Source organism: Scyliorhinus torazame, chromosome 9 (assembly GCF_047496885.1).
Source record: "Scyliorhinus torazame isolate Kashiwa2021f chromosome 9, sScyTor2.1, whole genome shotgun sequence".
Lineage (NCBI taxonomy): Eukaryota > Metazoa > Chordata > Chondrichthyes > Carcharhiniformes > Scyliorhinidae > Scyliorhinus > Scyliorhinus torazame.
In genome coordinates this window covers 204191747-204480104 of record NC_092715.1, presented here as the reverse complement: position 1 = coordinate 204480104, position 288358 = coordinate 204191747, and positions in this window count along the sequence as shown.

The following is a 288358-nucleotide window of genomic DNA, read 5'->3' as shown; positions in this document are numbered from 1 at the left end:
GGTAAGGGTTTATTGTTTAGAAAGTTGTATTGCAGTATAACCTTACAGTGGCCAGGAGACCACTGTACCAGTTATAGGGACTACAGAAAGGAGAGATTGTATTAATCAAAATGAGGACTGAACATCTCAAGCACCAACGCCAAGAAGCAAAGGCTAACAATGTCAGGACTGAAAAAAACATAGAGAGGGATAAAAAGGGAAAAGACACATTAAAGCGAGGGGCAAAATGAACAATCAATATGAGGAACTCACGTTGAAACTCACACTGAAACGTGGATAGAAACAAAGCTAGACGTGTAATGGCTATGATACAAATGGGTGTAAATTGATATGTTTTGCTCAATGTTAAGAACAGTATCGTAAACAGGTTAAGCAGAATAAGCAACATAGGGTGAAACAGAGAGCCTGAACCACGTGTTCAAACAGAAAGCAAATTAGCAGCCACACAATAGGTGGAGGCGCGCCAAGGAATGACCCAGTTGAGGGTTCAACCAACATAACTCATAAACCTATATCGACCCTTGAGAGTACACTCAGAGTACTGGGCGGGATTTGGCACGCAACCCGCCGGGTGTTTATCGGCAGCGGAGGCATCATGCCAGCGAGAATTTCTGATCCCGCCGTTGTCAACGGGACTTTCCTCATCGTAGGAAACCCGTGCACCATCGGTGGGACCAGAATATCCCTTCGGTTACTATATTATATAAAGGACATAGAGACATTGGAGTGGGTGCAGAGAAGATTTACAAGGATGATACCAGTAATGTTGCATGGGTATATATATCAGAAAAGCATTGACAGGCTTGTTTCTTTTCTCTTCAGGTAACCTAATAGAAGTCTTTAAAATTATGAAAGATTTTGGTCAAGTGGGAACAGAAGAGAATGTTTCCTCTTGTGGGGAAAGAGCATAACTAGTGGCCATTAATATATGATAGCTGCCAAGAAATCCAATAGAGAATTCAGAAACAACTGGGGTAATTCTGCAGCCATTCCCATCGATGTTAATGTCCCGGACAATGTCAACCCCCCACCACGGGTTCCACATTGGCAGCACGGGCGAGGGATGTAAATCACCATTAACTTGGTCCTGCCAGCAGCCAATGACAAGCTGCCTCCGCTGTGGGAAACCCACCTCGGGGGGGTGGGGGGCGGGGGGAGGCTGGAGAATTCCGCCCACCATCATCATTATCCAGAGAGTGATGAGAATGTGGATTTTGCTACCACCAGGAAACAGATGAAGCAAATAGTGTTGAATTAAAGGGAAACTCAACAAGAGTGTGAGGGATTAGCTTACGATGGAAGATTTAGATGAAAGAAATGGGAGGAGGCACAAATTGAACATAAACACCAGTATGGACTGATTAAGTTCAATGGCCTGCTTCTCAGCTGTATTTGCTGTGTAATGTAATCCTGCGGAAGCAATGATTAAAATACTGGGGAAACTGGGTGATATTAAAATAACCAATTGAGGGTTGTGGGATGTAACACGGGAAAATAGGGATGGAAGTGGTGATGAGTTGAAAGGAAGGACATAGGATCAGGAAAAGTGACCATGAGTTCAACAAAAACTGCCAATATCCAGTAGCAGCACCATCACTTGGGAGGTAGGATCAGAAACAAAGGAGAATGAGAGGGATGTCCCTAGGTGGGTCCTGGGGACACAGAAAAGAGGAGGCAGAATAGTGAGGAGGAGGAGAGTGCCCCATTCCAGCCAAGCACAACTAGCACCCCAGATAACATGCAGCAGATCTTGGGCTCAGGGTAGAGGTGATGCGGAGGGGAACTCAAATCTAGCAACAGTCATGACCAAACGGGTCTAGGCTAGAGGCAACATGGGAAGAGCAGGGTCAGCTGTTAACCAGTACGAGCCCAACATAGAGGTCTGACCTTCAGAGAGCCTTATGCTCTTAAGGAATACATACCCCAGAATGATGGATTAGGGATTCCCGTAACAGCCTCCCCGAACAGGCGCCGGAATGTGGCGACTAGGGGCTGTTCACAGTAACTTCATTTGAAGCCTACTTGTGACAATAAGCGATTTTCATTCATTTCATTTTTCATAGGGAACTCCAACATAGTGCTAAATAAGGTACAGTTGTAGCAACAGATTTGTGCCCTGATAGATAATCCACTTGTGGACTAACTGAAGCCGAATTAGTCCCCGGTATGGGACAGACAGATGTCTTTTCCACTAGTCCAGACTTCCTTGTACGTGATGCTTGGATCATGCTGGTATTTGAAGCATTTAGGTATTGGGTAGTGGCAGATATAGGAAAGGTGCTAGATCACAAACCCCAAAATGAACACTGAACTCAGCGCCTGAGGCCTTTTTGGAAGTGACCAATTAGAATCAAGGATGGAACCAAAGTGAAGAGTTCCATTGGAACAATCCCATGTTTTTGGGGTTGGTCATCAACAAGTAGAAAAATATTGTTACCCACGAAACTGAACGCAATACATCCCTGAATAAGGTTAGGGAAACAGGTCACTAAAGGCTATGGGCTCAGCATGATCATGATTGTGGGAGAGTGGCAAAGAGAGAAATGACAGTAAAAGATGATGACCACATATCGCAGAGACTGAAGTCATACTCCAAAGATTTTTTTTTTAAATGTGTTCATGAGATGTGGGTGTCGCAGGCTGTGCCAGCATTTATTGCCCATCTCTAATTGCCCTTGAGGGGGCAGTTAAGAGTCAACATTGCTGTGGGTCTGGAGTCACATACAGGCCAGACCAGGTAAAGGTGGCAGATTTCCTTCCCGAAAGGACATTAGTGAACCAGATGGGTTTTTACGACAATCAATAATGGTTTTGTGTGTAATGATATGTAAAATGTAAGGAGAGTAAAGGGTTAACAAGATGATATTCATGTATATCAACACTAAATGGCATCACGGAGTAATCTTATAAAAGACTGCGTCTCTAGGCATGCTGGGAGAAGCTGTTGGAGAAGTTGATGTAGAAGGATAGTGTGAAGTTGAGTTAGAGTGTAGTGTATATATTAGAGAGGCTGTTAATTACTGGATCACAGATTCAGTACTATTATTTGTTACCTGTTACTCAGTAGAGTGTGTGAACCAAATCAAGGTACATAGTAAAATAAATTAGTTTTGATTTAAACATATAGCTTTATATTCTTTGTCAACACTACAGTTTTGGCTATCTTGGACAACAAAACAAGGAACATAACATTGTGGTCATCATTAGACTTTTAATTCCAGGTATTTTACCGAGTTTAAATTCCATCAGCTGCCATGGTGGGATTCGAACCCCGGTCCCTAGATCATTATGCTGGGTCTCTGGATTACTAGTCCAGTGACAATACCACTATGCCACTACCTCCCCATGTTGCAGGTGCATGTTACTGTCTAGCATGCCAATCAGACTGTGAGGCCTGGAAACTGGAGGTGAAACAACTGCAGAAGCATCAGCCAACAATCGACCACCCAAGAACTGGGCTGCAGCACTGGGGATACCCCCTTGACCAGAGGTTGGTTGTGTGGATCGGCTGGGGGGTGGGGGGGGGGGGAATGGCAGTCTGGGGTCCAATGCCGAGGGGTCCCTGCTGTGGCCGGGGTGCATGTGCAGGGTGGGGTCCCCCAGCTCAAGCGGCTTGTTGGATGGCACTCTGAGGGATGGCAGGGAATATAAGGGTGGGGGAGGCTTGGGGGTTAGAGGGCACTGGGTTGGAAGCCATAACTGATTATCAGTCTCACGCCCTCTCCAATTCCTTACAGATATTACATGATGGATGATATTGTGGACCCCGCGGAAGCTGCCCTCGCCTTGGCGTAGGCAATCCAGGCGGGCAAACATCAGAGAAGACGGCAGCGGCAGCATCGACAAAGGCTCGAGGAGGCAACCTTTGTGCACAGGTCCATCCCACACCCTGAGGACCTGGCTGTCCATCAGGCCAGGGAGGGACCCGGGGGGTGGGGTGGGGGGGGGGGAGGCCAGTGATGGTCCAAGGTGTACAGGTATTGCTTGTTATTTGAAGAGGGCAGCACGGTAGCATCGTTATTAGCACAGTTGCTTCTGTCATGTGGGAGTACCTTTAAGAAATGGGTGTTTATAAATGGGTATATATATAAATATCTGTAGTGAGAGTACCTTTAAGAAATGGGTGTTTATAAATGGGTATGTATATAAATATCTGTAGTGAGAGTATCTTTAAGAAATGGTGTTTATAAATGGGTATGTATATAAATATCTGTAGTGAGAGTATCTTTAAGAAATGGGTGTTTACTACTGCAGTGATGTCAGAGAGTGGGTGGAGCTGGGCTGTCTGTCAGTTTTTTACTTTCGTTTTTGAGCAGGCTGCAGGGTGTGTTTTAGTTTCGCCTTCAGTGTTGGAGCTGAAGCCAGACCAAGCAGATGTACTGCTGTTCTCTCTGCCATGAAAAGGCTATCTCTTGGTGATTTGGTGAATTCAGAATTATAAATGTTTTCAGTAGTGACTTTAACGTGATGTGCCCCTGATAAAGGTTTTGTTTTTAAGTCGTATGGATGTTAAAAAGGAAAGCTTAAAGGCTTACTTCGTGTTGTAGTCTTTGGGGGTTGTATTTGAATTAATGGTTGCTGAGGTGTAATGTTATGTTTTAAATGTTATGTCACTGTATGTTTTAAAAAGGTTAACTTGAGTTCATAGAATAAACATTGTTTTGCTTTAAAACATACTTTTCCATTTCTGCTGTACCACACCTGTAGAGTGGGCCGTGTGCTCCCCATTCCATAATCTATTAAAAGTTGTGGATCAGGTGAACTCCATGCTACACTTTGGGGTTCTCTAAACCCTGGCCCATAACACTTCACAGCGCCAGGGTCCCAGGTTTGATTCCTGGCTTGGGTCATTGTCTGTGCAGAGTCTGCACATTCTCCCTGTGTCTGCGTGGGTTTCCTCCGGGTGCTCCGGTTTCCTCCCACAAGTCCCGACAGATGAACTGTTAAATGAATTGGACTTTCTGAATTCTCCCTCTGTGTACCCGAACAGGCACCTGAATGTGGCCACTAGGGGCTTTTCACAGTAACTTCATTGCAGTGTTAATGTAAGCCTACTTGTGTCAATAAAGATTATTACATTATTATTATTATTACAGGAGATGTCAGACAGCATGTGTCGCAGGAGGCTCTGCCTCATCAAGGGGACAGTGTGGCCCCTGTGCCATGTCTTGCGGACTTGGCACAGCGTGGCGGAGGAGGATACCCGCTCCCATGGGCTGTCAAGGTCACCGCAGCCCTGAACTTCACACCTGAGGATCATTCCAAGGCTCGAGTGGGGAATTGTGTGGCATCTCACAAGCTACAGTCCACCAGTGCATCTGTGAGGTCATAGATGCCCTGTTTGCCTGGGCAGTCGGATACATAAACTTTGACCTGGACCAAGCCTATCAAGATGCCTGGGCAGCCTTGTGCGCACAGGGCAGCCCGGGAGCACCCTTCATTAACAGGAAAGAGTACCACTCCTTGAACGTCCAACTTGTGTGCTACAATCGCCTGAAGATCAAACATCTGTTCCCAGGGAGTGTGCATGACAGCTATATCCTGGGGCAGTCGGACATCCCCGGAATCTTCAAGGGACACCCCAGGATGACTGGTTGGCTCTTGGGGGACCTGGCTATTGATGCCAGTATGGATGCCGGTGATCGATGCGGAGGCCCGATACAACAAGGCCCATGTGGCCATCGGACTGTCATTGAGCAGTGTATCGGACTGCTTAAAACACGATTCTGGCTCAGATACGTGGCACAGTGGTTAGCACTGGGACTACAACGCTGAGGATCCGGGTTCGAATCCCGGCAGTGGGTCAGTGTCCGTGTGGAGTTGACACCGACTCCCCATGTCTGCGTGGGTTTGACCCCCATAACCCAAAAGAGGGGCTGGTTTAGCACACTGGGCTAAATCGCTGGCTTTGAAAGCAGACCAAGGCAGGCCAGCAGCACGGTTCAATTCCCGTAACAGCCTCCCCGAACAGGCGCCGGAATGTGGCGACTAGGGGCTTTTCACGGTAACTTCATTTGAAGCCTACTTGTGACAATAGGCGATTTTCATTTTCATTTTCATGTGCAGGTTAGGTGGATTGGCCACGCTAAATTGCCCCTTAATTGGAAAAAAAATAATTGGATACTCTAAATTTAAAATAAATAAATAAAATACGATTCCGATGCCTCGACAGGTCTGGTGGTGCACTGCGGAACCCCCCCCCCCCCCTCATTAACAAATAGGCAGGAGGTCTTCACCAGGCACGCGCGGTCCAGCCGGTAGAAGTGCGGCTTGCACTCCGCACAGACCTGGCAGTCCCTGGTGATTGTCCTTACTTCCTCGACGGAGTGCCAGGCCCAGTCAGTAGCCGCTATCGCCCCCACCCCCCTCGGTCACAGAAATGGGCACCGCCTTCCCCCCCCCCTCAGACCACGTGCGGCCAGTGGGTGCCGCTATCGTCCCCTCCGCACAACACGTGCGTTCCATGGGCGCCGCCATCTTGTTCCACCCCTGCAACGTGCATTCCATGGGCGCCGCCATTTTGTAACCTCAAGATCTTCGGGCGCTGCCATCTTGTCTACCCTCAGCACATGGGCACCACCAGCGTTCCAGGACCCGGGCTCACCAGCCGCCCCATTATCCGACGACCAACCAAGACTCACATCCATGTCAATCGACCAGCCTCGTCCGCATAACCTGACCAATGCATCCAGCAGCGTGAAAGTCAACGGACATGTAACCTCCTGCCTGCTGGACTCCGGGAGCTTCATGCATCCGGGTACCGTAAGGCACTCCCTCACGATACACCCTGCCAACCAAAAATCTCCCTGTCCTCCGGATCCCATTGCGTAGCGATACAGGGGTACTGTACGGTCACGCTCACGGTCCAGGGCGTAGAATTCAGCAGCTTCCGCCTCTACGTCCTCCCTAACCTCTGCGCTGCACTAATCCTCGGCCTGGACTTCCAGTGCAACCTCCAAAGCCTAACTCTGAAATTCGGCGGGCCCTTACCGCCCCTTACTGTGTGCGGCCTCGCGACCCTAAAGGTCGATCACTTTCCCTCTTTGCCAATCTAACTCCAGATTGCAAACCCGTCGCCACCAGGAGCAGACGGTATAGCACCCAGGACAAGACCTTCATCAGTTCCGAAGTCCAATGGTTGGTTCGGGAAGGCATCATCAAGGCCAGCAACAGACCCTGGAGAGCTCAAGTGGTAGTAGTTAAAACTGGGGAGAAACACCGAATGGTCGACTACAGCCAGACCATCAACCGGTACACGCAGCTCGACGCGTACCCCCTCCCATGCATATCTGATATGGTCTACCAGATTGCGCAGTACAGGGTCTTCTCAACGGTAGACCTCAAATCCGCCTACCACCAGCTCCCCATTCATAAATCGGACCGTCCATACACTGCTTTCGAGGCGGACGGTCGTCTCTATCACTTCCTCTGTGTTCTTTCGGCGTCACTAACGGGGTCTCGGTCTTCCAAAGGAGATAGACTGAATGGTGGACCGGTACGGTTTGCGGGCCACCTTCCTGTACCTAGACAACGTCACCATCTGCGGCCATGACCAGCAGGACCTCGATGTCAATCTTGCCAAATTTATCCACACCGCCACTCTCCTTAACCTCACCTACAACAAGGAGAAGTGCGTGTTTAGCACGACCCACTCAGCCATACTTGGCTATGTGGTCTAGAACGGAGTTCTGGGGCCCTATCCCGGCCGCATGCGCCCCCTCATGGAACTCCCCCTTCCCCACTGACCCAAGGCCCTCAAACGCTGCCTGGGGTTCTTCTCATACTACGCCCAGTGGGTCCCAAACTATATGGACAAGACCCGCCCACTCATACAGTCCACACACTTTCCTCTGGCAGCCGAGGCACAACAGGCCTTCGCCCGTATCAGAGCCGATATCGCCAAGGCCGGGATGCATGCAGTAGATGAGACACTGCCCTTTCAAGTAGAGAGCAACGCATCGGACGTCGCCCTAGCCGACACCCTCAATCAGGCAGGCAGACGCGGGGCACTCTTCTCCCGCACACTTCATGCCTCAGAAATTCGGCACTCATCCGTCGAAAAAGAGGCCCTAGCTATTGTTGAGGCTGTGCGGCATTGGAGGCATTACCTGGCCGGCAGGAGATTCACCCTCCTCACCGACCAACGGTCGGTGGCCTCATGTTCAATGACACACAGCGGGGCAAGATCAAAAACGATAAAATCTTGAGGTGGAGGATCGAGCTCTCCACCTATAATTACGAGATTTAGTATCGCCCCAGCAAACTCAACGAGCCCCCAGACGCCCTATCCCAAGGTACATGTGCCAGCGCACAAGTAGACCGACTCCGGGCCCCACACGACAGCCTTTGTCACCTGGGAGTCACACGGTTGTACCATTTTGTCAAGGCTCGCAATCTGCCCTACTCCATCGAGGAAGTACAGACAATCACCAGGGACTGCCAGGTCTGTGCGGAGTGCAAGCCGCACTTCTACCGGCCGGACCGTGCGCGCCTGGTGAAGGCCTCCCGCCCCTTTGAACGCCTCAGCGTGGATTTCAAAGGGCCCCTCCCCTCCACCGACCGAAACACGTATATTCTCAGTGTGGTCGATGAGTACTCCAGATTCCCCTTCGCCATCCCATGCCCTGATATGACGTCTGCCACCGTCATCAAAGCCCTAAACACTATCTTCGCTCTGTTCGGTTTCCCTGCCTACATCCACAGTGACAGGGGATCCTCATTCATGAGCGATGAGCTGCGTCAGTTCCTGCTCAGCAGGGGTATCGCCTCCAGCAGGACGACCAGCTATAACCATCGGGGAAACGGGCAGGTGGAGAGGGAGAACGGGAGGGTATGGAGGGCCGTCCAACTGGCTCTACGGTCCGGAACCTCCCAGCCTCTCGCTGGCAGGAGGTCCTCCCTGATGCACTCCACTCCATTCGGTCACTGCTGTGCACCACCACTAACAACACACCCCATGAACTTTTTTTTGCCTTCCCCAGGAAGTCCACATCCCGGGTGTCGCTCCTGACTTGGCTCCCGGCTCCAGGACCAGTCCTGCTCCGTAGGCACATCCGACTCCACAAGGCGGACCCGTTGGTGGAGAGGGTGCAATTGAACCCCCAGTATGCCTACGTGGCGTACCCCAAAGGCCGCCAGGATACTGTCTCCCTCAGGGACCTGGCACCAGCAGGTTCCACACACGCACACCCTTCCGGCCGGGCGCCACCCTCCCTCCCCCAGCGCTCCCAGCATTAACCCCACCAGGACCATCCATCCTTCCCCTGCCCACGCCCGAGGAGGAAGAGGATTTCGGCACGCTCCCGGAGTCACCGAACATCAGGCCAGCATCGACATCGCCGCCACCGCTACGTCGCTCCCAGCGGAACATCAAGGCACCGGACCGGTTAAACCTCTAACTGGTCCGCCGGACTTCAAAAGACATTTTTTTGTCTGCTCAAATACTGTAAATATAGATTCATTGCTGTATATAGTCCCCGTCCCCTGTCCCCCCCACCCCCCCGTCCCCCCCGCTGGACTCAATTTTAACAGGGGGTGAATGTGTTAAACCACTGTTGCACCTATATTAGGTGATGTAAGGTAGGACCTGTACTACAGGTCCACCGGTAGTCCCTGCCTGCTGGCTCCGCCCAGTAGGCGGAGTATAAATATGCGTGTCCTCCATTCAGCAGCCATTTCGCCAGCTGCTGTGGGAGGCCACACATCTTAGAGCAATAAAGCCTCAGTTGTATCCAACTCTAGTCTTTGTTCAATTGATCGTGCCTCAGTGACCGTGGCCATTTTGGATGTTCTCCTAACAAAGGGAAACTCCAGAGTCCAGGGGCTCCTCCACAAGGTAAGTAGGTTGATCCCGCAGGACGGGAGGACATCCCCCCGAACCCTATTCACAACTGCACTACCACACCCTCCCCGACCAAATACTCGAGGAGCCGAGTGGTAGTAGCCACACTCCAGACATGCTACCAGATGAGGCAACACTTCAGCCTAACTGTAATGTCCACCACGATCAGGTCGGCAAAGGCTACAGCATTGACACCCCCCCCCCCCCCCTTTGAAGAGTTCTGGCTGGTCTGAGACTCTGAAGACGCCACTTTTGGGCTTGGCTCCACCCCTCTCTTACAACCCTGCAACAAAGAACAAAGAAATGTACAGCACAGGAACAGGCCCTTCGGCCCTCCAAGCCCGTGCCGACCAAGCTGCCGACTAAACTACAATCTTCTACACTTACTGGGTCCGTATCCCTCTATTCCCATCCTATTCATGTATTTGTCAAGATGCCCCTTAAATGTCACTATCGTCCCTGCTTCCACCACCTCCTCCGGTAGCGAGTTCCAGGCACCCACTACCCTCTGCGTAAAAAACTTGCCTTGTACATCTACTCTAAACCTTGCCCCTCTCACCTTAAACCTATGCCCCCTAGTAATTGACCCCTCTACCCTGGGGAAAAGCCTCTGACTATCCACTCTGTCAATGCCCCTCATAATTTTGTAGACCTCTATCAGGTCGCCCCTCAACCTCCTTCATTCCAGTGAGAACAAACCAAGTTTATTCAACCGCTCCTCATAGCTAATGCCCTTCATACCAGGCAACATTCTGGTAAATCTCTTCTGCACCCTCTCTAAAGCCTCCACATCCTTCTGGTAGTGTGGCGACCAGAATTGAACACTATACTCCAAGTGTGGCCTAACTAAGGTTCTATACAGCTGCAACATGACTTGCCAATTCTTATACTCAATGCCCCGGCCAATGAAGGCAAGCATGCCGTATGCCTTCTTGACTACCTTCTCCACCTGTGTTGCCCCTTTCAATGACCTGTGGACCTGTACTCCTAGATCTCTTTGACTTTCAATACTCTTGGTTCTACCATTCAATGGTTCTACCATTCACTGTATATTCCCTACCTGCATTAGACCTTCCAAAATGCATTACCTCACATTTGTCCGGATTAAACTCCATCTGCCATCTCTCCGCCCAAGTCTCCAAACAATCTAAATCCTGCTGTATCCTCTGACAGTCCTCATCGCTATCCGCAATTCCACCAACCTTTGTGTCGTCTGCAAACTTACTAATCAGACCAGTTACATTTTCCTCCAAATCATTTATATATACTACAAACAGCAAAGGTCCCAGCACTGATCCCTGTGGAACACCACTGGTCACAGCCCTCCAATTAGAAAAGCATCCTTCCATTGCTACTCTCTGCCTTCTATGACCGAGCCAGTTCTGTATCCACCTTGCCAGCTCACCCCTGATCCCGTGTGACTTCACCTTTTGTACTAGTCTACCATGAGGGGCCTTGTCAGAGGCCTTACTGAAGTCCATATAGACAACATCCACTGCCCTACCTGCATCAATCATCTTAATGACCTCCTCGAAAAACTCTATCAAGTTAGTGAGACACGACCTCCCCTTCACAAAACCATGCTGCCTCTCACTGATACGTCCATTTGCTTCCAAATGGGAGTAGATCCTGTCTCGAAGAATTCTCTCCAGTAATTTCCCTACCACTGAAGTAAGGCTCACCGGCCTGTCGTTCCCTGGATTATCCTTGCTACCCTTCTTAAACAGAGGAACAACATTGGCTATTCTCCAGTCCTCCGGGACATCCCCTGAAGACAGTGAGGATCCAAAGATTTCTGTCAAGGCCTCAGCAATTTCCTCTCCAGCCTCCTTCAGTATTCTGGGGTAGATCCCATGAGGCCCTGGGGACTTATCTACCTTAATATTTTTTAAGACACCCAACACCTCGTCTTTTTGGATCTCAATGTGACCCAGGCTATCTACACACCCTTCTCCAGACTCAACATCTACCAATTTCTTCTCTTTGGTGAATACTGATGCAAAGTATTCATTTAGTACCTCGCCCATTTCCGCTGGCTCCACACATAGATTCCCTTGCCTATCCTTCAGTGGGCCAACCCTTTCCCTGGCTACCCTCTTGCTTTTTATGTACGTGTAAAAAGCCTTGGGATTTTCCTTAACCCTATAACAACCACAGGTTTACTCCTGCAATAATGGATGCCACCTTCAAAAGGTGGAGACAGGGTGAGGGGGCATGTACACGGACAACAGAGTAGTGACCCTGGGGGACTCACAGAGAGGTTCCAATTGCCAAAATGAAACGAGCTAAGACGCATACAGGTCAAAAACTTCCTCCGTAAGGAAACAATGACGTACCCACAGATACCAGGACATTCGTTCATCGAAGAACTGCTGGACGCTGGCGACCTAGGGAAGGGAGACTGTGGGGATCTGTAAGGAAAACTACTGGAGGAGGTAAACTCCCCCTGGATTATCATAGAACTTACAGTGCAGAAGTAGGCCATTCGGCCCATCGAGTCTGCACCGGCTCTTGGAAAGAGCACCCTACCAAAAGTCAACACTTCCACCCTATCCCCATAACCCAGTAAACCCCACCCAACACTTAGGGCAATTTTGGACACCAAGGGCAATTTATCATGGCCAATCCACCTAACCTGCACATCTTTGGACTGTAGGAGGAAACCGGAGCACCCGGAGGAAACCCACGCACACACGGGGAGGATGTGCAGACTCCGCACAGACAGTGACCCAAGCCGGAATCGAACCTGGGACCCTGGAGCTGTGAAGCAATTGTGCTATCCACAATGCTACCGTGCTGCCCCAATGGCTTGGATGAGCCAAGTGAAAAATGGGAGGAGGAGCTAAGCATAGAAATAGGAGGAGGACTCTGTATTGAAGAACTGCACAGGGCGAACTCCACCCCCACATGCGCAGGGCATGACCTAACGCAGCTAAAGGTGGTGCACAGAGCGCACCTAACCAGAACCTGAATGAGTAGGTTTTTTCGGGAGGTGGAAGACAAATGTGAACGTAACAAGGGAGGCCCGACTAACCACACCCACATGTTCTGGGTCTACCCCAAACTTGCTGGGTACTGATGGCCTTTATTGAGGCCATGTCCAGGGTTGTAAGAGGGAGGGTGGCGCCAAGCCCAAAAGTGGCGTCTTTGGAGTCTCAGACCAGCCAGAACTCTTCATGGGGTGGGCTGGGGGGGGGTGGGGGGGGGGCAATGCTGTAGCCTTTGCCAACCTGATCGCCTGCCTGAGACTCCTGCTCGGCGGGCGATCGGCAGCATCAGCCAAGGCTGCAGACCAGCTGTCTGACCTGGCGGAATTTCTCCAATTGGAGAAATTCCGAGGGTCGGAAGAGAGCTTCCACAGGACGTGGACACCATTTATTAACTTGTTCCAGGATCTGCCCGTAGCCATCAACCAATAGACTAAGGGGTGGAGTGGGGAGACACAAATGAATCATGGGATAAAGATGGAAAGGAAAGTGATGGGATGGGGGGAGAGGGAAGAAAGTAGGTGAGAGGACACACGAGAAACTCGAGAGGGACTGGGAGAATCACGCATGAGTTGTGAAATACAAAATGTGAAAACCCAATAAAAACACTTGTTAAAAATTTAATGCCATGATTTCTTGTGCTACTGGAGTACATGTGATACATTCTTGCAAATGTAGGTGGCTAAGAGCATTCGCATTCACTATGTGTGTTCCAGGTCGTTCCTTGAAAGTATATTCATAGGTGGATAGGATTAATGCCCATCATTGAATTCCTGTTGAGGCGATTGATGGAATAGCTTAGCCCTCTTTGATGAGAACCAAGAAAAGTGGTCAGAAAGTATGGTAAAGTGTGTACCATGGGGTGGCACGGTGGTGCAGTGGTTAGCACTACTGCCTCACAGCTCCAGGGTCCCGGGTTCAATTCCGGCCTCGGGTGGCTGTCTGTGCGGAGTCTGCACATTCTCCCCGTGTGTGCGTGGGTTTCCTCCGGGTGCTCCGGTTTCCTCCCACAGTCCAAAGACGTGCAGGTTAGGTGGATTGGCCATGATAAATTGCCCCTTAGTGTCCAAAAGGTTAGGTGGGGTTACTGTGTTACGGGGATGGAGTGGAGGTGTGGGCTTAAGTGAGGTGCTCTTTCCAAGGGCTGGTGCAGACTCGATGGGCGTAATGGCTGCCTCCTGCACCATAAATTCTATGATTGCTTGATTCATGTAAGTACTGGTGGAATTTCTTGACACCAAAGACTATCGATAGTCCTTCCCTCTCGATTTGTGAGAAGCCTTTTTCAGTCTCTGACAGGGTTCTTGACACAGACCCTATCAACCTTTCATAGCCGTTGTCCATCTCCTGGGACAACACCGCACCAACACCCTATGGAGAGACGTCGCAGGTCGATGTCAGTTCTTTAGATGGGTCGAGTGTACAAACAGGTTTGAGGAATGCAGCAATTGCTTTACTTTGTTAAAAGCTTTGTCCTGGGGAGCCTTCCAAGGCCAACGATAGTGCTTCTTTTATACAATATGCAAGGGGCCAATACCATCGATAAGTTTGGTAAAAAATGTTCATAGTAGTTTACCATCCCCAGAAAGTATTTGAGTTCAGTTGTGGTTGTGGAGTAGGTGCCTCCTTTATCACGTCTCTTTCTTGAAGCGAACTCAAGCCTCCCGAAATCCCTTGAAATGAAATGAAATGAAAATCGCTTGTTGTCACAAGTAGGCTTCAATTAAGTTACTGTGAAAAGCCCCTTGTCACCACATTCCGGCGCCTGTTTGGGGAGGCTGGTACGGGAATTGAACCGTGCTGCTGGCCTGCCTTGGTCTGCTTTAAAAGCCAGTGATTTAGCCCTGTGCTAAACCAGCCCTCTCAGCCGTCTAAGATCTCTTCTACGTTTGCTAGCTGTTTGGCCTCTGTCGATTAAGTTATAAGGACATCATTAAGGTACACTACAACCCACTCTAGCCCCTGTAGCAAACTCTCCATTGTCCTTTGGAATACTGCACATGCCAAAGACACGCCAGCTACCTTTGTGTGTTTATCGTGACATACCCCTGTGAAAAATCATCTACTTCGAGTTGCTGGTATGGATTACTCATATCCAGCTTTGTGTAAGATAGACTTGCTGCCAGATTTGCATACAGGTCTTCAATTCTCAGTGTTGGATATTTATGCAGCTTGGCAGTGTGGTAGTCACCACTGTTGTATTATATTGTATATACTGCATTGCATACCAGGGTATTACGGTAAGGCCCCTGCACTACAGGTACGGGGGTAGATCCCTGCCTGCTGGCTCCGCCCAGTAGGCGGAGTATAAATGTGTGTGCTCACCGAACTGCAGCCATTTCGGCAGCAGCTGTAGGAGGCCACACATCTCTGTGTAATAAAGCCTCGATTACTCTCTACTCTCGTCTCATCGTAATTGATAGTGCATCAATTTATTACGCAGAGATTTGACAAAGATGGATCTCCGCATCAAGCCGGATCGCCTGCAGCTGTATCCTCAAGCAGACAACGCCAAAAAGGACTTTGCAAATTGGCTAGCTTGCTTTGAAGCATACATCGGATCTGCGACAGACCCAATCCCAGAAGCACAAAAGCTCCAGATTCTGTACACGCGGCTGAGCTCCGATGTCTTTCCCCTCATCCAGGACGCGCCTACCTACGCGGAGGCCATGGCACTACTGAAGGAGAACTACGCTCAGCAGACCAACAAGATCTATGCCAGGCACCTCCTGTCCACGTGGCACCAACTTCCCGGTGAGTCTGTGGAAGATTTCTGGCGTGCCCTTCTCGCCCTGGTGAGAGACTGTGATTGCCAGGCTGTTTCGCCCGCTGAACATTTTTTGTGAGGGCCACGAAGAATCCAGCATGAGTTTTAAGGATACAAAGAAATAAAATGTATTTACAATAACATATATATACAACAGCAGCAGCAACTTCCCTTGCTGCTCACTCCTTTCTGCTGGTTCCAAACTGGCCAGCTTTATTTATGCAGGGAGTCTGCTAATGATTTCTGCGCCCCTTTCATTTTGGAAGCTCATACTCCTAAAGGATTGTGGGATTGCTATTAGTCCCCAGCCAATGGTAAGCAGGCAGGTTATAACATCCCTCCCCCCCCAAAGTCCAAGGAATCCACCGAAGACCCTGGCGAAGGAGGGCATTGGACTCGTTTTGCCGCAGGCCGGACACCATTTGCACGCGGCGCTGAATCAGGCGGCGTGTAACGAGGAGGAGACCGGCACTTCCGTGATGAACGGCGTAATGGTTGTACATCCATGGCCCGTGGGCCCGACGATTCCCCCTCTGATGCGTCCTGTGTCTCCATCTCGGAGTCAGAGTCTGCTGCCCCTGTCAACTCGGCGTCTCTATCTCCGCGCGCTTCTGTAATGACCTGCGCAGGCTTTGAGTGAGGCACCAGAGGAAGATTGTGAGGACTACTTTCCATTGTCTCTGGTCTCTGCGGCTGTAGAAATTAGCTCCGGGGGCGGGGAATCTTTGTAAGGGATAGTCTTCTTGACCGAACGTGGTCTACATGTTTGTGCTGGAGACGACCCTGGGCTTGCACCTGGTAAGATATAGGGCCCGTTTGGCGAAAGATTACCCCAGGGACCCACTAGGCACCACCAGCAAAATTGCGAACGAACACTGGGTCACCGGGCGCAAACTGCTGAATCGGCCGATGCCGAGAAAAACCCTGTCCCTGCCGTTCTTGTGTGCGGCGTACTTTTGCGCCAATATCCGGGAAAACCATACTAAGGCGGGTGCGAAGTCTCCGGCCCATTAGGACTTCTGCGGGAGCTACCCCAGTCACCGCATGGGGGGTGGTCCTGTACGTAAACAAAAAGCGAGCCAGTCTCGTGTCTGCTTCTTTAGGCCTCATTTGAATGTCTGCACTGCGCGCTCCGCCAACCCATTTGAAGCCGGGTTGGAAGGGGCAGTGCGGATATGACGTATGCCGTTCATCTTCATGAACCTTGCAAACTCCTCACTGGTGAATGGAACACCGTTATCTGTGACCAGCACCTCGGGGAGGCCATTTGTACTAAAAGATAAACGCATCTTCTCAATCGTTGCACAGGACGTTGTGCCGAGCATCTTATGCACCTCTAGCCATTTAGACTGGGCGTCGATTAATAAAAGGAACATGGATCCTTGAAAAGGGCCGGCAAAATCCGCATGCAAGCGCGCCCAAGGCCTCCCTGGCCATTCCCAGTGATGTAGGGGCGCGGCCGGCGGAAGCTTCTGATGCTCCTGGCAAATGGAGCAGTTTTGGGCCACCTTCTCAATGTTGGCGTCGAGGCCTGGCCACCAGACATAACTCCGGGCCAACATTTTCATTTTGATCACACCTGGCTGCCCAGTGTGCAAGTAAGTCTCTTTGTATCAGCTCCTGTCCTTTTTCCGGGACAATCACACGCGTCCCCCACAAGAGGATGCTGTCTTCCACGATTAATTCTGACAGCTTGGAGGAAAATGCCCGCAACTTGCCTGGGAGCTGTCTATGCTGCCCACCATACAGGACTATGTGCCGAACCTTTGACAGGATTGGCTCCGTCTGGGTCCACTCACAGATCTGTGATGCCGTGACAGGCAAGGTGTCCATAAAATTTAGGGTTGCAACCACCTCACCGGTCATGGGGGTCGACATGGGGCTGGTCGATAAAGACAATTGGCTCAGTGCGTCGGCATTCGCTATCTGCGTTCCGAGTTTGTGCTCCAGAGAATACTCGTATGCAGCGAGCAACAAAGCCCAGCTCTGGATCCGTGCGGAAGCAATGGCGGTATTGGCTGATCCTCTCTGAAAAGTCCCACCAGAGGCTTATGATCAGTCACGATAGTGAAGTGGCGGTCATACACGTACTGGTGGAAACGTTTCACCGCAAAGACCACTGCCAGGCCCTCCTTCTCGATCTGCGCGTACTTTTTTCCCGCTGCAGTCAATGTGCGGGAGGCGAAAGCTATCGGCCGCTCGGCCCCGTTCTCCATCTTGTGGGACAGGACGGCCCCAATACCATACGGGGATGCATCACATGTGCCGAGCAAAGGCTTTCCAGGAACATAGTGGGTTAGTAACCCAGACGACGACAATTGTTGTTTTACCCGCCGGAAAGCGGTTTCTTGCGGCTGACCCCAAACCCAGGTGTGATTTTTCTTTAGCAGAAGATGCAACGGGGCCAGCATAGTTGACAGATTGGGGAGGAACTTCCCGTAATAGTTTACGAGGCCGAGAAAAGAACGAAGATGCGAAGTGTCAGTCGGGGCGGGGGCCTGTTGAATCGCACGCACCTTCTCTGCGACGGGGTGCAAACCTTCGTGGTCCACGCGATAACCCAGGTAGACTACTTCATTCGCCTGAAAGACGCACTTTGTGCGACGTAAACGGACTCCAGCCTCCGAAAAGCGTCAAAGGACAGCCTCCAGATTTTCCAAATGTTCCTGCTCCGACGTCCCTGTGATCAAAACATCATCTAAGTAGACAGCGACACGCGGTAAACCTCTCAAAATGCCCCCCATAACGCGTTGAAAAATAGCGCAGGCAGAGGATACTCCAAAGGACAAACGTGTATATTCATACAGGGCCCGGTGTGTATTAATTATTACATATGGTCGGGAGGCAGGGTCCAGCTCCAATTGTAGGTATGCGTGACTGATATCTAATTTTGTGAACGAGAGTCCACCTGCAAGCTTCGCGTAGAGATCCTCTATGCGAGGCATTGGATATCGGTCGAGTCGGGAAGCCGTATTCACTGTAAGTGAATTCACCGCCACACAAGCGAACTGTGGCATCTGGCTTCATTACAGGTACAATTGGTGCAGCCCAGTCAGCAAAACGGACGGGCCTGATAATACCCAAACTCTCCAAACGAGTGAGCTCCCCTTCTACCGTCTCGAGCAAGGCGTAAGGCACCGGGCCCGCCTGGAAATAGCGCGGCGTAGCTCCTGGTTCGACTTGGATACGGGCTACGGCCCCTTTTATTTTCCCCAAACCAGGCTGGAATAGATCTGGGTATCGTCCTAGCACCTCAGTCAACCCTTCAGAAACTGTTTGGAGGATGTGCTGCCATTGCAACCGCAAATGGCGCAACCAGTCCCGACCCAACAGGCTGGGCCCATGGCCGCGCACCACGATAAGTGGGAAACACCCCTCCTGGCGTCCATAAATAACAGGGGTCATCGTAGTTCCTGCAATGTCCAGTGGTTCCCCCGTGTAGGTGGCCAACCTGGCCTGTTTGACGTTTAATGTAAGGGTCTGTATACCCTGCCTGATGCGGTTGAATGTCCTCTGGGCGATCACGGAGACCGCTGCTCCAGTGTCCAACTCCATCTCAAGCGGGTGACCATTGACCTGTACTGTCACCTTAATGAGGGCCACACGGGAAGCTGCCACACAATGCAGCTGCAGGCAGTCGTCCTCTGTCTCCACGTCCTCAGGAGTAGTTGCCGCAGGTTCATTCACATGGAAGGTACAGCCCCTGGGCTGGTCCCAGTTTCGCTCGGAACGATGTCACCTCTGGCGCCCCCAGGACCGGCGTCCGCGAAGGGGTCGGCGCCTACAAGTCTGACACGGACATGGCTCCTCATCCATTGGTTCTGGAGAAAGCTCCCTTCGAGGAGGAATGTCCGAAGGCCACTGGCGTCGATCCGGCGTCGTCTCGCCCAAGGTACCAGAGGGGTGCGGGGGGACTTTTTCAGACGGAAGGGGTTGCGCCTCAAGGCATGCACTTCCATTCCCTGTATCTCCTGCGCTCCTCGTTCTGCGCTCTCTCGGGACAATACTCTTTGAATGGCCTGTTGAAAAGTCAATGTTAGCTGAGCGAGCAACTTTCTCTGGATGGCCGCATTGTTAATACCGCAAACCAAACGGTCGCGTAACATTTCTGACAAGGTCTCACCATAGTCACAGTACTCCGCAATCCTGCGTAGCCTGGATAGAAAGTCGGCAAGGGATTCTCCTGGGGTCCTCTCAGCGGTATCTTCCTCGCCTCAGACCACGTGCGGCCCATGGGCGCCACCATCTTGCTCCCCTCAAAACACGTGCGGCCCGAGGGTGACGCCATCTTGTCTGCCTCAGGACACGTGCGGCCCGTGGGTGCCGCCATCTTCCCCGCCTCAGGACCCCTGCCCGTCAGGCACCTCATTGGGCCGCACATCGCCTGCAACCGCCGACGACCAGCCGAGTCTCGCCTCCGTCACAATCGACCAGTCCCAACCGCACAACCTTGCAACAGCGTCGACAAAGGTGAAGGTCGATGGGCATGAGATATCCTGCCTTCTGGACTCCGGGAGCACTGAGAACTTCATCCACCCCGATACGGTAAGGCGCTGCTCCCTCACGGGACACCCCATTAACCAAAGAATCTCCCTGGTCTCTGGATCCCACTCCGTGGCGATGCGGGGGTACTGCATCGCCACCCTCACAGTCCAGGGCATAGAGTTCAGCAGCTTCCGGCTCTATGTCCTCCCCAACCTCTGCGCTGCCTTGCTCCTCGACCTGGACTTCCAGTGCAACCTCCAGAGCCTAACCCTGAAATTTGGCGGGCCCCTACCACCCCTTACTGTCTACGGTCTCACAACCCTTAAGGTCGAACCACCTTCTCTGTTTGCAAACCTCACCCCGGATTGCAAACCCGTCGCCACGAGGAGCAGACGGTACAGCGCTCAGGACAGGACCTTCATTAGGTCTGAGGTCCAGCGGCTGCTGCGGGAAGGTATCATCGAGTCCAGCAACAGCCCTGGAGAGCCCAAGTGGGAGTGGTGAAAATGGGGGACAAAAACAGGATGGTCGTTGACAAGGCGGACCGCCCGTACGCCGAGTTTGAAGTGGACGGCCGCCTTTACCATTTCCTTAGGGTTCCCTTCGGCGTCACTAACGGGGTCTCGGTCTTCCAACGGGTGACGGACCGACTGGTTGACCGGTCCGGACTGCGGGCCACTTCCCCGTACCTGGATAACGTCACCATCTGCAGCCACGACCATCAGGGCCACGACGCTAACCTTTCCACATTTCTCCACACCACCAAACTCCTCAACCTAACCTACAACAAGGAGAAGTGTGTGGTCAGCACGAACCAATTAGCTATCCTCGGCTATGTGGTTCAGAACGGAGTTCTAGGGCCCGACCCCGATCGCATGTGCCCCCTCATGGATCTCCCCCTTCCCCACTCACCCAAGGCCCTCAAACGATGCTTGGGGTTCTTTTCGTACTACGCTCAGTGGGTCCCTAACTATGCGGACAAGGCCCGCCCACTCAATCACTCCACCGGTTTCCCACTGATGGCCGAGGCTCACCAAGCCTTCAACCGTATCAAGCCGACATCGCCAAGGCTGTGATGTACGCGGTCGACGAGGCGTTCCCCTTCCAAGTCGAGAGCGATGCATCAGACGTCGCTCTGGCCGCCACCCTCAATCAGGTAGGCAGGCCCGTGGCATTCTTTTCCCGCACCCTCCATGCCTCCGAAATTTGGCACTCCTCCGTTGAAAAGGAGGCCCAAGTTATCGTTGAAGCTGTGCGGCACTGGAGACATTAGCTGGCTGGCAGGAGGTTCACTCTCCTCACAGACCAACGGTCGGTTGCCTTCATGTTTAACAACACACAGTGGGGTAAGATCAAAAATGATAAGCTCTTGCGGTGGAGGATCGAGCTCTCCACCTTAATAACGAGATTTTGTATCACCCCGGTAAGCTCAACGAGTCCCCCGATGCCCTGTCCCGAGGTACATGTGCCAGCGCACAAGTGGACCAACTCCGGACCCTGCATGACGATCTCTGTCACCAAGGGGTCACCCGCTTTTATCACTTCATTAAGGCCTGCAATCTGCCCTACTCCATCGAGGAAGTCAGGGCTATCACCAGAGACCGCACTTCTACCGGTCAGACCGTGCGCGCCTGGTGAAGGCCTCCCGTCTCTTTGAACGCCTCAGCGTGGCCTTCAAAGGACTCCTCCCCTCCACCGACCGCAACACATATTTTCTCAATGTGGTCGACGAATGTTCCAGATTCCCCTTCGCCATCCCATGCCCCGATATGACGTCTGCCACTGTCGTCAAAGCCCTCAACACCACCTTCGCTCTGTTTGGACTCCCTGCCTACGTCCACAGCGACCGGGGATCCTCATTTATGAGCGATGCGCTGCGCCAGTACCTGCTCAACAAGGGCATTGCCTCGAGCAGGACGACCAGCTACAACCCCCGGGGAAACGGGCAGGTGGATCGGAAGAATGGGACGGTCTGGAATGCCGTCCAGCTGGCCCTACGGTCCAAAAATCTCCTGGCCTCCCGCTGGCAGGAGGTCCTCCCCGACGCCCTTCATTCCATTCGGTCGCTCCTGTGCACGGCGACTAACGAAGCCCAACATGAACGTCTCTTTGCCTTCTTCAGGAAGTCCACCTCTGGGGTTTCGCTCCCAATGTGAATGGCAGCTCCAGGACCCATTCTCCTCCGCAAGCACGTGAGGCTCCACAAGGCGGACCCATTGGTTAAGAGGGTACAGCTACTCCTTACAAGCCCGCAGTACTTCTACGTAGCGTACCCCGACGGCTGCCAAGACACAGTCTCCCTCAGGGACCTGGCACCAGCTGGGTCCCCACACCCCCCCCCCCCCCCTGCCCTGGCGCCACCCTCCCTTCCCCCAGTGCACCCCACCACAGCCCCCACTCCAGGATGAAGAGGATGTCGACACGCTCCCGGAGTCACCGACGACGGAGCCGACGCCTGACTCGCCACCAGCACTGCGGCGCTCTCAACGGCGGATCAAGGCACCCGACTGTCTGAATTTGTAACCTTCTCTGAAATTTTAATGACAACCTGTATGTAAATAGTTTTACACCACCCCCGCTGGACTCATTTTTAACAGGGGGTGAATGTGGTAGTCACCACTGTTGTATTATATTGTATATACTGCACTGCATACAAGGATATTACGGTAAGGCCCCTGTGCTACAGATACGTGGATAGATACCTGCCTGCTGGCTCCGCCCAGTAGGCGGAGTATAAATGTGTGTGCTCTCCGAACTGCAGCCATTTCGGCAGCAGATGTAGGAGGCCACACATCTCTGTGTAATAAAACCTCAATTACTCTCTACTCTCGTCGTAATTGATAGTGCATCAGGCGGCCTGATGAATTGTTAGCTTATAATCGCTGCAACTCCGGGTGGTTTTGACCGGTTTCAATACAGGGGCTATAAGTAAAGCCCATTCCAAGAACTGAACTGGCAGGATAATGGCTAGTTCTTCCAACCTATTTAACTCAGTATCCACTTTCTCTCCTAAGATATATGGTACCGGCCTTGCCCAACAGAATCAGGGAGTCGCCTCTGGATCCACATAAATCTGAGCTTGTAGCCCTTTGATTTTGTCTAATTCATATCAGAGGCACTCCTGTATTTTCTTTGTGTTCCACAAACACTTCGGAGAACTATTTTGCATTTCACCTCTTCCCCTTTTCGCTTGGTTAGAAATAATATCCAAGGCACTCGACACATTGTGTACAGTCATCCATGGAGGAGTCTATTCGTCGAAAGAGAGGCATTTTGCTGAGTACTTCTTTATTCAGACTTCGATTAAAACAGGATACTCACAGGGCCAGTGTCAGGATAATTTATCCTCGTCACCACATTTAAGATGCACTTTCACAGACTTCATTAATGAACGCAAACAATATTTATTAATAAGAATTGTACAGCAGCCTCGTGACAGTAGCTAGTTCCCAAATGGTCTCTTTGTGTAAGAAGCCCGATCTCACCATAGGGTGATTTCTGAGTCCCGATTGGTCACACAGGTCATGTGACCCTTACTCTGCTGTGTTGCCCTTAAAGGGACAATTACCACAGCTTAGTAAGGAAAAAGTACGAAGTCTTACAACACCAGGTTAAAGTCCAACAGGTTTGTTTCGATGTCCCGGCAGGATAATGGCTATTTGCCAAACAAACCTGTAGGACTTTAACCTGGTGTTGTAAGACTTCGTACTGTGCTCACCCCAGTCCAACGCCGGCATCTCCACATTAAGGAAAAAGTGTTTGACATACAGAGTCAGGGAGGCAGTAGCCTAGTTTTTTAGACTGCAAGTGGTCGGCTGTATCGGGTAATGTCAGTGCTGGGGGGAGGGATTAGATGGGGAGAGGAATAAAGAGGTGGGCGGATGTGGAGGCCTAGAGGCAGCACTCATAGTAGGCCAGCTTACATCCTCCCTTTGCCTTATTCCAGGGCACAGAATCAGAAGAGACAGCAGGAAGCAAACACTTTGCCTTCAGGCATTGCAGCCAGAAGCAGGAGCAAACCAAACACACCCTGCAGCCACTTGAGAGCTGTGAAGTACTCCCACAACTAACAAGGCCAATTCCTAATTAGCAGTAGCCTTCAGTTATGAGGTAGAGGCTGCTCACAGTCAAAAGGAATAAAAATGACCATCAGCATATAGCCAAGAACAGGGCTGTGGCTGGAAGTGTTTGGTAGGACAAACATGCTGCAGCTGTAGCTGCCCTGTTCTGGATATCCCCAATATTTAAAGATGGCTTGAAGGAATCACAGACGAAAAGCCCCTCAATAACCCCCCCCCCCTCACCCCCCATCTCACCCCCCACCTTACCCCCCCCCCCCCCCAGGGCCAGTGGTGACCCCGACTTGGAACGCTTCAGACCCCCGACCAAGCCCCGCCCTGCCCCCCCCCCCCCCCCGAGGGGTTGTTCTCCCCCCCCCCCCCACCCGAGCACTGGGGCAGCAGCCCTAGTGCTCTTGAGGGGCAGGCTGGAAAATGGAAATAGCTACTCACCTCCTCAGATCCCCTTAGCACCCATTGCACCATCTTCACGTTTTTAAAGAGGAGTACTAAACGACGCCCGCATGATTTCTCGCTGGGGAGCCAGTTAATTCCCGGGAGGCCATTATATTCGACTTCAATCTCGCTAATGAGATGGAAATTGGTGCTAATTTGGGCCAATGGTGTGCTCACCATATTTAGGCGTGATCCATAACTCCCCATCGGGTGCGGGCTGGTTAGATAGCAAACTGATTTGCGCTCGGCATGGATCTCGATTTTGGCTTTTCCTGCTCTTTAACCGGTGTGCCCAGATCCACGCTGGGCACAACGCGGGGATTAAATCACGTCCCATTTTTGATGTTTCCACTTCAGCCTAACTCAGCGCCACTGAGAAGTAGATGCGTAAGTCCCAATCCAAAGTCACACCAACTACCATATTGAAAGGCACTGTGACAATCTCAAAATAGTGCAGCTTTTGCTGCAAATTGACTAGGTAAAGTCGCCATTGTCCGAGATGACCATGGCTGCTTTCTCCTTTGAGGGGGAGAGCTGACTGGTGATGATTTGACCTGAGGATCACCACACCTCAGCCGAGGCGCAAGGTTCAGAAGGTGGGGCCTTCATGGATAACCTCAGCCAGTACGGGAATTGGACCCACACAGCTGGCCTCGCTCTGCATCACCAACCAGCTGTCCAGACAACTGAGCCAAACCGGCTCCCGAATTGACTACAGGAATAGAATTGACACACGTACCTGATTTAAAAGAAACAGTGCTCCCATGAGTAGACCGATTGGTTGTCTGAAGTGCTGATCAGACCTCCAAATGTCCAAATTGTGTCAGGGATGCAAAGAGACAATATCAAGCCAAGCTAGAGTCACAGACTAACGTCATGGACTCCCATCGGTTGTGGCAAGGCTTTAACAACATAACGGGCTGCAAAGCGAAGCCAAGTAGGATCTTGGGCAGCAGCGCACCCCTCCCTGATGAATTCAATGCATTCTATGCTCGGTTCGAGCAGGAAACCATCAAACCGTTGTCAACTGCCCCAGCAGCCTCAGACACACCCACACCTACCGTCAGAGCTTCCAAAGTCAGATCGGCCTTCCTGAAAGTGAACCCTCGAAAGGCAACGGGTCCTCATGGGGTCCCTGGTGGTGCACTCAGGTACTGCGTGGACCAGCTGGCAGATGTGTTCGCAGACATCTTTAACCTCTCCCTATTCTGTTCCGAGGTCCCCACCTGCTTCAAGAAGACCACCATCATACTGGTGCCAAATAAGAACCAGGCAACGTGCCTCAATGACTATCATCTGGTAGCCTTTACATCAATCATTATGAAGTGGTCATGAAGCATATCACTCCATACTGCCAGAATGACTAGATCCGCTGCAATTCACATGCCGCCACAGCTGGTCCACAGCAAACGACATCGCCCTGGCCCTACAATCATCCCTGGAGCATCTTGACAACAAGGGCTCCTACTCCAGATTCCTATCCATTGACTACAGCTCCGCCTTCAACACCATAATCCCAGCCAAGCTCATATCAAAGCTCCAAAACCAAGGATTTTGCTCCTCCCTCTGTAACTGGATCCTCAACATTCTGACCCAGAGACCACAATCAGTAATGATAAACAACAACACCTCCTCCCCAAAGTCCTGAATACCGGGGCTCCATAAATCTGCGTACATAGCCCCCTACTATACTCCCTATACACACATGATTGTGTGGCAACATTTGGCTCCAACTCCATCACAGGTTTGCTGATGACACGATCGTGGTGCGTCGGATCTCGAACAATGATGAGTCAGAATACAGGAGGGAGATAGAGAACCTAGTGGTGTGGTGTAATGACAACAATCTGTCCCGGGCAGCACGGTAGCGTTGTGGATAGCACATTTTGCTTCACAGCTCCAGGGTCCCAGGTTCGATTCCGGCTTGGGTAACTGTCTGTGCCGAGTCTGCACATCCTCCCCGTGTGTGCGTGGGTTTCCTCCGGGTGCTCCGGTTTCCTCCCACAGTCCAAAGATGTGCAGGTTAGGTGGATTGGCCGTGACAAATTGCCCTTGGTGTCCAAAATTGCCCTTAGTGTTGGGTGGGGTTACTGGGTTATGGGGATAGGGTGGAGGTGTTGACCTTGGGTAGGGTGCTCGTCCCAAGAGCCGGTGCAGACTCGATGGGCTGAATGGCCTCCTTCTGCACTGTAAATTCTATGATAAAATCTATGATAAATCAATGTCAGCAAAACTAAAGAGCTGGTCATTGACTTCAGGAAGCAAAGTATCGTACACACCGCTGTCAGCATCAATGGTGCCGAGGTGGAGATGATTTACAGTTTCAAATTCCTAGGTGGCACATCACCAACAATCTGTCCTGGTCCACCCACGTTGGCGCTATGAACAAAAAAGCACAACAGCGCCTATACTTCCTCAGGATCTAAGGAAATTCGGCATGTCCACATTGACTCTTACCAATTTTTACAGATGCACCATAGAAAGCATCCTATCGGGCTGCATCACAGCCTGGTATGGCAACTGCTCGGCCCAGGACCGCAAGAAACTTCAGAGAGTCGTGAACACAGTCCAGTCCATCACACAAACCTGCCTCCCATCCATTGACTCCATCTACACCTCCCGCTGCCTGGGGAAAGCGGGCAGTATAATCAAAGATCCCTCCCACCCGGCTTACTCACTCTTCCAACTTCTTCCATTGGGCAGGAGATACAGAAGTCTGAAAATACAGACTAACAGATTCAAAAACAGCTTCATCCCCGCTGTTAGCAGATTCCTAAATGACTCTCTTATGGGCTGATCTGATCTCTTCACACATCTTCTCTGCTGAGTAGTACTCCGTATGCTTCACCTGATGCCTGTGTCTGTGAAGTTACATTGTGGGTTTGTTTCATGTATGGAACGATCTGTCTGGACTGTACGCAGAATAATACTTTTCACTGTACCTCGGTACACATGACAATAAACAAATCCAAATCCAAAGTAACCTTTCAACGAAAGATCTGTGGACAAACCTTTTCTCAATAGCAGATAATGCAGCATCAGTGAGTGCTGAATAGTCATTGACAAATTTCCCTGAAATTTGATCAGCTCCCTTCAATGGCCACTGTGAACTGACGAGTTTCAAGTAATCCCATGTTAAAGGTGTCAAAATCTGTGTTAAAATTGAGCGATGAACAAATGTTCAATGCCAACCAGCCTCTCTCAAGGGAATTGTATACATGCAGTCTATTGCGTTAGCATGAGCTGCAAAAGTTGGCAGGCTGGTTACTGGACGTGACTTCCCCATGCACTTTCCATCTCATCGGTTTTAGCTCCCACCCAAATGCACACCACTCCTACAGATTAAAAATCAGTTCCAGTTTCAAATGTAAAACAATTAAATTCTTTGAAAATGAAACAGCAGCAATGGCCTGTAAATGTTTCTGTGTAGTGAACCTGGAATGATAAAACAAGTTCGATACGTAGCCTCCTTTGGACTTTATTTTTCCAGAGCAGGTTTAACAAGCTGACGGCACAATGAAGCCACTATGTTTTATTTTGAAAGTTATTTTGTGAGCTGGTATTAGCCAAAAGAGAACAAGAAGAGCCGGAGGGGTGGTTCTTGGCTAAGCTAGCTCAATAATGTTGGCACTAATGAAACTATGTGCCAATCACTCACAACATTCGCAACTCTAGCACAAAGAAGGGCAGTAAATGTTCAACATATTGACACTGGTATCATTCTTCTGTAGACGGCAGCACAATAGAAGTATTTTAATGCTGTGCTGCAGTTATCCTGAAATAGCTTTTTAAAAAGCCTGTAAAGGTTTGTGTTTTGTTCAGTGTGTGGAGTAAGGAATGGATAGGAGGGATGTCATTGTGCAATAATTACCATCCTTTATCCTGCTGATCATGATGAGGCTCTCTCGCCTGAGATGGTCTTTTGCTTGCACTCGCATGGCTTCAGTGTTGCTTGGCACTTCTTAGCTAAAGCCGGGATGCTAATTAGGCCATGAAAAATGAGGGCATGGCCTCTTTCATTCCATGAGGAATCGCTGAAAAAGGATACGTGTTCTCAAGGCTTTTTGATGCAGTCATCAGGACAGAAGCAAGAATGACAATTTTCAAAGAGTTGCCACGTCCCTTTTGCTGTTTGCAATCGGCAGACTACTGACCGGCAACCAGCCTGTGTTTGCAAACTCAGAACATAATGCCTAACATTAGAACTGATTGCACAATTGGACAACACTTGATGAATAATCCCAAGTGTGCTAAGAATTACATGCACAGCCTGTTTACAATGATCATTCGGGCTCGCAATGTGTCTCACTTAATGCTTGCTAAAAGCTGCACATATTCATACATAGGGATCAGTGCTCTGCAGGCAAAAGGAACACGTCTAGTCATTGCTGGCTGGATTCTCCATTTGGGAGACTACGGGCGCGATTTTCCCAAAAGGGAACAAAGTTCCCGAGTGAGCGCATTTAGCCACGTGTTTCCCGGCACTCACATGGCTATTCAACGTGACTTGCTTTGAATAAGGGACGTAAATGTGGAGCGTGCGGTCAAGGCCGCACATAGTCCCGTTTTTTACAACGGTGAGCTCTGCTTGCCGGAACTCCCCATTGTAGCGAGAGATCAGGATGCCATTTTTAAATCTCCAAGGCCTACAAAATAAAATCCCTGGCCTCCCCAGCCTGAAAGTAACGTGGAAAGGTCCCCCCTCCTCCGCACATCACAACACCCATGCCAGGCACCCCCGGCCCGATTGCACGTGTTCAAAAAATGCCAGCTTGGCACCTTGGCAGTGCCAACCTGGCACCTTAGCAGTGCCCCTGCCAGCTGGAAGTGCCACCTGGGTTCCTGTGGGAGTCCCTTTAGTCAGGGGGTCCTTGTGGGGGATCCCTTTAGCCAAGAGGGCTCTGTGGAAGGTTCCTGCAATTAGGGGGTCCCTGGGGAGTCTCTTTATTTAGGGGCTCCCTGGGGTGGGGTTGGGGGACTCATAGAAGGTGGGGGGGGGAGCAGGCCGTGCATTGAGGGGGAGAGGCTTTCCCTCAAATGTACTCTCTCTCTCTCTTGAGCTGGCTGCATGCTATTTCTGTGAGTCTACTATGAAAACCGCTACAAGCTGAAAGAAAAGATGACATCCATCTGAAAGCTTAGACTGAGGAAGAAACTAGCTGGAAAACATCCACTTGAAACAAAGACTCTTTTTACTTCCATCATTGTCTTACACCCTTCTTTCCCCTCTGTGTTTGTTTGTCCGTGTGTGAGTAGAGAGGTGAGTTAAAAGGGGGAGGGTGTTGGAGATGAGATAGTTGTTAACCAGTCGTATTTGTTGTCGATTTAATTATAGTTACTGTTAATAATAAAAAGTTAATTGTGTTTAAAATTACAAACCTGGTGATGGTAGTTATTGGGCAGCCAAAGACCTCGGGTATTTTAAAATAAAAGTTAATTTCAACCGAGTTGCGGCTCCAAGTCAAGTGGGACTGGAATTGACTGTGCACTGGCCCAGGGTGTGGTAACAGTACCTACACCACATGGACTGCAGTGGCTCAAGAAGGCGAACTCTTCTCCACCACCCCTCCCCAATACATAACCCGCCATCATGAGAGTTCAGTGGGAATTTACAGATTTTAAACGTGACTAATTCTGTCGTCATTATAATAATTTCACAGAACCACCAAGCTAATTGTGTTAGCGCTTGGACAGAAAAATGATTTGGAATTAGGGGACAGGATTTTTGAGATGGTGGGAATACCTGTCCTGGCATCGGAAGAGTATCTGTAATGCACTAAGTAAGAGAAGGTTGCAAATTTGCTTTTACTATAATCCCAACACAAACATACAGTTCTGGGTCCTCTGCTGTTTGTGATTTTCATTAATGATTTGGATGAGGGAGTTGAATGGGGGGGGTCAGTAAATTTGCAGACGATACGAAGATTGGTGGGGAGTTGTGGATAGTGAGGAGGGCTGTAGTCGGCTGCAAAGAGACATAGATAGGATGCAGAGCTGGGCTGGGAAGTGGCAGATGGAGTTTAACCCTGAAAAGTGTGAGGTTGTCCATTTTGGAAGGACAAATATGAATGCGGAATACAGAGTTAACGGTAGAGTTCTTGGCAATGTGGAGGAGCAGAGAGACCTTGGGGTCTATGTTCATACATCTTTGAAAGTTGCCACTCAAGTGGAGAGAGCTGTGAAGAAGGCCTATGGTGTGCTAGTGTTCATTAACAGAGGGATTGAATTTAAGAGCCGTGAGGTGATGATGCAGCTGGACAAGGTTTTGCACTGAGTGCTGAATTTGGTGCATTTGAGTGCGATAGTGAGAGTTTGGTGACTGAGGGAGTTAGGTGAGGAGGGAGTAAGGTGCTCCTTTCATTTCATTTCCTACATTTCCGCAAAGAGCGAGAAGGGAGCCAGGAGTTTACAGAGAGCAGCTGACTGGGAGCAGAGTCGGAGGACGGAGATCCAGTTGGTCCACAGGGCAGTTATATTCTGTAACGTAAGAGGGGATGGAGGCTAGGCCAGTTGCATGCTCCTCCTGTAGGATGTGGGTGGTGAGGGATACCACCGGTGTCCCCGCTGACTATACCTGCAGGAAGTGCACCCAACTCCAGTTCCTCAGAGACCGTGTTAGGGAACTGGAGCTGGAGCTGGATGAACTTCGGATCACCCGGGAGGCAGAGGGGGTGATAGAGAGGAGTTACAGGGAGGTAACCACACCCAAGATACAGGACAAGAGTAGCTGGGTTACAGTCAGGGGAAAGAAAACAAACAGGCAGACAGTGCAAGGATCCCTCGTGGCCGTTCCCCTTCAAAACAAGTATTCCATTTTGGATGCTGTTGGGGGGGATGACTTACCGGGGGAAGGCCCTAGCGGCCAGGTCTCTGGCACTGAGTCTGGCTCTGGGGCTCAGAAGGGCAGGGGAGAGAATAGAAAAGCAATAGTAGTAGGAGATTCAATGGTTACGGGAATAGATAGGCGATTCTGTGGTCGCGAGCGAGACTCCAGGAAGATATGTTGCCTCCCGGGTGCCAGGGCCAGGGATGTCTCGGATTGTGTCTTCAGGATCCTTAAGGGGGAGGGGGAGCAGCCAGAAGTCGTGGTGCACATTGGTACCAACATCCTCCCCGTGTGTGCGTGGGTTTCCTCCGGGTGCTCCGGTTTCCTCCCACAGTCCAAAGATGTGCAGGTTAGGTGGATTGGCTATGATAAATTGCCCTTAGTGTCCAAAATTGCCCTTAGTGTTGGGTGGGGTTGCTGGGTTATGGGGATAGGGTGGCGGTGTTGACCTTGGGTAGGGTGCTCTTTCCAAGAGCCGGTGCAGACTCGATGGGCCAAATGGCCTCCTTCTGCACTGTAAATTCTATGATAACGACGTAGGTAGGAAAAGGGGTGTGGAGGTAATAAACGAGTTTAGAGAGTTAGGTTGGAAGTTAAAAGCCAGGACAGACAGAGTTGTCATCTCTGGTTTGTTGACGGTGCCACGTGATAGCGAGGTTAGTATTAGGGAGAGGGTGCAGCTGAACACGTGGCTGCAGGAATGGTGTAGGAGGGAGGGCTTCAGGTATTTGGATAATTGGAGCGCATTCTGTACAAGCAGGACGGGTTGCATCTGAACCAGAGGGGCACCAATATCCTGGGAGGGAGGTTTTCTAGTACTCTTCGGGAGGGTTTAAGCTAATTTGGCAGGGGAATGGGAACCGGATTTGTAGTCCAGCAACTAAGGTAGCCGATATTCAGGACGCCAAAGCATGTAGTGAGGCAGTGGGGAAGGGAACACTGACAAAGGAGACTACTTGCAGGCACGGAGGTGGGTTGAAATGTGTATACTTCACCGCAAGAAGCATCAGGAATACGGTGGGTGGAGATCCAGTTGGTCCGTCTGAAGGCGTGGATCGGTACTTGGGACTACAATGTGGTGACCATCACGGAAACTTGGATAGAAGAGGGGCAGAAATGGTTGTTGGCGGTCCCTGGTTATAAATGTTTCAATAAGATTAGGGAGGGTGGTAAAAGAGGTGGGGGGGGGTGGCATTGTTAATTAGAGATAGTATAACAGCTGCAGAAAGGCAGTTCAAGGAGTATCAGCCTACTGAGGTAGTATGGGTTGAAGTCAGAAATAGGAAAGGAGCAGTCACCTTGTTAGGAGTTTTCTATAGGCCCCCAAATAGCAGCAGAGATGTGGAGGAACAGATTGGGAAACAGATTTTGGAAAGGTGCAGAAGTCACAGGGTAGTAGTCATGGGTGACTTCAACTTCCCAAATATTGAATGGAAACTCTTTAGTTCAAATAGTTCGGATGGGGTGGTGTTTGTGCAGTGTGTCCAGGAAGCTTTTCTAACACAGTATGTAGATTGTCTGACCAGAGGGGAGGCCATATTGGATTTGGTACTTGGTAATGAACCAGGGTAAGTGATAGATTTGTTAGTGGGGGAGCATTTTGGAGATAGTGACCACAATTCTGTGACTTTCACTTTAGTAATGGAGAGGGATAGGTGCGTGCAACAGGGCAAGGTTTACAATTGGGGGAAGGGTAAATACGATGTTGTCAGACAAGAATTGAAGTGCATAAGTTGGGAACATAGGCTGTCAGGGAAGGACACAAGTGAAATGTGGAACTTGTTCAAGGAACAGGTACTACGTGTCCTTGATATGTATGGCCCTGTCAGGCAGGGAAGAGATGGTCGAGCGAGGGAACCATGGTTGACAAGAGAGGTTGAAGTTTGTTAAGAGGAAGAAGGAGACTTATGTAAGGCTGAGGACACAAGGTTCAGACAGGGCGCTGGAGGCATACAAGATAGCCAGGAGGGAACTGAAGAAAGGGATTAGGAGAGCTAAGAGAGGGCATGAACACTCTTTGGCGGGTAGGATCAAGGAAAACCCCAAGGCCTTTTACACATATGTGAGAAATATGAGAATGACTAGAGCGAGGGAAGGTCCGATCAAGGACAGTAGTGGGAGATTGTGTATTGAGTCTGAAGAGATAGGAGAGGTCTTGAACGATTACTGTTCTTCAGTATTTACAAATGAGAGGGGCCATATTGTTGGAGAGGACAGTGTGAAACAGACTGGTAAGCTCGAGGAAATACTTGTTAGGAAGGAAGATGTGTTGCGCATTTTGAAAAACTTGAGGATAGACAAGTCCCCCGGGCCTGACGGGATATATCCAAGGATTCTATGGGAAGCAAGAGATGAAATTGCAGAGCCGTTGGTAATGATCTTTTCATCCTCACTGTCAACAGGGGTGGTACCAGGGGATTGGAGAGTGGCCCCTGTTCAAAAAAGGGACTAGGGATAACCCTGGGAATTACAGGCCAGTTAGTCTTACTTCGGTGGTAGGCAAAGTAATGGAAAGAGTACTGAAGGATAGGATTTCTGAGCATCTGGAAAGACACTGCTTGATTAGGGATAGTCAGCACGGATTTGTGAGGGGTAGGTCTTGCCTTACAAGTCTTATTGAATTCTTTGAGGAGGTGACCAAGCATGTGGATGAAGGTAAAGCAGTGGATGTAGTGTACATGGATTTTAGTAAGGCATTTGATAAGGTTCCCCATGGTAGGCTTATGCAGAAAGTAAGGAGGCATAGGATAGTGGGAAATTTGGCCAGTTGGATAACGAACTGGCTAACCGATAGAAGCCAGTGAGTGGTGGTGATTGGCAAATATTCAGTCTGGAGCCCAGTTACCAGTGGCGTACCGCAGGGATCAGTTCTGGGTCCTCTGCTGTTTGTGATTTTCATTAATGATTTGGATGAGGGAGTTGAAGGGTGGGTCAGTAAATTTGCAAACGATACGAAGATTGGTGGAGTTGTGGATAGTGAGGAGGGCTGTTGTCGGCTGCAAAGAAACATAGATAGGATGCCGAGCTGGGCTGAGAAGTGGCAGATGGAGTTTAACCCTGAAAAGTGTGAGGTTGTCCATTTTGGAAGGACAAATATGAATGCTGAATACAGGGTTAACGGTAGAGTTCTTGGCAATGTGGAGGAGCAGAGAGATCTTGGGGTCTATGTTCATACATCTTTGAAAGTTGCCACTTAAGTGGATAGAGCTGTGAAGAAGGCCTATGGTGTGCTAGCGTTCATTAACAGAGGGATTGAATTTAAGAGCTGTGAGGTGATGATGCAGCTGTACAAAACTTTGGTAAGGCCACATTTGGAGTACTGTGTACAGTTCTGGTCACCTCCTTTTAGGAAGGATGAGGAAGCTTTGGAAAAGGTGCAAAGGAGATTTACCAGAATGTTGCCTGGAATGGAGAGTAGGTCTTACGAGGAAAGGTTAAGGGTGCTAGGCCTTTTCTCATTATAACGGAGAAGGATGAGGGGCGACTTGATAGAGGTTTATAAGATGATCAGGGGAATAGATAGAGTAGATAGTCAGAGACTTTTTCCCCGGGTGGAACAAACCATTACAAGGGAACATAAATTTAAGGTGAATGGTGGAAGATATAGGGGGGATGTCAGAGGTAGGTTCTTTACCCAGAGAGTAGTGGGGGCATGGAATGCACTGCCTGTGGAAGTAGTTGAGTCGGAAACATTAGGGACCTTCAAACAGCTATTAGACAGGAACATGGATTACCGTAGAATGATATAGTGTAAATTAATTTGTTCTTAAGGGCAGCACGGTAGCCTTGTGGATAGCACAATTGCTTCACAGCTCCAGGGTCCCAGGTTCGATTTTGGCTTGGGTCACTGTCTGTGCGGAGTCTGCACATCCTCCCCGTGTGTGCGTGGGTTTCCTCTGGGTGCTCTGGTTTCCTCCCACAGTCCAAAGATGTGCAGGTTAGGTGGATTGGCTGTGATAAATTTCCCTTAGTGTCCAAAATTGCCCTTAGTGTTGGGTGGGGTTGCTGGGTTGTGGGGATAGGGTGGAGGTGTTGACCTTGGGGAGGGTGCTCTTTCCAAGAGCCGGTGCAGACTCGATGGGCTGGGTGGCCTCCTTCTGCGCTGTAAATTCTATGATAGTCTATGATTAATCTCGGACAAACGTTCGGCACAACATCGTGGGCCAAAGGGCCTGTTCTGTGCTGTATTTTTCTATGGTACGAAGTCTTACAACACCAGGTTTGTTTCGATGTCACTAGCTTTCCGAGCGCTGCTCCTTCCTCAGGTGAATGAAGAGGTATGTTCCAGAAACATATATATAGACAGATTCAAAGATGCCAGACAATGCTCAGAATGCGAGCATTAGCAGGTGATTAAATCTTTACAGATCCAGAGATGGGGTAACATCAGGTTAAAGAGGTGTGAATTGTATCAAGCCAGGACAGTTGGTAGGATTTCGCAGGCCAGATGGTGGGGGATGAATGTAATGCGACATGAATCCCAGGTCCCGGTTGAGGCCGCACTCATGTGTGCGGAACTTGGCTATAAGTTTCTGCTTGGCGATTTTGCGTTGTCGCGGGTCCTGAAGGCCGCCTTGGAGAACGCTTACTCGGAGATCAGAGGCTGAATGCCCTTGACTGCTGAAGTGTTCCCCGACTGGAAGGGAACATTCCTGCCTGGCGATTGTTGCGCGATGTCCGTTCATTGTATTTTTCTATGTTCTATGTTCTATGTTCTATATCTGATTGATATTACCAGAGTAATTGACATGTAAAGAAATCTGTTTTTCCTGAACACATATATGTGCTTAACCAAAATATCATCATTTAATGAAAAGGACAAACGGTTGGATTCTCCAATACCTGACGGCGAAATCGCGTTCGGCGAGGGGGCGGAGAAATCCCGATGACGCCCAAATTGGCGGCGGCACCGCTTTCGTGATGCTCCAACCCCTGAAAAGCGTACGCCTTATCCACAGCCTCAGGCCATTGCCTCAGGCCTGCCCCGCGATGCTCCTTCCCCGACCGGCAGAGTTCCCGATGGCGTGGGACACGTGTGGTCTCACCCGTCGTGAACTCAACGTGGTGGCTGCAGACTCAGTCCAACGCCGCCACAGTCGGGGGAGGACCGATCCGTGGGTAGGGGGTGGATTTCATTCGGGGCTGGGGCACTGTGGGCGGGGGGGGGGGGGGGGGGGGGGGGGCGGTCCGGGGCCCGCGAATGGCCAAAGTGGGGTACTATTTTTGCGGTTTGTTTTCACGCCAGCGTGGGGACTTAGTCTCCCAAACAGAATCCAGCCCAAGATTTTTCTTTTCCTGCCTACTAACTATCAATTAACCTTTCTGCCTGCTTTCTCTTTATGTCTTGGTATTTTCTTCCAATTTGTATTAACATGTCTCTACTCTTTTAACATTTCTGACTGTGTCAAACCTGTTTGACTTTTACTACCAACTCTACTTAATGGTTGGGCCTGTCATGTTCATTGATTAGTCTTGATCAAGGAGACTGAGTCAATTTTCTCTACTGGTGCATTCTGTGGTACTGGTAAAATTTCAGTTTCTTTGTGACTTACACTTTGGACTGGAGGAGGAATTTGGACTATAGAAAGTTCATCATCCTCTCCTTTTGTCAGATTTCCTCTTTCAAGCAAATTGATCGAGTCTCCAATTTTCACTAGATATCTCAATGCACTGAAACTCCTTACAATTCCAATCACACACTCTGATAGTTTTTCATCACGCCCCCTGACCCGCATGGAACTCTCCAAGTTTGGTGTATGACGACACATATTCACTTAGTCTTACTTTTTCTTACTTTGTTATTGGCGTCAGGCTTAAGCAAACTCAACATTGTTCTAGGAACATCTTTAAACACTACCCTCATAAGGTGAGACACTTGCTGTAGACTTTAGAGTTATTCTGTAACAGAAAAGAAAATTGTCTAGCCTTTCAAAGAGAAACAAGGAAATTATTGCCTATGGCTTGCCACCTGGCAAATACTTCTGCAAAGAACTCTTTACAATCTGTACACTTCTTACTGGGCACGAATGCTGGGTGATATGGTGGTGTTGGAGTGTGTTTGACAGCATTCCTACTCAGAAATATTTCAAACTCTTCTGCCTTAAACTGTGGTCTTTCTGCCTTAGAATACCTGACACCAACACAACTGGCAACCCATAAATTGCAAAACAGCTTCTCAAAACCTTGATAGTTTTGGCACTTGTGGAATTTGGCACAGACTCAACATTTATCCACTTGCTATTGATGAAAACAAGGCACTCGTTCTCTTTACCGTCAAAGAGATCAACATGTGATCATTCCCACAGTTTTCTTGTGTTTGATCAGGGAAGAAAAATAATCTTTTTGGGGTTATTCCTTATTCTGTGACACACTTCCCAACTTTTCATCAATTCTCCAATATTCCCCAATATGGAGGTGGTACGGTGGTTAGCACTGCTGCCTCACAGCACCAGGGACCCAGGTTCGATTCCAGCCCTGGGTGACCGTGTGGAGTTTGCACGTTTTCCCTGTGTCTGTGTGAGTTTCCTCCGGGTGTTCTGGTTCCTCCCACAGTCAAAAGATGTACAGGTTAAGTAGATTGGTCGTGCTAAATTGTCCCTTTAGTGTCCAAAGATTAGGGGCGAAATTCTCCGTTATCGGCGGAAAGTCCGCCGATCGGCGCAAAAAAACGGCGCAAATCCGACTTGCGTCACGTCGGAAAAATGGGTCGAAAGTCTCCGCCCGAAATGGGCTAGCAGCGACGTAACGGGATCCCGCGCTTGCGCACGTGGTTCACGCCGTGCAGCGTCATACGCGCCGCACGGCGTGACGGCTCATAAGGCCGCGCTGCTCCCCCCCACCCGACCGGAACACCCGACCGGAACACCCGACTGGATGGCTGGCCGCCGCTCAGCCCCGAGGTTCGAGTCACGGGATGTGGAGGCGCTCCTGGACGCGGTGGAGCAGAGGAGGGAGGCCATGTATCCCGGGGCACGGCCGCAGAGTTGCCCCACGCCACAGCTGGCGTCTGTGGAGGGAAGTGGCAGAGGCCGTCACCGCTGCGGTCCTGACACCACGGACAGGCACCCAGTGCCACAAGAAGGTGAACGACCTCATCAGAGCAGGCAGGGTGAGCCTCCCCATATCCCCCCTCCCCCATATCCCCCCTCCCTCATACACCCCTCCCCCATATCCCCCCTCCCCCATATCCCCATATTCCCCCTCCCCATATCCCCCATATCCCCCCCTCCCCCATATCCCCCGCTCCCCCATATCACCCCTCCCCCATATCCCCCTCCCCCATATCCCCCATATCCCCCTCCCCCATATCCCCCCTCCCCCCATATCCCCCTCCCCATATCCCCCTCCCAAATCCCCCTCCCGCATATCCCCCATATCCCCCCTCCCCCATATCCCCCATATCACCCCTCCCTCATATCCCCCATATCCCCCTCCCCATATCCCCCACATATCCCCCCTCCCCCATATCCCCCCTCCCCATATCCCCCTCCCCATAGCCCCCCATATCCCCCTCCCCATATCCCCCCTCCCCATATCCCCCATATCCCCCCTCCCCCATATCCCCCATATCCCCTCACCCATATCCCCTCCACCATATCCCCCCTCCCTGTATCCCCCATATCCCCCTCCCCATACCCCCCTCCCCCATATCCCCCTCCCCCATATCCCCCTCCCCCATATCCCCCATATCCCCCTCCCCCATATCCCCCTCCCCATATCCCCCCTCCACCATATCCCCCTCCCCCATATCCCACTCCCGAATATCCCCCCTCCCCCATATCCCCCTCCCCATATCCCCCTCCCCCATATCCCCCTCCCCATATCCCCCCTCCCCATATCCCCCATCCCCCCTCCCCATATCCCCCTCCCCCATATCCCCCCTCCCCATATCCTCCTTCCCCATATCCCCACTCCCCCATATCCCCCTCCCCATATCCCCCATATCCCCCCTCCCCATAACCCCCATATCCCCCATATCCCCCCTCCCCCATATCCCCATATCCCCCCTCCCCATATCCCCCTCCCCCATATCCACCCACCCCATATCCCCCATATCCCCCCTCCCCCATATGCCCCCTCCCCCATATTCCCCCCTCCCCCATATTCCCGCCTCCCCCATATCCCCCTCCCCATATCCCCCCTCCCCCATATCCCCCCTCCCCCATATCCCCCCTCCTCCATATCCCCCCTCCCCATATCCCCCCTCCCGCATATCCCCCATATCCCCCCTCCCCCATATCCCCCATATCCCCCATATCACCCTCCCTCATATCCCCCATATCCCCCTCCCCATATCCCTCACATATCCCCCCTCCCCCATATCCCCCATATCCCCCCTCCCCATATCCCCCTCCCCATAGCCCCCCATATCCCCCCTCCCCATATCCCCCCTCCCCCATATCCCCATATCCCCCCTCCCCCATATCCCCCCTCCCCCATATCCCCCATATCCCCTCCCCCATATCCCCCTCCCCCATATCCCCCCTCCCCGCATATTCCCATATCCCCCCTGCCCCATAACCCCCTCCCCCATATTCCTCTCCCATATACCCCATATCCCCCTCCCCATATCCCCCTCCCCATATCCCCCCTCCACCATATCCCCACTCCCCATATCCCCACTCCCCCATACCCCACTCCCCCATATCCCCCTCCCCATATCCCCTTCCCCCATATCCCCCCCTCCCCATATCCCCCCTCCCCCATATCCCCCCTCCCCATATCCCCCATATCCCCCCTCCCCATATCCCCCTCTCCCATATCCCCCCTCCCCCATATCCCCCTCCCCATATCCCCCCTCCCCCATATCCCCCCTCCCCCATATCCCCCTCCCCATATCCCCATATCCCCCTCCCCCATATCCCCCCTCCCCCATATCCTCCATATCCCACCTCCCCATATCCCCTTCCCCAATATCCCCCTCCCCATATCCTCCCTCCCCCATATCCCCCCATCCCCTATATCCCCCCTCCCCATATCCCCCATATCCCCCCTCCCCCATATCCCCCCTCCCCCATATCCCCCCTCCCCCATATTCCCCCATATCCCCCTCCCCCATATCCCCCCTCCCCATATCCCCCATATCCCCCCTCCCCATATCCCCATATTCCCCCCTCCCCCATATCCCCCCCCATATCCCCCCCTCCACATATCCCCCTCCCCCATATCCCCCTCCCCCATATCCCCCACATCCCCCCTCCCCATATCCCCCATATCCCCCTCCCCCATATTCCCCCTCCCCATATCCCCCCTCCACCATATCCCCCAAATCCCCCTCCCCCATATCCCTCTCCCCCATATCCTCCCTCCCCCATATCCCCCTCCCCATATCCCCTCTCCCCCATATCCCCCCTCCCCCATATCCCCCTCCCCCATATCCCCCATAACCCCCCTCCCCATATCCCCCTCCCCCATATCCCCCTCCCCCATATCCCCCTCCCCATATCCCCCCTCCCCATATCCCCCCTCCCCCATATCCCCCCTCCCCCATATCCCCCTCCCCCATATCCCCCATATCCCCCCTCTCCATATCCCCCCTCCCCCATATCCCCCAAATCCCCCCTCCCCATACCCCCCCTCCACCATATCCCCCTCCCCCATATCCCCCTCCCCATATCCACCCTCCCCATATCCCCCAAATCCCCCCTCCCCCATATCCCCCTCCACCATATCCCCCTCCCCCATATCCCCCCTCCCCCATATCCCCCTCCACCATATCCCCATATCCCCCCCTCCCCATATCCCCATATCCCCCCTCCCCCATATCCCCCATATCCCCCCTCCCCCATATCCCTCCTCCCCCATATCCCCCCTCCCCCATATCCCCCATATCCCCCTCCCCATATCCCCCCTCCCCCATATCCCCATATCCCCCTCCCCCATATCTCCCATATCCCCCCTCCCCATATCCCCCATATCCCCCCTCCCCCATATCCCCCTCCCCATATCCCCCTCCCCCATAGCCCCCATATCCCCCCTCCCCATATCCCCCATATCCCCCTCCCCCCATATCCCCATATCCCCCCTCCCCCATATCCCCCTCTCCATATCCCCCTCTCCATATCCCCCATATCCCCCCTTCCCCATATCCCCCCTCCCCCATATCCCCCCTCCCCCATATCCCCCTCCCCCATATCCCCCATATCCCCAAGTGAATCCAGCCCTAACCTTAACCTCTGCAATGCACGCGCAACCGATGGCGTGGCATTCATATACCTGCCTAACAGTGTTGCCTTTTACCCCTGCCACCACCCCCCCCCCCCACAGGAGAAGCACGCACACAACAATAGGGAGCGTGTGAGGACTGGAGGAGGCCCCGCTGATGAGAGGCCACTGACCGAACACAAGGAAAGGGCCCTGGAACTGGCTGGCGGACCTGAGGACCGGGAGGTTGCTGATGCAGAGGCCGGGGGCGTACTAGGAAGTGAGCCACCGACAGCCCGTCCCCATATCCCTCCTTCCCTATATCCCCCTCCCCCATATCACCTGATCACTGCCTGATGTCTAACCATGCATGCTTCATTGTGTATCGCAGGACCAAACGTCCGGGCACCCATCCCCGCAGAGGCAGACCGCCCGCAGGATGCCCCTCGGAGGCCACGGGAGACAATGAGACCCGGACCCTCCAGCATGCGACGCCCGCAGGATGCCCCTCGGAGGCCACGGGAGACAGAGAGACCCGGACCCTCCAGCATGCGACGCCCGCAGGATGCCCCTCGGAGGCCACGGGAGACAGAGAGACCCGGACCCTCCAGCATGCGACGCCCGCAGGATGCCCCTCGGAGGCCACGGGAGCCAGAGAGACCCCGGGCCCTCCAGCATGCGACGCCTGCAGGATGCCCCCTCGCACACCACGGGAGACGGAGAGACCCGGACCCTCCAGCATGCGACGCCCGCAGGATGCCCCTCGCACACCACGGGAGACGGAGAGACCTGGAAGCAACAGGGAGACGCCACCCCCGTCACGTGCGGGAGCGACCACCCAGCGATGAGGGGGGCAGCCACAGGCCCCCGTCACATCCGAGCCAGGACACCACTACCCAGGACACCACTACCCAGGACACCACTACCCAGGACACCACTACCCATGACACCACTACCCCGGGACAGCACTGCCCAGGATACCCCTACCCGGGACAGCAATACCCAGGAAGACGAAATACCGGACAGTGACTCAGAGTGGATGGGTGGAGACGAACCCCCCACCCCAAAGAGCAATGGACTCAGAGTGGGACGAAGAGCACGACACAACGCCACTGCTGTCACCAACACCCTCCACCATCGCAGAAACACTCACCTCGGTTGGGCACTTTAGTGATGAGGCGTCTGCTACACTCACTGGTGCGCACAACACAGCCGTCCCGGTACAGCACGTGGAGGTAGGAGCAGCAGAGGGGCCGGGCGGTCGGAGGGCAGCCCAGCCCAAGCGAACATCTGCCGCCCAGATGGATCCCAGGTTCCTGAAGTTACCACACCCACACATATATCCGATGCAACCACCAACCCGGAGACGAGCGAAGAGGGTGACGGCCAGCTTGCGGCGGCTGCAGTCGCAGGTCGAGGAGTCCACCCGCGTCCAGGAGCTGGGAGTGGTGCCGGTCATGCGTGCCACCCAGGCTGACACCGCACGGGTGGCGTCCGCGGTGGAGGCAATGGGTGCGGCGGTGTCAGACATGGGGAACGGTTTGCGAGGCCTGGGGCTTTCCGTGTAGGCGGCGTCTGTGGCCCAGGACATGGCTGCCCTCTCACAGGAGGCCATGAGCCAGTGCCAGCGCCAGATGGCAGAGGCGCTCAATGCCATAGCCCAGTCTCAGCAGGCCATGGCCCAGTCTCTGCAGGCCATGGCCCAGTCTCTGCAGGCCATCGCTGAGGGCATCGGCGCCAGTGGCCATGTGCGAGCCGGCGTCGCACTGTCACAGACAGGGTTTGCCAACCCCCTGGGCTCCATGGCTGCAAACCTGCAGACCCCTGTCGATACCAGCACGGGCCTCCAGGACTGGCAGCGCCAGATGTCGGGGGGGCGTCGGATGGCCAGTCCGTTCGCATCCCCCACCCATGTAGAGGCCTGGGAGCTATCGGGCACCCCGAGGGAGGGGGAGGTGGTGTGGTCCGTCCCGGCTCCCCCTGTAGGGGAGGTCCCGGAACACCGCGACACCTCGGACTCCCCCCCTTCCGTCCCAGGTGCATCGGGTGGGCAACGGGCAGGACAGGCTGGCAGCTCGCCATCCCAGTCGCCCGGGCCGCAGCCTGGCCCATCTAGGCCAGGACGCCCCAGGAAACGGCCGCCAAAGCGATCCAGTGTCAGAGGGCAGGAATCACAGGAGTCCACCTCCAGTTCTGCTGTACCGTCTGGGGAACCACGTAGACGTAGTCAAAGGGCCCGTAAGGCCAAACAATTAGACACTGAGTAAGTTGGCACGGGTGCAGGGCACAGATGGGTTTTAGGGGCTAGGGCACGTGCATGAACTCATTTGGTTATTAAGTGTTACACCTACAGAAACTGCCTTTGTGCTCTGTCCAAAGCGTGCGGGGGTGTCATGTACGTTGAGCTCAAGTGTGTGTGTGAGGGGTGGTCTTACCTCAGCCCCAGGTGAGTCTGCCCCCTTCCCCCTTGGCCGCCATCAACATCCCCCCGGGCAGAGGACGGGACCGTGCGCTGCAGTGTCACAGCCGCATGCAGGGATGGTCTGGGTGGATGGTGGTACTGTGGCCATGGGTCAGACATAGTCCAACGATGTGGAGCCAGGAGCTCACCGCAGGGCGGGTTGTCGTCATCCTCCATGGCCTGCAATAGACATGCGTCCACCCGCAACTGTGTGAGCCCGGCCCGTTGTGCCGCAGGTGGATCGGCAATGGGGGGGGGTGGTGTGCATGCGGGTGGGGTGGGTGGGGTTGGGGAGGGGGGTGAGGGTGCTGGGTGGGTGGATGGGTGGGGGGGTGTGGGTGGTCGGCTGTTGCCATGGTGTGCGGTCTGTGGCCATACTACCCGATTCCCACGCCCATCTAGTCAGTGAAGCGGGCGGCTATCAGTCTGTCCCGTGCCCGCTGGGCCAGCCGGTAACGGTGGACAGCCACCCGCCTGTGTCTACCCCGTCTGCCCTGACCATTACCCCATCCCCCTCATCTGGGGAGGACTGCGCCTCTTCCTGCTGCTCCTCCACTCCGCCCTCCTCTGCCTGCGGCACATCGCCCCTCTGCTGGGCTATGTTGTGCAGGACGCAGCACACCACAATGATGCGGCCGACCCTATCTGACCGATACTGGAGGGCGCCCCCAGAGAGGTCCAGGCACCTGAAACGCATCTTCAGCACGTCAAAGCACCTCTCTATCACTCCCCTTGTCGCTACATGGGCATCATTGTAGCGGTTCTCCACCTCATTGCGTGGCCTCCGTGTAGGTGTCATCAGCCACGATCGCAATGGGTAGCCCCTGTCGCCCAGCAACCAGCCCCTCAGCCGGGGATGGCGTCCCTCGTACATGCCGGGGATGGATGACCGTGACAACACGTATGAGTCGTGTACACTGCCTGGGTAACGGGCGCAGACGTGCAGGATCATCATGCGGTGGTCGCAGACCACCTGTATGTTCATCGAATAGGTCTCCTTCCTATTGGTGAACACGGCCCTGTTATCTGCAGGTGGCCGCACGGCGACGTGCATCCCATCAATCGCGCACTGGACCATGGGGAACCCGGCCACGTCAGAGAAGCCCACGGCCCGGGCATCTTGGCTGGCCCAGTCCACAGGGAAGCGGATGTAGCGGTGCGCCATGGCATATAGGGCATCTGTCACTGCCCGGATGCACCGATGCACCGATGTCTGCGATATGCCGGACAGGTCCCCACTCGGTGCCTGGAATGACCCCGTTGCATAAAAGTTCAGGGCCACCGTAACCTTGACGGACACAGGGAGAGGGTGTCCCCCGCCAGTGCCACGCGGTGACAGGTGTGCCAGCAGGTGGCAGATGTGTGCCACGGTTTCCCGCCTCATCCGGAGTCTCCTCCTGCATTCCCGGTCCTTGAGGTCCTGGTATGACTGCCGGGGCCGGTACACACGGGGCCTCCGTTGCCGTGGGGCCGCGACGTCCTCCTCCCCCTCCTCGTCCTGTCGGTCAGGTGTCCCTCGAGCCTGGGCGGCTGCCGCCTGTCCCTCTGCGGCAGCCTGCGCCGCCTCTCTGGCACGCTCCTCCTCCTCCTCCTCATCCAGGGCAACATAGACATTAGCGGCTGCTGCCACGGCGGCCAACATCGCTGGATGATCGGAAAACATGACAGCCTGGTGGGGGGGTGGGGAACGACGACATGTCATCATTGCCCATATCCCCTCCTCCCCCCAGCCAGGTGGCATGGACCGCATGGGTCCAACTGTTGGAGGCTGGCACCTGGCCAGGTGGACCAACTCACTTGCCCTCGCATCCCCCTCCCCGGCACGGACCCCCCCCCCAACCTCCTCCCCGGCACGGACCCCCCATCGCCCTCCCCGGCACGGACCCCCCCCAACCTCCTCCCTGGCACGGAACCCCCATCCCCCTCCCCGGCGTGGACCCCCCCCCCCAACGTCTTCCCCGGCACGGACCCCCCCCAACCTCCTCCCCGGCACGGACCCCAACCTCCTCCCCGGCACGGACCCCCCACCCCCTCCCCGGCACGGACCCCCCTCCAACCTCCTCCCCGACACGGACCCCCCCAACCTCCTCCCCGGCACTGACCCCCCATATCCCTCCCCGGCACGGACCCCCCCCCCCAACCTCCTCCCCGGCACGGACCCCCCACCCCCTCCCCGGCACGGACCCCCCCCCCAACCTCCTCCCCGACACGGACCCCCCCAACCTCCTCCCCGGCACCGACCCCCCATCGCCCTCCCCGGCACGGACGCCCCCCCAACCTCCTCCCCGGCACGGACCCCAACCTCCCCCCCGGCACGGACCCCCCATCCCCCTCCCCGGCACGGACCCCCCCCAACCTCCTCCCTGGCACGGACCACCCCAACCTCCTCCCCGCACGGACCCCCCCCCCAACCTCCTCCCCCGGCACGGACCCCAACCTCCCCCCCAGCACGGACCCCCCATCCCCCTCCCCGGCACGGACCCCCCCCAACCTCCTCCCTGGCACGGACCACCCCAACCTCCTCCCCGGCACGGACCCCCCCCAACCTCCTCCCCGGCATGGACCCCAACCTCCTCCCCGGCACGGACCCCCCATCCCCCTCCCTGGCACGGACCCCCCCCCAACGTCTTCCCCGGCACGGACCCCCCCCAACCTCCCCCCGGCACGGACCCCAACCTCCTCCCCGGCACGGACCCCCCATCCCCCTCCCCGGCACGGACCCCCCCCAACGTCTTCCCCGGCACGGACCCCCCCCAACCTCCTCCCCGGCACGGACCCCAACCTCCTCCCCGGCACGGACCCCCCATCCCCCTCCCCGGCACGGACCCCCCCCCCAACCTCCTCCCCGGCACGGACCCCCTCTGCTTATATGCCTTATATGATCCTTCGCTTTTTTGTTTGTTTGTGCTATCCTCAGCAGCCTCAGCTACTTCCAATTTCGGCCCTCAGTAAATGGACTTGCAAGCTGGTAACTTAATCAAGTGTTGAAGTGTCTTCATTTGTCTTCATCTTGCCAACTATCCATTGTACTCATTTTCAACTTAAATCCTTCCTTCTCAACATTGTGCCAAGCTCCTTGAGTGCTGTCGCATCTGCAGCTATTCAGGCAAACAGAGACAACCAAGCTGACTGAAGATTCTCACTACATCCTGTTTGAATGTTGATTACTGTATCCTTCGCACTCAACAGGTTACAAACCTTCCATACTGCTACCTGATTACTGGGAAACGTGGTGATCAAAGGTTGAGGCCACCGTGTTAAAACAGAGTATATGATATGTAGTAAACAAGACATGAAATCTGATGTTATCAGCTGGGAAATGATACACTCCAGCTTGGCCGCTCCCACAGATGTGAGATAATGGGGTGAGGTATCAGCAAATGAACTAAAAGTGTGATTGGATCCAATGACATGCGAGGAGGGAGTGGTGGAGGGCCGGAGGGGGGGGGGGGGGGGGGGGAGATGTGGAGGTGGCAGAGCAAGGACTTTGGAATCAGTTTGCAGCATGTGGCAAGTTAAAGTCAAATCAAAATATTTACAAGGATGACAAATAAGTGTTGAAGCCATTCATCCATTTATTGCTTGTTTCTAACAATCAGAGGGAAAAGATCGTTACAATCTCCATGACAACTGATAAACACTGGGGCGCAAATTCATCTCAATCCTTGTTTCTTGGCTGTTCATTGTAGAGCTCTACAATACCATCAGCCTTTGTCTATTTAACCTCCTCACATTCAAAGCAGAGTGAAATAAAAATATAGGAACAGGGGGAGTATTTTCCTCTCGATCTTTAAGCTGTTCCATCATCCATTAGATCATAAAAGCAAATAACTGCGGATGTTGGATTCTGAAACAAAAACAGAAAGTGCTGGACAATCTCAGCAGGTCTGGCAGCATCTGTGGAGAGAGAAGCGAGCTAACGTTTCAAGTCTGGATTACTCTTTGATAAAGTCCTGACTCTTCCAGCTGCACCTGCAGGCGCTGGATGTTGCCGACACCCCCTCATGTAGTCCCCGGCTTTGAGACTGCATCTCCACTACAGATAGGACCGCCTTTTCCGGAAGCCTGAAACCCATCCAGACAGCAACTAGTCCCTAGGCCGGGCCGTCCTCCAGCCGTCCGCCCCCTCAGGGTTCCTGCTGCATGTGTGTGGTGCGCACCACATAATGTCCCAGGAGCGCCTCACTAAAGTTCCCAACCGAGGTGAGTGTCTGTGGGATGGTGGAGGGTGTTGGAGACAGCTGTGATGGAAAGTCTGTGTCGGCCCCGGACTGGCGCTCCAGGGTGTCTCGGGCTGCGGGTCAAGGGCTCATGTCCATGTCCTCCTCCTCCTTGCTGCTCTCCTCCTCGGGTTGGGGTTGTGGTTAGGGTCAGGGTGCACCAGAAGTGCCCGCCTCATCGCCAGGTGATCCTACAAGACTCAAGACAAGGCTCGTGATTGGACCGCGGGTTGGAGTTGTGTTGTGTGGTATATATGTAACTTCCCTTTGGAATTTGGGTTTTTGCGTATTTTCTTTCTTTTGTAAGGGTGGGTAAAGAATCTGTGATTTGTTCCTGCAAGGGTGCAGGCAGGGTTGGCATCCGAGGAGATGAGGCTGTGGTGAGTCACTGGTGGCTTTGCTACTGCTAGAGTTGAGGGAGATTTAAATTGGTGCACGCTGAAAATTTATCCTGAACTATTGCGGTAATTGGGAGCAGACGCTGCGTGGGAGGGTGTGCACCATTTACCATGTTTTCATGGCTGCATCCTGTTTCTTCCTTGGTCTCTGGTGGGCCTTATAGAGGCATCGAGCTTTGTCTAATGATGGTATTGAGCCAGTTATAGAGCTGTTCTCCTGTTTCTCTCTGTAGTCATGTATGTTGAGCCGTTTTTCTCCTTGCTCACTGAGATGTATTTATTTCGAAATTTTGTTGTGTTGTTTCCAAAAATGTAAAATCCAAATAAATTTACTTTTAAAAAAAAGAAAGTGTTTTTCCAAGTGTTGGTCAGCATTTGAATTACTTCTAGAGCTTGGCTCTTGCTCACACTGTAAGACCGTCGCTCCAGTCCAGCTTGAGCTGGCTTTTACACAATTTCGAAGCTAAATTTAAAAAGCGCAGTACTCAGCAGGCATTAGCTATCGAGCGTCCACTGTAATATTTGTTTTTCATCGCTTAGCAAGGCCATTTCCCTCCACGCAGCCCTCATCAACAAGGGTACTTCCGCATAGCTACTGAGTACCCTTCCATGACAGGTTAGACACACAGTTCACTCAGAGCAAGTGCAATTTCTGTACAACACAAAGGAGCTGTCAGCTAGTTAATCCAGACAAATATGATAGTTCAGTTATGCTGTACATACATTGTCTCAGATTCAGTTCAAATGGAAAATGCAGTAGTTGTTTAAAAGATCTCGAAATAACGGGCTGAATGTTATGGCCAATCCCAGGAGGAGATGGGAGGCCTGTAAAATTGGGCACTGTGCCAATGGTACCATTCCTGTACCCACCTGCCCTCACCCCCCTCCCCCCCCCCCCCCAACCTCCCAACCACTGTAATTTTACTAGCAGTGGGGGGAAGCCATTGGGAGACCCACCAGCCCATGAGCCAATTGAGCACCTGAAGTGGTCAATTAATGGCCACTAAGGGCCTACTCTCACCACCTCTGAGATTTTACAAGCAGCGTGGAGAGACCAGCACCAGGTGTCCAGCCTGCCAGTGAAACCTGGCAGTCTGGAGGCTGGACATGGGCCCTCTGTGCCGATCGAAGCACACCTCACCCAAGGTATTCTTTTTCTTTTCCTTTCCAGTGCCCTGCCAAACTCAGCCCCCCTACATTCCTTGTCCCTGACTGGATCCTGCCAGAATTCTCCACTGAGACCCTGACTCGCCTTCAGGTCCAGCTCCATCGCAACTCAATTCCCTCCGCGGCCCGCTGCAGTTCTAGCAGTGCAACTGTTCCCAGTGGCACTGTTGGAACCAGTGAACTACCGGCCAAGAGAGTTCCGGGGGGGAGAACTCACCTCAATCAATTAACGGCCAATCTAAAGGGCATATTCATCTCCAAGTTTAAGGCTAGGGGCCAGTGGGAATCCTGCATCCCTCACCCAGCCCTCGAATAAAATTCATAGACAGAAACACCAGGGAGTCTAATCAAAGTGGGAGGAAGTGAGTTGAAGATTGGGATCGAAGACTTTGAGAGAAATTGAACCTTGTTGCACCAGGAATAGTTCAAATGGCCTCCAAGGCTTGGGGGACTTAAAAAATGTCCTTTCTCGGCATTTTGCCCATCTCAAATATTTCCCACCCCTCCCTATCAGTAAATGTTACAATTCACAAGTCTCCCAGGAACTGGAAACGGCAACAAACAAAATAGAAAATAACAGTTCCTCAGGCAACCAACGAACATTCTAGCAAGGTGAACACCAATCTGCATCTAATGTGCTTCACAGCAGCGCAATCACGGGGTGAACAGGACTTTGCGGAGAGTAAAGTCACAGGCGGATGAGCTCAATTTTATGGGAGGTAGAAAGTGAGAGAGCAGCCTGGAGAATCCATAACGCATCGCAACAAATGGCAGCTTAACCCCTGTGTCGCAAAGCAGTGGCCAGGAAATAAGGTGGTACAGAGGTCTTCGATGGAAAGGAAAAGATTTTAGAAAAATATCAACAGGCTGTTTAAAAAAATAGCGTCAGAATGTAGAATAAATTCACGGGTTTGTAAGAAATTATCAAACGCATGGAGCCAACAAAGAACCTGCTGAGAGAACTGTGAATGATGCACCCTCCACCTGCCTCCTAGTCGTTCAAAGTGCAGTTCATTGTCGATGGGCTACAGTTCTGGGCAGAGAGTGGAGAAGGCGACTGGTGACCTGCTCACATCTCTGCTATAGGCAGGTCACAAATTTGGTGCCGCCTCCTCATTTGCCATATATAATGTCGACCCATGCAGGGCCCATACTGCTCAGCAGCATCTGCTCAGAGCATGTGATGCAGCCAACCTGCTTTTCTTAAAGCCATTCTGCCCTCTTAAAGGAGGAAAATCGCACTGAATCACAAGAAGCTGCTGCTGAATGCCATTGCTGAAGAAAGAAAATGGAGCAGGGCCCGAGCATCTGACAGCAATGCCACAAAAAGTCCAATCACCTTCCACGGGTGGTCAAGGTTAGCAAATGCATCTTCACATAACGTCACCACACCATCAACCTCACACACTACTCAATGCATCACACCCCGTCATTCACCCAGCAGCACCCCCAAGGACTAACACTGAACATCCACATACACCACGCCACCCTCACTCACCTTTCAATGATTGAATGCTGCATGATGCAATGTCACATGATCCATTGCCACATGGTCAATTGTTTCACGATGGAAGGTTGTGTGGCTGAATGTTGAGTGATTCAATGTTGCATAATCCAATGTCACTTGATCTGATATTGCACGACCGACTGTCAAATAATCAACTGTTGCATGATTGAATGGTGCCTGATCCACTACCTCGCAATTGAATGCTGCAGGTTTGACTGTTGCATTATCAACAAACACATGATTAACTGACATGAAAATGAATTCTGCATGATCCACTCATGATCAATTGACATCAGACAGGATGCCACCTGTTCGAATGTTACAAAATGGGATGCTGTGAGATCCAGGGCTGTGTGATCCAATGATTGTCATGTGAGTAAATGTCATGTGATTGAATGTTTCTAGATCCAATGTTGCATGATCTCGTGCCATTTGATCAATGGTTGCATGATCAAATATTGCATGATCAATGTTGAATGATCAAATGTTGCAAGATTGAATGTCACATGATCCAAAGATGTGATCCAATGTCATGTGATTCACCATAATATTATCAACTATTGTCTGATCAAATGCTGATTGGACTGGCATGCAGTCCAATGTTGTTTTGATCAACTGTCATGTAATCAAGTGTCACCTAATCTATGGTCCATTGATTGAATGATGCAGATCTAATGTCACATGTTTAGCTGTCCCAATACAGGGGCATGAGGGAGGAACTGACGAAAATCAACTGGGAGCAGAGCCTAGTGGGAAAGACAGTAGAACAGCAATGGCAGGAGTTTCTGGGAGTAATTGAGGACACAGTACAGAGGTTCATCCCAAAGAAAAGAAAGGTTATCAGAGGGGGGATTAGGCAGCCATGGCTGACAAAGGAAGTTAGGGAATGCATCAAAGCAAAAGAGAAAGCCTATAATGTGGCAAAGAGTAGTGGGAAGTCAGAAGATTGGGAAGGCTACAAAAACAAACAGAGGATAACAAAGAGAGAAATAAGGAAAGAGAGGATCAAATATGAAGGTAGGCTAGCCAGTAACATTAGAAATGATAGTAAAAGTTTCTTTAAATACATTAAAAACAAACGGGAGGCAAAAGTAGACATTGGGCTGCTCCAAAATGACGCTGGTAATCTGGTGATGGGAGACAAGGAAATAGCTGAGGAACTAAATAAGTACTTTGCGTCAGTCTTCACAGTAGAAGACATGAGTAATATCCCAACAATTCAGGAGAGTCAGGGGGCAGAGTTGAATATGGTAGCCATCACAAAGGAGAAAGTGCTAGAGAAACAAATTTATCAATCTCTGGGCCCAGATGGGCTACATCCTAGAGTTCTAAAGGAGATAGCTGAAGAAATAGTGGAGGCGTAGTTATGATCTTTCAAAAGTCACTGGAGTCAGCGAAAGTCCCAGAGGATTGTAAAATCGCTGTTGTAACCCCCCTGTTCAAGAAGGGAACAAGAAAAAAGATGGAAAATTATAGGCCAATTAGCCTAACCTCGGTTGTTGGCAAGATTCTGGAATCCATCGTTAAGAATGAGATTTCTAAATTCTTGGAAGTGCAGGGTCAGATTAGGACAAGTCAGCATGGATTTAGTAAGGGGAGGTCGTGCTTTACAAACCTGTTAGAGTTCTTTGAAGAGATAACAAATAGGTTAGACCAAGGAGAGCCATTGGATGTTATCTATCTTGACTTCCAAAAGGCCTTTGATAAGGTGCCTCACGGGAGACTGCTGAGTAAAATAAGGGCCCATGGTACTCGAGGCAAGGTACTAACATGGATTGACGATTGACTGTCAGACAGAAGGCAGAGAGTTGGGATAAAAGGTTCTTTTTCAAATGGCAACTGGTGTCGAGTGGTGTCCCGCAGGGTTCAGTGTTGGGGCCACAGCTGTTCTCTTTATATATTAACGATCTAGATGACGGGACTGGGGGTATTCTGGCTAAGTTTGCCGATGATACAAAGATAGGTGGAGGGGCAGGTAGCTTTGAGGAGGTGGGGAGGCTGCAGAAAGATTTAGATAGTTTAGGAGAGTGGTCCAAGAAATGGCTGATGAAATTCAACATGGGCAAGTGCGAGGTCTTGCACTTTGGAAAAAAGAATAGAGGCATGGACTATTTTCTAAATGGTGACAAAATTCATAATGCTGAAGTGCAAAGGGACTTGGGAGTCCTAGTCCAGGATTCTCTAAAGGTAAACTTGCAGGTTGAGTCCATAATTAAGAAAGCAAATGCAATGTTGTCATTTATCTCAAAAGGCTTGGACTATAAAAGCAGGGATGTACTTCTGAAGCTTTACAATGCACTAGTTAGGCCCCATTTAGAATACTGTGAGTAATTTTGGGCCCCACACCTCAGGAAGGACATACTGGCACTGGAGCGGGTCCAGCAGAGATTCACATGGATGATCCCAGGAATGGTAGGCCTAACATACGATGAACGTCTGACGATCCTGGGATTATATTCATTGGAGTTTAGGAGGTCGAGGGGGGATCTAATAGAAACTTACAAGATAATGAATGGCTTAGATAGGGTGGACGTGGGGAAGTTGTTTCCATTAGCAGGGGAGACTAGGACCCGGGGCACAGCCTTAGAATAAAAGAGAGTCACTTTAGAACAGAGATGAGGAGACATTTCTTCAGCCAGAGAGTGGTGGATCTGTGGAATTCATTGCCACAGAGGGCGGTGGAGACCGGGACGTTGAGTGTCTTTAAGCCAGAAGTTGATAAATTCTTGATTTCTCGAGGAATTAAGGGCTATGGAGAGAGAGCGGGTAAATGGACTTGAAATCAGCCATGATTGAATGGTGGAGTGGACTCGATGGGCCGAATGGCCTTACTTCAACTCCTATGTCTTATGGTCTTATGGTTTTAATGTTGAGAATTGCATGATCGACTGTCATGGGATATAATGTTGCATGATTGAACATCGTAAGATCCTAGTTCACATGATCCAATATCATGTAATCCAATGCTGCATAATACAATGTCATGTTTTGACTGTCATATGATCAAATGCCAAATGATCCCAATGAATGGCACAATGGCACAGTGGTAAGCACTGCTGCCTCACAGCCCCAGGGTCCATGGTTCAATTCCGGTCTTGGGTGACTGTCTGGAGTTTGCACTTTCTCCCTGGGTCTGCATGGATTTCCTCCGGGTGCTCTGGTTTCCTCCCACAGTTCAAAGATGTTCAGGTTAGGTGGATTGGCCATGCTAAGTTGTCCCGTAGTGTTCAAAGGCTAGGTGGGGTTACAGGGATAGGGTGGGGATTGGGACTAGATTGGATGCTCTTTCTGAGGATCGGTGCAGACTCGATGGGCTGAATGGCCTCCTTCTGCACTATAGGGATTCTATGATTCTATGTGCTGCAAGATCTATTGTTGCTTGATATTGTTGCTGCATGATAGAATATCACAGAATCAAATATTGCTTGGTCCAATGTGGCATCTTTTAAATTGCCAGATTGAATATCAAGTAATCCAATCTCATGTCATCCAATATTTTATCAATTGTTGCATGGCAGAATATTGTGTTTTTTTATCATGTGATCCAATGTTGTATGATGAAATGTCGCATGATCAAATAATGCATGATCCAATGTTGCATGATTGACTATCACTTGACTAAATATTATGTGATCCAATGTTGTGTAAGTGACTATAGAGAGATTGACTGCTGTACAACCCAGTGCTGTGTGTCCACTGTTTTGTGTTCCAGTGATGTGTAACTGAATGTCACATGATCAAATGTCACATGGCCTACGGTTTTTGATCAAATGTCAGTGATTTAAAGTTGTATTATTGACTATCACTCAACCATTGTCTTATCAAGTGGCACAATCAATTGTCATGTGATGTAATTTTGTATAACTGAAGGTCCAGGATCCAATCACACAGGGGCCCGCGTGGACACGGGGAGGGTGTGCGGGCACTATATGGACAATGACCCAGAGGAAAAACATTTTTACCCAGAGGGTGGTGACAGTCTGGAATTCACTGTCTGGGAGGGCGGTAGAGGCAGGTTGCCTCACATCCTTTAAAAAGTACCTGGATGAGCACTTTGCATGTCATAACATTCAACGCTATGGGCCAAATGCTAGCAAGTGGGATTAGGTGGGCAGATTATCAATTTCAGATTCAAGTTGTGTGCCAAGTAGTCTTTGCTCTTCATGCATCGGTGCCGACTCAATGGGCCAGTGTTCTGTGTGATTCTGTTGTGTGATGGATTGCTGCATGATTAACTTTCACATGATCGACTGTTACATGATTGAATATCAAATGATCCAATGTTGCATGATCAATTGTTGCAAGATAAAATGCTCTATGACACACTGTTCATGTGCTGCACTGATGTGTGATTGGCTGTCATGTGATTGAATGTCACATGATCAAATTTTGTGTGACGAGTGCCATATATCATGTAATCAAATCGTGGTATCCAACGGCGTGCCGTTGAACTTTGCATCATTGACTTTCATATCATTGATTGTTGCATGATCCAATATGGCATGATTGGCTGCCATGTGTTCGACTGTTATACAAGAGAATATTACGTGGTTGACGGTTTCATAATCCAATTTTGCATAGTCAGTTGACACATAGTTGACTATTAGGAGATTCAATGCAGTGCAATCCAATGTCAGATGATAAACCATTGTGTGATCATCTGTCACATGATTAAATATTGCATGATTAAATGTTATGCTAGCCATTGTCATGTGATCAACTGTTGCACGATTGAATGTCACATGATCAAATGGGATCCGATGTTGCATGATCAACTATTATGTGATTAACTTTCATGTAATTCAATGTCACATAATTGAATGTTGCATGTTCGACTGTTGCATGATCAAGCATTGTGCAATTGAATGTTGCATGTTTGACTGTTGCGTGATCGAGCATTGCATCAATGAATGTTGCATGATCCAATGCAGCAAAATCCAATTTCACATTGTCACTGCCACATGATAGAATCATGCATGATCCAGTGTCATGGGGCAGACTGGCACATAATTGACTGTTGCATGATCAAATGCTCTGAGATCAAATGTTGCATGACGCAATGTCAGATTAAGGACATTGCATGACCAACTGAGGCATGATTGAATATCACATGATCGGTAATCATATGAGCCACAGTCATGTAATAAAATGTGCAAAATTCACAGCCTCTGACCTGCTCTTTTAGTCACAGTATTTATATCACTGGCCCAACTCTGTTTCAGGTCAATGGTAGTCCTCAGGATGTTAATATTAGGGTATTCAGTGATGGTAGTGTCATTGAATGTCAAGGCGTGTTGCTTAGATTCTCACTTGTTGCAAATGGTCATTGCCGGGCACTTGTGTGGTGCAAATGTTACTTGCCACTTATCAACCCAAGCCTCAATGTTGGCCAGGTCTTGCTGCATTTGGACATTGACTGCTACAATATCTGAGGAGTCATGAATGGTGCTGAACATTGTGCAATCATCGGCGAACATCCCCACTTCTGACCTTATGATGGAGGAAAGGTCATCGATGAAGCAGCTGAAGATGGTTGGGCTGAGAACACTACACTACGGAGCTCCTGCAGTGTTGCCCTGGAACTGAAATTAAAACGTCTAACAACCACATCCATCTTCCCTGTGCTGAGTGTGACGCCAACCAGTGGAGAGCTTTCCCTGCAATTTTCATTAACTTCAATTTTCATTTGTTTTGTTCGAGCTCTTTAATGCCATACTTGTTCAAATGCTGCCTTGATGTCAAGGGAAGTAACTCACACCTCATCTCCGGAGTTCAGCTCTTTGATATGACACCCTGGGCTATGACACCTCCAGCCCCACTTGACCCGGAGTCACAACACAAGTGAATTAACCAATAATTCTTACAAAAATACCCTTGGCTGCCCAATAATTACAGTCACCAGATTTGCAATTACTGTTTATTTATAACAAGAACTATCATGAACTATGCAGCAAAAACTGGTTGACCATTAACTAATTTCTAACTCCCTACTTTAACTTGCGCCCACCCTCTACACACACACACCGGACAGACAGAGACAGAGACAGCAAGCTTGCAGGTTCTGGTATTTGTTTCACAGCCTGTAATGGTTTCTCTGCAAGTTCAGGAATGTCCCGCTCACAGCAGCTTTTCTGGAGAGGCACCTTACTTCTCTTCAAACTTTGTATTCAGTTTGTGGTTTGTATTCAGACCTCTGTAGTTTCTGGAATACAGCACTCACAGCAGGCTTTCGGGATAGAGGTAGCACTCACAGGCTTTCGGGAGAGATATAGCACTCACAACAGGCTCTATGGAGAGGGATTCAGAGGAGGCAGAAGGACTTTCCTTTGTGCTGCCAGGGTCAATATTGAAACCCCTTGGGACTCTGAAGAGCATTCCACTGGGATATAATCCAATCACCATCTGTTACCAGCCAGAGTACAGCCTTTTGGGCCAATTCATTGTCCACTAGCGAACCAATCAAACGGAGTCCCAATCCATATCGCTCACTGGTGCTGACAAGTATGTGGTCTCCTGTTCAAACCAGCACAGACTAGCAAAATGATCTCTCTGTAACTTCTGAATTCTTCTGCTTGAATTAAAGAGACAGACTTCTTGCCTTAAAGCGACATGTTTATTAATCATCCATGGGTCAAAGTAAGAATGGGAAGATAAAAGAAAGGGGAAATAAGAGGAATAAACAGAAAGGACTCTTACATCTATTCTCCATGTTTGGACCAAAGCTGTAATGAGGCCAGGAGCTGAGTAGCCCTGGCAGAATCCAAACTGAACTCCAGTGTGGTTATTGCTAAGTAAGTGCTCCTTTATAGCGCTGTTAATGATCCCTTCTATCACTTTACTGAAAAATGAGAGTAGATTGATGGGATGCTAATTGGCCAGATTGGTTCGGACCTGCTTTTTGTGGCCAGGACAGAATTTTCCACATTGACAGGAAGATGTCAGTGTTGTTGTTCTGCTTGGAGCCCAGTTAACTCTGAAGCACAAATCTTCAGTACTAATCCTGCGACGTTGTCAGGGCCCATAACCATTGCTTATCCAGTGCCTTCAGCCATTTCGTGAGGTGAATCGAATTGGCTGAAGACTGGCATCTGCGATGCTGGGACCTCAGGAGAAGGCCAAGATGGATCATCCACTCGGCACTTCTGGCTGAACATGGTTTCAAATGCTTCAGCCTTGCGTACTGATATGATGGATTCGTCCATCATAGAGGATGGGGATATTTGTGAACTCTCCTCCGCTTGTTAGTTATTTAATTGTCCACAACCATTCATGACAGGTTTTGGCAGGAATGCAGAGTATAGATGTGATCCATTGTTCCTGTTGGAACACTTAGCTGTGGCTATCACTCACTGCTTATGCTGTTTGGCAGTAGTCCTGTAGCTTCACCAGGTTGATATCTCATTTATAGGTATGCCTGGTGCTGCTCCTGGCATGCCCTCCTGCATGCTCCATTGAACTGGGGTTGATCCTGGTAATGGTAAGAGTGGGATACCTGCAGTATCCTGAGATTACAGATTGTGATTGAGTATAATTGAACATGAATTGGAAACTAGCAGCTCTTCACAGCAATTGTGCCTATCAGGGTCGGTGGCAACTGCTGGTACAGCAATTAGACCAAGGTGGTGGCATTCACTAGACATTCAAGTAATTTTGAGATATAGCTGCATTGCGTTGCCAGGGCGGTGGGGGCAGGGAAGGAGGTTGGACATGTGGAGGCAAAACTGTGACAGAGGGGCTTCTGATTCTCTGTTTGACAGGGGGTTGGTGGGAAGGAGGTACCCCCCGGCCCCCCCCCTTTCACTGACTAGCAATCCGCAGGATTAAATCTGACAGCTTGGTTTTATATATTGGAGTGGAGGGAGTTGGGGGGTGGGGGGGGTCAGGGGTGGATGGACAGGCAACGGTATGTCACCGATGGTTCGGTGTCCTATTTTACATGTCCACCGACCTGCTTTCCTGTAAAATTCAGACAATGGGATGGTGGACATTTTACTTCGAGGTCTAGAGTACAAAAGCAAGCAAGTTATGATGAAACTTTATAAAACATGAGTTCAGCTTCAAGCAGAACATTGAATTCAATTCTAGGCAGGATGTGAATGCTTTCAAAAGGATGCAGAAAAGATTTATAAGAATGGTTTTAGGGATGAGGACTTCATTACCGAGATAAATTGGATAACTGGGGTCGTTTTCCTTAAAGAAGGTTGAGAGGAGATTTGATAGACGTTCAAAATCAAGAGCGATCTGGGCAGAGCAGATAGGGAAAAACTCTTCCAGTTGGTGAATGGCAAAATGGCGACATGAGGAAAATTGTTTTACACTGCGAGTGATTAGAATTGGGAATCTACTGCCTGGGTGTATGCTGGAGGCAGGTTTAACTGTAGCTTTTGGAAGAGAATTGAATAATTATCTGAAGGGGGCAAAAAGTCATGGCTACGGGAAAATGCCATGGAAGCGGAATTAACTGAATTGCTAATTCAGCTAGTCAGCATAGATACAACCGGCCAAATGACCTCCTTCTCTGTTCTGAACATTTCAAGACTTGATGATCGAGTGATTTTTGCAAACCCTTGATTTTAATCGCTCCATCCTGGAAGGCTGTGCCTACAGTTCCAAGCTAAGCTCTGAAATTCTGTCCTTAAAGCTCGTCCCCTCTCTTTACTTAACTTTATTTCTTTAAGATACTCTTTAAAACCTGCCTCTTTGACCAAGCTTTTGGTTTTCTGCCTTTAAATAGGATATTTCACTACATTAAAGGCACTATCTCAATTTAAATTGCTGTTGGCCTTGTCGATGTAATGATAGTGTATACAGTGGGATATAAACATCTGCCAGAATATTCCCTCACCAGTGGTTTAGGCGGCACAGTGGTTAGCACTGTAGTTTCACAGCGCCAGGGTCCCGGATTCGATTCCCGGCTTGGGTCACTGTCTGTGCGGAGTCTACACGTTCTCCCCGTGTCTGCGTGGGCTCCCTCCGGGTGCTCCGGTTTCCTCCCACAAGTGCTGTTTGGCGAATTGGACATTCTGAATTCTCCCTCTGTGTACCCGAACAGGCGCCGGATTGTGGCGGATAGGGGATTTTCACAGTAACTTCATTGCAGTGTTAATGTAAGCCTACTTGTGACAATAATAAAGATTATTAATATGATTATTATTCCTAAACTCCAGCACAAACTCCAAGCAATCAGGCTGTAATCTGCAGCCTTTCTGTGGTGGATCGAGTTCAATTTGTTGCATTCCAATACCTCGTGTTGGTCATGTTGGCTTGCTAAACTCTTAATCTATCAGCAGGTCTGGCACTTATTTATTACACAACCACATGCTGCTCTTTACTCTACTTTCCTTCTCAAAGGAAACTTCAAAACAGCTCGCCTTTCAACTTCTAATGAAAGAACTTTAAATGGTGCGGCATTTTGTGAATCTTCAGGACATCCGACAGTCATTGTCAACGAGTGAACACAGCAAGAGTCCACAAACAGCCAAAAGAGGCAATGGCCCAGAATGTTTTGCATGTCCAGAACTGCTATATTCTCTTCACCGCTGTAGCTTCAGGTGATCTCCATCGTCACACATTCTCAAGTAGCTCCGAGGAAATGTGAGGTAATGCATTTTGGAAGGGCTAATGCAGGTAGGGAATATACAGTGAATGGTAGAACCCTCAAGAGTATTGAAAGTCAAAGAGATCTAGGAGTACAGGTCCACAGGTCATTGAAAGGGGCAACACAGGTGGAGAAGGTAGTCAAGAAGGCATACGGCATGCTTGCCTTCATTGGCCGGGGCATTGAGTATAAGAATTGGCAAGTCATGTTGCAGCTGTATAGAACCTTAGTTAGGCCACACTTGGAGTATAGTGTTCAATTCTGGTCGCCACACTACCAGAAGGATGTGGAGGCTTTAGAGAGGGTGCAGAAGAGATTTACCAGAATGTTGCCTGGTATGGAGGGCATAAGCTATGAGGAGCGATTGAATAAACTCGGTTTGTTCTCACTGGAACGAAGGAGGTTGAGGGGCGACCTGATAGAGGTCTACAAAATTATGAGTGGCATAGACAGAGTGGATAGTCAGAGGCTTTTCCCCAGGGTAGAGGGGTCAATTACTAGGGGGCATAGGTTTAAGGTGAGAGGGGCAAGGTTTAGAGTAGATGTACGAGGCAAGTTTTTTACGCAGAGGGTAGTGGGTGCCTGGAACTCACTACCGGAGGAGGTAGTGGAAGCAGGGACGATAGAGACATTTAAGGGGCATCTTGACAAATATATGAATAGGATGGGAATAGAAGGATACGGACCCAGGAAGTGTAGAAGATTGTAGTTTAGTCGGGCAGTATGGTCGGCACGGGCTTGGAGGGCCGAAGGGCCTGTTCCTGTGCTGTACATTTCTTTGTTCTTTTGTTTGAAATCTGGGGCCCTATCTATCTGTGACTTGGTTGACATAAATGCAGGCCAGGATACTGGAAAGTCCCCTGCTTTTCTTTAAATAGTGCCACGAGACTTTTGGTCCCCATCTGAGAGAGAAGTCATGGGGCCATAACTTCCTGGCTCCCCAGCGTCGCATTTGGGGGATACCCCAATGACATATTGGGGAATTCCTATAGGAAGTTCCCACAGAACCGGAAATTGTCCAGAAGGGCTAATTTCCCTTGGACAATTGCGCTGGGATGGAGACATCCTACAAAGTGACTTTAATCATTAACTTCAAATGCATCTGCCAGTTTTACACTCTTAGTTACTCTGAAAGAGTTAGGAGGATAAAAGCACTTCTAACTTCAAGCGTATGCCATTCATCTTCATGAACCTCGCAAACTCCTCACTGGTGAATGGAGTGCCGTTATCCGTGACCAGCACCTCGGGGAGGCCACGCGTACTGAAAGACAAACGCATCTTCTCAATTGTTGCGCAGGACATTGTGCCTAGCATCTTATGCACCTCTAGCCATTTAGACTGGGCGTGGATTAATAAAAGGAACATGGATCCTTGAAAAGGGCCGGCAAAATCCGCATGCAAGCGCGCCTAAGGCCGCCCTGGCCATTCCCAGTGATGTAGGGGCACAGCCGGCGGAAGCTTCTGATGCTCCTGGCAAATGGAGCAGTTTTGGGCCACCTTCTCAATGTTGGCATCGAGGCATGGCCACCAGACATAACTCTGGGCCAACATTTTCATTTTGGTCACACCTGGATGCCCATTGTGCAAGTCTCTTAGTATCAGCTCCTGTCTTTTTTCCGGGACAATCACACGCGTCCCCCACAAGAGGATGCCGTCTTCCACGCTGAATTCTGACAGCTTGGAGGGAAATGCCCGCAACTCGCCTGGGAGCTGTCTATGCTGCCCACCATACAGGACTATGTGCCGAACCTTTGACAGGATTGGCTCCGTCTGGGTCCACTCACAGATCTGTGATGCCGTGACAGGCAAGGTGTCCATAAAATTTAGGGGTGCAACCACCTCACCGGTCGTGGGGGTCGACATGGGGCCGGTCGATAAAGGCAATCTGCTCAGTGCGTCGGCATTCGCTATCTGCGTTCCTGGTTTGTGCTCCAGAGAATACTCGTATGCAGCGAGCAACAAAGCCCAGCGCTGGATCCGTGCGGAAGCAATGGGCGGTATTGGCTTATTCTCTCTGAAAAGTCCCAGCAGAGGCTTATGATCAGTCACGATAGTGAAATGGCAGCCATACACGTACTGGTGGAAACGTTTCACCGCAAAGACCACTGCCAGGCCCTCCTTCTCGATCTGCGCGTATTTCTTTTCCGCTGCAGTCAATGTGCGGGAGGCGAAAGCTATCGGCCGCTCGGCCCTATTCTCCATCTTGTGGGACAGGACGGCCCCAATACCATACGGGGATGCATCACATGTGACGAGCAAAGGCTTTCCAGGATCATAGTGGGTTAGTAACCCAGACAACGACAATTGTTGTTTTACCCGCCGGAAAGCGGTTTCTTGCGGCTGACCCCAAACCCAGGTGTGATTTTTCTTTAGCAGAAGGTGCAACGGGGCCAGTGTAGTTGCCAGATTGGGGAGGAACTTCCCATAATAGTTTACTAGGCCGAGAAAAGAACGAAGATGCGAAGTGTCAGTCGCGGCGGGGGCCTGTTGAATCGCGCGCACCTTCTCTGCGATGGGGTGCAAACCTGCGCGGTCCACCCGATAACCTAGGTAGACTACTTCCTTCGCCTGAAAGACACACTTTGTGCAACGTAAACGGACTCTACCATCCGAAAAGCGTCTAAGAACAGCCTCCAGATTTTCCAAATGTTCCTGCTCCGACGTCCCTGTGATCAAACGTCATCTAAGTAGACAGCGCCACGTGGTAAACCTCTCAAAATGGCATCCATAACGCGTTGAAAAATAGCGCAGGCAGAGGATACTCCAAAGGGCAACCGTGTATATTCATACAGGCCCCGGTGTGTATTAATCATTACATATGGTCGGGAGGCAGGGTCCAGCTCCAACTATTGGTAGGCGTGACTCATATCTAATTTTGTGAACGAGAGTCCGTCTGCAAGCTTCGCGTAGAGATCCTCTATGCGAGGCATTGGATATTGGTCGAGTCGGGAAGCCGTATTCACTGTAAGTTTATAGTCGACGCACAAGCGAACTGTGGCATCTGGCTTCATTACAGGTACAATTGGTGCTGCCCAGTCAGCGAAACAGACGGGCCTGATAATACCCAAAGTCTCCAAACGAGCGAGCTCCTCTTCTACTTTCTCGAGCAAGGCGTAAGGCACCGGGCGCGCCCGGAAATAGCGCGGCGTGGCTCCTGGTTCGACTTGGATATGGGCTATGGCCCCTTTTATTTTCCCCAAACCGGGCTGGAATACATCTGGGTATCGTCCTAGCACCTCAGTCAACCCTCCAGAACCTGTTTGGAGGATGTGCTGCCATTGCAACCGCAAATGGCACAACCAGTCCCGACCCAACAGGCTGGGCCCGTGGCCGCGCACCACGATAAGTGGGAAACCCCCTCCTGGCGTCCATAAACAACAGGGGTCATAATGTCCAATGGTTCCTCTGCGTAGGTGGCCAACCTGGCCTGTGTGTCGGTTAATGTAAGGGTCTGTATACCCTGCTTGATGCGGTCAAATGTCCTCTGGGCGATCACGGAGACCGCTGCGCCAGTGTCCAACTCCATCTCAAGCGGGTGACCATTGACCCGTAATGTCACCTTAATGGGGGCCACAAGGGGAGCTGCCACTCAATGCAGCTGCAGGCAGTCGTCCTCCGACTCCATGTCCTCAGGAGCTGTCGCCGCAGGTTCATCCACATGGAAGGTACGGTCCCTGGGCTGGTCCCAGTTTTGGTCGGAACGACGGCGCCTCTGGCGCCCCCAGGACCGGTGTCTGGCGAAGGCTCCCTTCGGGGAGGAATGTCCGAAGGCCACTGGCGTCGATCCGGACGTCACCTCACAGGAGTGCGGGGGAACGTTTTCGGACGGAAGGGGTTGCGCCTCAAGGCATGCACCTCCATTCCCTGTTGCTCCTGCACTCCTCGTTCTGCACTCTCTCGGGGCAATACTATTTGAATGGCCTGTTGAAAAGTCAATGTTGGCTCAGCTAACAACTTTCTCTGGGTGGCCGCATTGTTAATTACGCAAACCAAACGGTCGCGTAACATTTCTGACAAGGTCTCACCATAGTCACAGTACTCCGCAATCCTGCGTAGCCTGGATAGAAAGTCGGCAAGGGATTCTCCTGGGGTCCACTCAGTGGTATTAAACCGGTAACATTGGACTATCATGGACGGGGTTGGGTTAAAATGTTGCCCCACTAAATTCACAAATGTTCATCAAATGTTTTGCTATCCGGCGCAGCTGGGTACGTAAGGCTCCTAATCACCCCAAACGTATGCGGGCCGCAGGCGGTGAGCAATATGACCACCTGGCACTCGTTTTCGGTGATATTGTTTGCCCGAAAATAGTAACACATCCGTTGTGTGTACTGGTTCCAGCTTTCCAGCGCAGCATCAAAAACATCCAAACGCCCGTACAGAGGCATGGTGTAATAGAAAACAACTTCCAACCTGTATCCAACAAAAATCCAGGGAGGTGGCTTCAGCAGTGTAGACAGCTATTCACTTTAACCCTCGTCGCCAGTTTTGTGAGGGCCACGAAGAATCCAGCACGAGTTTTAAGGATACAAAGAAATAACATTTATTTACAATAACATATATATACAACAGCAGCAGCAGCAGCAACTTCGCTTGCTGCTCACTCCTTTCTGCTGGTTCCAAACTGGCCAGCTTTATTTATACAGGGAGTCTGCTAATGATTTCTCCGCCCCCCGCATTGGGGAAGCTCATACTCCCACAGGATTGTGGGATTGTTATTAGTCCCCAGCCAATGGTAAGCAGGCAGGTTATAACAGTTTGTGAGGTTAAGTTAACATGTGCTTTTGCTTGTTAGTCTTGCTCTTTTATAGTGTAGCTTTGGTTAATTGTTTTGTATAATTTTTTTTAATTCTGAAAATATTTTATTCAACGTATTTTGAAAAAAAGTAAATGACTCACAGCCTGTCTCCTTGTGGAGGGAAAAAAATAAGAGGTTTGCGGCAAACATTTTCCCCATCAATATGATATCCCTCTAAGTGATCACAGATGGTGGCTTTCGCAGCACTAGCTTTGCTGTTGTTAGGGAGTAAATTCCCAAAACACGGGCTTCCTGTTCCACTTTGAAATGCTTGCACAATGTATTTGCACAGCAATCTCACTTAAAAAATGGTTTCAAATGAAAAGAAACCCATGCTGATTATGTAACCAGAGGGTAAAGATCAAAGTGACTGGATTACCGTTGAGTCCAGCACAGGACTTAGTTATGAAACACGGCTACCAGATTAAATGACATTTCACTGCATCAGTGAGACTTGGTTAGGCCGAATGTTGAGACATGCAGCAGCTGTCCTGGACAACCCACGAGGGAGAAGTCTATAAACGGATCTGCTTTCAAACTGGCTCTCACTATAGCTCCTGGCTACAGCACGTCCAACCGTCATACTACAGACTGTATGAAGCGCAGACAACCATGCACAACCCATGTTAGATCAGCAGAATTTACATACAAACCGCAGCACTTGCACAGGCATTTGGACCAACTGTTCTGTACCACACCGACTTTTTCTGACCCAGCTGCATTGAAATCTGTTAGTTTATCCTTCCAGTCCTTTCTCCCTCATATGTTTATCCAGCTTCCCCTTAAATGTGTCCCTGTTCTTTGCCTCAACCACTCCATGCTCTCACCACTCTCTTGCGTAAAGAGGTTTCTCCTGAGTTCCTTATTGGATTGATTGGTGACTCTTTTACCTTTGTGATTTTGAGATTTGATCTTCCCCACGAGTGGAAACATCTTCTCTGCATCGAGCCTAGGGCACCACGGTAGCATAGTGGTTAGCACTGTGGCTTCACAGCGCCAAGGTCCCAGGTTCGATTCCCTGCTGGGTCACTGTCTGTGCGGAGTCTGCACGTTCTCCCCGTGTCTGCATGGGTTTCCTCCGGGTGCCCCGGTTTCCTCCCACAGTCCAAAGACGTGCAGGTTAGGTGGACTGGCCAAGCTAAATTGCCCTTAATGTCCAAAAAAAGTTAGGAGGGGTTATTGGGTTACGGGGATAGGGTGGAAGTGAGCAGTTAAGTGGGTCAGTGCAGACCCGATGGACCAAATGGACTCCTTCTGCACTGTATGTTCTGTAGAACAGAGAACATTACAGCGCAGTACAGGCCCTTCAGCCCTCGATGTTGCGCCGACCTGTGAAACCACTCTAAAGCCCATCTACACTATTTGTTATCATCCATATGTCTATCCAATGACCATTTGAATGCCCTTAGTGTTGGCGAGTCCACTACTGTTGCAGGCAGGGCATTCCACGCCCTTACTACTCTCTGAGTAAAGAACCTACCTCTGACATCTGTCCTATATCTATCTCCCCTCAATTTAAAGCTATGTCTTCTCGTACTAGACATCACCATCTGAGGAAAAAGGCTCTCACTGTCCGCCCTATCCAATCCTCTGATCATCTTGTATGCCTCAATTAAGTCACCTCTTAACCTTGTTCTCTCTAATGAAAACAGCCTTAAGTCCCTCAACCTTTCCTCATAATAGGCAACATTCTGGTAAATCTCCTCTGCACCCTTTCCAATGCTTCCACATCTTTCCTATAATGCGGCGATAAGAACTGCTTGCAATACTCCAAATGCGGGCGCACCAGAGTTTTGTACAGCTGCAACATGACCTCATGGCTCCGAAACTCAATCCCTCTACCAATAAAAGCTAACACACCGCACGCCTTCTTAACAACCCTCTCAACCTGGGTGGCAACTTTCAGTGATCTATGTACATGGACACCGAGATCGCTCTGCTCATCCACACTACCAAGAATCTTACCATTAGCCCAGTACTCTGTATCCCTGTTACTCCTTTCAAAATGAATCACCTCACACTTTTCTGCATTAAACTCCATTTGCCACCTCTCACCCAGCTCTGCAGCTTATCTATGCCCCTCTGTAACCTGCAACATCCTTCCACATTGTCCACAACTCCACCGACTTTAGTGTCAGCTGCAAATTTACTCACCCATCCCTCTACGCCCCCCTCCAGGTCATTTATAAAAATGACAAACAGCAGTGGCTCCAAAACAGATACTTGTGGTACACCATTAGTAACTGAACTCCAGGCTGAACATTTCCCATCAACCACCACCCTCTGTCTTCTTACAGCTAGCCAATTTCTGATCCAAACTGCTAAATCACCCCGAATCCCATGCCTCTGTATTTTCTGAAATAGCCTACCGTGGAGAACCTTATCAAACGCTTTACTGAAATCCATATACAGCACATCAACTGCTTTACCCTCATCCACCAGTTTGGTCACCTTCTCAAAGAACTCAATAAGGTTTGTGAGGCATGACCTACCTTTCACAAAACCGTGTTGACTATCCCTAATCAAATTATTCCTTTCTAGATGATTATAAATCCTATCTCTTATAAACCTTTCCAAGACTTTGCCCACAACAGGAGTAAGGCTCACTGGTCTATAGTTACCAGGGTTGTCTCTACTTCCCTTCTTGAACAAGGGGACAACATTTGCTAAACTCCAGTCTTCTGGCAATATTCCTGTCGACAATGATGACATAAAGATCAAAGCCAAAGGCTCAGCAGTCTCCTCCCTAGCTTCCCAGAGAATCCTAGGATAAATCCCAACCGGCCCAGGTGACTTATCTATTTTCACACTTTCCAGAATTGCTAACACCTCCTCCTTATGAACCTCAGCCCTTCTAGTCTAGTAGCCTGTATCTCAGTGTTCTCCTCGACAACATTGTCTTTGTCCTGTGTGAATACTGACGAAAAATATTCATTTAGCACCTCTCCTATCTCCTCGGACTCCACGCACAACTTCCCACTACTGTCCTTGACTGGCCCTACTCTTACCCTAGTCATTCTTTTATTCCTGACATATCTATAGAAAGCTTTAGGGTTAACCTTGATCCTACCTGCCAAAGACTTCTCATGCTCCCTCCTGGCTCTTCTTAGCTCTCTCTTTAGGTCCTTCCTAGCTAACTTGTAATTCTCGAGCGCCCTAACTGAACCTTCATGTCTCATTTTTACATAAGGCTCCTTCTTCCTCTTGACAAGTGATTCAACTACTTTAGTAAACCACGGTTCCCTCGCTCGACCATTTTCTCCCTGCCTGACAGGTACATACTTATCAAGGACACGCAGTAGCTGTTCCTTGAACAAGCTCCACATTTCCATTGTGCCCATCCCCTGCAGTTTCCTTCCCCATCCTATGCATCCAAAGTCTTGCCTCATCGCATCATAATTGCCTTTCCCCCAGCTATAACTCTTGCCCTGCGTTATATACCTATCCCTTTCCATCGCTACAGTAAACGTAACCGAATTGTGGTCACTATCACCAAAGTGCTCACCTACCTCCAAATCTAACACCTGTCCTGGTTCATTACCCAGTACCAAATCCAATGTGGCCTCGCCTCTTGTTGGCCGATCTACATACTGTGTCAGGAAACCCTCCTGCACACATTGGACAAAAACGGACCCATCAAAAGTACTCGAACTATAGCGTTTCAAGTCAATATTTGGAATGTTAAAGTCCCCCATAACAACTACCCTTTTACTTTCACTCCTATCCAGAATCATCTTTGCAATCCTTTCCTCTACATCTCTGGAACTTTTCAGAGGCCTATAGAAAACTCAACAAGGTGACCTCTCCTTTCCTGTTTCTAACCTCAGCCCATACTACCTCAGTCGACGAGTCCTCATCAAACGTCCTTTCTGCCACTGTAATACTGTCCTTGACTAACAATGTAACCCCTCCCCCTCTTTGACCACCTTCCCTGAGCTTACTGAAATATCTAAACCCTGGCACCTGCAACAACCATCCCTGTCCCTGCTCTATCCATGTCTCCGAAATGGCCACAACATCGAAGTCCCAGGTACCAACCCATGCCGCAAGTTCACCCATCTTATTCCGGATGCTCCTGGCGTTGAAGGAGACACACCTTAAACCACCTTCCTGCCTGCCGGTACACTCCTGCAACTTTGAAACCTTATTCATGACCTCACTACTCTCAACCTCCTGTATGCTGGAGCTACAATTCAGGTTCCCAAGCCCCTGCTGAACTAGTTTAAACCCTCCCGAAGAGCATTAGCAAATTTCTCCCCCCCCCCAGGATATTGGTACCCTTCTGGTCCAGGTGCAGACCATCCCATTTTTAGAGGTCTCACCTGTCCCAGAATGAGCCCCAATTATCCAGGTATCTGAAACCCTCCTTCCTGCACCATCCCTGTAGCCACGTGTTCAACTGCTCTCTCTTCCTATTCCTCGTCTCACTAGCACATGGCACAGGTAACAATCCAGAGATAATAACTCTGTTTGTTCTAGCTCTAAGATTCCACCCTAGCTCCCTGAATTCCTGCCTTACATCCCTATCCCTATTCCTACCTATGTCATTGGTGCCAATGTGGACCACGACTTGGGACTGCTTCCCCTCCCCCTTAAGGATCCCGAAAACACGATCCGAGACATAACGGACCCTGGCACCTGGGAGGCAACACACCAACCGCGAGTCTCTCTCGTTCCCACAAAATCTACTATCTATCCCCCTAACTAAGGAGTCCCCAATGACTAATGCTCTACTCCTCTCCCCCCTTCCCTTCTGAGCAACAGGGACAGACTGCGCCAGAGACCTGTACCTCATGGCTTACTCCCCCTCCCCACCAGTATCCAAAGCGGTATACTTGTTACTCAGGGAAACAACCACAGGGGATTGCTGTACTGACTGCTTCCTCCCAGCCCCTCTCACCGTCACCCATCTATCTTCATTCTTCTGAGTAACTACATCCATGAAGCTTCTATCTATGACCACCTCTGCCTCCCGAATGATCCGAAGTTCATCCAACTCCAGCTCCAGTTCCCTAACGCAGTTTCTGAGAAGCTAGAGATGGGTGCACTTCCCACAGGTGAAATCAGCAGGGACACTGACGGCGTCCCTCACCTCAAACATTCTGCAGGAGGAACATTGCACTACCTTCCCTGCCCTCCCCCCTAGATAACGTGCGGCAAAAACAAGAAAACGAAAGAAAGAGCTTACCTGATATTCACTCAACCCCTGAGGTTAGAGGAGGTGGAAGGGTGGGGGACACTACAAGTGTAGTGTCTCGGTTTTAGCAACCGCCCAACTTATATATAGGTACTATACACCTTCCCAGAAAACTTCCAGTTTCCTGCTGCTCTGAAACAAAAACAACTCCGAAAAAAAGTTAGTTAAAAACAAAAATTTGTTCTATCCAGAGAAAAGATCCCAGCCTGTTCAGTCTTTCCTGTTAGGTACAACCTCCAGCTGATAAGGGAGTCCAAGGACGCGATCTAATTGAAAAGTTTCTAAGTGTCATTTGTGGCAGGATTTGCTGGGTGTTTCCCGCCAGCTCTGCCGGCGAGTTTCCCACCGCTATCTAACCACACTTAGTCATTTTTTGGGGTCCTGGCTCTCACCGGTTTAGCCCACACTTAGAATAATTTTCATCACTGGGGAGCTGAACTTGCTGGCCAGACCAGCTCCTCAGAGATCAAGCCACCATTTTCAAAGGGTGGCCCGATCTCTCAGTGAGCTTGTGGGTCCCTCACACCCCCATCCATGGGCAATGTCACTCCCCCCCACTCATATGGGCAGTACCCCCCTCCCCACAAGTGTGGACACCCCACTATGGGGTCGCTCAGTGCCCCCTCTTTTCAGGTCTTCCCACGCACTCTTTTGGGCCCCATCCTTCCAGGACCCCCACCCTTTACCCCACCCAACCTTCCTGTGGCCCCTTCATACCCGCCCTCCATCCCCATCCTCCTTTCATGTGCATGGTCCCCCTCAGGCCCTGACCCTTGGAAGTGCCACCCTGGCACCTGGGAAACCTGGCACTGCCACCTGGGAGTGTTCCTGCTGGCCATGAGGTGCCACCCAGGAACCTTGTCAGTGCCAGGGTGGTAGTGCCAATGTGCCAGGATGGCAATGCTAAGGTGCCCACGTGTGCCTGAGTCAGGCTGGGGTTGCCCCGTGTGGGTGTTTGGGGGTGCGGGGGGGGACACACACACACCGGGGGACCCTCCGATGTTGCGTTAGGGCTGTGGTGGGGTGAGGGGTGGGGGGGAGGTCAGGGATTCTTTTTGGGGCTTCAGAGATCATGTCGCCATTTTACGTGCGGCCTCAGCTGTGCTTCCTGGTTTGGGCCCCTTATTTAAAGTGAGTCACATTGAGTAGCCATGTGTTTCTCAGCACTGAGAGTGCCTGGAAACACGCGGCTAAACACGCTCGCTCGGGGACTTTGTTCCCTTTTGGGAAGATCGCTAGGGATCATTGCAGGAGGGTTTGGCTGGGAGTTTCTCCCCACTGCTATCTAGCCACACTTACCCATTTTCCCGGGCCCTGGGAGGTTTCTCCCCGGGCTAGCCATTTTTAAATGGTGCCCCAATCTCTTGACCCCCTGATTAAATTCCTGAAAATCCCCCAAAGCCCCAACTCACATACAAGGGGGTCCCTGGGCCCCTCGCACCCCACCCCACATGCGCAGGAATGTCAGCACGTTTAAGTGGGTTTAGAATCCGTGACAGAGACTAGGAATTCTGCAACAAGTAACTCACATCCTGACTCCCCAAAGCCTGTCCACCATCTTCCATGCACAAGGCAGGGGCATGGTGGATAGGTGTTGTTCCAACAAAACTGAGGAAACTCAACACCCTCCAGGACAAAGAAGCCCACTTTATTGGCAGCCCATCCACTCCCTCTTGCACCAACACAACAGTGGCCGTGATTCTCCGGAAAGATTTCCAAGTGCTGTAGCGAGCGGGAATTGCCGCGAGCTTCCAGGACCTTGGCCCAGCGAGGCCATAACACTATTCAACGTTAATTGGTCCACTTAACGAGGCCCCCACGGGCACATTCGCCGGACCCGCGCACGCCAGCCCCCCGCTAACAAGGTTGAGCAGCACTTAAGCAGCACTTGCTCAGCCAACCCCAGCCAGCTCGCAACAATGGTGCCCAGAAAAGCGGCCCCAAGATTTGGGAATGCAGATCTAGCCAGGCCCCTCGACGCAGTGGAGGCCAGGAGGGATGTCCTGTTCTCTTGAGTGTCCTGGAGGGTCAGCCACAGGGCAGCCAGTGCTGCGTCGGCCAAGGTGGCACTGGCTGCAAATGGCGGATGTGTGACCAGGAGGACTGGCCTCCAGTGCCGTAAAATGGTCAACGGCCTACATCAGACAGCACGGGTAAGTAGACACAAACGGCCACCCCGCCACCTCTCCCGAAACGTCTCCGCCCCCCACGTGAACATCCAGCCTCTCTCCCTCACCATGCAACCCCCAACCCTCCCTACACATCCCTCTCCCTTCAAACCCCCCAAACCTTCTTTCACAACCACCCGTCCACCACTGTGAACAACGCGTGTGGCTAATGATGCCATCTCTGTGTCTCCTCAGGAAAAGCTCTCCCACAATCTCGGGGAGAGGGCCCAGACATCAGGGGCGAGATTCTCCGACCCCCCCGCCAGGTCGAAGAATCGCCGGGGGCTGGCGTGAATCCCGCCCCCGCCAGTTGCCGAATTCTCCGGCACCGGATATTCGGCAGGGGCGGGAATCGCGCTGCGCCGGTTGGCGGGACCCCCCGCGATTCTCCGGCCCGGATGGGCCGAAGTCCCGCTGCTAAAACGCCTGTCCCGCCGGCGTAGATTAAACCACCTACCTTACCGGCGGGACAAGGCGGTGCAGGCGGGCTCCGAGGTCCTGGGGGTGCCCCCACGGTGGCCTGGCCCACGATCGGGGCCCACCGATCCGCGGGCGGGCCTGTGCCGTGGGGGCACTCTTTTCCTTCCGCCTTTGCCACGGTCTCCACCATGGCGGAGGCGGAAGAAACTCCCTCCATTGCGCATGCGCGGGAATGCCGTGAGCGGCCGCTGACGCTCCCGTGCATGCGCCGCCCGGAGATGTCATTTTCGCGCCAGCTGGCGGGGCACCAAAGGGCTTTTCCGCCAGCTGGCGGGGCAGAAATTAGTCCAGCGCGGGCCTAGCCCCTTAAGGTTGGGGCTCGGCCCCCCAAGATGCGGAGCATTCCGCACCTTTGGGGCGGCGCGATGCCCGACTGATTTGCGCCGTTTTGGGGGCCAGTCAGCGGACATCGCGCCGATACCGGATAATTTCGCCCCAGAATCCTTACCTCCTTCGAGGAGTATGCCCTGGGGTGATGGGGGTGGCCGAGGACAGAGCGGTCACCAATGCGGAGGCTGGCGGACGCTGCAGAGGTGAGGAACTACTGGGCCCCTGCCAAAGGACCTGCCAAACGTGAGTTGTTATTGCCTTACTGACTGACACATCCCTCCCACTGACAACATGCCCATTCTCCCGCAAGTCCTCCAGCCGATGGCGCCAACCCATGCTGGGTGGCCCCCTCTCCAGCCTCCCATGTGACCACCTCGGAGGAGAGCTGACAGCGTCACAGCTGTCATCCCCACCCTCCACCAGCACAGATTCACTCACCTCAGTGGGAAACACTAGTGGTCAGGCATCTGGTCAGGCACCTGCTGATGCGCACCAGGTGGAGGCAGGAACCCCCAGGAGAGACAGCAGTCGAAGGGCTGCTGGATCCAAGAACCAAGCTGGGTCCCAGCCTGATGCTGAGCCTGTGGAAGAGGCTTTCCTGGAGCTGATGGAGATGATAGGGAACGGCCATGATATTCAGAAGGAGATGTCAACGACACTCCAGCAGGTCCAAGCCGACTGGCGGAGTACCAGAGGCTACGGGTGCAGGGTGTGGGCGTGAGGGGGTGTTGGGGGGCAATTAGGGATGGGCAATAAATGCTGGCCTAGCAAGTGTAGCTCACATCCTGTGAATGAATTAAAAAAAAACCTTCTTCATCAGAAAAAAAATCAGACTGACATCCTGGAAACATTGAGACATCCAAACCATGTCACTTGTTTGGTTGCACATTACGAATATTCAATTAGTACCATCAATAGAATCCATTTCCACATACTAGTGAATAAATTAATGATCTTCTTGTAGGTTTGCAACAATAATTCATTTATGTACACAGGAACTCACTACCAGGTGCACATGCTAGAAATCATAAATTCACCCATCTGCGCCCAAGCGATCCTACCATGGAGCTTCCTTGAATCTTTTCCAAGTATTAATGATGTGGTGCTCCCCCCCCCCCCCCTTGCTGTCAGTTACCATGGAGATAGGCTGCTGACCCTTGTGCCTCCTTGTCTGCATTACTTTTGGAGTTGTCCATGAGGGCCCAGGCCTGGTGGTAAATCGCCTGCAGTGATGGGAGGCCATTGGATACGCAGCATACCAGGGTAGCTATGCCAATGTTAGAGGGGCTGAGGAAAGGCTCCGAGAGGTGCCCCCAGATGACATCAGCTACTGCTCATCCTCCATTATGAGGTTAGTTTGGCCCTCCGTGCTTTCTGGAGAGGGACCAGGAGCTGGATGTGAGTCTAGGTACCTCATCCCTCTATTGCCCTGACTCTGGGTCCCCGAGAGCAGAGACAAGGTGGTGGAGTGCAGGTCATAACCGTGATTGCTTCAGTAATCTGCTGGGCCAAACATCAGAACACACAACCCCTCTGGTATCTCCACCACACCTCGACACACATTGTGCTGCACATCCAGCATCTGCCGCTTTATGGACGACTGCAGTGGTCCATCATCTGACTGTGGTACAGTACCTTGGGCGCCTTCAGCACCCCTCTGACTGCCTGTGGCTTGCAGTATCTCAGTCCTCTGGAAGGTGCACGTGTGACCGTAATGTACCCCCAACAGTCTGTGGTTCCCTTATTTCTGAGGTGTGATTCCCTATCAAGGTTTGGTGTTTGGTGCAAAGCAAGAATGCAACCATGAAGGCTTCCTCTTCCTCCTCAGAGGTTGATGTGGGATCCTGGGGGCTTGGTGATCAGCAACAGCCGATGTTGCACCTTGCACCAAGTGACAAAAGGGAGGATGGTCCCACATTCAAGGTAAGTGCGCACAGACAATCTACCTCATTGGCACCGCTGCAGGTATATATACTCATAGCTTGCATTTTACTGCTTTCAACATGTTGCAACTCTTTACTCCCCCATTCATAAGAGCTTTCAAAATCACAAAGCACCAAAGTCTCTTTCCTAACAATATATCAGATACCATACACCCCACCACACCCTCCCCAACCCTCTTAACACATGTCTTTGTTTATTGTAAATAATGCCCTTACAATCTCACCACCCCAAAGCCTTCATATCTCACCTCCATCTCACCTCTTCCAATGGACTGGCTCCACTCGTACATTGCAAGCTCCAGCACCGCATCCTCTATCGGTGGTAGGATGTCCCAGGTTTGCCCCATTGTCTCTGGCCTTGCTTCTCCCCCTGGCATTGTGCCCGCTCCTCCTGCAATTAAAGTGTGGCACTTTGTTTTATAAATTTAGAGTACCCAATTAATTCTTTTTTCAATTAAGGTGCAATTTAGCGTGGCCAATCCACCTAGCCTGCACATCTTTTGGGTTGTGGGGGTGAAACCCATGCAAACACGGGGAGAATGTGCAAACTCCACACTGACAGTGACCCAGGGCTGGGATCAAACCTGGGACCTCGGCGCCTGAGGCAGCAGTGCTAGCCACTGTGCCATCGTGCTGCTCTAAAGTGTGACATTTTAATGATTTTTTAATACCCTGTACATTCGTTCCTTCCCACAAATGGCCTATGAGAATTCTGAAGGCTGCACAATTTGGACAATGACTTGCACATGCTAAAGAGTGAGCCTTTTGCACGTCACCAGCCCCCTCCACCACCCCCCTCCCCCAAAACACCCCCCACCATAATATTTGGTGCATTTGTGCAATTTGTGCATCATGCCCCCTTGTACCTTTGGGGTCCTCACAAAACCTTGCATGCATGCACCTATGGTGACCCACTCACTCATGCAGGCCTCAGAAGATCACTCAGGAATTTGCAGCACTGAATCCAAAGCTGATGACATCTCATCTGCGACTTCTATCCAGGCTGCTTTGCTCAGGTTTGGAGGTTGCCTCTTTCTTTCAGAAGGCATGAGGATGCCCCTGCCTGTCATCTGCTATCTGAAGGAGGGTTCGCAGGGAGTCACTAACGAACCCTGAGGCCCCATTGCACCTATTTCCTCCACTCTCCTCCCCCATCACTTGGCTCCCTTCTCTTGGCCATCTGGGGAGAGACACAGAGAGTTAGTAGCCTGATGCTCCATATATCTCCATACAGTGTCCATATTCAGCAGAGTTAAGATTCAAATACATTCCAGAACTATTTGTTCCCTACCAAAGGCCCTGAGAACTTTCCAACAGTTAAAACAGTCACAATGATTAAATTGTTTTCCTCACATCTTGAAATTTTTCCAGAGTTTTACAATCAGCCACAGGAATTTCTTACTTTCTGCAAATGGTGATGCCGGATGTACCTGGTCTCCATCCGGGTCATGGCCTGCCATCTCTGTGCCCAGATGTTCCACCCTCATCGATCCATTGGGCGTTATGCCCACCATCCTCTAACACTGTTAGCGGGCAATCTGTCCAGCAGCTGTTAATTGGTTGATTTGCATAATATGTGGCAAGTTGCTGACTTTCAGAATGGATTCCCGCCCACCACCAAGGTACATGAAATCTAGCCCAACATCTGGAGTACCGTATGATGTTTTGGTCTTCATAAGACCATAAAACCATAAAGACATAGGAGCAGAAGTAGGCCATTGGGCCCATCAAGTCTCCTCCACCATTCAATGAGATCATGACGGATCTGGGTTGATAATCCTCAACCTTATTTTCCAGCCTTATCCCAGTAATCCTTGATTCCCTTACTGATTAAAAATCTGTCTGTCGAAGCCTTGAACATAGTTAATGATCCAGCCCCCACAACCCTCTGCGTCAAAGAACTCCACAGATTCATATCTAAGGAAGGATATATTTACCTCAGGTTCACTAGATTGGTTCCTAGGATGAGGGGGTTGTCCTATGATGAGAGGCTGAGTAAATTGGCTCGATACGTTCTGGAGTTTAGAAGAACAAGAGGTGATCTTACTGAAAAGTTCAAGATTATGAAGGGGCTTGACAGGGTTGACTGAGAGATTGTTTCTGCTGGCTGGGAATCTAGAGCTTGGGCGACAGTCTTAGGATAAGGGGGACAATCAATTAGACTAAGATGAGGAGAAATTTCTTTACTCAAAGGGTTGTGAATCTTTGAAATTCATCGTCCCAAATTGGTTGTGGTTGCTCTATTGCTGAATATATTTAGGGCTGCGATAGATTTTTGTTCTCTCGGGGAATCAAGGAATATAGGGAACAGGCGGAAAATTTAATTTGAGGCAGCAGATCAATGACGGCCATATTGAAGATGGGATCCTATGGTCTTCTCCTGCTCCTCTTTCTTATGTTTTGTATGTTCCCTCCATCATAGAGTTAGAATTGGTGATGCTCACTGATGATTGCATAATGTTCAATACCATTTCTGACTCTTCAGATCCTAAACAGTCCATACCAGTATGTAGCAAAACCTGAACAAGTAATATCTGCGCTACACAAGGGACAGGCAATGGCCATCTCTACAAGAGAGAATCTAACCATTACCCTTGATGTTCAATGGCATTAACATCGCTGAATGTACCATCAACAGCATCCTAGGGGTCAGTATCGATCAGAAATCCAACTGGACCACAAGAAGAGGTCAGAGGTTGGGAATTCTACAGTGACTAATTCACCTCCTGTCTCCCCATACTCTGTCCAATATCTACAAGGAAAAGTCAGGAGTGTGATGGAATATTCTCCACTTGCCTGGATGAGTACAGCTCCAGCAACATTCGAAAAGCTTGACACCGTCCAGAACAAAGCAGCACACGTGATCAGCACTCCATCTACCATTTTAAACATCACTCCCGCCAGCCTTACACAGAGTGGCAGCAGTGTGTACCATCTACAGTGGGGGGTTTCAAACTCAGGGTATTGACCACGGATGGGTTGCGGGCGGGTGTCGGATGGGTAAGCGAAGCGATCGGTTGTGGCATTCCTGATCAAGGGAAGAAGTCCTCAATAGCTGCTACCGGCTTTTAAGAATGCCGGCTGTGGGCAGTCCCCAATTGGTTGCGGCCTTTGGGGGGCAGGGCGATGTGAGGCTGTGCTGTGTGCTGGTCACCGCACGCACGCGGGGGTTGGGGACAGGGGCTGACGGCCGATCACATGGGCGTGCGATTCTAGCGGTGGTGGCCCAGCTTGGAGCTCCGTTCTGGTGCTCGTCCTCTGCGCGTTGCTCAACTCATCCCCCCCCCCCCCCCCCCCCCCCCCCCCCCCCCCCCCCCCCGCCACCATTCGGCAGTATGTGACCTGCGGCTCCATGTTCGAGCTGTTCAATGGCCGCCACAACGTTCGCTTGCACTCGCGTAACGTGAAGTACTGGCCGGTAAGTGGTCAGCAGTCTGTGACTGGGGTGGATGCAGCTACTGGATAGTGAGATGGAAGCCAGGGCAGGTTTGTCGGCGAGGAATACTGATCAAACGAGACCAGTCAATCTGGCTGACACATGTCATCACTGGAAGAAATCTACACAGTTATCACTTTGTGTTGTCACTCTCTGGAAACCAGGAAGTAAGTGCTTTTGGTGAGAATGGAGAAGGAGGTGACTTGGATGTTTGGATAGTGCAATGCAGTGGAAGCAGCAAGAAATATTGTAACATTGTGAGTGTTTGACAAGTTACTTCATCTCCTCTAAAGTCATAGTTTATAAAGTAAAATCAAGATTGTACCTGTTTAAATGTCTAAAGAAAATGGAATATATATTTTTTTAAGTTTGTGTGTACATGTAAGAATGTACCAGTTCAACTGAAATTGTACAAAGTCATAACCTTGGAAAAATCAGGTATTGGAAATAGAGTTTCAAAGTAATAAAAAGAATGCCGGCTGTGACCAGCCTTTAAATATGAACAATGGAGTCTTTCCGCCAGAGACTGCGGCAGAGAAAAGGCCACGCACCCAGCATGTACACAGACGCCATGCGCCCTGTACGTCCGTGCTTTGGATTGGATTTGTTTATTGTCACATGTACCGAGGTACAGTGAAAAGTATTTTTCTGCGAGCAGCTCAACAGATCATTAAGTACCTGAGAAGGGGTTGCGGCGATGTGGAGCTAAGCCGCGCATTTTGGGACTTTTGGGCTCTCCGGAGGAGCCCCAACGGAAATATTTTGACAAAATCCCGTGTGGGAAGGTGAAGTAAGGTCCCCCTTCCGTTGTATGGAGGGGATTAGCAGTGGAGCGGCGGAAAAAGAGGCATTGGAGCAGCGGCAGAAACGAGGGGGAAAATCAAGATGGCGGAGGTCGGAGATCGAGCAGCATGGGGGCCGGACCAGCAGGAGTTTCTCAGACGCTGCGTGGAGGAGCTTAAAAAGGAGGTTCTGGCGCCAATGCTGTTGGCGATCGCGGGGCTGAAGGAGACCCAGAAGGCCCAGGCGGTAGAGCTCCAAGAGGTGAAGGACAAAACTAACGAGAACGAGGACGAGATCTTGGGCCTGGCGGTGAAGATGGAGGCGCACGAGGCGCTGCACAAGAGGTGGGCCGAGAGACTCGAGGTCCTGGAGAACAGGTCGAGGAGGAAGAATCTCCGGATTCTGGGTCTCCCCGAAGGAGTGGAGGGGGCTGATGCCGGGGCGTATGTGAGCACGATATTCCATTTGCTGATGGGTGCGGAGGCCTCTCCGAGCCCCCTGGAGCTAGAAGGGGCTCACCGGGTCCTGGCGAGGAGACCCAAGGCTGGCGAGCCGCCAAGGGCGATAGTGGCGAGGTTCCATCGCTTCGCGGACAGAGAGAGTGTCCTGAGATGGGCCAAGAAGGAGCGGAGCAGCAGATGGGAGAATGCGGTGATCCGAGTCTACCAGGACTGAAGCGCGGAGGTGGCAAAGAGGAGAGCTGGCTTCAACCGGGCCAAGGCGGTGCTGCATCAAAGAAGGGTGAGATTCGGAATGCTGCAGCCAGCGCGACTGTGGGTCACTTATCAGGACCGACACCACTATTTCTAAACACCACTATTATCCAAACGGAAAAATTGGACTCGAACTGAGGGACTGTGGATGTGGGGGAGATGTTGACTGTATACAGGGTTGTAAATATGGGTAAAGAATGTTTCACGGGTGGGACGATGGATGGGGATGGGGGAAGAGTTCTTGATGGGGGGGACAGTGAGGAGTGTGGGCGTCAGTGCTGGAGGGAGGTGAGACTCGGGGATGGGGGAATTGGGATAAGGCCGCAACAGGAGTTGCGCCACAGGGGGCGGGGCTGGCTTAGGAAAGCGCGGGCTTTTTCCCGCGTTAGGGAGGGGGGGTATGGAGGAGCGCAAGGAGGAGGAGGGATTTCCACACGGGGGGGGGGGGGGTCAACGGGAAGGCGGGGGAAGCCGGGGTCAGCAGGAGTCAGCTGACTTACGGAAGTATTGTGGGGGAGCAAAAGTGCTAGATTCGGATCTAGCGGGGAGGGAGGGGGGACAATAGGGTTGCTGCTGCATTGGCCGAGGGGGAACTGAAAATGGAAGAGGTGGTCGGGGCGGGGGTTCCTCGTCTGGGGGACTGGAGGGTGCGGGAGACGCGGGCACGGGACTAGCCTAAGATAGGAGATGGCTAGTCGGTAGGGGGGGGGGGCGCGGGTAGCCCCCCAATCCGGCTGATCACGTGGAATGTGAGAGGCCTAAATGGGCTGGTTAAGAGGGCCAGAGTGTTCGCGCACTTAAAGGGACTGAAGACAGACGTGGTCATGTTTCAGGAGACACATCTGAAGGTGGCAGATCAGGTCAGGTTAAGGAAGGGATGGGTAGGACAGGTGTTCCATTCGGGGCTGGATGCGAAGAATAGAGGGGTGGCAATACTGGTGGGGAAGCGGGTGTCGTTTGAGGCCAAGAACATAGTAGCGGACAATGGAGGCCGATACGTGATGGTGAGCGGTAGGTTGCAGGGGACGGGGGTGGTATTGGTAAATGTACACGTCCCAAATTGGGAAGATGCTGGATTCATGAAATGGATGTTGGGGCGTATTCCGGACTTGGAGATAGGAAGCTTGATAATGGGTGGGGATTTTAACACGGTGTTGGATCCAGCACTGAATCGCTCCAGATCTAGGACCGGAAAGAGGCCGGCTGCGGCCAAGGTGCTCAGGGGGTTTATGGAGCAGATGGGGGGAGTAGATCCGTGGAGATTTGCCAGGCCTTTGGCCAGAGAATTTTCTTTTTTCTCCCATGTACACAAGGCCTACTCCCGGATAGATTTTTTTGTTCTGGGCAGGGCATTGATCCCGAAAGTGGAGGGAACGGAGTATTCGGCCATAGCCATTTCAGACCACGCCCCGCACTGGGTGGAACTAGAGCTGGGGGAGGAGAGGGACCAACGCCCGCTGTGGCGGTTGGATGTGGGACTGCTGGCAGACGAGGAAGTGTGCGGGAGGGTGCGGGGGTGCATCGAAAGGTATCTGGAGGCCAACGACAACGGGGAGGTGCAGGTGGGAGTAGTATGGGAGGCGCTGAAGGCGGTGGTCAGGGGAGAGTTAATCTCCATCAGGGCTCATAGGCAGAAGAGAGAGGGCAGGGAAAGGGAGAGGTTAGTGGAGGAGATCTTAAGAGTGGACAGGAGATATGCAGAGGCCCCTGATGAGGGACTACTCAGGGAGAGACGAAGTCTCCAGACGGAGTTCGACCTGTTGACCACAGGGAAGGCAGAGGCACAGTGGAGGAAGGCACAGGGGGCGATATATGAATATGGGGAGAAGGCGAGCCGGATGCTGGCACATCAGCTCCGTAAGAGGATGGCAGCGAGGGAAATAGGTGGGGTCAAGGATGGAAGGGGAACTACGGTGCGGAGTGCGGTGAAAGTGAATGAGGCATTCAAGGCCTTCTATGAGGAGCTGTATAGGTCCCAGCCCCCAGGGGGAAAAGAGGGGATGCGACGATTCTTGGACCAACTGAGGTTCCCGAGGGTGGAAGAGCAGGAGGTGGCTGGTTTGGGGGTGACAATTGGGGTGGAGGAGCTGGTTAAAGGACTGGGGAGCATGCAGGCAGGGAAGGCCCCGGGACCGGATGGGTTCCCGGTGGAGTTCTATAGGAAGTATGTAAACCTGTTAGCCCCGTTGCTGGTAAGGACCTTCAATGAGGCAAGGGAGGGGGGGACCCTGCCCCCCACAATGTCGGAGGCGACGATCTCTTTGATCCTGAAGCGGGATAAGGGCCCACTGCAATGCGGGTCGTATAGGCTGATCTCCCTCCTCAACGTAGATGCTAAGTTGCTGGCAAAAATGTTGGCTACGAGGATTGAGGACTGCATCCCGGGGGTGATTCATGAGGACCAGACGGGATTTGTAAAGGGTAGGCAGCTAAATACCAATGTGCGAAGGTTCCTAAACGTGATAATGATGCCATCGGAGGAGGGAGAGGCGGAGATAGTGGCAGCTATGGACGCGGAGAAGGCCTTTGACCGAGTAGAGTGGGAGTATCTCTGGGAAGTGTTGCGGAGGTTTGGGTTTGGGGAGGGGTTTATCAGTTGGGTTAAGCACCTATATAGAGCCCCGGTGGCGAGTGTGGTCGGTGGAGGTCGGAGTATTTTCGGCTGTATCGAGGGACGAGGCAGGGGTGCCCCATGTCCCCCCTGTTGTTTGCATTAGCAATTGATCCGTTGGCCATGGCATTAAAGGAGTCCAGGAAATGGAGAGGGGTGGTTCGAGGGGGAGAGGAGCATCGAGTGTCGCTATAGGCAGATGACCTGTTGCTGTATGTGGCGGACCCAGTGGAGGGGATGGTGGAGGTCATGCAGATCCTAAGGGAGTTTGGGGACTTCTCAGGCTATAAGCTCAATGTAGGGAAGAGTGAGCTCTTTGTGGTGCATCCGGGGGATCAGGGAAGAGGGATAGGCGACCTACCGTTGAGGAGGGTGGAAAGAAGCTTTCGATACTTGGGGATCCAGGTAGCTAGGAGCTGGGGGACCCTGCACAAACTTAATTTGATGCGGCTGGTGGAGCAGATGGAGGAGGACTTTAAACGGTGGGACATGTTGCCACTCTCGCTAACGGGCAGGGTACAGTCGATTAAAATGGTGGTCCTCCCGAGGTTTCTTTTTGTATTCCGATGCCTTCCAATTGTGATCACCAAGGCCTTTTTTAAGAGGGTAGGCAGGAGCATTATGGTCTTTGTGTGGGCGAGTAAGACCCCGAGGGTAAGGAGGGGGTTCCTGGAGCGTAGTAGAGATAGAGGAGGGCTGGCGTTGCCGAATCTGGGTGGCTACTACAGGGCAGCCAACGTGGCGATGATCCGTAAGTGGGTGATGGAGGGAGAGGGGGCGGCATGGAAGAGGCTGGAGATGGCGTCCTGCAAAGGAACGAGCCTGGGGGCGCTGGTGACGGCACCGCTGCCGCTCTCGCCGACAAGGTACACCACGAGTCCGGTGGTGGCGGCAACGCTAAAGATCTGGGGGCAGTGGAGATGACACAGGGGCGAGGTGGGAGCCTCGGTGTGGTCCCCGATCAGAGATAACCATCGGTTTGTCCCAGGAAGGATGGACGGGAGGTTTCAGAGCTGGCATCGGGCAGGGATTAGAAGAATGGGGGACATGTTCATCGATGGGACGTTTGTGAGCTTAGGGGCACTGGAGGTTTGGACTACCCCCGGGAAATGCTTTCAGGTACATGCAACTGAGGGCGTTTGTGAGGCGGCAGGTGAGGGAATTCCCGCAGCTCCCGGCACAGGGGATTCAAGACAGGGTGATTTCGGGCATATGGGTCGGAGAGGGCAAGGTGTCGGCGATATACCAGGAGATGAAAGAAGAGGGGGAGGCTTTGGTAGAAGAGCTAAAGCGTAAATGGGAAGAGGAGCTGGGGGAGGAGATTGAGGAGGGTCTCTGGGCTGATGCCCTAAGTAGGGTTAATTCCTCTTCCTCATGTGCCAGGCTTAGCCTAATACAATTTAAGATTGTTCACAGAGCGCATATGATGGGGGAGAGTAGGTTCTTCGGGGTGGAGGACAGATGTGGGAGGTGCTCAGGAAGCCCGGCGAACCATGTCCATATGTTTTGGTCGTGCCCGGCACTGGATGGGTTCTGGAGGGGAGTTGCGAGAACAGTATCTAAGGTGGTGAAAGTCCAGGTCAAGCCAAGCTGGGGGCTAGCATTATTTGAAGTAGCGGATGAGCCGGGAGTGCAGGAGGCGAAAGAGGCCGGCATTCTGGCCTTTGCATCCCTGGTAGCCCGGCGGAGGATCTTGTTAGTGTGGAAAGATGCGAAGCCCCCCAGTGTGGAAGCCTGGATAAATGATATGGCAGGGTTTATCAAGTTGGAGAGGATAAGGTTTGCCTTGAGAAGGTCTCCGCAGGGGTTCTACAGGCGGTGGCAACCGTTCCTAGACTATCTCGCGGAGAGATGGATGAAGTTCGGTCAGCAGCAGCAACCCAGGGGAGGGAGGGGGGGGGGGGGAAGGGGGGGATTTCTCTCTTGGGGGGGGGGGGAAGAGGGAGGGACGGGGAAGGGGGGGTTTTCTGGGGGGCATCTGAGCAAGAAAATACATAAATAATCTGGAAAACTGATATGTACGGGAGGAATCCAATGTACAATGTTCTGTATCATATTGACTTGCCATGTTTATGTCTTGCTGTGCGAGCTTTCTTTTCTTTTTGTTACGGGGGGGGGTGGGGTTTGTTTGTATGGTTGAAAATGTTGTTGAAAAATTCTTAGTAAATATATATATATTTTTTAAAGTACATGAGAAGAAAGGGAATAAAAGAAAATACATAATAGGGCAACACAACATATACAATGTAACTACATAAGCACTGGCATCGGATGAAGCATACAGGGTGTAGTGTTAATGAAGTCAGTCCATAAGAGGGTCATTTAGGAGTCTGGTGACAGTGGGGAAGAAGCTGTTTTTGAGTCTGTTCGTACGTGTTCTCAGACTTCTGTATCTCCTGCCCGAAGCTGGAAGAGTGAGTAAGCCGGGTGGGAGGGATCTTTGATTATGCTGCCCGCTTTCCCCAGGCAGCGGGAGGTGTAGATGGAGTCAATGGATGGGAGGCAGGTTCATGTGATGGACTGGGCGGTGTTCACGACTCTCTGAAGTTTCTTGCGGTCCTGGGCCGAGCAGTTGCCATACCAGGCTGTGATGCAGACCGATAGGATGCTTTCTATGGTGCATCTGTAAAAGTTGGTAAGGGTTAGTGTGGACATGCCGAATTTCCTTAGTTTCCTGAGGAAGTATAGGCGCTGTTGTGTTTTCTTGGTTGTAGCGTCGACGTGGGTGGACCAGGACAGATTTTTGGAGATGTGCACCCCTAGGAATTTGAAACTGCTAACCATCTCCACCTTGGCCCCGTTGATGCTGACAGGGGTGTGTACAGTACTTTGCTTCCTGAAGTCAATTACCAGCTCTTTAGTTTTGCTGGCATTGAGGGAGAGATTGTTGTCGCTACACCACTCCACTAGGTTCTCTATCTCCCTCCTGTATTCGGACTCGTCGTTATTCGAGATCCGGCCCACTATGGTTGTGTCGTCAGCAAACTTGTAGATGGAGTTGGAAGCAAGTTTTGCCACGCAGTCGTGTGTGTACAGGGAGTAGAGTAGGGGGCTAAGTACGCAGCCTTGCGGGGCGCCGGTGTTTAGGACTATTGTGGAGGAGGTGTTGGTGTACATTCTTACTGATTGTGGTCTGTTGGTCAGAAAATCGAAGATCCAGTTGCAGAGTGGGGAGCCAAGTGCTAGGTTTTGGAGTTTTGATATGAGCTTGGCTAGGATTATGGTGTTGAAGGCGGAGCTGTAGTCAATAAATAGGAGTCTAATGTAGGAGTCCTTGTTTTCGAGATGCTCTAGGGATGAGTGTAGGGCCAGGGAAATGGTGTCTGATGTGGACCGGTTGCAGCGGTATGCGAATTGCAGTGGATCAAGGCGTTCTGGGAGTATGGAGGTGATGTGCTTCATGATCAACCTCTCGAAGCACTTCATTACGACTGAAGTCAGGGCCACTGGTCGGTAGTCATTGAGGCACGTAGCCTGGTTCTTCTTTGGCACTGGAATGATGGTGGTCTTCTTGAAGCAGGTGGGGACCTCGGAGTGGAGTAGGGACAGGGTAAAGATGTCCGCGAATACCTCTGCCAGCTAGTCCGCGCAGGCTCTGAGTGCACGACCAGGGATCCAGTCCGGGCCCGTCGCCTTCCGAGGGTTCACTTTCATTCAGTAAGGCCAATCTGACTTTGGAAGCTGTGATGGTGGGTATGGGTGAATTATGGGCTGCTGGGGTACTCGACAGCTGATTGTTGGTTACCTGCTCAAACCAAGCATAGAATGCATTGAGTTCATCAGGGAGGGGTGCGCTGCTGCCAGAGATACTGTTCGGCTTCGCTTTGTAGCCCATTATGTTGTTTAGTCCTTGCCACAACCGCCGAGAGTCTGTCTGTGACTCTAGCTTGGTTTGATATTCTCTCTTGGCATCTCGGATGGCTTTGTGGAGGTCGTACCTGGATTTCTTGTATAGGTCAGGGTCGTCTGCCTTGAACGCCTCATATCTGTCCTTCAGTAGGGAGTCAATCTCACGATTGAGCCATGGTTTCCGGTTGGGGAACGCACGTACTGCTTTCTTTGGCACGCAGTCGTCCACACATTTGCTGATGAAGTCTGTGACGGTGGTGGCAGACTCATTAAGTTGGTCGCTGAGTTCTTAAATATGGACCAGTCCACTGTCTCTAAGCAGTCACGTAAGAGCTCTTCTGTCTCCTCGGACCAGCACTGCACAACCTTCTCAGCTGGATTCTCCCGCTTGAGTTTCTGCTTGTATGCCGGGAGAAGGAGCACCGTCTTATGGTCTGATTTTCCAAAGTGCGGTCGGGGGATGGAACGGTAGGCGCCCTTGATTTTTGAGTAGCAGTGGTCAAGAGTGTTGTCGCCCCTGGTGGGACAGGAGATGTGCTGGTGGAATTTTGGCAGTACACTCTTGAGGTTGGCCTTGTTGAAGTCTCCGGCCACGATGAACAAGGCCTCCGGACGTTCTGTTTCGTAGTTGTTTATTACTGTGTATAGTTCGCCAAGCGCCTTCCGCACTTCTGCCTGGGGTGGGATGTAGACCGCTGTGATAATGGCTGAAGTGAACTCACGTGGAAGATAATATGGGCGGCACTTCATGGTCAGGTATTCCAGGTCTGGGAGCAGTAGGTCGCCAGAGTCGCCACATCCAAGCACCAGGACGAGTTGATGAGGAGGCAAACCCCTCCACCCTTCGCTTTGCCTGATGATGCTGTGCGGTCCGCCCGGTGAATTGAGAAACCTTCAGGTTGTATGGCACAGTCCGGTGAGGCAGGGGTGTAGCCATGTCCATGTGAAACAGAGCACACAGCAGTCTCGTACTTCCCTCTGAGAGGTAAGTCTGGCGTTAAGTTCATCCAGCTTGTTTTCGATCGCTTGGACGTTTGCCAGGAGTATGCTGGGGAAAGGGGTCTTGAAACCGCGTTGCTTCAGTCTAACCTGCAGACCGCCGCGTTTCCCTCACTTCCTCGGTCGGCGGCTGCTGCTGGATGATCCTGGGATCCGATGGCAGATGTCAGCTCTTGTGGAAGGTAGGTGGTTCCGTCTGGTGGGGTCCAAGGTGCTGGCGGGGTCCAGGGTGCTGTCTACGTATCTGGGGTCACGTCTGGCAGGGTACCGGGCGCTGGTTGAGGGAGAGGGGTTGCTAGGAGGGCATGTTTGCGATCCGGATGGGTCCCGGCGTTCTGCGGGCGCGGGAATACCTTGCAGCGTGTTTGGGTCCTCGCGTGGGGCCTCTGCCGTTTCGGGGGTCCTGGGTCGTGGGCAGGGGCTTCCTTTGGGCATGAAATCATCGAGGAGAGATTCCTCCTTTTGTAGCTGCCAACAAGCAAGCAACAGGACTGTGTGAAGAACTGAAGATGGATTATTTGGTAATAAGGAAGAGACAGCCCGAGACACAAACAGGCCAGGATCTCACAACTAAATCTGCTGGAGAGAGCTGCACAGGAGAGTCCATGGCAGGACAAAGCTGTGCTGATGTGAGCTGTATACACAACTCCAGGGTCTCTGGTGAACAACTCATTAAGATGAAACTTAAAGCAGTATAAAGGTGATTTCTTGAGGTATAGCTTTGTTAACTGTGCCAATGCAAATCAGGATGCAAAGCCCATGTGTGCCATATGCAGGGAAGTACTGGCAAATGAAAGTTTAAAACCCTCACGCATTTGAAGAATAAGGACAAATCTCTTGATTTTTTTTCAAAGGATGCAGCGAGAACCTAAATCGTCAGCTAAAGTCCTTAGCAGAAATGTAACATTGAATGATGAAACAAGTGAGCTCGTGAGGAACAAGCAAGCTCACCTGCCGCATTAAAGGTAAACAATAATGGTGGGTCGCGAAGGCCGGGGCATGGGTCCCAAAGGTTGGCAAAAGCGAATTCCAGGGAAAAAAGTTTGAAAAACACTACAAAATCTACAAAATGCACTTCTGCAACTCACCAATACTCATTGATAGCACCTTCCAAACCTGTAACCTCTACCAACTATAAGGCTGAGGGCAGCAGATGCATGGGAATACCACCACCTACAGGTTTCTCTCTAAGACACACACCAGCCTAACCTGGAACTATATCACCATTCCTTCGCTGCAGTGAGCTCAAAATCCTGGAACTTCCTCCTAACAGCACTATGGATGTACCTACACCACATGGATTACTCTCGTTCAAGAAGTCGACTCACCAACCTTCTTGAGGACAATTAGGGATGTGCAATAAATGCTGGTCTAGCCAGCAATGCCGAAATCACTTGAAGGAATAAAAAAAACCTAACCTGTCACTAGTTCACAGTGACAGCAGTATATACCATCATAAGATGCACCGTAGTAACTCACCAATGTTCCTTTGACAGCACCTTGCAAACCTGAAGCGTTTACCCCCTTGAAGGGCAAGACCAGCAGATGCATAGAAACACCATCACTTGCAAATTCTCCCGTAAGCCACACACCATGCTGACTTGGAACTATGTCACACTTCCTTTGCTGTCATGGAATCAAAATCCTGGAATTAACTTCATATCAGCATTGTGGGTGTATTTACACAACAAGGACATCAACAGCTCAAGAAGGTGGCTCACCACCACCTTCTCAAGGGTAAATAGAGATAGGCAACAAGTGCTAGGTGCTCGCCTAACCAGGGACACCTGCATCCTGTGAATGAATGGTAAAAATTGATGATCTCACACTTCTATAAACTTTAACTAAAGCTAATAGTTGCTTATGTGGAATCTTTTTGAATACCTTCTGGAAGTCTATATAACCTGCATCCTGGCGTTCCAATGACCAATGGTTTAGTTACTTTCTTAAAAAATTCAGTTAAGTTTGTTGGACACAGGAAACGCTCAGGAAGGTAATAGCATCCTGGCTATTTGAATGCTTCAGAACTAGCCATGCCCCTAGACAATTGTTCTATTACATCTACAGCACTGGTACCTATCCGATTAAGTGGAAAATTGCCCAGGAGTGTCCTGCTCACGAAATGTAGACAAATCGAATCCAACCTACGGCACAATGGCAGAGGCCCTAGTTGTACGTTGCCTAACCCCGCCCTCACTCAGATCCACATTGGCATTCCTATATTGTGCTGGGGTCAGCAAGTATCTTCACTTTATTCACATCATCGTGAGGCTCAGTCAAAGGACCTTACCCGCAAAACAAAAGAGCTGCAGTATCAAAGCTGCAAATATGAATATACAGCAGAAGACCAGCTGATCTAAAATGTAGCCCTACACATGTGGGTGTCTGGAGCAGGCATTCCCTACCCACACCTCCCCCCAAACCCTGGGTTCTACAGTCATGTGACCTTCTGGGAGGGACATAGGCACCAGAGAGGAATGCAGGGTCAACAAGCGGGAAAAGTGTCTGGAAAATCCCTTTCCAACGTCCATCAACACCTTCAGATCTTTCACCACATTCAAGGTGCAATATAAATACAAGTTGTATGTAGCTCACGTTGGAAGAGCAGATAGCAGCAGTCCTGGTGAGAACAGAATGGGTAGAGGGAGAAAACCGAGTAATGAGTGAGGAGGCAATGGGCCTCACCGTCTGATTTTGCCTCATTCTCCTCCCCTGTCCCACCCCATTTTCACCAGTATCGTGGAGAAACATTTGAAAAAATGAAGTGAAATGAAAATCACTTATTGTCACAAGTCGGCTTCAATGAAGTTACTGTGAAAAGCCCCTCGTCGCCACATTCCGGCGCCTGTTCGGGGAGGCTGTTACGGGAATTGAACCGTGCTGCTGGCCTGTCTTGGTCTGCTTTCAAAGCCAGCGATTTAGCCCTGAGCTAAACAGCCCCTCATAAACCCCACATTTAGCCTCATATTCAGTAGAATGGGATGAGGTTAACAAAGGGAGTTCCTGCATCTTGTCACGTTTGCACCACATAGAGAACCAAGCTGAAAATATAAGTGCAGCATTGAAAAAGAAATGAGAGGACATAATTGTTGATTCAACCGATGCATTTTGACAGGAAGTATGAGGAGAACCAATTTAGAAGGGGATGAAAGAACAGAGAGTTCTGGGGTTTGCATACAGAAATACTTAGATGGTCAATAAGCATATTAAAAAAGCATAGAAGATGTTTGGGACTTCATAAATAGATGTATAGAGCAACGACGTTATGGTAAACATTCACAAATCACCGGTGGCCTCAGCTGATGTATTGTGTGCAAATCCTGGCAGCACACTTCAGAAATGATATTGAAATCGCGAAAAAAGGGAAGAATGGTCCTGAAGGACTTCAGTTATGTCGAGAGACAAGAAAAGTTCAGTTTATTCCCCTTGGTGCAGACTATGTCATCGGCAATTTAATAGAGACATTCAAAATCATGAACAAACATCATGTGTTCCAACTAACCTGACTTCAAATGAATGCCTTTCAGCGCGCGCAAAGAGTAACAGGACAGCATTCAGAGCGGTGGGATCATGTGGTGTCTGAGGAGAAGGCACAAGAAGTGTCTGATTTGGCAGTTGGCTCTGTCATGGCCTGGAAAGAATATTCAGTTTATGCTCTGCCTCCCTCGTGATGTGAGGCTCGCGGACAAAACAAGGTCAGAAGATGCTTCAATCCTACCAGGGACAAATTAAATTCTAGTGGAAAAAGTGTTTTTTTTCCCCATGCTCTGAGGGACCTTGCATCAACATTGACACTTAGCGGAGGTTAAGTAAAACACCAGTTAACATCAATTTTTGAAGTTCAGGATTTAAGACACCAAAATCAGATGAATTGTCCAATGTAATGGATGAGTTAACGGGATGAACCCTGAATGTGCGTTAGATGCACTTGCTCAATCATAGACGATCCAAGGTGAGGTAAAAAGTAACAAAAGCAGAGTTCGGTTCACCTTGAGCATGCTTTGTTTTCTACCTCATTTTCCATTCCCTCTGCCTCCATTTGTTGAGCCTTTGTTGGGTATTGAGCGAGAACAGCTGATCATAGTCAGCTGTCACTAACGTCTGGACCAAGACATTAACTGCAGAGGATCAAGTGCCCAACATTAGTAAAGGAGGACAAACCAGCCATGTCCACGTGTTCTGGTCACGTCCATGATTAGTGGGGTTTTGGAGCTCGTTACTTAAAACATTATCAAATATTATGGAGGTGGAAATATTACCGGGACCTCTCGAGGCAATTTTTGGAGTGTCGGAAATACCAGGATTAATAGAAGGGAAAAGAGCCGATGTGGTGACCTTTGTTTCATTGATTGCCTGGAGGCGAATTTTATTCGGATGGAAGTCAGAAGATGCACCAAAAATATCGAAACGGTTGGGGGATCATGTGAAATTTCTTAGACTTGAGTAAATCAAGTTTGCCATTCATGGCTCCAATGGGGAATACTGGGTGAGATGGAAGCTGTTCTTGTCTCTATTTACAGATCTATTTGTTGTCAGCAGGTAAAGTGAGGGGGATCGGGGAGATGGGATAAAGGGGAAGGCAAAAAAGGAAAAGGTTCAATGGAAATAAGAGAAAAAAAATCTCAAATTAGGAGATTATTTTGATTATTTTGTTATTGATCGATTGTTTGCACATTGTTATGTATACCTTTATTTGAATAAAAATAGCTTTAAAAAAACATTGTCAATGGATGACACAGGGTAGAGATTGTCTTCAAGAACTGAGGCATAATGAATGAGGGGCCATCAAAACAGTATTAAATGTGAGAGATTTAGAATAGGGGAGCGAGTGAAACATCTTCACACAGAGCTGTGAAAATCAGAAATTCACTTCCAAGGTTATTTGTCATAGTCATAGAATTTACAGTGCAGAAGGAGGCCATTCGGCCCATCGAGTCTGCACCGGCTCTTGGAAAGAGCACCCCACCCAAGGTCAACACCGCCACCCTATCCCCATAACCCAGTAACCCCACCCAACACTAAGGGCAATTTTGAACACTAAGGGCAATTTACCATGGCCAATCCACCTAACCTGCACATCTTTGGACTGTGGGAGGAAACCAGAGCACCCGGAGGAAACCCACGCACACATGGGGAGGATGTGCAGACTCCGCACAGACAGCGACCCAAGCTGGAATCGAACCTGGGACCCGTGAAGCAATTGTGCTATCCACAAGGCTACCGTGCTGCCCAAACTACCGTTACTGGTTGAAGCAGAAAGTGTGTCAAAAGCCAGGACTACATTAGATAGGCAGATGTGAAGAAAGTGGCTGATGGTCAACTAAATAGGTTTTACTGAACATTTTAAAGGATTGTGCAGAAAGGTGGAATTGTTCAGCAAGGAAGATTTGAGGTTACTGCGAGGTCAACCATGATCTCATTTAAAAGGTGGAGCAACCTCAGAGTTTAGGTTCTAAATATCTGGGGAAAAAAACAGTTGCTGATGTGTTGGGTACTCTGCTACACAGACGAACCAACACGGTTGCGAATGGTACAACTCAGTTTTATGACTAACATTTATTTACAGTGGTAAACTGGTTACTGAGGTTCGATCATAACCCTAGAATCTGTGGACCTATTCCTAATACTATCTTGTAGTGGCACTCAGCACATGGTGGATGTCTGAGTGGCTTGCTATGAGCTCTGTGCCCTGAGCTGTCTCCTGCTGGAATGCTCAGGAAGTGTTGTGTTCCCTGTTTTGTACTGTGTATGCTCTTACCTGTGATTGGCTATGGTGTTGTGTGTGCGTTGAATGGTCCGTTGATCTGTCCATCAGTATGTATGTGCTATAATGTTTACCTGAATATCATGACATCCACCTTTTGTACAAGAACATGTGCCTATGTGGTTATAAATAGAGATGTGTACTGAGTGCAGCTGAATGTGTGTGTACACAATATCTACAGCATGTACATGGGGATAAACTATATACAAGAGGCGATGTCGGGTGCGACATAGCAACGAGGTTGTACCATAAACAAAGAACGGGGAAATGTTGGACAAAAACGAACTCCTGTAACGTCAAGGAAGAACCGAAACACATTAACACAGTGGTATTATGAGTTCAATGTACAAACAGGCTCATAAGTCCAGTCTAGTAGGTGGGCGACGAATTTGGGTTGACCGTTCGGGTGGCACACCATTCATCACCCGGATTGACAGTGTTCAGTTGCAACGTCTGGTGGGTCCTGCCTGGAGACATCCGGTTCCCATCAATGACCGCAACACGGAAAGCATCCCGGTCGTCTGTGTCACTGGTCTGGATATCGTCTGGGCACGACTCGTAGTAAGGAGGCTGAATGGTCCGCACGTCCTTGCGAGGTTGTCGGAATTGGGGAACATTGACAGGTTGAGCTGCTCGACAGCAGGCAGCGTAGTGGCCCATCTTGCCACAGCGGAGGCATTGTCAGTTTCTTGCGGGACATTGCCGCTTTAAATGTGCGGCTCCGCAGTTGCCGCACGTTGTGACGTCATGGCGTTCGTTGCGCCACCGCGCATGCGCAGTTCGGTCTTGCGTCAAGCGCGCCTGCGCATCACGTCCCTCTGTGTCAACGTCGTTTTTGCCGCGCACAAACGCGGGAGGCCTCAAAAAGCGCGCAAAATGGCCGCCCTCGTCCGGGCCGCGGGCCGGGAGGAACTCGATCGCCTGGACCCATTCGGTCTCATAGGACGCCTGCCTTGCCAATCCGGCCGCGTAGGACCCCTGCAGCGCCGATTCGGCCGCCTGAAATTGCGAGTAGCGGCTAGTCGCGTTTTCATTCAGGACACAGGCTTCGATTGCGGAGGCTAGGGTGAGGCCTTTTATTTTTAAGAGCTGCTGGTGTAGGGTGCCCGAGGTGACCCCAAAAACGATCTGGTCCCTAATCATGGAATCGGAGGTGGTGTCGTAACCGCAGGACTGCGCGAGGATACGGAGATGCGTAAGGAAGGATTGAAAGGGCTCATCCTTACCCTGCAGGCGCTGCTGGAAGAGATACCTCTCGAAACTCTTGTTGACCTCGACGTTGAAGTGTTGGTCGAGTTTGAGAAGGACCGTCTTGTACTTGGTCTTGTCCTTACCTTCCGTTAACACCAGGGAGTTGTAGACATGGATGGCGTGTTGACCTGTCGTGGAGAGGAGGATGGCGATCTTTCTGGTGTCCGAAGCGCTCTCCTTTTCGTTGGCTTCCAGGAGGAGCTGGAAGCGCTATTTGAACAGCTTCCAATTAACGTCGAGGTTTCCAGTGACTTGTAGCGGCTGCGGTGTGCTGACGGTGTCCATGGCACAGGATGGCAGATTCCGGAGGATCCGTAGGTAGGTCCCACAGTTACTCCTGGTACTATGATGTGTTGGGTACTCTGCTACACAGACGAACCAACACGGTTGCGAATGGTACAACTCAGTTTTATTGCCAACATTTATTTACAATGGTAAACTGGTTACTGATGTTCGATCATAACCCTAGAATCTGTGGAGCTATTCCTAATACTATCTTGTAGTGGCACTCAGCACATGGTGGATGTCTAAGTGGCTTGCTATGAGCTCTGTGCCCTGAGCTGTCTCCTGCTGGAATGCTCAGGAAGTGTTGTGTTCCCTGTTTTGTACTGTGTATGCTCTTGCCTGTGATTGGCTATGGTGTTGTGTGTGTGTTGATTGGTCCGTTGATCTGTCCATCAGTATGTATGTTCTATGATGTTTACCTGAATATCATGACAGTTGCCAGTGGTAAAGTAATTAAAGTCTGGTTTCTTAAGAAGCCAGATTTAGAGGAATGCAGATATTTTGGAGGTCAGTAAGACTGGAGGAGACAATGGAAATATGGAAGACCAAGGCAATGGAGGAATTTAAGAACAAGGTTGAGAATTTTAAAATCAAGGTTTACCAGACTAATTGAACAGGTTGCCTTATGAGGAAACGTTGGACGGGTTAGGCTTGTATCTGCTGGAGTTTATAAGAGTAAGTATGGAAAACTAAGATCCTGAGGAGTCTTGACAGGGAGAGATGTCTCTTCGAGTGTGGGAATACAGAATTAGAGGTCACTGTCTAAAAGTAAGAGCTCACCCATTAAAACGGCAATAAGGCTAATTATTTTTCTTTCAGAGGTTCGTGAGCCTCTGGAACTCTCTCCCTGAAAAGGTGGTGGAAGCAGAGTCTGAATACTTTTAAGGCTGAGGTGAGTAGGTTCTTGTTAAGTAAGGGGATGATATGTCAACGGGGTGGACAGGATGCAAATTTCATGTCAGATGAGTCGTGATCTTATTTAAATGGTGGTGCAGGCTCAAGGGGCTGAATATCCTACTCCTCCTCCTTTGTCGTATGCTAGGCTTTGCCAGACTGGAGACACAGAAATAATGGGAGCAAAGTTTTCATGAACATGAGTTTATGTCAGATGGAATATGGGAGACCAACTAGAAATAATCATGTCTTGAGGTAACAAGAAAGGTGTTTCAGCAGCTGATGAGCTGCAGCAGTCAGGAGATGTCATGGATGTGGAGGTCGGCAGTCTTAGCGATGGTGCAGGTATGTGGTGGTCGGCAGTCTTAGGGATGTGGAGGTCGGCAGTCTTAGCGATGGTGCAGGTATGTGGAGGTCGGCAGTCTTAGGGATGTGGAGGTCGGCAGTCTTAGCGATGGTGCAGGTATGTGGTGGTCGGCAGTCTTAGCGATGGTGCAGGTATGTGGTGGTCGGCAGTCTTAACGATGGTGCAGGTATGTGGTGGTCGGCAGTCTTAGCGATGGTGCAGGTATGTGGTGGTCGGCAGTCTTAGAGATGTGGAGGTCGGCAGTCTTAGCAATGGTGCAGGTATGTGGAGGTCGGCAGTCTTAGCGGTGGTGCAGGTATGTGGAGGTCGGCAGTCTTAGCGATGGTGCAGGTATGTGGAGGTCGGCAGTCTTAGCGATGGTGCAGGTATGTGGAGGTCGGCAGTCTTAGCGATGGTGCAGGTATGTGGTGGTCGGCAGTCTTAGCGATGGTGCAGGTATGTGGTGGTCGGCAGTCTTAGCGATGGTGCAGGTATGTGGTGGTCGGCAGTCTTAGGGATGTGGAGGTCGGCAGTCTTAGCGATGGTGCAGGTATGTGGAGGTCGGCAGTCTTAGCGATGGTGCAGGTATGTGGTGGTCGGCAGTCTTAGCGATGGTGCAGGTATGTGGTGGTCGGCAGTCTTAGCGATGGTGCAGGTATGTGGTGGTCGGCAGTCTTAGGGATGTGGAGGTCGGCAGTCTTAGCGATGGTGCAGGAATGTGGAGGTCGGCAGTTTTAGCAATGGTACAGCTATGTGATAATGCAGGTATGTGCGGAGAGGGGCTGGTTTAGCTCAGTGGGCTAAACAGCTGGTTTGTAATGCAGAACAATGCCAGCAGCGCAGGTTCAATTCCCGTACCGGCCTCCCCGAACAGGCGCCGGAATGTGGCGACTAGGGGCTTTTCACAGTAACTTTATTGAAGCCTACTTGTAACAATAAGTGATTGTTGTTGTTGTTGTTGTATGTGCTTGGAGACTCACTGCAGGGTCAAATATAACATCAAGGTTGAAAAGAGTGTTGTTCAGCATCCTTTTCCCTCCCCCCCCCCCCCCCGTCTTTTCCCTTCCCAGACCCTTCTACTTAAACTTTGCAAAACCTATCGCAGGTGTATGAAAATTCACAAGGGAAGAATTAGGAGACAGAGTTTGAGTGCGAGTGAATCGGAAGCCTTTTTACACTTCATACCATTTTATTTCCCAGTGAGGTTAATGGCAACTCAGTGAGTGTAAAATTGGCACCCAAATTGCAGCCCCATTTATTTCATCCTCTAATATCTGAGTCAACAAGCTGTAGGAATGAGTTTGCAGGAAATTGAAAATCAGTAAATATAGGATTGAATAATTAAGGTGATTGAACCATACCAACCTGCAAAGTGCTTATTGAACAGCTGACACATTTATGACATTTTAAGTGGCACTTATGCCATTGTCTCCTAGAGTGATGATCAATGTTAATTGATAACAGTTCTGTGTCAACAGTGGGTGGTATAAGTAGTGGGGACTATTAAAAACATTTACATTTATTCTTTTACAGGATGTCCAAAAGCACTTTACAACCAAGTAAGTGCTTTTGAAGTGTAACCCCTGTGGTAAGAGAAGAAAGATGACATCCAATTTGCAGCACAAGAAGATCCTATAAACACTTGTGATGAATGTAGAAACTGATATATATTATATTTCTTGTTTGTGACAGTAATGTTACCAAAAACCCTGGTAAAATTCACGCAGGCAATGTGTCTCCTGTTTTGTTACCTGTGTGGTAGGTAACATGTGCTACTCAAACTTGGTTAGTGATGAGGTCTTCTGAATCTCGATGAAGAAGACTCGAACTCGTCCAGTAGTAACAAAAGGGTTATTGAGTAACTATAACAATAATGCATGAGTTCTTTACTTTAACTTTGATACTAGTGATAAGGTTAACAAGATCTAACTACGGTAACTATACATAACTCCACTAGCCATCTGAACTAGTCTGCTATTGCCCTGGTCACAGTGCACTCAAGAGAGAGAGAGAGACCCAATGTGGTTGCCTTTTATACCCCTGTTGTTCTGGCCCTCTAGTGATCATGTGGTGCTACTGATTAGGCATTAACCCCTTGTGTACATGCACATATAGAGATCACTACATCTCCGAAAGCTGTAATTAAGGTGTCGTAGAAGGTGAGGTAACCATTGTTCTGAATCATTTACTTGTTTACACATAGATGGCCAATGGAACATTGGGTACGATCAAATGGCCTCGTGCGCCCGCCTCGGTGATGCAAGAATGCCGTTAAATCTCACGAATGGCCTCTTGCGAGACTTGGAACTTGGAACGCCTCGTGAGATTTATCGCGATCATAGAATCAAATCATAGAATTTACAGTGCAGAAGGAGGCCATTCAGCCCATCGAGTCTACACCGGCCCTTGGAAAGAGCGCCCTACTTAAGCCCACACCTCGACCCTATCCCTGTAACCCAGTAACCCCACCTAACATTTTTGGACACTAAGGGCAATTCAGCATGGCCAATCCACCTAACCTGCACATCTTTTGAAACTTGTGGGAGGAAACCGGAGCACCCGGAGGAAACCCATGCAGACACGGGGAGTACGTGCAGACTCCGCACAGACAATGACCGAAGCCGGGAATCGAACCTGGGACCCTGCAGCTGTGAAGCAACAGCGCTAACCACTGTGCTACCGTGCCGCCCTCTCGCGAGACATCACAATGTGGATCTTGCCCCTTGCTGGGTGAGATCCAGAATTACATTTTTTAAGTGAGCAGCTAGGCTCACATATATGTCAGCGCCCAATGCTCCCAAAAACGAATGCCCACACCTGGGAGACCTCGCCATAGCGCCGTTTAGCACTGGTGCACACAAACCTGGACCAGGCGTAATGGCATCTGGGGTGCGTGTCTCCCAGGTCATCAGAGGCCCCCGGGTTGTCGGGCTGTGGACAGTGTGGTACCCTGACATGCCAGCTGGCATCCAGGCACCTTAGTAAGTCAGCCTGGTACCTTGACTCTGCAACCCAATCACCCTAGCGGTGCCACTCTGGCACTGCCTGGGTGCCAGTGCCAAGGTGGTCAGGTGCTGGTTCCCCATGCCAGGGATCGGGCCCAGTGGTGCCTTGCCCAGGGGAGTCAAGAGATTGGGGCGACATTTAAAAATGGCGCCCCTTTCTCTTCCTGCACTGACAAGCTGAGTTCATCAGTGTAGGAGGTAAGGTAAGTGCCGCCTCTTACTTTGATAGCGGGGTTGTTCTCGGCACCAAATACCCTGCTAAATCCGTCCAAAATGGGACTCTTTTTCCCCGCTTAAATCATGCCCAGTGTTTTGATTGCAGGCGATTCCCTGGGGTGTAGACATTTAGAGTGGGTGTGTTTAGTCCTAGCTGAGCAGATAATAGGACAACTTCGTAGGATACAGAAGATGTGATTAATGACAGGAGCCAGGTCTGTCTGTAGTTTTGCAGTCTGCTAGAAGATTTTAAGTCGAACAGCAGTTTGCCATGGGATTTGAGTCAGACAAGACAGAAGGATTTTCAGGTTGTTCCTGAAAGGCTCTCTCTTTCCAAAGGTCTGTACAGAATAGCAAGTAACCCTGATTTTTAACTGCCATTTGAACTGTATTGGGTTGCTTAATTGGAATATAGTGGCAGGTGTAGATAGTAAGTTAAAGTTGTTTTTTCCTTTTATTTAAGAACTAACTGTTAATTGCGAACCTATTTTATTTCTGTTAATGTGGTTCATTCTGTGTTTAAATTAAAGTTTATTTTAACATAAAAGATACCTATTGGTCAGAGCCATCACTCTTGGGATGCAATATCCTTTCCTCACAGTTTTAAAAGTTTAAAAATTGTTTGGGGATTCGCGTCAGGTACCCTAACAAAAGTTGGGGGCTGGCCCGGTATCCTAATACTTCATTTCAGTTGTCTAGTCTATTGTCCCTTTAATATCCTATTCCTTGTATTCGGTGGAATTTTCTCATGGTAATCCTAACTCTCAATTTCCTGGCACATCTGCTACCTTCGGTCATTATACTTCCTGGATATTTAAATTGTCTTGCTTGGTCCAACTGTTCCGCATTTATTAAAATGCATTCCTGGAAACTTTCATGTCCTCGGTCTTGCCCACATTGATCATTATTCCATAATCTATTTTTGTACCAGTCAAGTGTCTCCAACAACCATCGTGCTACCAAGGTTTCACTGAGAGCAAATCTGACAGCTGGTAGGAGCTGACCTTTCATTCTTTCCTCTAGCTGACTAAGTATTCTCTCACCAATGCTTCTGCATACATATATACATATACATATTCTGCATGAATAACACAGATGGCAGGCAGCAGCTTTGTCGCAATCCCCAACTCAATCACTCCTGGATCTCATCCTCCATCTGCCATTTACAGTGTGTCCTATATTGAATTGACATCAATTTCCATTGGTACCTCAGTGAGTTTGATGCGGTTTAGTCAATCAATGAATGTTCAATGCAAAGCTTTGAGTGTGCTCTGTGGTCATCACGTACAGAATACGGCATGACATTACAAGTAGCGATCAAAAAGACATAAAGATATTTAAGATGGGGGGGAAGGGGAGGAATACTTGATAAACTAATCAAACTTAGAGAGGATGCAAGGCCCAGGTCAGGATGGCTTGATCTGCACAAGTTAAAAGAGGCTTAGGGATGAGATAGCAGAACAACTATTGCTATTATTTAAAAATTCATTAGAAAAGGACTCGAGGACTGGCAGACAGCTAATGTGATTCTAACATTCAACCAATTAGCTTAACATGTGTGGCAAGAAAGATAATGGAACACTTCCACAAAGATGTTACAGCAAATATCCAAAGACTGAAAGTGGACGAAAGCATAGTCAACACAGATTTCAGCCTTGGCCGACCTTTTTTGAATTATTTAAAGAAGTAACATGAAAGTGGATAAAGGTGATGTAGTGGAAGTAACACATTTAGATTTTCAAAAGGCCTTCAGTAAGATACTGCAAAGTTGACTACAGTCAGCAAATTTGGAGTCAGTTAACAAATAGTAGAATGACTAACAAGTGAGATACAAAGCAGAGGACAGACAGTAAGGGTTAAGGGTATTCTCTCAGATTGGTAAAACGTGAGGAGTGGTGTTCCATGATGATCAGTCATGATCTCATTGAATAGCAGAGCAGACTCGATGAGCTGAATAGTCTACGTCTGCTCCTACGTCTTAGGATTGGTGCTGAGACTACTGCTGGTCACCATTCACATAACGAATTTGGATTCGGGAATCAGAAGTGCAATTTTCATTCGGATGTCACCAAATTTGGGGTTGTAGTTACCGCTGAGGAACACTGTAGCAAAATAATCTAGTTCCCCACTGATGAGTTGGAAGGCGTGAGGGCCTGCAAAATGCAGCTGTAGTCTACCTGTCACCTACTCACTCACTCTTGCCTGGCTCCCATTTTACAAGGGGGATTATGGAGATGCAGGTGGGACGTCCAGTTTTGGGCCTATTGAGCTCCTTTAATGGCCAATTAATAGTCACTTAAGTGCCTCATCCCGACCCCACCACTATTTTACCTGCAGCATGGGGAGGTGGGTAGCCTGGCAGCTTTCACAGTGTGGGCTGGTGTTGGAGAAGGATGAGGGGGGAACCTCCTGTGGGGTTCCCCTGTGCCCATCAGAGGGACGCCCCACAAAGTTATACCTTCCAACATCCTTTACCCTCTCAAACCCAGCCTCCCGCCCTCTTCCATCCCTCAGTGGGGCTTGTCAGCCAGACCCCAGGCCAGCGTCTATTAGCTCCTCCTCTTCAGGTCCTGCCGGTAGTCCCAGGAGTGGCCACCACTCAAACCTACCACTGCTAGGACTACAAAGCTGCCGGACAATCAGAGTTAACGTGGAGTGGGAGGTTATATGGTTGCAAGACATCCAGTATCGACGGGATGCATTTCCCATCAACTCTTCAGGTAGTGGGACAGGACATTCTGTCATCTGAAAACTCCTGCCCATAATAAACTTACAGAACAAAAGTGTAATGGGCAAATGAACTTCAAAATCAATAAGTGGGAGGTGATAGGAAGAGTGGGGAGGTAACATGCTCTATGGAAAACAAATGTCTCAATGGGGGGTATGGAGGAGTAGAGGTATCTGAGGGTGCAGATGCACAAATCACTCTAAACAGTAACACAGGTTAATAAGGTCATATTTTCTAGATTGGTAAAATTGAAATCAGAGAAGTCCCAATCTAAAGCTGCCGCACTCAACGTTGAGGCCTGAGCTGCAATGTGCCCAACTAGAAGATGAGAAGCTGCTCCTTCAACTTTTATTGTGTTCCCTGGAGCATTGCAGCAGGCCAAGGACGGACGTGTGGGCACGAGAGCGAGGCACTGAGTTAAAATGACATGCAACAATCATACTTGCAGACTGAGCGGTCACGCAGTCTGCGTTTAGTTTCCCCTATATAGAGGACACCGCATTGGGAGCAACGAATACACTGGTTAACCTAAAAGAGTATTTGGGGCCTTGAATGTTGAGGAGGGAGGAGGTAAAGGGGCAGGTGTTGCACCCTCTGTGATTGCAAGTGAAGGTGTTGGTGGGAAAGGGATGGGGAGTTGGGTGTGATGGATGGTGGAGCAGGTCCCCATGGAATGCTGACAGGGATTGGTGAGGGGAAGATGGGTTTCATGGTAGCATCATGCTGGAGTTGGAGGAAATGGCAGAGGATGATCCTTTGAATGTGAAGGCTAGTAGCTTGGAAATTGAGGGCAAGGGGAACCCTATTGTGGGTCTTGGAGGGAGGGGAAGGGTGAGGGCAGACGTGCAGGTGATAGGTCAGACACAATTGAGTGTCCTGTCAACCACAGTGTGGGAGAAGCTTCGGCTAAGGAGAAAAACAGACATGTCAGAAACATTGGCCTAAATTCTCCGTTAGGGAGACGATGTCCCAGAAGCGATTCACAGTCCTTAGCCATGCAAATTTGGCGAGGCTTGCGAGAGATTCCCTAGGGAATCCCACTATTGTGCTGCTAATTTGAACAGGAGGCCCGATAGCGAGGTTCTGCAACTGGCCAATCCCCTCACAGCGTAATTCGGCCACCTCCGCATTGCAACTAAGCATCCCCCCCACTGTGCAATTCAGCCCCACAACTCCCGATTTATTGGGTTCCCCCCAGTACAGGGGTGACCTGACCCCGCCCCTCCCCTCACTTGGGCCTTAGGGGGGGGTCCCTTTATTAAGGGAGTCTTACGGGTCTCTTTATTTAGAGGGTCTCTGAGGCGGGGTCCAGTGGGGGTGGGTGGGCAGGACATGCATTGTGTGCTAGGGGGGTGGGGCTGGCCCTTGGATGGACTTGGAGGGGCAGGGAATTCCCTTTGGCCCACTGTGTAAGGGTCATGCTTGTCAAGACTTGTAGTTATTCTCACCCACAATTCCCAGCCCAGAGAATTGGACAATCGTGCGGGCCCGGAGAATATGGTACCCGGCCTGCTAAGGTCTTAATGACCCATTTGCTGCCTCCCGCTGGCACGGCCCGCGAACTTGATCCAGGCGCCAGTGGGTGGCTGGAGCATCGGAAACAATTTGGCGCTTCCATTTTCTTCACTACCGTTGGATTCTCTGCCTCACAGGGCTCTCCACTACTAGCAGCACAAGGCAGAGAATTTCACCCACTGTTTTTGAGGGACACATCATCAGCACAGACATGACAGAGGCAGAGATACTGGGAGAATAGAATGGAGTCCTTACTGGGAGCGGGGTATGAGGAGCTGTCGTCGAGGCAGCTGTGGGAGTCGGTGTAATATTGCTGGTCAGCCTATTACCGGAAATGGAGACAGAGAGGTCAAGGAAGGAAACAGAAGTGTCGGAGATGGACCATGTGAAGGTGAACGAGGGATAGAAACTGGAAGCAACATTTTTCTCGGTCCAGACGCAAGCATGAAGAGGCACCAATACAATCACTGATGTAACAGAAAAGGACTCGCAGGAGCCTAAGTAGGACTGTAATAAGGTGTGTTCTACATAATTCACAAAAAGAAGCATAACTGGAGTCCATACAGGTACCTATAGCCACACCTTTTATTTGCAGGAAGTGGGACAAGTTAAAGGAGACAGAACAAGTTTAACTGGGCGGAGGAGAATGATAGTGGACAGGGATTCTTCAGGCCTCTGCTCAATGAAGAAGTGGAGGGCCCTTAGACCATCCTTGTGGGGGATGGAAGTGTGGGATTGGACATCCACAATGAAGAGGAGGTGGTTAAGGCCAGGGAACTGGAAATTGCTGATCTGATGTAGGGCATCAAATGAATCAGGAATGTAAGTGGGAAGAGAGTTGTCAAGGGAAGAGAGGATGGAGTCAAGATAGGAACAGGCGGAAACAATGGGTCTACCAGGGCAGCCCTGTTTGTGTATTTTGGGAAGAGGGTAGAAGCGGGCTGTATGGGGTTGGAGGCTGTGGAAGGAAGGTCATCACCAGAGGTGATGACGTCAGTGACCATCCTGAAAAAAATGGCTTGATGTTTCATGGTGGAGTCATGGTCCAGGGAGAGGTAGGGGGAAGTGTCTGAGAGTTGTCACACAGCCTCTGCGAGGTAGAGGTCAGTAGGTCAGAAAACAATGACACCACGCTTGTTGGCAGGTATGATCACAAGTTTGGACCTAAGAGAGTGGAGTGCAGCAGGTTCAGAGGGAGGCAGGTCAGAAGGTCTGGTGAATACATGACAAGGGCTGGATTTAGAAGAAAAATGGGGTCAGATGGACCGCAATGTGTGGAGGGTTTTGGATGGAGAATCTAATTGTCTTCCCGTGATATTCAATGGCATTACCATCACTGATTCCTGCAATATCAATCTCCTGGGTGGGTTGGAATTGACCAGGAACTGAACTGGCTCAGCCACGTGAGCTATGATAGCAGGTCAGACACTGGGAGCCCTGCGACAAGTACTTAATCTCCTGACTCCTCAAACCATCTACTAGGCATAAGTCAGGAGTGTGATGGAATAATCCCCACGTGTACAGCTCCAACAACACTCAATATGCTTAATCCTAATAATAATAATCTTTATTAGTGTCACAAATAGGCTTACATTAACACTAGAATGAAGTTACAGTGAAAATCCCCTAGTGGCCACACTCCATCTGTTCGGGTACACTGAGGGGGAATTCAGAATGTCCAATTCACCTAACGAGCACGTCTTTCAGCACTTGTGGGGGGAAACCGGAGCACCCGGAGGAAACCCACACAGACATGGGAGTACGTGCAGACTCTGCACAGACAGTGACCCAAGCCGGGCATCAAACTGGGGCCCTGGTGCTGTGAAGTAACAGTGCTAATCACTTGTTACCCCACCAGTTCTCAATACTTTCAGGGGCACAAGGCAGGGCAGCCCGTTGTCCCTGCTCCTATTCGCCCTGGCAATCAAGCCACTAGCGATCGCCCTCAAAGTGGCGAGGAATTGGAAAGGGAACCAGAGAGGGAACAGAGGGCACAGAGTCTCACTGTGCGGATGGCCTGCTCCTCTGAGTCCCAAACCCCACAACAGCATGGAGGGGTTCATGAATCTCCTGAAAGTGTCTGGAGCCTTCTCGGGCTACTAACTCAACCTGAACAAAAGTGAAACCTTCCCAGTGATGACTCCATCTGCAATAATTGCACATTTGCGCTAGCCACAATGGACGCCACCTTTAAAAGGTGGAGACAGGATGGGTGGGACACTGACAGTTAGGGACTCCTACACGGACAACAAACAAGCGACCTTAGAGGAACTGACTGAAAGGTTGCAACTGACCAAAGGGAATTAACTACAAAATTTCTAAATCAAAAACTTCCCCTGTAAAGAGACAACAACATACCTGCAGACGCCAGCACACTCAATGGTAGAGGAGCTGTTGGACGCAGGCAAATTAGGAAGGGGGAACTGCGGGGACCTGATTGGCAACAGTTAGAAGAGGCATGTTTTCCTACTGGACGAGACAAGGGAAAAAAGGGAGGAAGAGGAAGAACTAGGGATAAAATAGGGAGGGGATTCTGGAGCGAAGCGCTGAACAGTGCAAACTCCACCTCCACATGCACAAGGCTAAACCTCATGCAGCTAAAGGTGGTGCACAGACCATACCTAACCAGAACCCGAATGAGCAGGTTCTTCTCAAAAGTGGAGGACAAATGTGAATGGTGCCAAGTAGGCCAGGCAAACACACCCACATGTTCTGGGCTTGTCCCAGACTTGTCGGGATCTGGACAGCCTTCTTCGAGGCAATGTGCAAGGTTGTGGGGATGGGGATGGAGCCGAGCCCGAATGTGGCAGTTTTCAGGGTATCAGACCAGCCAGAACTCTTCATGGGGAGGGGGCCCGATGCATCTGCCTTTGCCTCCCTGATTGCCCACTGAAGAATCCTGCTTGGCTGGCGATCAGCAGCATTATCCAAAGCTGAAGACTGGGTGGCCGACCTGTTGGAATTTCTCCAACTGGGAAAATCAAATTCCCTATCCGGGGGTCGGAGGAGGTCTCCCACAAGACATGGAAGTCATTCACCAACTTGTTCCAGGACCTGTTTGTGGCCAACACAGTTGGGGGGGAGGGGGGGGGAGAACACACGGACAAGCCACCGATAGGAAAGAGAGGGGGAGGTGTTAAAAACCCATCAGAAGACCATGAAACATAAGGGGCACAGCCACAAGGAGACAGACCCAAGGGCAAAAGGAGGGCCAGAGGGAGAAGCAACAAGTGGGGAGGCACAAGCTGGTATCAACAGGCAGATTGGCCAAATGAGGCCCTCAGCCACTGAAGGGAAACAAAGCAGGCAAACGTAAATATATATAGCGAGCCTAGTCTGTCCGTACTTGGTTGACTTTTTCATTTTCTCTCTTGTATAAACCAGAACCGCACCGTGATTGTCTTTGTAAAATACTACACGTGAGTACAACAACTGCAATTCAACGTTCAAACTAAAATATGTAACATAAAATGTCTAAACCAATATCTTTTTAAAAATATTCATTCCCTCCACCACTGATGCACAGCGGCAGCCATGTGTGCCATTTACAAGATGCACTGCAGCAACTCAACAAGCTCCCTGAGACAATACCTTCCAAAGCTGTCACCTCTACCACCTAGAAGTACAAGTTGCAGCAGATATCTGGGACACTGCCACCTGCAAGTTCCCCTCGCCCTGACTTGGATCAATATCACCTTTCCTTCACTGTCACTGAGTCAAAAACCTGGAATTCACTTGCTACCAGCATGGTGGGTGTACCTAAACCACATGGATGGACTGCAGCGGTTCAAAGTGGTATCTCATCAGTATCTTCGAGGTCAATTGAGGATGAACAATAAATGCTGGCCTAGCTAGCAATGCCCACATCCTGTGAACTTAATAAAAAAAACAGTATGGAGCTGTTAGACTGTGTAATGAACAGGTTATCCATTTTCATCATTTTGAATGAGGGAGGAATATTTTCCAGGACCTCATAGAGAACTCATTGGCTCTTCTGCTTGGGATAATTTTCATTCACCCGCAAGGGTTAACGGTACCTCAAGTTAATGTTATATCCGAAGGCACCTCAGACAGTGCAGAACTCGATATGGCCTGTAGAGTGTCAGCCTGGATTATCTGCTCAAGTGTGACTTGAATTCAGAGGTAAGAGTGGTACTACTGAGCCAAGGCTGACACTCAATGAATAAAGCACATTCGGCACAGAGATCAGTTTAGGTTTCACATTCCAGGAGCACCTTTCCCAACTTTGATTCAAACTAATTCATCATGCGCCACCAGAGCAGTTATGATTATCAGTGCAGGATCCACGCTATGTCTGCAATATATAGAGCAGTCCCTAATCTAAGTGGTTACAACACTGGCTGTTCAACCAGGCACTTGCGGATTCATGGGCGCGATTCTCTGACACCCCCACCGGTCGGAGAATCGCCGGGGGCCGGCATGAATCCCGCACCCGCCGTGTCGCGAATTCTTCGCCACCGGTGATTCAGCGGGGGCGGGAATCGCGCCGCGCCGGTCAGCGGGAATCCCCCGGCGATTCTCCGGTCCGCGATGGGCCGAAGTCCCGCCGCTGTCAACCCACGTCAGCCGGCGTGGATTGAACCACCTTTGGGACGGCGGGACACGGCGGCACGGGCGGGCTCCGGGGTCCTGGGGGGGGTCGCGGGGCGATCTGGCCCCGGGGGGTGCCCCCACGGTGGCCTGGCCCGCGATCGGGGCCCACCGATCCGTGGGCGGGCCTGTGCCGTGGGGGCACTCTTTTCCTTCCGCCTTCGCCATGGTCTCCACTATGGCGGAGGCGGAAGAGACCCCCTCCACTGCGCATGCGCGGGGATGCCGTGAGCGGCCGCTGACGCTCCCGCGCATGCGCCGCCCGGCAAAGTCATTTCTGCGCCAGCTGGCGGGGCACCAAAGGCCTTTCCTGCCAGCTGGCGGGGCGGAAATCAGACCGACACGGGCCTAGCCCCTCAAGGTTAGGGCTCGGCCCCTCAAGATGTGGAGAATTCCGCACCTTTGGGGCGACGCGATGCCGGACTGATTCGCGCCATTTTTGGTGCCGGTCGGCGGACATCACGCCAATTGCGGAGAATCCCGCCCCTTGTCTCTGATCAGTTATTCCTCAAATCCACCTTCCACATTTGGTGATAAATTTGTGTTGTAGTTTTTGATTGGTCAGAATGCTAGATGACAGTCGTGGGCCATTCCTTTTTGTGCCTTAGAATGATAGAACCAATCAGCACAGAAGGTGGCCCTTTTGCCCACCATAGCTGTGCTGGTCTTTTGGCAGAGATATCCGATTAGACACACTCCTCGGCTCTTTCTCCACAGCCCTGCAAAACCTTCCTTCTCAAGTACATCACCAATTTCCTTTTGCATGTTCCTACTGAATCTAATGCCGCCACCCTTTCATGCAGTTCATTCCAGATCATAACCGCTCACGGCATAAAAATACTTCCCCCAATCTTCAATCTGGTTCTTTCCCAATTATCTTCAATCTGAACTGGCCCACTGCTATTAATATTGATTCCTATTAAGAAGTCCTGATGCTGCGTTGAAAGGAGTGTGTGAGATCTCTGCTGACTTGTTTCACACAGGTGGGAATTCATTTGTTCGTAAGGTCTCGAACGTAAGAGGTAATACATAAATTTATTTAAAATTATCTACATAATTTCCTCACCCCCGATATGAAATGAATCAGTAAAATAAAAGCCACAAGATAGGTCAATTTCTCTTTTTTTAATGGAACACATCGAGGGGTGGCATATCGGCACAGTGGTTAACACTGCTGCCTCACAGCGCCAGAGACCCGGGTTATAATATCAGCCTTGGGTGGCTGTCTGTGTGGAGTTTGCACCTTCATCCAGTGTCTGCGTAGGTTTCCACCCACAGTAAAAAATGTGCAGATTCTGTGGATTGGCCATGCCAGAAATTGCCCCATAGTGTCCAGGGATGTACACATTAGGAGGTGGGGGCTTGATGGGCCGAATGGCCTCCTTCTGCACAGTAGGGATTCTATGATAGCGGCAGCTTGTCAAACATGGAGGACACCAGCCAACCCCAGCCCTGTTCTCAATGAGCAGCCATTCCTCTCAGTTGGAGTTGCTGGACAGTGATCAGGAGCAGGAACTGTGTCTGCTTGTTCTCTCCGTGACACAGGGAGAAATTGTATCACTGCGAACGAAAGAACAGTACATTTATAGAGTGTCTTTCACAGCCAATGAACTATTTCCGAATTGTAGAAACTTGTTATGCAATCAGAACTGATCTGAATCCGAACTTCATCACCTGAGTTTCCTCCATGTAACCTTTGGCTAACAAAAACCTATTAATTTCAGATTTGAAATTATTAAATGAATGGTATCTATTCAATTTTGTGGGAGAGAGTTCCGCACCTGAATTTCCATGAATAGACGTTTCCTGACTTCCCTCTGAAAAAGGTTCTGATTTTTTATTTTATTTATTTGTTTAAAATTTAGAGTACCCAATTCATTTTTTCCAATTAAGGGGCAATTTGGTGTGGTCAATCCATCTAGCCTGCACATCTTTTGGATTGTGGGGGTGAAACCCACACAGACAGGAGGAGAATGTGCAAACTCCACACGGACAGTGACCCAGAGCCGGGATTGAACTCGGGAGCTTGGTGCCATGACGCAGCAGCGCTACTCACTGCGCCACCGTGCTGCCCCTAAAGGGTTCTGATTTTAAGGTTATGTCCCTCCTGTCTTTGACTGTCTCACATGCTTGCAGTGTTTCGGTTCTAAATATAATGGAATTATTTGATATCTACATGATGGATAAATTTAGCTTGATTCCAGATCAATTCATAGAAAATTGTTACTTTTCTTTTATTAACTTTATTTTAATAGTCTCTTAACTTCTCCAGATTTTAATTTAATACCGTTCATATCCTTCTTTGGTGTCCTCTATTTAGTAAATGTTAATTTTATCCCTTCCAATCTAATTATTTATATATTTACTTATTTACTGTTGCTCCTTGGTTGAAATTACTGAGGGTGCAATTTAGCCACCATGTCAAGTGCAACGGGTGAATCCCACGAGAGCCCCAAATCTGGTTCCGCGCCAGGCCAATCGCGAGTAACCCGACCCTAGCTCCACCCAGCGCGATCTGGAACAAGTCCTTACTGACCGTCTGCACCCGGTGCCAGGGTGTCAATGGCCGCACCTGCGAGACCTCAACTGGGCGCTGTTTAGCACTGGGTTCCACAAACATGGGCTAGGCGTGATGGCATCTTGGGGGTCTCGCAGGCTATTAGAGCCCCTGGGTGGTCAGGGCAGAGTAGTGCTAGGCTGGCGGTGCCAGGTTACCCTGGCAATGCCAACCGGTCAGGGTGGCCATGCCAGGGGTCACATCTTGGGGGCTTTGCCATGAGAGGGGGGGGGTTAAGCAGGGAGGATTTCATGTGACTTTTCATATGTGGAACGATCTGTTTGGACTGGACGCAGAACAATACTTTTCACTGTACCTCGGTACACATGGCAATAAATCTAAATCCAAGTGGCCAAGAAACATTTGGGGGTGGAGTTAAGAGATCAGGGCAACCATTCAAGTTGGCGTCCCAAACTCCGAGGAGCCGGTCTTGCTCAGTTTGCCAGTGCAGGAAAAGAGACTAAGTGTGGCCTTGGCGAGGAGAAACTCACCAATTTCTTTGTATTCACACATTCTCCCCATGTCTGTGTGGGTTTCACCCCCACAAGCCAAAGATGTGCAGGTTAGGTGGATTGGCCATGCTAAACTGCCCCTTAATTGAAAAAAAATAATTGGGTACTCTAAATTTATTTTATTTTAAATGTTTTGTATTCACTCTGCTCATAAAATTCACTCAATTCTCACAAGTTGTGTACTAAAGGGGAGCCTCAGCATCATGCCCAATCTGAAAGATCATGAGGTCAGCCACTGATAAAGATTAGGGATTGAAGTTGGGATTTGAAAATGAAAATGAAAATCGCTTATTGTCACAAGTAGGCTTCAATGAAGTTACTGTGAAAAGCCCCTAGTCGCCACATTCCGGCGCCTGTTCGGGGAGGCCGGTACGGGAATTGAACCGTGCTGCTGGCCTGCCTTTATCTGCTTTAAAAGCCAGCAATTTAGCCCAGTGTGCTAAACCAGCCCCAGATTTTTTGCCTCTCCCTGTAATTATGTCCCCAGGCAGGATATGTTACACTCAAACATTAAAGCAAGCAAGAGCAATTTAAAATAAATTCAAAACACTCTTTCATTCATAAACAAAGTTTGTTTTATTTGAAAGAATGGCATAATACAAAACTAGTTAAAAATAATAATGAACACATGAGTTTATTGTCCCGAGGGGTTTCTCTTCATTTGGTTTTGACTGATTCTTAAAATAACGCCAACAGTCCTTCATTCCAGTGGTCGATTGAGTTGCAACAGAATCAGTACAAGTGCAACAGCCGGATTATTGATCCACAAAGTAGGAAATGGGTCACTTTACTGAAATCTCTCTGCTCTTTACTGAAGTCTCGCCTCTCTCTGCTCTTTACTGAAGTCTCGCCTTTCTCCCTGCTCTTTATTGAAGTCTCGTCTCTCTCTCTGCTCTTTACTGAAGTCTCGCCTCTCTCTCTGCTCTTTACTGAAGTCTCGCCTCTCTCTCTCCGCTCTTTACTGAAGTCTCGCCTCTCTCTGCTCTTTACTGAAGTCTTGCCTCTCTCTGCTCTTTATTGAAGTCTCGTCTCTCTCTCTCTGCTCTTTACTGAAGTCTCGCCTCTCTCTCTGCTCTTTACTGAAGTCTCGCCTCTCTTTGCTCTTTACTGAAGTCTCGCCTCTCTCTCTCCGCTCTTTACTGAAGTCTCGCCTCTCTCTCTGCTCTTTAATGAAGTCTCACCTCTCTCTGCTCTTTACTGAAGTCTCGCCTCACTCTCTGCTCTTTATTGAAGTCTCGCCTCTCTCTCTGCTCTTTATTGAAGTCTCGTCTCTCTCTGCTCTTTACTGAATCTGTTGTATTGTATATACCGCATACAAGGGTATTACGGTAAGGCCCCTGTACTACAGGTACGGGGGTAGATCCCTGCCTGCTGGCTCCGCCCAGTAGGCGGAGTATAAATGTGTGTGCTCTCCGAACTGCAGCCATTTCGGCAGCAGCTGTAGGAGGCCACACATCTCTGTCTAATAAAGTCTTGATTACTCTCTACTCTCGTCTCGTCATAATTGATAGGTGAATGCGATGGATCTCCGCATCAAGCCGGATCGCCTGCAGCTGCACTCTCAAGCAGACAATGCCAAGTCGGCCTTCGCACATTGGCTAGCTTGCTTTGAAGCATACATTGGATCTGCGACTGAACCACCCGCAGTGGCACAGAAGCTCCAGATCCTCTACACACGGCTGAGCTCCGATATTTTTCCCCTCATCCGGGATGCGCCGACCTACGCTGAGGCCATGGCACTACTGAAGGAGAACTACACGCAGCAGACTAACAAAATCTACGGCAGGCACCTCCTGTCCACGTGGCATCAACGGTGAGTCTGTGGAAGATTTCTGGCGTGCCCTGCACACCCTGGTGAGAGACTGTGATTGCCAGGCTGTTTCGGCCGCTGAACATTCTGACCTGCTAATGAGAGACAAGTTCGTTACGGGCATAGGGTCAGCCTACATCCGCCAGCGCCTCTTAGAAGGGGCTGACCTCGACCTCGCGGCGACCAAGAAACTCGCGCTCTCGCTCACAGTCGCCTCACGCAATTTACAGGCATATGCCCCCGACCGCACAGCCCACCCCTCCTGGGCATCGTGGACCCCGCCAGCGAACACCCCACCATGGACCCCGTCAGCGACCTCCCCCAGCCAACCCCAGGCCTGCGGCGCGCGGCAGCCAATCAACCCCGGGGGACCCAAGTGCTACTTCTGCGGACAGTCAAAACACCCCCGGCAGCGCTGCCCGGCACTTAGCACTCTCTGCAAGGCCTGCGGGAAGAAAGGACATTCCGCTGCTGTGTGCCAGGCCCGCTCGCTCGCCGCTATTGTCCCTGCACCCCCCACGTGCGACCCTTGGGCGCCGCCATCTTCCTCGCCTCAGACCACATGCGGCCCGTGGGCGCCGCCATCTTGCTCCCCTCACAACACGTGCGGCCCATGGGCGCCGCAATCTTGCTCGCATCACAACACGTGCGGCCCGAGGGTGCCACCATCTTGCCTGCCTCAGGACACGTGCGGCCCGAGGGCGCCGCCAACTTCCCCGCCTCAGGACCCCTGCTCTTCGGGCACCTCATCCCACCGCTCATCGCCTGCAATCGCCGCCGACCAGCCACGTCTGGCCTCCATCACGATCGACCAGTCCCGACCGCACAACACCGCGACCACGTCGACGACAGTGAAGGTCGACGGGCACAAAATATCCTGCCTTCTGGACTCCGGGAGCACTGAGAGCTTCATCCACCCTGATACGGTAAGGAGCTGCTCCCTCACGGTACACCCCATCAACCAGAGAATCTCCCTGGCCTCCGGTCCCACTCCGTGGTGATTCGGGGGTACTGCACCACCGCCCTCACCATCCAGGGCCTTCTAGTTCTACGCCCTCCCCAACCTCTGCGCTGCCTTGCTACTCGATTTGGACCTCCAGTGCAACCTCCAGAGCCTAACCCTGAAATTTGGCGGGCCCCTACCACCCCTTACTGTCTGCGGTCTCACGACCCTTAAGGTCGACCCACCTTCCCTATTTGCGAATCTCACCTCGGATTGAAAACCTGTCGCCACCAGGAGCAGACGTTACAGTGCCCAGGACAGGACCTTCATCAGGTTGGAGGTCCAGTGGCTGTTGCGGGAAGGTATTATCGCGGCCAGCAACAGCCCCTGGAGAGCCCAAGTGGTAGTTGTGAAAACGGGGGAGAAAAACAGGATGGTCGTTGACTACAGTCAGACCATCAATCGGTACACGCAGCTCGACGCGTACACCTCACACGCATAAGTGATATGGTCAATCAGATTGCACAGCACCGGGTCTTCTCGACAGTGGACCTGAAATCTGCCTACCACCAGCTCCCCATTCGCAAGGCGTACCGCCCTACACCGCGTTTGAAGTGGACGGCCACCATTACCACTTCCTTAGGGTTCCCTTTGGGGTCACTAACGGGGTCTCGGTCTTCCAACGGGAGATGGACCAAATGGTTGACCGGTACGGACTGCGGGTCACTTTCCCGTACCTGGATAACGTCACCATCTGCGGCCACGACCAGCAGGACCACGATGTTAACCTTTCCAAATTCCTCCACACCGCCAAACTCCTCAACCTAACCTACAACAAGGAGAAGTGCGTGTTCAGCATGAACCGATTAACCATCCTCGGCTATGTGGTTCAGAATTGAGTTCTAGGGCCCGATCCCGATCGCATACGCCCGTTCATGGAACTCCCCCTTCCCCACTGCCCCAAGGCCCTCAAACGATGCCTGGGCTTCTTCTCGTACTACGCCCAGTGGGTCCCTAACTATGGGGACAAGGCCCACCCTCTCATCCACTCCACTGTTTTCCCACTGACGGCCGAGGCTCACCAGGCCTTCAACCGTATCAAGGCCGACATCGCCAAGGCCGCAATGCACGCGGTCGACGAGACGCTCCCCTTCCAAGTCGAGAGCGATGCATCAGACGTCGCTCTGGTCGCCACCCTCAACCAGGCAGGCAGGCCCGTGGCATTCTTTTCCCGCACCCTCCATGCCTCCGAAATTTGGCACTCCTCTGTCGAAAAGGAGTCCCAAGCTATCGTTGAAGCTGTGCGGCATTGGAGGCATTACCTGGCCGGCAGGAGATTCACTCTCCTCACTGATCAATGGTCGGTTGCCTTCATGTTTAACAACACACAGCGGGGTAAGATCAAAAATAATAAGATCTTGAGGTGGAGGATCGAGCTCTCCACCTACAATTACGAGAATTTGTATCGCCCCGGTAAGCTCAATGAGCCACCAGATGCCCTATCCCGAGGTACATGTGCCAGCGCACAAGTGGACTGACTCCGGACCTTGCACGACGATCTCTGTCACCCAGGGGTCACCCGCTTTTATCATTTCATAAAGGCCCGCAATCTGCCCTACTCCATCGAGGAAGTCAGGGCTATCACCAGAGACTGCCAGGTTTGCGCGGAGTGCAAACCGCACTTCTACCGGCCAGACTGTGCGCGCCTGGTGAAGGTGCGCCACTTTGAACGCCTGAACGTGGACTTCAAAGGGCCCCTCCACTCCACCGACCGCAACACGTACTTTCTTAATGTGGTCGACAAATATTCCAGATTCCCCTTCGCCATCCCATGCCCCAATGTGACGCCTGCCACCGTCATCAAAGCCCTCAACACCATCTTCGCTCTGTTCGGTTTCCCCACCTACGTCGACAGCGACCGGGGATCCTCATTTATGAGCGATGAGCTGCATCAGTACCTGCTCAACAGGGGCATTGCCTCGAGCAGGACGACCAACTACAACCCCCGGGGAAACGGGGAGGTGGAGCGGGAGAATGGACGGTCTGGAAGGCCGTCCAGCTGGCCCTACGGTCCAGAAATCTCTCTGCCTCCCACTGGCAGGAGGTCCTCCCCGACGTCCTCCACTCCATTCGGTCACTTAGTGCACTGCGACTAACGACACTCCCATGAACGTCTCTTTGCCTTCCCCAGGAAGTCCACCTCCGGGGTTTCGCTCCCAACATGGCTGGCAGCTCCAGGACCCGTTCTCCTCCGCAAGCACGTGCGTCTCCACAAGGCAGACCCGTTGGTTGAGAGGGTACAGCTACTCCACACGAATCCGCAGTATGCCTACGTAGCTTCCCCCGACGGCCGCCAAGACACAGTCCCTCTCAGGGACCTGGCGCCAGCTGGGTCCCCACCCACACACCACCCCCGGCTGCCCCGGCGCCACCCTCCCTCCCCCCAGTGCACCCCACCACAGCCCCCGCTCCAGGACGATCTGTCCTCCCCTTGGTCCCACCCGGGAAGGAAGATGAGGTCGACCTGCTCCCGGAGTCACCGACGACCGAACTGACACCTGAATCACCACCAGAACTGCGACGCTCGCAACGACGGATCAAGGCGCCCGATCGTCTAAATTTGTAACCTCTTTCTTAAATTTTAAACAACCTGTATGTAAATAGTTTTCCACCACCCCCGCTGGAATCATTTTTAACAGGGGGTGAATGTGGTAATCACCACTGTTGTATTGTATATACTGCATACGAGGGTATTACGGTGAGGCCCCTGTACTACAGGTACTGGGGTAGATTCCTGCCTGCTGCCTCCACCCTGTAGGCGGAGTATAAATGTGTGGGCTCTCTGAGCTGGAGCCATTTCGGCAGCAACTGCAGAAGGCTCCACATCTCTGCGTAATAAAGTCTTGATTACTCTGTACTCTCTTCTCGTCGTAATTGATAGTGCATCAATGACCACGAGACGAAAATGGTGAAACTACTGGGGCTTTATTGCACGAGATGTTGAGCCTCCTGCAGCTGGAACCAGAATGGAAGCAGCGCAGGAGAGCAGACACTTTTATACACCGCCTGCTGGGAGGAGCCAGCAGGCTGGGATTTACTGTGTTAACTGTAGTACAGTGGCAGTACCGTAATACACGTAGTGTGTGACCAGTGGTGTTTACCACATTCACCCCCTGTTTAAAGAAAAAGTCCAGCGGGGGGGGGGGGGGGGGGGAAATGTTACAGATCGAGTCTGTTGGGGGCTATGACCCTCCGCTGTGATCGCCTCAGTCCTGGTTGTGGTGTGGGCGCCGATGTGGGTACCTGCGACTCCGGGAGCTTGTTGTCCTCTCCTTCTTCACCCAGTAGTGGATCCGGTGAGGGGACGGTGCTGCTGGGGTGGGGGCTGCGGTGAGGTTCGCTGGTGGGAGGATGGGCGGCGCAGGGGCGAGGGAGGAAGCTGGAGGGGGAGAGGACGGCACCAGGTCAGGAGTGGTGGTGGTTGTGGGTGGGGACCCAGCGGGTGCCAGCTCCCGGAGGGAGACTGTGACCTGTCACCCGTCATGGTGTGCCATGTAGGCGTACTGAGGGTTTGCATGGAAAAGGAGGACTTTCTCGACGAGGGGATCCGATTTATGACTCCTCGCATGCTTCCGGAGGAGGACGGGCCCAAGAACTGTCAGCCAGGTTGGGAGCGAGACACCGGAGGTGGACTTCCTAGGGAAGGCAAACACACGTTCGTGAGGGGGCTCATTAGTAGCAGTGCACAGGAGCGACTGGATTTAGTGGAGCGCATCGGGGAGGACCTCCTGACAGCGGGAGACGGGGAGATTCCTAGACCGAAGGGCCAGCAGGACGGCCTTTCAGACCGTCCCGTTCTCCCTCTCCACCTGTCCGTTTCCCCGGGGGTTGTAGCTGGTCGTCCAGCTCGAGGCAATGCCCTTGCTGAGCAGGAACTGACGCAGCTCATCACTCATGAAGGAGGATCCCCGATCGCTGTGGATGTAGGCGGGGAAACCGAACAGGATAGGGCCTTGCTGACCGTGGCAGACGTCATGTCGGGACATGGGATGGCGAATGGGAAACGGGAGTACTCATCAATTATATTGAGAAAGTACACATTGTGGTCAGTGCAGGGGAGGGGCCCTTTGAAGTCCATGCTGAGGCGCTCAAAGGCGGGGGAGGCCTTCACCAGATGTGCTCTGTCTGGCCGGTAGAAGTGTCCGCGCAGACTGGGTAGTGTCTGGTCACGGTCCTGACCTCCTCGATGGAGTAGGGCAGGTTGCGGGCCTTGATAAAATGGAAGAACCGGGTGACCCCCGGGTGGCAGAGGTCATGGTGGAGAGCCCGGAGTCGGTCCACTTATGCGCTGGCACATGTACCGCGGGATAGGGCATCTGGGGGCTCATTGAGCTTCCCCGGGCGATACAAGATCTCGTAGTTATAGGTGGAGAGCTCGATCCTCCACCTCAAGATCTTGTCATTTTTGATCTTGCCCCGCTGCGTATTGTTAAACATGAAGGTAACTGACCGTTGATCAGTGAGGAGAGTGAATCTCCTGCCGGCCAATGTCGCACAACTTCAACTATGGCTTGGGCCTCCTTTTCAACAGAGGAGTGTTGAATTTCGGAGGCATGGAGGGTGCGGGAGAAGAAAGCCACGAGCCTGCCCGCCTGGTTGAGGGTGGCGGCCAGGGCAAAGTCCGATGCATCGCTCTCCACCTGAAAGGGGAGGGACTCGTCGACCGCGTGCACCGTGGCCTTGGCGATGTCCGCCTTGATGTGGTTGAAGGCCCAGCGGGCCTCAGCCGTCAGGGGGAAAACTGTGGACTTGATGAGTGGGCGGGCCTTGCCTGCATAATTAGGGACCCTCCAGGCGTAATGTGAGACGAACCCCAGGCATCGTTTCAGGACCTTGGTGCAGTGGGGGAGGGGGTGTTCCAGGAGGGGGTGCATGCAGTCGGGGTCGGGCCCTAGGACTCCATTTTCCACAACGTAGCCAAGAATGCCTAAGCGGGTGGTGTGGAAACGCATTTCTCCTTATTGTAGGTGAGGTTAAGGAGTTTAGCGGTATGGAGGAATTTCTGAAGATTTGCGTCGTGGTCCTGCTGGTCATGGCCGCAGATGGTGACATTATCTAGGTACGGGAACGTGGCCCGCAGCCCGTACTGGTCAGCCATTCGGTCCATCTCTCGCTGGAAGACCGTGACCCCATTGGTGACGCCGAAGGGAACTCTAAGGAAGTGATAGAGGCGGCCACCTGCTTCGAATGCAGTGTATTGGCAGTCCTCCGGGCAGATGGGGAGCTGGTGATATGCGGACTTCAAGTCAACTGTGGAGAAGGCTCAATACTGCGCAATCTGATTGACCATGTCAGATATGCGGGGGAGGGGTTACGCATCGAGCTGCGTGTACCGGTTGATGGTCTGACTGTAGTCGATGGCCATCCTGTGTTTCTCCCCAGTGTTAACTACCACCACTTGAGCACTCCAGGGGCTGTTACTGGCCTCAATGACCCCCTCCATCAGACGCCATTGTACGTCCGACCTGATAAAGATCCTGTCCTGTGCAGTGCACCGTCTGCTCCTCGTGGCGACGGGCTTACAGTCTGGGGTGAGGTTTGCGAAAAGTGAGGGCGGATTGACGTTAAGGGTCGTGAGGCCACAGACGGTGAGGGGGGGCAGGAGTCCGCCGAACTTCAAAGTAAGGCTTTGGAGATGGCTCTGAAAATCGAGACCTAGTAACAGGGCAGCGCAGAGGTGGGGGAGGACGTAGAGTCTGAAGTTGCTGTACTCTACGCCCTGTACGGAGAGGGTCGCGACGCAGTACCCCCGGATGTGTACGGAATGGGATCTGGAGGCCTGGGAGATTTTCTGGGTGACGGGGACGACCGGGAGGGAGCAGCGCCTTACCGTAGCAGAGTGGATGAAACTGTCTGTGCTCCCAGAGTCGAAGAAGCAGGTCGTCTCATGCCCGTTGATCCTTACAGTCGTCGTAGCGGTCGCGAGGGTGCGGGGCCGAGACTGATCGAGGGTGATGGAGACGAGCTGTGGAAGATGTTGGGAGTTGTTGGGCTGATTGGCGGTGGCAGAGGTATCGGCGGGCCGCGAACGGCCGGGCGAGCAGGGGTCCTGAGGCACGGTTCAAGATGGCGCCGAAGATGGCGGCGCCCACCGGGTGCACATGGCGGATGACATCCAAGATGGCGGCACCGACGGGCTGCACGTGGCGGGTGGCGGAGAAGATGGCAGCGCCCCTGGATCGCACGTGGGGGGTGTAGCGATGCTGGGCCTGGAAACGGCAGCGACCGATCGGGCCTGACAAACGGAGACCTAGTAACTTCTTGCCACACCCGTTGCAGGTCGTGTTCCGCGTTAGGCAGCGTTGTCTGGGGTGCTTGTTCTGGCCACAAAAATAGCATTTGGGGCCTCCGGAGTTGGCTGGCTGCCGCGCGGCGCAGGCTTGCGGCGTACCCGGGGCGGAAGATGGTGGGGCTCATGATGCCCGCGAGGGTGCCGCGCGGTCGGAGGTGTAGGCTTCCAGATTACGGGACCACTTCTAGGAAGTTAGCAAGCTGCACAGTCTCTGTAAGGTCGAGCGTACCCCACTTCCAGTAACTGCTGGCGAACGTAATTAGACTTAATGCTCGTAACATAGGCGTCTCTGATTAGCAGTTCTGTGTGCTGGACTGCTGACACTGCCTGGCAATTCCAGTTCCTACCAAGTATCCGCAGAGCACGCAAGAAATCGTCCTGAGACTCCCCCATGAGTTGCCGTCTCGTGGGCAGGAGGTGCCTGGCGAACACCTGATTCACAGACCTGATGAACTGTCCTTTTAGTAGCACCATCGCTTCCGTGTAAGTGGGCGCGTCCCAAATGAGGGGGAAAACTTGTTGGCTCACCCGTGAGTAGAGGAATCGGGAGCTTCTGCGGGTCTGAGAGGGCTTCTGTGGATGCTCCGAGGTATCCTTCAAAGCAGGCTAGCCAGTGTTCGAAGGTGGCTGTGGAGTCGGCTTTGTGAGGGTTCAGCTCCAGGCGAACAGACTTGATTAAGACGCTCATCTCTAAAATTCTAGTGCAATAAATTGATGTACCATCAATGACCACAAGACGAGAATGGTGAAACTACTGAGGCTTTATTGCACTAGATGTTGAGCCTCCTGCAGCTGGAACTAGAATGGAGGCAGCACAGGAGAGCAGACACTTTTATACAGCATCTGCTGGGAGGGGCCAGCAGGCGGGGATTTACTGTATTAATTGTAGTACAGTGGCAGGACCGTAATACACGTAGTGTGTGACCAGTGGTGTTTACCACATGAAATCTCGCCTCTCTGCTCTTTACTGAAGTCTGGCCTTTCTCTCTGCTCTTTACTGAAGTCTCGCCTCTCTCTCTGCTCTTTACTGAAGTCTCGCCTCTCTCTCTACTCTTTATTGAAGTCTCGCCTCTCTCTCTGCTCTTTATTGAAGTCTTGCCTCTCTCTCTCTGCTCTATACTGAAGTCTCACATCTCTCTCTGCTCTTTACTGAAGTCTCGCCTCTCTTTGCTCTTTACTGAAGTCTCGCCTCTCTCTCTGCTCTTCACTGAAGTCTCGCCTCTCTCTCTACTCTTTATTGAAGTCTCATCTCTCTCTCTCTCTGCTCTTTACTGAAGTCTTGCCTCTCTCTCTCTGCTCTATACTGAAGTCTCACCTCTCTCTCTGCTCTTTACTGAAGTCTCGCCTCTCTTTGCTCTTTACTGAAGTCTCGCCTCTCTCTGCTCTTTATTGAAGTCGGGTCTCTTTCTCTGCTTTTTACTGAAGTCTTGTCTCTTTCTCTGCTTTTTACTGATGTCTCATCTCTCTCTCTGCTTTTTACTGAAGTCTCTCCTCTCTTTCTGCTCTTTACTGAAGTCTCGATCGTCTGCTCTTTACTGAAGTCTCGCCCCTTTCTCTGCTCTTTACTGAAATCCCGCCTCTCTTTTTGCTCTTTACTGAAGTCTCGCCTCTCTCTACTCTTTACTGAAGTCTCGCCTCTCTCTCTGCTCTTTACTGAAGTCTCGCCCCTCTCTCTTTCCTTTTTACTGAAGTCTCGCCTCTCTCCCTGCTCTTTACTGAAGTCTAGCCTCGCACTCTGCTCTTTACAGAAGTCTCGCCTCTCGCTCCCTGCTCTTTATTGAAGTCTCGCCTCTCTCTCTGCTCTTTACTGAAGTCTCGCCCCCGCTCTCTGCTCTTTACTAAAGTCTCGCCTCTCTCTCTGCTCTTTACTGAAGTCTCGCCTCTTTCTCTGCTCTTTACTGAAGTCTCGCCCCCTCTCTCTGCTCTTTACTGAAGTCTCGCCTCTCTCTCTGCTCTTTACTGAAGTCTCGCCTCTCTCTCTGCTCTTTACTGAAGTCTTGCCTCTTTCTCTGCTCTTTACTGAAGTCTCTCCCCCTCTCTCTGCTCTTTACTGAAGCCTCGCCTCTCTCTCTGCTCTTTACTGAAGTCGCGCCTCTCTCCCTGCTCTTTACTGAAGTCTCGCCTCTCTGCTCTTTACTGAAGTCTCGCCTTTCTCCCTGCTCGTTACTGAAGTCTCGCCTCGCTCTCTGCTCTTTACTGAAGTCTCGCCTCTCTCCCTGCTCTTTACTGAAGTCTAGCCTCACTCTCTGCTCTTTACTGAAGTCTCGCCTCTCGCTCTCTGCTCTTTACTGAAGTCTCGCCTCTCTCTCTCCTCTTTACCGAAGTCTCGCCTCTCTGCTCTTTACTGAAGTCTCGCCTCGCTCTCTGCTCTTTACTGAAGTCTCGATTCTCTCTGCTCTTTACTGAAGTCTTGCCTCTCTCTCTGCTCTTTACTGAAGTCTCGCCTCTCTGCTCTTTACTGAAGTCTCGCCTCTCTCTCACTGCTCTTTACTGAAGTCTCGCCTCTCTCTCTCCTCTTTATTGAAGTCTCGTCTCTCTCTGCTCTTTACTGAAGTCTCGCCTCTCTGCTCTTTACTGAAGTCTCGCCTCTCTCCCTGCTCTTTACTGAAGTTTCGCCTCGCTCTCTCCTCTTTACTGAAGTCTCGATTCTCTGCTCTTTACTGAAGTCTCACCTCTCTCTCTGCTCTTTACTGAAGTCTCACCTCTCTCTCTCTGCTCTTTACTGAAGTCTCACCTCTCTCTCCGCTTGTTACTGAAGTCTCGCCTCTCTCTCTGCTCTTAACTGAAGTCTTGCTGCTCTCTCTGCCCCGCGAAGGGGGGCACTTCTTTTGAGGTCCGCGGGCTGAGTCCGCCATGAAACACCGTGTGGGCACGGAACCGGAAATGCTCAGGGCCGTTTCGGCAGCTAGAGCTGCAAACTCTGTGCTGCCTCCCTGCTAGCCCCCAGCAAAACGGCAAATTGGTGGCTATTTTGTGCCAGCATTCCTGCCGCAAAAGACCACCATTTTCACACCAGACTTAGTCTCCCAAATGGAGAATCCAGCCCGAGACTTCAGTAAAGAGTGCTGAGAGGTGAGACTTTATTTTTATTATTATTTATTGAAGTCTCCTCTCTACACTCTTCAGAGAGAGGTGAGTCTTCAGTAAAGATAGGAATAATATGATCAGGGATAGTCAGCATGGCTTTGTGAAGGGTAGGTCATGCCTCACAAACCTTATTGAGTTCTTTGAGAAGGTGACTGAACAGGTAGACGAGGGTAGAGCAGTTGATGTGGTGTATATGGATTTCAGCAAAGCGTTTGATAAGGTTCCCCACGGTAGGCTATTGCAAAAAATACGGAGGCTGGGGATTGAGGGTGATTTAGAGATGTGGATCAGAAATTGGCTAGCTGAAAGAAGACAGAGGGTGGTGGTTGATGGGAAATGTTCAGAATGGAGTACAGTCACAAGTGGAGTACCACAAGGATCTGTTCTGGGGCCGTTGCTGTTTGTCATTTTTATCAATGACCTAGAGGAAGGCGCAGAAGGGTGGGTGAGTAAATTTGCAGACGATACTAAAGTCGGTGGTGTTGTCGATAGTGTGGAAGGATGTAGCAGGTTACAGAGGGATATAGATAAGCTGCAGAGCTGGGCCGAGAGGTGGCAAATGGAGTTTAATGTAGAGAAGTGTGAGGTGATTCACTTTGGAAGGAATAACAGGAATGCGGAATATTTGGCTAATGGTAAAGTTCTTGAAAGTGTGGCTGAGCAGAGGGATCTAGGTGTCCATGTACATAGATCCCTGAAAGTTGCCACCCAGGTTGATAGGGTTGTGAAGAAGGCCTATGGAGTGTTGGCCTTTATTGGTAGAGGGATTGAGTTCCGGAGTCGGGAGGTCATGTTGCAGCTGTACAGAACTCTGGTCCGGCCGCATTTGGAGTATTGCGTACAGTTCTGGTCACCGCATTATAGGAAGGACGTGGAGGCTTTGGAGCGGGTGCAGAGGAGATTTACCAGGATGTTGCCTGGTATGGAGGGAAAATCTTATGAGGAAAGGCTGACGGACTTGAGGTTGTTTTCGTTGGAGAGAAGAAGGTTAAGAGGAGACTTAATAGAGGCATACAAAATGATCAGGGGGTTGGATAGGGTGGACAGTGAGAGCCTTCTCCCGCGGATGGATATGGCTGGCACGAGGGGACATAACTTTAAACTGAGGGGTAATAGATATAGGACAGAGGTCAGAGGTAGGTTCTTTACGCAAAGAGTAGTGAGGCCGTGGAATACCCTACCTGCTACAGTAGTGAACTCGCCAACATTGAGGGCATTTAAAAGTTTATTGGATAAACATATGGATGATAATGACATAGTGTAGGTTAGATGGCTTTTGTTTCGGTGCAACATCGTGGGCCGAAGGGCCTGTACTGCGCTGTATTGTTCTATGTTCTATGTTCTAAAGAGAGAGATTAAGTTTCAGTAAAGAGCGGAGAGGCGACTCTTTATTTAAAAAAAATTTTTTTTAAATAATTTAGAATGCCAAATTCTTATTTTTTTATTTAAGGGGAAGTTTAGCATGGCCAATTTACCTACCCTGCACATCTTTTTGGATTGCGGGGGTGAGACCCACACAGACACGGGGAGAATGTGCAAAGTCTCTCCTCTCTCTCTCTCCACCCTTTACTGAAGTCTCACCTCTCTCACTCTCCATGCTCTTAACTGAAGTCTCACCTCCCTCTCTCTGCACACTTTACTGAAGTCTCGCCTATCTCTCTCTCTGCTCTTTATTGTATTAGAATCCCAGACCAGACCCCAACAGTGGCTGGGATTCTGGACCAAAACTCCAATATTTTATTTTCAATTTATAAGAATTTATAATTCTTATAAAGGATATTTCCTTAATAGGAAAGGAGGAAAGGATATTTCGCTCCAGGAGTGATTACACGTAGAAAAGGGATGTGGTATTTTTAACAAAACGTTATTACTAACACAGTATTAAAATCTTTAACATTACACCCGAAAATAGCTTACAGTTACCCCTTAAATAATACTATTCAACACAATGAATACAATACTCTGTATCTACTTGAACAAGAAATTGCAGCTCGCAATTCACCCTAAATACCAATGGTACAGAAGAACACTTGCTTTACAGAGTTATTCTTTGAGAAAGATCTCTTGACACTGCTTTACAGAACAGATCTGATTCCGGTCCAAACCACTGCAGAAACTCTGGCTGGATGTCTTTAAAAGCTGTTTTCAACTGGATTGTTTCAGCTCCCCCTTGTCCTCAGACAACTCTGCACTGCTCTGAATGCAATTAATCACTTATAACTAACCTCCAGGGAGAACAAACTGCCTTACTAGGTCCCAGCTTCAGCCAGAATCAGAACTGAGGCTGAAAAAATGCTTTCTCAAAAGCCCTGATGCCTTAGCTCCACACAGAAATGACATCATCTCACCAAGCCGAAAATTAGTTAACTCCCCAGGGAGAACATTGAATATAGGAGTTGGGACGTCTTGTTGAAGTTGTACAAGACATTGGTACGGCCACACTTGGAATACTGTGTGCAGTTCTGGTCACCCTATTATAGAAAGGATATTATTAAACTAGAAAGAGTGCAGAAAAGATTTACTAGGATGTTGCCGGGACTTGATGGTTTGAGTTATAAGGAGAGGCTGGATAGACTGGGACTTTTTTCCCTGGAGCGTAGGAGGCTTAGGGGTGATCTTATAGAGGTCTATAAAATAATGAGGGGCATAGATAAGGTAGATAGTCAACATCTTTTCCCAAAGGTAGGGGAGTCTAAAACTAGAGGGCATAGGTTTAAGGTGAGAGGGGAGAGATTCAGAAGGGCCCAGAGGGGCAATTTCTTCACTCAGAGGGTAGTGAGTGTCTGGAATGGGCTGCCAGAGGTAGTAGTAGAAGCGGGTACAATTGTGTCTTTCAAAAAGCATTTAGATGGTTACATGGGTAAGATGGGTATAGAGGGTTATGGGCCAAGTGCGGGCAACTGGGACTAGCTTAATGGTAAAAACTGGGCGGCATGGACTGGTTGGGCCGAAGGGCCTGTTTCCATGCTGTAAACTTCTATGATTCTATGATAAACTTCTATCTATGAGTCTCCTTAATCAAAACAGAATTGCATTAGCCCAAGCATTTACAACAGTAAATTGCACCTCAGGCTTCTAAAAGCTTTGTTGTCTTTCAAACTAAGATTCTTTTAAAAACATGACTGCAGCAGTCAAACACACTATAACCCAGGCTTTTAACCCTGACTTCACCAAATACTGATACAATATATCTGAATTTTCTACATTCATCACAATTGAAGCCTTGCCTCTTTCAACGCTCTTTACTGAAGTCTCACCTTTCTCTCCGTGTTCTTTATTGAAGTCTCGCCTCGTTCCATGCTCTTTATTGAAGTCATGTCTTTCTCTCTCCGCATTCTTTACTGAGCTCTCGCCTCACTGCTCTGTTTGATTAAGTCTTGCCTCTCTCTCCGTGCTCTTTATTGAAATCTCACCTCCCTCCATGTTTCTTATTGAAGTTTCGCCTCTCTCTCCCACCGTTCTTGACTGAAATCTCACCTCTCTCCAAATTGTAGGATCTAATTGATCCTCCTGCGAACTGTGAGATGGGCCCTGCGTTGCCTGGCCTTGTCCAAGTCGGGTCCCTCAGCACCTGTTCCTCTCGATGCTCTTTCTGGAACTTTTGTAATCCGCAAGTTACTTAGCCTCAGTTGGGTTGGGTCTTGGCATGATGTTAACTTCAGGACACTGATCCCAAACTGCTTCACAGTGATGCTGACTGCAGGACACTGTCCCCACACTGCTTCACAGGGATACTGACTGCAGGACACTGATCCCACACTGCATCACAGGGATGCTGACTGCAGGACACTGTCCCCACACTGCTTCACAGTGATGCTGACTGCAGGACACTGTTCCCACACTACTTCACAGTGATGCTGACTGCAGGACACTGTTCCCATACTGCTTCACAGTAATGTGGACTGCAGGACACTGTCCCCACACTGCTTCACAGGGATGCTGACTGCAGGACACTGTTCCCAAACTGCTTCACAGGGATGTCCTGCTTCACAGTAATGCTGACTGCAGGACACTGAGCCGACACTGCTTCACAGTGATGCTGACTGCAGGACACTGTTCCCACACTACTTCACAGTGATGCTGACTGCAGGACACTGTTCCCACACTGCTTAACAGTAATGTGGACTGCAGGACAATGTCCCCACACTGCTTCACAGGAATGCTGACTGCAGGACACTGTTCCCACACTGCTTCACTGGAATACTGACTGCAGGACACTGTTCCCACACTGCTTCACAGTGATACTGACTGCAGGACACTGTTCCCACACTGCTTCACAGGGATGCTGACTGCAGGACACTGTTCCCACACTGCTTCACAGGGATGCTGACTGCAGGACACCGTTCCCACACTGCCTCACAGTGATGCTGACTGCAGGGCACCGTTCCCACACTGCTTCACAGGGATGCTGACTGCAGGACACCAACCCCACACTGCTTCACAGGGATGCTAACTGCAGGCCACCATTCCCACACTGCTTCACAGTGATGCTGACTGCAGGACACCATTCCCACGCTGCTTCATAGGGATGCTGACTGGAGGACACTGTTCCGACACTGCTTGACAGTGATGCTGACTGCAGGACACTTTTCCGACACTGCTTCACAGTGATGCTGACTGCAGGACACTGTTCCCACATTGCTTCACAGGGATGCTGACTGCAGGACACGGTTCCCAGGCTGCTTCACAGTAACGCTGACTACAGGATACTGTCCCCACACTGCTTGACTGGAATACTAACTGCAGGACACTGTTCCCACACTGCTTCACTGGAATACTGACTGCAGGACACTGTTCCCACAATGCTTCACTGGAATACTGACTGCAGGACACTGTCCCCACACTGGTCACTGGAATACAGACTGCAGGACACTGTCCCCACACTGCTTCACTGGAATACTGACTGCAGAAAACTGTTCCCACACTGCTTCACAGGGATGCTGACTGCAGGACACTGTCCACACACTGCTTCACAGGAGTGCTGACTGCAGGACACTGTCCCTACACTGCTTCACAGGGATGCTGACTGCAGGACACTGTCCCCACACTGCTTCACAGGGATGCTGACTGCAGGACACTGTTCCCACACTGCTACACAGGGATGCTGTCTCCAGGACACCGTCCCCACACTGCTTCACTGGGATACTGACTTCAGGACACTGTTCCCACACTGCTTCACAGGGATGCTGACTGCAGGACACTGTCCACACACTGCTTCACTGGAATACTGACTGCAGGACACTGTCCCTACACTGCTTCACAGGGACGCTGACTGCAGGACACTGTTCCCACACTGCTTCACAGGGATGCTAACTGCAGGACACCATTCCCACACTGCTTCACAGTGATCCTGACTGCAGGACACTGGCCCCACACTGCTTCACGGGGATGCTGACTGCAGGACACTGATCCCACACTGCTTCACTGTGATGCTAACTGCAGGACACAATTCCCACACTGCATCACATGGATGCTGACTGCAGGACACTGTCCCCACACTGCATCACAGTGATGCTAACTGCAGGACACTGTCCCCACACTGCATCACATGGATGCTGACTGCAGGACACTGTCCCCACACTGCATCACATGGATGCTGACTGCAATACACTGTTCCCGCACTGCTTCACAGGAATGCTGACTGCAGGCACTGTTCCCACACTGCTTCACATGGATGCTGACTGCAGGACACTGTTCCCACACTGTTTCACAGGAATGCTGACTGCAGGCACTGTTCCCACACTGCTTCACATGAATGCTGACTGCAGGACACTGTCCCCACACTGCATCACATGGATGCTGACTGCAGGACACTGTTCCCACACTGCTTCACAGGAATGCTGACTGCAGGCACTGTTCCCACACTGCTTCACACGAATGCTGCTTGCAGGACACTGTTCCCACACTGCTTCACAGGATTGCTGACTGCAGGCACTGTTCCCACACTGCTCCATTGGGATACTGACTGCAGGATACTGTTTCCATACTGCTTCACTGGGATACTGGCTGCAGGACACTATTCCCACACTTCTTCACAGGGATGCTGACTGCAGGACACTGTTCCCACACTGCTTCACTGGGATACTGACTGCAGGACACTGAGCCCACACTGCTTCACAGGGATGCTGACTGCGGGAAACTGCTCCCACACTGCTTCACAGGGATGCTGACTGCAGGACACTGTTCCCACACTGCTTCACAGGGATGCTGACTGCAGGACACTGTCCCCACACTGCTTCACAGGGATGCTGACTGCGGGAAACTGCTCCCACACTGCTTCACAGGGATGCTGACTGCAGGACACTGTTCCCACACTGCTTCAAAGGAATGCTGACTGCAGGACACTGTCCCCACACTGCTTCACTGGGATACTGACTGCAGGACACTGCTCCCACACTGCTTCACTGGGATACTGACTGCAGGACACTGCCCCCACACTGCTTCACTGGGATACTGACTGCAGGACACTGTACCCACAGTGCTTCACGTGAATACTGACTGCAGGACACTGTCCCCACACTGCTTCACCGTGATGCTGTCTGCAGGAAACTGCTCCCACACTGTTTCACAGGGATGCTGACTGCAGGACACTGTTCCCACACTGCTTCAAAGGAATGCTGACTGCAGTACACTGTCCCCACACTGCATCGCATGGATGCTGACTGCAGGACACTGTCCCCACACTGCTTCACCGTGATGCTGACTGCAGGACACTGTCCCCACAGTGATTCACGTGAATACTGACTGCAGGACACTGTTCCCACACTGCTTCACAGGAATGCTGACTGCAGGCACTGCTCCCACACTGCTTCACAGGGATGCTGACTGCAGGATACTGTTTCCATACTGCTTCACTGGGATACTGACCACAGTACACTGTCCCTACACTGCTTCACCGTGATGCTGACTGCAGGACACTGTTCCCACACTGCTTCACTGGGATACTGGCTGCAAGACACTATTCCCACACTTCTTCACAGGGATACTGACTGCAGGACACTGTCCCCACACTGCTTCACAGGGATGCTGACTGCGGGAAACTGCTCCCACACTGCATCACAGGGATGCTGACTGCAGGACACTGTTCCCACACTGCTTCAAAGGAATGCTGACTGCAGGACACTGTCCCCACACAGCTTCACTGGGATACTGACTGCAGGACACTGAGCCCACACTGCTTCAAAGGGATGCTGACTGCGGGAAACTGCTCCCACACTGCTTCACAGGGATGCTGACTGCAGGACACTGTTCCCACACTGCTTCACAGGGATGCTGACTGCAGGACGCTGTCCCCACACTGCTTCACAGGGATGCTGACTGCAGGACACTGTCCCCACACTGCTTCACAGGGATGCTGACTGCGGGAAACTGCTCCCACACTGCTTCACAGGGATGCTGACTGCAGGACACTGTTCCCACACTGCTTCAAAGGAATGCTGACTGCAGGACACTGTCCCCACACTGCTTCACTGGGATACTGACTGCAGGACACTGCCCCCACACTGCTTCACTGGGATACTGACTGAAGGACACTGTTCCCACACTGCTTCACTGGGATACTGACTGCAGGACACTGTACCCACAGTGCTTCACGTGAATACTGACTGCAGGACACTGTCCCCACACTGCTTCACTGGGATACTGACTGCAGGACACTGTACCCACACTGCTTCACTGGGATACTGACTGCAGGACACTGTACCCACAGTGCTTCATGTGAATACTGACTGCAGGACACTGTCCCCACACTGCTTCACCGTGATGCTGACTGCAGGAAACTGCTCCCACACTGCTTCACAGGGATGCTGACTGCAGGACACTGTTCTCACACTGCTTCAAAGGAATGCTGACTGCAGGACACTGTCCCCACACTGCATCACATGGATGCTGACTGCAGGACACTGTCCCCACACTGCTTCACAGTAATGTGGACTGCAGGACACTGTCCCCACAGTGCTTCACGTGAATACTGACTGCAGGACACTGTTCCCACACTGCTTCACAGGAATGCTGACTGCAGGACACTGTTCCCACAATGCTTCACTGGAATACTGACTGCAGGACACTGTCCCCACACTGGTCACTGGAATACTGACTGCAGGACACTGTCCCCACACTGCTTCACTGGAATACTGACTGCAGAAAACTGTTCCCACACTGCTTCACAGGGATGCTGACTGCAGGACACTGTCCACACACTGCTTCACAGGAGTGCTGACTGCAGGACACTGTCCCTACACTGCTTCACAGGGATGCTGACTGCAGGACACTGTCCCCACACTGCTTGACTGGAATACTAACTGCAGGACACTGTTCCCACACTGCTTCACTGGAATACTGACTGCAGGACACTGTTCCCACAATGCTTCACTGGAATACTGACTGCAGGACACTGTCCCCACACTGGTCACTGGAATACTGACTGCAGGACACTGTCCCCACACTGCTTCACTGGAATACTGACTGCAGAAAACTGTTCCCACACTGCTTCACAGGGATGCTGACTGCAGGACACTGTCCACACACTGCTTCACAGGAGTGCTGACTGCAGGACACTGTCCCTACACTGCTTCACAGGGATGCTGACTGCAGGACACTGTCCCCACACTGCTTCACAGGGATGCTGACTGCAGGACACTGTTCCCACACTGCTACACAGGGATGCTGTCTCCAGGACACCGTCCCCACACTGCTTCACTGGGATACTGACTGCAGGACACTGTTCCCACACTGCTTCACAGGGATGCTGACTGCAGGACACTGTCCACACACTGCTTCACTGGAATACTGACTGCAGGACACTGTCCCTACACTGCTTCACAGGGACGCTGACTGCAGGACACTGTTCCCACACTGCTTCACAGGGATGCTAACTGCAGGACACCATTCCCACACTGCTTCACAGTGATCCTGACTGCAGGACACTGGCCCCACACTGCTTCACGGGGATGCTGACTGCAGGACACTGATCCCACACTGCTTCACTCTGATGCTAACTGCAGGACACAATTCCCACACTGCATCACATGGATGCTGACTGCAGGACACTGTCCCCACACTGCATCACAGTGATGCTAACTGCAGGACACTGTCCCCACACTGCATCACATGGATGCTGACTGCAGGACACTGTCCCCACACTGCATCACATGGATGCTGACTGCAATACACTGTTCCCGCACTGCTTCACAGGAATGCTGACTGCAGGCACTGTTCCCACACTGCTTCACATGGATGCTGACTGCAGGACACTGTTCCCACACTGCTTCACAGGAATGCTGACTGCAGGCACTGTTCCCACACTGCTTCACATGAATGCTGACTGCAGGACACTTTCCCCTCACTGCATCACATGGATGCTGACTGCAGGACACTGTTCCCACACTGCTTCACAGGAATGCTGACTGCAGGCACTGTTCCCACACTGCTTCACACGAATGCTGCTTGCAGGACACTGTTCCCACACTGCTTCACAGGATTGCTGACTGCAGGCACTGTTCCCACACTGCTCCATTGGGATACTGACTGCAGGATACTGTTTCCATACTGCTTCACTGGGATACTGGCTGCAGGACACTATTCCCACACTTCTTCACAGGGATGCTGACTGCAGGACACTGTTCCCACACTGCTTCACTGGGATACTGACTGCAGGACACTGAGCCCACACTGCTTCACAGGGATGCTGACTGCGGGAAACTGCTCCCACACTGCTTCACAGGGATGCTGACTGCAGGACACTGTTCCCACACTGCTTCACAGGGATGCTGACTGCAGGACACTGTCCCCACACTGCTTCACAGGGATGCTGACTGCGGGAAACTGCTCCCACACTGCTTCACAGGGATGCTGACTGCAGGACACTGTTCCCACACTGCTTCAAAGGAATGCTGACTGCAGGACACTGTCCCCACACTGCTTCACTGGGATACTGACTGCAGGACACTGCTCCCACACTGCTTCACTGGGATACTGACTGCAGGACACTGCCCCCACACTGCTTCACTGGGATACTGACTGCAGGACACTGTACCCACAGTGCTTCACGTGAATACTGACTGCAGGACACTGTCCCCACACTGCTTCACCGTGATGCTGTCTGCAGGAAACTGCTCCCACACTGTTTCACAGGGATGCTGACTGCAGGACACTGTTCCCACACTGCTTCAAAGGAATGCTGACTGCAGTACACTGTCCCCACACTGCATCGCATGGATGCTGACTGCAGGACACTGTCCCCACACTGCTTCACCGTGATGCTGACTGCAGGACACTGTCCCCACAGTGATTCACGTGAATACTGACTGCAGGACACTGTTCCCACACTGCTTCACAGGAATGCTGACTGCAGGCACTGCTCCCACACTGCTTCACAGGGATGCTGACTGCAGGATACTGTTTCCATACTGCTTCACTGGGATACTGACCACAGTACACTGTCCCTACACTGCTTCACCGTGATGCTGACTGCAGGACACTGTTCCCACACTGCTTCACTGGGATACTGGCTGCAAGACACTATTCCCACACTTCTTCACAGGGATACTGACTGCAGGACACTGTCCCCACACTGCTTCACAGGGATGCTGACTGCGGGAAACTGCTCCCACACTGCATCACAGGGATGCTGACTGCAGGACACTGTTCCCACACTGCTTCAAAGGAATGCTGACTGCAGGACACTGTCCCCACACAGCTTCACTGGGATACTGACTGCAGGACACTGAGCCCACACTGCTTCAAAGGGATGCTGACTGCGGGAAACTGCTCCCACACTGCTTCACAGGAATGCTGACTGCAGGACACTGTTCCCACACTGCTTCACAGAGATGCTGACTGCAGGACACTGTCCCCACACTGCTTCACAGGGATGCTGACTGCAGGACACTGTCCCCACACTGCTTCACAGGGATGCTGACTGCGGGAAACTGCTCCCACACTGCTTCACAGGGATGCTGACTGCAGGACACTGTTCCCACACTGCTTCAAAGGAATGCTGACTGCAGGACACTGTCCCCACACTGCTTCACTGGGATACTGACTGCAGGACACTGCCCCCACACTGCTTCACTGGGATACTGACTGCAGGACACTGTTCCCACACTGCTTCACTGGGATACTGACTGCAGGACACTGTACCCACAGTGCTTCACGTGAATACTGACTGCAGGACACTGTCCCCACACTGCTTCACTGGGATACTGACTGCAGGACACTGTTCCCACACTGCTTCACTGGGATACTGACTGCAGGACACTGTACCCACAGTGCTTCATGTGAATACTGACTGCAGGACACTGTCCCCACACTGCTTCACCGTGATGCTGACTGCAGGAAACTGCTCCCACACTGCTTCACAGGGATGCTGACTGCAGGACACTGTTCTCACACTGCTTCAAAGGAATGCTGACTGCAGGACACTGTCCCCACACTGCATCACATGGATGCTGACTGCAGGACACTGTCCCCACACTGCTTCACAGTAATGTGGACTGCAGGACACTGTCCCCACAGTGCTTCACGTGAATACTGACTGCAGGACACTGTTCCCACACTGCTTCATAGGAATGCTGACTGCAGGACACTGTACCCACAGTGCTTCACGTGAATACTGACTGCAGGACACTGTCCCCACACTGCTTCACCGTGATGCTGACTGCAGGAAACTGCTCCCACACTGCTTCACAGGGATGCTGACTGCAGGACACTGTTCCCACACTGCTTCAAAGGAATGCTGACTGCAGGACACTGCTCCCACACTGCTTCACCGTGATACTGACTGCGGGACACTGCTCCCACACTGCTTCACTGGGATACTGACTGCAGGACACTGAGTCCACACTGCTTCACAGGGATGCTGACTGCAGGACACTGTCCTCACACTGCTTCACAGGGATGCTGACTGCAGGACACTGTTTCCACACTGCTTCACAGGGATGCTGACTGCAGGATACTGTTTCCATACTGCTTCACTGGGATACTGACCACAGTACACTGTCCCTACACTGCTTCACCGTGATGCTGACTGCAGGACACTGTTCCCACACTGCTTCACTGGGATACTGGCTGCAAGACACTATTCCCACACTTCTTCACAGGGATACTGACTGCAGGACACTGTCCCCACACTGCTTCACAGGGATGCTGACTGCGGGAAACTGCTCCCACACTGCTTCACAGGGATGCTGACTGCAGGACACTGTTCCCACACTGCTTCAAAGGAATGCTGACTGCAGGACACTGTCCCCACACAGCTTCACTGGGATACTGACTGCAGGACACTGAGCCCACACTGCTTCAAAGGGATGCTGACTGCGGGAAACTGCTCCCACACTGCTTCACAGGGATGCTGACTGCAGGACACTGTTCCCACACTGCTTCACAGGGATGCTGACTGCAGGACACTGTCCCCACACTGCTTCACAGGGATGCTGACTGCAGGACACTGTCCCCACACTGCTTCACAGGGATGCTGACTGCGGGAAACTGCTCCCACACTGCTTCACAGGGATGCTGACTGCAGGACACTGTTCCCACACTGCTTCAAAGGAATGCTGACTGCAGGACACTGTCCCCACACTGCTTCACTGGGATACTGACTGCAGGACACTGCCCCCACACTGCTTCACTGGGATACTGACTGCAGGACACTGTTCCCACACTGCTTCACTGGGATACTGACTGCAGGATACTGTACCCACAGTGCTTCACGTGAATACTGACTGCAGGACACTGTCCCCACACTGCTTCACTGGGATACTGACTGCAGGACACTGTTCCCACACTGCTTCACTGGGATACTGACTGCAGGACACTGTACCCACAGTGCTTCATGTGAATACTGACTGCAGGACACTGTCCCCACACTGCTTCACCGTGATGCTGACTGCAGGAAACTGCTCCCACACTGCTTCACAGGGATGCTGACTGCAGGACACTGTTCCCACACTGCTTCAAAGGAATGCTGACTGCAGGACACTGTCCCCACACTGCATCACATGGATGCTGACTGCAGGACACTGTCCCCACACTGCTTCACAGTAATGTGGACTGCAGGACACTGTCCCCACAGTGCTTCACGTGAATACTGACTGCAGGACACTGTTCCCACACTGCTTCACAGGAATGCTGACTGCAGGACACTGTACCCACAGTGCTTCACGTGAATACTGACTGCAGGACACTGTCCCCACACTGCTTCACCGTGATGCTGACTGCAGGAAACTGCTCCCACACTGCTTCACAGGGATGCTGACTGCAGGACACTGTTCCCACACTGCTTCAAAGGAATGCTGACTGCAGTACACTGCTCCCACACTGCTTCACCGTGATGCTGACTGCGGGACACTGCTCCCACACTGCTTCACTGGGATACTGACTGCAGGACACTGAGTCCACACTGCTTCACAGGGATGCTGACTGCAGGACACTGTCCTCACACTGCTTCACAGGGATGCTGACTGCAGGACACTGTTTCCACACTGCTTCACAGGGATGCTGACTGCAGGACACTGTTCCCACACTGCTTCAAAGGAATGCTGACTGCAGGACACTGTCCCCACACTGCTTCACTGGGATACTGACTGCAGAACACTGCCCCCACACTGCTTCACTGGGATACTGACTGCTGGACACTGTACACACAGTGCTTCACGTGAATACTGACTGCAGGACACTGTCCCCACACTGCTTCACCGTGATGCTGACTGCAGGAAACTGCTCCCACACTGCTTCACAGGGATGCTGACTGCAGGACACTGTTCCCACACTGCTTCAAAGGAATGCTGACTGCAGTACACTGCTCCCACAATGCTTCACAGGGATCCTGACAGCAGGACACTGCTCCCACACAGCTTCACAGGGATGCTGACAGCAGGACACTGTTCCCACGCTGCTTCAAAGGAATGCTGACTGCAGACACTGTCCCCACACTGCTTCACAGGAGTGCTGACTGCAGGACACTGTTCCCACACTGCTTCACCGTGATGCTGACTGCAGGACACTGTCCCCACAGTGCTTCATGTGAATACTGACTGCAGGACACTGTCCCCACACTGCTTCACCGTGATGCTGACTGCGGGAAACTGCTCACACACTGCTTCACAGGGATGCTGACTGCAGGCACTGTTCCCACACTGCTTCAAAGGAATGCTGACTGCAGTACACTGTCCCCACACTGCTTCACAGGAGTGCTGACTGCAGGACACTGTTCCCACACTGCTTCACAGTGATGCTGACTGCAGGCACTGTTCCCACACTGCTTCACATGAATGCTGACTGCAGGACACTGTCCCCACACTGCATCACATGGATGCTGACTGCAGGACACTGTTCCCACACTGCTTCACAGGAATGCTGACTGCAGGCACTGTTCCCACACTGCTTCACATGAATGCTGACTGCAGGACACTGTTCCCACACTGCTTCACAGGAATGCTGACTGCAGGCACTGTTCCCACACTGCTCCATTGGGATACTGACTGCAGGATACTGTTTCCATACTGCTTCACTGGGATACTGGCTGCAGGACACTATTCCCACACTTCTTCACAGGGATACTGGCTGCAGCACACTATTCCCACACTTCTTCACAGGGATGCTGACTGCGGGAAACTGCTCCCACACTGCTTCACAGGGATGCTGACTGCAGGACACTGTTCCCACACTGCTTCACAGGGATGCTGACTGCAGGACACTGTCCCCACACTGCTTCACAGGGATGCTGACTGCGGGAAACTGCTCCCACACTGCTTCACAGGGATGCTGACTGCAGGACACTGTTCCCACACTGCTTCAAAGGAATGCTGACTGCAGGACACTGTCCCCACACTGCTTCACTGGGATACTGACTGCAGGACACTGCTCCCACACTGCTTCACTGGGATACTGACTGCAGGACACTGCCCCCACACTGCTTCACTGGGATACTGACTGCAGGACACTGTACCCACAGTGCTTCACGTGAATACTGACTGCAGGACACTGTCCCCACACTGCTTCACCGTGATGCTGACTGCAGGAAACTGCTCCCACACTGCTTCACAGGGATGCTGACTGCAGGACACTGTTCCCACACTGCTTCAAAGGAATGCTGACTGCAGTACACTGTCCCCACACTGCATCACATGGATGCTGACTGCAGGACACTGTCCCCACAGAGCTTCACCGTGATGCTGACTGCAGGACACTGTCCCCACAGTGCTTCACGTGAATACTGACTGCAGGACACTGTTCCCACACTGCTTCACTGGGATACTGACTACAGTACACTGTCCCTACACTGCTTCACCGTGATGCTGACTGCAGGACACTGTTCCCACACTGCTTCACTGGGATACTGGCTGCAAGACACTATTCCCACACTTCTTCACAGGGATACTGACTGCAGGACACTGTCCCCACACTGCTTCACAGGGATGCTGACTGCAGGAAACTGCTCCCACACTGCTTCACAGGGATGCTGACTGCAGGACACTGTTCCCACACTACTTCAAAGGAATGCTGACTGCAGGACACTGTCCCCACACTGCTTCACTGGGATACTGACTGCAGGACACTGAGCCCACACTGCTTCACAGGGATGCTGACTGCGGGAAACTGCTCCCACACTGCTTCACAGGGATGCTGACTGCAGGGCACTGTCCCCACACTGCTTCACAGGGATGCTGACTGCGGGAAACTGCTCCCACACTGCTTCACTGGGATACTGACTGCAGGACACTGTTCCCACACTGTTTCACTGGGATACTGACTGCAGGACACTGTACCCACAGTGCTTCATGTGAATACTGACTGCAGGACACTGTCCCCACACTGCTTCACCGTGATGCTGACTGCAGGAAACTGCTCCCACACTGCTTCACAGGGATGCTGACTGCAGGACACTGTTCCCACACTGCTTCAAAGGAATGCTGACTGCAGGACACTGTCCCCACACTGCATCACATGGATGCTGACTGCAGGACACTGTCCCCACACTGCTTCACAGTAATGTGGACTGCAGGACACTGTCCCCACAGTGCTTCACGTGAATACTGACTGCAGGACACTGTTCCCACACTGCTTCACAGGAATGCTGACTGCAGGACACTGTACCCACAGTGCTTCACGTGAATACTGACTGCAGGACACTGTCCCCACACTGCTTCACCGTGATGCTGACTGCAGGAAACTGCTCCCACACTGCTTCAAAGGAATGCTGACTGCAGTACACTGCTCCCACACTGCTTCAAAGGAATGCTGACTGCAGTACACTGCTCCCACACTGCTTCACCGTGATGCTGACTGCGGGACACTGCTCCCACACTGCTTCACTGGGATACTGACTGCAGGACACTGAGTCCACACTGCTTCACAGGGATGCTGACTGCAGGACACGGTCCCCACACTGCTTCACAGGGATGGTGACTGCAGGACACTGTTTCCACACTGCTTCACAGGGATGCTGACTGCAGGACACTGTTCCCACACTGCTTCAAAGGAATGCTGACTGCAGGACACTGTCCCCACACTGCTTCACTGGGATACTGACTGCAGAACACTGCCCCCACACTGCTTCACTGGGATACTGACTGCTGGACACTGTACCCACAGTGCTTCTCGTGAATACTGACTGCAGGACACTGTCCCCACACTGCTTCACCGTAATGCTGACTGCAGGAAACTGCTCCCACACTGCTTCACAGGGATGCTGACTGCAGGACACTGTTCCCACACTGCTTCAAAGGAATGCTGACTGCAGTACACTGCTCCCACACTGCTTCACAGGGATGCTGACAGCAGGACACTGCTCCCACACTGCTTCACAGGGATGCTGACAGCAGGAAACTGCTCCCACACTGCTTCACAGGGATGCTGACTGCAGGACACTGTTCCCACACTGCTTCACAGGGATGCTGAGTGCAGGACACTGTCCCCACACTGCTTCACAGGGATGCTGACTGCAGGGCACTGTCCCCACACTGCTTCACAGGGATGCTGACTGCGGGAAACTGCTCCCACACTGCTTCACTGGGATACTGACTGCAGGACACTGTTCCCACACTGTTTCACTGGGATACTGACTGCAGGACACTGTACCCACAGTGCTTCATGTGAATACTGACTGCAGGACACTGTCCCCACACTGCTTCACCGTGATGCTGACTGCAGGAAACTGCTCCCACACTGCTTCACAGGGATGCTGACTGCAGGACACTGTTCCCACACTGCTTCAAAGGAATGCTGACTGCAGGACACTGTCCCCACACTGCATCACATGGATGCTGACTGCAGGACACTGTCCCCACACTGCTTCACAGTAATGTGGACTGCAGGACACTGTCCCCACAGTGCTTCACGTGAATACTGACTGCAGGACACTGTTCCCACACTGCTTCACAGGAATGCTGACTGCAGGACACTGTACCCACAGTGCTTCACGTGAATACTGACTGCAGGACACTGTCCCCACACTGCTTCACCGTGATGCTGACTGCAGGAAACTGCTCCCACACTGCTTCAAAGGAATGCTGACTGCAGTACACTGCTCCCACACTGCTTCAAAGGAATGCTGACTGCAGTACACTGCTCCCACACTGCTTCACCGTGATGCTGACTGCGGGACACTGCTCCCACACTGCTTCACTGGGATACTGACTGCAGGACACTGAGTCCACACTGCTTCACAGGGATGCTGACTGCAGGACACGGTCCCCACACTGCTTCACAGGGATGCTGACTGCAGGACACTGTTCCCACACTGCTTCAAAGGAATGCTGACTGCAGGACACTGTCCCCACACTGCTTCACTGGGATACTGACTGCAGAACACTGCCCCCACACTGCTTCACTGGGATACTGACTGCTGGACACTGTACCCACAGTGCTTCTCGTGAATACTGACTGCAGGACACTGTCCCCACACTGCTTCACCGTAATGCTGACTGCAGGAAACTGCTCCCACACTGCTTCACAGGGATGCTGACTGCAGGACACTGTTCCCACACTGCTTCAAAGGAATGCTGACTGCAGTACACTGCTCCCACACTGCTTCACAGGGATGCTGACAGCAGGACACTGCTCCCACACTGCTTCACAGGGATGCTGACAGCAGGACACTGTTCCCACACTGCTTCAAAGGAATGCTGACTGCAGTACACTGTCCCCACACTGCTTCACAGGAGTGCTGACTGCAGGACACTGTTCCCACATGCTTCACCGTGATGCTGACTGCAGGACACTGTCCCCACAGTGCTTCAAGTGAATACTGACTGCAGGACACTGTCCCCACACTGCTTCACCGTGATGCTGACTGCGGGAAACTGCTCCCACACTGCTTCACAGGGATGCTGACTGCAGGACACTGTTCCCACACTGCTTCAAAGGAATGCTGACTGCAGTACACTGTCCCCACACTGCTTCACAGGAGTGCTGACTGCAGGACACTGTTCCCACACTGCTTCACAGTGATGCTAACTGCAGGCACTGTTCCCACACTGCTTCACATGAATGCTGACTGCAGGACACTGTCCCCACACTGCATCACATGGATGCTGACAGCAGGACACTGTTCCCACACTGCTTCAAAGGAATGCTGACTGCAGGCACTGTTCCCACACTGCTCCATTGGGATACTGACTGCAGGATACTGTTTCCATACTGCTTCACTGGGATACTGGCTGCAGGACACTATTCCCACACTTCTTCACAGGGATACTGACTGCAGGACACTGTCCCTACACTGCTTCACCGTGATGCTGACTGCGGGAAACTGCTCCCACACTGCTTCACAGGGATGCTGACTGCAGGACACTGTTCCCACACTGCTTCACTGGGATACTGACTGCAGGACACTGAGGCCACACTGCTTCACAGGGATGCTGACCGCGGGAAACTGCTCCCACACTGCTTCACAGGGATGCTGACTGCAGGACACTGGTCCCACACTGCTTCACAGGGATGCTGACTGCAGGACACTGTCCCCACACTGCTTCACTGGGATACTGACTGCAGGACACTGCTCCCACACTGCTTCACTGGGATACTGACTGCAGGACACTGCCCCTCACACTGCTTCACTGGGATACTGACTGCAGGACACTGTACCCACAGTGCTTCACGTGAATACTGACTGCAGGACACTGTCCCCACACTGCTTCACCGTGATGCTGTCTGCAGGAAACTGCTCCCACACTGCTTCACAGGGATGCTGACTGCAGGACACTGTTCCCACACTGCTTCAAAGGAATGCTGACTACAGTACACTGTCCCCACACTGCATCGCATGGATGCTGACTGCAGGACACTGTCCCCACACTGCTTCACCGTGATGCTGACTGCAAGACACTGTCCCCACAGTGATTCACGTGAATACTGACTGCAGGACACTGTTCCCACACTGCTTCACAGGAATGCTGACTGCAGGCACTGCTCCCACACTGCTTCACAGGGATGCTGACTGCAGGATACTGTTTCCATACTGCTTCACTGGGATACTGACCACAGTACACTGTCCCTACACTGCTTCACCGTGATGCTGACTGCAGGACACTGTTCCCACAGTGATTCACGTGAATACTGACTGCAGGAAACTGCTCCCACACTGCTTCACAGGGATGCTGACTGCAGGACACTGTTCCCACACTGCTTCAAAGGAATGCTGACTGCAGTACACTGCTCCCACACTGCTTCACAGGGATGCTGACAGCAGGACACTGCTCCCACACTGCTTCACAGGGATGCTGACAGCAGGACACTGTTCCCACACTGCTTCAAAGGAATGCTGACTGCAGTACACTGTCCCCACACTGCTTCACAGGAGTGCTGACTGCAGGACACTGTTCCCACACTGCTTCACCGTGATGCTGACTGCAGGACACTGTCCCCACAGTGCTTCATGTGAATACTGACTGCAGGACACTGTCCCCACACTGCTTCACCGTGATGCTGACTGCGGGAAACTGCTCCCACACTGCTTCACAGGGATGCTGACTGCAGGACACTGTTCCCACACTGCTTCAAAGGAATGCTGACTGCAGTACACTGTCCCCACACTGCTTCACAGGAGTGCTGACTGCAGGACACTGTTCCCACACTGCTTCACAGTGATGCTAACTGCAGGCACTGTTCCCACACTGCTTCATATGAATGCTGACTGCAGGACACTGTCCCCACACTGCATCACATGGATGCTGACAGCAGGACACTGTTCCCACACTGCTTCAAAGGAATGCTGACTGCAGGCACTGTTCCCACACTGCTCCATTGGGATACTGACTGCAGGATACTGTTTCCATACTGCTTCACTGGGATACTGGCTGCAGGACACTATTCCCACACTTCTTCACAGGGATACTGACTGCAGGACACTGTCCCTACACTGCTTCACCGTGATGCTGACTGCGGGAAACTGCTCCCACACTGCTTCACAGGGATGCTGACTGCAGGACACTGTTCCCACACTGCTTCACTGGGATACTGACTGCAGGGCACTGAGGCCACACTGCTTCACAGGGATGCTGACCGCGGGAAACTGCTCCCACACTGCTTCACAGGGATGCTGACTGCAGGACACTGTTCCCACACTGCTTCACAGGGATGCTGACTGCAGGACACTGTCCCCACACTGCTTCACTGGGATACTGACTGCAGGACACTGCTCCCACACTGCTTCACTGGGATACTGACTGCAGGACACTGCCCCCCACACTGCTTCACTGGGATACTGACTGCAGGACACTGTACCCACAGTGCTTCACGTGAATACTGACTGCCGGACACTGTCCCCACACTGCTTCACCGTGATGCTGTCTGCAGGAAACTGCTCCCACACTGCTTCACAGGGATGCTGACTGCAGGACACTGTTCCCACACTGCTTCAAAGGAATGCTGACTGCAGTACACTGTCCCCACACTGCATCGCATGGATGCTGACTGCAGGACACTGTCCCCACACTGCTTCACCGTGATGCTGACTGCAGGACACTGTCCCCACAGTGATTCACGTGAATACTGACTGCAGGACACTGTTCCCACACTGCTTCACAGGAATGCTGACTGCAGGCACTGCTCCCACACTGCTTCACAGGGATGCTGACTGCAGGATACTGTTTCCATACTGCTTCACTGGGATACTGACCACAGTACACTGTCCCTACACTGCTTCACCGTGATGCTGACTGCAGGACACTGTTCCCACACTGCTTCACTGGGATACTGGCTGCAAGACACTATTCCCACACTTCTTCACAGGGATACTGACTGCAGGACACTGTCCCCACACTGCTTCACAGGGATGCTGACTGCGGGAAACTGCTCCCACAACGCTTCACAGGGATGCTGACTGCAGGACACTGTTCCCACACTGCTTCAAAGGAATGCTGACTGCAGGACACTGTCCCCACACAGCTTCACTGGGATACTGACTGCAGGACACTGAGCCCACACTGCTTCAAAGGGATGCTGACTGCGGGAAACTGCTCCCACACTGCTTCACAGGGATGCTGACTGCAGGACACTGTTCCCACACTGCTTCACAGGGATGCTGACTGCAGGACACTGTCCCCACACTGCTTCACAGGGATGCTGACTGCAGGACACTGTCCCCACACTGCTTCACAGGGATGCTGACTGCGGGAAACTGCTCCCACACTGCTTCACAGGGATGCTGACTGCAGGACACTGTTCCCACACTGCTTCAAAGGACTGCTGACTGCAGGACACTGTCCCCACACTGCTTCACTGGGATACTGACTGCAGGACACTGCCCCCACACTGCTTCACTGGGATACTGACTGCAGGACACTGTTCCCACACTGCTTCACTGGGATACTGACTGCAGGACACTGTACCCACAGTGCTTCACGTGAATACTGACTGCAGGACACTGTCCCCACACTGCTTCACTGGGATACTGACTGCAGGACACTGTTCCCACACTGCTTCACTGCGATACTGACTGCAGGACACTGTACCCACAGTGCTTCATGTGAATACTGACTGCAGGACACTGTCCCCACACTGCTTCACCGTGATGCTGACTGCAGGAAACTGCTCCCACACTGCTTCACAGGGATGCTGACTGCAGGACACTGTTCCCACACTGCTTCAAAGGAATGCTGACTGCAGGACACTGTCCCCACACTGCATCACATGGATGCTGACTGCAGGACACTGTCCCCACACTGCTTCACAGTAATGTGGACTGCAGGACACTGTCCCCACAGTGCTTCACGTGAATACTGACTGCAGGACACTGTTCCCACACTGCTTCACAGGAATGCTGACTGCAGGACACTGTACCCACAGTGCTTCACGTGAATACTGACTGCAGGACACTGTCCCCACATTGCTTCACCGTGATGCTGACTGCAGGAAACTGCTCTCACACTGCTTCACAGGGATGCTGACTGCAGGACACTGTTCCCACACTGCTTCAAAGGAATGCTGACTGCAGTACACTGCTCCCACACTGCTTCACCGTGATGCTGACTGCGGGACACTGCTCCCACACTGCTTCACTGGGATACTGACTGCAGGACACTGAGTCCACACTGCTTCACAGGGATGCTGACTGCGGGACACTGTCCTCACACTGCTTCACAGGGATGCTGACTGCAGGACACTGTTTCCACACTGCTTCACAGGGATGCTGACTGCAGGACACTGTTCCCACACTGCTTCAAAGGAATGCTGACTGCAGGACACTGTCCCCACACTGCTTCACTGGGATACTGACTGCAGAACACTGCCCCCACACTGCTTCACTGGGATACTGACTGCTGGACACTGTACCCACAGTGCTTCACGTGAATACTGACTGCAGGACACTGTCCCCACACTGCTTCACCGTAATGCTGACTGCAGGAAACTGCTCCCACACTGCTTCACAGGGATGCTGACTGGAGGACACTGTTCCCACACTGCTTCAAAGGAATGCTGACTGCAGTACACTGCTCCCACACTGCTTCACAGGGATGCTGACAGCAGGACACTGCTCCCACACTGCTTCACAGGGATGCTGACAGCAGGACACTGTTCCCACACTGCTTCAAAGGAATGCTGACTGCAGTACACTGTCCCCACACTGCTTCACAGGAGTGCTGACTGCAGGACACTGTTCCCACACTGCTTCACCGTGATGCTGACTGCAGGACACTGTCCCCACAGTGCTTCATGTGAATACTGACTGCAGGACACTGTCCCCACACTGCTTCACCGTGATGCTGACTGCGGGAAACTGCTCCCACACTGCTTCACAGGGATGCTGACTGCAGGACACTGTTCCCACACTGCTTCAAAGGAATGCTGACTGCAGTACACTGTCCCCACACTGCTTCACAGGAGTGCTGACTGCAGGACACTGTTCCCACACTGCTTCACAGTGATGCTGACTGCAGGCACTGTTCCCACACTGCTTCACATGAATGCTGACTGCAGGCACTGTTCCCACACTGCTTCACATGAATGCTGACTGCAGGACACTGTTCCCACACTGCTTCACAGGAATGCTGACTGCAGGCACTGTTCCCACACTGCTCCATTGGGATACTGACTGCAGGATACTGTTTCCATACTGCTTCACTGGGATACTGTCTGCAGGACACTATTCCCACACTTCTTCACAGGGATACTGGCTGCAGGACACTATTCCCACACTTCTTCACAGGGATGCTGACTGCGGGAAACTGCTCCCACACTGCTTCACAGGGATGCTGACTGCAGGACACTGTTCCCACACTGCTTCACAGGGATGCTGACTGCAGGACACTGTCCCCACACTGCTTCACAGGGATGCTGACTGCGGGAAACTGCTCCCACACTGCTTCACAGGGATGCTGACTGCAGGACACTGTTCCCACACTGCTTCAAAGGAATGCTGACTGCAGGACACTGTCCCCACACTGCTTCACTGGGATACTGACTGCAGGACACTGCTCCCACACTGCTTCACTGGGATACTGACTGCAGGACACTGCCCCCACACTGCTTCACTGGTATACTGACTGCAGGACACTGTACCCACAGTGCTTCACGTGAATACTGACTGCAGGACACTGTCCCCACACTGCTTCACCGTGATGCTGACTGCAGGAAACTGCTCCCACACTGCTTCACAGGGATGCTGACTGCAGGACACTGCTCCCACACTGCTTCAAAGGAATGCTGACTGCAGTACACTGTCCCCACACTGCATCACATGGATGCTGACTGCAGGGCACTGTCCCCACTCTGCTTCACCGTGATGCTGACTGCAGGACACTGTCCCCACAGTGCATCACGTGAATACTGACTGCAGGACACTGTTCCCACACTGCTTCACAGGAATGCTGACTGCAGGCACTGCTCCCATACTGCTTCACAGGGATGCTGACTGCAGGATACTGTTTCCATACTGCTTCACTGGGATACAGGCTGCAAGACACTATTCCCACACTTCTTCACAGGGATACTGACTGCAGGACACTGTCCCCACACTGCTTCACAGGGATGCTGACTGCGGGAAACTGCTCCCACACTGCTTCACAGGGATGCTGACTGCAGGACACTGTTCCCACACTACTTCAAAGGAATGCTGACTGCAGGACACTGTCCCCACACTGCTTCACTGGGATACTGACTGCAGGACACTGAGCCCACACTGCTTCACAGGGATGCTGACTGCGGGAAACTGCTCCCACACTGCTTCACAGGGATGCTGACTGCAGGACACTGTTCCCACACTGCTTCACAGGGATGCTGAGTGCAGGACACTGTCCCCACACTGCTTCACTGGGATACTGACTGCAGGACACTGCCCCCGCACTGCTTCACTGGAATACTGACTGCAGGACACTGTCCCCACACTGCTTCACTGGGATACTGACTGCAGGACACTGTTCCCACACTGCTTCACTGGGATACTGACTGCAGGACACTGTACCCACAGTGCTTCATGTGAATATTGACTGCAGGACACTGTCCCCACACTGCTTCACCGTGATGCTGACTGCAGGAAACTGCTCCCACACTGCTTCACAGGGATGCTGACTGCAGGACACTGTTCCCACACTGCTTCAAAGGAATGCTGACTGCAGGACACTGTCCCCACACTGCATCACATGGATGCTGACTGCAGGACACTGTCCCCACACTGCTTCACAGTAATGTGGACTGCAGGACACTGTCCCCACAGTGCTTCACGTGAATACTGACTGCAGGACACTGTTCCCACACTGCTTCACAGGAATGCTGACTGCAGGACACTGTACCCACAGTGCTTCACGTGAATACTGACTGCAGGACACTGTCCCCACACTGCTTCACCGTGATGCTGACTGCAGGAAACTGCTCCCACACTGCTTCAAAGGAATGCTGACTGCAGTACACTGCTCCCACACTGCTTCAAAGGAATGCTGACTGCAGTACACTGCTCCCACACTGCTTCACCGTGATGCTGACTGCGGGACACTGCTCCCACACTGCTTCACTGGGATACTGACTGCAGGACACTGAGTCCACACTGCTTCACAGGGATGCTGACTGCAGGACACGGTCCCCACGCTGCTTCACAGGGATGCTGACTGCAGGACACTGTTTCCACACTGCTTCACAGGGATGCTGACTGCAGGACACTGTTCCCACACTGCTTCAAAGGAATGCTGACTGCAGGACACTGTCCCCACACTGCTTCACTGGGATACTGACTGCAGGATACTGTTTCCATACTGCTTCACTGGGATACTGGCTGCAAGACACTATTCCCACACTTCTTCACAGGGATACTGACTGCAGGACACTGTCCCCACACTGCTTCACAGGGATGCTGACTGCGGGAAACTGCTCCCACACTGCTTCACAGGGATGCTGACTGCAGGACACTGTTCCCACACTGCTTCACAGGGATGCTGAGTGCAGGACACTGTCCCCACACTGCTTCACTGGGATACTGACTGCAGGACACTGCCCCCGCACTGCTTCACTGGAATACTGACTGCAGGACACTGTCCCCACACTGCTTCACTGGGATACTGACTGCAGGACACTGTTCCCACACTGCTTCACTGGGATACTGACTGCAGGACACTGTACCCACAGTGCTTCATGTGAATATTGACTGCAGGACACTGTCCCCACACTGCTTCACCGTGATGCTGACTGCAGGAAACTGCTCCCACACTGCTTCACAGGGATGCTGACTGCAGGACACTGTTCCCACACTGCTTCAAAGGAATGCTGACTGCAGGGCACTGTCCCCACACTGCATCACATGGATGCTGACTGCAGGACACTGTCCCCACACTGCTTCACAGTAATGTGGACTGCAGGACACTGTCCCCACAGTGCTTCACGTGAATACTGACTGCAGGACACTGTTCCCACACTGCTTCACAGGAATGCTGACTGCAGGACACTGTACCCACAGTGCTTCACGTGAATACTGACTGCAGGACACTGTCCACACACTGCTTCACCGTGATGCTGACTGCAGGAAACTGCTCCCACACTGCTTCAAAGGAATGCTGACTGCAGTACACTGCTCCCACACTGCTTCAAAGGAATGCTGACTGCAGTACACTGCTCCCACACTGCTTCACCGTGATGCTGACTGCGGGACACTGCTCCCACACTGCTTCACTGGGATACTGACTGCAGGACACTGAGTCCACACTGCTTCACAGGGATGCTGACTGCAGGACACGGTCCCCACGCTGCTTCACAGGGATGCTGACTGCAGGACACTGTTTCCACACTGCTTCACAGGGATGCTGACTGCAGGACACTGTTCCCACACTGCTTCAAAGGAATGCTGACTGCAGGACACTGTCCCCACACTGCTTCACTGGGATACTGACCGCAGAACACTGCCCCCACACTGGTTCACTGGGATACTGACTGCTGGACACTGTACCCACAGTGCTTCACGTGAATACTGACTGCAGGACACTGTCCCCACACTGCTTCACCGTGATGCTGACTGCAGGAAACTGCTCCCACACTGCTTCACAGGGATGCTGACTGCAGGACACTGTTCCCACACTGCTTCAAAGGAATGCTGACTGCAGTACACTGCTCCCACACTGCTTCACAGCGATGCTGACAGCAGGACACTGCTCCCACACTGCTTCACAGGGATGCTGACAGCAGGACACTGTTCCCACACTGCTTCAAAGGAATGCTGACTGCAGAACACTGTCCCCACACTGCTTCACAGGAGTGCTGACTGCAGGACACTGTTCCCACACTGCTTCACCGTGATGCTGACTGCAGGACACTGTCCCCACAGTGCTTCATGTGAATACTGACTGCAGGACACTGTCCCCACACTGCTTCACCGTGATGCTGACTGCGGGAAACTGCTCCCACACTGCTTCACAGGGATGCTGACTGCAGGACACTGTTCCCACACTGCTTCAAATGAATGCTGACTGCAGTACACTGTCCCCACACTGCTTCACAGGAGTGCTGACTGCAGGACACTGTTCCCACACTGCTTCACAGTGATGCTAACTGCAGGCACTGTTCCCACACTGCTTCACATGAATGCTGACTGCAGGACACTGTCCCCACACTGCATCACATGGATGCTGACAGCAGGACATTGTTCCCACACTGCTTCAAAGGAATGCTGACTGCAGGCACTGTTCCCACACTGCTCCATTGGGATACTGACTGCAGGATACTGTTTCCATACTGCTTCACTGGGATACTGGCTGCAGGACACTATTCCCACACTTCTTCACAGGGATACTGACTGCAGGACACTGTCCCTACACTGCTTCACCGTGATGCTGACTGCGGGAAACTGCTCCCACACTGCTTCACAGGGATGCTGACTGCAGGACACTGTTCCCACACTGCTTCACTGGGATACTGACTGCAGGACACTGAGGCCACACTGCTTCACAGGGATGCTGACTGCGGGAAACTGCTCCCACACTGCTTCACAGGGATGCTGACTGCAGGACACTGTTCCCACACTGCTTCACAGGGATGCTGACTGCAGGACACTGTCCCCACACTGCTTCACTGGGATACTGACTGCAGGACACTGCTCCCACACTGCTTCACTGGGATACTGACTGCAGGACACTGCCCCCCACACTGCTTCACTGGGATACTGGCTGCAGGACACTGTACCCACAGTGCTACACGTGAATACTGACTGCAGGACACTGTCCCCACACTGCTTCACCGTGATGCTGTCTGCAGGAAACTGCTCCCACACTGCTTCACAGGGATGCTGACTGCAGGACACTATTCCCACACTGCTTCAAAGGAATGCTGACTGCAGTACACTGTCCCCACACTGCATCGCATGGATGCTGACTGCAGGACACTGTCCCCACACTGCTTCACCGTGATGCTGACTGCAGGACACTGTCCCCACAGTGATTCCCGTGAATACTGACTGCAGGACACTGTTCCCACACTGCTTCACAGGAATGCTGACTGCAGGCACTGCTCCCACACTGCTTCACAGGGATGCTGACTGCAGGATACTGTTTCCATACTGCTTCACTGGGATACTGACCACAGTACACTGTCCCTGCACTGCTTCACCGTGATGCTGACTGCAGGACACTGTTCCCACACTGCTTCACTGGGATACTGGCTGCAAGACACTATTCCCACACTTCTTCACAGGGATACTGACTGCAGGACACTGTCCCCACACTGCTTCACAGGGATGCTGACTGCGGGAAACTGCTCCCACAACGCTTCACAGGGATGCTGACTGCAGGACACTGTTCCCACACTGCTTCAAAGGAATGCTGACTGCAGGACACTGTCCCCACACAGCTTCACTGGGATACTGACTGCAGGACACTGAGCCCACACTGCTTCAAAGGGATGCTGACTGCGGGAAACTGCTCCCACGCTGCTTCACAGGGATGCTGACTGCAGGACACTGTTCCCACACTGCTTCACAGGGATGCTGACTGCAGGACACTGTCCCCACACTGCTTCACAGGGATGCTGACTGCAGGACACTGTCCCCACACTGCTTCACAGGGATGCTGACTGCGGGAAACTGCTCCCACACTGCTTCACAGGGATGCTGACTGCAGGACACTGTTCCCACACTGCTTCAAAGGACTGCTGACTGCAGGACACTGTCCCCACACTGCTTCACTGGGATACTGACTGCAGGACACTGCCCCCACACTGCTTCACTGGGATACTGACTGCAGGACACTGTTCCCACACTGCTTCACTGGGATACTGACTGCAGGACACTGTTCCCACACTGCTTCACAGGGATGCTGACTGCAGGACACTGTCCCCACACTGCTTCACAGGGATGCTGACTGCGGGAAACTGCTCCCACACTGCTTCACAGGGATGCTGACTGCAGGACACTGTTCCCACACTGCTTCAAAGGACTGCTGACTGCAGGACACTGTCCCCACACTGCTTCACTGGGATACTGACTGCAGGACACTGCCCCCACACTGCTTCACTGGGATACTGACTGCAGGACACTGTTCCCACACTGCTTCACTGGGATACTGACTGCAGGACACTGTACCCACAGTGCTTCACGTGAATACTGACTGCAGGACACTGTCCCCACACTGCTTCACTGGGATACTGACTGCAGGACACTGTTCCCACACTGCTTCACTGGGATACTGACTGCAGGACACTGTACCCACAGTGCTTCATGTGAATACTGACTGCAGGACACTGTCCCCACACTGCTTCACCGTGATGCTGACTGCAGGAAACTGCTCCCACACTGCTTCACAGGGATGCTGACTGCAGGACACTGTTCCCACACTGCTTCAAAGGAATGCTGACTGCAGGACACTGTCCCCACACTGCATCACATGGATGCTGACTGCAGGACACTGTCCCCACACTGCTTCACAGTAATGTGGACTGCAGGACACTGTCCCCACAGTGCTTCACGTGAATACTGACTGCAGGACACTGTTCCCACACTGCTTCACAGGAATGCTGACTGCAGGACACTGTACCCACAGTGCTTCACGTGAATACTGACTGCAGGACACTGTCCACACACTGCTTCACCGTGATGCTGACTGCAGGAAACTGCTCCCACACTGCTTCAAAGGAATGCTGACTGCAGTACACTGCTCCCACACTGCTTCAAAGGAATGCTGACTGCAGTACACTGCTCCCACACTGCTTCTCCGTGATGCTGACTGCGGGACACTGCTCCCACACTGCTTCACTGGGATACTGACTGCAGGACACTGAGTCCACACTGCTTCACAGGGATGCTGACTGCAGGACACGGTCCCCACGCTGCTTCACAGGGATGCTGACTGCAGGACACTGTTTCCACACTGCTTCACAGGGATGCTGACTGCAGGACACTGTTCCCACACTGCTTCAAAGGAATGCTGACTGCAGGACACTGTCCCCACACTGCTTCACTGGGATACTGACTGCAGAACACTGCCCCCACACTGGTTCACTGGGATACTGACTGCTGGACACTGTACCCACAGTGCTTCACGTGAATACTGACTGCAGGACACTGTCCCCACACTGCTTCACCGTGATGCTGACTGCAGGAAACTGCTCCCACACTGCTTCACAGGGATGCTGACTGCAGGACACTGTTCCCACACTGCTTCAAAGGAATGCTGACTGCAGTACACTGCTCCCACACTGCTTCACAGGGATGCTGACAGCAGGACACTGCTCCCACACTGCTTCACAGGGATGCTGACAGCAGGACACTGTTCCCACACTGCTTCAAAGGAATGCTGACTGCAGAACACTGTCCCCACACTGCTTCACAGGAGTGCTGACTGCAGGACACTGTTCCCACACTGCTTCACCGTGATGCTGACTGCAGGACACTGTCCCCACAGTGCTTCATGTGAATACTGACTGCAGGACACTGTCCCCACACTGCTTCACCGTGATGCTGACTGCGGGAAACTGCTCCCACACTGCTTCACAGGGATGCTGACTGCAGGACACTGTTCCCACACTGCTTCAAAGGAATGCTGACTGCAGTACACTGTCCCCACACTGCTTCACAGGAGTGCTGACTGCAGGACACTGTTCCCACACTGCTTCACAGTGATGCTAACTGCAGGCACTGTTCCCACACTGCTTCACATGAATGCTGACTGCAGGACACTGTCCCCACACTGCATCACATGGATGCTGACAGCAGGACACTGTTCCCACACTGCTTCAAAGGAATGCTGACTGCAGGCACTGTTCCCACACTGCTCCATTGGGATACTGACTGCAGGATACTGTTTCCATACTGCTTCACTGGGATACTGGCTGCAGGACACTATTCCCACACTTCTTCACAGGGATACTGACTGCAGGACACTGTCCCTACACTGCTTCACCGTGATGCTGACTGCGGGAAACTGCTCCCACACTGCTTCACATGGATGCTGACTGCAGGACACTGTTCCCACACTGCTTCACTGGGATACTGACTGCAGGACACTGAGGCCACACTGCTTCACAGGGATGCTGACTGCGGGAAACTGCTCCCACACTGCTTCACAGGGATGCTGACTGCAGGACACTGTTCCCACACTGCTTCACAGGGATGCTGACTGCAGGACACTGTCCCCACACTGCTTCACTGGGATACTGACTGCAGGACACTGCTCCCACACTGCTTCACTGGGATACTGACTGCAGGACACTGCCCCCCACACTGCTTCACTGGGATACTGGCTGCAGGACACTGTACCCACAGTGCTACACGTGAATACTGACTGCAGGACACTGTCCCCACACTGCTTCACCGTGATGCTGTCTGCAGGAAACTGCTCCCACACTGCTTCACAGGGATGCTGACTGCAGGACACTATTCCCACACTGCTTCAAAGGAATGCTGACTGCAGTACACTGTCCCCACACTGCATCGCATGGATGCTGACTGCAGGACACTGTCCCCACACTGCTTCACCGTGATGCTGACTGCAGGACACTGTCCCCACAGTGATTCACGTGAATACTGACTGCAGGACACTGTTCCCACACTGCTTCACAGGAATGCTGACTGCAGGCACTGCTCCCACACTGCTTCACAGGGATGCTGACTGCAGGATACTGTTTCCATACTGCTTCACTGGGATACTGACCACAGTACACTGTCCCTGCACTGCTTCACCGTGATGCTGACTGCAGGACACTGTTCCCACACTGCTTCACTGGGATACTGGCTGCAAGACACTATTCCCACACTTCTTCACAGGGATACTGACTGCAGGACACTGTCCCCACACTGATTCACAGGGATGCTGACTGCGGGAAACTGCTCCCACAACGCTTCACAGGGATGCTGACTGCAGGACACTGTTCCCACACTGCTTCAAAGGAATGCTGACTGCAGGACACTGTCCCCACACAGCTTCACTGGGATACTGACTGCAGGACACTGAGCCCACACTGCTTCAAAGGGATGCTGACTGCGGGAAACTGCTCCCACGCTGCTTCACAGGGATGCTGACTGCAGGACACTGTTCCCACACTGCTTCACAGGGATGCTGACTGCAGGACACTGTCCCCACACTGCTTCACAGGGATGCTGACTGCAGGACACTGTCCCCACACTGCTTCACAGGGATGCTGACTGCGGGAAACTGCTCCCACACTGCTTCACAGGGATGCTGACTGCAGGACACTGTTCCCACACTGCTTCAAAGGACTGCTGACTGCAGGACACTGTCCCCACACTGCTTCACTGGGATACTGACTGCAGGACACTGCCCCCACACTGCTTCACTGGGATACTGACTGCAGGACACTGTTCCCACACTGCTTCACTGGGATACTGACTGCAGGACACTGTTCCAACACTGCTTCACAGGGATGCTGACTGCAGGACACTGTCCCCACACTGCTTCACAGGGATGCTGACTGCAGGACACTGTCCCCACACTGCTTCACAGGGATGCTGACTGCGGGAAACTGCTCCCACACTGCTTCACAGGGATGCTGACTGCAGGACACTGTTCCCACACTGCTTCAAAGGACTGCTGACTGCAGGACACTGTCCCCACACTGCTTCACTGGGATACTGACTGCAGGACACTGCCCCCACACTGCTTCACTGGGATACTGACTGCAGGACACTGTTCCCACACTGCTTCACTGGGATACTGACTGCAGGACACTGTACCCACAGTGCTTCACGTGAATACTGACTGCAGGACACTGTCCCCACACTGCTTCACTGGGATACTGACTGCAGGACACTGTTCCCACACTGCTTCACTGGGATACTGACTGCAGGACACTGTACCCACAGTGCTTCATGTGAATACTGACTGCAGGACACTGTCCCCACACTGCTTCACCGTGATGCTGACTGCAGGAAACTGCTCCCACACTGCTTCACAGGGATGCTGACTGCAGGACACTGTTCCCACACTGCTTCAAAGGAATGCTGACTGCAGGACACTGTCCTCACACTGCATCACATGGATGCTGACTGCAGGACACTGTCCCCACACTGCTTCACAGTAATGTGGACTGCAGGACACTGTCCCCACAGTGCTTCACGTGAATACTGACTGCAGGACACTGTTCCCACACTGCTTCACAGGAATGCTGACTGCAGGACACTGTACCACAGTGCTTCACGTGAATACTGACTGCAGGACACTGTCCCCACACTGCTTCACCGTGATGCTGACTGCAGGAAACTGCTCTCACACTGCTTCACAGGGATGCTGACTGCAGGAAACTGCTCTCACACTGCTTCACAGGGATGCTGACTGCAGGACACTGCTCCCACACTGCTTCACCGTGATGCTGACTGCGGGACACTGCTCCCACACTGCTTCACTGGGATACTGACTGCAGGACACTGAGTCCACACTGCTTCACCGGGATGCTGACTGCGGGACACTGTCCTCACACTGCTTCACAGGGATGCTGACTGCAGGACACTGTTCCACACTGCTTCATAGGGATGCTGACTGCAGGACACTGTTCCCACACTGCTTCAAAGGAATGCTGACTGCAGGACACTGTCCCCACACTGCTTCACTGGGATACTGACTGCAGAACACTGCCCCCACACTGCTTCACTGGGATACTGACTGCTGGACACTGTACACACAGTGCTTCACGTGAATACTGACTGCAGGACACTGTCCCCACACTGCTTCACCGTGATGCTGACTGCAGGAAACTGCTCCCACACTGCTTCACAGGGATGCTGACTGCAGGACACTGTTCCCACACTGCTTCAAAGGAATGCTGACTGCAGTACACTGCTCCCACACTGCTTCACAGGGATGCTGACAGCAGGACACTGCTCCCACACTGCTTCACAGGGATGCTGACAGCAGGACACTGTTCCCACACTGCTTCAAAGGAATGCTGACTGCAGTACACTGTCCCCACACTGCTTCACAGGAGTGCTGACTGCAGGACACTGTTCCCACACTGCTTCACCGTGATGCTGACTGCAGGACACTGTCCCCACAGTGCTTCATGTGAATACTGACTGCAGGACACTGTCCCCACACTGCTTCACCGTGATGCTGACTGCGGGAAACTGCTCCCACACTGCTTCACAGGGATGCTGACTGCAGGACACTGTTCCCACACTGCTTCAAAGGAATGCTGACTGCAGTACACTGTCCCCACACTGCTTCACAGGAGTGCTGACTGCAGGACACTGTTCCCACACTGCTTCACAGTGATGCTGACTGCAGGCACTGTTCCCACACTGCTTCACATGAATGCTGACTGCAGGCACTGTTCCCACACTGCTTCACATGAATGCTGACTGCAGGACACTGTTCCCACACTGCTTCACAGGAATGCTGACTGCAGGCACTGTTCCCACACTGCTCCATTGGGATACTGACTGCAGGATACTGTTTCCATACTGCTTCACTGGGATACTGGCTGCAGGACACTATTCCCACACTTCTTCACATGGATACTGGCTGCAGGACACTATTCCCACACTTCTTCACAGGGATGCTGACTGCGGGAAACTGCTCCCACACTGCTTCACAGGGATGCTGACTGCAGGACACTGTTCCCACACTGCTTCACAGGGATGCTGACTGCAGGACACTGTCCCCACACTGCTTCACAGGGATGCTGACTGCGGGAAACTGCTCCCACACTGCTTCACAGGGATGCTGACTGCAGGACACTGTTCCCACACTGCTTCAAAGGAATGCTGACTGCAGGACACTGTCCCCACACTGCTTCACTGGGATACTGACTGCAGGACACTGCTCCCACACTGCTTCACTGGGATACTGACTGCAGGACACTGCCCCCACACTGCTTCACTGGGATACTGACTGCAGGACACTGTACCCACAGTGCTTCACGTGAATACTGACTGCAGGACACTGTCCCCACACTGCTTCACCGTGATGCTGACTGCAGGAAACTGCTCCCACACTGCTTCACAGGGATGCTGACTGCAGGACACTGCTCCCACACTGCTTCAAAGGAATGCTGACTGCAGTACACTGTCCCCACACTGCATCACATGGATGCTGACTGCAGGACACTGTCCCCACACTGCTTCACCGTGATGCTGACTGCAGGACACTGTCCCCACAGTGCTTCACGTGAATACTGACTGCAGGACACTGTTCCCACACTGCTTCACAGGAATGCTGACTGCAGGCACTGCTCCCATACTGCTTCACAGGGATGCTGACTGCAGGATACTGTTTCCATACTGCTTCACTGGGATACTGACTACAGTACACTGTCCCTACACTGCTTCACCGTGATGCTGACTGCAGGACACTGTCCCCACACTGCTTCACTGGGATAGTGGCTGCAAGACACTATTCCCACACTTCTTCACAGGGATACTGACTGCAGGACACTGTCCCCACACTGCTTCACAGGGATGCTGACTGCGGGAAACTACTCCCACACTGCTTCACAGGGATGCTGACTGCAGGACACTGTTCCCACACTACTTCAAAGGAATGCTGACTGCAGGACACTGTCCCCACACTGCTTCACTGGGATACTGACTGCAGGACACTGAGCCCACACTGCTTCACAGGGATGCTGACTGCGGGAAACTGCTCCCACACTGCTTCACAGGGATGCTGACTGCAGGACACTGTTCCCACACTGCTTCACAGGGATGCTGAGTGCAGGACACTGTCCCCACACTGCTTCACTGGGATACTGACTGCAGGACACTGCCCCCGCACTGCTTCACTGGAATACTGACTGCAGGACACTGTCCCCACACTGCTTCACTGGGATACTGACTGCAGGACACTGTTCCCACACTGCTTCACTGGGATACTGACTGCAGGACACTGTACCCACAGTGCTTCATGTGAATATTGACTGCAGGACACTGTCCCCACACTGCTTCACCGTGATGCTGACTGCAGGAAACTGCTCCCACACTGCTTCACAGGGATGCTGACTGCAGGACACTGTTCCCACACTGCTTCAAATGAATGCTGACTGCAGGACACTGTCCCCACACTGCATCACATGGATGCTGACTGCAGGACACTGTCCCCACACTGCTTCACAGTAATGTGGACTGCAGGACACTGTCCCCACAGTGCTTCACGTGAATACTGACTGCAGGACACTGTTCCCACACTGCTTCACAGGAATGCTGACTGCAGGACACTGTACCCACAGTGCTTCACGTGAATACTGACTGCAGGACACTGTCCCCACACTGCTTCACCGTGATGCTGACTGCAGGAAACTGCTCCCACACTGCTTCAAAGGAATGCTGACTGCAGTACACTGCTCCCACACTGCTTCAAAGGAATGCTGACTGCAGTACACTGCTCCCACACTGCTTCACCGTGAGGCTGACTGCGGGACACTGCTCCCACACTGCTTCACTGGGATACTGACTGCAGGACACTGAGTCCACACTGCTTCACAGGGATGCTGACTGCAGGACACGGTCCCCACACTGCTTCACAGGGATGCTGACTGCAGGACACTGTTTCCACACTGCTTCACAGGGATGCTGACTGCAGGACACTGTTCCCACACTGCTTCAAAGGAATGCTGACTGCAGGACACTGTCCCCACACTGCTTCACTGGGATACTGACTGCAGGACACTGCCCCCGCACTGCTTCACTGGAATACTGACTGCAGGACACTGTCCCCACACTGCTTCACTGGGATACTGACTGCAGGACACTGTTCCCACACTGCTTCACTGGGATACTGACTGCAAGACACTGTACCCACAGTGCTTCATGTGAATATTGACTGCAGGACACTGTCCCCACACTGCTTCACCGTGATGCTGACTGCAGGAAACTGCTCCCACACTGCTTCACAGGGATGCTGACTGCAGGACACTGTTCCCACACTGCTTCAAAGGAATGCTGACTGCAGGACACTGTCCCCACACTGCATCACATGGATGCTGACTGCAGGACACTGTCCCCACACTGCTTCACAGTAATGTGGACTGCAGGACACTGTCCCCACAGTGCTTCACGTGAATACTGACTGCAGGACACTGTTCCCACACTGCTTCACAGGAATGCTGACTGCAGGACACTGTACCCACAGTGCTTCACGTGAATACTGACTGCAGGACACTGTCCCCACACTGCTTCACCGTGATGCTGACTGCAGGAAACTGCTCCCACACTGCTTCAAAGGAATGCTGACTGCAATACACTGCTCCCACACTGCTTCAAAGGAATGCTGACTGCAGTACACTGCTCCCACACTGCTTCACCGTGAGGCTGACTGCGGGACACTGCTCCCACACTGCTTCACTGGGATACTGACTGCAGGACACTGAGTCCACACTGCTTCACAGGGATGCTGACTGCAGGACACGGTCCCCACACTGCTTCACAGGGATGCTGACTGCAGGACACTGTTTCCACACTGCTTCACAGGGATGCTGACTGCAGGACACTGTTCCCACACTGCTTCAAAGGAATGCTGACTGCAGGACACTGTCCCCACACTGCTTAACTGGGATACTGACTGCAGAACACTGCCCCCACACTGCTTCACTGGGATACTGACTGCTGGACACTGTACCCACAGTGCTTCACGTGAATACTGACTGCAGGACACTGTCCCCACACTGCTTCACCGTGATGCTGACTGCAGGAAACTGCTCCCACACTGCTTCACAGGGATGCTGACTGCAGGACACTGTTCCCACACTGCTTCAAAGGAATGCTGACTGCAGTACACTGCTCCCACACTGCTTCACAGGGATGCTGACAGCAGGACACTGCTCCCACACTGCTTCACAGGGATGCTGACAGCAGGACACTGTTCCCACACTGCTTCAAAGGAATGCTGACTGCAGTACACTGTCCCCACACTGCTTCACAGGAGTGCTGACTGCAGGACACTGTTCCCACACTGCTTCACCGTGATGCTGACTGCAGGACACTGTCCCCACAGAGCTTCATGTGAATACTGACTGCAGGACACTGTCCCCACACTGCTTCACCGTGATGCTGACTGCGGGAAACTGCTCCCACACTGTTTCACAGGGATGCTGACTGCAGGACACTGTTCCCACACTGCTTCAAAGGAATGCTGACTGCAGTACACTGTCCCCACACTGCTTCACAGGACTGCTGACTGCAGGACACTGTTCCCACACTGCTTCACAGTGATGCTGACTGCAGGCACTGTTCCCACACTGCTTCACATGAATGCTGACTGCAGGACACTGTCCCCACACTGCATCACATGGATGCTGACTGCAGGACACTGTTCCCACACTGCTTCACAGGAATGCTGACTGCAGGCACTGTTCCCACACTGCTCCATTGGGATACTGGCTGCAGGATACTGTTTCCATACTGCTTCACTGGGATACTGGCTGCAGGACACTATTCCCACACTTCTTCACAGGGATACTGACTGCAGGACACTGTCCCTACACTGCTTCACCGTGATGCTGACTGCGGGAAACTGCTCCCACACTGCTTCACAGGGATGCTGACTGCAGGACACTGTTCCCACACTGCTTCACTGGGATACTGACTGCAGGACACTGAGGCCACACTGCTTCACAGGGATGCTGACTGCGGGAAACTGCTCCCACACTGCTTCACAGGGATGCTGACTGCAGGACACTGTTCCCACACTGCTTCACAGGGATGCTGACTGCAGGACACTGTCCCCACACTGCTTCACAGGGATGCTAACTGTGGGAAACTGCTCCCACACTGCTTCACAGGGATGCTGACTGCAGGACACTGTTCCCACACTGCTTCAAAGGAATGCTGACTGCAGGACACTGTCCCCACACTGCTTCACTGGGATACTGACTGCAGGACACTGCTCCCACACTGCTTCACTGGGATACTGACTGCAGGACACTGCCCCCACACTGCTTCACTGGGATACTGACTGCAGGACATTGTACCCACAGTGCTTCACGTGAATGCTGACTGCAGGACACTGTCCCCACACTGCTTCACCGTGATGCTGACTGCAGGAAACTGCTCCCACACTGCTTCACAGGGATGCTGACTGCAGGACACTGTTCCCACACTGCTTCAAAGGAATGCTGACTGCAGTACACTGTCCCCACACTGCATCACATGGATGCTGACTGCAGGACACTGTCCCCACACTGCTTCACCGTGATGCTGACTGCAGGACACTGTCCCCACAGTGCTTCACGTGAATACTGACTGCAGGACACTGTTCCCACACTGCTTCACAAGAATGCTGACTGCAGGCACTGCTCCCATACTGCTTCACAGGGATGCTGACTGCAGGATACTGTTTCCATACTGCTTCACTGGGATACTGACTACAGTACACTGTCCCTACACTGCTTCACCGTGATGCTGACTGCAGGACACTGTCCCCACACTGCTTCACTGTGATACTGGCTGCAAGACACTATTCCCACACTTCTTCACAGGGATACTGACTGCAGGACACTGTCCCCACACTGCTTCACAGGGATGCTGACTGCGGGAAACTGCTCCCACACTGCTTCACAGGGATGCTGACTGCAGGACACTGTTCCCACACTGCTTCAAAGGAATGCTGACTGCAGGACACTGTCCCCACACTGCTTCACTGGGATACTGACTGCATGACACTGAGCCCACACTGCTTCACAGGGATGCTGACTGCGGGTAACTGCTCCCACACTGCTTCACAGGGATGCTGACTGCAGGACACTGTTCCCACACTGCTTCACAGGGATGCTGACTGCAGGACACTGTCCCCACACTGCTTCACAGGGATGCTGACTGCAGGACACTGTCCCACACTGCTTCACAGGGATGCTGACTGCGGGAAACTGCTCCCACACTGCTTCACAGGGATGCTGACTGCAGGACACTGTTCCCACACTGCTTGAAAGGAATGCTGACTGCAGGACACTGTCCCCACACTGCTTCACTGGGATACTGACTGCAGGACACTGCCCCCACACTGCTTCACTGGGATACTGACTGCAGGACACTGTTCCCACACTGCTTCACTGGGATACTGACTGCAGGACACTGTACCCACAGTGCTTCACGTGAATACTGACTGCAGGACACTGTCCCCACACTGCTTCACTGGGATACTGACTGCAGGACACTGTTCCCACACTGCTTCACTGGGATACTGACTGCAGGACACTGTATCCACAGTGCTTCATGTGAATACTGACTACAGGACACTGTCCCCACACTGCTTCACCGTGATGCTGACTGCAGGAAACTGCTCCCTCACTGCTTCACAGGGATGCTGACTGCAGGACACTGTTCCCACACTGCTTCAAAGGAATGCTGACTGCAGGACACTGTCCCCACACTGCATCACATGGATGCTGACTGCAGGACACTGTCCCCACACTGCTTCACAGTAATGTGGACTGCAGGACACTGTCCCCACAGTGCTTCACGTGAATACTGACTGCAGGACACTGTTCCCACACTGCTTCACAGGAATGCTGACTGCAGGACACTGTACCCACAGTGCTTCACGTGAATAGTGACTGCAGGACACTGTCCCCACACTGCTTCACCGTGATGCTGACTGCAGGAAACTGCTCCCACACTGCTTCAAAGGAAAGCTGACTGCAGTACACTGCTCCCACACTGCTTCAAAGGAATGCTGACTGCAGTACACTGCTCCCACACTGCTTCACCGTGATGCTGACTGCGGGACACTGCTCCCACACTGCTTCACTGGGATACTGACTGCAGGACACTGAGTCCACACTGCTTCACAGGGATGCTGACTGCAGGACACTGTCCCCACACTGCTTCACAGGGATGCTGACTGCAGGACACTGTCCCCACACTGCTTCACTGGGATACTGACTGCAGAACACTGCCCCCACACTGCTTCACTGGGATACTGACTGCTGGACACTGTACCCACAGTGCTTCACGTGAATACTGACTGCATGACACTGTCCCCACACTGCTTCACCGTGATGCTGACTGCAGGAAACTGCTGCCACACTGCTTCACAGGGATGCTGACTGCAGGACACTGTTCCCACACTGCTTCAAAGGAATGCTGACTGCAGTACACTGCTCCCACACTGCTTCACAGGGATGCTGACAGCAGGACACTGCTCCCACACTGCTTCACAGGGATGCTGACAGCAGGACACTGTTCCCACACTGCTTCAAAGGAATGCTGACTGCAGTACACTGTCCCCACACTGCTTCACAGGAGTGCTGACTGCAGGACACTGTTCCCACACTGCTTCACCGTGATGCTGACTGCAGGACACTGTCCCCACAGTGCTTCATGTGAATACTGACTGCAGGACACTGTCCCCACACTGCTTCACCGTGATGCTGACTGCGGGAAACTGCTCCCACACTGCTTCACAGGGATGCTGACTGCAGGACACTGTTCCCACACTGCTTCAAAGGAATGCTGACTGCAGTACACTGTCCCCACACTGCTTCACAGGAGTGCTGACTGCAGGACACTGTTCCCACACTGCTTCACAGTGATGCTGACTGCAGGACACTGTTCCCACACTGCTTCAAAGGAATGCTAACTGCAGTACACTGTTCCCACACTGCTTCACAGGAGTGCTGACTGCAGGACACTGTTTCCACACGGCTTCCCAGGAGTGCTGACTGCAGGATACTGTTCCCACACTGCTTCCCAGGAATGCTGACTGCAGGACACTGTTCCCACACTGCTTCACAGGAATGCTGACTGCAGGCACTGTTCCCACACTGCTCCATTGGGATACTGACTGCAGGATACTGTTTCCATACTGCTTCACTGGGATACTGGCTGCAGGACACTATTCCCACACTTCTTCACAGGAATACTGACTGCAGGACACTGTCCCTACACTGCTTCACCGTGATGCTGACTGCGGGAAACTGCTCCCACACTGCTTCACAGGGATGCTAACTGCAGGACACTGTTCCCACACTGCTTCACTGGGATACTGACTGCAGGACACTGAGCCCACACTGCTTCACAGGGATGCTGACTGCGGGAAACTGCTCCCACACTGCTTCACAGGGATGCTGACTGCAGGACACTGTTCCCACACTGCTTCACAGGGATGCTGACTGCAGGACACTGTCCCCACACTGCTTCACAGGGATGCTGACTGCGGGAAACTGCTGCCACGCTGCTTCACAGGGATGCTGACTGCAGGACACTGTTCCCACACTGCTTCAAAGGAATGCTGACTGCAGGACACTGTCCCCACACTGCTTCACTGGGATACTGACTGCAGGACACTGCTCCCACACTGCTTCACTGGGATACTGACTGCAGGACACTGCCCCCACACTGCTTCACTGGGATACTGACAGCAGGACACTGTACCCACAGTGCTTCACGTGAATACTGACTGCAGGACACTGTCCCCACACTGCTTCACCGTGATGCTGACTGCAGGAAACTGCTCCCACACTGCTTCACAGGGATGCTGACTGCAGGACACTGTTCCCACACTGCTTCAAAGGAATGCTGACTGCAGTACACTGTCCCCACACTGCATCACATGGATGCTGACTGCAGTACACTGTCCCTGCACTGCTTCACCGTGATGCTGACTGCAGGACACTGTCCCCACAGTGCTTCACGTGAATACTGACTGCAGGACACTGTTCCCACACTGCTTCACAGGAATGCTGACTGCAGGCACTGCTCCCACACTGCTTCACAGGGATGCTGACTGCAGGATACTGTTTCCATACTGCTTCACTGGGATACTGACTACAGTACACTGTCCCTACACTGCTTCACCGTGATGCTGACTGCAGGACACTGTTCCCACACTGCTTCACTGGGATACTGGCGGCAAGACACTATTCCCACACTTCTTCACAGGGATACTGACTGCAGGACACTGTCCCCACACTGCTTCACAGGGATGCTGACTGCGGGAAACTGCTCCCACACTGCTTCACAGGGATGCTGACTGCAGGACACTGTTCCCACACTGCTGCAAAGGAATGCTGACTGCAGGACACTGTCCCCACACTGCTTCACTGGGATACTGACTGCAGGACACTGAGCCCACACTGCTTCACAGGGATGCTGACTGCGGGAAACTGCTCCCACACTGCTTCACAGGGATGCTGACTGCAGGACACTGTACCCACAGTGCTTCACGTGAATACTGACTGCAGGACACTGTCCCCACACTGCTTCACCGTGATGCTGACTGCAGGAAACTGCTCCCACACTGCTTCACAGGGATGCTGACTGCAGGACACTGTTCCCACACTGCTTCAACGGAATGCTGACTGCAGTACACTGCTCCCACACTGCTTCACCGTGATGCTGACTGCGGGACACTGCTCCCACACTGCTTCACTGGGATACTGACTGCAGGACACTGTACCCACAGTGCTTCACGTGAATACTGACTGCAGGACACTGTCCCCACACTGCTTCACCGTGATGCTGACTGCAGGAAACTGCTCCCACACTGCTTCACAGGGATGCTGACTGCAGGACACTGTTCCCACACTGCTTCAAAGGAATGCTGACTGCAGTACACTGCTCCCACACTGCTTCACAGGGATGCTGACAGCAGGACACTGCTCCCACACTGCTTCACAGGGATGCTGACAGCAGGACACTGTTCCCACACTGCTTCAAAGGAATGCTGACTGCAGTTCACTGTCCCCAGACTGCTTCACAGGAGTGCTGACTGCAGGACACTGTTCCCACACTGCTTCACCGTGATGCTGACTGCAGGACACTGTCCCCACAGTGCTTCATGTGAATACTGACTGCAGGACACTGTCCCCACACTGCTTCACCGTGATGCTGACTGCGGGAAACTGCTCCCACACTGCTTCACAGGGATGCTGACTGCAGGACACTGTTCCCACACTGCTTCAAAGGAATGCTGACTGCAGTACACTGTCCCCACACTGCTTCATAGGAGTGCTGACTGCAGGACACTGTTCCCACACTGCTTCACAGTGATGCTGACTGCAGGACACTGTTCCCACACTGCTTCAAAGGAATGCTAACTGCAGTACACTGTTCCCACACTGCTTCACAGGAGTGCTGACTGCAGGACACTGTTTCCACACGGCTTCACAGGAGTGCTGACTGCAGGATACTGTTCCCACACTGCTTCCCAGGAATGCTGACTGCAGGACACTGTTCCCACACTGCTTCACAGTGATGCTGACTGCAGGGCACTGTTCCCACACTGCTTCACAGTGATACTGACTGCAGGACACCATTCCCACGCTGCTTCTCAGTGATACTGACTGCAGGACACTGTTCCCACACTGCTTCACAGGTATGCTGACTGCAGGACACCGTTCCCACACTGCTTCACGTGGATGCTGACTGCAGGACACCGTCCCGACACTGCTTCGCTGGGATGCTGACTGCAGGACACTGTTCCCACACTGCTTCTCAGGTATGCTGACTGCAGGACACCATTCCCACGCCCCTTCACAGTGATGCTGACTGCAGGACACTGTTGCCACACTGCTTCACAGAGATACTGACTGCAGGACAGTGTCCCCACACTGCTTCACAGGTATGCTGACTGCAGGACACCGTTCCCACACTGCTTCACAGTGATGCTGACTGCAGGACACCATACCCACACTGCTTTGCAGGGATGCTGACTACAGGACACTGTTCCCACACTGCTTCACATGGACGCTGACTGCAGCTGATCCCACATTGCCTCACAGTAATGCTGACTGCAGGACACTGTCCTCACACTGCTTCATAGTGATGCTGACTGCAGGACACTGATCCGACACTGCTTCACAGGGATGCTGACTGCAGGACACTGTTCCCACACTGCTTCAAAGGGATACTGACTGCAGGGCACTGTTCCCACACTGCTTAACAATGAAAATCTTCAACAGTGGCAGAAGAAATTGCAATGGCTATTAAATGAGCATACTTCAGCTTTATATGGAGATGCCGGCGTTGGACTAGGGTGAGCACAGTAAGAAGTCTTACCACACCAGGTTAAAATCTAACAGGTTTGTTCAAATCACAAGCTTTTGGAGCACTGCTCGTTCCTCATCTGATGAAGATGCCGCGCTCTGAAAGCTAGTGATTCGAAACAAACCTGTGTCACTTTAACCTGGTGTTGTAGGAGTTCTTACTATTCAGCTTTATAAATAGTGGCATTGAGAACAAAAGCAAGGAAGTTGTACTAAGTCTTTATAAGTCACTGGCCAGATTCCAGCTAGAATATTGTGTCCATTTCTCAGCACTGCTGTTTAGGACAGATCACAAGGTCTTTGGAACGGCTGAAGAGATTTACTGGGACACTACCAAGAAATGAAGAAATTCTGTGATGTGGTGAGACTGTGGGAACTGTGGATGGGTAGATTAGGTTAGGGGAGATTTAATGATCAAAATAATGAAAGTTTTTGATCAGAGTAAATAAGGAGAAACTGTTTTCAGTGTGAGACGAGTTCCTAACTAGAGAATGCAGTTTTAAGCTATTTGGCAAGTGAACCAGATTTAAAATTAGGAAGATATTTTTCACGCAGCGAGTTATGATCTGGATAAATAGCTGAAGAAGAGAAAATTAAAGGGCAGTGAAGAAAGGGATGGAGAGCAGGACTAATTAGATAGCTGTTTCAAAGATCAAGCACAAATACGGTCGGCTGGATAACATCCTTCTTCATTTTAAGAGTCTAAATTATATGGGCCTATCTTGGAAGAAATAGAAGGCAAATTCTTCAAACAAATGTCAAATCATTCTAGTTTGTTAGACGTTTTAGTTGCTGTGAAATGAAGAGTCTAAAGTTCTTGTTCCCTTTCACCAAACACCATTTATTTCACTTCCACAGCCTCTGCACAAAATTCTTAACAACACACCACCTGCCAGAGGCCACCTGAAGGCCCTTTACATATCAGTGTCAATTAGTGGATACTTAACATAAATGAGACAACTAATTGCAATGTCTCTTAACCCATTACTTAACAGTCTCCCCTTCCTTGGATAAAAAAAAAATTAGGTGAAAACAACATTTCAAGAAACTCAAAAACACACACTATGTCCCCCCCTTTTCTTTTTTTTTGTTTGGACGAGAAAGAAAAAAAAAACAGTCACAGAAACAAGCGCCCTTCATTAACAATATCCAAAAGTTTCTGTGAACTCGCCCCTCTTTTCGTAAAACAGTCTGACAGTTGATAGCTCCTGTCGACCCATTTATTTTTTGTTATTTCCCCTCTGTCCAACATCTGCTTCAAACTTGCGATGTCTATCCGTAACCTCTTTTCATTGACACTTTTTGTAGAGTGCACATTTTCCCACAGGGATTTATCGTCAATGTGACAGTCAATAGGTATATTACCCAAATCCCCTAATCCCAAAATTTATGTCAATATCATACTTATATAAAAAGCCATATCCACCGCCTCTACAAGGCTTAACGTCTCAGCAGCCAAAGTGCTTTTTACCACTCTCCTTATTTTCTTTGTTTCCCACAAAAGTGGGCAACATTTACCAAAATTATGAAACCTCCTGTGCTTGAAACCCATCACATAAATTTGGGTAGGATGCATCACTATAAACTATGAGTTTCAAGTGCTTAAGGTCACCTAAAACCGGGAACTTCAAAACATACTCCTGCATTTTTAGTTTGGCCAATGCTTTATTTGCTCTTATTATGTCTTCTACTTTGGGAACATTCATTTTTGTACACAACTCTAAGACATCAAAACTCACGTCCGGTCTAGTCTGTCTACCTAACCAGTTCAGTTGCCCAATTAAACTCCGTAGTTGCTCTTTTTCTATCTTTGAAACCATTGCGTCTTTTTGTGAAACTCGGCCATGACTAATTGCTATTGGGGTGATGCTTTCCAAATAAGATTGCTGACGTAAAGTTGCCCATAATTTAGTCTGTGCAATTTCCAGTCCAATATATTTAAATGCACCAGAAGCCCGACTTCCAACCCTGAATTCTTTCCTCAAACCAGAGATTACAATAGCTTCAAAATCACTAGTCCCACCCCACAAAAAATCATCGACATGCATCATAAAAATGCCAGAAAGATTTCCTTTATAGTGCCAGTAAAGCATTGCAGGATCTGCTTTCAACTGGCAACAGCCCAACTTTAACAAAACTGACCTTACCGGAAAATACCAGACTCTAGATGCATCATTTAATCCATGTACACATTTGTTCAACTTCCAGAGTACCCCTTCTGTGTTAGCTGCTTCTTTAGGAGGACGAAGAAAAATGTCTCTCTGGAGCTGATGCCCCTGCAAAAAGGCAGCTTTTATATCTATAGATTTGCATTCCCATGCCTGTGTGGCTAATAGAGCCAAGAAGATCTTTAAAATAACCTTTCCTGCTGTAGGTGAATCTACCCTTAGATCCTGATCTTCTAAGTTTTCTTCAAATCCCCTTGCCACGAGCCTGGCCTTTGCCTTATAAGTTCCATCCGGAAGAACCTTTTCCGTGCAAATCCATCTGTGGGATAGAGCTCTTTGTCCCCTATCCGGTACTGGACCTGGTATTGGGGAATGAGCCCGGCCAGGTGGTAGATGTTTCAGTAGGGAAGCATTTTGGTAACAGTGACCACAATTCAGTAAGTTTTAAAGTACTGGTGGACAAGGATAAGAGTGGTCCGAGGATGAATGTGCTAAATTGGGGGAAGGCTAATTATAACAATATTAGGCGGGAACTGAAGAACATAGATTGGGGGCGGATGTTTGAGGGCAAATCAACATCTGACATGTGGGAGGCTTTCAAGTGGCAGTTGAAAGGAATACAGGACCGGCATGTTCCTGTGAGGAAGAAAGATAAATACGGCAATTTTCGGGAACCTTGGATAACGCGAGATATTGTAGGCCTCGTCAAAAAGAAAAAAGGCATTTGTCAGGGCTAAAAGGCTGGGAACAGACGAAGCCTGCGTGGAATATAAGGAAAGTAGGAAGGAACTTAAGCAAGGAGTCAGGAGGGCGAGAAGGGGTCACGAAAAGTCATTGGCAAATAGGGTTAAGGAAAATCCCAAGGCTTTTTACACGTACATAAAAAGCAAGAGGGTAGCCAGGGAAAGGGTTGGCCCACTGAAGGATAGGCAAGGGAATCTATGTGTGGAGCCAGAGAAAATGGGCGAGGTACTAAATGAATACTTTGCCTCAGTATTCACCAAAGAGAAGGAATTGGTAGATGTTGAGTCTGGAGAAGGGGGTGTAGATAGCCTGGGTCACATTGTGATCCAAAAAGACGAGGTGTTGAGTGTCTTAAAAAATATTACGGTAGATAAGTCCCCAGGGCCTGATGGGATCTACCCCAGAATACTGAAGGATGCTGGAGAGGAAATTGCTGACGCCTTGACAGAAATCTTTGGATCCTCGCTGTCTTCAGGGGATGTCCCGGAGGACTGGAGAATAGCCAATGTTGTTCCTCTGTTTAAGAAGGGTAGCAAGGATAATCCCGGGAACTACAGGCCGGTGAGCCTTACTTCAGTGGTAGGGAAATTACTGGAGAGAATTCTTCGAGACAGGATCTACTCCCATTTGGAAGCAAATGGACGTATTAGTGAGAGGCAGCACGGTTTTGTGAAGGGGAGGTCGTGTCTCACTAACTTGATAGAGTTTTTCGAGGAGGTCACTAAGATGATTGATGCAGGTAGGGCAGTAGATGTTGTCTATATGGACTTCAGTAAGGCCTTTGACAAGGTCCCTCATGGTAGACTATTACAAAAGGTGAAGTCACACGGGATCAGGGGTGAGCTGGCAAGGTGGATACAGAACTGGCTAGGCCATAGAAGGCAGAGAGTAGCAATGGAGGGATGCTTTTCTAATTGGAGGGCTGTGACCAGTGGTGTTCCACAGGGATCAGTGCTGGGACCTTTGCTCTTTGTAGTATATATAAATGATTTGGAGGAAAATGTAACTGGTCTGATCAGTAAGTTTGCAGACGACACAAAGGTTGGTGGAATTGCGGATAGCGATGAGGACTGTCGGAGGATACAGCAGGATTTAGATTGTCTGGAGACTTGGGCGGAGAGATGGCAGATGGAGTTTAATCCGGACAAATGTGAGGTAATGCATTTTGGAAGGTCTAATGCAGGTAGGGAATATACAGTGAATGGTAGAACCCTCAAGAGTATTGAAAGCCAAAGAGATCTAGGAGTACAGGTCCACAGGTCATTGAAAGGGGCAACACAGGTGGAGAAGGTAGTCAAGAAGGCATACGGCATGCTTGCCTTCATTGGCCGGGGCATTGAGTATAAGAATTGGCAAGTCATGTTGCAGCTGTATAGAACCTTAGTTAGGCCACACTTGGAGTATAGTGTTCAATTCTGGTCGCCACACTACCAGAAGGATGTGGAGGCTTTAGAGAGGGTGCAGAAGAGATTTACCAGAATGTTGCCTGGTATGGAGGGCATTAGCTATGAGGAGCGGTTGAATAAACTCGGTTTGTTCTCACTGGAACGAAGGAGGTTGAGGGGAGACCTGATAGAGGTATACAAAATTATGAGGGGCATAGACAGAGTGGATAGTCAGAGGCTTTTCCCCAGGGTAGAGGGGTCAATTACTAGGGGGCATAGGTTTAAGGTGAGAGGGGCAAGGTTTAGAGTAGATGTACGAGGCAAGTTTTTTACGCAGAGGGTAGTGGGTGCCTGGAACTCGCTACCGGAGGAGGTAGTGGAAGCAGGGACGATAGGGACATTTAAGGGGCATCTTGACAAATATATGAATAGGATGGGAATAGAAGGATACGGACCCAGGAAGTGCAGAAGATTGTAGTTTAGTCGTGCAGCATGGTCGGCACGGGCTTGGAGGGCCGAAGGGCCTGTTCCTGTGCTGTACATTTCTTTGTTCTTTGTTATACCCCAAATTCACTCCAATTCTTGCTGTTTAGCTTCTTTAATAACATTTTCATCTAATTTATTTGAAGCCACCAAAATCTCACGTGCATGTGGGCTTCTACTCCTATTGGTATTCGTAGTCTTACTCATGTTCCGAGATCTTGACAAACTACGTGCCCTCTCCCGCCTGGTATCTCGTTCTGTACTGCTACTGCTTGATCTTTCCCTTCTGCTGTGGGATGTCCTTTCAATAGTTCTCGACCTTTTCCTGCGGACCTGTTCACTATCCGATGTACTATCTGAACTGGCACTGCGTTTCTGTGCCCTCCATTTTTGAACTTCGATTTCCCAATCCATTGTCTTGACTCCTTCTCCTGAATGCTGTACATTCAACCAATGTTTATACCTTCCAGTGGCCTTCCCTGCTCTACTAATAACAGTTGCATCCTTCCATTGACTAGACCCTTCAGGCAAGTATGTTACTTTTGTACCAACTTTTGGCAGTTGCCCTTTCGGAAAAATGGCCTGTTTTAATTCACCAGAAGTGTTGTGTTCCTCCACATAAACCCTGTCTATATCAGTTAATTGGTCCTCATAGTTCTGTAACACATGCATACCGGATGACTCTGGTTCCTCGTCATGTCTGTCTGCTCTGTCTAAATTTGAAAATTTGTAATCTGTACACATTATCCTTGATGAATGGACCCTAACAGTTTGATTACCATGTTGCAAAATAATTGTTTTGCCATCTATGCCTATGATCTTCCCTGGGCCTTTCCATTCATTAGAATTGTCTCTCTTATAGTACACCATGCCTCCTTGCTGAAAAACGGTATCTGATGGCCGCACGTTATGTCTTAAAGCTCTGCTAATTCTTTCAGAGACTTCTGCTTCCAAAAAAGCTTTTCTACTGCTATGTAATGCATTTAAATGTTCAGCAAAACCAGAGCTAATTGTAGTCCCCTCCCAAGTTGTAGGCTGGTCATCCAAAATGGACAGAATTTTAGGATTTCTACCAAACACTAATTGATAAGGACTATAGCCCCCAACCATCTGCAATGAATTCTTTGCATGTACTGCCCATGCTGAAGCTGAATTTAGCCAGCAATTTGGTCGATCTGCCAAAATTTTCCGAAGCATGTCATCGATGACAGCATGATTTCTTTCACAGACACCATTACTAAATGGGCTTTTTGCAGCCGTATTCATAACTCTGATAGTCATGTTTTCACACATATCCCTAAACTCATCATTAGCAAATTCTCCCCCATTGTTCGTAAGGAATTTTGCCGGTGGACCCATTCCTGTCCCGATCCATTTTTCCACGATTTGATCCAGAATTACTCTCTTTTCTTTACTTCGTAGAATCGTTGATTGACTAAATCTGGTTGCTAAATCTACAAAATGCAAAATAAATATATTATTTGCTTTATCCCAGATCTTAAGGTCCATGGTCACAATGGCGTTAAAATCCCTGGCCAAAGATAGGGTTACTATCAGTAGTGCTGGTGTCCTTCTGTACTTCCTACAAACTTCACAGCGGTCACTAATCTGTTCTATCGGTTTAGTATAGTCGTCATCCCTTACCCCTGCATCCTTTAAGAAATTTTTCAGCCTCCGAGGAGACAGATGTGCAAATTGCCTATGCAGTTTTAATACCACAAGCTTTTCATCAGCTAAAGTCCCATTTTCAACTGCCATTAACACATCCTTAACCACTCTACTTGAAAAATTATTTGTCAGTAATGGAATACAATAGTGTCCCGACTGTGTAAATTGTAAGTCCACCGTCTTTCCAAAAACTGTTACCTTATCCTGTTCCATATCCAGTTTCATGTGTGCTTTCTTCATCGATGGTCTGCTCAGAAGCAAAGGTATCTCACTTGATACAACATCCGTGCTAATGAAATGATTCACTCCGGCAATATTGCAAGGGATCACCACCCTTTTCAACGACTTCAGAGTATTATCATCCCCAAACCTGAAACTTGTGGAACCTTCAAATTCCTTAACCTTGTTACAATTTTCAGCATTCAAAGAGTCCAGGTAACATTTTAACCAGTCAATTACACACACTAGATGTGCAGCCACTGTCCAATACAGCACAGTTGAAGGATTCTGCAACCAACACCCTCATTATTGGCGTAAAACTGCTTGTCAATAGGACAATGCCTTCTTTCTGGTCACTATCTTTTTCCTCTTCTGACTTCCGTGTCATGTGTCGCTTCAAACACTCTATCATAATGAGTTGGACAGTTGAAAGCATAATGGTATTGAGAGTCACAACGAAAACATCGATTTATCATGCCCCGTGCATTTCTGGGGGTCATCTTCCCATTGTAGGTTCTAACTGGGTTTCTGTCTTCATAATTTCCTTGTCTCGGTCTCCGTCTGTAGTCTTGAGCCCTGTTCGTAGCCATACGATTTTGCCATCCTGTTACTAGTGTATCTTCCATATTCTGCTTTATTGCAGGCTGACCGACTTGGGTCATCAGAGCCATCGGAATCGAATGTTTCCCCAGAAACTTTTGTAAAGCTTTTGTCATCTGTTCGAATAAGGTATCCTTATCAGTAAACGGAACTCCTGTCAAAACCAGGAGCCTATCCATGTTGCTCACTCTAGCACAGTCAAGTAATTTAAAGGCCAACACAGACTGTGGAAATTCCAGATTGTGTTTCTGCAGCCTTTTATACAGTCTGCCAAATTCCATTATATAGTCTTCCATGGAGATATCCTCCATTTTCCGGAACTTATCAAAATCCGACCATGCTTCATTCGCACTTAACAAGTCATCTTTCTTATAAATCTTATCCATATAATGTAATAAAGTCTCCAGACCTTCTTCTAAGTCTAACTCTTCCAATTCCAGCTCGGAAAGCACTTTGTTTTGGATTTTACTGCCATATGGTAGAGAAAGAGCCAATACCATACCTTGTTTTCTCTTTCCCAAAGCAGTTACTTTAGTCCACATAACTACCGCACTTCTCCATTGGTCGTACGATTCCCTTTCAGAAAATAAGGGAGGATAGTCATAGCCAGCCATCTTTATCCTGGGTTCAGCCATGTATCTTTTTTTTTTCCTTCTCACTCACTCCTTGGTTTGATCAGGAAAAGTTGTATCTTTCAAACCTTCACATTTGCACAGCAACCATCCTCTGCTACCATTGTTAGACGTTTTAGTTGCTGTGAAATGAAGAGTCTAAAGTTCTTGTTCCTTTTCACCAAACACCATTTATTTCACTTCCACAGCCTCTGCACAAAACTCTTAACAACACACCACCTGACAGAGGCCACCTGAAGCCCCTTTACATATCAGTGTCAATTAATGGATACTTAACATAAATGAGACAACTAATTGCAATGTCTCTTAACCCATTACTTAACATAGTTAAGAACTATTTTTACTCACAACTTGGTTGAAGTTGGAAGATGGCACTGAAGAGCTTTCTGAAAGTGATTGAACAGCAAGGCAGAATAAATAACTAAATGGGGGACTTCCAGTGGTGTAATGTAGGGGGAAGGCCTGCATGAACCAGCCCCCGATGAGAACTCTACTCTTTGCCCCTTTTGTTGGTGCCACGGATTGTTTATTCTTCGGAAACCCATATATTTATCGAATTAGAGGTATTTTATGACTGAAATGCCCCCAAAGAATCGAGGTAAAGAAAGCTCAGAGCAGAATATGTCGACGGAGTCTGAGGCCTCTCGGTGCTCAATGGCAAGTAAAATGGCGGAGTCAGTTTCTGGTTCTCCATCCACTCCTCTAATGGCTGAGTTGTTCTGACCTTCAACTCCACCCACCCGAGAAGACCCTGCCGAAGTTTGGGCATCAAGGGTGTTGAGCTGCCTCCGTCTCAGGATGGTGTGTTTCATGTATGAAATTGTCTGCACCACGTTTTAGCCCCCTCCTGTCACACACCAAATCCTACCCCCTCTCACCTCCGTCCCATCGCTATCGATTCCCCATCAATGTCTCCTTCACTTGCTCCTTGGCAATCCTTGAGGCTCTCCACATCACTCTGGACCCTATCATGGTAAATTTGGGCATGCTTTCCCTCCCCCTGAGCCTACACCAGTCACAATACCAATGCCCAAACAGATCCTTCCCACTCCTGTAATCTATGCCACCATCCTTGTCCTCCTCGGTGACCCTTCAGATCAAAACCATACCTGCCATACCCAAACCTGAACCCTACCACCCTACTACATCCCACTTTCCCCTCACACGGTCACCGTTCCTCCCTATCAGGGGATTGGTTAGGCCGAGTGACCTGTTACCATGTTGTAACTTCTGTTTCTCTTTCTGCAACATATTTGACAGGGGTATCAAATGCAAGCCTGCTCCAGTTACCACACAGCCATCCTTAACATGACCTGTTGGATAGTCATCAAGAGAATCAATCCTGACTGATCTTCCCCTCACTAATCTGTGATTTTAAGGATGACAGTGATATCGCTAGTGGCTAATTTACCACAGGACCAGGATCAGGCCTTGAACCCTCCCAGTCTGCGTGCCGCGATATCACACTGTGCAACTACCCAGTGAACCAGATCACCCAGCTCCCCGCCACCTCATCCCACCCTCATGTCCCCTCACCCCCACTCTGTACTTTCTCTCAAATAATAATAATAATCTTTTATTGTCACAAGTATGAAGTTACTGTGAAAAGCCCATCGTCGCCACATTCCAGCGCCTGTTCAGGGAGGCTAGTACAGGAATTGAACCGTGCTGCTGGCCTTGTTCCGCATTACAAACCAGCTGTCTAGCCCACTGAGCTAAACTGGCTGAGACACTTCGGCATCCTTCTCTCCGCCCACGTCCCCTTCCCCGAACTGTCCAATTCCTTGTGCTCCCCACCTTCTTCCTCGCCTATAACTTCCCCATCCCTTGCTGTACCCCATTCCCTTCCCCCTCCCCCTCACCCCCAGACCTGCATTCTTTAAATAACCTGTTCCAGAAGCATAAAGATACAAAGGGAGTGAAGTGGGTCCGGGCCACTAATGGAAATTGAGTGAGGGAGAATTGGGAAGCTCTTTTACACTTTGTCCCAGTATATTTTTCAACCTCCTTGGATTTTCCTCACTGCTGAAGCGCCATCCTCCCGTAGCGAGTTCCAGACACCCACTACCCTCTGTGTAAAAAACTTGCCTCGTACATCTGCTCTAAACCTTGCACCTCGCACCTTAAACCTATGCCCCCTAGAACTTGACCCCTCTACCCTGGGGAAAAGTCTCTGACTATCCACTCTGTCTATGCCCCTCATAATTTTGTAGACCTCTATCAGGTCGCCCCTCAACCTCCGTTGTTCCAGCGAGAACAAATCGAGTTAATTCAACCGCTCCTCATAGCTAATGCCCTCCATACCAGGCAACATTCTGGTAAATCTCTTCTGCACCCTCTCTAAAGCCTCCACATCCTTCTGGTAGTGTGGCGACCAGAATTGAACACTATACTCCAAGTGTGGCCTAACTAAGGTTCTATACAGCTGCAACATGACTTGCCAATTCTTATACTCAATGCCCCGGCCAATGAAGGCAAGCATGCCGTATGCCTTCTTGACTACCTTCTCCACCTGTGTTGCCCCTTTCAGTGACCTGTGGACTTGTACACCTAGATCTCTCTAACTTTCAATACTCTTGAGGATTCTACCATTCACTCTACATTCCCTACCTGCATTAGACCTTCCAAAATGCATTACCTCACATTTGTCCGGATTAAACTCCATCTGCCATCTCTCCGCCCAAGTCTCCAAACAATCTAAATCCTGCTGTATCCTCTGACAGTCCTCATCGCTATCCGCAATTCCACCAACCTTTGTGTCGTCTGCAAACTTACTAATCAGACCAGTTACATTTTCCTCCAAATCATTTATATATACTACAAACAGCAAAGGTCCCAGCACTGATCCCTGCAGAACACCACTAGTCATAGCCCTTCAATTAGAAAAGCATCCTTCCATTGCTATTCTCTGCCTTCTATGACATAGCCAGTTCTGTATTCACCTTGCCAGCTCACCCCTGATCCCATGTGACTTCACCTTTTGTACTAGTCTACCATGAGGGACCTTGTCAAAGAACTTACTGAAGTCCATATAGACAACATCCACTGCCCTACCTGCATCAATCATCTTTGTGACCTCCTCGAAAAACTCTATCAAGTTTGTGAGACACGACCTCCCCTTCACAAAACCATGCTGCCTTTCACTAATACGTCCATTTTCTTCCAAATGGGAGTAGATCCTGTCTCGAAGAATTCTCTCCAGTAATTTCCCTACCACTGACGTAAGGCTCACCGGCCTGTAGTTCCCTGGATTTTCCTTGCTACCCTTCTTAAACAGAGGAACAAGATTGGCTATTCTCCATTCCTCCGGGACATCACCTGAAGACAGTGAGGATCCAAAGATTTCTGTCAAGGCCTCAGCAATTTCCTCTCTAGCCTCCTTCAGTATTCTGGGGTAGATCCCATCAGGCCCTGGGGACTTATCTACCTTAATATTTTTCAAGACGCCCAACACCTCGTCTTTTTGGATCTCAATGTGACCCAGGCTATCTACACACCCTGCTCCAGACTCAACATCTACCAATTCCTTCTCTTTGGTGAATACTGATGCAAAGTATTCATTTAGTACCGCACCCATTTCCTCTGGCTCCACACATAGATTCCCTTGCCTATCCTTCAGTGGGCCAACCCTTTCCCTGGCTACCCTCTTGCTTTTTATGTACGTGTAAAAAGCCTTGGGATTTTCCTTAACCCTATTTGCCAATGACTTTTCGTGACCCCTTCTAGCCCACCTGACTCCTTGCTTAAGTTCCTTCCTAATTTCCTTATATTCCACACAGGCTTTGTCTGTTCCCAGCCTTTTAGCCCTGACAAATGCCTCCTTTTTCTTTTTGGCGAGGCCTACAATATCTCTCATTATCCAAGGTTCCCGAAAATTGCCGTATTTATCCTTCTTCCTCACAGGAACATGCCGGTCTTGAATTCCTTTCAAATGACACTTGAAAGCCTCCCACATGTCAGATGTTGATTTACCCTCAAACATCCGCCCCCAATCTAGGTTCTTCAGTTCCCGCCTAATATTGTTATAATTAGCCTTCCCCCAATTTAGCACATTCACCCTAGGACCACTCTTATCCTTGTCCACCAGCACTTTAAAACTTACTGAATTGTGGTCACTGTTCCCGAAATGCTCCCCTACTGAAACTTCTACCACCTGGCCAGGCTCATTCCCCAATACCAGGTCCAGTACCGCCCCTTCCCTCGTTGGACTGTCTACATATTGTTTTAAAAAGCCCTCCTGGATGCTCCTTCCAAACTCTGCCCCGTCTAAGCCCCTGGCACTAAGTGAGTCCCAGTCAATATTGGGGAAGTTGAAGTCTCCCATCACCACAACCCTGTTGTTTTTACTCCTTTCCAAAATCTGTCTACCTATCTGCTCCTCTATCTCCCATTGGCTGTTGGGAGGCCTGTAGTAAACCCCCAACATTGTGACTGCACCCATCTTATTCCTGATCTCTACCCATATAGCCTCACTGCCCTCTGAGGTGTCCTCCCGTAGTACAGCTGTGACATCCTCCCTAACCAGTAGCGCAACTCCACCACCCCTTTTACATCCCCCTCTATCCCGCCTGAAACAACTAAATCCTGGAATGTTTAGCTGCCAATCCTGCCCTTCCCTCAAAATGGTCTCTGTAATGGCAACAACATCGTAGTTCCATGTACTAATCCAAGCTCTAAGTTCATCTGCCTTACCCGTAATACTTCTTGCATTAAAACATATGCACTTCAGGCTACCAGACCCGCTGTGTTCAGCAACTTCTCCCTGTCTGCTCTGCCTCAGAGCCACACTGTCCCTATTCCCTAGTTCTCCCTCAATGCTCTCACCTTCTGACCTATTGATCCCGCGTGCGCACCCCCCCCCCCCCCGCCATACTAGTTTAAACCCTCCCGTGTGACACTAGCAAACCTCGCGGCCAGGATATTCATGCCTCTCCAGTTTAGATGCAACCCGTCCTTCTTATATAGGTCACACCTGCCCCGGAAGAGCTCCCATGGTCCAGATAATGGAAACCCTCCCTCCTACACCAGCTGTTTAGCTACATATTTAGCTGCTCTATCTTCCTATTTCTAGCCTCACTGGCACATGGCACAGGGAATAATCCCAAGATTACAACCCTAGAGGTCCTGTCTTTTAACTTTCTGCCTAGCTCCCTGAACTCCTGCTGCAGGACCTCATGCCCCTTCCTGACTATGTCGTTAGTACCAATATGTACAACAACCTCTGCCTGTTTGCCCTCCCCCTTCAGGATGCCCTCTACCCGTTCGGAGACATCCTGGACCCTGGCACCAGGGAGGCAACATACCATCCTGGAGTCTCTTTCACGTCCACAGAAGCGCCTATCTGTGCCCCTGTCTATAGAGTCCCCTATGACTATTGTTCTTCTGCGCTTTGACCCTTCCTTCTGAACATCAGAGCCAGCCGTGGTGCCACTGCTCTGGCTGCTGCTGTTTTCCCCTGATAGGCTATCCCCCCTGACAGTATCCAAAGGGGTATACCTGTTAGAGAGGGGGACAACCACAGGGGATTCCTGCACTGACTTCCATTTCTCTGCCTGCACCTTGGGTGTGACCACATTTATATAAATGCTATCTATGACGGTTTCCGCCACCTGCATGCTCCTAAGTGCATCCAATTGCTGCTCCAACCGAACCATGCGGTCTGTGAGGAGCTCCAGCTGGGTGCACTTTCTGCAGATGAAGCCATCCAGTACACTGGAAGCCTCCCGGACCTGCCACATCTCACAGTCAGAGCACTGCACCCCTCTAACTGACATTGCGTCAATTAATTAGTAAATTAAAGTTAAAAGTTTTTTTTTAAATGTTTTTAAGTTACTGTTAACTATCTGTTTCCTAGCACTAGATTTCTACTATAAATGTGAAAGCTAAATACAGTACTCTCTGATCTCTGGCTTAGATACCCCTCTAAATTATAATTAAGTAATTATGTTTCATTAGTTCACCAATGCTTATTTTGTTTAATTTTGTGTAGATTCCCAACCAGCCACTCAGGTCACAGCTTTTCTGTGATGTCACTTCAGTCCCGTTCCCCCCCCCCCCCCCCCCCCCCCACACACACACACACAATTTGAAAAGGTAATAAAAGTAAAAATGAGTAAAAATCACTTACTTACCTTCCCAGGTTTTCAAATGCTCTCTGGTTCTCTCCCTGCAGATTAAAAGTTACAGGCCAGAAGAAAGAGAGAGAACAAAACGGTAGGGAAAAAGCACCTTCTCCCACTCTGCACCGAATTACCTCACTGCACCAAATTACCAAGTTCCAAATTCCCACTCTGGATGTGTCTTACTCACTCAGGCTGTGTCTCTTTGACCTGCGCAACGCTTACTCAGTGCGCTTTCTGTCTGTCTTTTATACAGACTTCAGGATGACTCACACTAAAAACTTCAATGGTCAGTATTAATTCCTACAGGCTCCCTGTGTCAACAGTGGGTTGTTTCAGTCATAAGGTCTATCAGAAAACTGCTTGCCGTTCACAACCTCGGGATACCCAAAATCAGTTTACAGGCAATGAAATGCTTTTACAGAGTAACATTTTATGATCACAGTGCGTGATTGATTACCCCTGACATCTAAACTAAACAGAAAATTCCAGAATAAAAGCTGAATTGTGAACATGTACCTGGAAATCTTGTGATGACTGAGATATTTTTTTAAACTGTTGTAGGCTTAGAACTGGTGTCATCTCTGCATTGCTCTGAGGTAAATCTGATACATAAAATATATACAATAAACTGAGCACATGTACATGCACTTTCAACCTTTTCCTACTTTTGTACACTTTAAATGCATGTACTTTTGGTTCTATGGTTGTAACAGTATGGTGTGAAAAGGGACAGGTCTATGGTTCTATGGTTGTAGCAGTATGGTGTGAAAAGGGACAGGTCTATGGTTCTATGGTTGTAACAGTTTGGTGTGAAAAGAGACGGGTCTATGGTTCTATGGTTGTAACAGTATGGTGTGAAAAGGGACGGGTCTATGGTTCTATGGTTGTAACAGTTTGGTGTGAAAAGGGACAGTTCTATGGTTCTATGGTTGTAACAGTATGGTGCGAGAAGGGATAGGTCTATGGTTCTATGGTTGTAACAGTATGGTGCGAAAAGGGACGGGTCTATGGTTCTATGGTTGTAACAGTATGGTGTGAGAAGGGACTGGTCTATGGTTCTATGGTTGTAACAGTTTGGTGTGAAAAGGGACAGGTCTATAGTTCTATGGTTGCAACAGTATGGTGTGAAAAGAGACGTGTCTATGGTTCCATGGTTGTAACAGTATGGTGTGAAAAGGGACGGGTCTATGGTTATATGGTTGTAACACTTTGGTGTGAGAAGGGACAGGTCTATGGTTCTATGGTTGTCACAGTATGGTGTGAAAAGGGACAGTTTTATGGTTCTATGGTTGTAACAGTGTGGTGTGAAAAGGGACATGTCAATGGTTCTATGGTTGTAACAGTATGGTGTGAAAAGGGACATGGCTATGGTTCTATGGTTGTAGCAGTATGGTGTGAAAACGGACATATCTATGGTTCTATGGTTGTAACAGTATGGTGTGAGAAGGGACAGGTCTATGGTTCTATGGTTGTAACAGTATGGTGTGAAAAGGGACATATCTATGGTTCTATGTTTGTAACAGTTTGGTGTTAAAAGGCACATATCTATGGTTCTATGGTTGTAACAGTTTGGTGTGAAAAGGGACAGGTCTATGGTTCTATGGTTGTAACAGTTTGGTGTGAACAGGGACATGTCTATGGTTCTATGGTTGTAACAGTATGGTGTGAAAAGGGACAGGTCTATGGTTCTATGGTTGTAACAGTATGGTGTGAAAAGGGACGGGTCTATGGTTCTATGGTTGTAACAGTATGGTGTGAAAATGGACGGGTCTATGGTTCTATGGTTGTAGCAGTATGGTGTGAAAAGGGACAGGTCTATGGTTCTATGGTTGTAGCAGTATGGTGTGAAAAGGGACAGGTCTATGGTTCTCTGGTTGTAACAGTATGGTGTGAAAAGGGACAGGTCTATGGTTCTATGGTTGTAACAGTATGGTGGGAAAAGGGACAGGTCTATGGTTCTATGGTTGTAACAGTATGGTGTGAAAATGGACGGGTCTATGGTTCTATGGTTGTAACAGTTTGGTGTAAAAAGGGGCATGTCTATGTTTCTATGGTTGTTACAGTATGGTGTGAAAAGGGACGGGTCTATGGTTCTATGGTTGTAACAGTATGGTGTGAAAAGGGACATGTCTATGTTTCTATAGTTATAGCAGTATGGTGTGAAAAGGGACATATCTATGGTTTATGGTTGAAACAGTATGGTGTGAAAAGGGACAGGTCTATGGTTCTATGGTTGTAACAGTATGGTGTGAAAAGGGACAGGTTTATGGTTCTATGGTTGAAACAGTATGGTGTGAAAAGGGACAGGTCTATGGTTCTATGGTTGTAACAGTTTGGTGTGAGAAGGGACAGGTCTATGGTTCTATGGTTGTAACAGTATGGTGTGAAAAGGGACATGTCTATGGTTCTATGGTTGTAACAGTATGGTGTGAAAAGGGACATGTCTATGTTTCTATGGTTGTAGCAGTATGGTTTGAAAAGGGCCAGGTCTATGGTTCTATTGTTGTAACAGTTTGGTGTGAAAAGGGACATATCTATGGTTCTATGGTTGTAACAGTATGGTGCGAAAAGGGACATGTCTATGGTTCTATGGTTGTAGCAATATCGTTCGAAAAGGGCCAGGTCTATGGTTCTATGGTTGTAACACTTTGGTGTGAAAAGGGACATGTCTATGGTTCTATGGATGTAACAGTATGGTGTGAAATGGGACATGTCTATGGTTCTATGGTTGTAACAGTATGGTGTGAAAAGGGACATGTCTATAGTTCTATGGTTGGAGCAGTATTGTTTGAAAAGGGACAGGTCTATGGTTCTATGGTTGTAACAGTTTGGTGTGAAAAGGGACATATCTATGGTTCTATGGTTGTAACAGTTTGGTGTGAAAAGGGACAGGTCTATGGTTCTATGGTTGTAGCAGTATGGTTTGAAAAGGGCCAGGTCTATGGTTCTATGGTTGTAACAGTTTGGTGTGAAAAGGGACATATCTATGGTTCTATGGTTGTAACAGTATGGTTTGAAAAGGGACAGGTCTATGGTTCTATGGTTGTAACAGTTTGGTGTGAAAAGGGACAGGTCTATGGTTCTATGGTTGTAACAGTTTGGTGTGAAAAGGGACATATCTATGGTTCTATGGTTGTAACAGTTTGGTGTGAAAAGGGACAGGTCTATGGTTCTATGGTTGTAGCAGTATGGTTTGAAAAGGGCCAGGTCTATGGTTCTATGGTTGTAACAGTTTGGTGTGAAAAGGGACATATCTATGGTTCTATGGTTGTAACAGTATGGTTTGAAAAGGGACAGGTCTATGGTTCTATGGTTGTAACAGTTTGGTGTGAAAAGGGACATGTCTATGGTTCTATGGATGTAACAGTATGGTGTGAAAAGGGACATGTCTATGGTTCTATGATTGTAACAGTATGGTGTGATAAGGGACATATCTATGGTTCTATGGTTGTAACAGTATGGTTTGAAAAGGGCCAGGTCTATGGTTCTATGGTTTTAACAGTTTGCTGTGAAAAGGGACATATCTATGGTTCTATGGTTGTAACAGTATGGTTTGAAAAGGGACAGGTCTATGGTTCTATGGTTGTAACAGTTTGGTGTGAAAAGGGACAAGTCTATGGTTCTATGGTTGTAGCAGTATGGTTTGAAAAGGGCCAGGTCTATGGTTCTATGGTTGTAACAGTTTGGTGTGAAAAGGGACATATCTATGGTTCTATGGATGTAACAGTATGGTGTGAAAAGGGACATGTCTATGGTTCTATGATTGTAACAGTTTGGTGTGAAAAGGGACATATCTATGGTTCTATGGTTGTAACACTTTGGTTTGAAAAGGGCCAGGTCTATGGTTCTATGATTGTAACAGTTTGGTGTGAAAAGGGACATGTCTATGGTTCTATGGGTGTAACAGTTTGGTGTGAAAAGGGACATATCTATGGTTGTAACAGTTTGGTGTGAAAAGGGACATGTCTATGGTTCTATGGGTGTAACAGTTTGGCGTGAAAAGGGACATGTCTATGGTTCTATGTGTGTAACACTTTGGTTTGAAAAGGGCCAGGTCTATGGTTCTATGATTGTAACAGTTTGGTGTGAAAAGGGATGGGTCTATGGTTCTATGTGTGTAACACTTTGGTTTGAAAAGGGCCAGGTCTATGGTTCTATGATTGTAACAGTTTGGTGTGAAAAGGGACATGTCTATGGTTCTATGTGTGTAACACTTTGGTTTGAAAAGGGACAGGTCTATGGTTCTATGGGTGTAACAGTTTGGTGTGAAAAGGGACATGTCTATGGTTCTATGGGTGTAACAGTTTGGTGTGAAAAGGGACATGTCTATGGTTCTATGTGTGTAACACTTTGGTGTGAAAAGGGACATGTCTATGGTTCTATGGTTGTAACAGTATGGTTTCAAAAGGGAGTGGTCTATGGTTATATGGTTGTAACAGTATGGTGGGAAAAGGGACAGGTCTATGGTTCTATGGTTGTAACAGTTTGGTGTGAAAAGGGACAGGTCTATGGTTCTATGGTTGTAACGGTTTGGTGTGAAAAGGGACATGTCTATGGTTCTATGCTTGTAACAGTATGGTGTGAAAAGGGACAGGTCTATGGTTCTATGGTTGGAACAGTTTGGTGTGAAAAGGGACGGGTCTATGGTTCTATGGTTGTAACAGTTTGGTGTGAAAAGGGACATATCTATGGTTCTATGGTTGTAACAGATTGGTGTGAAAAGGGACAGGTCTATGGTTCTATGGTTGTAACAGTTTGGTGTGAAACGGGACAGGTCTATGGTTCTATGGGTGTAACAGTTTGGTGTTAAAAGGGACATGTCTATGGTTCTATGGGTGTAACAGTTTGGTGTGAAAACGGACATGTCTATGGTTCTATAGTTGTAACAGTATGGTGTGAAAAGGGCCGGGTCTATGGTTATATGGTTGTAACAGTATGGTGCGAAAAGGGACGGGTCTATGTTTCTATGGTTGTAACAGTATGGTGTGAAAAGGGACAGGTCTACGGTTCTATGGTTGTAACAGTATGGTGTGACAAAAGACGGGTCTATGGTTCTATGGTTGTAACAGTATGGTGTGAAAAGGGACAGGTCTCTGGTTCTATGGTTGTAACAGTATGGTGTGAAAAGGGACGGGTCTATGGTTCTATGGTTGTAACAGTATGGTGTGAAAAGGGACAGGTCTATGGTTCTATGGTTGTAACAGTATGGCGTGAAAATGGACGGGTCTATGGTTCTATGGTTGTAGCAGTATGGTGTGAAAAGGGACAGGTCTATGGTTCTATGGTTGTAACAGTATGGTGTGAAAATGGACGGGTCTATGGTCCTATGGTTGTAGCAGTATGGTGTGAAAAGGGACAGGTCTGTGGTTCTATGGTTGTAACAGTATGGTGTGAAAAGGGACAGGTCTATGGTTCTATGGTTGTAACAGTATGGTGGGAAAAGGGACAGGTCTATGGTTCTACGGTTGTAACAGTATGGTGTGAAAATGGACGGGTCTATGGTTCTATGGTTGTAACAGTTTGGTGTGAAAAGGGACGGGTCTATGGTTCTATGGTTGTAACAGTATGGTGTGAAAAGGGACATGTCTATGTTTCTATAGTTATAGCAGTATGGTGTGAAAAGGGACATATCTATGGTTTATGGTTGTAACAGTATGGTGTGAAAAGGGACAGGTTTATGGTTCTATGGTTGAAACAGTATGGTGTGAAAAGGGACAGGTCTATGGTTCTATGGTTGTCACAGTTTGGTGTGAGAAGGGACAGGTCTATGGTTCTACTGTTGTAACAGTATGGTGTGAAAAGGGACATGTCTATGGTTCTATGGTTGTAACAGTATGGTGTGAAAAGGGACATGTCTATGTTTCTATGGTTGTAGCAGTATGGTTTGAAAAGGGCCAGGTCTATGGTTCTATTCTTGTAAGAGTTTGGTGTGAAAAGGGACATATCTATGGTTCTATGGTTGTAACAGTATGGTGTGAAAAGGGACATGTCTATGGTTCTATGGTTGTAGCAATATCGTTCGAAAAGGGCCAGGTCTATGGTTCTATGGTTGTAACACTTTGGTGTGAAAAGGGACATATCTATGGTTCTATGGATGTAACAGTATGGTGTGAAAAGGGACATGTCTATGGTTCTATGGTTGTAACAGTATGGTGTGAAAAGGGACATGTCTATAGTTCTATGGTTGGAGCAGTATTGTTTGAAAAGGGACAGGTCTATGGTTCTATGGTTGTAACAGTTTGGTGTGAAAAGGGACATATCTATGGTTCTATGGTTGTAACAGTAAGGTTTGAAAAGGGACAGGTCTATGGTTCTATGGTTGTAACAGTTTGGTGTGAAAAGGGACATGTCTATGGTTCTATGGTTGTAGCAGTATGGTTTGAAAAGGGCCAGGTCTATGGTTCTATGGTTGTAACAGTTTGGTGTGAAAAGGGACATATCTATGGTTCTATGGATGTAACAGTATGGTGTGAAAAGGGAAATGTCTTTGGTTCTATGGTTGTAACAGTATGGTGTGAAAAGGGACATGTCTATAGTTCTATGGTTGGAGCAGTATGGTTTGAAAAGGGACAGGTCTATGGTTCTATGGTTGTAACAGTTTGGTGTGAAAAGGGACATAGCTATGGTTCTATGATTGTAACAGTTTGGTGTGAAAAGGGACAGGTCTATGGTTCTATGGTTGTAACAGTTTGGTGTGAAAAGGGACATATCTATGGTTCTATGGTTGTAACAGTTTGGTGTGAAAAGGGACAGGTCTATGGTTCTATGGTTGTAACAGTTTGGTGTGAAAAGGGGCATTTCTATGGTTCTATGGTTGGAACAGTTTGGTGTGAAAACGGACATGTCTATGGTTCTATAGTTGTAACAGTATGTGTGAAAAGGGCCGGGTCTATGGTTATATGGTTGTAACAGTATGGTGTGAAAAGGGACGGGCCTATGTTTCTATGGTTGTAACAGTATGGTGTGAAAAGGGACAGGTCTATGGTTCTATGGTTGTAACAGTATGGTGTGAAAAGGGCCAGGTCTATGGTTCTATGGTTGTAACTGTATGGTGTGAAAAGGGACGGGTCTGTGGTTCTATGGTTGTAACAGTATGGTGTGAAAAGGGACATGTCTATGGTTCTATGGTTGTAACAGTATGGTGTGAAAAGGGACATATCTATGGTTCTATGGTTGTAACAGTTTGGTGTGAAAAGGGACATATCTATGGTTCTATGGTTGTAACAGTTTGGTGTGAAAAGGGACATGTCTATGGTTCTATGTGTGTAACACTTTGGTGTGAAAAGGGACATGTCTATGGTTCTATGGTTGTAACAGTATGGTTTCAAAAGGGAGGGGTCTATGGTTATATGGTTGTAACAGTATGGTGGGAAAAGGGACAGGTCTATGGTTCTATGGTTGTAACAGTTTGGTGTGAAAAGGGACAGGTCTATAGTTCTATGGTTGTAACGGTTTGGTGTGAAAAGGGACATGTCTATGGTTCTATGCTTGTAACAGTATGGTGTGAAAAGGGACAGGTCTATGGTTCTATGGTTGGAACAGTTTGGTGTGAAAAGGGACGGGTCTATGGTTCTATGGTTGTAACAGTTTGGTGTGAAAAGGGACATATCTATGGTTCTATGGTTGTAACAGTATGGTGTGAAAAGGGACAGGTCTATGGTTCTATGGTTGTAACAGTTTGGTGTGAAACGGGACAAGTCTATGGTTCTATGGGTGTAACAGTTTGGTGTGAAAAGGGACATGTCTATGGTTCTATGGGTGTAACATTTTGGTGTGAAAACGGACATGTCTATGGTTCTATAGTTGTAACAGTATGTGTGAAAAGGGCCGGGTCTATGGTTATATGGTTGTAACAGTATGGTGTGAAAAGGGACAGGTCTATGGTTCTATGGTTGTAACAGTATGGTGTGAAAAGAGACGGGTCTATGGTTCTATGGTTGTAACAGTATGGTGTGAAAAGGGACAGGTCTATGGTTCTATGGTTGTAACAGTATGGTGTGAAAAGAGACGGGTCTATGGTTCTATGGTTGTAACAGTATGGTGTGAAAAGGGACATGTCTATGGTTCTATGGTTGTAACAGTATGGTGTGAAAAGGGACATATCTATGGTGCTATGGTTGTAACAGTTTGGTGTGAAAAGGGACATATCTATGGTTTTTTGGTTGCAACAGTATGGTGTGAAAAGGGACATGTCTCTGGTTCTATGGTTGTAACAGTATGGTGTGAAACGGGACATATCTATGGTTCTATGGTTGTAACAGTATGGTGTGAAAAGCGACGGGTCTATGTTTCTATGGTTGTAACAGTATGGTGTGAAAAGGGACGGGTCTATGGTTCTATGGTTGTAACAGTATGGTGTGAAAAGGGACATGTCTATGGTTCTATGGTTGTAGCAGTATGGTGTGAAAAGCGACATATCTATGGTTTATGATTGTAACAGTATGGTGTGAAAAGGGACAGGTCTATGGTTCCATGGTTGTAACAGTATGGTGTGAAAAGGGACAGGTTTATGGTTCTATGGTTGTAACAGTATGGTGTGAAAAGGGACAGGTCTATGGTTCTATGGTTGTAACAGTTTGGTGTGAAAAGGGACATGTCTATTGTTCTATGGATGTAACAGTATGGTGTGAAAAGGGACATGTCTATGGTTCTATGGTTGTATCAGTATGGTGTGAAAAGGGACATGTCTATAGTTCTATGGTTGGAGCAGTATGGTTTGAAAAGGGACAGGTCTATGGTTCTATGGTTGTAACAGTTTGGTGTGAAACGGGACATATCCATGGTTCTATGGTTGTAACAGTATGGTTTGAAAAGGGACAGGTCTATGGTTCTATGTTTGTAACAGTTTGGTGTGAAAAGGGACATATCTATGGTTTATGGTTGTAACAGTATGGTGTGAAAAGGGACAGGTCTATGGTTCTATGGTTGTAACAGTATGGTGTGAAAAGGGACAGGTTTACGGTTCAATGGTTGTAACAATATGGTGTGAAAAGGGACAGGTCTATGGTTCTATGGTTGTAACAGTATGGTGTGAAAAGGGACAAGTCTATGGTTCTATGGTTGTAGCAGTATGGTGTGAAAAGGGACATATCTATGGTTCTATGGTTGTAACAGTATGGTTTGAAAAGGGACAGGTCTATGGTTCTATGGTTGTAACAGTTTGGTGTGAAAAGGCACATAACTATGGTTCTATGGTTGTAACAGTTTGGTGTGAAAAGGGACATATCTATGGTTCTATGGTTGTAACAGTTTGGTGTGAAAAGGGACAGGTCAATTGTTTTATGGTTGTAACAGGATGGTGTGAAAAGGGACGGGTCTATGGTTATATGTTTGTAACAGTATGGTGTGAAAAGGGACAGGTCTATGGTTCTATTGTTGTAACAGTATGGGTGAAAAGGGACATGTCTATAGTTCTATGGTTGTAACAGTATGGTGTGAAAAGGGACGGGTCAATGGTTCTATGGTTGAAACAGTATGGTGTGAAAAGGGACAGGTCTGTGGTTCTATGGTTGTAACAGTATGGTGTGAAAAGGGACGGGTCTATGTTTCTATGGTTGTAACAATATGGTGTGAAAAGGGACAGGTCTATGGTTGTAACAGTATGGTGTGAAAAGGGACGGGTCTATGGTTCTATGGTTGTAACAGTATGGTGTGAAAAGGGACATGTCTATGGTTCTATGGTTGTAGCAGTATGGTGTGAAAAGGGACATATCTATGGTTCTATGGTTGTAACAGTATGGTTTGAAAAGGGACAGGTCAATGGTTCTATGGTTGTAACAGTTTGGTGTGAAAAGGGACGGGTCTATTGTTATATGGTTGTAACAAAATGGTGGGAAAAGGGACAGGTCTATGGTTCTATGGTTGTAACAGTTTGGTCTGAAAAGGGACAGGTCTATGGTTCTATGGTTGTAACAGTTTGGTGTGAAAAGGGACATGTCTATGGTTCTATGGTTGTAACAGTATGGTGTGAAAAGGGACAGGTCTATGGTTCTATGGTTGTAACAGTTTGGTGTGAAAAGGGACGGGTCTATGGTTCTATGGTTGTAACAGTTTGGTGCGAAAAGGGACATATCTATGGTTCTATGGTTGTAACAGCTTGGTGTGAAAAGGGACAGGTCTATGGTTCAATGGTTGTAACATTTTGTTGTGAAAAGGGACAAGTCTATGGTTCTATGGGTGTAACAGTTTGGTGTGAAAAGGGACATGTCTATGGTTCTACGGGTGTAACAGTTTGGTGTGAAAAGGGACATGTCTATGGTTCTATGGTTGTAACAGTATGGTGTGAAAAGGGACGGGTCTATGGTTATATGGTTGTAACAGTATGGTGGGAAAAGGGACAGGTCTATGGTTCTATGGTTGTAACAGTATGGGTGAAAAGGGACGGGTCTATGTTTCTATGGTTGTAACAGTATGGTGTGAAACGGGACAGGTCTATTATTCTATGGTTGTAACAGTATGGTGTGAAAAGGGAGGGGTCTATGGTTCTATGGTTGTAACAGTATGTTGTGAAAAGGGACATGTCTATGGTTCTATGGTTGTATCAGTATGGTGTGAAAAGGGACATGTCTATAGTTCTATGGTTGGAGCAGTATGGTTTGAAAAGGGACAGGTCTATGGTTCTATGGTTGTAACAGTTTGGTGTGAAACGGGACATATCTATGGTTCTATGGTTGTAACAGTATGGTTTGAAAAGGGACAGGTCTATGGTTCTATGTTTGTAACAGTTTGGTGTGAAAAGGGACATATCTATGGTTTATGGTTGTAACAGTATGGTGTGAAAAGGGACAGGTCTATGGTTCTATGGTTGTAACAGTATGGTGTGAAAAGGGACAGGTTTACGGTTCAATGGTTGTAACAATATGGTGTGAAAAGGGACAGGTCTATGGTTCTATGGTTGTAACAGTATGGTGTGAAAAGGGACAAGTCTATGGTTCTATGGTTGTAGCAGTATGGTGTGAAAAGGGACATATCTATGGTTCTATGGTTGTAACAGTATGGTTTGAAAAGGGACAGGTCTATGGTTCTATGGTTGTAACAGTTTGGTGTGAAAAGGCACATATCTATGGTTCTATGGTTGTAACAGTTTGGTGTGAAAAGGGACATATCTATGGTTCTATGGTTGTAACAGTTTGGTGTGAAAAGGGACAGGTCAATTGTTTTATGGTTGTAACAGGATGGTGTGAAAAGGGACGGGTCTATGGTTATATGTTTGTAACAGTATGGTGGGAAAAGGGACAGGTCTATGGTTCTATTGTTGTAACAATATGGGTGAAAAGGGACATGTCTATAGTTCTATGGTTGTAACAGTATGGTGTGAAAAGGGACGGGTCAATGGTTCTATGGTTGAAACAGTATGGTGTGAAAAGGGACAGGTCTGTGGTTCTATGGTTGTAACAGTATGGTGTGAAAAGGGACGGGTCTATGTTTCTATGGTTGTAACAATATGGTGTGAAAAGGGACAGGTCTATGGTTGTAACAGTATGGTGTGAAAAGGGACGGGTCTATGGTTCTATGGTTGTAACAGTATGGTGTGAAAAGGGACATGTCTATGGTTCTATGGTTGTAGCAGTATGGTGTGAAAAGGGACATATCTATGGTTCTATGGTTGTAACAGTATGGTTTGAAAAGGGACAGGTCAATGGTTCTATGGTTGTAACAGTATGGTGTGAAAAGGGACGGGTCTATTGTTATATGGTTGTAACAATATGGTGGGAAAAGGGACAGGTCTATGGTTCTATGGTTGTAACAGTTTGGTCTGAAAAGGGACAGGTCTATGGTTCTATGGTTGTAACAGTTTGGTGTGAAAAGGGACATGTCTATGGTTCTATGGTTGTAACAGTATGGTGTGAAAAGGGACAGGTCTATGGTTCTATGGTTGTAACAGTTTGGTGTGAAAAGGGACGGGTCTATGGTTCTATGGTTGTAACAGTTTGGTGCGAAAAGGGACATATCTATGGTTCTATGGTTGTAACAGCTTGGTGTGAAAAGGGACAGGTCTATGGTTCTATGGTTGTAACATTTTGTTTGAAAAGGGACAAGTCTATGGTTCTATGGGTGTAACAGTTTGGTGTGAAAAGGGACATGTCTATGGTTCTACGGGTGTAACAGTTTGGTGTGAAAAGGGACATGTCTATGGTTCTATGGTTGTAACAGTATGGTGTGAAAAGGGACGGGTCTATGGTTATATGGTTGTAACAGTATGGTGGGAAAAGGGACAGGTCTATGGTTCTCTGGTTGTAACAGTATGGGTGAAAAGGGACGGGTCTATATTTCTATGGTTGTAACAGTATGGTGTGAAAAGGGACAGGTCTATTATTCTATGGTTGTAACAGTATGGTGTGAAAAGGGAGGGGTCTATGGTTCTATGGTTGTAACAGTATGTTGTGAAAAGGGACATGTCTATGGTTCTATGGTTGTAGCAGTATGGTGTGAAAAGGGACATAGCTATGGTTCTATGGTTGTAACAGTATGGTTTGAAAAGGGACAGGTCTATGGTTCTATGGTTGTAACAGTTTGGTGTGAAAAGGGACATATCTATGGTTCTATGGTTGTAACAGTTTGGTGTGAAAAGGGACATATCTATGGTTCAATGGTTGTAACAGTTTGGTGTGAAAAGGGACAGGTCTATGGTTCTATGGTTGTAACAGTTTGGTGTGAAAAGGGCCGGGTCTATGGTTCTATGGTTGTAACAGTATGGTGTGAAAAGGGATATGTCTATGGTTCTATGTTTGTAACAGTTTGGTGTGAAAAGGGACAGGTTTATGGTTCTATGGTAGTAACAGTATGGTGTGAAAAGGGACAGGTCTATGGTTCTATGGTTGTAACAGTTTGGTGTGAAAAGGGACAGGCCTCTGGTTCTTTGGTTGTAACAGTATGGTGTGAAAAGGGACATGTCTATGGTTCTATGGTTGTAGCAGTATGGTTTGAAAAGGGCCTGGTCTATGGTTCTATGTTTGTAACAGTTTGGTGTGAAAAGGGACAGGTTTATGGTTCTGTGGTAGTAACAGTATGGTGTGAAAAGGGACAGGTCTATGGTTCTATGGTTGTAACAGTTTGGTGTGAAAAGGGACAGGTCTATGGTTCATTGGTTGTAACAGTATGGTGTGAAAAGGGACATTTCTATGGTTCTATGGTTGTAGCAGTATGGTTTGAAAAGGGCCAGGTCCATGGTTCTATGTTTGTAACAGTTTGGTGTGAAAAGGGACATATCTATGGTTCTATGGATGTAACAGTATGGTGTGAAAAGGGACATGTCTATGGTTCTATGGTTGTAACAGTATGGTGTGAAAAGGGACAGGTCTATGGTTCTATGGTTGTAACAGTTTGGTGTGAAACGGGACATATCTTTGGTTCTATGGTTGTAACAGTATGGTGTGAAAAGGGACAGGTCTATGGTTCTATGTTTGTAACAGTTTGGTGTGAAAAGGGACATATCTATGGTTTATGGTTGTAACAGTATGGTGTGAAAAGGGACAGGTCTATGGTTCTATGGTTGTAACAGTATGGTGTGAAAAGGGACAGGTTTACGGTTCAATGGTTGTAACAATATGGTGTGAAAAGGGACAGGTCTATGGTTCTACGGTTGTAACAGTATGGTGTGAAAAGGGACAAGTCTATGGTTCTATGGTTGTAGCAGTATGGTGTGAAAAGGGACATATCTATGGTTCTATGGTTGTAACAGTATGGTTTGAAAAGGGACAGGTCTATGGTTCTATGGTTGTAACAGTTTGGTGTGAAAAGGCACATATCTATGGTTCTATGGTTGTAACAGTTTGGTGTGAAAAGGGACATATCTATGGTTCTATGGTTGTAACAGTTTGGTGTGAAAAGGGACAGGTCAATTGTTTTATGGTTGTAACAGGATGGTGTGAAAAGGGACGGGTCTATGGTTATATGTTTGTAACAGTATGGTGGGAAAAGGGACAGGTCTATGGTTCTATTGTTGTAACAGTATGGGTGAAAAGGGACATGTCTATAGTTCTATGGTTGTAACAGTATGGTGTGAAAAGGGACGGGTCAATGGTTCTATGGTTGAAACAGTATGGTGTGAAAAGGGACAGGTCTGTGGTTCTATGGTTGTAACAGTATGGTGTGAAAAGGGACGGGTCTATGTTTCTATGGTTGTAACAATATGGTGTGAAAAGGGACAGGTCTATGGTTGTAACAGTATGGTGTGAAAAGGGACGGGTCTATGGTTCTATGGTTGTAACAGTATGGTGTTAAAAGGGACATGTCTATGGTTCTATGGTTGTAGCAGTATGGTGTGAAAAGGGACATATCTATGGTTCTATGGTTGTAACAGTATGGTTTGAAAAGGGACAGGTCTATGGTTCTATGGTTGTAACAGTTTGGTCTGAAAAGGGACAGGTCTATGGTTCTATGGTTGTAACAGTTTGGTGTGAAAAGGGACATGTCTATGGTTCTATGGTTGTAACAGTATGGTGTGAAAAGGGACAGGTCTATGGTTCTATGGTTGTAACAGTTTGGTGTGAAAAGGGACGGGTCTATGGTTCTATGGTTGTAACAGTTTGGTGCGAAAAGGGACATATCTATGGTTCTATGGTTGTAACAGCTTGGTGTGAAAAGGGACAGGTCTATGGTTCTATGGTTGTAACATTTTGTTTGAAAAGGGACAAGTCTATGGTTCTATGGGTGTAACAGTTTGGTGTGAAAAGGGACATGTCTATGGTTCTACGGGTGTAACAGTTTGGTGTGAAAAGGGACATGTCTATGGTTCTATGGTTGTAACAGTATGGTGTGAAAAGGGACGGGTCTATGGTTATATGGTTGTAACAGTATGGTGGGAAAAGGGACAGGTCTATGGTTCTATGGTTGTAACAGTATGGGTGAAAAGGGACGGGTCTATGTTTCTATGGTTGTAACAGTATGGTGTGAAAAGGGACAGGTCTATTATTCTATGGTTGTAACAGTATGGTGTGAAAAGGGAGGGGTCTATGGTTCTATGGTTGTAACAGTATGTTGTGAAAAGGGACATGTCTATGGTTCTATGGTTGTAGCAGTATGGTGTGAAAAGGGACATAGCTATGGTCCTATGGTTGTAACAGTATGGTTTGAAAAGGGACAGGTCTATGGTTCTATGGTTGTAACAGTTTGGTGTGAAAAGGGACATATCTATGGTTCTATGGTTGTAACAGTTTGGTGTGAAAAGGTACATATCTATGGTTCAATGGTTGTAACAGTTTGGTGTGAAAAGGGACAGGTCTATGGTTCTATGGTTGTAACAGTTTGGTGTGAAAAGGGCCGGGTCTATGGTTCTATGGTTGTAACAGTATGGTGTGAAAACGGACCGGTCTATGTTTCTATGGTTGTAACAGTATGGTGTGAAAAGGGACGGGTCTATGGTTCTATGGTTGTAACAGTATGGTGTGAAAAGGGATATGTCTATGGTTCTATGGTTGTAACAGTTTGGTGTGAAAAGGGACAGGTTTATGGTTCTATGGTAGTAACAGTATGGTGTGAAAAGGGACAGGTCTATGGTTCTATGGTTGTAACAGTATGGTGTGAAAAGGGACATGTCTATGGTTCTATGGTTGTAGCAGTATGGTTTGAAAAGGGCCTGGTCTATGGTTCTATGTTTGTAACAGTTTGGTGTGAAAAGGGACAGGTTTATGGTTCTGTGGTAGTAACAGTATGGTGTGAAAAGGGACAGGTCTATGGTTCTATGGTTGTAACAGTTTGGTGTGAAAAGGGACAGGTCTATGGTTCATTGGTTCTAACTGTATGGTGTGAAAAGGGACATTTCTATGGTTCTATGGTTGTAGCAGTATGGTTTGAAAAGGGCCAGGTCCATGGTTCTATGTTTGTAACAGTTTGGTGTGAAAAGGGACATATCTATGGTTCTATGGATGTAACAGTATGGTGTGAAAAGGGACATGTCTATGGTTCTATGGTTGTAACAGTATGGTGTGAAAAGGGACATGTCTATAGTTCTATGGTTGGAGCAATATGGTATGAAAAGGGACAGGTCTATGGATCTATGGTTGTATCATTTTGGTGTGAAAAGGGACATATCAATGATTCTATGGTTGTAACAGTATGGTTTGAAAAGGGACAGGTCTATGGTTCTATGGTTGTAACAGTTTTGGTGTGAAAAGGGACATATCTATGGTTCTATGTTTGTAACAGTTTTGGTGTGAAAAGGGACATATCTATGGTTCTATGTTTGTAACAGTATGGTGTGAAAAGGGACATGTCTATGGTTCTATGGTTGTAACAGTATGGTGTGAAAAGGGACGGGTCTATGTTTCTATGGTTGTAACAATATGGTGTGAAAAGGGACAGGTCTATGGTTCTATGGTTGTAACAGCATGGTGTGAAAAGGGACGGGTCTATGGTTCTATGGTTGTAACAGTATGGTGTGAAAAGGGACATGTCTATGGTTCTATGGTTGTAGCAGTATGGTGTGAAAAGGGACATATCTATGGTTCTATGGTTGTAACAGTATGGTTTGAAAAGGGACAGGTCAATGGTTCTATGGTTGTAACAGTATGGTGTGAAAAGGGACGGGTCTATTGTTATATGGTTGTAACAATATGGTGGTAAAATGGACAGGTCTATGGTTCTATGGTTGTAACAGTTTGGTCTGAAAAGGGACAGGTCTATGGTTCTATGGTTGTAACAGTTTGGTGTGAAAAGGGACAGGTCTATGGTTCTATGGTTGTAACAGTATGGTGTGAAAAGGGACAGGTCTATGGTTCTATGGTTGTAACAGTTTGGTGTGAAAAGGGACAGGTCTATGGTTCTATGGTTGTAACAGTTTGGTGTGAAAAGGGACGGGTCTATTGTTAAATGGTTGTAACAATATGGTGGGAAAAGGGACAGGTCTATGGTTCTATGGTTGTAACAGTTTGGTCTGAAAAGGGACAGGTCTATGGTTCTATGGTTGTAACAGTTTGTTGTGAAAAGGGACAGGTCTGTGGTTCTATGGTTGTAACAGTATGGTGTGAAAAGGGACAGGTCTATGGTTCTATGGTTGTAACAGTTTGGTGTGAAAAGGGACAGGTCTATGGTTCTATGGTTGTAACAATATGGTGGGAAAAGGGACAGGTCTATGGTTCTATGGTTGTAACAGTATGGTGTGAAAAGGGACAGGTCTATGGTTCTATGGTTGTAACAGTTTGGTGTGAAAAGGGACGGGTCTATGGTTCTATGGTTGTAACAGTTTGGTGTGAAAAGGGACATATCTATGGTTCTATGGTTGTAACAGCTTGGTGTGAAAAGGGACAGGTCTATGGTTCTATGGTTGTAACATTTTGTTGCGAAAAGGGACAAGTCTATGGTTCTATGGGTGTAACAGTTTGGTGTGAAAAGGGACATGTCTATGGTTCCACGGGTGTAACAGTTTGGTGTGAAAGGGACATGTCTATGGTTCTATGGTTGTAACAGTATGGTGTGAAAAGGGACGGGTCTATGGTTATATGGTTGTAACAGTATGGTGGGAAAAGGGACAGGTCTATGGTTCTATGGTTGTAACAGTATGGGTGAAAAGGGACGGGTCTATGTTTCTATGGTTGTAACAGTATGGTGTGAAAAGGGACAGGTCTATTATTCTATGGTTGTAACAGTATGGTGTGAAAAGGGAGGGGTCTATGGTTCTATGGTTGTAACAGTATGTTGTGAAAAGGGACATGTCTATGGTTCTATGGTTGTAGCAGTATGGTGTGAAAAGGGACATATCTATGGTTCTATGGTTGTAACAGTTTGGTGTGAAAAGGGACATATCTATGGTTCAATGGTTGTAACAGTTTGGTGTGAAAAGGGACAGGTCTATGGTTCTATGGTTGTAACAGTTTGGTGTGAAAAGGGCCGGGTCTATGGTTCTATGGTTGTAACAGTATGGTGTGAAAACGGACCGGTCTATGTTTCTATGGTTGTAACAGTATGGTGTGAAAAGGGACGGGTCTATGGTTCTATGGTTGTAACAGTATGGTGTGAAAAGGGACATGTCTATGGTTCTATGGTTGTAGCAGTACGGTGTGAAAAGGGACATATCTATGGTTTATGGTTGTAACAGTATGGTGTGAAAAGGGACAGGTTTATGGTTCTATGGTAGTAACAGTATGGTGTGAAAAGGGACAGGTCTATGGTTCTATGGTTGTAACAGTATGTTGTGAAAAGGGACAGGTCTATGGTTCTATGGTTATAGCAGTATGGTTTGAAAAGGGCCAGGTCTATGGTTCTATGTTTGTAACAGTTTGGTGTGAAAAGGGACAGGTTTATGGTTCTATGGTAGTAACAGTATGGTGTGAAAAGGGACAGGTCTATGGTTCTATGGTTGTAACAGTATGTTGTGAAAAGGGACAGGTCTATGGTTCTATGGTTGTAACAGTTTGGTGTGAAAAGGGACAGGCCTCTGGTTCTTTGGTTGTAACAGTATGGTGTGAAAAGGGACATGTCTATGGTTCTATGGTTGTAGCAGTATGGTTTGAAAAGGGCCAGGTCTATGGTTCTATGTTTGTAACAGTTTGGTGTGAAAAGGGACAGGTTTATGGTTCTGTGGTAGTAACAGTATGGTGTGAAAAGGGACAGGTCTATGGTTCTATGGTTGTAACAGTTTGGTGTGAAAAGGGACAGGTCTATGGTTCTTTGGTTCTAACAGTATGGTGTGAAAAGGGACATTTCTATGGTTCTATGGTTGTAGCAGTATGGTTTGAAAAGGGCCAGGTCTATGGTTCTATGTTTGTAACAGTTTGGTGTGAAAAGGGACATATCTATGGTTCTATGGATGTAACAGTATGGTGTGAAAAGGGACATGTCTATGGTTCTATGGTTGTAACAGTATGGTGTGAAAAGGGACATGTCTATAGTTCTATGGTTGGAGCAATATGGTATGAAAAGGGACAGGTCTATGGATCTATGGTTGTATCATTTTGGTGTGAAAAGGGACAGATCAATGGTTCTATGGTCTTAACAGTATGGTTTGAAAAGGGACAGGTCTATGGTTCTATGGTTGTAACAGTTTTGGTGTGAAAAGGGACATATCTATGGTTCTATGTTTGTAATAGTATGGTGTGAAAAGGGACATGTCTATGGTTCTATGGTTGTAACAGTATGGTGTGAAAAGGGACATGTCTATAGTTCTATGGTTGGAGCAATATGGTATGAAAAGGGACAGGTCTTTGGATCTATGGTTGTATCATTTTGGTGTGAAAAGGGACATATCAATGGTTCTATGGTTGTAACAGTATGGTTTGAAAAGGGACAGGTCTATGGTTCTATGGTTGTAACAGATTGGTGTGAAAAGGGACATGTCTATGGTTCTATGGTTGTAACAGTGTGGTGTGAAAAGGGACGGGTCTATGGTTCTATGGTTGTAACAGTGTGGTGTGAAAAGGGAGATATCTATGGTTCTATGGTTTTAACAGTTTGGTGTGAAAAGGGACATGTCTATGGTTCTATGGTTGTAACAGTATGGTTTGAAAAGGGACAGGTCTATGGTTCTATGGTTGTAACAGTTTGGTGTGAAAAGGGACGGGTCTATGGTTCTATGGTTGTAACAGTTTGGTGTGAAAAGGGACATATATATGGTTCTATGGTTTTAACAGTTTGGTGTGAAAAGGGACAGGTCTATGGTTCCATGGTTGTAACAGTTTGGTGTGAAAAGGGACATGTCAATGGTTCTTTAGGTGTAACAGTTTGGTGTGAAAAGGGACATGTCTATACTTCTATGGGTGTAACAGTTTGGTTTGAAAAGGGACATGTCTATGGTTCGATGGTTGTAACAGGATCGTGTGAAAAGGGACGGGACTATGGTTATATGGTTGTAATAGAATGGTGCGAAAAGGGACAGGTCTATGGTTCGATGGTTGTAACAGTTTGGTGTGAAAAGGGACGGGTCTATGGTTCTATGGTTGTAAGAGTTTGGTGTGAAAAGGGACAGGTCTATGGTTCTATGGTTGTAACAGTTTGGTGTGAAAAGGGACATGTCTAAGGTTCTATGGTTGTAACAGTATGGTTTGAAAAGGGACAGGTCTATGGTTCTATGGTTGTAACAGTTTGGTATGAAAAGGGACATATCTATGGTTCTATGGTTGTAACAGTTTGGTGTGAAAAGGGACATATCTATGGTTCTATGGGTGTAACAGTATGGCTTGAAAAGGGACAGGTCTATGGTTCTATGGTTGTAACAGTATGGTGTGAAAAGGGACATGTCTATTGTTCTATGGTTGTAGCAGTATGGTTTGAAAAGGGCCAGGTCTATGGTTCTATGTTTGTAACAGTTTGGTGTGAAAAGGGACATATCTATGGTTCTATGGATGTAACATAATGGTGTGAAAAGGGACATGTCTGTGCTTCTATGGTTGTAACAGTATGGTGTGAAAAGGGACATGTCTATAGTTCTATGGTTGGAGCAGTATGGTTTGAAAAGGAACAGGTCTATGGTTCTATGGTTGTAACAGTTTGGTGTGAAAAGGGACAGGTTTATTGTTCTATGGTAGTAACAGTATGGTGGGAAAAGGGACAGGTCTATGGTTCTATGGTTGTAACAGTTTGGTGTGAAAAGGGACAGGTCTATGGTTCTATGGTTGTAACAGTATGGTGTGAAAAGGGACATGTCTATGGTTCTATGGTTATAGCAGTATGGTGTGAAAAGGGACAGGTCTATGGTTCTATGGTTGTAACAGTATGGTTTGAAAAGGGACAGGTCTATGGTTCTATGGTTGTAACAGTTTGGTGTGAAAAGGGGCAGGTCTATGGTTCTATGGTTGTAACAGTATGGTTTGAAAAGGGCCAGGTCTATGGTTCTATGTTTGTAACAGTTTGGTGTGAAAAGGGACATATCTATGGTTCTATGGATGTAACAGTATGGTGTGAAAAGGGACATGTCTATGGTTCTATGGTTGTAACAGTATGGTGTGAAAAGGGACATGTCTATAGTTCTATGGTTGGAGCAATATGGTTTGAAAAGGGACAGGTCTATGGTTCTATGGTTGTAACAGTTTGGTGTGAAAAGGGACATATCTATGGTTCTATGGTTGTAACAGCATGGTTTGAAAAGGGACAGGTCTATGGTTCTATGGTTATAACAATTTTGGTGTGAAAAGGGACATATCTATGGTTCTATGTTTGTAACAGTTTGGTGTGAAAAGGGACAGTTCTATGGTTCTATGGTTGTAACAGATTGGTGTGAAAAGGGACATGTCTATTGGTCTATGGTTGTAACAGTATGGTGTGAAAAGGGACAGGTCTATGGTTCTATGGTTGTAACAGTTTGGTGTGAAAAGGGACGGGTCTATGGTTCTATGGTTGTAACAGTTTGGTGTGAAAAGGGACATGTCAATGGTTCTTTGGGTGTAACAGTTTGGTGTGAAAAGGGACATGTCTATACTTCTATGGGTCTAACAGTTTGGTGTGAAAAGGGACATGTCTATGGTTCTATGGTTGTAATAGTTTGGTGTGAAAAGGGACGGGTCGATGGTTCTATGGTTGTAAGAGTTTGGTGTGAAAAGGGACAGGTCTATGGTTCTATGGTTGTAACAGTTTGGTGTGAAAAGGGACATGTCTAAGGTTCTATGGTTGTAACAGTATGGTTTGAAAAGGGACAGGTCTATGGTTCTATGGTTGTAACAGTTTGGTGTGAAAAGGGATGGGCCGATGGTTCTATGGTTGTAAGAGTTTGGTGTGAAAAGGGACAGGTCTATGGTTCTATGGTTGTAACAGTTTGGTGTGAAAAGGGACATGTCTAAGGTTCTATGGTTGTAACAGTATGGTTTGAAAAGGGACAGGTCTATGGTTCTATGGTTGTAACAGTTTGGTGTGAAAAGGGACATATCTATGGTTCTATGGTTGTAACAGTTTGGTGTGAAAAGGGACATATCTATGGTTCTATGGGTGTAACAGTATGGTTTGAAAAGGGACAGGTCTATGGTTCTATGGTTGTAACAGTTTGGTGTGAAAAGGGACATATCTATGGTTCTATGGTTGTAACAGTTTGGTGTGAAATGGGACATATCTATGCTTCTCTGGTTGTAACAGTTTGGTGTGAAAAGGGACGGGTCTATGGTTCTATCGTTGTAAAAGTATCGTGTGAAACGGGACATTCTATGGTTCTATGGTTGTAACAGTATGGTGTGAAAATGGACGGGTCTATGGTTCTATGGTTGTAACAGTTTGATGAGAAAAGGGCCGGGTCTATGGTTCTATGCTTGTAACAGTATGGTGTGAAAAGAGACGGGTCTATGTTTCTATGGTTGTAACAGTATGGTGTGAAAAGGGACAGGTCTATGGTTCTATGGTTGTAACAGTATGGTGTGAAAAGGGACATGTCTATGGTTCGATGGTTGTAACAGTATGGTGTGAAAAGGGACAGGTCTATGGTTCTATGGTTGTAACAGTATGGTGTGAAAAGAGACGGGTCTATGGTTCTATGGTTGTAACAGTATGGTGTGAAAAGGGACATGCCTATGGTTCTATGGTTGTAACAGTATGGTGTGAAAAGGGACATGTCTATGGTTCTATTGTTGTAACAGTATGGTGTGAATAGGGACAAGTTTATGGTTCAATGTTTGTAACAGTATGGTGTGAAAAGGGACAGGTCTATGGTTCTATTGTGGTAACAGTTTGGTGTGAAAAGGGACAGGTCTATGGTTCTATGGTTGTAACAATATGGTGTGAAATGGACATGTCTATGGTTCGATGGTTGTAACAGTATGGTGTGAAAAGGGACATGTCTATGGTCCTATGGTTGTAGCAATATGGGTTGAAAAGGGCCAGGTCTATGGTTCTATGTTTGTAATAGTTTGGTGTGAAAAGGGACATATCTATGGTTCTATGGATGTAACAGTATGGTGTGAAAAGGGACGGGTCTATGGTTCTATGGTTGTAACAGTATGGTGTGAAAAGGGACATGTCTATGGTTCTATGGTTGTAGCAGTATGGTGTGAAAAGGGACATATCTATGGTTTATGGTTGTAACAGTATGGTGTGAAAAGGGACATGTTTATGGTTCTATGGTAGTAACAGTATGGTGTGAAAAGTAATGGGTCTATGGTTCTATGGTTGTAACAGTATGGTGTGAAAAGGGACATGTCTATGGTTCTATAGCTGTAGCAGTATGGTTTGAAAAGGGACAGGTCTATGGTTCTATGTTTGTAACAGTTTGGTGTGAAAAGGGACATATCTATGGTTCTATGGATGTAACAGTATGGTGTGAAAAGGGACATGTCTATGGTTCTATGGTTGTAACAGTATGGTGTGAAAAGGGACATGTCTATGGTTCTATTGTTGTAGCAGTATGATTTGAAAAGGGACAGGTCTATGGTTCTATGGTTGTAACAGTTTGGTGTGAAAAGGGACATATCTATGGTTCTATGGTTGTAACAGTATGGTTTGAAAAGGGACATATCTATGGTTCTATGGATGTAACAGTATGGTGTGAAAAGGGACATGTCTATAGTTCTATGTTGGAGCAGTATGGTTTGAAAAGGGACAGGTCAATGGTTCTATGGTTATAACAGTTTGGTGTGAAAAGGGACATATCTATGGTTCTATGGTTGTAACAGTATGGTTTGAAAAGGGACAGGTCTATGGTTCTACGGTTGTAACAGTTTTGGTGTGAAAAGGGGCATATCTATGGTTCTATGTTTGTAACAGTTTGGTGTGAAAAGGGACATGTCACTTCTTCTATGGGTGTAAAAGTTTGGTGTGAAAAGGGACATGTCTATGGATCTATGGTTGTAACAGTATCGTGTGAAATGGGACAGGTCTATGGTTCTATGGTTGTAATAGTATGGTGTGAAAAGTGACAGGTCTATGGGTCTATGGTTGCAACAGTTTGGTGTGAAAAGGGACAGGTCTATGGTTCTATGGTTGTAACAGTTTGATGTGAAAAGGGACATATCTATGGTTCTATGGTTGTAACAGTATGGTGTGAAAAGGGACAGGTCTATGGTTCTATGGGTGTAACAGTTTGGTGTGAAAAGGGACGGGTCTATGGTTCTATGGTTGTAACAGGTTAGTGTGAAAAGGGACATATCTATGGTTCTATGGGTGTAACAGTTTGGTGTGAAAAGGGACATGTCTATGGTTCTATGGTTGTAACAGTATGGTGTGAAAAGGGACAGGTCTATGTTTCTATGGGTGTAACAGTTTGGTGTGAAAAGGGACAGGTTTATGGTTCTATGGTTGTAACAGTTTGGTGTGAAAAGGGACAGTTCTATGGTTCGATGGTTGTAACAGTTTGGTGTGAAAAGGGACACGTCTATGGTTCTATGGGTGTAACAATTTGGTGTGAAAAGGGACATGTCTATGGTTCTATGGTTATAACAGTATGGTGTGAAAAGGGACTGGTCTATGGTTCTATGGTTGTAACAGTATGGGTGAAAAGGGACATGTCTATGGATCTCTGGTTGTAACAGTATGGTGTGAAAAGGGACGGGTCTATGGTTCTATGGTTGTAACATTATGGTGTGAAAAGGGACAGGTCTATGGTTCTATGGATATAACAGTATGGTGTGAAAAGGGACATGTTTATGGTTCTATGGTTGTAACAGTATGTTGTGAAAAGGGCCAGGTCTATGGTTCTATGGTTGTAACAGTATGGTGTGAAAAGGGACGGGTCTGTGGTTCTATGGTTGTAACAGTATGGTGTGAAAAGGGACATGTCTATGGTTCTATGGTTGTAGCAGTATGGTGTGAAAAGGGACATATCTATGGTTCTATGGTTGTAACAATTTTGGTGTGAAAAGGGACAGGTCTATGGTTCTATGGTTGTAACAGTATGGTGTGAAAAGGGACATGTCTATGGTTCTATGGTTGTAACAGTTTGGTGTGAAAAGGGACATATCTATCGTTCTATGGTTGTAACAGTTTGGTGTGAAAAGTGACAGTTCTATGGTTCTATGGTTGTAACAGATGGGTGTGAAAACGGACATGTCTATGTTTCTATGGTTTTAACAGTTTGGTGTGAAAAGGGACAGGTCTATGGTTCTATGGTTGCAACAGTTTGGTGTGAAAAGGGACATGTCTATGGTTCTATGGGTGTAACAGTTTAGTGTGAAAAGGGACATGTCTATACTTCTATGGGTGTAACAGTTTGGTGTGAAAAAGGACATATCTATGGTTCTATGGTAGTAACAGTTTGGTGTGAAAAGGGACATGTCTATGGTTCTATGGTTGTAACAGTATCGTGTGAAAAGGGACGGGTCTATGGTTATATGGTTGTAATAGTATGGTGCGAAAAGGGACATGTCTATGGTTCTATGGGTGTAACAGTTTGGTGTGAAAAGGGACATGTCTATACTTCTATGGGTGTAACAGTTTGGTGTGAAAAGGGACATATCTATGGTTCTATGGATGTAACAGTTTGGTGTGAAAAGGGACAGGTCTATGGGTCTATGGTTGTAACAGTTTGGTGTGAAAAGGGACATGTCTATGGTTCTATGGTTGTAACAGTATGGTGTGAAAAGGGACAGGTCTATGGTTCTATGGTTGTAACAGTTTGGTGTGAAAAGGGACGGGTCTATGGTTCTATGGTTGTAACAGTTTGGTGTGAAAAGGGACATATCTATGGTTCTATGGTTGTAACAGTTTGGTGTGAAAAGGGACAGGTCTATGGTTCTATGGTTGTAACAGTATGGTGTGAAAAGGGACAGGTCTATGGTTCTATGGTTGTAACAGTTTGGTGTGAAAAGGGACGGGTCTATGGTTATATGGTTGTAACAGTATGGTGGGAAAATGGACAGGTCTATGGTTCTATGGTTGTAACAGTTTGGTGTGAAAAGGGACGGGTCTATGGTTCTATGGTTGTAACAGTTTGGTGTGAAAAGGGACATATCTATGGTTCTATAGTTGTAACAGTATGGTGTGAAAAGGGACAGGTCTATGGTTCGATGGTTTTAACAGTTTGGTGTGAAAAGGGACAAGTCTATGGTTCTATGGGTGTAACAGTTTGGTGTGAAAAGGGACATGTCTATGGTTCTATGGGTGTAACAGTTTGGTATGAAAAGGGACATGTCTATGGTTCTATGGTTGTAACAGTTTGGTGTGAAAAGGGACATATCTATGGTTCTATGGTTGTAACAGTATGGTTTGAAAAGGGACAGGTCTATGGTTCTATGGTTGTAACAGTTTGGTGTGAAAAGGGACATGTCTATGGTTCTATGGTTGTAGCAGTATGGTTTGAAAAGGGCCAGGTCTATGGTTCCATGGTTGTAACAGTTTGGTGTGAAAAGGGACATATCTATGGTTCTATGGATGTAACAGTATGGTGTGAAAAGGGACATGACTATGGTTCTATGATTGTAACAGTTTGGTGTGAAAAGGGACATATCTATGGTTCTATGGTTGTAACACTTTGGTTTGAAAAGGGCCAGGTCTATGGTTCTATGATTGTAACAGTTTGGTGTGAAAAGGGACATGTCTATGGTTCTATGGGTGTAACAGTTTGGTGTGAAAAGGGACATATCTATGGTTGTAACAGTTTGGTGTGAAAAGGGACATGTCTATGGTTCTATGGGTGTAACAGTTTGGCGTGAAAAGGGACATGTCTATGGTTCTATGTGTGTAACACTTTGGTTTGAAAAGGGCCAGGTCTATGGTTCTATGATTGTAACAGTTTGGTGTGAAAAGGGACATGTCTATTGTTCTATGGATGTAACAGTATGGTGTGAAAAGGGACATGTCTATGGTTCTATGGTTGTAACAGTATGGTGTGAAAAGGGACATGTCTATAGTTCTATGGTTGGAGCAGTATGGTTTGAAAAGGGACAGGTCTATGGTTCTCTGGTTGTAACAGTTTGGTGTTAAACGGGACATATCTATGGTTCTATGGTTGTAACAGTATGGTTTGAAAAGGGACAGGTCTATGGTTCTATGTGTGTAACAGTTTGGTGTGAAAAGGGACATATCTATGGTTTATGGTTGTAACAGTATGGTGTGAAAAGGGACAGGTCTATGGTTCTATGGTTGTAACAGTATGGTGTGAAAAGGGACAGGTTTACGGTTCAATGGTTGTAACAATATGGTGTGAAAAGGGACAGGTCTATGGTTCTATGGTTGTAACAGTTTGGTGTGAAAAGGGACATGTCTATGGTTCTATGTGTGTAACACTTTGGTGTGAAAAGGGACATATCTATGGTTCTATGGTTGTAACAGTATGGTGTGAAAAGGGACAGGTCTATGGTTCTATGGTTGTAACTGTATGGTTTGAAAAGGGACATATCTCTGGTTATATGGTTGTAACAGTATGGTGGGAAAAGGGACAGGTCTATGGTTCTATGGTTGTAACAGTTTGGTGTGAAAAGGGACAGGTCTATAGTTCTATGGTTGTAACGGTTTGGTGTGAAAAGGGACATGTCTATGGTTCTATGCTTGTAACAGTATGGTGTGAAAAGGGACAGGTCTATGGTTCTATGGTTGGAACAGTTTGGTGTGAAAAGGGACGGGTCTATGGTTCTATGGTTGTAACAGTTTGGTGCGAAAAGGGACATATCTATGGTTCTATGGTTGTAACAGTATGGTGTGAAAAGGGACAGGTCTATGGTTCTATGGTTGTAACAGTTTGGTGTGAAACGGGACAAGTCTATGGTTCTATGGGTGTAACAGTTTGGTGTGAAAAGGGACATGTCTATGGTTCTATGGGTGTAACATTTTGGTGTGAAAACGGACATGTCTATGGTTCTATAGTTGTAACAGTATGTGTGAAAAGGGCCGGGTCTATGGTTATATGGTTGTAACAGTATGGTGTGAAAAGGGACAGGTCTATGGTTCTATGGTTGTAACAGTATGGTGTGAAAAGAGACGGGTCTATGGTTCTATGGTTGTAACAGTATGGTGTGAAAAGGGACAGGTCTATGGTTCTATGGTTGTAACAGTATGGTGTGAAAAGAGACGGGTCTATGGTTCTATGGTTGTAACAGTATGGTGTGAAAAGGGACATATCTATGGTTCTATGGTTGCAACAGTATGGTGTGAAAAGGGACATGTCTCTGGTTCTATGGTTGTAACAGTATGGTGTGAAACGGGACATATCTATGGTTCTATGGTTGTAACAGTATGGTATGAAAAGGGACGGCTCTATGGTTCTATGGTTGTAACAGTTTGATGAGAAAAGTGCCGGGTCTATGGTTCTGTGGTTGTAACAGTATGGTGTGAAAAGCGACGGGTCTATGTTTCTATGGGTGTAACAGTATGGTGTGAAAAGGGACGGGTCTATGGTTCTATGGTTGTAACAGTATGGTGTGAAAAGGGACATGTCTATGGTTCTATGGTTGTAGCAGTATGGTGTGAAAAGCGACATATCTATGGTTTATGATTGTAACAGTATGGTGTGAAAAGGGACAGGTCTATGGTTCCATGGTTGTAACAGTATGGTGTGAAAAGGGACAGGTTTATGGTTCTATGGTTGTAACAGTATGGTGTGAAAAGGGACAGGTCTATGGTTCTATGGTTGTAACAGTTTGGTGTGAAAAGGGACATATCTATGGTTCTATGGTTGTAACAGCATGGTGTGAAAAGGGACGTGTCTATGGTTCTATGGTTGTAACACTATGGTTTGAAAAGGGACATGTCTACGGTTCTATGTGTGTAGCAGTATGGTTTGAAAAGGGCCAGGTCTATGGTTCTATGGTTGTAACAGTTTGGTGTGAAAAGGGACATGTCTATTGTTCTATGGATGTAACAGTATGGTGTGAAAAGGGACATGTTTATGGTTCTATGGTTGTAACAGTATGGTTTGAAAAGGGACATGTCTATAGTTCTATGGTTGGAGCAGTATGGTTTGAAAAGGGACAGGCCTATGGTTCTATGGTTGTAACAGTTTGGTGTGAAACGGGACATATCTATGGTTCTATGGTTGTAACAGTATGGTTTGAAAAGGGACAGGTCTATGGTTCTATGTTTGTAACAGTTTGGTGTGAAAAGGGACATATCTATGGTTTATGGTTGTAACAGTATGGTGTGAAAAGGGACAGGTCTATGGTTCTATGGTTGTAACAGTTTGGTGTGAAAAGGGACATGTCAATGGTTCTTTGGGTGTAACAGTTTGGTGTGAAAAGGGACATGTCTATGGTTCTATGGTTGTAACAGTATGGTGTGAAAAGGGACATGTCTATAGTTCTATGGTTGGAGCAATATGGTTTGAAAAGGGACAGGTCTATGGTTCTATGGTTGTAACAGTTTGGTGTGAAAAGGGACATATCTATGGTTCTATGGTTGTAACAGCATGGTTTGAAAAGGGACAGGTCTATGGTTCTATGGTTATAACAATTTTGGTGTGAAAAGGGACATATCTATGGTTCTATGTTTGTAACAGTTTGGTGTGAAAAGGGACAGTTCTATGGTTCTATGGTTGTAACAGATTGGTGTGAAAAGGGACATGTCTATTGGTCTATGGTTGTAACAGTATGGTGTGAAAAGGGACAGGTCTATGGTTCTATGGTTGTAACAGTTTGGTGTGAAAAGGGACGGGTCTATGGTTCTATGGTTGTAACAGTTTGGTGTGAAAAGGGACATGTCAATGGTTCTTTGGGTGTAACAGTTTGGTGTGAAAAGGGACATGTCTATACTTCTATGGGTCTAACAGTTTGGTGTGAAAAGGGACATGTCTATGGTTCTATGGTTGTAATAGTTTGGTGTGAAAAGGGACGGGTCGATGGTTCTATGGTTGTAAGAGTTTGGTGTGAAAAGGGACAGGTCTATGGTTCTATGGTTGTAACAGTTTGGTGTGAAAAGGGACATGTCTAAGGTTCTATGGTTGTAACAGTATGGTTTGAAAAGGGACAGGTCTATGGTTCTATGGTTGTAACAGTTTGGTGTGAAAAGGGACGGGCCGATGGTTCTATGGTTGTAAGAGTTTGGTGTGAAAAGGGACAGGTCTATGGTTCTATGGTTGTAACAGTTTGGTGTGAAAAGGGACATGTCTAAGGTTCTATGGTTGTAACAGTATGGTTTGAAAAGGGACAGGTCTATGGTTCTATGGTTGTAACAGTTTGGTGTGAAAAGGGACATATCTATGGTTCTATGGTTGTAACAGTTTGGTGTGAAAAGGGACATATCTATGGTTCTATGGGTGTAACAGTATGGTTTGAAAAGGGACAGGTCTATGGTTCTATGGTTGTAACAGTTTGGTGTGAAAAGGGACATATCTATGGTTCTATGGTTGTAACAGTTTGGTGTGAAATGGGACATATCTATGCTTCTCTGGTTGTAACAGTTTGGTGTGAAAAGGGACGGGTCTATGGTTCTATCGTTGTAAAAGTATCGTGTGAAACGGGACATATCTATGGTTCTATGGTTGTAACAGTATGGTGTGAAAATGGACGGGTCTATGGTTCTATGGTTGTAACAGTTTGATGAGAAAAGGGCCGGGTCTATGGTTCTCTGCTTGTAACAGTATGGTGTGAAAAGAGACGGGTCTATGTTTCTATGGTTGTAACAGTATGGTGTGAAAAGGGACAGGTCTATGGTTCTATGGTTGTAACAGTATGGTGTGAAAAGGGACATGTCTATGGTTCGATGGTTGTAACAGTATGGTGTGAAAAGGGACAGGTCTATGGTTCTATGGTTGTAACAGTATGGTGTGAAAAGAGACGGGTCTATGGTTCTATGGTTGTAACAGTATGGTGTGAAAAGGGACATGCCTATGGTTCTATGGTTGTAACAGTATGGTGTGAAAAGGGACATGTCTATGGTTCTATTGTTGTAACAGTATGGTGTGAATAGGGACAGGTTTATGGTTCAATGTTTGTAACAGTATGGTGTGAAAAGGGACAGGTCTATGGTTCTATTGTGGTAACAGTTTGGTGTGAAAAGGGACAGGTCTATGGTTCTATGGTTGTAATAATATGGTGTGAAATGGACATGTCTATGGTTCGATGGTTGTAACAGTATGGTGTGAAAAGGGACATGTCTATGGTCCTATGGTTGTAGCAATATGGGTTGAAAAGGGCCAGGTCTATGGTTCTATGTTTGTAATAGTTTGGTGTGAAAAGGGACATATCTATGGTTCTATGGATGTAACAGTATGGTGTGAAAAGGGACGGGTCTATGGTTCTATGGTTGTAACAGTATGGTGTGAAAAGGGACATGTCTATGGTTCTATGGTTGTAGCAGTATGGTGTGAAAAGGGACATATCTATGGTTTATGGTTGTAACAGTATGGTGTGAAAAGGGACATGTTTATGGTTCTATGGTAGTAACAGTATGGTGTGAAAAGTAATGGGTCTATGGTTCTATGGTTGTAACAGTATGGTGTGAAAAGGGACATGTCTATGGTTCTATAGCTGTAGCAGTATGGTTTGAAAAGGGACAGGTCTATGGTTCTATGTTTGTAACAGTTTGGTGTGAAAAGGGACATATCTATGGTTCTATGGATGTAACAGTATGGTGTGAAAAGGGACATGTCTATGGTTCTATGGTTGTAACAGTATGGTGTGAAAAGGGACATGTCTATGGTTCTATTGTTGTAGCAGTATGATTTGAAAAGGGACAGGTCTATGGTTCTATGGTTGTAACAGTTTGGTGTGAAAAGGGACATATCTATGGTTCTATGGTTGTAACAGTATGGTTTGAAAAGGGACATATCTATGGTTCTATGGATGTAACAGTATGGTGTGAAAAGGGACATGTCTATAGTTCTATGTTGGAGCAGTATGGTTTGAAAAGGGACAGGTCAATGGTTCTATGGTTATAACAGTTTGGTGTGAAAAGGGACATATCTATGGTTCTATGGTTGTAACAGTATGGTTTGAAAAGGGACAGGTCTATGGTTCTACGGTTGTAACAGTTTTGGTGTGAAAAGGGGCATATCTATGGTTCTATGTTTGTAACAGTTTGGTGTGAAAATGGACATGTCACTTCTTCTATGGGTGTAAAAGTTTGGTGTGAAAAGGGACATGTCTATGGATCTATGGTTGTAACAGTATCGTGTGAAATGGGACAGGTCTATGGTTCTATGGTTGTAATAGTATGGTGTGAAAAGTGACAGGTCTATGGGTCTATGGTTGCAACAGTTTGGTGTGAAAAGGGACAGGTCTATGGTTCTATGGTTGTAACAGTTTGATGTGAAAAGGGACATGTCTATGGTTCTATGGTTGTAACAGTATGGTGTGAAAAGGGACAGGTCTATGGTTCTATGGGTGTAACAGTTTGGTGTGAAAAGGGACGGGTCTATGGTTCTATGGTTGTAACAGGTTAGTGTGAAAAGGGACATATCTATGGTTCTATGGGTGTAACAGTTTGGTGTGAAAAGGGACATGTCTATGGTTCTATGGTTGTAACAGTATGGTGTGAAAAGGGACAGGTCTATGTTTCTATGGGTGTAACAGTTTGGTGTGAAAAGGGACAGGTTTATGGTTCTATGGTTGTAACAGTTTGGTGTGAAAAGGGACAGTTCTATGGTTCGATGGTTGTAACAGTTTGGTGTGAAAAGGGACACGTCTATGGTTCTATGGGTGTAACAATTTGGTGTGAAAAGGGACATGTCTATGGTTCTATGGTTATAACAGTATGGTGTGAAAAGGGACTGGTCTATGGTTCTATGGTTGTAACAGTATGGGTGAAAAGGGACATGTCTATGGATCTCTGGTTGTAACAGTATGGTGTGAAAAGGGACGGGTCTATGGTTCTATGGTTGTAACATTATGGTGTGAAAAGGGACAGGTCTATGGTTCTATGGATATAACAGTATGGTGTGAAAAGGGACATGTTTATGGTTCTATGGTTGTAACAGTATGTTGTGAAAAGGGCCAGGTCTATGGTTCTATGGTTGTAACAGTATGGTGTGAAAAGGGACGGGTCTGTGGTTCTATGGTTGTAACAGTATGGTGTGAAAAGGGACATGTCTATGGTTCTATGGTTGTAGCAGTATGGTGTGAAAAGGGACATATCTATGGTTCTATGGTTGTAACAATTTTGGTGTGAAAAGGGACAGGTCTATGGTTCTATGGTTGTAACAGTATGGTGTGAAAAGGGACATGTCTATGGTTCTATGGTTGTAACAGTTTGGTGTGAAAAGGGACATATCTATCGTTCTTTGGTTGTAACAGTTTGGTGTGAAAAGTGACAGTTCTATGGTTCTATGGTTGTAACAGATGGGTGTGAAAACGGACATGTCTATGTTTCTATGGTTTTAACAGTTTGGTGTGAAAAGGGACAGGTCTATGGTTCTATGGTTGCAACAGTTTGGTGTGAAAAGGGACATGTCTATGGTTCTATGGGTGTAACAGTTTAGTGTGAAAAGGGACATGTCTATACTTCTATGGGTGTAACAGTTTGGTGTGAAAAAGGACATATCTATGGTTCTATGGTAGTAACAGTTTGGTGTGAAAAGGGACATGTCTATGGTTCTATGGTTGTAACAGTATCGTGTGAAAAGGGACGGGTCTATGGTTATATGGTTGTAATAGTATGGTGCGAAAAGGGACATGTCTATGGTTCTATGGGTGTAACAGTTTGGTGTGAAAAGGGACATGTCTATACTTCTATGGGTGTAACAGTTTGGTGTGAAAAGGGACATATCTATGGTTCTATGGATGTAACAGTTTGGTGTGAAAAGGGACAGGTCTATGGGTCTATGGTTGTAACAGTTTGGTGTGAAAAGGGACATGTCTATGGTTCTATGGTTGTAACAGTATGGTGTGAAAAGGGACAGGTCTATGGTTCTATGGTTGTAACAGTTTGGTGTGAAAAGGGACGGGTCTATGGTTCTATGGTTGTAACAGTTTGGTGTGAAAAGGGACATATCTATGGTTCTATGGTTGTAACAGTTTGGTGTGAAAAGGGACAGGTCTATGGTTCTATGGTTGTAACAGTATGGTGTGAAAAGGGACAGGTCTATGGTTCTATGGTTGTAACAGTTTGGTGTGAAAAGGGACGGGTCTATGGTTATATGGTTGTAACAGTATGGTGGGAAAATGGACAGGTCTATGGTTCTATGGTTGTAACAGTTTGGTGTGAAAAGGGACGGGTCTATTGTTCTATGGTTGTAACAGTTTGGTGTGAAAAGGGACATATCTATGGTTCTATAGTTGTAACAGTATGGTGTGAAAAGGGACAGGTCTATGGTTCGATGGTTTTAACAGTTTGGTGTGAAAAGGGACAAGTCTATGGTTCTATGGGTGTAACAGTTTGGTGTGAAAAGGGACATGTCTATGGTTCTATGGGTGTAACAGTTTGGTATGAAAAGGGACATGTCTATGGTTCTATGGTTGTAACAGTTTGGTGTGAAAAGGGACATATCTATGGTTCTATGGTTGTAACAGTATGGTTTGAAAAGGGACAGGTCTATGGTTCTATGGTTGTAACAGTTTGGTGTGAAAAGGGACATGTCTATGGTTCTATGGTTGTAGCAGTATGGTTTGAAAAGGGCCAGGTCTATGGTTCCATGGTTGTAACAGTTTGGTGTGAAAAGGGACATATCTATGGTTCTATGGATGTAACAGTATGGTGTGAAAAGGGACATGACTATGGTTCTATGATTGTAACAGTTTGGTGTGAAAAGGGACATATCTATGGTTCTATGGTTGTAACACTTTGGTTTGAAAAGGGCCAGGTCTATGGTTCTATGATTGTAACAGTTTGGTGTGAAAAGGGACATGTCTATGGTTCTATGGGTGTAACAGTTTGGTGTGAAAAGGGACATATCTATGGTTGTAACAGTTTGGTGTGAAAAGGGACATGTCTATGGTTCTATGGGTGTAACAGTTTGGCGTGAAAAGGGACATGTCTATGGTTCTATGTGTGTAACACTTTGGTTTGAAAAGGGCCAGGTCTATGGTTCTATGATTGTAACAGTTTGGTGTGAAAAGGGACATGTCTATTGTTCTATGGATGTAACAGTATGGTGTGAAAAGGGACATGTCTATGGTTCTATGGTTGTAACAGTATGGTGTGAAAAGGGACATGTCTATAGTTCTATGGTTGGAGCAGTATGGTTTGAAAAGGGACAGGTCTATGGTTCTCTGGTTGTAACAGTTTGGTGTTAAACGGGACATATCTATGGTTCTATGGTTGTAACAGTATGGTTTGAAAAGGGACAGGTCTATGGTTCTATGTGTGTAACAGTTTGGTGTGAAAAGGGACATATCTATGGTTTATGGTTGTAACAGTATGGTGTGAAAAGGGACAGGTCTATGGTTCTATGGTTGTAACAGTATGGTGTGAAAAGGGACAGGTTTACGGTTCAATGGTTGTAACAATATGGTGTGAAAAGGGACAGGTCTATGGTTCTATGGTTGTAACAGTTTGGTGTGAAAAGGGACATGTCTATGGTTCTATGTGTGTAACACTTTGGTGTGAAAAGGGACATATCTATGGTTCTATGGTTGTAACAGTATGGTGTGAAAAGGGACAGGTCTATGGTTCTATGGTTGTAACTGTATGGTTTGAAAAGGGACATATCTCTGGTTATATGGTTGTAACAGTATGGTGGGAAAAGGGACAGGTCTATGGTTCTATGGTTGTAACAGTTTGGTGTGAAAAGGGACAGGTCTATAGTTCTATGGTTGTAACGGTTTGGTGTGAAAAGGGACATGTCTATGGTTCTATGCTTGTAACAGTATGGTGTGAAAAGGGACAGGTCTATGGTTCTATGGTTGGAACAGTTTGGTGTGAAAAGGGACGGGTCTATGGTTCTATGGTTGTAACAGTTTGGTGCGAAAAGGGACATATCTATGGTTCTATGGTTGTAACAGTATGGTGTGAAAAGGGACAGGTCTATGGTTCTATGGTTGTAACAGTTTGGTGTGAAACGGGACAAGTCTATGGTTCTATGGGTGTAACAGTTTGGTGTGAAAAGGGACATGTCTATGGTTCTATGGGTGTAACATTTTGGTGTGAAAACGGACATGTCTATGGTTCTATAGTTGTAACAGTATGTGTGAAAAGGGCCGGGTCTATGGTTATATGGTTGTAACAGTATGGTGTGAAAAGGGACAGGTCTATGGTTCTATGGTTGTAACAGTATGGTGTGAAAAGAGACGGGTCTATGGTTCTATGGTTGTAACAGTATGGTGTGAAAAGGGACAGGTCTATGGTTCTATGGTTGTAACAGTATGGTGTGAAAAGAGACGGGTCTATGGTTCTATGGTTGTAACAGTATGGTGTGAAAAGGGACATATCTATGGTTCTATGGTTGCAACAGTATGGTGTGAAAAGGGACATGTCTCTGGTTCTATGGTTGTAACAGTATGGTGTGAAACGGGACATATCTATGGTTCTATGGTTGTAACAGTATGGTATGAAAAGGGACGGGTCTATGGTTCTATGGTTGTAACAGTTTGATGAGAAAAGTGCCGGGTCTATGGTTCTGTGGTTGTAACAGTATGGTGTGAAAAGCGACGGGTCTATGTTTCTATGGGTGTAACAGTATGGTGTGAAAAGGGACGGGTCTATGGTTCTATGGTTGTAACAGTATGGTGTGAAAAGGGACATGTCTATGGTTCTATGGTTGTAGCAGTATGGTGTGAAAAGCGACATATCTATGGTTTATGATTGTAACAGTATGGTGTGAAAAGGGACAGGTCTATGGTTCCATGGTTGTAACAGTATGGTGTGAAAAGGGACAGGTTTATGGTTCTATGGTTGTAACAGTATGGTGTGAAAAGGGACAGGTCTATGGTTCTATGGTTGTAACAGTTTGGTGTGAAAAGGGACATATCTATGGTTCTATGGTTGTAACAGCATGGTGTGAAAAGGGACGTGTCTATGGTTCTATGGTTGTAACACTATGGTTTGAAAAGGGACATGTCTACGGTTCTATGTGTGTAGCAGTATGGTTTGAAAAGGGCCAGGTCTATGGTTCTATGGTTGTAACAGTTTGGTGTGAAAAGGGACATGTCTATTGTTCTATGGATGTAACAGTATGGTGTGAAAAGGGACATGTTTATGGTTCTATGGTTGTAACAGTATGGTTTGAAAAGGGACATGTCTATAGTTCTATGGTTGGAGCAGTATGGTTTGAAAAGGGACAGGCCTATGGTTCTATGGTTGTAACAGTTTGGTGTGAAACGGGACATATCTATGGTTCTATGGTTGTAACAGTATGGTTTGAAAAGGGACAGGTCTATGGTTCTATGTTTGTAACAGTTTGGTGTGAAAAGGGACATATCTATGGTTTATGGTTGTAACAGTATGGTGTGAAAAGGGACAGGTCTATGGTTCTATGGGTGTAACAGTATGGTGTGAAAAGGGACAGGTTTACGGTTCAATGGTTGTAACAATATGGTGTGAAAAGGGACAGGTCTATGGTTCTATGGTTGTAACAGTATGGTGTGAAAAGGGACAAGTCTATGGTTCTATGGTTGTAGCAGTATGGTGTGAAAAGGGACATATCTATGGTTCTATGGTTGTAACAGTATGGTTTGAAAAGGGACAGGTCTATGGTTCTATGGTTGTAACAGTTTGGTGTGAAAAGGCACATATCTATGGTTCTATGGTTGTAACAGTTTGGTGTGAAAAGGGACATATCTATGGTTCTATGGTTGTAACAGTTTGGTGTGAAAAGGGACAGGTCAATGGTTTTATGGTTGTAACAGGATGGTGTGAAAAGGGACGGGTCTATGGTTATATGTTTGTAACAGTATGGTGGGAAAAGGGACAGGTCTATGGTTCTATTGTTGTAACAGTATGGGTGAAAAGGGACATGTCTATAGTTCTATGGTTGTAACAGTATGGTGTGAAAAGGGACGGGTCAATGGTTCTATGGTTGAAACAGTATGGTGTGAAAAGGGACAGGTCTGTGGTTCTATGGTTGTAACAGTATGGTGTGAAAAGGGACGGGTCTATGTTTCTATGGTTGTAACAATATGGTGTGAAAAGGGACAGGTCTATGGTTGTAACAATATGGTGTGAAAAGGGACGGGTCTATGGTTCTATGGTTGTAACAGTATGGTGTGAAAAGGGACATGTCTATGGTTCTATGGTTGTAGCAGTATGGTGTGAAAAGGGACATATCTATGGTTCTATGGTTGTAACAGTATGGTTTGAAAAGGGACAGGTCAATGGTTCTATGGTTGTAACAGTATGGTGTGAAAAGGGACGGGTCTATTGTTATATGGTTGTAACAATATGGTGGGAAAAGGGACAGGTCTATGGTTCTATGGTTGTAACAGTTTGGTCTGAAAAGGGACAGGTCTATGGTTCTATGGTTGTAACAGTTTGGTGTGAAAAGGGACATGTCTATGGTTCTATGGTTGTAACAGTATGGTGTGAAAAGGGACAGGTCTATGGTTCTATGGTTGTAACAGTTTGGTGTGAAAAGGGACGGGTCTATGGTTCTATGGTTGTAACAGTTTGGTGTGAAAAGGGACATATCTATGGTTCTATGGTTGTAACAGCTTGGTGTGAAAAGGGACAGGTCTATGGTTCTATGGTTGTAACATTTTGTTGTGAAAAGGGACAAGTCTATGGTTCTATGGGTGTAACAGTTTGGTGTGAAAAGGGACATGTCTCTGGTTCTACGGGTGTAACAGTTTGGTGTGAAAAGGGACATGTCTATGGTTCAATGGTTGTAACAGTATGGTGTGAAAAGGGACGGGTCTATGGTTATATGGTTGTAACAGTATGGTTGGAAAAGGGACAGGTCTATGGTTCTATGGTTGTAACAGTATGGGTGAAAAGGGACGGGTCTATGTTTCTATGGTTGTAACAGTATGGTGTGAAAAGGGACAGGTCTATTATTCTATGGTTGTAACAGTATGGTGTGAAAAGGGAGGGGTCCATGGTTCTATGGTTGTAACAGTATGTTGTGAAAAGGGACATGTCTATGGTTCTATGGTTGTAGCAGTATGGCGTGAAAAGGGACATAGCTATGGTTCTATGGTTGTAACAGTATGGTTTGAAAAGGGACAGGTCTATGGTTCTATGGTTGTAAGAGTTTGGTGTGAAAAGGGACATATCTATGGTTCTATGGTTGTAACAGTTTGGTGTGAAAAGGGACATATCTAGGGTTCAATGGTTGTAACAGTTTGGTGTGAAAAGGGACGTGTCTATGGTTCTATGGTTGTAACACTATGGTTTGAAAAGGGACATGTCTACGGTTCTATGTGTGTAGCAGTATGGTTTGAAAAGGGCCAGGTCTATGGTTCTATGGTTGTAACAGTTTGGTGTGAAAAGGGACATGTCTATTGTTCTATGGATGTAACAGTATGGTGTGAAAAGGGACATGTCTATGGTTCTATGGTTGTAACAGTATGGTTTGAAAAGGGACATGTCTATAGTTCTATGGTTGGAGCAGTATGGTTTGAAAAGGGACAGGCCTATGGTTCTATGGTTGTAACAGTTTGGTGTGAAACGGGACATATCTATGGTTCTATGGTTGTAACAGTATGGTTTGAAAAGGGACAGGTCTATGGTTCTATGTTTGTAACAGTTTGGTGTGAAAAGGGACATATCTATGGTTTATGGTTGTAACAGTATGGTGTGAAAAGGGACAGGTCTATGGTTCTATGGGTGTAACAGTATGGTGTGAAAAGGGACAGGTTTACGGTTCAATGGTTGTAACAATATGGTGTGAAAAGGGACAGGTCTATGGTTCTATGGTTGTAACAGTATGGTGTGAAAAGGGACAAGTCTATGGTTCTATGGTTGTAGCAGTATGGTGTGAAAAGGGACATATCTTTGGTTCTATGGTTGTAACAGTATGGTTTGAAAAGGGACAGGTCTATGGTTCTATGGTTGTAACAGTTTGGTGTGAAAAGGCACATATCTATGGTTCTATGGTTGTAACAGTTTGGTGTGAAAAGGGACATATCTATGGTTCTATGGTTGTAACAGTTTGGTGTGAAAAGGGACAGGTCAATGGTTTTATGGTTGTAACAGGATGGTGTGAAAAGGGACGGGTCTATGGTTATATGTTTGTAACAGTATGGTGGGAAAAGGGACAGGTCTATGGTTCTATTGTTGTAACAGTATGGGTGAAAAGGGACATGTCTATAGTTCTATGGTTGTAACAGTATGGTGTGAAAAGGGACGGGTCAATGGTTCTATGGTTGAAACAGTATGGTGTGAAAAGGGACAGGTCTGTGGTTCTATGGTTGTAACAGTATGGTGTGAAAAGGGACGGGTCTATGTTTCTATGGTTGTAACAATATGGTGTGAAAAGGGACAGGTCTATGGTTGTAACAATATGGTGTGAAAAGGGACGGGTCTATGGTTCTATGGTTGTAACAGTATGGTGTGAAAAGGGACATGTCTATGGTTCTATGGTTGTAGCAGTATGGTGTGAAAAGGGACATATCTATGGTTCTATGGTTGTAACAGTATGGTTTGAAAAGGGACAGGTCAATGGTTCTATGGTTGTAACAGTATGGTGTGAAAAGGGACGGGTCTATTGTTATATGGTTGTAACAATATGGTGGGAAAAGGGACAGGTCTATGGTTCTATGGTTGTAACAGTTTGGTCTGAAAAGGGACAGGTCTATGGTTCTATGGTTGTAACAGTTTGGTGTGAAAAGGGACATGTCTATGGTTCTATGGTTGTAACAGTATGGTGTGAAAAGGGACAGGTCTATGGTTCTATGGTTGTAACAGTTTGGTGTGAAAAGGGACGGGTCTATGGGTCTATGGTTGTAACAGTTTGGTGTGAAAAGGGACATATCTATGGTTCTATGGTTGTAACAGCTTGGTGTGAAAAGGGACAGGTCTATGGTTCTATGGTTGTAACATTTTGTTGTGAAAAGGGACAAGTCTATGGTTCTATGGGTGTAACAGTTTGGTGTGAAAAGGGACATGTCTCTGGTTCTACGGGTGTAACAGTTTGGTGTGAAAAGGGACATGTCTATGGTTCAATGGTTGTAACAGTATGGTGTGAAAAGGGACGGGTCTATGGTTATATGGTTGTAACAGTATGGTGGGAAAAGGGACAGGTCTATGGTTCTATGGTTGTAACAGTATGGGTGAAAAGGGACGGGTCTATGTTTCTATGGTTGTAACAGTATGGTGTGAAAAGGGACAGGTCTATTATTCTATGGTTGTAACAGTATGGTGTGAAAAGGGAGGGGTCCATGGTTCTATGGTTGTAACAGTATGTTGTGAAAAGGGACATGTCTATGGTTCTATGGTTGTAGCAGTATGGTGTGAAAAGGGACATAGCTATGGTTCTATGGTTGTAACAGTATGGTTTGAAAAGGGACAGGTCTATGGTTCTATGGTTGTAACAGTTTGGTGTGAAAAGGGACATATCTATGGTTCTATGGTTGTAACAGTTTGGTGTGAAAAGGGACATATCTATGGTTCAATGGTTGTAACAGTTTGGTGTGAAAAGGGACAGGTCTATGGTTCTATGGTTGTAACAGTTTGGTGTGAAAAGGGCCGGGTCTATGGTTCTATGGTTGTAACAGTATGGTGTGAAAACGGACCGGTCTATGTTTCTATGGTTGTAACAGTATGGTGTGAAAAGGGACGGGTCTATGGTTCTATGGTTGTAACAGTATGGTGTGAAAAGGGACATGTCTATGGTTCTATGTTTGTAACAGTTTGGTGTGAAAAGGGACAGGTTTATGGTTCTATGGTAGTAACAGTATGGTGTGGAAAGGGACAGGTCTATGGTTCTATGGTTGTAACAGTTTGGTGTGAAAAGGGACAGGCCTCTGGTTCTTTGGTTGTAACAGTATGGTGTGAAAAGGGACATGTCTATGGTTCTATGGTTGTAGCAGTATAGTTTGAAAAGGGCCAGGTCTATGGTTCTATGTTTGTAACAGTTTGGTGTGAAAAGGGACAGGTTTATGGTTCTGTGGTAGTAACAGTATGGTGTGAAAAGGGACAGGTCTATGGTTCTATGGTTGTAACTGTATGGTGTGAAAAGGGACATATCTATGGTTATATGGTTGTAACAGTATGGTGGGAAAAGGGACAGGTCTATGGTTCTATGGTTGTAACAGTTTGGTGTGAAAAGGGACAGGTCTATAGTTCTATGGTTGTAACGGTTTGGTGTGAAAAGGGACATGTCTATGGTTCTATGCTTGTAACAGTATGGTGTGAAAAGGGACAGGTCTATGGTTCTATGGTTGGAACAGTTTGGTGTGAAAAGGGACGGGTCTATGGTTCTATGGTTGTAACAGTTTGGTGTGAAAAGGGACATATCTATGGTTCTATGGTTGTAACAGTATGGTGTGAAAAGGGACAGGTCTATGGTTCTATGGTTGTAACAGTTTGGTGTGAAACGGGACAAGTCTATGGTTCTATGGGTGTAACAGTTTGGTGTGAAAAGGGACATGTCTATGGTTCTATGGGTGTAACATTTTGGTGTGAAAACGGACATGTCTATGGTTCTATAGTTGTAACAGTATGTGTGAAAAGGGCCGGGTCTATGGTTATATGGTTGTAACAGTATGGTGTGAAAAGGGACAGGTCTATGGTTCTATGGTTGTAACAGTATGGTGTGAAAAGAGACGGGTCTATGGTTCTATGGTTGTAACAGTATGGTGTGAAAAGGGACAGGTCTATGGTTCTATAGTTGTAACAGTATGGTGTGAAAAGAGACGGGTCTATGGTTCTATGGTTGTAACAGTATGGTGTGAAAAGGGACATGCCTATGGTTCTATGGTTGTAACAGTATGGTGTGAAAAGGGACATATCTATGGTTCTATGGTTGTAACAGTTTGGTGTGAAAAGGGACATATCTATGGTTCTATGGTTGCAACAGTATGGTGTGAAAAGGGACATGTCTCTGGTTCTATGGTTGTAACAGTATGGTGTGAAACGGGACATATCTATGGTTCTATGGTTGTAACAGTATGGTATGAAAAGGGACGGGTCTATGGTTCTATGGTTGTAACAGTTTGATGAGAAAAGTGCCGGGTCTATGGTTCTGTGGTTGTAACAGTATGGTGTGAAAAGCGACGGGTCTATGTTTCTATGGTTGTAACAGTATGGTGTGAAAAGGGACGGGTCTATGGTTCTATGGTTGTAACAGTATGGTGTGAAAAGGGACATGTCTATGGTTCTATGGTTGTAGCAGTATGGTGTGAAAAGCGACATATCTATGGTTTATGATTGTAACAGTATGGTGTGAAAAGGGACAGTTCTATGGTTCCATGGTTGTAACAGTATGGTGTGAAAAGGGACAGGTTTATGGTTCTATGGTTGTAACAGTATGGTGTGAAAAGGGACAGGTCTATGGTTCTATGGTTGTAACAGTTTGGTGTGAAAAGGGACATATCTATGGTTCTATGGTTGTAACAGTATGGTGTGAAAAGGGACGTGTCTATGGTTCTATGGTTGTAACACTATGGTGTGAAAAGGGACATGTCTACGGTTGTATGTGTGTAGCAGTATGGTTTGAAAAGGGCCAGGTCTATGGTTCTATGGTTGTAACAGTTTGGTGTGAAAAGGGACATGTCTATTGTTCTATGGATGTAACAGTATGGTGTGAAAAGGGACATGTCTATGGTTCTATGGTTGTAACAGTATGGTGTGAAAAGGGACATGTCTATAGTTCTATGGTTGGAGCAGTATGGTTTGAAAAGGGACAGGCCTATGGTTCTATGGTTGTAACAGTTTGGTGTGAAACGGGACATATCTATGGTTCTATGGTTGTAACAGTATGGTTTGAAAAGGGACAGGTCTATGGTTCTATGTTTGTAACAGTTTGGTGTGAAAAGGGACATATCTATGGTTTATGGTTGTAAGAGTATGGTGTGAAAAGGGACAGGTCTATGGTTCTATGGTTGTAACAGTATGGTGTGAAAAGGGACAGGTTTACGGTTCAATGGTTGTAACAATATGGTGTGAAAAGGGACAGGTCTATGGTTCTATGGTTGTAACAGTATGGTGTGAAAAGGGACAAGTCTATGGTTCTATGGTTGTAGCAGTATGGTGTGAAAAGGGACATATCTATGGTTCTATGGTTGTAACAGTATGGTTTGAAAAGGGACAGGTCTATGGTTCTATGGTTGTAACAGTTTGGTGTGAAAAGGCACAGGTTTATGGTTCTATGGTAGTAACAGTATGGTGTGGAAAGGGACAGGTCTATGGTTCTATGGTTGTAACAGTTTGGTGTGAAAAGGGACAGGCCTCTGGTTCTTTGGTTGTAACAGTATGGTGTGAAAAGGGACATGTCTATGGTTCTATGGTTGTAGCAGTATGGTTTGAAAAGGGCCAGGTCTATGGTTCTATGTTTGTAACAGTTTGGTGTGAAAAGGGACAGGTTTATGGTTCTATGTTTGTAACAGTTTGGTGTGGAAAGGGACAGGTCTATGGTTCTATGGTTGTAACAGTTTGGTGTGAAAAGGGACAGGCCTCTGGTTCTTTGGTTGTAACAGTATGGTGTGAAAAGGGACATGTCTATGGTTCTATGGTTGTAGCAGTATGGTTTGAAAAGGGCCAGGTCTATGGTTCTATGTTTGTAACAGTTTGGTGTGAAAAGGGACAGGTTTATGGTTCTGTGGTAGTAACAGTATGGTGTGAAAAGGGACAGGTCTATGGTTCTATGGCTGTAACTGTATGGTGTGAAAAGGGACATATCTATGGTTATATGGTTGTAACAGTATGGTGGGAAAAGGGACAGGTCTATGGTTCTATGGTTGTAACAGTTTGGTGTGAAAAGGGACAGGTCTATAGTTCTATGGTTGTAACGGTTTGGTGTGAAAAGGGACATGTCTATGGTTCTATGCTTGTAACAGTATGGTGTGAAAAGGGACAGGTCTATGGTTCTATGGTTGGAACAGTTTGGTGTGAAAAGGGACGGGTCTATGGTTCTATGGTTGTAACAGTTTGGTGTGAAAAGGGACATATCTATGGTTCTATGGTTGTAACAGTATGGTGTGAAAAGGGACAGGTCTATGGTTCTATGGTTGTAACAGTTTGGTGTGAAACGGGACAAGTCTATGGTTCTATGGGTGTAACAGTTTGGTGTGAAAAGGGACATGTCTATGGTTCTATGGGTGTAACATTTTGGTGTGAAAACGGACATGTCTATGGTTCTATAGTTGTAACAGTATGTGTGAAAAGGGCCGGGTCTATGGTTATATGGTTGTAACAGTATGGTGTGAAAAGGGACAGGTCTATGGTTCTATGGTTGTAACAGTATGGTGTGAAAAGAGACGGGTCTATGGTTCTATGGTTGTAACAGTATGGTGTGAAAAGGGACAGGTCTATGGTTCTATGGTTGTAACAGTATGGTGTGAAAAGAGACGGGTCTATGGTTCTATGGTTGTAACAGTATGGTGTGAAAAGGGACATGTCTATGGTTCTATGGTTGTAACAGTATGGTGTGAAAAGGGACATATCTATGGTTCTATGGTTGTAACAGTTTGGTGTGAAAAGGGACATATCTATGGTTCTATGGTTGCAACAGTATGGTGTGAAAAGGGACATGTCTCTGGTTCTATGGTTGTAACAGTATGGTGTGAAACGGGACATATCTATGGTTCTATGGTTGTAACAGTATGGTATGAAAAGGGACGGGTCTATGGTTCTATGGTTGTAACAGTTTGATGAGAAAAGTGCCGGGTCTATGGTTCTGTGGTTGTAACAGTATGGTGTGAAAAGCGACGGGTCTATGTTTCTATGGTTGTAACAGTATGGTGTGAAAAGGGACGGGTCTATGGTTCTATGGTTGTAACAGTATGGTGTGAAAAGGGACATGTCTATGGTTCTATGGTTGTAGCAGTATGGTGTGAAAAGCGACATATCTATGGTTTATGATTGTAACAGTATGGTGTGAAAAGGGACAGGTCTATGGTTCCATGGTTGTAACAGTATGGTGTGAAAAGGGACAGGTTTATGGTTCTATGGTTGTAACAGTATGGTGTGAAAAGGGACAGGTCTATGGTTCTATGGTTGTAACAGTTTGGTGTGAAAAGGGACATATCTATGGTTCTATGGTTGTAACAGTATGGTGTGAAAAGGGACGTGTCTATGGTTCTATGGTTGTAACAGTATGGTGTGAAAAGGGACATGTCTACGGTTCTATGTGTGTAGCAGTATGGTTTGAAAAGGGCCAGGTCTATGGTTCTATGGTTGTAACAGTTTGGTGTGAAAAGGGACATGTCTATTGTTCTATGGATGTAACAGTATGGTGTGAAAAGGGACATGTCTATGGTTCTATGGTTGTAACAGTATGGTGTGAAAAGGGACATGTCTATAGTTCTATGGTTGGAGCAGTATGGTTTGAAAAGGGACAGGCCTATGGTTCTATGGTTGTAACAGTTTGGTGTGAAATGGGACATATCTATGGTTCTATGGTTGTAACAGTATGGTTTGAAAAGGGACAGGTCTATGGTTCTATGTTTGTAACAGTTTGGTGTGAAAAGGGACATATCTATGGTTTATGGTTGTAACAGTATGGTGTGAAAAGGGACAGGTCTATGGTTCTATGGTTGTAACAGTATGGTGTGAAAAGGGACAGGTTTACGGTTCAATGGTTGTAACAATATGGTGTGAAAAGGGACAGGTCTATGGTTCTATGGTTGTAACAGTATGGTGTGAAAAGGGACAAGTCTATGGTTCTATGGTTGTAGCAGTATGGTGTGAAAAGGGACATATCTATGGTTCTATGGTTGTAACAGTATGGTTTGAAAAGGGACAGGTCTATGGTTCTATGGTTGTAACAGTTTGGTGTGAAAAGGCACATATCTATGGTTCTATGGTTGTAACAGTTTGGTGTGAAAAGGGACATATCTATGGTTCTATGGTTGTAACAGTTTGGTGTGAAAAGGGACAGGTCAATGGTTTTATGGTTGTAACAGGATGGTGTGAAAAGGGACGGGTCTATGGTTATATGTTTGTAACAGTATGGTGGTAAAAGGGACAGGTCTATGGTTCTATTGTTGTAACAGTATGGGTGAAAAGGGACATGTCTATAGTTCTATGGTTGTAACAGTATGGTGTGAAAAGGGACGGGTCAATGGTTCTATGGTTGAAACAGTATGGTGTGAAAAGGGACAGGTCTGTGGTTCTATGGTTGTAACAGTATGGTGTGAAAAGGGACGGGTCTATGTTTCTATGGTTGTAACAATATGGTGTGAAAAGGGACAGGTCTATGGTTGTAACAATATGGTGTGAAAAGGGACGGGTCTATGGTTCTATGGTTGTAACAGTATGGTGTGAAAAGGGACATGTCTATGGTTCTATGGTTGTAGCAGTATGGTGTGAAAAGGGACATATCTATGGTTCTATGGTTGTAACAGTATGGTTTGAAAAGGGACAGGTCAATGGTTCTATGGTTGTAACAGTATGGTGTGAAAAGGGACGGGTCTATTGTTATATGGTTGTAACAATATGGTGGGAAAAGGGACAGGTCTATGGTTCTATGGTTGTAACAGTTTGGTCTGAAAAGGGACAGGTCTATGGTTCTATGGTTGTAACAGTTTGGTGTGAAAAGGGACGGGTCTATGGTTCTATGGTTGTAACAGTTTGGTGTGAAAAGGGACATATCTATGGTTCTATGGTTGTAACAGCTTGGTGTGAAAAGGGACAGGTCTATGGTTCTATGGTTGTAACATTTTGTTGTGAAAAGGGACAAGTCTATGGTTCTATGGGTGTAACAGTTTGGTGTGAAAAGGGACATGTCTATGGTTCTACGGGTGTAACAGTTTGGTGTGAAAAGGGACATGTCTATGGTTCAATGGTTGTAACAGTATGGTGTGAAAAGGGACGGGTCTATGGTTATATGGTTGTAACAGTATGGTGGGAAAAGGGACAGGTCTATGGTTCTATGGTTGTAACAGTATGGGTGAAAAGGGACGGGTCTATGTTTCTATGGTTGTAACAGTATGGTGTGAAAAGGGACAGGTCTATTATTCTATGGTTGTAACAGTATGGTGTGAAAAGGGAGGGGTCCATGGTTCTATGGTTGTAACAGTATGTTGTGAAAAGGGACATGTCTATGGTTCTATGGTTGTAGCAGTATGGTGTGAAAAGGGACATAGCTATGGTTCTATGGTTGTAACAGTATGGTTTGAAAAGGGACAGGTCTATGGTTCTATGGTTGTAACAGTTTGGTGTGAAAAGGGACATATCTATGGTTCTATGGTTGTAACAGTTTGGTGTGAAAAGGGACATATCTATGGTTCAATGGTTGTAACAGTTTGGTGTGAAAAGGGACAGGTCTATGGTTCTATGGTTGTAACAGTTTGGTGTGAAAAGGGCCGGGTCTATGGTTCTATGGTTGTAACAGTATGGTGTGAAAACGGACCGGTCTATGTTTCTATGGTTGTAACAGTATGGTGTGAAAAGGGACGGGTCTATGGTTCTATGGTTGTAACAGTATGGTGTGAAAAGGGACATGTCTATGGTTCTATGTTTGTAACAGTTTGGTGTGAAAAGGGACAGGTTTATGGTTCTATGGTAGTAACAGTATGGTGTGAAAAGGGACAGGTCTATGGTTCTATGGTTGTAACAGTTTGGTGTGAAAAGGGACAGGTCTATGGTTCTATGGTTGTAACAGTATGGTGTGAAAAGGGACATGTCTATGGTTCTATGGTTGTAGCAGTATGGTTTGAAAAGGGCCAGGTCTATGGTTCTATGTTTGTAACAGTTTGGTGTGAAAAGGGACAGGTTTATGGTTCTGTGGTAGTAACAGTATGGTGTGAAAAGGGACAGGTCTATGGTTCTATGGTTATAACAGTTTGGTGTGAAAAGGGACAGGTCTATGGTTCATTGGTTCTAACAGTATGGTGTGAAAAGGGACATTTCTATGATTCTATGGTTGTAGCAGTATGGTTTGAAAAGGGCCAGGTCTATGGTTCTATGTTTGTAACAGTTTGGTGTGAAAAGGGACATATCTATGGTTCTATGGATGTAACAGTATGGTGTGAAAAGGGACATGTCTATGGTTCTATGGTTGTAACAGTATTGTGTGAAAAGGGACATGTCTATAGTTCTATGGTTGGAGCAATATGGTATGAAAAGGGACAGGTCTATGGATCTATGGTTGTATCATTTTGGTGTGAAAAGGGACATATCAATGGTTCTATGGTTGTAACAGTATGGTTTGAAAAGGGACAGGTCTATGGTTCTATGGTTGTAACAGTTTTGGTGTGAAAAGGGACATATCTATGGTTCTATGTTTGTAACAGTATGGTGTGAAAAGGGACATGTCTATGGTTCTATGGTTGTAACAGTATGGTGTGAAAAGGGACGGGTCTAAGTTTCTATGGTTGTAACAATATGGTGTGAAAAGGGACAGGTCTATGGTTCTATGGTTGTAACAGTATGGTGTGAAAAGGGACGGGTCTATGGTTCTATGGTTGTAACAGTATGGTGTGAAAAGGGACATGTCTATGGTTCTATGGTTGTAGCAGTATGGTGTGAAAAGGGACATATCTATGGTTCTATGGTTGTAACAGTATGGTTTGAAAAGGGACAGGTCAATGGTTCTATGGTTGTAACAGTATGGTGTGAAAAGGGACGGGTCTATTGTTATATGGTTGTAACAATATGGTGGGAAAAGGGACAGGTCTATGGTTCTATGGTTGTAACAGTTTGGTCTGAAAAGGGACAGGTCTATGGTTCTATGGTTGTAACAGTTTGGTGTGAAAAGGGACAGGTCTATGGTTCTATGGTTGTAACAGTATGGTGTGAAAAGGGACAGGTCAATGGTTCTATGGTTGTAACAGTTTGGTGTGAAAAGGGACAGGTCTATGGTTCTATGGTTGTAACAGTTTGGTGTGAAAAGGGACGGGTCTATTGTTATATGGTTGTAACAATATGGTGGGAAAAGGGACAGGTCTATGGTTCTATGGTTGTAACAGTTTGGTCTGAAAAGGGACAGGTCTATGGTTCTATGGTTGTAACAGTTTGGTGTGAAAAGGGACAGGTCTATGGTTCTATGGTTGTAACAGTATGGTGTGAAAAGGGACAGGTCTATGGTTCTATGGTTGTAACAGTTTGGTGTGAAAAGGGACAGGTCTATGGTTCTATGGTTGTAACAATATGGTGGGAAAAGGGACAGGTCTATGGTTCTATGGTTGTAACAGTATGGTGTGAAAAGGGACAGGTCTATGGTTCTATGGTTGTAACAGTTTGGTGTGAAAAGGGACGGGTCTATGGTTCTATGGTTGTAACAGTTTGGTGTGAAAAGGGACATATCTATGGTTCTATGGTTGTAACAGCTTGGTGTGAAAAGGGACAGGTCTATGGTTCTATGGTTGTAACATTTTGTTGTGAAAAGGGACAAGTCTATGGTTCTATGGGTGTAACAGTTTGGTGTGAAAAGGGACATGTCTATGGTTCCACGGGTGTAACAGTTTGGTGTGAAAAGGGACATGTCTATGGTTCTATGGTTGTAACAGTATGGTGTGAAAAGGGACGGGTCTATGGTTATATGGTTGTAACAGTATGGTGGGAAAAGGGACAGGTCTATGGTTCTATGGTTGTAACAGTATGGGTGAAAAGGGACGGGTCTATGTTTCTATGGTTGTAACAGTATGGTGTGAAAAGGGACAGGTCTATTATTCTATGGTTGTAACAGTATGGTGTGAAAAGGGAGGGGTCTATGGTTCTATGGTTGTAACAGTATGTTGTGAAAAGGGACATGTCTATGGTTCTATGGTTGTAGCAGTATGGTGTGAAAAGGGACATATCTATGGTTCTATGGTTGTAACAGTTTGGTGTGAAAAGGGACATATCTATGGTTCAATGGTTGTAACTGTTTGGTGTGAAAAGGGACAGGTCTATGGTTCTATGGTTGTAACAGTTTGGAGTGAAAAGGGCCGGGTCTATGGTTCTATGGTTGTAACAGTATGGTGTGAAAACGGACCGGTCTATGTTTCTATGGTTGTAACAGTATGGTGTGAAAAGGGACGGGTCTATGGTTCTATGGTTGTAACAGTATGGTGTGAAAAGGGACATGTCTATGGTTCTATGGTTGTAGCAGTACGGTGTGAAAAGGGACATATCTATGGTTTATGGTTGTAACAGTATGGTGTGAAAAGGGACAGGTTTATGGTTCTATGGTAGTAACAGTATGGTGTGAAAAGGGACAGGTCTATGGTTCTATGGTTGTAACAGTATGTTGTGAAAAGGGACAGGTCTATGGTTCTATGGTTGTAGCAGTATGGTTTGAAAAGGGCCAGGTCTATGGTTCTATGTTTGTAACAGTTTGGTGTGAAAAGGGACAGGTTTATGGTTCTATGGTAGTAACAGTATGGTGTGAAAAGGGACAGGTCTATGGTTCTATGGTTGTAACAGTTTGGTGTGAAAAGGGACAGGCCTCTGGTTCTTTGGTTGTAACAGTATGGTGTGAAAAGGGACATGTCTATGGTTCTATGGTTGTAGCAGTATGGTTTGAAAAGGGCCAGGTCTATGGTTCTATGTTTGTAACAGTTTGGTGTGAAAAGGGACAGGTTTATGGTTCTGTGGTAGTAACAGTATGGTGTGAAAAGGGACAGGTCTATGGTTCTATGGTTGTAACAGTTTGGTGTGAAAAGGGACAGGTCTATGGTTCTATGGTTGTAACAGTATGGTGTGAAAAGGGACATGTCTATGGTTCTATGGTTGTAACAGTATGGTGTGAAAAGGGACATGTCTATAGTTCTATGGTTGGAGCAATATGGTATGAAAAGGGACAGGTCTATGGATCTATGGTTGTATCATTTTGGTGTGAAAAGGGACATATCAATTGTTCTATGGTAGTAACAGTATGGTTTGAAAAGGGACAGGTCTATGGTTCTATGGTTGTAACAGTTTTGGTGTGAAAAGGGACATATCTATGGTTCTATGTTTGTAACAGTATGGTGTGAAAAGGGACATGTCTATGGTTCTATGGTTGTAACAGTATGGTGTGAAAAGGGACATGTCTATAGTTCTATGGTTGGAGCAATATGGTATGAAAAGGGACAGGTTTATGGATCTATGGTTGTATCATTTTGGTGTGAAAAGGGACATATCAATGTTTCTATGGTTGTAACAGTATGGTTTGAAAAGGGACAGGTCTATGGTTCTATGGTTGTAATAGATTGGTGTGAAAAGGGACATGTCTATGGTTCTATGGTTGTAACAGTGTGGTGTGAAAAGGGACGGGTCTATGGTTCTATGGTTGTAACAGTGTGGTGTGAAAAGGGAGATATCTATGGTTCTATGGTTTTAACAGTTTGGTGTGAAAAGGGACATGTCTATGGTTCTATGGTTGTAACAGTATGGTGTGAAAAGGGACAGGTCTATGGTTCTATGGTTGTAACAGTTTGGTGTGAAAAGGGACGGGTCTATGGTTCTATGGTTGTAACAGTTTGGTGTGAAAAGGGACATATATATGGTTCTATGGTTTTAACAGTTTGGTGTGAAAAGGGACAGGTCTATGGTTCCATGGTTGTAACAGTTTGGTGTGAAAAGGGACATGTCAATGGTTCTTTTGGTGTAACAGTTTGGTGTGAAAAGGGACATGTCTATACTTCTATGGGTGTAACAGTTTGGTGTGAAAAGGGACATGTCTATGGTTCTATGGTTGTAACAGGATCGTGTGAAAAGGGACGGGACTATGGTTATATGGTTGTAATAGTATGGTGCGAAAAGGGACAGGTCTATGGTTCGATGGTTGTAACAGTTTGGTGTGAAAAGGGACAGGTCTATGGTTCTATGGTTGTAACAGTTTGGTGTGAAAAGGGACATGTCTAAGGTTCTATGGTTGTAACAGTATGGTTTGAAAAGGGACAGGTCTATGGTTCTATGGTTGTAACAGTTTGGTATGAAAAGGGACATATCTATGGTTCTATGGTTGTAACAGTTTGGTGTGAAAAGGGACATATCTATGGTTCTATGGGTGTAACAGTATGGCTTGAAAAGGGACAGGTCTATGGTTCTATGGTTGTAACAGTATGGTGTAAAAAGGGACATGTCTATTGTTCTATGGTTGTAGCAGTATGGTTTGAAAAGGGCCAGGTCTATGGTTCTATGTTTGTAACAGTTTGGTGTGAAAAGGGACATATCTATGGTTCTATGGATGTAACATAATGGTGTGAAAAGGGACATGTCTGTGCTTCTATGGTTGTAACATTACGGTGTGAAAATGGACATGTCTATAGTTCTATGGTTGGAGCAGTATGGTTTGAAAAGGAACAGGTCTATGGTTCTATGGTTGTAACAGTTTGGTGTGAAAAGGGACAGGTTTATTGTTCTATGGTAGTAACAGTATGGTGTGAAAAGGGACAGGTCTATGGTTCTATGGTTGTAACAGTTTGGTGTGAAAAGGGACAGGTCTATGGTTCTATGGTTGTAACAGTATGGTGTGAAAAGGGACATGTCTATGGTTCTATGGTTATAGCAGTATGGTTTGAAAAGGGCCAGGTCTATGGTTCTATGTTTGTAACAGTTTGGTGTGAAAAGGGACATATCTATGGTTCTATGGATGTAACAGTATGGTGTGAAAAGGGACATGTCTATGGTTCTATGGTTGTAACAGTATGGTGTGAAAAGGGACATGTCTATAGTTCTATGGTTGGAGCAATATGGTTTGAAAAGGGACAGGTCTATGGTTCTATGGTTGTAACAGTTTGGTGTGAAAAGGGACATATCTATGGTTCTATGGTTGTAACAGCATGGTTTGAAAAGGGACAGGTCTATGGTTCTATGGTTATAACAATTTTGGTGTGAAAAGGGACATATCTATGGTTCTATGTTTGTAACAGTTTGGTGTGAAAAGGGACATATCTATGGTTCTATGGTTGTAACAGTTTGGTGTGAAAAGGGACAGTTCTATGGTTCTATGGTTGTAACAGATTGGTGTGAAAAGGGACATGTCTATGGTTCTATGGTTGTAACAGTATGGTGCGAAAAGGGACGGGACTATGGTTATATGGTTGTAATAGTATGGTGCGAAAAGGGACAGGTCTATGGTTCTCTGGTTGTAACAGTTTGGTGTGAAAAGGGACGGGTCGATGGTTCTATGGTTGTAAGAGTTTGGTGTGAAAAGGGACAGGTCTATGGTTCTATGGTTGTAACAGTTTGGTGTGAAAAGGGACAGGTCTATGGTTCTATGGTTGTAACAGTTTGGTGTGAAAAGGGCCGGGTCTATGGTTCTATGGTTGTAACAGTATGGTGTGAAAACGGACCGGTCTATGTTTCTATGGTTGTAACAGTATGGTGTGAAAAGGGACGGGTCTATGGTTCTATGGTTGTAACAGTATGGTGTGAAAAGGGACATGTCTATGGTTCTATGGTTGTAGCAGTACGGTGTGAAAAGGGACATATCTATGGTTTATGGTTGTAACAGTATGGTGTGAAAAGGGACAGGTTTATGGTTCTATGGTAGTAACAGTATGGTGTGAAAAGGGACAGGTCTATGGTTCTATGGTTGTAACAGTATGTTGTGAAAAGGGACAGGTCTATGGTTCTATGGTTGTAGCAGTATGGTTTGAAAAGGGCCAGGTCTATGGTTCTATGTTTGTAACAGTTTGGTGTGAAAAGGGACAGGTTTATGGTTCTATGGTAGTAACAGTATGGTGTGAAAAGGGACAGGTCTATGGTTCTATGGTTGTAACAGTATGGTGTGAAAAGGGACATGTCTATGGTTCTATGGTTGTAGCAGTATGGTTTGAAAAGGGCCAGGTCTATGGTTCTATGTTTGTAACAGTTTGGTGTGAAAAGGGACAGGTTTATGGTTCTGTGGTAGTAACAGTATGGTGTGAAAAGGGACAGGTCTATGGTTCTATGGTTGTAACAGTTTGGTGTGAAAAGGGACAGGTCTATGGTTCTTTGGTTCTAACAGTATGGTGTGAAAAGGGACATTTCTATGGTTCTATGGTTGTAGCAGTATGGTTTGAAAATGGCCAGGTCTATGGTTCTATGGTTGTAACAGTATGGTGTGAAAAGGGACATGTCTATGGTTCTATGGTTGTAACAGTATGGTGTGAAAAGGGACATGTCTATAGTTCTATGGTTGGAGCAATATGGTATGAAAAGGGACAGGTCTATGGATCTATGGTTGTATCATTTTGGTGTGAAAAGGGACATATCAATGGTTCTATGGTAGTAACAGTATGGTTTGAAAAGGGACAGGTCTATGGTTCTATGGTTGTAACAGTTTTGGTGTGAAAAGGGACATATCTATGGTTCTATGTTTGTAACAGTATGGTGTGAAAAGGGACATGTCTATGGTTCTATGGTTGTAACAGTATGGTGTGAAAAGGGACATGTCTATAGTTCTATGGTTGGAGCAATATGGTATGAAAAGGGACAGGTCTATGGATCTATGGTTGTATCATTTTGGTGTGAAAAGGGACATATCAATGGTTCTATGGTTGTAACAGTATGGTTTGAAAAGGGACTGGTCTATGGTTCTATGGTTGTAATAGATTGGTGTGAAAAGGGACATGTCTATGGTTCTATGGTTGTAACAGTGTGGTGTGAAAAGGGACGGGTCTATGGTTCTATGGTTGTAACAGTGTGGTGTGAAAAGGGAGATATCTATGGTTCTATGGTTTTAACAGTTTGGTGTGAAAAGGGACATGTCTATGGTTCTATGGTTGTAACAGTATGGTGTGAAAAGGGACAGGTCTATGGTTCTATGGTTGTAACAGTTTGGTGTGAAAAGGGACGGGTCTATGGTTCTATGGTTGTAACAGTTTGGTGTGAAAAGGGACATATATATGGTTCTATGGTTTTAACAGTTTGGTGTGAAAAGGGAGAGGTCTATGGTTCCATGGTTGTAACAGTTTGGTGTGAAAAGGGACATGTCAATGGTTCTTTAGGTGTAACAGTTTGGTGTGAAAAGGGACATGTCTATACTTCTATGGGTGTAACAGTTTGGTGTGAAAAGGGACATGTCTATGGTTCTATGGTTGTAACAGGATCGTGTGAAAAGGGACGGGACTATGGTTATATGGTTGTAATAGTATGGTGCGAAAAGGGACAGGTCTATGGTTCGATGGTTGTAACAGTTTGGTGTGAAAAGGGACGGGTCTATGGTTCTATGGTTGTAAGAGTTTGGTGTGAAAAGGGACATATCTATGGTTCTATGGTTGTAACAGTATGGTTTGAAAAGGGACAGGTCTATGGTTCTATGGTTGTAACAGTTTGGTATGAAAAGGGACATATCTATGGTTCTATGGTTGTAACAGTTTGGTGTGAAAAGGGACATATCTATGGTTCTATGGGTGTAACAGTATGGCTTGAAAAGGGACAGGTCTATGGTTCTATGGTTGTAACAGTATGGTGTGAAAAGGGACATGTCTATTGTTCTATGGTTGTAGCAGTATGGTTTGAAAAGGGCCAGGTCTATGGTTCTATGTTTGTAACAGTTTGGTGTGAAAAGGGACATATCTATGGTTCTATGGATGTAACATAATGGTGTGAAAAGGGACATGTCTGTGCTTCTATGGTTGTAACATTACGGTGTGAAAATGGACATGTCTATAGTTCTATGGTTGGAGCAGTATGGTTTGAAAAGGAACAGGTCTATGGTTCTATGGTTGTAACAGTTTGGTGTGAAAAGGGACAGGTTTATTGTTCTATGGTAGTAACAGTATGGTGTGAAAAGGGACAGGTCTATGGTTCTATGGTTGTAACAGTTTGGTGTGAAAAGGGACAGGTCTATGGTTCTATGGTTGTAACAGTATGGTGTGAAAAGGGACATGTCTATGGTTCTATGGTTATAGCAGTATGGTTTGAAAAGGGCCAGGTCTATGGTTCTATGTTTGTAACAGTTTGGTGTGAAAAGGGACATATCTATGGTTCTATGGATGTAACAGTATGGTGTGAAAAGGGACATGTCTATGGTTCTATGGTTGTAACAGTATGGTGTGAAAAGGGACATGTCTATAGTTCTATGGTTGGAGCAATATGGTTTGAAAAGGGACAGGTCTATGGTTCTATGGTTGTAACAGTTTGGTGTGAAAAGGGACATATCTATGGTTCTATGGTTGTAACAGCATGGTTTGAAAAGGGACAGGTCTATGGTTCTATGGTTATAACAATTTTGGTGTGAAAAGGGACATATCTATGGTTCTATGTTTGTAACAGTTTGGTGTGAAAAGGGACATATCTATGGTTCTATGGTTGTAACAGTTTGGTGTGAAAAGGGACAGTTCTATGGTTCTATGGTTGTAACAGATTGGTGTGAAAAGGGACATGTCTATGGTTCTATGGTTGTAACAGTATGGTGCGAAAAGGGACGGGACTATGGTTATATGGTTGTAATAGTATGGTGCGAAAAGGGACAGGTCTATGGTTCTCTGGTTGTAACAGTTTGGTGTGAAAAGGGACGGGTCGATGGTTCTATGGTTGTAAGAGTTTGGTGTGAAAAGGGACAGGTCTATGGTTCTATGGTTGTAACAGTTTGGTGTGAAAAGGGACATGTCTAAGGTTCTATGGTTGTAACAGTATGGTGTGAAAAGGGACATGTCTATGGTTCTATGGTTGTAATAGTATGGTGCGAAAAGGGACGGGACTATGGTTATATGGTTGTAATAGTATGGTGCGAAAAGGGACAGGTCTATGGTTCTATAGTTGTAACAGTTTGGTGTGAAAAGGGACGGGTCGATGGTTCTATGGTTGTAAGAGTTTGGTGTGAAAAGGGACAGGTCTATGGTTCTATGGTTGTAACAGTATGGTTTGAAAAGGGACAGGTCTATGGTTCTATGGTAGTAACAGTTTGGTGTGAAAAGGGACATGTCTAAGGTTCTATGGTTGTAACAGTATGGTTTGAAAAGGGACAGGTCTATGGTTCTATGGTTGTAACAGTTTGGTGTGAAAAGGGACATATCTATGGTTCTATGGTTGTAACAGTTTGGTGTGAAAAGGGACATATCTATGGTTCTATGGGTGTAACAGTATGGTTTGAAAAGGGACAGGTCTATGGTTCTATGGTTGTAACAGTTTGGTGTGAAAAGGGACATATCTATGGTTCTATGGTTGTAACAGTTTGGTGTGAAATGGGACATATCTATGCTTCTCTGGTTGTAACAGTTTGGTGTGAAAAGGAACGGGTCTATGGTTCTATCGTTGTAAAAGTATCGTGTAAAACGGGACATATCTATGGTTCTATGGTTGTAACAGTATGGTGTGAAAATGGACGGGTCTATGGTTCTATGGTTGTAACAGTTTGATGAGAAAAGGGCCGGGTCTATGGTTCTATGCTTGTAACAGTATGGTGTGAAAAGAGACGGGTCTATGTTTCTATGGTTGTAACAGTATGGTGTGAAAAGGGACAGGTCTATGGTTCTATGGTTGTAACAGTATGGTGTGAAAAGGGACATGTCTATGGTTCGATGGTTGTAACAGTATGGTGTGAAAAGGGACATGTCTATGGTTCTATTGTTGTAACAGTATGGTGTGAAAAGGGACAGGTTTATGGTTCAATGGTTGTAACAGTATGGTGTGAATAGGGACAGGTCTATGGTTCTATGGTAGTAACAGTTTGGTGTGAAAAGGGACAGGTCTATGGTTCTATGGTTGTAACAATATGGTGTGAAATGGACATGTCTATGGTTCGATGGTTGTAACAGTATGGTGTGAAAAGGGACATGTCTATGGTCCTATGGTTGTAGCAGTATGGGTTGAAAAGGGCCAGGTCTATGGTTCTATGTTTGTAATAGTTTGGTGTGAAAAGGGACATATCTATGGTTCTATGGATGTAACAGTATGGTGTGAAAAGGGACGGGTCTATGGTTCTATGGTTGTAACAGTATGGTGTGAAAAGGGACATGTCTATGGTTCTATGGTTGTAGCAGTATGGTGTGAAAAGGGACATATCTATGGTTTATGGTTGTAACAGTATGGTGTGAAAAGGGACGGGTCTATGGTTCTATGGTTGTAACAGTATGGTGTGAAAAGGGACATGTCTATGGTTCTATGGTTGTAGCAGTACGGTGTGAAAAGGGACATATCTATGGTTTATGGTTGTAACAGTATGGTGTGAAAAGGGACAGGTTTATGGTTCTATGGTAGTAACAGTATGGTGTGAAAAGTAACAGGTCTATGGTTCTATGGTTGTAACAGTATGGTGTGAAAAGGGACATGTCTATGGTTCTATAGCTGTAGCAGTATGGTTTGAAAAGGGACAGGTCTATGGTTCTATGGTTGTAACAGTATGGTGTGAAAACGGACCGGTCTATGTTTCTATGGTTGTAACAGTATGGTGTGAAAAGGGACGGGTCTATGGTTCTATGGTTGTAACAGTATGGTGTGAAAAGGGACATGTCTATGGTTCTATGGTTGTAGCAGTACGGTGTGAAAAGGGACATATCTATGGTTTATGGTTGTAACAGTATGGTGTGAAAAGGGACAGGTTTATGGTTCTATGGTAGTAACAGTATGGTGTGAAAAGGGACAGGTCTATGGTTCTATGGTTGTAACAGTATGTTGTGAAAAGGGACAGGTCTATGGTTCTATGGTTGTAGCAGTATGGTTTGAAAAGGGCCAGGTCTATGGTTCTATGTTTGTAACAGTTTGGTGTGAAAAGGGACAGGTTTATGGTTCTATGGTAGTAACAGTATGGTGTGAAAAGGGACAGGTCTATGGTTCTATGGTTGTAACAGTATGGTGTGAAAAGGGACATGTCTATGGTTCTATGGTTGTAGCAGTATGGTTTGAAAAGGGCCAGGTCTATGGTTCTATGTTTGTAACAGTTTGGTGTGAAAAGGGACAGGTTTATGGTTCTGTGGTAGTAACAGTATGGTGTGAAAAGGGACAGGTCTATGGTTCTATGGTTGTAACAGTTTGGTGTGAAAAGGGACAGGTCTATGGTTCTTTGGTTCTAACAGTATGGTGTGAAAAGGGACATATCAATGGTTCTATGGTAGTAACAGTATGGTTTGAAAAGGGACAGGTCTATGGTTCTATGGTTGTAACAGTTTTGGTGTGAAAAGGGACATATCTATGGTTCTATGTTTGTAACAGTATGGTGTGAAAAGGGACATGTCTATGGTTCTATGGTTGTAACAGTATGGTGTGAAAAGGGACATGTCTATAGTTCTATGCTTGGAGCAATATGGTATGAAAAGGGACAGGTCTATGGATCTATGGTTGTATCATTTTGGTGTGAAAAGGGACATATCAATGGTTCTATGGTTGTAACAGTATGGTTTGAAAAGGGACTGGTCTATGGTTCTATGGTTGTAATAGATTGGTGTGAAAAGGGACATGTCTATGGTTCTATGGTTGTAACAGTGTGGTGTGAAAAGGGACGGGTCTATGGTTCTATGGTTGTAACAGTGTGGTGTGAAAAGGGAGATATCTATGGTTCTATGGTTTTAACAGTTTGGTGTGAAAAGGGACATTTCTATGGTTCTATGGTTGTAACAGTATGGTGTGAAAAGGGACAGGTCTATGGTTCTATGGTTGTAACAGTTTGGTGTGAAAAGGGACGGGTCTATGGTTCTATGGTTGTAACAGTTTGGTGTGAAAAGGGACATATATATGGTTCTCTGGTTTTAACAGTTTGGTGTGAAAAGGGACAGGTCTATGGTTCCATGGTTGTAACAGTTTGGTGTGAAAAGGGACATGTCAATGGTTCTTTAGGTGTAACAGTTTGGTGTGAAAAGGGACATGTCTATACTTCTATGGGTGTAACAGTTTGGTGTGAAAAGGGACATGTCTATGGTTCTATGGTTGTAACAGGATCGTGTGAAAAGGGACGGGACTATGGTTATATGGTTGTAATAGTATGGTGCGAAAAGGGACAGGTCTATGGTTCGATGGTTGTAACAGTTTGGTGTGAAAAGGGACGGGTCTATGGTTCTATGGTTGTAAGAGTTTGGTGTGAAAAGGGACATGTCTAAGGTTCTATGGTTGTAACAGTATGGTTTGAAAAGGGACAGGTCTATGGTTCTATGGTTGTAACAGTTTGGTATGAAAAGGGACATATCTATGGTTCTATGGTTGTAACAGTTTGGTGTGAAAAGGGACATATCTATGGTTCTATGGGTGTAACAGTATGGCTTGAAAAGGGACAGGTCTATGGTTCTATGGTTGTAACAGTATGGTGTGAAAAGGGACATGTCTATTGTTCTATGGTTGTAGCAGTATGGTTTGAAAAGGGCCAGGTCTATGGTCCTATGTTTGTAACAGTTTGGTGTGAAAAGGGACATATCTATGGTTCTATGGATGTAACATAATGGTGTGAAAAGGGACATGTCTGTGCTTCTATGGTTGTAACATTACGGTGTGAAAATGGACATGTCTTTAGTTCTATGGTTGGAGCAGTATGGTTTGAAAAGGAACAGGTCTATGGTTCTATGGTTGTAACAGTTTGGTGTGAAAAGGGACAGGTTTATTGTTCTATGGTAGTAACAGTATGGTGTGAAAAGGGACAGGTCTATGGTTCTATGGTTGTAACAGTTTGGTGTGAAAAGGGACAGGTCTATGGTTCTATGGTTGTAACAGTATGGTGTGAAAAGGGACATGTCTATGGTTCTATGGTTATAGCAGTATGGTTTGAAAAGGGCCAGGTCTATGGTTCTATGTTTGTAACAGTTTGGTGTGAAAAGGGACATATCTATGGTTCTATGGATGTAACAGTATGGTGTGAAAAGGGACATGTCTATGGTTCTATGGTTGTAACATAATGGTGTGAAAAGGGACATGTCTATAGTTCTATGGTTGGAGCAATATGGTTTGAAAAGGGACAGGTCTATGGTTCTATGGTTGTAACAGTTTGGTGTGAAAAGGGACATATCTATGGTTCTATGGTTGTAACAGCATGGTTTGAAAAGGGACAGGTCTATGGTTCTATGGTTATAACAATTTTGGTGTGAAAAGGGACATATCTATGGTTCTATGTTTGTAACAGTTTGGTGTGAAAAGGGACATATCTATGGTTCTATGGTTGTAACAGTTTGGTGTGAAAAGGGACAGTTCTATGGTTCTATGGTTGTAACAGATTGGTGTGAAAAGGGACATGTCTATGGTTCTATGGTTGTAACAGTATGGTGCGAAAAGGGACGGGACTATGGTTATATGGTTGTAATAGTATGGTGCGAAAAGGGACAGGTCTATGGTTCTCTGGTTGTAACAGTTTGGTGTGAAAAGGGACGGGTCGATGGTTCTATGGTTGTAAGAGTTTGGTGTGAAAAGGGACAGGTCTATGGTTCTATGGTTGTAACAGTTTGGTGTGAAAAGGGACATGTGTAAGGTTCTATGGTTGTAACAGTATGGTGTGAAAAGGGACATGTCTATGGTTCTATGGTTGTAATAGTATGGTGCGAAAAGGGACGGGACTATGGTTATATGGTTGTAATAGTATGGTGCGAAAAGGGACAGGTCTATGGTTCTATAGTTGTAACAGTTTGGTGTGAAAAGGGACGGGTCGATGGTTCTATGGTTGTAAGAGTTTGGTGTGAAAAGGGACAGGTCTATGGTTCTATGGTTGTAACAGTATGGTTGGAAAAGGGACAGGTCTATGGTTCTATGGTAGTAACAGTTTGGTGTGAAAAGGGACATGTCTAAGGTTCTATGGTTGTAACAGTATGGTTTGAAAAGGGACAGGTCTATGGTTCTATGGTTGTAACAGTTTGGTGTGAAAAGGGACATATCTATGGTTCTATGGTTGTAACAGTTTGGTGTGAAAAGGGACATATCTATGGTTCTATGGGTGTAACAGTATGGTTTGAAAAGGGACAGGTCTATGGTTCTATGGTTGTAACAGTTTGGTGTGAAAAGGGACATATCTATGGTTCTATGGTTGTAACAGTTTGGTGTGAAATGGGACATATCTATGCTTCTCTGGTTGTAACAGTTTGGTGTGAAAAGGAACGGGTCTATGGTTCTATCGTTGTAAAAGTATCGTGTGAAACGGGACATATCTATGGTTCTATGGTTGTAACAGTATGGTGTGAAAATGGACGGGTCTATGGTTCTATGGTTGTAACAGTTTGATGAGAAAAGGGCCGGGTCTATGGTTCTATGCTTGTAACAGTATGGTGTGAAAAGAGACGGGTCTATGTTTCTATGGTTGTAACAGTATGGTGTGAAAAGGGACAGGTCTATGGTTCTATGGTTGTAACAGTATGGTGTGAAAAGGGACATGTCTATGGTTCGATGGTTGTAACAGTATGGTGTGAAAAGGGACATGTCTATGGTTCTATTGTTGTAACAGTATGGTGTGAAAAGGGACAGGTTTATGGTTCAATGGTTGTAACAGTATGGTGTGAATAGGGACAGGTCTATGGTTCTATGGTAGTAACAGTTTGGTGTGAAAAGGGACAGGTCTATGGTTCTATGGTTGTAACAATATGGTGTGAAATGGACATGTCTATGGTTCGATGGTTGTAACAGTATGGTGTGAAAAGGGACATGTCTATGGTCCTATGGTTGTAGCAGTATGGGTTGAAAAGGGCCAGGTCTATGGTTCTATGTTTGTAATAGTTTGGTTTGAAAAGGGACATATCTATGGTTCTATGGATGTAACAGTATGGTGTGAAAAGGGACGGGTCTATGGTTCTATGGTTGTAACAGTATGGTGTGAAAAGGGACATGTCTATGGTTCTATGGTTGTAGCAGTATGGTGTGAAAAGGGACATATCTATGGTTTATGGTTGTAACAGTATGGTGTGAAAAGGGACATGTTTATGGTTCTATGGTAGTAACAGTATGGTGTGAAAAGTAACAGGTCTATGGTTCTATGGTTGTAACAGTATGGTGTGAAAAGGGACATGTCTATGGTTCTATAGCTGTAGCAGTATGGTTTGAAAAGGGACAGGTCTATGGTTCTATGGTTGTAACAGTATGGTGTGAAAACGGACCGGTCTATGTTTCTATGGTTGTAACAGTATGGTGTGAAAAGGGACGGGTCTATGGTTCTATGGTTGTAACAGTATGGTGTGAAAAGGGACATGTCTATGGTTCTATGGTTGTAGCAGTACGGTGTGAAAAGGGACATATCTATGGTTTATGGTTGTAACAGTATGGTGTGAAAAGGGACAGGTTTATGGTTCTATGGTAGTAACAGTATGGTGTGAAAAGGGACAGGTCTATGGTTCTATGGTTGTAACAGTATGTTGTGAAAAGGGACAGGTCTATGGTTCTATGGTTGTAGCAGTATGGTTTGAAAAGGGCCAGGTCTATGGTTCTATGTTTGTAACAGTTTGGTGTGAAAAGGGACAGGTTTATGGTTCTATGGTAGTAACAGTATGGTGTGAAAAGGGACAGGTCTATGGTTCTATGGTTGTAACAGTATGGTGTGAAAAGGGACATGTCTATGGTTCTATGGTTGTAGCAGTATGGTTTGAAAAGGGCCAGGTCTATGGTTCTATGTTTGTAACAGTTTGGTGTGAAAAGGGACAGGTTTATGGTTCTGTGGTAGTAACAGTATGGTGTGAAAAGGGACAGGTCTATGGTTCTATGGTTGTAACAGTTTGGTGTGAAAAGGGACAGGTCTATGGTTCTTTGGTTCTAACAGTATGGTGTGAAAAGGGACATATCAATGGTTCTATGGTAGTAACAGTATGGTTTGAAAAGGGACAGGTCTATGGTTCTATGGTTGTAACAGTTTTGGTGTGAAAAGGGACATATCTATGGTTCTATGTTTGTAACAGTATGGTGTGAAAAGGGACATGTCTATGGTTCTATGGTTGTAACAGTATGGTGTGAAAAGGGACATGTCTATAGTTCTATGGTTGGAGCAATATGGTATGAAAAGGGACAGGTCTATGGATCTATGGTTGTATCATTTTGGTGTGAAAAGGGACATATCAATGGTTCTATGGTTGTAACAGTATGGTTTGAAAGGGACTGGTCTATGGTTCTATGGTTGTAATAGATTGGTGTGAAAAGGGACATGTCTATGGTTCTATGGTTGTAACAGTGTGGTGTGAAAAGGGACGGGTCTATGGTTCTATGGTTGTAACAGTGTGGTGTGAAAAGGGAGATATCTATGGTTCTATGGTTTTAACAGTTTGGTGTGAAAAGGGACATGTCTATGGTTCTATGGTTGTAACAGTATGGTGTGAAAAGGGACAGGTCTATGGTTCTATGGTTGTAACAGTTTGGTGTGAAAAGGGACGGGTCTATGGTTCTATGGTTGTAACAGTTTGGTGTGAAAAGGGACATATATATGGTTCTATGGTTTTAACAGTTTGGTGTGAAAAGGGACAGGTCTATGGTTCCATGGTTGTAACAGTTTGGTGTGAAAAGGGACATGTCAATGGTTCTTTAGGTGTAACAGTTTGGTGTGAAAAGGGACATGTCTATACTTCTATGGGTGTAACAGTTTGGTGTGAAAAGGGACATGTCAATGGTTCTATGGTTGTAACAGGATCGTGTGAAAAGGGACGGGACTATGGTTATATGGTTGTAATAGTATGGTGCGAAAAGGGACAGGTCTATGGTTCGATGGTTGTAACAGTTTGGTGTGAAAAGGGACGGGTCTATGGTTCTATGGTTGTAAGAGTTTGGTGTGAAAAGGGACATGTCTAAGGTTCTATGGTTGTAACAGTATGGTTTGAAAAGGGACAGGTCTATGGTTCTATGGTTGTAACAGTTTGGTATGAAAAGGGACATATCTATGGTTCTATGGTTGTAACAGTTTGGTGTGAAAAGGGACATATCTATGGTTCTATGGGTGTAACAGTATGGCTTGAAAAGGGACAGGTCTATGGTTCTATGGTTGTAACAGTATGGTGTGAAAAGGGACATGTCTATTGTTCTATGGTTGTAGCAGTATGGTTTGAAAAGGGCCAGGTCTATGGTTCTATGTTTGTAACAGTTTGGTGTGAAAAGGGACATATCTATGGTTCTATGGATGTAACATAATGGTGTGAAAAGGGACATGTCTGTGCTTCTATGGTTGTAACATTACGGTGTGAAAATGGACATGTCTATAGTTCTATGGTTGGAGCAGTATGGTTTGAAAAGGAACAGGTCTATGGTTCTATGGTTGTAACAGTTTGGTGTGAAAAGGGACAGGTTTATTGTTCTATGGTAGTAACAGTATGGTGTGAAAAGGGACAGGTCTATGGTTCTATGGTTGTAACAGTTTGGTGTGAAAAGGGACAGGTCTATGGTTCTATGGTTGTAACAGTATGGTGTGAAAAGGGACATGTCTATGGTTCTATGGTTATAGCAGTATGGTTTGAAAAGGGCCAGGTCTATGGTTCTATGTTTGTAACAGTTTGGTGTGAAAAGGGACATATCTATGGTTCTATGGATGTAACAGTATGGTGTGAAAAGGGACATGTCTATGGTTCTATGGTTGTAACAGTATGGTGTGAAAAGGGACATGTCTATAGTTCTATGGTTGGAGCAATATGGTTTGAAAAGGGACAGGTCTATGGTTCTATGGTTGTAACAGTTTGGTGTGAAAAGGGACATATCTATGGTTCTATGGTTGTAACAGCATGGTTTGAAAAGGGACAGGTCTGTGGTTCTATGGTTATAACAATTTTGGTGTGAAAAGGGACATATCTATGGTTCTATGTTTGTAACAGTTTGGTGTGAAAAGGGACATATCTATGGTTCTATGGTTGTAACAGTTTGGTGTGAAAAGGGACAGTTCTATGGTTCTATGGTTGTAACAGATTGGTGTGAAAAGGGACATGTCTATGGTTCTATGGTTGTAACAGTATGGTGCGAAAAGGGACGGGACTATGGTTATATGGTTGTAATAGTATGGTGCGAAAAGGGACAGGTCTATGGTTCTCTGGTTGTAACAGTTTGGTGTGAAAAGGGACGGGTCGATGGTTCTATGGTTGTAAGAGTTTGGTGTGAAAAGGGACAGGTCTATGGTTCTATGGTTGTAACAGTTTGGTGTGAAAAGGGACATGTCTAAGGTTCTATGGTTGTAACAGTATGGTGTGAAAAGGGACATGTCTATGGTTCTATGGTTGTAATAGTATGGTGCGAAAAGGGACGGGACTATGGTTATATGGTTGTAATAGTATGGTGCGAAAAGGGACAGGTCTATGGTTCTATAGTTGTAACAGTTTGGTGTGAAAAGGGACGGGTCGATGGTTCTATGGTTGTAAGAGTTTGGTGTGAAAAGGGACAGGTCTATGGTTCTATGGTTGTAACAGTATGGTTTGAAAAGGGACAGGTCTATGGTTCTATGGTAGTAACAGTTTGGTGTGAAAAGGGACATGTCTAAGGTTCTATGGTTGTAACAGTATGGTTTGAAAAGGGACAGGTCTATGGTTCTATGGTTGTAACAGTTTGGTGTGAAAAGGGACATATCTATGGTTCTATGGTTGTAACAGTTTGGTGTGAAAAGGGACATATCTATGGTTCTATGGGTGTAACAGTATGGTTTGAAAAGGGACAGGTCTATGGTTCTATGGTTGTAACAGTTTGGTGTGAAAAGGGACATATCTTTGGTTCTATGGTTGTAACAGTTTGGTGTGAAATGGGACATATCTATGCTTCTCTGGTTGTAACAGTTTGGTGTGAAAAGGAACGGGTCTATGGTTCTATCGTTGTAAAAGTATCGTGTGAAACGGGACATATCTATGGTTCTATGGTTGTAACAGTATGGTGTGAAAATGGACGGGTCTATGGTTCTATGGTTGTAACAGTTTGATGAGAAAAGGGCCGGGTCTATGGTTCTATGCTTGTAACAGTATGGTGTGAAAAGAGACGGGTCTATGTTTCTATGGTTGTAACAGTATGGTGTGAAAAGGGACAGGTCTATGGTTCTATGGTTGTAACAGTATGGTGTGAAAAGGGACATGTCTATGGTTCGATGGTTGTAACAGTATGGTGTGAAAAGGGACATGTCTATGGTTCTATTGTTGTAACAGTATGGTGTGAAAAGGGACAGGTTTATGGTTCAATGGTTGTAACAGTATGGTGTGAATAGGGACAGGTCTATGGTTCTATGGTAGTAACAGTTTGGTGTGAAAAGGGACAGGTCTATGGTTTTATGGTTGTAACAATATGGTGTGAAATGGACATGTCTATGGTTCGATGGTTGTAACAGTATGGTGTGAAAAGGGACATGTCTATGGTCCTATGGTTGTAGCAGTATGGGTTGAAAAGGGCCAGGTCTATGGTTCTATGTTTGTAATAGTTTGGTGTGAAAAGGGACATATCTATGGTTCTATGGATGTAACAGTATGGTGTGAAAAGGGACGGGTCTATGGTTCTATGGTTGTAACAGTATGGTGTGAAAAGGGACATGTCTATGGTTCTATGGTTGTAGCAGTATGGTGTGAAAAGGGACATATCTATGGTTTATGGTTGTAACAGTATGGTGTGAAAAGGGACATGTTTATGGTTCTATGGTAGTAACAGTATGGTGTGAAAAGTAACAGGTCTATGGTTCTATGGTTGTAACAGTATGGTGTGAAAAGGGACATGTCTATGGTTCTATAGCTGTAGCAGTATGGTTTGAAAAGGGACAGGTCTATGGTTCTATGTTTGTAACAGTTTGGTGTGAAAAGGGACATATCTATGGTTCTATGGATGTAACAGTATGGTGTGAAAAGGGACATGTCTATGGTTCTATGGTTGTAACAGTATGGTGTGAAAAGGGACATGTCTATGGTTCTATTGTTGTAGCAGTATGATTTGAAAAGGGACAGGTCTATGGTTCTATGGTTGTAACAGTTTGGTGTGAAAAGGGACATATCTATGGTTCTATGGTTGTAACAGTATGGTTTGAAAAGGGACATATCTATGGTTCTATGGATGTAACAGTATGGTGTGAAAAGGGACATGTCTATAGTTCTATGTTGGAGCAGTATGGTTTGAAAAGGGACAGGTCAATGGTTCTATGGTTGTAACAGTTTGGTGTGAAAAGGGACAGGTCTATGGTTCTACGGTTGTAACAGTATGGTTTGAAAAGGGACAGGTCTATGGTTCTACGGTTGTAACAGTTTTGGTGAGAAAAGGGGCATATCTATGGTTCTATGTTTGTAACAGTTTGGTGTGAAAAGGGACATGTCACTTCTTCTATGGGTGTAAAAGTTTGGTGTGAAAAGGGACATGTCTATGGATCTATGGTTGTAACAGTATCGTGTGAAATGGGACAGGTCTATGGTTCTATGGTTGTAATAGTATGGTGCGAAAAGTGACAGCTCTATGGGTCTATGGTTGCAACAGTTTGGTGTGAAAAGGGACAGGTCTATGGTTCGATGGTTGTAACAGTTTGGTGTGAAAAGGGACATGTCTATGGTTCTATGGTTGTAACAGTATGGTGTGAAAAGGGACAGGTCTATGGTTCTATGGGTGTAACAGTTTGGTGTGAAAAGGGACGGGTCTATGGTTCTATGGTTGTAACAGTTTAGTGTGAAAAGGGACATATCTATGGTTCTATGGGTGTAACAGTTTGGTGTGAAAAGGGACATGTCTATGGTTCTATGGTTGTAACAGTATGGTGTGAAAAGGGACAGGTCTATGGTTCTATGGGTGTAACAGTTTGGTGTGAAAAGGGACAGGTTTATGGTTCTATGGTTGTAACAGTTTGGTGTGAAAAGGGACAGTTCTATGGTTCGATGGTTGTAACAGTTTGGTGTGAAAAGGGACACGTCTATGGTTCTATGGGTGTAACAGTTTGGTGTGAAAAGGGACATGTCTATGGTTCTATGGTTATAACAGTATGGTGTGAAAAGGGACTGGTCTATGGTTCTATGGTTGTAACAGTATGGGTGAAAAGGGACATGTCTATGGATCTCTGGTTGTAACAGTATGGTGTGAAAAGGGACGGGTCTATGGTTCTATGGTTGTAACATTATGGTGTGAAAAGGGACAGGTCTATGGTTCTATGGTTATAACAGTATGGTGTGAAAAGGGACATGTTTATGGTTCTATGGTTGTAACAGTATGTTGTGAAAAGGGCCAGGTCTATGGTTCTATGGTTGTAACAGTATGGTGTGAAAAGGGACGGGTCTGTGGTTCTATGGTTGTAACAGTATGGTGTGAAAAGGGACATGTCTATGGTTCTATGGTTGTAGCAGTATGGTGTGAAAAGGGACATATCTATGGTTCTATGGTTGTAACAATTTTGGTGTGAAAAGGGACAGGTCTATGGTTCTATGGTTGTAACAGTATGGTGTGAAAAGGGACATGTCTATGGTTCTATGGTTGTAACAGTTTGGTGTGAAAAGGGACATATCTATCGTTCTATGGTTGTAACAGTTTGGTGTGAAAAGTGACAGTTCTATGGTTCTATGGTTGTAACAGATGGGTGTGAAAACGGACATGTCTATGGTTCTATGGTTTTAACAGTTTGGTGTGAAAAGGGACAGGTCTATGGTTCTATGGTTGCAACAGTTTGGTGTGAAAAGGGACATGTCTATGGTTCTATGGGTGTAACAGTTTGGTGTGAAAAGGGACATGTCTATACTTCTATGGGTGTAACAGTTTGGTGTGAAAAGGGACATATCTATGGTTCTATGGTAGTAACAGTTTGGTGTGAAAAGGGACATGTCTATGGTTCTATGGTTGTAACAGTATCGTGTGAAAAGGGACGGGTCTATGGTTATATGGTTGTAATAGTATGGTGCGAAAAGGGACAGGTCTATGGGTCTATGGTTGTAACAGTTTGGTGTGAAAAGGGACATGTCTATGGTTCTATGGTTGTAACAGTATGGTGTGAAAAGGGACAGGTCTATGGTTCTATGGTTGTAACAGTTTGGTGTGAAAAGGGACGGGTCTATGGTTCTATGGTTGTAACAGTTTGGTGTGAAAAGGGACATATCTATGGTTCTATGGTTGTAACAGTTTGGTGTGAAAAGGGACAGGTCTATGGTTCTATGGTTGTAACAGTATGGTGTGAAAAGGGACAGGTCTATGGTTCTATGGTTTTAACAGTTTGGTGTGAAAAGGGACGGGTCTATGGTTATATGGTTGTAACAGTATGGTGGGAAAAGGGACAGGTCTATGGTTCAATGGTTGTAACAGTTTGGTGTGAAAAGGGAAGGGTCTATGGTTCTATGGTTGTAACAGTTTGGTGTGAAAAGGGACATATCTATGGTTCTATAGTTGTAACAGTTTGGTGTGAAAAGGGACAGGTCTATGGTTCGATGGTTTTAACAGTTTGGTGTGAAAAGGGACAAGTCTATGGTTCTATGGGTGTAACAGTTTGGTGTGAAAAGGGACATGTCTATGGTTCTATGGTTGTAACAGTTTGGTGTGAAAAGCGACATATCTATGGTTCTATGGTTGTAACAGTATGGTTTGAAAAGGGACAGGTCTATGGTTCTATGGTTGTAACAGTTTGGTGTGAAAAGGGACATGTCTATGGTTCTATGGTTGTAGCAGTATGGTTTGAAAAGGGCCAGGTCTATGGTTCTATGGTTGTAACAGTTTGGTGTGAAAAGGGACGGGTCTATGGTTCTATGGTTGTAACAGTATGGTGTGAAAAGGGACATGACTATGGTTCTATGATTGTAACATTTTGGTGTGAAAAGGGACATATCTATGGTTCTATGGTTGTAACACTTTGGTTTGAAAAGGGCCAGGTCTATGGTTCTATGATTGTAACAGTTTGGTGTGAAAAGGGACATGTCTATGGTTCTATGGGTGTAACAGTTTGGCGTGAAAAGGGACATGTCTATGGTTCTATGTGTGTAACACTTTGGTTTGAAAAGGGCCAGGTCTATGGTTCTATGATTGTAACAGTTTGGTGTGAAAAGGGACATGTCTATGGTTCTATGGGTGTAACAGTTTGGTGTGAAAAGGGACATGTCTATGGTTCTATGTGTGTAACACTTTGGTGTGAAAAGGGACATCTATGGTTCTATGTTTGTAGCAGTATGGTGTGAAAAGGGACTTATCTACGGTTCTATGGTTGTAACAGTATGGTTTGAAAAGGGACAGGTCTATGGTTCTAAGGTTGTAACAGTTTGGTGTGAAAAGGGACATATCTATGGTTCTATGGTTGTAACAGTTTGGTGTGAAAAGGGACATATCTATGGTTCTATGGTTGTAACAGTTTGGTGTGAAAAGGGACATATCTATGGTTCTATGGTTGTAACAGTTTGGTGTGAAAACGGACATATCTATGGTTCTATGGTTGTAACAGTTTGGTGTGAAAACGGACATGTCTATGGTTCTATGGTTGTAACAGTTTGGTGTGAAAAGGGACATATCTATGGTTCTATGGTTGTAACAGTTTGGTGTGAAAACGGACATGTCTATGGTTCTATGGTTTTAACAGTTTGGTGTGAAAAGGGACAGGTCTATGGTTCTATGGTTGTAACATTTTGGAGTGAAAAGGGACATGTCTATGGTTCTTTGGGTGTAACAGTTTGGTGTGAAAAGGGACATGTCTATACTTCTATGGGTGTAACAGTTTGGTGTGAAAAGGGACATGTCTATGGTTCTATGGCTGGAGCAGTATGGTTTGAAAAGGGACAGGTCTATGGTTCTATGGTTGTAACGGTTTGGTGTGAAAAGGGACAGGTCTATGGTTCTATGGTAGTAACAGTTTGGTGTGAAAAGGGACATGTCTATGGTGCTATGGTAGTAACAGTTTGGTGTGGAAAGGGGCATGTCTATGGTTCTATGGTTGTAACAGTTTGGTGTGAAAAGGGACGGGTCTATGGTTCTATGGTTGTAACAGTTTGGTGTGAAAAGGGACATATCTATGGTTCTATGGTTGTAACAGTTTGGTGTGAAAAGGGACAGGTCTATGGTTCGATGGTTTTAACAGTTTGGTGTGAAAAGGGACAAGTCTATGGTTCTATGGGTGTAACAGTTTGGTGTGAAAAGGGACATGTCTATGGTTCTATGGGTGTAACAGTTTGGTATGAAAAGGGACATGTCTATGGTTCTATGGTTATAACAGTATGGTGTGTAAAGGGACGGGTCTATGGTTATATGGTTGTAACAGTATGGTGTGAAAAGGGACAGGCCTATGGTTCTGTGGTTGTAACAGTATGGGTGTAAAGGGACATGTCTATGGTTCTATGGTTGTAACAGTATGGTGTGAAAAGGGACGGGTCTATGGTTCTATGGTTGTAACAGTAGGGTGTGAAAAGGGACATGTCTATGGTTCTATGGTTGTAACAGTATGGTGTGAAAAGGGACATGTCTATGGTTCGATGGTTGTAACAGTATGGTGTGAAAAGGGACATGTCTATGGTTCTATTGTTGTAACAGTATGGTGTGAAAAGGGACAGGTTTATGGTTCAATGGTTGTAACAGTATGGTGTGAATAGGGACAGGTCTATGGTTCTATGGTAGTAACAGTTTGGTGTGAAAAGGGACAGGTCTATGGTTCTATGGTTGTAACAATATGGTGTGAAATGGACATGTCTATGGTTCGATGGTTGTAACAGTATGGTGTGAAAAGGGACATGTCTATGGTCCTATGGTTGTAGCAGTATGGGTTGAAAAGGGCCAGGTCTATGGTTCTATGTTTGTAATAGTTTGGTGTGAAAAGGGACATATCTATGGTTCTATGGATGTAACAGTATGGTGTGAAAAGGGACATGTCTATGGTTCTATGGTTGTAGCAGTATGGTGTGAAAAGGGACATATCTATGGTTTATGGTTGTAACAGTATGGTGTGAAAAGGGACATGTTTATGGTTCTATGGTAGTAACAGTATGGTGTGAAAAGTAACAGGTCTATGGTTCTATGGTTGTAACAGTATGGTGTGAAAAGGGACATGTCTATGGTTCTATAGCTGTAGCAGTATGGTTTGAAAAGGGACAGGTCTATGGTTCTATGTTTGTAACAGGTTGGTGTGAAAAGGGACATATCTATGGTTCTATGGATGTAACAGTATGGTGTGAAAAGGGACATGTCTATGGTTCTATGGTTGTAAAAGTATGGTGTGAAAAGGGACATGTCTATGGTTCTATTGTTGTAGCAGTATGATTTGAAAAGGGACAGGTCTATGGTTCTATGGTTGTAACAGTTTGGTGTGAAAAGGGACATATCTATGGTTCTATGGTTGTAACAGTATGGTTTGAAAAGGGACATATCTATGGTTCTATGGATGTAACAGTATGGTGTGAAAAGGGACATGTCTATAGTTCTATGTTGGAGCAGTATGGTTTGAAAAGGGACAGGTCAATGGTTCTATGGTTGTAACAGTTTGGTGTGAAAAGGGACAGGTCTATGGTTCTACGGTTGTAACAGTATGGTTTGAAAAGGGACAGGTCTATGGTTCTACGGTTGTAACAGTTTTGGTGTGAAAAGGGGCATATCTATGGTTCTATGTTTGTAACAGTTTGGTGTGAAAAGGGACATGTCACTTCTTCTATGGGTGTAAAAGTTTGGTGTGAAAAGGGACATGTCTATGGATCTATGGTTGTAACAGTATCGTGTGAAATGGGACAGGTCTATGGTTCTATGGTTGTAATAGTATGGTGCGAAGAGTGACAGCTCTATGGGTCTATGGTTGCAACAGTTTGGTGTGAAAAGGGACAGGTCTATGGTTCGATGGTTGTAACAGTTTGGTGTGAAAAGGGACATGTCTATGGTTCTATGGTTGTAACATTATGGTGTGAAAAGGGACAGGTCTATGGTTCTATGGGTGTAATAGTTTGGTGTGAAAAGGGACGGGTCTATGGTTCTATGGTTGTAACAGTTTAGTGTGAAAAGGGACATATCTATGGTTCTGTGGGTGTAACAGTTTGGTGTGAAAAGGGACATGTCTATGGTTCTATGGTTGTAACAGTATGGTGTGAAAAGGGACAGGTCTATGGTTCTATGGGTGTAACAGTTTGGTGTGAAAAGGGACAGGTTTATGGTTCTATGGTTGTAACAGTTTGGTGTGAAAAGGGACAGTTCTATGGTTCGATGGTTGTAACAGTTTGGTGTGAAAAGGGACACGTCTATGGTTCTATGGGTGTAACAGTTTGGTGTGAAAAGGGACATGTCTATGGTTCTATGGTTATAACAGTATGGTGTGAAAAGGGACTGGTCTATGGTTCTATGGTTGTAACAGTATGGGTGAAAAGGGACATGTCTATGGATCTCTGGTTGTAACAGTATGGTGTGAAAAGGGACGGGTCTATGGTTCTATGGTTGTAACATTATGGTGTGAAAAGGGACAGGTCTATGGTTCTATGGTTATAACAGTATGGTGTGAAAAGGGACATGTTTATGGTTCTATGGTTGTAACAGTATGTTGTGAAAAGGGCCAGGTCTATGGTTCTATGGTTGTAACAGTATGGTGTGAAAAGGGACGGGTCTGTGGTTCTATGGTTGTAACAGTCTGGTGTGAAAAGGGACATGTCTATGGTTCTATGGTTGTAGCAGTATGGTGTGAAAAGGGACATATCTATGGTTCTATGGTTGTAACAATTTTGGTGTGAAAAGGGACAGGTCTATGGTTCTATGGTTGTAACAGTATGGTGTGAAAAGGGACATGTCTATGGTTCTATGGTTGTAACAGTTTGGTGTGAAAAGGGACATATCTATCGTTCTATGGTTGTAACAGTTTGGTGTGAAAAGTGACAGTTCTATGGTTCTATGGTTGTAACAGATGGGTGTGAAAACGGACATGTCTATGGTTCTATGGTTTTAACAGTTTGGTGTGAAAAGGGACAGGTCTATGGTTCTATGGTTGCAACAGTTTGGTGTGAAAAGGGACATGTCTATGGTTCTATGGGTGTAACAGTTTGGTGTGAAAAGGGACATGTCTATACTTCTATGGGTGTAACAGTTTGGTGTGAAAAGGGACATATCTATGGTTCTATGGTAGTAACAGTTTGGTGTGAAAAGGGACATGTCTATGGTTCTATGGTTGTAACAGTATCGTGTGAAAAGGGACGGGTCTATGGTTATATGGTTGTAATAGTATGGTGCGAAAAGGGACAGGTCTATGGGTCTATGGTTGTAACAGTTTGGTGTGAAAAGGGACATGTCTATGGTTCTATGGTTGTAACAGTATGGTGTGAAAAGGGACAGGTCTATGGTTCTATGGTTGTAACAGTTTGGTGTGAAAAGGGACGGGTCTATGGTTCTATGGTTGTAACAGTTTGGTGTGAAAAGGGACATATCTATGGTTCTATGGTTGTAACAGTTTGGTGTGAAAAGGGACAGGTCTATGGTTCTATGGTTGTAACAGTATGGTGTGAAAAGGGACAGGTCTATGGTTCTATGGTTGTAACAGTTTGGTGTGAAAAGGGACGGGTCTATGGTTATATGGTTGTAACAGTATGGTGGGAAAAGGGACAGGTCTATGGTTCAATGGTTGTAACAGTTTGGTGTGAAAAGGGAAGGGTCTATGGTTCTATGGTTGTAACAGTTTGGTGTGAAAAGGGACATATCTATGGTTCTATAGTTGTAACAGTTTGGTGTGAAAAGGGACAGGTCTATGGTTCGATGGTTTTAACAGTTTGGTGTGAAAAGGGACAAGTCTATGGTTCTATGGGTGTAACAGTTTGGTGTGAAAAGGGACATGTCTATGGTTCTATGGTTGTAACAGTTTGGTGTGAAAAGGGACATATCTATGGTTCTATGGTTGTAACATTATGGTTTGAAAAGGGACAGGTCTATGGTTCTATGGTTGTAACAGTTTGGTGTGAAAAGGGACATGTCTATGGTTCTATGGTTGTAGCAGTATGGTTTGAAAAGGGCCAGGTCTATGGTTCTATGGTTGTAACAGTTTGGTGTGAAAAGGGACGGGTCTATGGTTCTATGGTTGTAACAGTATGGTGTGAAAAGGGACAGGTCTATGGTTCTAAGGTTGTAACAGTTTGGTGTGAAAAGGGACATATCTATGGTTCTATGGTTGTAACAGTTTGGTGTGAAAAGGGACATATCTATGGTTCTATGGTTGTAACAGTTTGGTGTGAAAAGGGACATATCTATGGTTCTATGGTTGTAACAGTTTGGTGTGAAAACGGACATATCTATGGTTCTATGGTTGTAACAGTTTGGTGTGAAAACGGACATGTCTATGGTTCTATGGTTGTAACAGTTTGGTGTGAAAAGGGACATATCTATGGTTCTATGGTTGTAACAGTTTGGTGTGAAAACGGACATGTCTATGGTTCTATGGTTTTAACAGTTTGGTGTGAAAAGGGACAGGTCTATGGTTCTATGGTTGTAACATTTTGGAGTGAAAAGGGACATGTCTATGGTTCTTTGGGTGTAACAGTTTGGTGTGAAAAGGGACATGTCTATACTTCTATGGGTGTAACAGTTTGGTGTGAAAAGGGACATGTCTATGGTTCTATGGCTGGAGCAGTATGGTTTGAAAAGGGACAGGTCTATGGTTCTATGGTTGTAACGGTTTGGTGTGAAAAGGGACAGGTCTATGGTTCTATGGTAGTAACAGTTTGGTGTGAAAAGGGACATGTCTATGGTGCTATGGTAGTAACAGTTTGGTGTGGAAAGGGGCATGTCTATGGTTCTATGGTTGTAACAGTTTGGTGTGAAAAGGGACGGGTCTATGGTTCTATGGTTGTAACAGTTTGGTGTGAAAAGGGACATATCTATGGTTCTATGGTTGTAACAGTTTGGTGTGAAAAGGGACAGGTCTATGGTTCGATGGTTTTAACAGTTTGGTGTGAAAAGGGACAAGTCTATGGTTCTATGGGTGTAACAGTTTGGTGTGAAAAGGGACATGTCTATGGTTCTATGGGTGTAACAGTTTGGTATGAAAAGGGACATGTCTATGGTTCTATGGTTATAACAGTATGGTGTGTAAAGGGACGGGTCTATGGTTATATGGTTGTAACAGTATGGTGTGAAAAGGGACAGGCCTATGGTTCTGTGGTTGTAACAGTATGGGTGTAAAGGGACATGTCTATGGTTCTATGGTTGTAACAGTATGGTGTGAAAAGGGACGGGTCTATGGTTCTATGGTTGTAACAGTAGGGTGTGAAAAGGGACATGTCTATGGTTCTATGGTTGTAACAGTATGGTGTGAAAAGGGACATGTCTATGGTTCGATGGTTGTAACAGTATGGTGTGAAAAGGGACATGTCTATGGTTCTATTGTTGTAACAGTATGGTGTGAAAAGGGACAGGTTTATGGTTCAATGGTTGTAACAGTATGGTGTGAATAGGGACAGGTCTATGGTTCTATGGTAGTAACAGTTTGGTGTGAAAAGGGACAGGTCTATGGTTCTATGGTTGTAACAATATGGTGTGAAATGGACATGTCTATGGTTCGATGGTTGTAACAGTATGGTGTGAAAAGGGACATGTCTATGGTCCTATGGTTGTAGCAGTATGGGTTGAAAAGGGCCAGGTCTATGGTTCTATGTTTGTAATAGTTTGGTGTGAAAAGGGACATATCTATGGTTCTATGGATGTAACAGTATGGTGTGAAAAGGGACATGTCTATGGTTCTATGGTTGTAGCAGTATGGTGTGAAAAGGGACATATCTATGGTTTATGGTTGTAACAGTATGGTGTGAAAAGGGACATGTTTATGGTTCTATGGTAGTAACAGTATGGTGTGAAAAGTAACAGGTCTATGGTTCTATGGTTGTAACAGTATGGTGTGAAAAGGGACATGTCTATGGTTCTATAGCTGTAGCAGTATGGTTTGAAAAGGGACAGGTCTATGGTTCTATGTTTGTAACAGGTTGGTGTGAAAAGGGACATATCTATGGTTCTATGGATGTAACAGTATGGTGTGAAAAGGGACATGTCTATGGTTCTATGGTTGTAAAAGTATGGTGTGAAAAGGGACATGTCTATGGTTCTATTGTTGTAGCAGTATGATTTGAAAAGGGACAGGTCTATGGTTCTATGGTTGTAACAGTTTGGTGTGAAAAGGGACATATCTATGGTTCTATGGTTGTAACAGTATGGTTTGAAAAGGGACATATCTATGGTTCTATGGATGTAACAGTATGGTGTGAAAAGGGACATGTCTATAGTTCTATGTTGGAGCAGTATGGTTTGAAAAGGGACAGGTCAATGGTTCTATGGTTGTAACAGTTTGGTGTGAAAAGGGACAGGTCTATGGTTCTACGGTTGTAACAGTATGGTTTGAAAAGGGACAGGTCTATGGTTCTACGGTTGTAACAGTTTTGGTGTGAAAAGGGGCATATCTATGGTTCTATGTTTGTAACAGTTTGGTGTGAAAAGGGACATGTCACTTCTTCTATGGGTGTAAAAGTTTGGTGTGAAAAGGGACATGTCTATGGATCTATGGTTGTAACAGTATCGTGTGAAATGGGACAGGTCTATGGTTCTATGGTTGTAATAGTATGGTGCGAAGAGTGACAGCTCTATGGGTCTATGGTTGCAACAGTTTGGTGTGAAAAGGGACAGGTCTATGGTTCGATGGTTGTAACAGTTTGGTGTGAAAAGGGACATGTCTATGGTTCTATGGTTGTAACATTATGGTGTGAAAAGGGACAGGTCTATGGTTCTATGGGTGTAATAGTTTGGTGTGAAAAGGGACGGGTCTATGGTTCTATGGTTGTAACAGTTTAGTGTGAAAAGGGACATATCTATGGTTCTGTGGGTGTAACAGTTTGGTGTGAAAAGGGACATGTCTATGGTTCTATGGTTGTAACAGTATGGTGTGAAAAGGGACAGGTCTATGGTTCTATGGGTGTAACAGTTTGGTGTGAAAAGGGACAGGTTTATGGTTCTATGGTTGTAACAGTTTGGTGTGAAAAGGGACAGTTCTATGGTTCGATGGTTGTAACAGTTTGGTGTGAAAAGGGACACGTCTATGGTTCTATGGGTGTAACAGTTTGGTGTGAAAAGGGACATGTCTATGGTTCTATGGTTATAACAGTATGGTGTGAAAAGGGACTGGTCTATGGTTCTATGGTTGTAACAGTATGGGTGAAAAGGGACATGTCTATGGATCTCTGGTTGTAACAGTATGGTGTGAAAAGGGACGGGTCTATGGTTCTATGGTTGTAACATTATGGTGTGAAAAGGGACAGGTCTATGGTTCTATGGTTATAACAGTATGGTGTGAAAAGGGACATGTTTATGGTTCTATGGTTGTAACAGTATGTTGTGAAAAGGGCCAGGTCTATGGTTCTATGGTTGTAACAGTATGGTGTGAAAAGGGACGGGTCTGTGGTTCTATGGTTGTAACAGTCTGGTGTGAAAAGGGACATGTCTATGGTTCTATGGTTGTAGCAGTATGGTGTGAAAAGGGACATATCTATGGTTCTATGGTTGTAACAATTTTGGTGTGAAAAGGGACAGGTCTATGGTTCACTGGTTGTAACAGTATGGTGTGAAAAGGGACATGTCTATGGTTCTATGGTTGTAACAGTTTGGTGTGAAAAGGGACATATCTATCGTTCTATGGTTGTAACAGTTTGGTGTGAAAAGTGACAGTTCTATGGTTCTATGGTTGTAACAGATGGGTGTGAAAACGGACATGTCTATGGTTCTATGGTTTTAACAGTTTGGTGTGAAAAGGGACAGGTCTATGGTTCTATGGTTGCAACAGTTTGGTGTGAAAAGGGACATGTCTATGGTTCTATGGGTGTAACAGTTTGGTGTGAAAAGGGACATGTCTATACTTCTATGGGTGTAACAGTTTGGTGTGAAAAGGGACATATCTATGGTTCTATGGTAGTAACAGTTTGGTGTGAAAAGGGACATGTCTATGGTTCTATGGTTGTAACAGTATCGTGTGAAAAGGGACGGGTCTATGGTTATATGGTTGTAATAGTATGGTGCGAAAAGGGACAGGTCTATGGGTCTATGGTTGTAACAGTTTGGTGTGAAAAGGGACATGTCTATGGTTCTATGGTTGTAACAGTATGGTGTGAAAAGGGACAGGTCTATGGTTCTATGGTTGTAACAGTTTGGTGTGAAAAGGGACGGGTCTATGGTTCTATGGTTGTAACAGTTTGGTGTGAAAAGGGACATATCTATGGTTCTATGGTTGTAACAGTTTGGTGTGAAAAGGGACAGGTCTATGGTTCTATGGTTGTAACAGTATGGTGTGAAAAGGGACAGGTCTATGGTTCTATGGTTGTAACAGTTTGGTGTGAAAAGGGACGGGTCTATGGTTATATGGTTGTAACAGTATGGTGGGAAAAGGGACAGGTCTATGGTTCAATGGTTGTAACAGTTTGGTGTGAAAAGGGAAGGGTCTATGGTTCTATGGTTGTAACAGTTTGGTGTGAAAAGGGACATATCTATGGTTCTATAGTTGTAACAGTTTGGTGTGAAAAGGGACAGGTCTATGGTTCGATGGTTTTAACAGTTTGGTGTGAAAAGGGACAAGTCTATGGTTCTATGGGTGTAACAGTTTGGTGTGAAAAGGGACATGTCTATGGTTCTATGGTTGTAACAGTTTGGTGTGAAAAGGGACATATCTATGGTTCTATGGTTGTAACATTATGGTTTGAAAAGGGACAGGTCTATGGTTCTATGGTTGTAACAGTTTGGTGTGAAAAGGGACATGTCTATGGTTCTATGGTTGTAGCAGTATGGTTTGAAAAGGGCCAGGTCTATGGTTCTATGGTTGTAACAGTTTGGTGTGAAAAGGGACGGGTCTATGGTTCTATGGTTGTAACAGTATGGTGTGAAAAGGGACATGACTATGGTTCTATGATTGTAACAGTTTGGTGTGAAAAGGGACATATCTATGGTTCTATGGTTGTAACACTTTGGTTTGAAAAGGGCCAGGTCTATGGTTCTATGATTGTAACAGTTTGGTGTGAAAAGGGACATGTCTATGGTTCTATGGGTGTAACAGTTTGGCGTGAAAAGGGACATGTCTATGGTTCTATGTGTGTAACACTTTGGTTTGAAAAGGGCCAGGTCTATGGTTCTATGATTGTAACAGTTTGGTGTGAAAAGGGACATGTCTATGGTTCTATGGGTGTAACAGTTTGGTGTGAAAAGGGACATGTCTATGGTTCTATGTGTGTAACACTTTGGTGTGAAAAGGGACATCTATGGTTCTATGTTTGTAGCAGTATGGTGTGAAAAGGGACTTATCTACGGTTCTATGGTTGTAACAGTATGGTTTGAAAAGGGACAGGTCTATGGTTCTAAGGTTGTAACAGTTTGGTGTGAAAAGGGACATATCTATGGTTCTATGGTTGTAACAGTTTGGTGTGAAAAGGGACATATCTATGGTTCTATGGTTGTAACAGTTTGGTGTGAAAAGGGACATATCTATGGTTCTATGGTTGTAACAGTTTGGTGTGAAAACGGACATATCTATGGTTCTATGGTTGTAACAGTTTGGTGTGAAAACGGACATGTCTATGGTTCTATGGTTGTAAAAGTTTGGTGTGAAAAGGGACATATCTATGGTTCTATGGTTGTAACAGTTTGGTGTGAAAACGGACATGTCTATGGTTCTATGGTTTTAACAGTTTGGTGTGAAAAGGGACAGGTCTATGGTTCTATGGTTGTAACATTTTGGAGTGAAAAGGGACATGTCTATGGTTCTTTGGGTGTAACAGTTTGGTGTGAAAAGGGACATGTCTATACTTCTATGGGTGTAACAGTTTGGTGTGAAAAGGGACATGTCTATGGTTCTATGGCTGGAGCAGTATGGTTTGAAAAGGGACAGGTCTATGGTTCTATGGTTGTAACGGTTTGGTGTGAAAAGGGACAGGTCTATGGTTCTATGGTAGTAACAGTTTGGTGTGAAAAGGGACATGTCTATGGTGCTATGGTAGTAACAGTTTGGTGTGGAAAGGGACATGTCTATGGTTCTATGGGTGTAACAGTTTGGCGTGAAAAGGGACATGTCTATGGTTCTATGTGTGTAACAGTTTGGTGTGAAAAGGGACATATCTATGGTTCTATGGTTGTAACAGTTTGGTGTGAAAAGGGACAGGTCTATGGTTCGATGGTTTTAACAGTGTGGTGTGAAAAGGGACAAGTCTATGGTTCTATGGGTGTAACAGTTTGGTGTGAAAAGGGACATGTCTATGGTTCTATGGGTGTAACAGTTTGGTATGAAAAGGGACATGTCTATGGTTCTATGGTTATAACAGTATGGTGTGTAAAGGGACGGGTCTATGGTTATATGGTTGTAACAGTATGGTGTGAAAAGGGACAGGCCTATGGTTCTGTGGTTGTAACAGTATGGGTGTAAAGGGACATGTCTATGGTTCTATGGTTGTAACAGTATGGTGTGAAAAGGGACGGGTCTATGGTTCTATGGTTGTAACAGTAGGGTGTGAAAAGGGACATGTCTATGGTTCTATGGTTCTAACAGTATGGTGTGAAAAGGGACGGGTCTATGGTTCTATGGTTGTAACAGTATGGTGTGAAAAGGGCCAGGTCTATGGTTCTATGGTTGTAACAGTATGGTGTGAAAAGGGACGGGTCTGTGGTTCTATGGTTGTAACAGTATGGTGTGAAAAGGGACATGTCTATGGTTCTATGTTTGTAGCAGTATGGTGTGAAAAGGGACTTATCTACGGTTCTATGGTTGTAACAGTATGGTTTGAAAAGGGACAGGTCTATGGTTCTATGGTTGTAACAGTTTGGTGTGAAAAGGGACGGGTCTATGGTTCTATGGTTGTAACAGTATGGTGTGAAAAGGGACATGACTATGGTTCGATGATTGTAACAGTTTGGTGTGAAAAGGGACATGTCTATGGTTCTATGGGTGTAACAGTTTGGCGTGAAAAGGGACATGTCTATGGTTCTATGTGTGTAACACTTTGGTTTGAAAAGGGCCAGGTCTATGGTTCTATGATTGTAACAGTTTGGTGTGAAAAGGGACATGTCTATGGTTCTATGGGTGTAACAGTTTGGTGTGAAAAGGGACATGTCTATGGTTCTATGTGTGTAACACTTTGGTGTGAAAAGGGACATCTATGGTTCTATGTTTGTAGCAGTATGGTGTGAAAAGGGACTTATCTACGGTTCTATGGTTGTAACAGTATGGTTTGAAAAGGGACAGGTCTATGGTTCTAAGGTTGTAACAGTTTGGTGTGAAAAGGGACATATCTATGGTTCTATGGTTGTAACAGTTTGGTGTGAAAAGGGACATATCTATGGTTCTATGGTTGTAACAGTTTGGTGTGAAAAGGGACATATCTATGGTTCTATGGTTGTAACAGTTTGGTGTGAAAACGGACATATCTATGGTTCTATGGTTGTAACAGTTTGGTGTGAAAACGGACATGTCTATGGTTCTATGGTTGTAACAGTTTGGTGTGAAAAGGGACATATCTATGGTTCTATGGTTGTAACAGTTTGGTGTGAAAACGGACATGTCTATGGTTCTATGGTTTTAACAGTTTGGTGTGAAAAGGGACAGGTCTATGGTTCTATGGTTGTAACATTTTGGAGTGAAAAGGGACATGTCTATGGTTCTTTGGGTGTAACAGTTTGGTGTGAAAAGGGACATGTCTATACTTCTATGGGTGTAACAGTTTGGTGTGAAAAGGGACATGTCTATGGTTCTATGGCTGGAGCAGTATGGTTTGAAAAGGGACAGGTCTATGGTTCTATGGTTGTAACGGTTTGGTGTGAAAAGGGACAGGTCTATGGTTCTATGGTAGTAACAGTTTGGTGTGAAAAGGGACATGTCTATGGTGCTATGGTAGTAACAGTTTGGTGTGGAAAGGGACATGTCTATGGTTCTATGGGTGTAACAGTTTGGCGTGAAAAGGGACATGTCTATGGTTCTATGTGTGTAACAGTTTGGTGTGAAAAGGGACATATCTATGGTTCTATGGTTGTAACAGTTTGGTGTGAAAAGGGACAGGTCTATGGTTCGATGGTTTTAACAGTGTGGTGTGAAAAGGGACAAGTCTATGGTTCTATGGGTGTAACAGTTTGGTGTGAAAAGGGACATGTCTATGGTTCTATGGGTGTAACAGTTTGGTATGAAAAGGGACATGTCTATGGTTCTATGGTTATAACAGTATGGTGTGTAAAGGGACGGGTCTATGGTTATATGGTTGTAACAGTATGGTGTGAAAAGGGACAGGCCTATGGTTCTGTGGTTGTAACAGTATGGGTGTAAAGGGACATGTCTATGGTTCTATGGTTGTAACAGTATGGTGTGAAAAGGGACGGGTCTATGGTTCTATGGTTGTAACAGTAGGGTGTGAAAAGGGACATGTCTATGGTTCTATGGTTCTAACAGTATGGTGTGAAAAGGGACGGGTCTATGGTTCTATGGTTGTAACAGTATGGTGTGAAAAGGGCCAGGTCTATGGTTCTATGGTTGTAACAGTATGGTGTGAAAAGGGACGGGTCTGTGGTTCTATGGTTGTAACAGTATGGTGTGAAAAGGGACATGTCTATGGTTCTATGTTTGTAGCAGTATGGTGTGAAAAGGGACTTATCTACGGTTCTATGGTTGTAACAGTATGGTTTGAAAAGGGACAGGTCTATGGTTCTAAGGTTGTAACAGTTTGGTGTGAAAAGGGACATATCTATGGTTCTATGGTTGTAACAGTTTGGTGTGAATAGGGACATATCTATGGTTCTATGGTTGTAACAGTTTGGTGTGAAAAGGGACATATCTATGGTTCTATGGTTGTAACAGTTTGGTGCGAAAACGGACATATCTATGGTTCTATGGTTGTAACAGTTTGGTGTGAAAACGGACATGTCTATGGTTCTATGGTTGTAACAGTTTGGTGTGAAAAGGGACATATCTATGGTTCTATGGTTGTAACAGTTTGGTGTGAAAACGGACATGTCTATGGTTCTATGGTTTTAACAGTTTGGTGTGAAAAGGGACAGGTCTATGGTTCTATGGTTGTAACATTTTGGAGTGAAAAGGGACATGTCTATGGTTCTTTGGGTGTAACAGTTTGGTGTGAAAAGGGACATGTCTATACTTCTATGGGTGTAACAATTTGGTGTGAAAAGGGACATGTCTATGGTTCTATGGCTGGAGCAGTATGGTTTGAAAAGGGACAGGTCTATGGTTCTATGGTTGAAACGGTTTGGTGTGAAAAGGGACAGGTCTATGGTTCTATGGTAGTAACAGTTTGGTGTGAAAAGGGACATGTCTATGGTGCTATGGTAGTAACAGTTTGGTGTGAAAAGGGGCATGTCTATGGTTCTATGGTTGTAACAGTTTGGTGTGAAAAGGGACGGGTCTATGGTTCTATGGTTGTAACAGTTTGGTGTGAAAAGGGACATATCTATGGTTCTATGGTTGTAACAGTTTGGTGTGAAAAGGGACAGGTCTATGGTTCGATGGTTTTAACAGTTTGGTGTGAAAAGGGACAAGTCTATGGTTCTATGGGTGTAACAGTTTGGTGTGAAAAGGGACATGTCTATGGTTCTATGGGTGTAACAGTTTGGTATGAAAAGGGACATGTCTATGGTTCTATGGTTATAACAGTATGATGTGTAAAGGGACGGGTCTATGGTTATATGGTTGTAACAGTATGGTGTGAAAAGGGACAGGCCTATGGTTCTGTGGTTGTAACAGTATGGGTGTAAAGGGACATGTCTATGGTTCTATGGTTGTAACAGTATGGTGTGAAAAGGGACGGGTCTATGGTTCTATGGTTGTAACAGTATGGTGTGAAAAGGGACATGTCTATGGTTCTATGGTTCTAACAGTATGGCGTGAAAAGGGACATGTCTATGGTTCTATGGTTGTAACAGTATGGTGTGAAAAGGGACAGGTCTATGGTTCTATGGTTGTAGCAGTTTGGTGTGAAAAGGGACGGGTCTATTGTTCTATGGTTGTAACAGTATGGTGTGAAAAGGGACAGGTCTCTGGTTCTATGGTTGTAACAGTATGGTGTGAAAAGGGACATGTCTATGGTTCTATGGTTCTAACAGTATGGTGTGAAAAGAGACGGGTCTATGGTTCTATGATTGTAACAGTATGGTGTGAAAAGGGACATATCTATGGTTCTATGGTTGCAACAGTATGTTTTGAAAAGGGACAGGTCTATGGTTCTATGGTTGTAACAGTTTGGTGTGAAAAGGGACGGGTCTATGGTTCTATGGTTGTAACAGTTTGATGAGAAAAGGGCCGGGTCTATGGTTCTATGGTTGTAACAGTATGGTGTGAAAAGGGACGGGTCTATGTTTCTATGGTTGTAATAATATGGTGTGAAATGGGACGGGTCTATGGTTCTATGGTTGTAACAGTTTGATGAGAAAAGGGACAGGTCTATGGTTCTATGGTTGTAAGAGTATGGTGTGAAAGGGGACATGTCTATGGTTCGGTGGTTGTAACAGTATGGTGTGAAAAGGGACATGTCTATGGTTCTATGGTTGTAGCAGTATGGTTTGAAAAGGGCCAGGCCTATGGTTCTATGTTTGTAACAGTTTGGTGTGAAAAGGGACATATCTATGGTTCTATGGATGTAACAGTATGGTGTGAAAAGGGACGGGTCTATGGTTCTATGGTTGTAACAGTATGGTGTGAAAAGGGACATGTCTATGGTTCTATGGTTGTAGCAGTATGGTGTGAAAAGGGACATATCTATGGTTTATGGTTGTAACATAATGGTGTGAAAAGGGACAGGTTTATGGTTCTATGGTAGTAACAGTATGGTGTGAAAAGGACAGGTCTATGGTTCTATGGTTGTAACAGTTTGGTGTGAAAAGGGACAGGTCTATGGTTGTAACAGTATGGTGTGAAAAGGGACATGTCTATGGTTCTATGGTTGTAGCAGTATGGTATGAAAAGGGCCAGGTCTATAGTTCTATGGTTGGAGCAGTATGGTTTGAAAAGGGATAGGTCTATGGTTCTATGGTTGTAACAGTTTGGTGTGAAAAGGGACAGGTTTATGGTTCTATGATTGTAACAGTTTGGTGTGAAAAGGGACAGGTCTATGGTTCGATGGTTGTAACAGTTTGGTGTGAAAAGGAACAAGTCTATGGTTCTATGGGTGTAACAGTTTGGTGTGAAAAGGGACATGTCTATGGTTCTATGGGTGTAACAGTTTGGTATGAAAAGGGACATGTCTATGGTTCTATGGTTCTAACAGTATGGTGTGAAAAGGGACAGGTCTATGGTTCTCTGGTTGTAACAGTATGGTGTGAAAAGGGACGGGTCTATGGTTCTATGGTTGTAACAGTATGGTGTGAAAAGGGCCAGGTCTGTGGTTCTATGGTTGTAACTGTATGGTGTGAAAAGGGACGGGTCTGTGGTTCTATGGTTGTAACAGTATGGTGTGAAAAGGGACATGTCTATGGTTCTATGGTTTTAGCAGTATGGTGTGAAAAGGGACGTATCTATGGTTCTATGGTTGTAACAGTATGGTTTGAAAAGGGACAGGTCTATGGTTCTATGGTTGTAAAAGTTTTGTGTGAAAAGGGACATATCTATGGTTCTATGGTTGTAACAGTTTGGTGTGAAAAGGGACGGGACTATGGTTATATGGTTGTAACAGTTTGGTGTGAAAAGGGACAGGTCTATGGTTCTATGGTTGTAACAGTATGGTGTGAAAAGGGACATGTCTATGGTTCTATGGTTCTAACAGTATGGTGTGAAAAGGGACGGGTCTATGGTTCTATTGTTGTAACAGTATGGTGTGAAAAGGGCCAGGTCTATGGTTCTATGGTTGTAACAGTATGGTGTGAAAAGGGACGGGTCTGTGGTTCTATGGTAGTAACAGTTTGGTGTGAAAAGGGACATGACTATGGTTCTATGGGTGTAACAGTTTGGTTTGAAAAGGGACAGGTCTATGGTTCTATGGTTGTAACAGTTTGGTGTGAAAAGGGACAGGTTTATGGTTGTATGGTAGTAACAGTTTGGTGTGAAAAGGGACATGTCTATGGTTCTATGGGGGTAACAGTTTGGTGTGAAAAGGGACATGTCTATACTTCTATGGGTGTAACAATTTGGTGTGAAAAGGGACATGTCTATGGTTCTATGGTTGTAACAGTATCGTGTGAAAAGGGACGGGGCTATGGTTATATGGTTGTAATAGTATGGTGCGAAAAGGGACAGGTCTATGGGTCTATGGTTGTAACAGTTTGGTGTCAAAAGGGAAAGGTCTATGGTTCTATGGTTGTAACAGTTTGGTGTGAAAAGGGACATGTCTATGGTTCTATGTTTGTAGCAGTATGGTGTGAAAAGGGACTTATCTACGGTTCTATGGTTGTAACAGTATGGTTTGAAAAGGGACAGGTCTATGGTTCTAAGGTTGTAACAGTTTGGTGTGAAAAGGGACATATCTATGGTTCTATGGTTGTAACAGTTTGGTGTGAAAAGGGACATATCTATGGTTCTATGGTTGTAACAGTTTGGTGTGAAAAGGGACATATCTATGGTTCTATGGTTGTAACAGTTTGGTGTGAAAACGGACATATCTATGGTTCTATGGTTGTAACAGTTTGGTGTGAAAACGGACATGTCTATGGTTCTATGGTTGTAACAGTTTGGTGTGAAAAGGGACATATCTATGGTTCTATGGTTGTAACAGTTTGGTGTGAAAACGGACATGTCTATGGTTCTATGGTTTTAACAGTTTGGTGTGAAAAGGGACAGGTCTATGGTTCTATGGTTGTAACATTTTGGAGTGAAAAGGGACATGTCTATGGTTCTTTGGGTGTAACAGTTTGGTGTGAAAAGGGACATGTCTATACTTCTATGGGTGTAACAGTTTGGTGTGAAAAGGGACATGTCTATGGTTCTATGGCTGGAGCAGTATGGTTTGAAAAGGGACAGTTCTATGGTTCTATGGTTGTAACGGTTTGGTGTGAAAAGGGACAGGTCTATGGTTCTATGGTAGTAACAGTTTGGTGTGAAAAGGGACATGTCTATGGTGCTATGGTAGTAACAGTTTGGTGTGGAAAGGGGCATGTCTATGGTTCTATGGTTGTAACAGTTTGGTGTGAAAAGGGACGGGTCTATGGTTCTATGGTTGTAACAGTTTGGTGTGAAAAGGGACATATCTATGGTTCTATGGTTGTAACAGTTTGGTGTGAAAAGGGACAGGTCTATGGTTCGATGGTTTTAACAGTTTGGTGTGAAAAGGGACAAGTCTATGGTTCTATGGGTGTAACAGTTTGGTGTGAAAAGGGACATGTCTATGGTTCTATGGGTGTAACAGTTTGGTATGAAAAGGGACATGTCTATGGTTCTATGGTTATAACAGTATGGTGTGTAAAGGGACGGGTCTATGGTTATATGGTTGTAACAGTATGGTGTGAAAAGGGACAGGCCTATGGTTCTGTGGTTGTAACAGTATGGGTGTAAAGGGACATGTCTATGGTTCTATGGTTGTAACAGTATGGTGTGAAAAGGGACGGGTCTATGGTTCTATGGTTGTAACAGTAGGGTGTGAAAAGGGACATGTCTATGGTTCTCTGGTTCTAACAGTATGGTGTGAAAAGGGACGGGTCTATGGTTCTATGGTTGTAACAGTATGGTGTGAAAAGGGCCAGGTCTATGGTTCTATGGTTGTAACAGTATGGTGTGAAAAGGGACGGGTCTGTGGTTCTATGGTTGTAACAGTATGGTGTGAAAAGGGACATGTCTATGGTTCTATGTTTGTAGCAGTATGGTGTGAAAAGGGACTTATCTACGGTTCTATGGTTGTAACAGTATGGTTTGAAAAGGGACAGGTCTATGGTTCTAAGGTTGTAACAGTTTGGTGTGAAAAGGGACATATCTATGGTTCTATGGTTGTAACAGTTTGGTGTGAATAGGGACATATCTATGGTTCTATGGTTGTAACAGTTTGGTGTGAAAAGGGACATATCTATGGTTCTATGGTTGTAACAGTTTGGTGCGAAAACGGACATATCTATGGTTCTATGGTTGTAACAGTTTGGTGTGAAAACGGACATGTCTATGGTTCTATGGTTGTAACAGTTTGGTGTGAAAAGGGACATATCTATGGTTCTATGGTTGTAACAGTTTGGTGTGAAAACGGACATGTCTATGGTTCTATGGTTTTAACAGTTTGGTGTGAAAAGGGACAGGTCTATGGTTCTATGGTTGTAACATTTTGGAGTGAAAAGGGATATGTCTATGGTTCTTTGGGTGTAACAGTTTGGTGTGAAAAGGGACATGTCTATACTTCTATGGGTGTAACAATTTGGTGTGAAAAGGGACATGTCTATGGTTCTATGGCTGGAGCAGTATGGTTTGAAAAGGGACAGGTCTATGGTTCTATGGTTGAAACGGTTTGGTGTGAAAAGGGACAGGTCTATGGTTCTATGGTAGTAACAGTTTGGTGTGAAAAGGGACATGTCTATGGTGCTATGGTAGTAACAGTTTGGTGTGAAAAGGGGCATGTCTATGGTTCTATGGTTGTAACAGTTTGGTGTGAAAAGGGACGGGTCTATGGTTCTATGGTTGTAACAGTTTGGTGTGAAAAGGGACATATCTATGGTTCTATGGTTATAACAGTATGATGTGTAAAGGGACGGGTCTATGGTTATATGGTTGTAACAGTATGGTGTGAAAAGGGACAGGCCTATGGTTCTGTGGTTGTAACAGTATGGGTGTAAAGGGACATGTCTATGGTTCTATGGTTGTAACAGTATCGTGTGAAAAGGGACGGGTCTATGGTTCTATGGTTGTAACAGTATGGTGTGAAAAGGGACATGTCTATGGTTCTATGGTTCTAACAGTGTGGCGTGAAAAGGGACATGTCTATGGTTCTATGGTTGTAACAGTTTGGTGTGAAAAGGGACAGGTCTATGGTTCTATGGTTGTAGCAGTTTGGTGTGAAAAGGGACGGGTCTATTGTTCTATGGTTGTAACAGTATGGTGTGAAAAGGGACAGGTCTATGGTTCTATGGTTGTAACAGTATGGTGTGAAAAGGGACATGTCTATGGTTCTATGGTTCTAACAGTATGGTGTGAAAAGAGACGGGTCTATGGTTCTATGATTGTAACAGTATGGTGTGAAAAGGGACATATCTATGGTTCTATGGTTGTAACAGTATGGTTTAAAAAGGGACAGGTCTATGGTTCTATGGTTGTAACAGTATGTTTTGAAAAGGGACAGGTCTATGGTTCTATGGTTGTAACAGTTTGGTGTGAAAAGGGACGGGTCTATGGTTCTATGGTTGTAACAGTTTGATGAGAAAAGGGCCGGGTCTATGGTTCTATGGTTGTAACAGTATGGTGTGAAAAGGGACGGGTCTATGTTTCTATCGTTGTAATAATATGGTGTGAAATGGGACGGGTCTATGGTTCTATGGTTGTAACAGTTTGATGAGAAAAGGGACAGGTCTATGGTTCTATGGTTGTAAGAGTATGGTGTGAAAGGGGACATGTCTATGGTTCGGTGGTTGTAACAGTATGGTGTGAAAAGGGACATGTCTATGGTTCTATGGTTGTAGCAGTATGGTTTGAAAAGGGCCAGGCCTATGGTTCTATGTTTGTAACAGTTTGGTGTGAAAAGGGACATATCTATGGTTCTATGGATGTAACAGTATGGTGTGAAAAGGGACGGGTCTATGGTTCTATGGTTGTAACAGTATGGTGTGAAAAGGGACATGTCTATGGTTCTATGGTTGTAGCAGTATGGTGTGAAAAGGGACATATCTATGGTTTATGGTTGTAACATAATGGTGTGAAAAGGGACAGGTTTATGGTTCTATGGTAGTAACAGTATGGTGTGAAAAGGGACAGGTCTATGGTTCTATGGTTGTAACAGTTTGGTGTGAAAAGGGACAGGTCTATGGTTGTAACAGTATGGTGTGAAAAGGGACATGTCTATGGTTCTATGGTTGTAGCAGTATGGTTTGAAAAGGGCCAGGTCTATAGTTCTATGGTTGGAGCAGTATGGTTTGAAAAGGGACAGGTCTATGGTTCTATGGTTGTAACAGTTTGGTGTGAAAAGGGACAGGTTTATGGTTGCATGGTAGTAACAGTTTGGTGTGAAAAGGGACATGTCTATGGTTCTATGGTTGTAACAGTATGGTGTGAAAAGGGACAGGTCTATGGTTCTATGGTTGTAACAGTTTGGTGTGAAAAGGGACGGGTCTATGGTTCTATGGTTGTAACAGTTTGGTGTGAAAAGGGACATATCTATGGTTCTATGATTGTAACTGTTTGGTGTGAAAAGGGACAGGTCTATGATTCGATGGTTGTAACAGTTTGGTGTGAAAAGGAACAAGTCTATGGTTCTATGGGTGTAACAGTTTGGTGTGAAAAGGGACATGTCTATGGTTCTATGGGTGTAACAGTTTGGTATGAAAAGGGACATGTCTATGGTTCTATGGTTCTAACAGTATGGTGTGAAAAGGGACAGGTCTATGGTTCTCTGGTTGTAACAGTATGGTGTGAAAAGGGACGGGTCTATGGTTCTATGGTTGTAACAGTATGGTGTGAAAAGGGCCAAGTCTGTGGTTCTATGGTTGTAACTGTATGGTGTGAAAAGGGACGGGTCTGTGGTTCTATGGTTGTAACAGTATGGTGTGAAAAGGGACATGTCTATGGTTCTATGGATTTAGCAGTATGGTGTGAAAAGGGACGTATCTATGGTTCTATGGTTGTAACAGTATGGTTTGAAAAGGGACAGGTCTATGGTTCTATGGTTGTAAAAGTTTGGTGTGAAAAGGGACATATCTATGGTTCTATGGTTGTAACAGTTTGGTGTGAAAAGGGACGGGACTATGGTTATATGGTTGTAACAGTTTGGTGTGAAAAGGGACAGGTCTATGGTTCTATGGTTGTAACAGTATGGTGTGAAAAGGGACATGTCTATGGTTCTATGGTTCTAACAGTATGGTGTGAAAAGGGACGGGTCTATGGTTCTATTGTTGTGACAGTATGGTGTGAAAAGGGCCAGTTCTATGGTTCTATGGTTGTAACAGTATGGTGTGAAAAGGGACGGGTCTGTGGTTCTATGGTAGTAACAGTTTGGTGTGAAAAGGGACATGACTATGGTTCTATGGGTGTAACAGTTTGGTTTGAAAAGGGACAGGTCTATGGTTCTATGGTTGTAACAGTTTGGTGTGAAAAGGGACAGGTTTATGGTTGTATGGTAGTAACAGTTTGGTGTGAAAAGGGACATGTCTATGGTTCTATGGGTGTAACAGTTTGGTGTGAAAAGGGACATGTCTATACTTCTATGGGTGTAACAATTTGGTGTGAAAAGGGACATGTCTATGGTTCTATGGTTGTAACAGTATCGTGTGAAAAGGGACGGGGCTATGGTTATATGGTTGTAATAGTATGGTGCGAAAAGGGACAGGTCTATGGGTCTATGGTTGTAACAGTTTGGTGTCAAAAGGGAAAAGTCTATGGTTCTATGGTTGTAACAGTTTGGTGTGAAAAGGGACATGTCTATGGTTCTATGGTTGTAACAGTATGGTGTGAAAAGGGACAGGTCTATGGTTCTATGGTTGTAACAGTTTGGTGTGAAAAGGGACGGGTCTATGGTTCTATGGTTGTAACAGTTTGGTGTGAAAAGGGACATATCTATGGTTCTATGGTTGTAACAGTTTGGTGTGAAAAGGGACAGGTCTATGGTTCGATGGTTGTAACAGTTTGGTGTGAAAAGGAACAAGTCTATGGTTCTATGGGTGTAACAGTTTGGTGTGAAAAGGGACATGTCTATGGTTCTATGGGTGTAACAGTTTGGTATGAAAAGGGACATGTCTATGGTTCTATGGTTATAACAGTATGGTTTGAAAAGGGACAGGTCTATGGTTCTCTGGTTGTAATAGTATGGTGTGATAAGGGACGGGTCTATGGTTGTAACAGTATGGTGTGAAAAGGGCCAGGTCTATGGTTCTATGGTTGTAACTGTATGGTGTGAAAAGGGACGGGTCTGTGGTTCTATGGTTGTAACAGTTTGGTGTGAAACGGGACATATCTATGGTTCTATGGTTGTAACAGTTTGGTGTGAAAAGGGACATATCTATGATTCTATGTTTGTAACAGTTTGGTGTGAAAAGGGACAGGTCTATGGTTCTATGGGTGTAACAGTATGGTTTGAAAAGGGACATGTCTATGGTTCTATGGTTGTAAAAGTTTGGTGTGAAAAGGGACAGGTCTATGGTTCTATGGGTGTAACAGTTTGGTGTGAAAAGGGACATATCTATGGTTCTATGGTTGTAACAGTTTGGTGTGAAATGGGACATATCTATGGTTCTCTGGTTGTAACAGTTTGGTGTGAAAAGGGACATATCTATGGTTCTATGGTTGTAACAGTATGGTGTGAAAAGGGACGGGTATATGGTTCTATGGTTGTAACAGTTTGATGAGAAAAGGGCCGGGTCTATGGTTCTATGGTTGTGACAGTATGGTGTGAAAAGGGACGGGTCTATGTTTCTATGGTTGTAACAGTATGGTGTGAAAAGGGACGGGTCTATGGTTCTATGGTTGTAACAGTATGGTGTGAAAAGGGCCAAGTCTGTGGTTCTATGGTTGTAACTGTATGGTGTGAAAAGGGACGGGTCTGTGGTTCTATGGTTGTAACAGTATGGTGTGAAAAGGGACATGTCTATGGTTCTATGGATTTAGCAGTATGGTGTGAAAAGGGACGTATCTATGGTTCTATGGTTGTAACAGTATGGTTTGAAAAGGGACAGGTCTATGGTTCTATGGTTGTAAAAGTTTGGTGTGAAAAGGGACATATCTATGGTTCTATGGTTGTAACAGTTTGGTGTGAAAAGGGACGGGACTATGGTTATATGGTTGTAACAGTTTGGTGTGAAAAGGGACAGGTCTATGGTTCTATGGTTGTAACAGTATGGTGTGAAAAGGGACATGTCTATGGTTCTATGGTTCTAACAGTATGGTGTGAAAAGGGACGGGTCTATGGTTCTATTGTTGTGACAGTATGGTGTGAAAAGGGCCAGTTCTATGGTTCTATGGTTGTAACAGTATGGTGTGAAAAGGGACGGGTCTGTGGTTCTATGGTAGTAACAGTTTGGTGTGAAAAGGGACATGACTATGGTTCTATGGGTGTAACAGTTTGGTTTGAAAAGGGACAGGTCTATGGTTCTATGGTTGTAACAGTTTGGTGTGAAAAGGGACAGGTTTATGGTTGTATGGTAGTAACAGTTTGGTGTGAAAAGGGACATGTCTATGGTTCTATGGGTGTAACAGTTTGGTGTGAAAAGGGACATGTCTATACTTCTATGGGTGTAACAATTTGGTGTGAAAAGGGACATGTCTATGGTTCTATGGTTGTAACAGTATCGTGTGAAAAGGGACGGGGCTATGGTTATATGGTTGTAATAGTATGGTGCGAAAAGGGACAGGTCTATGGGTCTATGGTTGTAACAGTTTGGTGTCAAAAGGGAAAAGTCTATGGTTCTATGGTTGTAACAGTTTGGTGTGAAAAGGGACATGTCTATGGTTCTATGGTTGTAACAGTATGGTGTGAAAAGGGACAGGTCTATGGTTCTATGGTTGTAACAGTTTGGTGTGAAAAGGGACGGGTCTATGGTTCTATGGTTGTAACAGTTTGGTGTGAAAAGGGACATATCTATGGTTCTATGGTTGTAACAGTTTGGTGTGAAAAGGGACAGGTCTATGGTTCGATGGTTGTAACAGTTTGGTGTGAAAAGGAACAAGTCTATGGTTCTATGGGTGTAACAGTTTGGTGTGAAAAGGGACATGTCTATGGTTCTATGGGTGTAACAGTTTGGTATGAAAAGGGACATGTCTATGGTTCTATGGTTATAACAGTATGGTTTGAAAAGGGACAGGTCTATGGTTCTCTGGTTGTAATAGTATGGTGTGATAAGGGACGGGTCTATGGTTGTAACAGTATGGTGTGAAAAGGGCCAGGTCTATGGTTCTATGGTTGTAACTGTATGGTGTGAAAAGGGACGGGTCTGTGGTTCTATGGTTGTAACAGTTTGGTGTGAAACGGGACATATCTATGGTTCTATGGTTGTAACAGTTTGGTGTGAAAAGGGACATATCTATGATTCTATGTTTGTAACAGTTTGGTGTGAAAAGGGACAGGTCTATGGTTCTATGGGTGTAACAGTATGGTTTGAAAAGGGACATGTCTATGGTTCTATGGTTGTAAAAGTTTGGTGTGAAAAGGGACAGGTCTATGGTTCTATGGGTGTAACAGTTTGGTGTGAAAAGGGACATATCTATGGTTCTATGGTTGTAACAGTTTGGTGTGAAATGGGACATATCTATGGTTCTCTGGTTGTAACAGTTTGGTGTGAAAAGGGACATATCTATGGTTCTATGGTTGTAACAGTATGGTGTGAAAAGGGACGGGTATATGGTTCTATGGTTGTAACAGTTTGATGAGAAAAGGGCCGGGTCTATGGTTCTATGGTTGTGACAGTATGGTGTGAAAAGGGACGGGTCTATGTTTCTATGGTTGTAACAGTATGGTGTGAAAAGGGACGGGTCTATGGTTCTATGGTTGTAACAGTATGGTGCGAAACAGGACATGTCTATGGTTTTATGGTTGTAGCAGTATGGTGTGAAACGGGACATATCTATGGTTTATGGTTGTAACAGTATAGTGTGAAAAGGGACAGGTCTATGGTTCTATGGTTGTAACAGTATGGTGTGAAAAGGGACAGGTTTATGGTTCTATGGTTGTAACAGTTTGGTGTGAAAGGGACAGGTCTATGGTTCTATGGTTGTAACACTTTGGTGTGAAAAGGGACAGGTCTATGGTTCTATGGTTGTAACAGTTTGGTGTGAAAAGGGACAGGTGTATGGTTCTATGGTTGTAACAGTATGGTGTGAAAAGGGATGGGTCTATGGTTCCATGGTTGTAACAGTATGGTGTGAAAAAGGACGGGTCTATGGTTCTATGGTTGTAACAGTTTGATGAGGAAAAGGCCGGGTCAATGGTTCTATGGTTGTAACAGTATGGTGTGAAAAGGGACGGGTCTATGTTTCTATGCTTGTAACAGTATGGTGTGAAAAGGGACAGGTCTATGGTTCTATGGTTGTAGCAGTTTGGTGTGAAAAGGGACGGGTCTATTGTTCTATGGTTGTAACAGTATGGTGTGAAAAGGGACAGGTCTATGGTTCTATGGTTGTAACAGTATGGTGTGAAAAGGGACATGTCTATGGTTCTATGGTTCTAACAGTATGGTGTGAAAAGAGACGGGTCTATGGTTCTATGATTGTAACAGTATGGTGTGAAAAGGGACATATCTATGGTTCTATGGTTGTAACAGTATGGTTTAAAAAGGGACAGGTCTATGGTTCTATGGTTGTAACAGTATGTTTTGAAAAGGGACAGGTCTATGGTTCTATGGTTGTAACAGTTTGGTGTGAAAAGGGACGGGTCTATGGTTCTATGGTTGTAACAGTTTGATGAGAAAAGGGCCGGGTCTATGGTTCTATGGTTGTAACAGTATGGTGTGAAAAGGGACGGGTCTATGTTTCTATGGTTGTAATAATATGGTGTGAAATGGGACGGGTCTATGGTTCTATGGTTGTAACAGTTTGATGAGAAAAGGGACAGGTCTATGGTTCTATGGTTGTAAGAGTATGGTGTGAAAGGGGACATGTCTATGGTTCGGTGGTTGTAACAGTATGGTGTGAAAAGGGACATGTCTATGGTTCTATGGTTGTAGCAGTATGGTTTGAAAAGGGCCAGGCCTATGGTTCTATGTTTGTAACAGTTTGGTGTGAAAAGGGACATATCTATGGTTCTATGGATGTAACAGTATGGTGTGAAAAGGGACGGGTCTATGGTTCTATGGTTGTAACAGTATGGTGTGAAAAGGGACATGTCTATGGTTCTATGGTTGTAGCAGTATGGTGTGAAAAGGGACATATCTATGGTTTATGGTTGTAACATAATGGTGTGAAAAGGGACAGGTTTATGGTTCCATGGTAGTAACAGTATGGTGTGAAAAGGGACAGGTCTATGGTTCTATGGTTGTAACAGTTTGGTGTGAAAAGGGACAGGTCTATGGTTGTAACAGTATGGTGTGAAAAGGGACATGTCTATGGTTCTATGGTTGTAGCAGTATGGTTTGAAAAGGGCCAGGTCTATAGTTCTATGGTTGGAGCAGTATGGTTTGAAAAGGGACAGGTCTATGGTTCTATGGTTGTAACAGTTTGGTGTGAAAAGGGACAGGTTTATGGTTGTATGGTAGTAACAGTTTGGTGTGAAAAGGGACATGTCTATGGTTCTATGGTTGTAACAGTATGGTGTGAAAAGGGACAGGTCTATGGTTCTATGGTTGTAACAGTTTGGTGTGAAAAGGGACGGGTCTATGGTTCTATGGTTGTAACAGTTTGGTGTGAAAAGGGACATATCTATGGTTCTATGATTGTAACAGTTTGGTGTGAAAAGGGACAGGTCTATGGTTCGATGGTTGTAACAGTTTGGTGTGAAAAGGAACAAGTCTATGGTTCTATGGGTGTAACAGTTTGGTGTGAAAAGGGACATGTCTATGGTTCTATGGGTGTAACAGTTTGGTATGAAAAGGGACATGTCTATGGTTCTATGGTTCTAACAGTATGGTGTGAAAAGGGACAGGTCTATGGTTCTCTGGTTGTAACAGTATGGTGTGAAAAGGGACGGGTCTATGGTTCTATGGTTGTAACAGTATGGTGTGAAAAGGGCCAGGTCTGTGGTTCTATGGTTGTAACTGTATGGTGTGAAAAGGGACGGGTCTGTGGTTCTATGGTTGTAACAGTATGGTGTGAAAAGGGACATGTCTATGGTTCTATGGTTTTAGCAGTATGGTGTGAAAAGGGACGTATCTATGGTTCTATGGTTGTAACAGTATGGTTTGAAAAGGGACAGGTCTATGGTTCTATGGTTGTAAAAGTTTGGTGTGAAAAGGGACATATCTATGGTTCTATGGTTGTAACAGTTTGGTGTGAAAAGGGACGGGACTATGGTTATATGGTTGTAACAGTTTGGTGTGAAAAGGGACAGGTCTATGGTTCTATGGTTGTAACAGTATGGTGTGAAAAGGGACATGTCTATGGTTCTATGGTTCTAACAGTATGGTGTGAAAAGGGACGGGTCTATGGTTCTATTGTTGTAACAGTATGGTGTGAAAAGGGCCAGTTCTATGGTTCTATGGTTGTAACAGTATGGTGTGAAAAGGGACGGGTCTGTGGTTCTATGGTAGTAACAGTTTGGTGTGAAAAGGGACATGACTATGGTTCTATGGGTGTAACAGTTTGGTTTGAAAAGGGACAGGTCTATGGTTCTATGGTTGTAACAGTTTGGTGTGAAAAGGGACAGGTTTATGGTTGTATGGTAGTAACAGTTTGGTGTGAAAAGGGACATGTCTATGGTTCTATGGGTGTAACAGTTTGGTGTGAAAAGGGACATGTCTATACTTCTATGGGTGTAACAATTTGGTGTGAAAAGGGACATGTCTATGGTTCTATGGTTGTAACAGTATCGTGTGAAAAGGGACGGGGCTATGGTTATATGGTTGTAATAGTATGGTGCGAAAAGGGACAGGTCTATGGGTCTATGGTTGTAACAGTTTGGTGTCAAAAGGGAAAGGTCTATGGTTCTATGGTTGTAACAGTTTGGTGTGAAAAGGGACATGTCTATGGTTCTATGGTTGTAACAGTATGGTGTGAAAAGGGACAGGTCTATGGTTCTATGGTTGTAACAGTTTGGTGTGAAAAGGGACGGGTCTATGGTTCTATGGTTGTAACAGTTTGGTGTGAAAAGGGACATATCTATGGTTCTATGGTTGTAACAGTTTGGTGTGAAAAGGGACAGGTCTATGGTTCGATGGTTGTAACAGTTTGGTGTGAAAAGGAACAAGTCTATGGTTCTATGGGTGTAACAGTTTGGTGTGAAAAGGGACATGTCTATGGTTCTATGGGTGTAACAGTTTGGTATGAAAAGGGACATGTCTATGGTTCTATGGTTATAACAGTATGGTTTGAAAAGGGACAGGTCTATGGTTCTCTGGTTGTAATAGTATGGTGTGAAAAGGGACGGGTCTATGGTTCTATGGTTGTAACAGTATGGTGTGAAAAGGGCCAGGTCTATGGTTCTATGGTTGTAACTGTATGGTGTGAAAAGGGACGGGTCTGTGGTTCTATGGTTGTAACAGTTTGGTGTGAAACGGGACATATCTATGGTTCTATGGTTGTAACAGTTTGGTGTGAAAAGGGACATATCTATGATTCTATGTTTGTAACAGTTTGGTGTGAAAAGGGACAGGTCTATGGTTCTATGGGTGTAACAGTATGGTTTGAAAAGGGACATGTCTATGGTTCTATGGTTGTAAAAGTTTGGTGTGAAAAGGGACAGGTCTATGGTTCTATGGGTGTAACAGTTTGGTGTGAAAAGGGACATATCTATGGTTCTATGGTTGTAACAGTTTGGTGTGAAATGGAACATATCTATGGTTCTCTGGTTGTAACAGTTTGGTGTGAAAAGGGACATATCTATGGTTCTATGGTTGTAACAGTATGGTGTGAAAAGGGACGGGTATATGGTTCTATGGTTGTAACAGTTTGATGAGAAAAGGGCCGGGTCTATGGTTCTATGGTTGTGACAGTATGGTGTGAAAAGGGACGGGTCTATGTTTCTATGGTTGTAACAGTATGGTGTGAAAAGGGACGGGTCTATGGTTCTATGGTTGTAACAGTATGGTGCGAAACAGGACATGTCCATGGTTTTATGGTTGTAGCAGTATGGTGTGAAACGGGACATATCTATGGTTTATGGTTGTAACAGTATAGTGTGAAAAGGGACAGGTCTATGGTTCTATGGTTGTAACAGTATGGTGTGAAAAGGGACAGGTTTATGGTTCTATGGTTGTAACAGTTTGGTGTGAAAGGGACAGGTCTATGGTTCTATGGTTGTAACACTTTGGTGTGAAAAGGGACAGGTCTATGGTTCTATGGTTGTAACAGTTTGGTGTGAAAAGGGACAGGTGTATGGTTCTATGGTTGTAACAATATGGTGTGAAAAGGGATGGGTCTATGGTTCCATGGTTGTAACAGTATGGTGTGAAAAAGGACGGGTCTATGGTTCTATGGTTGTAACAGTTTGATGAGGAAAAGGCCGGGTCAATGGTTCTATGGTTGTAACAGTATGGTGTGAAAAGGGACGGGTCTATGTTTCTATGCTTGTAACAGTATGGTGTGAAAAGGGACAGGTCTATGGTTCTATGGTTGTAACAGTATGGTGTGAAAAGGGACAGGTCTATGGTTCTATGGTTGTAACAGTATGGTGTGAAAAGGGGCATGTCTATGGTTCTATGGTTTAGCATTATGGTGTGAAAAGGGTCATATCTATGGTTCTATGGTTGTAACAGTATGGTTTGAAAAGGGACAGGTCTATTGTTCTACTGTTGTAACAGTTTGGTGTGAAAAGGGACATATCTATGGTTCTATGGTTGTAACAGTTTGGTGTGAAAAGGGACAGGTCTCTGGTTCTATAGTTGTAACAGTATGGTGTGAAAAGGGACATGTCTATGGTTCTATGGTTGTAACAGTATGGTTTGAAAAGGGACAGGTCTATGGTTCTATGGTTGTAACAGTTTGGTGTGAAAAGGGACAGGTCTATGGTTCTATGGTAGTAACAGTTTGGTGTGAAAAGGGACAGGTCTATGGTTCTATGGTTGTAACAGTATGGTGTGAAAGGGGACATGTCTATGGTTCGATGGTTGTAACAGTATGGTGTGAAAAGGGACATGTCTATGGTTCTATGGTTGTAACAGTATGGTTTGAAAAGGGACAGGTCTATGGTTCTATGGTTGTAACAGTTTGGTGTGAAAAGGGACAGGTCTATGGTTCTCTGGTTGTAACAGTATGGTGTGAAAAGGGACGGGTCTATGGTTCTATGGTTGTAACAGTATGGTGTGAAAAGGGCCAGGTCTGTGGTTCTATGGTTGTAACTGTATGGTGTGAAAAGGGACGGGTCTGTGGTTCTATGGTTGTAACAGTATGGTGTGAAAAGGGACATGTCTATGGTTCGATGGTTTTAGCAGTATGGTGTGAAAAGGGACGTATCTATGGTTCTATGGTTGTAACAGTATGGTTTGAAAAGGGACAGGTCTATGGTTCTATGGTTGTAAAAGTTTGGTGTGAAAAGGGACATATCTATGGTTCTATGGTTGTAACAGTTTGGTGTGAAAAGGGACGGGACTATGGTTATATGGTTGTAACAGTTTGGTGTGAAAAGGGACAGGTCTATGGTTCTATGGTTGTAACAGTATGGTGTGAAAAGGGACATGTCTATGGTTCTATGGTTCTAACAGTATGGTGTGAAAAGGGACGGGTCTATGGTTCTATTGTTGTAACAGTATGGTGTGAAAAGGGCCAGGTCTATGGTTCTATGGTTGTAACAGTATGGTGTGAAAAGGGACGGGTCTGTGGTTCTATGGTAGTAACAGTTTGGTGTGAAAAGGGACATGACTATGGTTCTATGGGTGTAACAGTTTGGTTTGAAAAGGGACAGGTCTATGGTTCTATGGTTGTAACAGTTTGGTGTGAAAAGGGACAGGTTTATGGTTGTATGGTAGTAACAGTTTGGTGTGAAAAGGGACATGTCTATGGTTCTATGGGTGTAACAGTTTGGTGTGAAAAGGGACATGTCTATACTTCTATGGGTGTAACAATTTGGTGTGAAAAGGGACATGTCTATGGTTCTATGGTTGTAACAGTATCGTGTGAAAAGGGACGGGGCTATGGTTATATGGTTGTAATAGTATGGTGCGAAAAGGGACAGGTCTATGGGTCTATGGTTGTAACAGTTTGGTGTCAAAAGGGAAAGGTCTATGGTTCTATGGTTGTAACAGTTTGGTGTGAAAAGGGACATGTCTATGGTTCTATGGTTGTAACAGTATGGTGTGAAAAGGGACAGGTCTATGGTTCTATGGTTGTAACAGTTTGGTGTGAAAAGGGACGGGTCTATGGTTCTATGGTTGTAACAGTTTGGTGTGAAAAGGGACATATCTATGGTTCTATGGTTGTAACAGTTTAGTGTGAAAAGGGACAGGTCTATGGTTCGATGGTTGTAACAGTTTGGTGTGAAAAGGAACAAGTCTATGGTTCTATGGTTGTAACAGTATGGTTTGAAAAGGGACAGGTCTATGGTTCTATGGTTGTAACAGTATGGTGTGAAAAGGGACAGGTCTATGGTTCTATGGTTGTAACAGTATGGTGTGAAAAGGGACAGGTCTATGGTTCTATGGTTGTAACAGTATGGTGTGAAAAGGGGCATGTCTATGGTTCTATGGTTTAGCATTATGGTGTGAAAAGGGTCATATCTATGGTTCTATGGTTGTAACAGTATGGTTTGAAAAGGGACAGGTCTATTGTTCTACTGTTGTAACAGTTTGGTGTGAAAAGGGACATATCTATGGTTCTATGGTTGTAACAGTTTGGTGTGAAAAGGGACAGGTCTCTGGTTCTATAGTTGTAACAGTATGGTGTGAAAAGGGACATGTCTATGGTTCTATGGTTGTAACAGTATGGTTTGAAAAGGGACAGGTCTATGGTTCTATGGTTGTAACAGTTTGGTGTGAAAAGGGACAGGTCTATGGTTCTATGGTAGTAACAGTTTGGTGTGAAAATTGACAGGTCTATGGTTCTATGGTTGTAACAGTATGGTGTGAAAGGGGACATGTCTATGGTTCGATGGTTGTAACAGTATGGTGTGAAAAGGGACATGTCTATGGTTCTATGGTTGTAACAGTATGGTTTGAAAAGGGACAGGTCTATGGTTCTATGGTTGTAACAGTTTGGTGTGAAAAGGGACAGGTCTATGGTTCGATGGTTGTAATAGTTTGGTGTGAAAAGGAACAAGTCTATGGTTCTATGGGTGTAACAGTTTGGTGTGAAAAGGGACATGTCTATGGTTCTATGGGTGTAACAGTTTGGTATGAAAAGGGACATGTCTATGGTTCTATGGTTCTAACAGTATGGTGTGAAAAGGGACAGGTCTATGGTTCTCTGGTTGTAACAGTATGGTGTGAAAAGGGACGGGTCTATGGTTCTATGGTTGTAACAGTATGGTGTGAAAAGGGCCAGGTCTGTGGTTCTATGGTTGTAACTGTATGGTGTGAAAAGGGACGGGTCTGTGGTTCTATGGTTGTAACAGTATGGTGTGAAAAGGGACATGTCTATGGTTCTATGGTTTTAGCAGTATGGTGTGAAAAGGGACGTATCTATGGTTCTATGGTTGTAACAGTATGGTTTGAAAAGGGACAGGTCTATGGTTCTATGGTTGTAAAAGTTTGGTGTGAAAAGGGACATATCTATGGTTCTATGGTTGTAACAGTTTGGTGTGAAAAGGGACGGGACTATGGTTATATGGTTGTAACAGTTTGGTGTGAAAAGGGACAGGTCTATGGTTCTATGGTTGTAACAGTTTGGTGTGAAAAGGGACGGGACTATGGTTATATGGTTGTAACAGTTTGGTGTGAAAAGGGACAGGTCTATGGTTCTATGGTTGTAACAGTATGGTGTGAAAAGGGACATGT